Here is a 238,705-nt window from a genome sequence, read left to right as displayed (position 1 = left end):
CCAATACAAAAATAAAAAAATATCAAAACATTTTGCAAAAGTGTGGGCGTGGCAGCTTTGGGCGGTTTGTGGGCGTTAGAGTGGGCGTGGCAAAAAGTTTTTTTGCAAATCGATAGAAACTTACAAGACAAATAAAAAAATGAAAAAATATTAAAACATTTTTCAAAAGTATGGGCGTAGCAGTTTTGGGCGTTAGAGTGGGCGTGGCAAGCTAAATCGACAAACTTGCGCTGCTTCTATGTATGTTTAATCTCAACTTTCTAGCTTTTGTAGTTCCTGAGATCTCGACGTTCATACGGACAGACGGACAGACAGACGGACGGACAGACGGACATGGCCAGATCGACTCGGCTATTGATCCTGATCAAGAATATATATACTTTATATGGTCGGAAACGCTTCCTTCTGCCTATTACATACTTTTCAACGAATCTAGTATACCCTTTTATTCTACGAGTAACGGGTATAAACACCTAAAAAAAATACTGCACACAGACACGCAAAAACTTAACTCCACCCTATACAACCCCTAAGAAGTACCAGGTTACAGCGCCAAAAGGTCGTGAACAATACATGGCGATCGTTTGCAACCTTACTCATCACCGACTACTCATCTATGGCCTTCCAATAATTGTTATTAATAGTATTTTTTATTGATTTAATTAAAAATTAGTCTATAGACGGTTGCTGTATTCTCTTCCACTTTTATTTGGAAAATATGCTGCTAATAGAACTCAAAATGCAAGTCATTATGGCAAACAAATTTATTTATCTCCGAAAAATTTATTATATAACCATTTAGTGATACATTACTATATATATTGATATACTTATATTTGCATAAATATTTCTCATATAAATTTAGGGGTATCGGTTCTTGAGTTGGCTTTTTTATGTGAATACTAATCAGTAAAATGAGTATGCCAATTTAAATCGATATATGAAATGTACTTCTAAGATATTTTATTTTCTGTCGAACACAATACGGATATTTTCATATTATTAATATTGTTTATGTTATTGGGGTCTTACTTTATTCTAATTAGATAATTATTATTCATTTTAATATATATATATTAATATATTATTAATTCATATACATACATATATGTATTATTTCTCTGAATTTATTGTTGTTTTGCATTACTTATTTGTTTTTATTTCTTAATTAAAGTAATCCATCATTTGAATTTGTAAAACATTCGTTGTAAATATATTAGCTGCCAATTATAAGTTAAATGCAAGTCCTTATAAACTGTTTAAAAAAATATGTACTCCTTTTGCTTGTACGTATGTACACAATTCCTACAAATTATATTTTGTATAGTGTAATAAAGCTTCTATTTGAGAGAAGTTTATTTAATGCAGAACCAAACGTATAGCCGAAATAAATGTGCAACTAAAATGTTAAACTTGGTAAAATCAAAATATGAAAAAAAAATTAAATGTACACTCTACGTGTATTGGATTTTAAATGAATATTTTATTATATTTTTCGTCATACTAATATATTAACAATTAAATTTAAATGTGATAAAAAAATGTAACTTCTTAACTAAATATGTACGCATCATTTTCAGGTAAAAAAAAAATTGTAAAATTTTTACTTTCAATTGCAATTGTTTTTGGCATGATATTGAATTTTCTCAAGAATTACAGTGTTACAATTGCCGAGGTCCGTAATTTAATCTGAACTCGACCGTTGGGTATCCATATCTTAAATCTCAAATTTTCCATGGATACATTTTCAATGATTTTTTTCAAAAATTATTATATACGTTTGTTATCATTAAACAATAATAATTCCAGTTTGTTACAAGCACCCTAGATGTTGTATTATTTTTATAAAAAAACCTTAAGTTATGAAATGTTACACACTAATATGTACTATGTATTTTATTTTAAAATACTGATTCTACGTCATATGAATGAGAACGCATTAAATTCCTTAAAAAAGTATGCTATCTTATGAAGAATATTCTTTACGGCTAAGTAATACGTATATATAACTATATAATATAGTATGTATACATAAATGTTACATATATTTTTTTAAAATCTGTTTATGAAATTAAATTTGTCTAGATATATTTTATAAATAATGTAAGAGGTTTATTTTGTGCGATTAATAAATTATTTAGTCTCACTCGTTTAAAATTTTGACCTTATAGACTTTATTATAAAATTATATACATTTTAATATATATAAGCCAGCCTCTATTACAAATATTCGATTGATTCATTTAACCGTGGTGAACGAACAGTACAAAATGTTAATAACACAGGCATACCATAAATGCTAATATTAAACATACAAAATTTAAACATAACTGGAATACGTTGGGCTTTATAACATTCCGCGCAACTTGAATTGTATTATAAATATTAAATATGATTGACTATAAATATATAAGTCTTTTTATTCACATTAATCGTAATATTTAAAAGGTAGTTGTCACTTGTGGGTCATATATCGTAGTTTTAAGTATACATAACTTTTGTAATTTTTTTACTTTATCTGTTATATATATATATTCTGTCCGATCTTAATATTAATGCTAATTTATCAGTCGTTTTACATTTTTCAGAGAATAAGTGTCATAAAGGTTACTTTTAAGATACAATATATTTTTCCTTTTTTTTTGTTTTATTAATGAAATTTTTTTGTAGCTTATTTTATAATCTGATTAAATTGCACATTAAATGGTGAATAATGAAATCAAGACTTTATTATTTGTTCAACCTAATATAATAATAAAATATTCATTAAAATTGTTAATTAAAGTATATAAAAAATTATACTTTAATGTTTAATTGACGGAGATCGAAAATAAAAAGTTTGCCACACATCGGAAATAAAAATAGAATTCTTCATGTAGGGTTAAGTTACAATGCTTAAACGTCTTCTGCTTAATAGAAACATGGTCAATAATAGGATTTATTTTTCATCCACATTATTAATAAAAATGGATTCCAATCCGATATTGGAAATGGACTAGAGCTAAAATATGTACAAAATTTTTCTATTTGTTTAAAAAAATAAATCTGAAACTCAATTTTTACTCAACGGTAGATGACAAAAGTTTTAAAGTTTTGACAGGTATTTATTGAGCTTATATGTATATTTTCTACCAACACTTTTAAATAATCATCAGATTTTCAAAGTTTTATGGGTACCGATAGGTAAACAAAAATTATTTTCATTAATATATTTGTGTTCTAAAACCCAAATCTGTAGAAGTCCTTATTTTACAACGTCAAACAATCTGACGAATATATGTAAGAGTAATTTTTATAAAAAAACGCAAAAAATACGATACATTAATGAAGCATTTTCTCAAATAACCGCTAGAATTACTTTAAGTACACTTTAACTAATTAGTCAGGATACATCAGGAATCATTTAAATAAATGATTTCAATGTCTTTGATTAGTTCATAAGCTTTTAATTGTTGAAATACTATGCAGTGCTTAAAACCACCTCGTATATATTTTTTGGTAATTAAAAGCCTTAGTAACCCACATTTACATAAGAAGCCAAGAAGTCAATGATAAAGAATTTACACAAAGCATTCCAATATTGCTTGATGAAACTGTAAATAATGAAAAATTACATTGATCGCACCCAAAATTTTTCGTTAATTACGATTTAGGGATACCGAATCCGGTCATGAAATAAATTCCTGATACTAGCTTCGGTGAAATATCCCCAAAAGGTTGAAAAACCTACGGTATATGTAGCATTAAAAAATTAAATATCGATATTTTTACCGAAGATATAATCAAAAGAAGTGTTTATAACTTGCAAACATATACAAAAAAAAATAATACGTATATACACACATGAAATCTCGCTTGCAATTTGTGCTCCGAATTCAACCAAATATTTGGGATTACATCAGTATAATATATAAAGAGGCCTCATTTTGTTATAAAGTGAACTTAATGTGGCTAATATTAAGCTTTTAAACAAGAACTAGTGCTTTTCAATTCTTTATATTTGGTGAATTATAGATTATTGCAATCAACAAAAAATGGTGCCAGACACATAAAACATTTTTGCGCACAAACGCCGAACAACCAATAGTAAAAATAAAATCGATCTATTTTTTTTAAAAACATATTTTAGATTACTTTTTTAATAATCCAATACGAATATAGTTCGCTTCACGATTTTTAATATAAAATACGTTTATATATTATTAACTAAATAATATTAAAATATAATAAATGACCATTATTTATATAATCTATGTTCCTTGTTTATGCTATTAAAATGTATCATTAGAGATTGTAGGTCTTCCCTAGTAGATGGGTTTAGTATTAATTTGTTTTAAATAAAATATATTACATTAAATATTCTACTCATATAATTATTAATTTAAAATATATTTATTTATTTTATTTATGCCTTCCTAAAAACACTGAGAAAAAATTTTATATCCGCTATTTGTAAAATAAAGGGCGAACTACCTGTAGACGCTTAAATAAATCTATTTTTGGCTTAAATCGATTGGCAATAGAATATCGCGTCAAAGTTTCAAAAGCTATTACTCGAAATTGCTTAAGAGATGCCTGCAGAAAGTGATTGGGGCCAGCCAGCCTTTCCGTGACCACAAACTAGAAACGCCATTTTCGCGAACGAATCTAGTATACCCTCTTACTCTACGAGTAACGGGTATAAAAATCTACTAAACCGATTTTCATCATCTAGCATTCATTTAAAGAGCATACAAAACATATTAAGACCCTATTGACAGCAATTACAAAATTTTTTTTGTAAATCCCGAATGTGGTTTTTAGTTCATCAACGACAAAAACCCTCCCGATTAAGATAATGGTTAATTTGTTGATTTCAGCCTAAAATTATTGCAAGCATTACTTACACAATTTCCGATGTCAGAGGGGATAAGATATACAAGAACCTTGAAAAATTTATGGAATTACAATTTTCAAATTTGTAAAAGTTTTTTTTATTACCTCAGAAGGCATCACTCTAAATATATGTTATATGGATTAAAATGAAACTGTCTCTATTTCCCTACAAAGCGATAAAGGATATATAAGATTTTTTAAAAAGTATGTAGCATATAGAAAGAAACGTTTTCGACCCTATGAAGTATACATATATATTTTTATTAAGGATCAATAGATAGAAAGATAGAAATTTAAGATAAGCAGTGAATGTTAGTTTGAAATGCGTGCCACGTCCACTCATTGCTAGAACTGTCAGGAAAACACTTTGTTTAGATTTTTTTAATTTTTGTCTTGACAATTTAAACCGATATGCATCTAGAATTGTAAATTTCAAGAAGTTCTTAAGTAGCAGAATAAACAAACGTAACCACGTGCAACCCGCTACATCTATTCTATAAAGCCATGCCTAATAAAAATATCGGTTCGTTTGAGTATAGTATCGTTGGCCCGTTATGAAACTTTCTTAAAAGTTTCTTAAAGTTAGACTTAATTTAAATTAAGTACCAACTTGTTATTAAAAAAAAAAAAAAAATGTCTATCTATTGCAGCTATGACAAAGAGGGTTACAAAGAGTAATATTCCCAAAATTAAAAATAAAGATCGCTTCGGACAAAGAGTACGAGAGGAAGATATATGCAAGCCACGACAGACACCTAATGGCGATTACATTCTTACTTACTTCTTTAAATCGGAACTTATTAAAAATCAATATCTACTTTCAAAAACGCTTCTATCTACCTAAAAATATTAGTAACGGGATATATCAGAAACTTTTTCATTTGCTCACTTTCAAATATTTTTAAAGCTCCATCAAATAGACATCTAAAGTGTGCCGTTTTAGTTTGTATACTACAGGAAATCTCGAGAATACCTTTTTAAAACTGGTTTGCACAGACGGACATGCCGAGGTCAGGTCGGGCGTTGATGTTGATTGCAAATGTTATACTTTATGTAAAATGTTATACTCTCTGTTGAAAACTAAATCAGACGAAAGCCATTGTAAGTTTTTAACACGGTTTAAAATGAGAACTACTGCGCAGCTGCTACAGGTTGTTTAGAAAACAAACAAAAGCCAAAACCACTTTTTGTTGAAATATGCAAAAGAGAATTCCTATTGTCGCGTTCCTTGCGACACAATAGAAAAGACAAATAAAAAATGTAAATCAACGTTTTAAAATAAAACTTTTTTAAATTCAGAGCCGTAGAAGAATCATACCTAATATTTTTTACAGGCATTCTTGTGATCAAGAATTTATACACATTATAGGTTTCGAAAGGCTTTCTGAACCTCTTACAAAAATTATTTTATACGAGTTACACAGAAAACTAATACGAAGTTCATTTGCTTATATATTGGATAGAAGCTGGGTTTCAGAAGGGTACTACCTTTTCGCCAAACGCTTAATTTTCAAAACACCTGGCTGAAACACTTGAAAAAATAAATACTAATAAGGGCGAAAGCCTCCAGAATTTAACACCATATTGTCAATTTTAATTTTAAATAAAAATAGAAGACGGTTATCATGTTTTAAAAAAAAAATGTATAAATTAAATCTGTGTTTCAGATCCCTAGACATAAATAAATTTGAAATGAAGAAATCCTTATAATCCCTAAACGTTCAACTTATGTAGACTAATAGACTTCACGGAAGCCACGACTAGATGTAAAACCGATTAACTAAAAAACAAACAAATATTAAATACTTAAAAAAACTCAAATTATCCTAAAATTCGCATTGCATGGTAGACAATAGAATTACAAACCGGACAAACAGCATCCATAGAAAGACAGATGTGATTAGCACATTCCATACAAAACATATTGTGACCACATGGAACCAAAGCAGTGGTAACATTATTTTCATTACATACAAAGCATTCACGATGAATTAAAATTTTTTCTGCGTTGGATGGCACTTGAATGGTTTTTATCTTTTGTGGGATATTACACGTAGTGGGCTCTTTAATGTGGTTATGATTTTGTTGATTTCCAGAATGTTCACCCATACCTAAAAGAGAGTCGGTAGGGCTTATTGAGATTGTGGGCGAGCAGTGAGCTGTAGGTATGATATTTGTCGGTTGGTTCCAAATACTGGGAGAGTCCCCTATACCCTCGTCAACGTCAATTGAATCACTAATACTTCTCCATATATTCAATATTTCTGGAGGTGTATTTGCGCTATTGTTGGTACTTTTTGTTGAAGTGGTAGAAGAAGCAGATGAACAAGATCTTGTTAAAATATTGGCATTACAGTTGGGATGAAAAGATGCCGATGTAGATGTGGGAGTACAGAAAGACAATGTTTTACTAGACGTAGTGCGAAAAACAATATTAGCAACATTAGCTTTGGCCAAAGGCATAGAAACTTCATTTCCAGGAAGACGTTTGTCATATATATCTGTTGCCGTTAAATTTGCTGTCATTTCCATATCAGCAAACTCAGATTTTTGAAAACAGTTACCAGTATGATGACCTTGCACGTGCTGCACTGAATTGCTTACGTTTCCAATCGTCTTCATGGAATTATTTGCATACTCCTGTGTAGACGGATGGGCATTTTTGTATATGGACGATAAAATTTCCGAATTCAAATCATCATTTAGAATTTGCGTTAATGAAGGCAGTGACGCGTATTCATTAGCCTCAGCCAAATTACTAATTTCCATAGGAATAGCATCAGCATTTCCAGATCCACTCCCAGTTCGAAGGGCAATATGAGCTTCTATTTGCTTTCGTGCAGTATCAACGTTGTCTGGCAAGCCAGTAACTTCAAAAATTGGTTCCTTTTCTCGCGATGGTGTCACAATGTAAGTTTGCGTCTCTTGTTGAATGTGTTTGATTGTAGCGCCTTTTGGCCCAACAACGAGTCCCACTACCCGATAAGGTACACGTACCTGTATGGTTACCTGACCAGGCATACAAGGGGGACCTGACATGCGAGGAACTGCACCACCACTAGAGCTACTCGCACTTCCTACATTTCCGTTGTTGTGACTTTCGCTTATAGGCTTACGTGATGCGCGAATTAAGCTAAAGTGATCAGCAGCGGAAAGAATTTCTCGTTTAGCCTTGTTTACATCTTCCTTTCGACCAGTCACCACGAACACAGGTTCCTCTCCTCGAACTGGCGTCTTAATGTAAGTGTTAGTTTTGGCTCTCAAAGCTTTGATTTTGCACCCTGAAATGGAATGTGGGTAATTAAAAAAGTAAATATATTCCACATTATTTTTTTAAGGACTTTTATCACTATGAATGGCACTCGTATTTACTTAACATATTTATCTGTAAAACAGATAAGTAACGGGTGTTTTTTTTAGAGGTATAGAACTTTAAGTTGGCATTACTGTTCAAGATGGCGACCGATTTAACAGCTGTCAAGTGATTTATTCTCAGTTTGGTTTGGCAATTCGTCATGAATAGACTCACGCCTGAACAACGCTTGCAAATAGTGCAATTTTATTTCGAAAATAATGGTTCTGTGCGGAATACGTATCGCGCACTACGTCCATTTTATCGTCGACAAAATCGTCCATCAGAGCAGTTAATTCGATTAACCATGGACCGTTTTCGCACCGCGTTTACTCTTATTGATAACTCGCATCCCCAGAGACGCCGTACGGTGCGTACAGAAGAAGCTATTGCTGCTGTAGAGCGTAGCATTGAGGAAGACCCGAATGAGTCCATCCGCCATCGAGCACAGGAATTGGATCTGTGTCCATCCACTTTATGGAAGATTTTGCGGAAGGATCTTGGTTTGCGTGCTTACAAAATCCAACTCGTGCAAGAATTGAAACCAAACGATCATCAAGCAAGGCGTAGATTCGTCGAATGGGCCCAAAACGAGATTGCTGTTGTTCCCGATTTTCATAAGCGAATTTTGTTTAGCGATGAAGCGCACTTCTGGTTGAATGGCTACGTCGACAAACAAAACTGCCGCATTTGGAGTGAAGCTAATCCTCAAGTGTATGTCGAAACACCGTTACATCCAGAAAAACTGACTGTTTGGTGCGCTGTATGGGCTGGTGGAATCATTGGTCCGTACTTCTTCAAAAACGATGATGGCCAGAACGTTACAGTCAATGGTGATCGGTATAGAGCCATGATTACTAACTTTTTCATTCCTGAATTGAACGACCATAATGTCCAGGAGCTGTGGTTCCAACAAGACGGCGCAACGTGTCACACAGCTCGTGCCACAATCGATTTATTGAAAGACACGTTTGGTGACCGCCTAATTTCACGTTTTGGACCTGTGAATTGGCCTCCAAGATCTTGTGATTTAACACCGCTAGACTACTTTTTGTGGGGCTATGTAAAGTCATTGGTCTATGCGGATAAGCCACAAACGCTAAACCATTTGGAAGACAACATTCGCCGTGTTATTGCCGATATACGGCCAAATATGTTGGAAAAAGTCATTGCAAATTGGACGTCCAGATTGGACTACATCCGAGCCAGCCGTGGCGGTCATATGCCAGAAATCATATTTAAAATGTAATGCCACAAGATTATCTTTCATGTCAATAAAATTCATGTCAATCGAATAATCCATCGTTGTTTTATTGCAATTTAAAGTTCTATACCTCTAAAAAAAACACCCGTTATAAGAAAGTATAGTTAAAAGCATAACTGTAATTTTTCTTAATATATAACCACATTCATAAATAATCATATCCTAACCCGATATAATGTTAAAGAAACCACACATACAAATGCACTTATACAAACTGTGACTTCAGGCAAGCTACTTCATTGCATCATTAACGTTAATGTAGTGATGAATCGCATGGAAGGCAACTCCTGCATTTGTATATACATATACACGAATCTCAACAAATCAAAAGGTAGCGCAATAACTAAAAGGATTTGTATTGGTACCATATAGTTCACAAAACCATTCGCTAAAAATAAAAACTAAAATTAAAACAAGAGAGAACGCTATAGTCGAGTTCCCCGACTATCTGATACCCGTTACTCAGCTAGTGAAAGTGCGAAGGAGGTCTTCAACACTGACAGTTTTTGGCGGTTTGTGGGCGTTAGAGTGGGCGTGGCAAAAAGTTTTTTGGCAAATCGATAGAAATTTACAAGACCAATACAAAAATGAAAAAATATCTAAACATTTTTTAAAAGTGTGGGCGTGGCAGCTTTGGGCGGTTTGTGGGCGTTAGAGTGGGCGTGGCAAAAAGTGTTTTTGGCAAATCGATAGAAATTTACAAGACCAATTCAAAAATTAAAAAATATTAAATTACGTTATAAAAGTGTAGGCGTGGCAGTTTTGGGCGGTTCGTGGGCGTTAGAGTGGGCGTGGCAACATGAATCGACAAACTTGCGCTGCGTCTATGTCTCTGGAGTCTGTATGCCTAATCTAAACTTTCTAGCTTTTGTAGTTCCTGAGATCTCAGCGTTCATACGGACGGACAGACAGGCAGACGGACGGACAGACGGACATGGCCAGATCGACTAGACTATTGATCCTGATCAAGAATATATATACTTTTATGGTCGGAAACGATTCCTTCTGCCTGTTACATACTTTTCAACGAATCTAGTATACCCTTTTACTCTACGAGTAACGGGTATAAAAATTAAAGGACTCATGGTTGACACCTCATTTATGAAAGTCGGAGAGCCAACTTCACCTTTAAATATATATAAAACATATACATACATATACATATGACATTAAGATCTCGACGCCTAATCACATAGGCCATTGATCCTGATTAATACGGTTAAAATAACGATTCTCTATATTGGTTTCCCTATAAATTTTTTATTCATTTTTCTACCGCTCAATCATTGTATATACTTTAAATTCTAATTCTAATCCGTACAAAGAAACAAAAACGATTGAATTTTATTTTTAGACAATACGACGTATTAAATTAACATAGATAATCCACTTAAATGCTTTGAGTACTCTATGAAATAATAAAATTTGTTAACAATTTGGAATCAAATCTCAATAGAAACAAGTGAATATGAGTTAACAAATAATATGTATATTATTTAATTTATAAAATGCTTACCCTGCCTGCCCACTATTTCTGCTACATGTTCTGAACTGGGGACTGGAACACATTCGGTCATATTTTGCGACTTTTTGGATCGATCTTCTGAACTGGCGGCGCCGGCAGTCGGTAATAGAAGGCAGTTCGGTGCCGATTGAATTGGTAGCGTGCTGTCTACTTTAGAAAATGTGTGCATGGTCATGGTCCCAATTTCAAAGTCATTTTGTGCACCTAGGGGCATTGGTAGCGGTTGAGCAGGTTGCACATAGCAATTTTGATTGTCGTTTAATCCAACCAATGATAGTTCCAACGCCAATTGCAGTGTCCTCGGATCTTCGGACAGTGGTAACGTTGATTCATTGACTTTGGATTGTTCAGACATATCGTGATGGTGTGCTGGGTTTATTTTCTGGATAGATCCTTTCAAATTAATGTTAGTAGGGATCTTCGATGTGACCTGAGCAGACATAGCACTTGGACTCTTGTACCCTTTTTGAAGCGAAATTAAAACCGGTGCAACAGCACTATCTCACAATGAGGAGAAGCTTGGTGACACGGAAGCAGATGACAAGTTGACGGATGAGATGGAACTCGATGGAGAACTGGAACTCACTCTGTTGAATCTACTTAATTCATTGGTGAAGTGTGCTGTAGACATGTCAAGGTATTACCCAGCTTTAAGCTAAAAGACTCTCGTTTGGCCACATTTGGCAAGACCCAAGTTGAATGTTAGTACCAATACATTTGAAGTTCTCCCCTTGCTGAATTTTCTGAAATATATAGAAAAGACCGAAATTGCAATTGGTATACATACGCATAGTTATGGAAGTAATAGCTGTGCAAAAACCCCTGGAATATGTCCCAGGGTTATTTTTTTGTTTTATTTAAGGCACCTTTTCTAATGTATTAGTTTCCGGTTACTGAAATAAAGTATTTTCTTTCTTATTGAATGCCCGCGACGTCTTAGCACCCAAAATACAGAATACCGCGCTTATAACCAACCCCTAACTTACAACTTTTGTGTCACTCACCCCTTGTAACTTCTTTTCTTCTCACACCCTATCTGAAACACACAACATCGAATACAGTATGAACGAGTTCATATACATATGTAGTTATGTAGACGTCGATCCTTAAATTTAATGTAACAGCTTATTGCCAAATTGCAGTGCACTAACAACGCATGTGGTGATCTCTTTACAAATTCACGATATATTTTGATCCGAATAACACTGATATCAACACCCGCAGAGTGGCCAAAAATTTACGTGTGTACACTAGAAAACTTGTTTCCCCAGGTATACATTCCTACAGTATTTCGACACGCCTTTTGTATGAAAAGATGGTAAAATGTAGAGTTGCAAAAGTTGATTAGCATATGGGAAGCGATTCTGCAGAAGAGCTGTTCTGACAGAATATACATTGGCACGACAGAGCAACTGTTTTTTATTAAGCACACCCAATTCAATAAAATTGCATTACCGGCATTTAAAGTACGATAGAGAACGCAATCAAATATATAACAGCTATCGATGTCTTGGAGATGAGAACCGGTATACTTAAATATTTTATAATAGATCATTCACACTGAACCGGTTAAGGCGTTGATTTTGGATAGATTACTTCTTGTACTAAAAAGTCATGTGTTGTTATTGTAATGAACATGCATAACAGAATTTAAAGTTTAAGAGTTAACAACATTTGTATTGCACAGTTGCTGAGCAAAATTCGGCGAGTTACAGCTTTCTTTGCGCAAATTATTTATTAAATTTTCTTCCTAAATTTAAACAAGAAATGTTTAAGGTTATATTTAACGTAAGAAAACCACATTTTGGCGATTAAATTAAAAGATAAATGTAACTCATCAAATTTCCAATACAATTTTTTTAAATTTAAATAATATAGATTTCGGGATTTTTGACTATTGACTAACTTGTAACCAATATAAATATAAATTTAAATGTAAATATTTAATTCAACATTTTGACATATATAATTTATATATTTATTTAGCTTACTCATTCGCAAAACATCAACTTACGAAATGAGTCAATTTTAGTACATTTCGCCGTCGCTTAGCACGGACTAGAGAAGAATCATTGATTCAGTAGAAATAAGATAGAATGCTAAGGTCGAGTTCTTCGGCTATCAGTTACCCGTTACTTAGCAAGTGGGAGGGCGAACGAGAAAGTTCAACTTGACAATAAATTGACTAATAAAATGACAAAATTTCAACACATATTTTCAAAAGGGCGAGGCAGTTTAGAGCGGATTATGGGCGTGGTAAACAAATTGATAGATAGATAGATAGATAGATACAAGACTAATACAAAATTTTTTAAAAATGTGGGCGTGACAGTTTCGAATGTTTTTGGGCGACAATATTGACTCCACTATCATTCTGATTAGGAAGCGTTATCGACCTTATTGGGAATTTAAGAAAAATTGGTAAAAATAGTCTTTTGGTCCTAAGGTAAATCGAAAGCAACGGCCTCGGAAAATTATTATACCCGTTTCTCGTAGAGTTGCATTTCTGACCATATAAAGTATATATATTCTTGATTTTGATCAATAGCCTTGTCGATCTGGCCATGTCAGTCCGTATGAACGTCGACATCTCAAGTTCTATAAAAGCTAGAAAGTCCAAATTACACATGCGGAATCCGAAAATTTTCTATCGATATATGCCATATGACATATGCCAAAAATGATGTGAAACTTTCCCGTTCGCACCGCCATGAGATAAGTAATGGGTATCTGATATTCGAGAACCTCGACTATATCGATTTCCCTTGTTTATGTATATTTTCACGCAAAACAAATTTGTTCATGATGTTTTTATTTTAGATAAACAATAAATTTATTAATTCCATTATAATGTTATGATATTCCGTACATAATCGTGCCGCCATCAACGAAGACTTTATGTAATGTTGGGATTATTTTAACAAATAACTAGTATAGGAACAATTCACAACGAAAGCCGATACAAATTTGTTGTGAATATTTAAAGGACCTTCATAACGCAATAATTCAATTCACACAACAAAAATATCAAACCTACATAGTTAGATTATCCAAATTTTAAAATGGAATTATAAAAATCTTTGTTGTTATAATAACAATAAAATAAGATACAATTTTTGGACAGTGAATCCCATTTGTGTTCTTAAGACTGTAGTTAAAGCTATGTAATATTTAAATAGTACAAGAGGAAAGTGTTACTATGGCTATTGTTGCTGTGCCTGCGTCTGATGATGCCGCCTCTCTCGAGCCCGTTCGATATGCCGCTTACGTTCTTCTTTCGTCCAATACCGACCTATTTTTACTTCTGATACTGTATCCTCCTCCGTTGTTGTGAACTCGTTGCAGCGCATATTTTTTCGAATCGCAACTTGCGGTCGATTACGTACTGGGCGTTTAACTATGTACCGCGTTCCATCTGGTCGTCTTTTAACCTTCCATACCATGGGAATGTCCTCCCCACTTTTACCGTTAAGCAATGGAGAATTTTGTTGTAAGCTTGTTGAAATATGGCATCTGTTTGCAACCTACACAAAAATTAATTACATTTTCTTTAAACAATTTTGGTAACCAAATATATTTAATGGAATGCGTATTTTATCAAGTGTAAAAATAAAGTCAATTTATTTACTTGAATGCTTACCGTCTTTTGCAAGAACGGACAGTTTTTTTGGTGTATTTGTATTTGTATCGACGTTTTTTAAAATACTTTTTTTTGTTATACATTTTAAAGCGTAATAATATATAAATTTAAAGAATATGTGTAACATTCTAACGAAAATGTAGATGTAACTCTTATTCAACTGTTAGCAAGTGTTATTGTTGGCAGAAATTGTAGTTGTAAATATAGTCGCTTTGTTGAAATTTTCTAATGATACAAATTGATGTACATATGTATATATAAATTCATTTTAGGAACGATCCGATCCAATCTCCTACTAATAATACCATTTTACCATATTTACTATTTAATTTGCACTTACCTCTTGACTACTTACAAAGTGGTAACTACTTAAATTTGGGGCGTTAAACTGTGGACAATGGCTACAGGAATCCTCAGTTTGTTTAACTCTTAGTATTTCAATGTCACTTTTAAGTGGATTGTTTTCATTTTCGAAGCCAACGCTGTGTTGCTTCTCTGAAATAGAATATTTATGGTAATTAAATAACATTCACGAGAGATCGTTTTCAGTTTGTAAATCTAATAATTAAGAAGCAGAAAATAAAAATGGCATAAAAAAATAGATAAATGGTACATTAAAAATAGAAAACGCTATATACAAAAATGCAATAGTCAAGTTCTCCGACTATATGATACCCGTTACCAAACTAGTGGTAGTGCGAAGGAAAAATTTTCGAAGATGTCGACATTCATACGGACAGACAGACAGACGGACGGAGATGGCCAGATCTGTTAAACCTGATCAAGAATATACTTTATATGGACGGAAATGCTTTCTTCAGCCTGTAACATACTTTACAGGATTGAAGATACTTTTCAACCGGTTACTAACTTACAAGATTGTAAAAGAAAAAGGGAAAGGTTTTTAAAAACGATAATCGGAGCACGGCTGATATTTCAGACACTACCTATTATCTGTAATTAAAATATAATTGTTATTTTTTCCTTAACTTAAATAACCTACCGCTGACATATGCTGTTGGCAGATTGGAAGAACAGAGACCTATACGGCCAGACTTGCCGAATGGTAATAGCAGCATACTGCTTACAGCTGTGGATTCCAAGTGATCATTGTGGCCATTAATAGCTGTACTTTCAAGTTTGCGACCTGTGGCGATACCATCATCAGGATTTGTTGTGTTTTGATGGGGAGAGACGCTATTATTTGAGCCACCAGTGTTGTAGGCACTTGAGGAGTTATCGACCTCTTCGCCAGGAGCTGCAGGGTTTCCAATAACAACATTATTTGGTCCATAAGCGCTGTATGCCACTCCACTACTGCTGGATCCGCTTGTGTTGGTTAATGTGCTCCGTAAGGTAAAAACACGACTACAAGAAGGTTGCTGTACTAGTTTCAACGGCGGGGGTCGACCAACTAGAGTGTGTCTAGTTTTTGGGTATTGTGGCTTCAAGCCCAACCACTGGGCGACTCTTTGAGTTTGTTGTTGCATTGTTGTTTCTAATGTTTCGACCGTTCTCGATGAACAAGAATCTATCGACGTCTTGCCGTTTGAACGTTGGTACGGTGAACAATATAGTGGTTCACTTTCAGAATCTTCTGGAATGGTCTCGTAAATGTGCTCGCTTTCGTCGTATTCATATTTCAGATGAACTTCATTTTGGCTTAAAGATTGATTGAAGCTTTTTCGGTAATCAAAGTTTGCATTCGGGCGAAGCTTAATTTTATTACACGACTTGGTAGATTGCTCAATGATATTATTCGACAATGATATTTTAACATTTGAATCAGACGAGTTCTGTTCTGATGGTATTTGATAGCATTTGTCAGATTGCATGGCGGATTCATGGGATAGTTCTTCCATAGACTGGACGTGAGTTAATAAAACCTTATCCAATTTATCCACTACATTTGTATAGTCATCTGGCAGAAATGTATTAGCATACTCAAAATGTATATCTTCGTCATCATCGTCTTCCTACAAAATTTGGTCCAAAATATTGCAACCATTTAAAACAATTACACCTTAAAATTTTGTGCGTTGCCTAACTAAAACGGTTTCTATCGATTTAACGCTGTTACTCAACGGGTCACACAACTGTAGGCAGTTTTTTTTTGACTTGTTTCAAATAGTTTTGTTTTAGGTGGGTTATTACCCATTTCTTTTTTGGGCTACAATTCGTGTTTTTTCAAACATTTCTATATGGGATGTGGTTTATAATTTATCTTATTTGGGTTGAGCACCTATTTTTAAAATACTTTAGTAAACGTATGCGACTTTGACCATGAGGTAAAGAAAACTACACTTTAAGAAAAAACATTATTTATCATTTGACCAACCCAATCATTTGATTTCATTTAAGGATGTTAATTTTGAACGGTATTAAATTCTACAGTGGTATATCTCGTTACTATAGGGAATTCAAATGAAACCGTTTTTATTAGGGAACTTGGTAAGTTCTGAAGCGTTCACTTAAATGTTTAAGAACTATTTTTTTTATTGTATTTTTATCAATTTTAACTTACAGGGTATAGAATTCGACTAACTAGTAGCGTTACTGATGTACTACTCCCGGCTATCTGGGTTTCGAACTCCTCCTGGTTTTTGACATCCAAGCCGTTAATACGAAGAATCTGGTCACCCTGTCGCAGGCGCCCATCTCGATAGGCTATACTTTCCGGTTGTACACCACTAATGAACACGTCCTCACTCTGTTCTACGTTGTTACGCAGTATGTCACCTTTATTCGAGTCGATGCTTGATTGCTGAAGCCCAGAAGAGGTAACAATAAGCCCAATTTGATTGCTTCTTGAATGCTCAACACCTTTAATAAGCGTTACTTCCTGTTGAGTATATAACAATACTATTATTTCTAAGCCCAATATATCTTAGGAACTGATCATTTTAGGAACTCCTATACATCGGCTTTTTTTAGATAACAAAAATATTTGTGTAGACGGCCAATACCTACGAATCAAACCACCGGTGTACAAAAGGCGACTTCCTTTTATTATGCACAAATTTCAAATTATACTCTTTTGCATCTTCGATTTTTATTATAAGATTTCAAATACTTAAAAAGAATAGAAGTGACGGAGTGTTTCCCCGTGGCCCGGTCTTTTGAGGGGGGCCCGGATTTTTGACGGAAACATAACTTATATCATATAAGGGCGACAGGGGGGGACGGGGTGTTTCCCCCCGGGGCCTGTATTCCCTGTCGCCTGGCCTGTATATAGCTATTCTTTGACGATACTCATTTAAGAATCATTATTTTTTTTCGTCTTCGCACACACTGCACTGCTTCGTCAGTACGTGTTCTGCCGTCTACAGACGAACCAGACAAACCAGAACAACTAATTTGTGGCACTCCTGGAGTAAAATATATTAAATACCTCAATGTCAATTTCCGGTTCCAAGCATTGTTCAAACAAGTGGTGTTCATGCTCTATGAAGTTGTCGGTAATCGTGTGAACCAAATCTCTATCCTTTAGAACGTCCGTGTCCACGATTGTTTGGGTTTGAGTTTCCTTTGATGCTGCTTGTGAACCGCCCAAACGATCATCGTGACTTCTAGCCCGTAGAGTCAAAACGACGGGAGTATTCGTCTCGGTTCCTTTCAAAGGTGTTGATGGATGTCCTTTTTTTTCTTGGGAGGCACTGATAGTTGTGATCGTCGCTTCTGCTGAATTTTCAGTTAGGACAGAAAGTTCTTCGGGTTTATCTAATTTTGATATTTTGGCATTGGAGCCTTGTTTTAATTCTAAATCTAATGCATTGTTTTTCTGTCGGCATAATTCAACAACAATGGTTTCTTTAGCTTGAAGGAACTTTTGAACCGCTTCATACCTCGACAAATGACTAACATCGTAACCATTTATCTGAAACAGAATATGTGCATTTTGTAACGCTAAAAATACCAATTTCACGCTAATGGAACTATTTATGGTAAAAACATGGATCTTAGTCCTACTTTATATTGAACTTACTTTTAACACAACATATTCGTACTCAACGTCGGCAATACTCATAGTGCTGCCTTAACATCCAAAACTTTTATTTTAATTTCATTTAATTGTATACATATTTTTTCGATAGTGTGGCCAAACCTTTCGTTTTCATTTAGGTCGTTTTCTATTTAATAATATTGTAATCGATTTTCTTAAACAATCGATGACAAATCGATGGAAACCGTTAACAAGTTAAGAAATTTCCCCGGATATGCAAATTTACAATACACCATATCGTTGCAATACATCAAGTTGGAATTAAATGTGGTGAATTCGATATTATGGTAGAGGTTTGATTTTTTCTTTGGTTGTATCAACACATTTTATAATCCTTACATAACTAAAATTTTTTGCTTCACTACTCCGCCCGATTCTTGAGTATGTATACCCGGTTTAAAGTCCACAATATGAAATTGATTCGAATCTCTATAAAACGATACAATAAATTTATGTACTGTTTTCTAACGGTGCCTAGGTGAGGATGCCAGCTTTAATATACCTTTTTATTCCAGTGGACTAATGGTAATTACAAGGCCTTACCGTCCTTGGCCAACAGTTGCACGGTGCTTGTAGAAGTCTTTATTTGTAATCTTATTAAAATCACTGTAAATCCCACTTTTGCCTGACCCTCAAGGGGGGAAAAGTGGGCATTGTTACAAACCACTTACAAACAATAGCGAAATAATCAATAAAACGCCAGCGTGAGCAATGATATTTACGAACAAAATACCCAGAACATAACATTTTTCATATCACCATGGGTTTACATGGGATACATTTATTTGTCTTACTATTTTTTTCCGTGATTTTTTATAACCGTAGGAGAATCCAGTGTGCGTACCCACTCTAAGGAGTCAAATCGTTGTGGGGTTTCGTATCAATTTTTTGCTTAGTAAATCAACCATAACTATTAAATGTAATAGACACATTCCGGGACTGTGTGAACATAATATAATAATTTAAAATCAAGACTTTCGATACTTTTAACGTGATCTATCGACAAATGAGCATTCCCAACACATATATATTGAGTTAAAGTCGGCAGAGCAAAATTCGTATCTATTGTTGTTTGATGTTTTAATCGGGAAATTCAAAGTAATTTTGCTAATTAAAATAGAATATTTAAACTTCAGTTAAAAGATCGTAAATATTGAATTGAACAACAGTAACAGCCGGGTGGATATAGCCGTTTCTAGTCTGTCTTTTAGAGCTACACTCACTGTCATAAGTCTGCGTACATCCCCAAAAAACTGAAAATGAAACTTTAAACACACATGGTAATTAAATAATCTTCCTGTATGCAGACTTTTGCGTGTACACTTTCATGTAGTTTTAAGTTGAAAATTTAAAAAAAAATTGCTAATTATATGCATAACTGACCAAACCATTTGTGTTTAAAGTTTCATTTTCAAATTTTTTGGGGGTGTACATATGCATATGTCGGAATGACACGGAAAAAAAGTAAATTCGTTTTCCACCCGGTACTCGTAGAGTAACAGAGTATACTAGATTCGTTGAAAAGTATGTTACAGGCAAAAGAAACCGTTTTTCAGCAAATAAAGTATATATGTTCTAAATCGATCAATAGGCGAGTCGATCTGACCATGTCTGTCTATCCGTCTGTATGTACGTCAAGATCTCAGCAACTATAGAAGCTAGAATGTTTTGATTAAGCATATACAGTTTCCAAAGCCATAGTTTTAGCCACGCTTACAAACCGTCCAAAGCTGCCACGCCCACGCTTAAAAAATATTTTGATTTTTTTTTTACATTTTTGTCAAAAATCGTTTTGCTACGCCCACTCTAACGCCCTCAAACCGTTAAAAACTTTTAGTATTGAAATTTCTCGTGCGCACTTCCATTAGTTATGTAACGAATATAGCATTCTTGACTATAGCATTCTCTCTTGTTATGATCTATAACCGGGTGGAAATGGAACCGTATAAGCGCCTCGTTCTTATATTAATCATGGGCAGCGCAAATTTGTTGCCAAAGGTTGCCTGTGGCGTGGCAACCGCCCATGTCCACACTCTTGAAATATTTTTAAATTGTTTTCTTTTGCTGTTTTTCCCAACAATAGTCGGGGAACTCGACTTTCTTGTTGTTTAATGGTATTATATAATGGTATAAGCAAACTATTTCCGGAAAGTGGTAAAAATTTGCCTAGCCACCCGAATTTTAAGCAACACCCTCGTGTATTTGTAACTAGATCAAATAGGAATAAGTTCCAAAAAGAATTAATAATATCCTGTGGAATTAAAAATAACTAATAATTAGAAAACTGTTGGGCTACGTCGCTAAAATAGTATTAGTTTTGTAGGTATTCGAGATATTTCTGTTTTTTTGCTAAATTAAGTTTAAAAACTTTTTTTTGAGAGCCGTGAAATTTTAAATATTTTTCAAGAATTTAACTAACTAAATCCCATTATTCTATTTCAGAAGGATATCTAAGGCAATGCCCATTGTATCTATTCAATAGAAGGTTCGCATATGAAAAACACTAAATACATATGTACATACATACAAACAAGTATGTTAATAATAAGTAGAAACGCAATGTACTTCCAGATTAAAGATGGCAACACATGATGGGGCTCAGTCATACTTCTCACGTCTTAATTCTATTTCCGAAAAGATTACCTTCGATCTAAATAAAGTTAAATCTGCACATAGTCAAGATGCTTGGCTTGCATTGACTTTAAACGAACAGGAAAGAATATTGAACGACCACTTAATAGATCCTAATATATTTTCTAAGTACTGTCATAAGACTGAAGAAAACTATGCGGCACAAGAGCCGCAAGTACGGACTGAAATTAGTAAAAATGATTACCGTAAATTTTGTTACAGAGACATTGTTTATTTATATAACGGCGAAGATTTGCACACATATAATTATCAAAACGTTGGTTTAAAAATATTAAAGGATGAAAACACAGAAAATTTTCGGGATGAACATTCGTTTCCATTTTCTTTTCGAACCAAATCACAAATTAACATTGTATTAAAAGAGTTAAAATGTCTTGTCGAAACTCCCATTGGCGTTAAAAAAGCCATTAATTTAAAAGTAAAGACAACAGATACAAAAATACCAATTCTTCAAAATTATTCTAATGATAAGATTGACATTAATCTAACGAAAAAAAAGATTTCTATTCTTGAAAAGTACCCAAAAAACCAAGGTGCTTATATTGACGAATATATTGAATCTAATGAGAAAATTCAACTACTGTTTAAATGTGGATCGAAAAACAGTATATCTAATGACTTGTCTGATTATGAAAATGAATTTAAAGATGTTCGTCAAGACGAAAATACAAAACTTTTATCCCCTGAACTTAAGATACCTAAGGGTTTTGATTTTCTTAGTAATTGGTAAAACAATTATCGAAGGAGGGCTGTTTTTTATAAAAAATCATTTGACAAAAAACACCAAAAAATTACAATTGATCTTTCGTAAGTCCAAATTTTGTATTTAATATTTTTATAAACATAAATTATTACAGGTTTTTATATTTTTAAACATAGTTTAATTAAATAAAAAATATATATACATATCATCAAATTTTTGTTGATTATATGACACAATAATATTCCTAAAAGGCAGTTTAACTGAAAAGTAAGCTTTAAGGATAGGGTTAAGAGCTTCCGATTAATTTTATTTTTAATGTATTTAAAAAGGCCGATTTTTAGTTCCGTTGTAATGGCACAACAGCACATCTTAATTCAAAAATATTTAAAAAAAATGGATTACATGGGCACCGTGGTTTTTAAATCTATTCTAATAGTCGATCACACTTTTTCCGACTATTATCGGTCCTGTCCATTTTTCATTTCCGATTTCTCAAAACCTGTTCAAGATCTAACTCCAAAATAATCTTTCCTTGTATACTTCCGAATGAACTTTTTGGAATTTTGTTGTCAAGCATTCATCTACCGGTTTTCTTAACACGAAAACTAGATAAAAAACCTTCGTTTTTAAATATTCAATTTATAATCCTATAACGTTTTTTGTATGTGTATTTTTATCATATTTCATTTATGAATAATTATTTTATATATGCAACTCAGACAAATGTTGATTTCAAGCTTTACAAATTTATCACCGTCTTGAATTTCTCTATGAATTGCTTAAAATGGCTGAGAGTTATATTAGGTTGGTATTTAATTGAAAAAGTACTAATTTAAACACAACGTAGCCAGCTGTGTAAACTGGGTATTACTAAAGATTGGTAACTATCGATTGGCTCAAAAAAAATATCGGTCATCTACCTAGAAAGCCAGTTGGTCCAGACAAGTGCGAGCGAGAGCGTAGTATTGCTACATTTTTATTTAAACGCGTGTGTTAAAATGAATTAGCATGAGTGTGAATGTTTTTGTGTGCGTACTCATCCGAAAACAAGCGCTTTGTCATTAAAATAAAAAGATCTGCAACAGCTAGCCACGGACATATATACGGACTACAATCTAATGTGTTGGTATAATCTTCCTGCTCATTTAAAATAAAGCAATATTTATGTGTGGCCAAATACGGCTTAATACGATCAAAGGCGAAAAATTCAGACATAACCTAAGTATGCATAACCTAATTGGTCGCAAAAATCCAAGCAAATAGTTTCAGGCATACGCATGTGTGTATCAGTACAGAATAAATTCTTTTCGCTTGTGTATCGTGCATTGGAAAAAGTTTATATATACATATGTTCCAGTCCAGAGTTGCCACGCTTTAAAATTTTTTACATAATGACGTAAAGCGTCTATGAATTGAAATGTTTTGCATTTGGCTTAAGGTTTCTAAAACTAACTGTATTAATTTAGTTTAAAGTTAAATTTAAAGCGATGTACAGATTATATTTGCATTAGCCTTTACACCCTACTTTACCATTCCGTGTGTGAATTTCGACTAGGTGGCAATATTACTAACAGCAATATCTGTATGCGTTTATTTAATACACTAGTAACTGCCGTCCTCATCGTCGAACGTGCGCCGAAATAAATATTCAATTACATCGAAATAGAATTAATTTTGAGTAAAATCTGTTTTCACCTTCAAGATTAATATTACTTCTAGTTTATTTTGTGAAATATGGAAAACTTTATTTGAGTGCCGAATGTGTGTATGTTTTACAACACATACACACTTTGTGGAATCGTCAAAGTGGCTTGGCATGCATACATACACAGGTATACATGTATATTTATATGTATAAATATATATACTTATATAGAGAAAATCATCTCGCTCGGTATAGGCAAAATTTCTTGCCAATATTTGGCGGACGACACGAGTGTTCAATCTTAATATAAACGCAGCTGCTGGCAATGGATATTATTTTTCAACCCTCTCTTTGGTAGGTTCTTCTTGGATCTCCATATTGTGATTTTCTCAGGTTTTCGTTTAAATTTTCTTCTAATAAAGCACACACGCGAGTATACTATGTAATATACTACTATGGTACAATGTCTTCTCTACATATGTATGTAGTAGCGTACCGAATGTATTAATGTATATATATATATATATATAAGTATTATACCAGTATATATATACAGGTTGTGTAAACTACATATGGAATTTTAAGTTTATTTGAGCCCAATTGCAAACGAGAAATTAGAAAAGGTAGACTTAAAATAGGGTGCTTGCGTCAATGATGGCTGCCTGCCCAGAGTTGTCAAATTCGTTTTACATGTATACAAATGCGTATGTGTATTTATATACCATTGGTGTCGTGTTTTTAATTTTTAATTTTTGATATACAAATGTTTTCCACACCTGAATTTTTCGTTAATATGCGCCTGGGAAACTACCGGTTTGGCAGTAGCCCTGGTAGTGCACCGATCGCCATATTCATTTTATTTTTATAATTATTTATGTATGTATGTACATATTAAGTCTACATTTGTAAATACAATTTTATATGTTCATATATCTTAATCACTTGTTTTTGAATCGATAATATTCAATTTTTATTATTTCTTCTATAGATAATACTATAACTTCAGTTAAAAATCTGTAGATATTGATATTTTTTTTTTCAAACTGCTTTGCAAATATCAAAATTTTTAATTTATTTTTAACAAAAACTAACAATAGGAAAACTGTAATGCATTATTGGTAAAAACAACATGCATGCTTATTCTTGACTGTCATTTAGCTTTTATATATCCCGACATCTGTAAATATATACTATTTAATCAAAAGAAGAGGGAACAATTTAGAAATTTAAACAAACTTTATATAGAATGTATATCTTGTATTGATAATAATGGATGTTGTTTCTATATTTATACAGAACACAAAAACCAGAAGGATTAAGTGTTTCCTTTTCTATTAATTTTTAAACATCTTAAAAATTGCCATAAATGCTTATGAAAATGAAGTTAAAGATCAATTGGATGATGGAATAATAAGGAATGCTACATTTGAAGCTGACAATCAGTTAGAACACTTAAGCACTATGCGCGAAGCCCTTTTTTCCCAAGATGGCTGGGGCTGTCAGCATGTTAACCAGGATACCAATTGGGAAGTCCCCAGTTCTCCAGAACCAGCCAATAAAGATGCTGCCGGTCCACCAATGTGGAAGCCAAGCATTAACAATGGCACCGATCTTTGGGAGTCCAATTTGAGAAACGGCGGTCAGCCGACCGCACAGCAAGTTCCAAAGCCGTCATGGGGTCATACACCATCCTCTAACCTAGGTGGAACATGGGGAGAGGATGACGATGGGGCTGATAGTAGTAGTGTATGGACTGGAGGATCTGTTAGCAACGCCGGATCTGGAGCTGCTGTGGGAGTAAACCAAGCCGGAGTTAATGTCGGCCCAGGCGGTGTCGTTTCGTCTGGCGGACCTCAGTGGGGGCAAGGTGTCGTTGGCGGCGGACTTGGATCAACTGGTGAGCACAACATCTAATAGAAATAATTAAGTAAGCGTTAAAGATCAGTTGAAGGCTTTTGTTTTTCCACCAACATGTAACAATACAACGTCATAAATGCATTCAGGGTAGTATTAGAATTTAAATTCTTATTTTAAGTTCTACAGACAATTTTATTTAATTAAATCGAAATATGTTTGAAATCCTGTTGTTATTTTAGGAGGCAACGGATCAAGCAATTTAACTGGAACGCCTGGAGTCGCCACTGGTAATAGCGGAAACTCCAGCAATACTGGTAACGGATGGGGGGACCCCCGCGAAATACGCCCTTTGGCAGTCGGTGGCTCAATGGACATTCGAAATGTTGAACATCGCGGTGGTAACGGTACTGGGGCAACATCGAGCGATCCGCGAGACATTCGCATGATCGATCCACGCGACCCCATTCGAGGAGACCCTCGTGGAATATCTGGTCGACTTAATGGGACTTCTGAAATGTGGGGCCATCATCCACAAATGTCCCATAACCAGTTGCAAGGCATTACCAAAATGGTTGGTCAAAGTGTAGCAACTACCAGTACAAATGTTGGAACTTCAGGCTCGGGCGTTGGTCCTGGTGGCCCCGGTCCTGGTCCTGTATCAGGCAATATCCCAACACAGTGGGGTCCTGCTCAACCGGTAAGCGTTGGTGTAAGTGGTCCCAAAGACATGTCGAAGCAGATAAGTGGATGGGAGGAACCATCACCACCGCCTCAGCGTCGCAGTGTTCCTAACTACGATGATGGTACTTCATTATGGGGTCAGCAAACTCGTGTTTCCGCTGCAAGCGGTCACTGGAAGGACATGACTGATTCAATTGGTCGTAGTAGTCATCTCATGCGTGGCCAAAACCAAACGGGTGGTATAGGAATAGCCGGCGTGGGAAATAGCAATGTTCCAGTGAGTGGCAATCCAAATAATCCCATAAGCAGTGTAGTCGGACCCCAAGCTCGGATTCCATCTGTGGGCGGCGTTCAACACAAACCAGACGGAGGCGCTATGTGGGTGCATTCCAGCAACGTAGGCGGCAGAAATAATGTAGCTGCTGTCACTACTTGGGGAGATGACACTCATAACGTTAATGTCGGCGCCCCCAGCGTTGGAAGTGTATCCAGCAACAATTGGGTTGATGACAAGTCCAACTCAACCCTGGCACAAAACTCTTGGAGCGACCCGGCCCCAGTTGGAGTTAATTGGGGCAATAAGCAAAGCAAACCGCCAGCTAGCAGTACTTCATCAGGTTGGAGCAGTGCAGCAGGCGTGGTGGATGGGGTTGATCTAGGATCTGAGTGGAACACGCACGGAGGGATTATTGGAAAATCTCAGCAACAACAGAAACTAGCGGGACTCAACGTGGGAATGGTGAACGTAATTAACGCGGAGATCATTAAGCAAAGCAAACAATACAGGATCCTTGTCGAGAACGGCTTTAAAAAAGAAGATGTTGAAAGGGCATTAATAATTGCTAATATGAACATCGAAGAAGCCGCCGATATGCTCCGTGCCAACTCATCCTTCCCGGATGGTTGGCGTCGACATGACGAGTCCCTTGGCTCCTATGCCGACCACCCTAGTTCAACAAGCAGCGGTGGATTTGCTGGTCGTTACCCAGTCAACAGTGGACAACCTTCCATGGCCTTTCCTCATGTAAGTAGTCGTAGAACCGTATTGTCGACATAATAATATATGAAAATATACAGCTGCAGTCAAAATAATAGTAGTGCCCAAGACGTTTTTAAAAAAACCAAAAACAAAAGTACTTTGCCACGTTTTACAATTTTTTTTTTATCAATGATTATTGTTTATATAAGATAATATTAATACAAAAGTTTAGGTTAATTCATTTGATTTTTCAGAAAAAACTAGAGAGAATGCTATAGTCGAGTTCCTTGACTATCTGATACCTGTTGAGATACTAGCTGAGTAAAAGCGCGAAGGAGAAATTTCAGCACTTACGAGTAACGGGTATAATATAATTGTGAAGTGGGACAAAAAATTACTATCAGATACTCGTTACTCAGCTAGTGAAAGTGCGGAGCACGAATTTCAGCATTGACAGTTTTTTTGGCGGTTTGTGGCCGTTAGGGTGGGCGTGGCAAAAGGTTTTTTTTAAAAACGATAGAAATTTACGAGACTGATAAAAAAAATTTAAAAGTATGCTAGTAGTAATATCTAAGAATACGTTAAGTACGTTAGTATTGATCGCTTTAAAAACGGCAGAGAGTCAGAATTAGAGATAATAGGATAGAATCTATTATAGTCAGAACATAATACTCTGTAGGGATCATGCAACTCATAGTTAGATCTACAATGATTTAAAATTAGAGGTACGTAATTTCTAGTAAATCTGCTTGGAACAGTGAAGTTTAGCAGACTAACCAAGTCGGGACTATCCACTTCACCACGAATAAGGTTAAAAATAAAGACTTTTCCAAGCATCGTTCTACGGTTAGCTAAGGAGGGTAAGTTAATTAACATTAATCTATTCGAATAAGGAGGTAATCTACGGTTTGCATCCCAATTAGGGCGCCGTAAGGCAAAAAGTAAGAAGTTCTTTTGAACCGATTCAATGCGGTCCGAGTAAACTTCATATTGTGGACTCCAAACAGGTGATCCATACTCGAGGATCGGACGGACTAGAGAAATAAATAATGTTTTGGTCATGTAAGGATCATCAAATTCCTTTGACCACCGTTTTATAAAACCAAGCACACCCCTAGCCTTATTGACAATAGACGAAATATGGTCTGAAAATTTAAGTTTAGGGTCCAGAAGAACACCAAGATCATCAACATGTGTTATTCTGTCCAAAGAGCACCCACTTAAAGTGTAAGTTGCGTGCATTGAGTTGGCACGACAAAAGGTCATAACTTTACACTTAGAGCCATTTCAGTTTAATACGTTATCCCGGCACCAGGTTTGAAAGCAATCTAGATCGGATTGTAAGTCCAAATGGCGAGAAATGTCCTTATATTGCAAGCATAATTTTACATTATCAGCGTACATTAGTACACGCGAATGATTTATTATTAAGGGAAGGTCGTTAATAAATAAGGTAAAAAGGAGCGGACCTAGGTGGCTCCCTTGTGGGACGCCGGATGTGACTCGGAGAATACAAGAAAGAGAATTTTTAAAGAGGTCCCGTTGCGTCCTGCCATTCAGATAACTTAGAATCCAATTTAGGAGATCAACAGGGAAACCTAATAAATCAAGTTTTTTTTATTAAAAGTGAATGATTAACAGAGTCGAATGCTTTACTGAAATCCGTATAAATGACATCTGTTTGAAGATTATTTTTTAAACCCTGTACTACGAAGGAGGTTAGCTCTAGAACGTTAGTAGTTGTTGATCTGCGTTTCATGAACCCATGCTGACATGGTGAAATAATTGACCTACAAAGGTGCTGCAAATGAGGAGTGATAACGTTTTCAAAAAGCTTAGGGATAGCAGACAATTTGGAGATTCCTCTGTAATTGCTTGCATCCGATTTGCTACCTTTTTTATGGAGAGGGATCACAAAGGACTCCTTCCATATTTGGGGGAACTGAGTAGTTTCCAAAGATAATTTAAACAGTTTTAGTAGAGGTTTGCACAAGGCTTCCGCACAGAATCTAAGCACACAGCCAGGAATTCCGTCGGGACCTGGCGAATAGACAGGCTTAACTCGCTGAAGATCATAAAGCAGTGACCTTTCGTTTAAAGTGGGACAGAATATTAAATTTGACTTTGATACCGCGTAAGAGTAAGGTCGTTCGGAATGAGGTAACGTAGAATATGTGGTTTGAAAAAACTTGGCAAATAGTTCGGCTATTGCCTGATCCGATGTTACCGAAGTATTTTCAAAAAATAGCGAGGAAGGGTAACTAGTTGTTTTGCGCTTAATGTTAACGAAATTATAAATTGGTTTGGGATCCTGTGCGAACTGGAACTTACAACTGTTTAAATAATTCTTATAACACTGAGCATTAAGCACGGTAAAATTTAACCAAGCACTTACATATTTAGAAAATATAGATTGAGAACCGGTATTTTTAAATTTATCAAAACATTTTTTTTAAGTGTAGGCACTACCTTTTTGAACGATAGAGTGGGTTTTTAATGTAAAAAATTTTCTCCAAATCATAATTGATAAACAACCGTGCTTTACTATTTCTTAGGTATTTTTTGAAGAAAAGGCAAAAAATGGTGGTCATCTTAATACTACCTTAAACCTCTTTTCGAAAATAATATTTTTCGTTTTAACCGACCCGAAAATAATTCTCGACTTCTCCAAAGGCCAATTCAAGTATTTTCTTGCTAACTTAAAAAGTTGGGCCGAATGTTTTTTGTGAGTAACGCCACCTTTATGGGACTTCTAGAAATGGGGTTATTATCTTCGTCGTCTTCCAATTACAAATCAACTTACATTTAATTGCGTATCTAACCATAATAGATAAGATCCCAATAATATTTTGCACTTTCACATAAGTAGATAACACATAGTAGATAAGATCCCAATAATATTTTGCACTTTTACATAAGTTTTTCCAGCATCAGTTTTTTAATCACATTTATCCTTTTGGCATTACAGTGTAAGCCCCACGCCCCAGTAGTTAGTACTAAATGCCAAGGAAGAATATAAAAATGCTATGAACTATTTAAAAACTCCCAAGAGTATTGTTAAAGACCAAAATCATTGTTTAAAAAGGATTAAATATGAATAATATTGCCGATTAATCTGGCACTACTGTTATTTTGACTTGGTCAAACATGTGCAGTTAAGAGCGAAGAAGAAAAAAAAATAAAGACGGGTACCAAACATAACTTCACATTCTTAAGCACATATTTATAAATACTTTTTTTATACACCTCTACGCAGAAACAAGTTTATAGGTCTGATATGAAAAAAACTTATAAAATACACACATACTGCATTTATTTAGTTAATATATTTTAATATTCGAAGTGAACTTTTGTTATTTTTACTTACATAGAATGAAAAGTCTCTAGTTTTTTTTGTGTCTTCCCCCACCTCCCTCTTCTACAAACTTAACACCGAGACTATTTTCGTCTCAGAAACTATGGGATCATTATCGTCTGGAAGCTAAAAATGTTTGTGTTTATTAAAACCACTAAAAACGGTAAAATCAACCGGATTATTTGTTTTTGTCGTTCTCGATCTGTATGAGATGTAGTATCTAATGTCAAAGCACTCGGATTTTTCGGACCCTCTTATAAAAACTTTACAAACCAAAGCCTGATATATTAACCGTAAAATTTCGTTGTTTTGCAGAATAACCTTATGAATAACATTGGAGGTACCGCTGGAGGTGGTAACAACAATACGAACATGACAGCTTTACAAGTGCAAAAGTATTTAAATCAAGGCCAACATGGTGTTGCTGTTGGACCGCAAGCTGTTGGTAATTCTTCAGCCGTATCTGTCGGATTTGGTCAAAACACATCTAACGCAACAGTGGCAGCAGCAGCCTCTGTAAATATAGCAGGAAATACAAACAACCAACCTTCGGGTCAGCAAATTCGCATGCTTGGCCAGCAAATTCAATTGGCCATTCATAGTGGTTTCATCTCTAGTCAGATATTGACTCAACCGCTAACACAAACAACCCTTAATCTTTTAAATCAACTTCTTAGCAATATTAAGGTAATTTTCCATTTTAAAAAGGCAGCCGATATTACGTATTAACAACTAGTATTTTAGTGTGGGATAAAACTGTTATAGAAAAAATTATCTTATGGAAACCAAAAAGTATACTCGGAATCCGATCCCTGAAGCGATGTAATCAACCAAAATTCTTTGATTCGGGCGATGTAATTTATTAATGACATTATTAATTACAGTGTCATCCTAGTGGTGTTTAGCAAAGAGAATTTTATTAAAACATAATTTTTTTCCTCATCGTCAGATGAATCAATTTTTATCGAATGAGTATTATTGATGGTGAAAGGAAAATTTTTGTAAAAGACATTGCACAAGACATCGCAAGGAATTAAATAGCCGAATCCATGGTTACCTTGAAAACAATTACACTAGTTTAAGTTAAAAAAAAATACCAACCGTTACTGAATTTAAAATGTGTTCTTTCAGCATCTCCAGGCAGCGCAGCAATCCCTTGCCCGCGGGGGAAACGCCAATCCAATGGCAGTAAATGTGGCTATATCTAAATACAAGCAGCAAATTCAGAATTTACAGAACCAGATAAATGCACAACAGGCTATATATGTAAAACAGCAGAATATGCAACCAACTTCACAGCAACAACAGTCCCAGCAACAGCAACATCCTTCTGTTCATCTAAGTAACTCAGGCAACGACTATTTAAGAGGTCACGATGCAATAAATAATTTGCAAAGCAATTTTTCTGAGCTCAATATTAATAAGGTAAGCTTTAACTAAGCCTTTGCTATCTCGGATTTTTTTTTTGAAGGAACAATTATTATCCTATGCAAAAAGGGTATTTTTATTTATTATTTTGTTTTGTTATTTTTTTTATTAATCTGACTTATAATTGTAGAATGATTCAAAAACGAAAATAAGGAACGTTCAAGTATTTGGTATTATTTGTGTTTTGACGATATGCCAAGCTCGAGTTTAAATAGTAAAAGAGAAAGAGATTTCCGTTTGTAATTGATCAGCACCTGAATCCATCTAGTCATGACTTACTTCCCTCTAGCTACAAAAAGAGTGTAGGTGTCTATAGAAGTTTAATAAAAAAATAAGAGCTATATTCAAGTTCCCTGACTATCTGATACCCGTTACTCAGCTAGTGGAAGTGCGATGGAGAAATTTCATTGACAGTTTTTGGCGGTTTGTGGGCGTTCAAGTGGGCGTGGCATGAAAAAAAATCGAAACATTTTCTAAAAGTGTGGGCGTGGCAGTGGGCAGTGGGCAACATAAGATCTCGACATTCATACGGACAGACGGAAGGACGGCCGGAAAGACGGACATGGCCAGATCGACTCGGCTATTAAAACGCCTTCTTCTGCCTGTTACATACTTTTCGACGAATCTAGTATACCCTTACTGTACGAGTAACGGGTATAACAAACCTGCACAAATTCAGTTTAAATGGTTGTAGGACCGTCTAAAGAAATCAATAAAATGTTTTCAGCCAAGTGGATATCAAGGAGCGTCCAATCAACAATCCCGATTAAATCAGTGGAAGCTTCCAGTATTAGATAAGGAGATCAACTCTGACAGTACGGAATTTTCTCGTGCCCCAGGTGCAACTAAACAAAACTTGACGGGCAACTCAAACAACATAAGCTCTTTGGGTCTTCAAAACGATAGGTAAGTTATTTAGTTTACCTTTATTCTCTTAGATAATACGTATAAATCTACCAAACAGATCTAAAAATGATTTAATGCATTGCAAAACACATAGGAATAAGACTTTGTCTTTCGATGCCGGACTGGTACAAAATAATCTTACCATAGACTCTTTAAGGCATACTGAGCTTTTGTTTTATTTTGCGATTATTTCTAAAATCAGGTTTTATATTATCTACTTGTAAAGAAAAAATGTATATCAAATTTGTTAAAGTGTGCTAACCTACACGTTTCTGACCCTATAAACTAAAAATATTCTTGATATATCTGTTTGCCGTGTATTAAAAGCTAAAGATTCTACAGATGCGCGCTTATATTGGCCAACAGCCGAGTCGATATTAACATGTCTATCTATCCCGTTTTTTTTTTTAGTTTTAAGGCTAAATGTATAAACGTTTCAAGTAAACTTTATAAGTCGAGTTGGTAACTATATCATAAGCTGATATAAAACAAGAGAGAACGCTATAGTCGAGTTCCCCGACTATCTGATACCCCGTTACTCCGCTAGTGGAAGTGCGGGAGAGAGTTTTCTACACTGACAGTTTAGGGATATTTTGCTCCAGGACTCCTTAAGTATACCCAACGTTATTCGTTGTTAGATGGCTTTGAAGCTACAACTGCTTTTCTCATATCTGACCAAGAATTTTTGATGGGATTACGGCCTGGGGACTGTGCAGGCCAATCCCAAACAGGAACAGATTTATTTTGGAACGAATCCTTGGCTTTCCTGCTGGTCTACTTGGGATCATAGTCTTGTTAATTGTATTCGGCAAAGGGTAGCATCACGTCACCAAAATATCCACAGAAACAAATGGTTTTTAACCATGGTATATTATGGTATAGCCCCAACTACATAGTACGAGAAACAAGTCCATCTTTAATTGCTTCTACTGTGTAATTTGGCTTATATTCGGTGTTCTTTGGTCGCCTTACATACGATTAAGATCCATTGCCACCAAAAAAAAAAACGCCTTGCTCTCATCTGACCATAAAAAGTTCGTCCATTTTTCGGATGGCCAATTTAAATGTTCCTTGATGAACTTAATGCCCTTGGGTATGTGGGTCCCATTTAAAAGAGGGACTTTCCTTGGACTGCAGCCTTTTAAACCATGTTCCCTTAAACATGTGTGAACTGATATGTTGAGTTCCTTTTTCAGTTCCGTAGCAGCTTTAAATGGATCCTTCTTGCTCTCGGGCACTAGCCTTTTGTAGAGATGGGTGCCCAATTATTGTTTTCTCCCACGTTTTTCGGGATTCTCATTGTAGGTGATTGCATTTCCTATCATTTTCTTTTAGCATTGAAGGATTAGACCAATATTTCTGTTGGTTTTTTAACCATGTCCGTTAAATCTGAAGTGCAATGTTTTCCTCATCCCATTTTAATAATTTTTTTTCCATCATTATTACATATGTTGGAAATAGGAATACAAATGTCAAGTTTTGTTTCACCATGGGATGGGAAAAATATCTAGCATTATGCGAAAAATCAGTATTTTGTACTATCGGTACCGCAACGTTAATTTATTTGATCGAGAATAAAATACGTTATGGTGCTGCTATTATTTTTTTTCGCAACTGTATGTATGAAGAACAGGTTTTGGTTAAATCTATTGCAACGAATGCCAAATTTCTGATCTCTGCCCGTTCTCTTGCGTTACTTCGGCATGCGTCTTCATGTCGTTTTCGGCGCGCTGTATTGCCGCAGCGGCGGTCTTACATACAGCTTTTTAGCAGTGAATGACAATCTAGGATATATAAATTTATTTTTACATGTGACTTTTTTTCACTTATTTTTTTAAAATGGACTGTATAGATAGACAAAAAGAAAGTCATTCTTAAGCACATTTACAACTTTTAGGCTCTTCATTAGAAAACCAGTGTCTGGATTTTTCAAACGAAAAGTCCCGAAATGGTCAATATTTTGTAAAAAGTGAGCTTGGCTAATATACTAATCAAGAATATATTTGAAAGGGCAATAAATTAAAAAAATAAATTTAAGAGAGAACGCTATAATCGAGTTTCCCGACTATCTGATACCGGTTACTCAGCTGGTGAAAGTGCGAAGGAGAGTCTTAAACACTGACAGTTTTTGGCAATTTGTGGGCGTTAGAGTGGGCGTGGCAAAAAGTTTTTTTGCAAATCGATAGAAATTTACAAGACTAATACAAAAATGAAAAAATATCAAAACATTTTTCAAAAGTGTGGGCGTGGCAGTTTTGGGCGGTTTGTGGGCGTTAGAGTGGGTGTGGCAACATGAATCGACAAACTTGCGCTGCTTCTATGTCTTGGGAGTCTGTATGCTTAATCGCAACTTTCTAGCTTTTGTAGTTCCTGAGATCTCGACGGACGGACAGACGGACGGACAGATGGACATGGCCAGATCGACTCGGCTATTGATCCTGATCAAGAATATATATACTTTATATGGTCGGAAACGCTTCCTTCTGCCTGTTACATACTTTTCAACGAATCTAGTATACCCTTTTACTCTACGAGTAACGGGTATAAAAATAAATTTAAGACAGCACTGCTCCCAGGAAGAAAGTTGATACTTAAGCTTAGAGAGGAGGGGAAAACATATACAGATATTCAAAAAATCCTTCAATGTTCCGTGTTAATGGTATCCGATGCCATTGAATATGATTTAAGGACCGACAATTGTGGTGCAGTGGTTTCACTAAGGTTAATCCTTTTGCATCATCTAGAGACATAAACTTTGAGTTAAACTTGGAAATCAGCGACGTTACTATTGGTCAACGACTACAAAAGGTGCAGCACCCACTTAGTTAAAGGCCTATTATGGCAAGATTGGACTACGCCGAAAACCAATTAACCTGGCCATTCTCCAAATGGCGTAATATCCTCTGTTCTGATGTGTCGAAAATAATGCTATTCGGTGGAAAAGGTTCCTGACAGTATGTTAGTGGATTTAAAAGCACGGAGTACCACCCAAGCCACACACTCAAGACTGTTGATCATGGTGGACCTAATATCTTGGTATGGGCTTGTTTTTCATACAATGGTATGAGTCCCAAGCATATGATTTGATTTGGTTTTGGATGGTATTATGGACCAAAACGTATATATACACTGACGAGCAAAACTGTAACACGAGTTGCGTATTCCAACTTCAACGGTCGGTATCTTCTTTCCTATTTTATGTACGATAATAATCTTAGTCTTGTTTTGTTGCTACTATATTTGACTATCGTTTGTGGAAATATGAAGCGATTTGATCATTTGGAATAAATATGCCAAAGCAAAATGTAAAAAAAAGTCAATTGTTACAGTTATGCACTGGGGTTATATATTAAACAAAAATTTGATTTGCGATTATTTTAATAATGAGTCCACATCCCTTTTAATTTTTTTAGCTCTTGGTATTGGAATAGAGATCCTACAGTCCAGTCACCAAGTAACGTGAAGCAAACCGTGAAGCACGGTAGCGGATCAATAATGGTTTGGGGAGCTGAAAAAATTAAAAGGGATGTGGACTCATTATTAAAATAATAATGCAACTCGTGTTACAGTTTTGCTCGTCAGTCTAAATATACTTACAAATGTTTTGCTGTCTTATACTGAATTTAATATGTCCTTGGAATGGACATTCCAACAAGATAATGATCCTAAACACACGATCGATCCTTAAAACCGATCGAAAACCTGTGAGGCGACATAACATTATGTGTCAAAGAACTCCCCGATTTCTACAGCTCAGCTTTGGCAAGATTCCTCTAAACAAGGACTAGGTGGTGGACTCTATGCCGCGCAGGAGAAAGACACTGATATGCAACAAAGACCGCAATCAAAATGTTAGTCATGTTGAACTTTATTGCTATGAACATCATTTGTGAACATCGGAATTTAGTCCTTTTATGTTGTTTTTATTCATATTTTATAAACTATCGAAGAAATACCTACTATTGAAGAAATACCCAATTGAAGTACCTAATGACATTATAAATTAAATATGTCCATTAAAAGAGTAAATCAAAGGATTTTCTGTCTTAAGCTCGCAGGTAATAAGCACTGCAATTGCAATGAACAAATATATATTTAACAGGTTAGTGTCGATTCTATTGCAACAAATGCAAAATGAGAAAAAAGCACTCAGTGAAACTCTAGCTTATCGAATCAGTGTTTAAAATATAGTTCACTAAAACATATAAGGTTTCATTGGAACATATCTAGTTTAATTAATTCAATAACTAGTAGCCTATAATGCAATAAAGCCTATTGCATTTTTATTACTTATCATGGCAAACAGCTTGTAACTTTTTATATTTTAAGTCAATATTCCTTTTTTGGCACAATTGATTCCTCTTACATTTTCTAATGTGATCATCGGATTTTATAGTACATGGTCAACTGGGCGCAATATTGGAGACGGTTGGCCTGACCCCTCATCTGATAACGAGAATAAAGACTGGTCAGTTGCTCAGCCAACTTCAGCAGCAACTGCTTACACTGACTTGGTCCAAGAGTTTGAGCCAGGCAAGCCATGGAAGGTAAAAGTGTTAATTTACATAAAATGTAAACATATCCAAGCAGAAGTTTGTTTTTAAGGGTTCACAGATCAAAAGCATAGAAGACGATCCCAGCATTACACCAGGAAGCGTTGCTAGATCTCCATTATCTATTAATTCGACGCCAAAAGATGCTGACATATTCGGTACCGGTAAAAACTCACCGACTGATTTACCGCCGCTAAGTTTATCATCGTCTACATGGAGTTTTAATCCAAACCAAAATTTTCCGAGGTAAAGTACGAAATATATATGCCAAATTTCTGATTCGATTATATTTCAATACCGTCACAGTTGGTCTGACAATAGTCAACAATGTGCCGCCACTTCAGAACTTTGGACAAGCTCCTTAAATAAATCATCGTCTCGAGGTCCCCCGCCGGGACTGACTGCCAATTCAAATAAATCTGGAAATGGAGGAAATAGTTGTACGTCAACGCCAACGACTGTTGCTGGAGGTGCTAATGGATGGTTACAGGGTCGAAGTGGCGGTGTTCAAACCACAAACACAACTTGGACAGGTGGTAACTCCTCTTGGGGCTCCAGTTGGTTGCTTCTAAAAAATCTAACAGCACAGGTATGTTAAAAATTTATATTTTTCTGACCATACAAAGTCAATAATTTTGTATATACGTAAGTTATTCTTTTTGCGGGTAGTTTAGTTTTAAATATTTCGCTCACAGAATTTTTATTTTTTTTTGTTATTAGATAAAACGTATAGAATAGATAACTGGTTGTACAAAAAACCAATGTCTCTGGGTTTTTTTTAAGTAATTCAACAAATAAATACAAAATGTACCTTGTACATACACCCATACCCATTCATAAATACACCCTGCAGTTCCATCACTATCTTTTCACAGGTGTATAACTGATCAATAATTTCAAGTGCTTATTTACCGCTTAATTCGTATGAAAACTAGCGAGGATTTGAACATTGGCATGTCCTAGGACTGCTATAAAAAACTCAAAAAAACACCGCTAAAACACCACTTTTTAAGCTCATTTTAACCGTGTTTTTTTTAGAACAAAATTTTAATCCATTTTGTATCAATTCTTTAGTGATTTGTATCAATCTTTCATCAAATGTAATTCATCAAAATGAAATGAAAAAATGACAAAATTATTCATAGGATTTAAGTGTAAACAAGAATACATATAAAATATCTATAAACATGCTGTGTCTTGTGCGTCTTCTTGTTCTACGGAGTTTGGGCCAGCTTCGTGTCAGCTGCGTTGGAAAGTAGGACTACAGTTCAATTAACCTTAAAATAAACAAGAGAGAACGCTATAGTCGAGTTCCCCGACTATCTGATACCCGTTACTCAGCTAGTGGAAGGGAGGAGAGTCTTAAACACAGTTTTTGGCGTTTTGTAGGCGTTATAGTGGGCGTGGCAGAAAGTTTTTTGGCAAATCGATAGAAATTTACAAGACCAATACAAAAATGAAAAAATTTCAAAACATTTTTCAAAAGTGTGGGCGTGGCAGTTTTGGGCGGTTTGTGGGCGTTAGAGTAGGCGTGGCAAAAAGTTTTTTGGCAGATCGATAGAAATTTACAAGACCAATACAAAAATGAAAAAATATAGAGTAGGCGTGGCAACATGAATCGACAAACTTGCGCTGCGTCTATGTCTCTGTAGTCTGTATGCTTAATCTCAACTTTCTAGCTTTTGTAGTTCCTGAGATCACAGCGTTCATACGGACGGACAGACAGACAGACGGACAGACGGACATGGTCATATCGACTCGGCTATTGGTCCTGATCAAGAATATATATACTTTATATGGTCGGAAACCCTTCCTTCTGCCTGTTACATACTTTTCAACGAATCTAGTATACCCTTTTACTCTACGAGTAACGGGTATAAAAATATTAGTATTATGTCCTAATGTCCTAAATGTCCTAAAACAATTTACCTTAAGTGATCATTTTTGTGAGTTATTTTTTGTTGCTTATAAAATGCATCCATTACCTGAAAAAATTAATGAATTGAATTCATGAAAATAAATGAATGAGTAAAACTGGAACTTAATATATGTAAAAAGCGTGTCCTTTTTTACAAAAATTGAATCGCAAGTGACTTCGAAAACGGGCTCTTGCTATTTAAAAAGGAAACCGTTTATCTATGTATTTGGTTCTCTTATTGTTATTTTCCTTTTGCTCGTCCCGTCCGTTTTACCTACACAAATTCCAAACTTTAATATTTCTTACGATGCCTGTGAAAAGGCAAAGCAGTTGGCTCTGCTGGCGTTGCCGATGATTTTGTGATGTTTTTTCGTAGCGATGAGTTGTGGAACTGCAGGGTACATTCGTACATACATACAAAGGTACATACATATATACAAAGGTGCATACATACATATGTACATGCATACATATGTACGTTCATACATACATACATTGAATTAAACAATTTTATTCACATAATTTTAACCCTCAGAAAACCCATCTATTCTATAACCTTCAACACACTTATCCATGGGACTTTAAGGAGCTGTTCAGTCTACATTAATTTTAACGACAAGCTCCGCCCACCACTCAACTCACAACACATTCACACATATGCATATATCTTTCCCTTGCCTATGTTAAAAAACCCGGATTCTTAATACTGTGTGTAATAAGTCAAAGTAAATGTTTCTGCTCTTTAAAACATATGTTAATCACCAATATATTAATCAATTACCCAGTTTATATTTCTTATTTTGGCAATTGTGAATTACGTAGTCGAATTTTAAATGACTATATTATAGTTATAAGAAATAATTAATTTTGTATGTCATTACCTATGAATTTTTTTTCCAGATTGATGGTCCTACTTTGCGTACATTGTGTATGCAGCATGGCCCCCTTGTCAGCTTTCACCCGTATTTGAGCCAAGGAATTGCCTTATGTAAATATACAACTCGAGAGGAGGCTAACAAAGCGCAAATGGCGTTAAACAACTGTGTCCTCGCCAACACCACAATATTTGCTGAATCTCCCAGCGAGAACGAGGTGCAAAATATAATGCAGCACTTATCACAAACTCCTTCCTCTACGAGCTCTAGTGGAACTGGTGCTGGCAACGGCGTAGGCGTCGGCACTTCAGCCAATAATGTAAACAGTGGCCCTGGAGCTTGTCTATCCGTAAACAGTAGCGGCAACGGTAACGGATCGAGCAGCGCAAGTGGAGCCTGCAGCGGCAACAATGGCAATAGCAGTGGCAACAACAGTAGTGGCGGGGGAGGCAACAGCTGCAGTAACAACACGATTACTACTGTAGCAAATTCAAGTCTACTTGGTTCAAGTGGTGGCTCTGTCTCGAATTCCTCTGGCGGTACTGCTAGCTCTAGTACAGGTTCTGTAGTTAGTGGTACAACGAGTGGGAATTCCATAAATGGGGCAGGTACTGCAAACAGTTCTGTTTCAAAGAGTAGTGCAAACAATTTACCTAGTGGCCAGTCTAGCGCCTCTAACTTAACTAATAGCACCAATTCAACCTGGCGTCAAACTAGCCAAAACCAAGCTCTTCAAAATCAAAGCAGGCCATCAGGCAGAGAAGCTGACTTTGATTATATATCTCTCGTTTATTCCATTGTTGATGATTAAAAGATCAATTACCAGTTCCATTGGTCATTGGCCATTGACTATCGCATTCTGTGACTCAAGACACACACCCAAAAGCTTCAAATGATATGATACTAAGTATGTATGAAAAGCAAGACCATGTTGTGAGGAATACAAAAGTGGATCGACTGATAGACGAATGGACTTAGAATTTTGTATGCCTGTAGATTTATTTTTCTTCATCGTTCATAGATATAAACTTGTAAATGTAAGTTTAAATTTTACCAATATAAAAAAAACATCCGACATATATATATATGATGTTAAAAAATGGCATGCTTCATGGTTTGCTACAACAAAAAGCAAACCTTCTTATTAAGTAAAGTGTTTTGACTATGGCTCCCAAAGCTTACCTTTGGAAGCGGGAAAAGTTCTCTGCAGTGTATATGCAAACTCATATGGTAAATTACACATTAATAAATTATGTATTGCTACACCTATACATATGTTTATGGAAAATAAAAATTTTCAGTAACGACTGAAGTCGAGTGTCGGTAGCATTAAGGGACAAAGTCTAATGTAATTATCTAATTTGCAGCCTGTATTGTCCAAGATACAACATATATTAGATGCATTGTATATCGTTTGTGTACATAGATATATGTTAGGGCCACGTCCTATTTTGCTGCTTGTGCATATCGACCAAATGCCTACTATTCTTGAGTGTTTTTGTGTTTCCAGTAAGGAAAAAAATACCTGTGTTATATTCATTATAGGAAGTTATAATCGTATTACGGTTTTGCTTTCAATAAAGCATTCCCACCGAAAAAGTTCGGTTATACATTAAAAAATCACAATAAAAATATCTAAGAAGTTATTTGTTGCCTTTGAGTATTGAGCCATTATTGTTGTGCTTGGGAATGAATTCCATTTATAGATTTAATGTCTGTTTAGTAAAAGTAAGTGATTCAAATAGAACATTAATCTGATGTTATAAGATGAGAGGGGCTTCAATATACCAAAATAAATACGCAATAATAACTCGTACGTTTGAAGTGTATATATACTTGCATTTGAGGTCAAAATAATAGTAATGTCGTTCAAGCAAAAAGTTATTTTTGATCATTTTCTTCATAATTTAACACAATCATTGTACTTTTGAGAAGCTAGATCTTATAAAAAAAAACAAGAGAGAACGCTATAGTCGAGTTCCCCAAATATCTGATACCCGTTACTCAGCTAGTTGAAGTGCGAAGGAGAGCCTTCAGCACTGACGGTTTGTGGGCGTGGCACAAAGTTTTTCGGCAAATCGATAGAAATTTAAGACTAATTCAAAAATGAAAAATATCAAAACATTTTTCAAAAGTGTGGGCGTGGCAGTTTTGGGCGGTTTGAGGGCTTTACGGTGGGCGTGGCTAAAAAAGTTTTTCTGCAAATCGATAAAACTTTACAAGACTAATAAAAAAAAGAAAAAATATCAAAGCATTTTTCAAAAGTGTTGACGTCGCAATTTTGGGTATTAGAGGAGTGGTGGTCATAAGTCAACAAACTTGCGCTGCGTCTATGGCTTTGGAGTCTGCATGCTGGAATCTTAAATTTCTAGCTTTTATAGTTCCTAAGAACTCGACGTTCATACAGACAGACGGACGGACATGGCCAGATCGACTCAGCTATTGATCCTGATCAACAAATATATATATTTTATATGGTCGGAAACGCGATGAAATATGATTTAAAAAATTTAATGCGTGGTTGGCCCATGTCAATGGTCAAAAGGTCATTGTTTTGGAGGACAGTCATCGCGAAAAAGCTTTTAACTTAAATGTAAGTTTGGAAACAATTGGAAGACGACTCAATAGGAATAAGATAAATTCAAGAAGCCCAACAAAAGTGTTGTTACTCAAGAGAAGCAAAGGTAAACTTGTATTGGCCCTTGCAGAGAAATATTTTGTGATTGGTTAAGTCCAAAATAGTTTTGATTGGAGGCAGTGCCTCTCGGTAGTTAGTTATACCTTCGGAATGGTAGAGAACGGTGGTTCATCAATTGTGGTTTAAGCGAGTTTTTCATAGTATGGAGTTGAGCCTGTGGAAACTTCCCAAAGAGTGCTTTGCAGCCCATGAAGTCGATGTCATGCAGTGGCCCGCACAATCAATCTCATTCCAATTAACTAAACTTCTTGGAAACTCTACAAAGATGCTCAAGTCAATTATTGCAAACGAAGAATATTCAACAAAATACTAAACTATTGGAAATTATCTAATATTAATCATACAATTTTTAAACATTTTGAGCATATCTATTCATTTTATTACAGATGTATGTATATCCTTATACCAAATAAAAATTGACCAATATTTATACATAATATTGGTGGTATATTCCTAAAGATCATAAATATTGCGATATTCGGAGTAAATAATGTAAATATTATATATTATATGTATATATATAAAGTAGAATCCAGTTACAGCAACTTTCAAGGGACCGACGATTTTACGTCGTTATACCCGGAAGACGCACTAACAGAAAGGTGGAAAAAAATTTTGTTTATGTTCGTAATATGTTTTAACATAAAACAATTAGAAAAGCAATTAGTGCATTTACTCACATTTAGCGACTTTACGCATTAAGTTTTATTGGAAAAAAGCAGAAAAAACTATAAATATAACGGGACATCTCATGGAATATATGCATGAGGTCTGCAACGCACGATGTAAACATTTTTGTGACGTCGCACAGTGGCGCATTCTTTTGGGTTACAAAAATCATAACTCTTGAACCAATTGAAATATTTTCATAATTTTTTTTTTAATGAAGGTAATTTTAATACCTTTCGAATAAGTGGTGTGATAAATAGTAGATTTTATACTCGAAAATTAATGTTTTTAGAGGCAGTTTTCTCAATTTGTATCCAATTTCGACAAATACTTTTCATTTGTTTTCTCTGAAAATGCTAATATGGTAAATATTTAATGTCTAAAAAACAAAAAATGTATTTTGTCAATTTTTCATCTAATTTTATCTTTTTTTTTGTACAAATAATTAAAAATAATCATTCAATTTTACTTAATTTCATATTTTTAAAGAATAGTTAATCATTATACATTCATTTAAAAATATTACAAAGTCAGGGATTGAAAAACAAGCCGCCAATATAGGAAAAAATGCGTTTGTAGCAGTATTTGCACTAAGCCACGCGTTTTTTACGCTGAGCTGAAAGTATTTTTTGCCTGGGAAATTCGGGGTGGGACGTGGGGGGAACTCCCGATCTCTTTCGATTCTGAACAAGAACATATTCAAAAACAACACCTCATACTCCAAACCCAGGGAATGGTACGGAATCGATTTATATACTCAAAGTTGAAAAATATGTGAAAATTAGTTCTTCGGTAAAACAGGTTCCTACACTTGCAAAGAATATTATAGATTTATTCTACCTTTGTCTTACCGAGATTTGATGACCCCTTCCATAGAGACCACAACCAAGCCGGACGGTTGCATATTTAACCTAAAAATCGACCGCAAAGTCAGAATTTTCTACAAAAAATACATGCTTTTTTTGCAACCCAAAAAAGTTTCAACTTTGAATACGTTCAAGTTCTAAAATACTGAACCGATTTGAATTATTTTTGAACTATTACCTGTCGAATGCGATATCCCACGCAACAATCCGTTGTCATCAAAAATTTGATTTTAGTATAGCATTTGTATCTAATCATCTTTCTAATATCTAGTATCTTTCTAACAGAGTCGTTTGATGCTAAAAATTGTTGGCCTTATTTTTTATATGGAACGCCGCAATATCCGGTTGAATTATGAAAAATCTCATCGGTATAAGCGGTTTGACACTAAAAGCGGAGGCGTACTAACCGGAGGTCCTTTCATATAACTTTGTATGGGGACCAACCAAGCCATCGAGTTTCCGTCGCAATAACCGAACTGATGCTGTAAACAGAGTCGTTATAACCGGATTCTACTATATATTGATCTGTTTTAATAGGCGAGTTAATTTATCCTTGACTGTCAGAGTGTGACATTTTAAAAATATATTTATATTTTAATTCTGGAAGAAAGGGAGTTATTGATTCGCTGCATGAAATTTCTTAAAGGTAAAGAAATAGCGTGACGTGGTTGCATATTAGTAGAGTGCGACCTGGTCGCACTGATTTTACTATTGTCCTACGCATTCATCGCTTAACAACCCATTACAAAAACTGCACAAAAACGGCGTAAAATCATCGTATTTAATCACCGCTGTTTATGCACATAGCTAGCAAATTATTACACGATTCATCGCCTTTCACCCTATTACAATAAATAATAATAATTTTCATCACGTTCATCGTGGTTTTATAAATTTTTCTTCAATACATTTTCAACTCTCAGAAATTAATAACATAATATTTCATCGCTTATGTATTACTTATAATTTATTGGTTTTATGCATTATGCAAAACTTTCAAATTTTATCATACAAATATAACATTTTAATTACACTTAATTTAAAATTATTTAGTTCTTTATTATCAAAGACAAAAATGTATTCAAATCATTAAGCCTCAATTCTCGCATTGACGTAGACGTGCAGGCGAATCAGTTGGTTTTGAGTAGTGACGATGGATTGTCGAACTGCAGGGTATCTACTCGATGATTGATTAACACAGAATATGCTAAAAACATATTAGTGAACAAATGAATTTGTAGCTATCTTTCTGATAAACGGGCTGTGGTTGGTAAGTAAATGCAAGCGCGTGTTTCACATTACAAAAGGAAAGTGTGACGAGAAAATAAAAATGTATTGCCACTTTTAAAAATATGCAGATATTCGCAGATTTCCTAAAATTTTGTTTAATAAAGGAAAATAATGACAATGGTATTTTACAGTCGGGACATTCTTTTTTCTTGTTTGCGTTCTATACTTTTGTGTGGCTTCAGCCGTACCTGTGGTTTTCCAAAATAGACAAAATGATTTTAGGCCAGTCGTTTCTTTTATGCCTAAGGGGTTGCACTCGTAATGTTTATAGCAAGCGGCTTATTACTGCTTCAGTTTATTTCGTACGCCTCGGGAGTTCCACCCTTAGTCAGAATTGGTAAAACATTCAGAAATTTGTCTAATCAGTCTTTTAATACTTTCTTTAGGCGCTATATTTTCAAACCAGCCTGGAAAGTATAACTCAGAAATGGCGTTTAGATACGCCATTCATAAGCTTAATATGGACAAAAGTATTTTGCCTGATACTACCGTTGATTACTATATTGAATATGTAAACCGATTTGACTCTTTCGAGACAGTTCAAAAGGGTAAGATTGTGATTGTCATTGGGAAACACTTAGTTAAAACGTAACCTGTATTCTAGTTTGCAAACTTATACGAGTTGGTGTTCAAGCTATTTTTAGTCCAGCTGACTCTGTTTTGGCGACTCATATAAATTCAATTTGTGATGCCCTGGACATTCCAAACATAGGTCGGTCTGCCCATGACTTTTCTATTAACGTCTATCCATCGCAAGAATATGTAAATTATGCCTTCAATGACGTTATACAGTATTTAAATTGGACACGCTTTGGAATCTTGCATGAAAAAGAAAATGGTAGGTCTCCAATGTTTAAATATAATACTAATCACAGATTCCGGTATTGCACATGAGCGCCAACTGCTGCAGAAACATTTATTTACGCCTTAAAATAATAATTCATAGCAAATTTCCATGTAACAGCGTGATGCATTCAGTTTTTGGTGTCTCACAAGATATTGGCCGAATAAGTATTTAATATCTGAACGCCTGGAAATACCGAATTGTGCTTTAAGTCATTGGAAAGGTGTCTCCAAATGCTTTCAATGCTTTTCAAACGTATTTTATCTAAACACAGCATATTAGCAGCTAGGACAAAAAGAAAAGCTTTTACCCTTTTAGGCAAATTTAAACATTTATAAACATTTGCTTTTATAAACGTTCACTTCTTGGACGTCCAGTTAAGAACTAACAAGCCTATTCTAGAGATCCCTGGCTTGGGAAAGTTTATTCTAACTCTAACCTTGATACACCGACCATTATTTATACCCGTTACTCGTAGAGTAAAAGGGTATACTAGATTCGTTGAAAAGTATGTAACAGGCAGAAGGAAGCGTTTCCGATCATATAAAGTATATATGTTCTTGATCAGGATCAATAGCAGAGTCGATCTGGCCATGTCCGTCCGTATGAACGTCGAGATCTCAGGAACTACAAAAGCTAGATAGTTGAGATTAAGCATACAGACTCCAGAGACATAAAAGCAGCGCAGGTTTGTCGATTTATGTTGCCACGCCCACTCTAACGCCCACAAACCGCCCACAACTGCCACGCCAACACTTTTAAAAAATGTTTTGAATTTTTTTTTCATTTTTGTATTGGTCTTGTAAATTTCTATCGATTTAACAAAAAACTTTTTGCCACTCCCACTCTAACGCCAACAACCTGCCCAAAGCGGCCACGGCCACACTTTTGAAAAATGTTTTGAATTTCTGTCATTTTTGTATTGGTCCTGTAAATTTCTGTCGATTTGCCTAAAAACTTTTTGCCACGCCCACTCTAACGCCGACAAACCGCCCAAAAACTGTCAGTGTTGAAGACTCTCCTTCGCACTTCCACTAGCTGAGTAACGGGTATCAGATAGTCGGGGAACTCGAATATAGCGTTCTCTCTTGTTTTTTAAATACATATGGGCACCAACTTGTCAATGTCAATCGATTTGCCAAAAACATGTTATTATTTTTTTTTGCTAGCTGAGTAACGGGTATCTGATGATTAAGAAAGGCGACTAAAGCTTTCTCACTTACTAAAAGTAAATATATAAAAGTAATAAAAAAAATATAATAACATTGTTACAGGAATTATAAACTTGCATCAGCTATCCCGGTCATTTAACGGAGAAGTTCATATGCGACAAGTTTCCCGAGGGTCCTATTTATACGCATTGAAAGAATTTAAAGGAAAGGAAATACATAATATTATAATTGATACAAACTCGAACGATATTTCCATTTTGTTAAAAAATGTAAGTAACATTTTTATTTTAGGATACGTATGCAAAACGACCTAATCACTAAAACAATTAGGTTATTACATTTTATTATTTATTCCCGTTACCCGAATAGTAAAACGGTATACTAGATTCGTTGAAAAATATGTAACAGAAAGAAGGAAGCGTTTCCTACCATATAAATCGACCAGGATCAATAGCCGAGTCGATCTGGTCATGTTCGTCTGTCTCTCCGTCCGTATGAACGCTGAGATCCCAGGAACTATAAAAGCTAGAATTTTTTTATTAGTCTTATAAGTTTCTATCGACTTGCAAACATTTTTTTTTATTTCCACGCCCAGACTTTTGAAAAATGTTTTGATATTTTTTCATTTTTGTATTAGTATTGTAAATTTTTAACGATCTGCAGAAAAACTGTTTTTCACGCTCACCCTAAGGCCCACAAACAGCCCAAAACTGTCAAGCTGAGTAACGTGTATCTGATAGTCGAAGAAATCATTTTTATATTATATCGTCTATACTAACGAAGTAGTTGTTGTGTTATTTGAACTTTGCATATACTAACACTTTTTTAACTCATCTGTGATTCTCAATTTTTAAATAAAATTATAGATATTACAACAGCAAATGAATGAATACAAGTACCATTATTTGTTTACAAGCTTTGACTTGGAAACTTATGATTTGGAAGATTTTAAATATAATTTTGTAAACATAACATCATTTCGATTGGTTGACACTGGGGATGTTGGGGTAAAGCAGATTTTGAAGGATATCGCATTCTATAGTCACCATATGTTTAAAAACCCATTTTTTAATCTTCATGTGAAAAAATCAACTATTCTTGAGGTAAGCTATTATAAATAGAAATGTCGTGGAAAGTACACCATTTTAAAAGCGTTTAACAAAATTTTTAGTCAGAGCCAGCCCTAATGTTCGATTCGGTGTACGTGTTCGCGATAGGATTGCAGACATTGGAGCAATCGCACTCTTTAACCTTTTCAAATATAAGCTGCGACGAGGAAATTCCGTGGAACGGGGGCCTTAGTCTTATTAACTACTTAAATGCGGTGAGTTTCCTTACATTACATTACAAAAAAACAATATTTCTTCGAAAACAGCGAAATTTAATTTTCAGTTCTGGGTGAGTGTTTTTACCCGTTAGTGGTAGATTAATAGCGTATACTAGATTCATTGAAAATTATGTAACAGGCAAAAGGAAGCGTTTCCGACCATATAAAGTATATATATTCTTGATCAGAATCAATAGCCGAGTCGATCTGTCCGTCCGTCCGTCTATCTGTCCGTCCGTATGAACGTCGAGAGCTGTAAAGGCTAGAAGGTTGAGACGGAGATCGATTTGCAGAAAAACTTTTTACCACGCCCACTCAAACGCCCGCAAGTGGCAAAAAGTTTTTTGGCAAATAGATAGAATTTAACACGACTACTATTTTTTGAAAATTTTGTACAATGTAGAAGCAAACGTTTTAGACCCTATGAAGTATATACATATAACATAGTATTATTGATCGGGGTCACTAGCCGTGTCGATCTGGCCATATCCGTCTTCCTATCTGCAGTTATAAAAGTGTAGACTAAGCCTAGACTAGACTTGTAGACGATGTGCAAGTATGTTTTTGAAAAACGCCACGCCTATAAAAAAAAAAGTTTTTTTTTATTTTACTATGTGCCCTGGAAACTGTTATCGCCATGCCAAATAGCTGAGTGTCTAATAGTCGAGAAAATCGACAATGGCGTTACTCTAGTTAGAAATCAATTTGTTTGAAAATGAATTGGCAGCAATTTGGCTTGTAATTATACCCGTTACTCGTAGAGTAAAAGGGTATACTAGATTCGTTGAAAAGTATTTAACAGGCAGAAGGAAGCGTTTCCAACCATATAAAGTATATATATTCTTGATCAGGATCAATAGCCGAGTCGATCGGGCAATGTCCGTCTCTCTGTCCGTCTGTCTGTCCGTCTGTGTGTCCGTCCGTATGAACGTCGTGATCTCAGGAACTATGCAAGCTAGAAAGTTAGGATTAAGCATACAGACTCCAGAGACATATGTAGATGCAGCGCAAGTTCATGCTGCCCGCCCACAAAGCGCCCAAAACTGCTACGCCCAAACTTTTGAAAAATGTTTTGATATTTTTTCTTTTTCATTAGTATTGTAAATTTATATCGATCTGCAGAAAAACTATTTGCCATGCCCACCCTAACGCCCACAAACCAACCAAGACTGCCACGCCCACACTTGAAAATTTTTTCGATATTTTTTCACATTTTTGTTAGTCCTGTAATTTATTCTTAATTTGCATCGCCCACTCTATCGCCCACAAACCGGCAAAAACGGTCAGAGCTGAAATTTCTCTTCGCATTTTCACTAGCTAAGTAACGGGTATTAGATAGTTGGGGAACTAAAGCGTTCTCTCTTGTTTTTTTATTGTAGAGTACAAAAAAGTAAGTAATATGTTTTTAATTTATTTTTTTATGAATAAGATTTATATTTCTACTTATTTATATTAATTAATTATATTTATTGATTGTAATACTTCTTAAGGTTGAATGGAAAGGTTTGACAGGTCCGATTCAGTTTAAGGATGGCCACCGAGTTCAGTTCAAGTTGGACTTAATTAAATTAAAGCAACATTCCATTGTTAAAGTCGGGGAATGGACCCCTCAGGGGCATCTGAATATAACAGAACCATCAATGTTTTTCGATGCTGGGTCCATGAATGTGACACTTGTAGTGATAACAATTCTGGTCTGTGAGGACGACGAATATAAAATATTTAAAATTGATTGTAAAATGTACTTTCAGGAAACACCATATGTAATGATGCATTATGGCAAAAATTTTACCGGCAACGAAAGATTTTATGGTTTTTGCGTAGATATATTGGAAACCATTTCTCGGGAAGTTGGGTTTGATTATATACTGGATCTGGTACCGGATAGAAAGTATGGGGCCAAGGACCCCGAAACTGGGAATTGGAACGGAATGGTTGCTCAGCTAATGAAATATGTAAGTTTGTTTGCTATTGTTTCCTATTTGCTTTTCTGTTCAAGTGACAAATAACATATAAATATATTTAGAAGGCAGACCTGGCCGTTGGATCTATGACTATAACGTATGCAAGAGAAAGCGTCATTGATTTCACTAAACCATTCATGAACTTAGGTATAAGTATTTTATTTAAGGTTTGTATATAATTTTTTTTTAGTTAAATTGATGGTAATGATAAAAGACTTTTCTTGTTTAAGGTCCCAACATCAAAGCCAACGAGATTGTTTTCTTTTATGAATCCATTAGCGATAGAGATCTGGTTATATGTGCTAATTGCTTATTTTCTTGTGTCTATTTCCATATATATTGTTGGAAAACTTTCGCCTATTGAGTGGAAGTGCATTCACCCCTGCGATCTAGACAATATTTCTATTGGCAACCAATTCTCTCTAACTGACAGTTTTTGGTTTACCATAGAAACTCTTTTGCAACAGTCAACTGATATTCATCCACGGGCAATGTCGACTCGAATAATAAGCAGTACTTGGGGATTCTTTTCTCTTATTATTGTCGCATCTTACACCGCAAATCTAGCAGCTTTTTTAACAACGGAGCGTATGATTAACCCTATTGAGAACGCAGAAGATTTGGCTTCTCAAACTGAGATATCTTATGGCACTCTAGATAGCGGATCTACAATGACATTTTTTAGGGTAACTGGTATATTGACAAATCTTCATTAATAGCTAAATGCATTCTTTAAATAGGACTCACTGATAGAAACTTACAAAAAAATTTGGAGAAGCATGGATAATAAAAAACCATCGGCATTTACCACTACATATGAGGATGGTATTAGGCGAGTAAATGAAGGTAAATATGCGTTTTTGATGGAATCCACAATGCTCGATTACATCGTTCAGCGGGATTGTAATCTGACGCAAATCGGAGGACTTTTAGATACAAAAGGTATGATAGGGAATTTGTGTTGTTTTTAAGTATTCGGTATATTGGTGGTAACTTCTTCTATAGGGTATGGTATCGCTACACCAAAAGGATCGCCTTGGCGAGATAAAATTTCATTGGCTATACTTGAGCTTCAAGAAAGGGGTGAAATTCAAATGTTGTATGATAAATGGTGGAAAAATACTGATGAAACATGTACTCGCAAAAACACAAGCAAACAATCAAAAGCAAATTCACTTGGTCTGGAAAACATAGGTACGTTTTCATAATATAATCAATAGCCGAGTCGATCTAGCCATGCCCGTCTGTCCGTCTGTCTGTCCGTATGAACGTCGAGATCTCAGAAACTATAACAGCTAGAAAGTTGAGATTAAACATACAGACTCCAGAGACATAGACGCAGCGCAAGTTTGTTGCCTCGCCCACTCTAAAGCCCACAAACCGCCGTAAGCTGCCACTCCCACACTTTTGAAAACGTTGTGATATTTTTAAATTGTTTTATTAGTATTGTCAATTTGCAAAAAAAAAAACTTTTTGCCCCGCCCATCCTAACGCCCACAAACCGGCCAAAACTGCATCGCCCACTCTTTTGAAAAATGATTTGATATTGTTTCACATGTTTTTTAGTCTTGTAAATATGTCGAGACATATTTGCCCACAATCTTTTTGCCACGTCCAATTTCTACCACTATTCCAGAAAATGGTGAAATTTCTGGGTCGCACTTCCACTACCTGAGTAACGGTTATCTGATAGTCGGAGAACTCGACTATAGTTTATTTCTTGTTCTTATCTGAAACCCCTATATATGCCTTTAAGTAATTATACCCGTTACTCGTAGAGTAAAAGGGTATACTAGATTCGTTGAAAAGTATGTAACAGGCAGAAGGAAGCGTTTCCGACCATATAAAGTATATATATTCTTGATCAGGATCAATAGCCGAGTCGATCTGGCCATGTCCGTCTGTCCGTCCGTATGAACGTCGAGATCTCAGGAACTACAAAAGCTAGAAAGTTGAGATTAAGCATACAGACTCCAGAGACATAGACGCAGCGCAAGTTTGTCGATTCATGTTGCCACGCCCACTCTAACGCCCACAAACCGCCCAAAACTGCCACGCCCACACTTTTGAAAAATGTTTTGAAATTTTTTCATTTTTGTATTAGTCTTGTAATTTTCTATCGATTTACCAAAAAACTTTTTGCCACGCCCACTCTAACGCCCTCAAACCGCCCAAAGCTGCTACGCCCACACTTTTGAAAAATGTTTTGATATTTTTTTCATTTTTATATTGGTCTTGTAAATTTCTATCGATTTGCCAAAAAACTTTCTGCCACGCCCACTATAACGCCTACAAACCGCCAAAAATTGTGTTTAAGACTCTCCTTCTCCCTTCCACTAGCTGAGTAACGGGTATCAGATAGTCGGGGAACTCGACTATAGCGTTCTCTCTTCTTTTATATTGGATAATTTATCATAATATATATAATCTGTAATAAAATGAATTACACAGGCGGTGTATTTGTGGTGCTAATAACTGGAATTATTTTGGCTGCCATTGTTGCTTTCTTCGAATTTTGGTTTAACTTTCGATACAACTATAAGGCCACACCAACTCAATCGGTCTTTGATGACAAATCCACTCAAGATGAAATTCTCGAAAGCGAAAGGACCTGTTCACAACCTGACCGTTGCTTTTGGATCGAAATTTATGAGGAACTCCGATATGCGTCATGGTGTATGAACAAGCAAAAGAGGCCTGCACTAAGGCGAACCTGTAGCGAATGTACGATTCCAAAAAGTCAACGAATTAATAAACTATGACAGTTTAACACATCTTAGTATTAATGATTATTTTATAATTAGTTAATTATAGGTTCCCTAAACAGCAGGATTCCATTCAATTATTGACAGTAAAAAAGCTTTAACTTCATTAGAAACACAAACTTTGAACACATTTAATGAGGAAATACCCAAATATGATGAAGGATGCAGACAGATTATTAAAAAAATTATTATTAAAATACATCTGTAATCTTTACTTACACTTGTACACCCTTCAGTACAAGTCCCAAAGGATTTCCAAAGGAATCCCTAGGGTGTCTCGAAGTACCCGAGGAATACCCTAGGAATTTATGAGGCATATCTCTGAAATTTCTGGGGAATATCGAAAAATAAGCAAGGTCTTTTCTCGAAAAAGGAACTAGAGGAATTTTTAGGGATTCCTCGGCATTCTGTTTAGTATTCATCGGGGATCTCTTTAGTATACCTCGGGAATCCCTTCAGTATTTCTTTGAATTTCCTCTAGTATTCTCCTTGTAAATTCCTCCATATAAATCCAGAAAAAAATTAATTCCATTATTCCATTAATTATACTAGATTCGTTGAAAGGTATGTAACAGGCAAAAGGAAGCGTTTCCGACCATATAAAGTATATATATTCTTGATCAGGAGGGACATAGACGCAGCGCAAGTTTGTCGAATCATGCTGCCACGCCCACTTTAACGCCCACAAACCGCCCAAAGCTGCCACGCCCACACTTTTGAAAAATGTTTTGATATTTTTTCATTTTTGTATTAATCTTGTAAATTTCTATCGATTTGCCAAAAAACTTTTTGCCACGCCCACTCTAACGCCCACAAACCGCCAAAAGCTGTCAGTGTTGAAGACCTCCTTCGCACTTTTACTAGCTGAGTAACGGGTATCAGATAGTCGGGGAACTCGACTATAGCGTTCTCTCTTGTTTTTTCCTTTTTTTGTTAGCGTTATTTTTGACACATGCCAGTGCGTGAGCTTATGCTATATGTAAAGAAAAATATTTTAATAATATATATTAATATCATGTAGTTTGGAATGCAATTAGCAATGCTAATTTACCAATACGAAGCACTTACCGGTTTTATTTATAATATTTCACGTTGACAATTTTCTAAGCACCATTTGTCACGTTCTAGCTCGTGCCAGGGTATTTCCGACCATGATGATCACTCGTAAATAAAATGACATAGGCAAATAATTAAAAGCGGACGCGACGTTACCTATAGCGACAGTTTAATTTCTATTAAAATTTAAAATCTCTAAATCAACAAATATAAATTAAATATACACTTAAAAATATATAAATATCCCACCAATCATTAGCACGGTATCCAGAAGTCTATACATAGCGTTTTTTTCTCTATTTCGATTTTGTCTCCTCTCATCTCTCACTCTCTTCTTCGGTCACTGCTCTGAACTACATCGAAAAAAAAAAACAACAAATATGATCTGCGGGCAGAGGCAACGGCATAGCCACGACACAACTTTGCTAAGAAAGGCCTGTGAGATTTGTTTTTGTTTTTTCGAACTCTCGCGAGGAAAAATACGGGCGACGAATTTTGGTACTGAAAGTACAAAGTATGTCATAAAGCTTAGTGTGGGCGTTGTGACGATGATAAGTTAGCCCATTAAGCAGAGCCACTTCAGGCAGGTCACTTCGCCTACACCCCTTTGTGGAAGTTATCCAAGCCATGATTCAGGGGCCCTTGCCCAAATTATAAACAATTTTTCGAAATCCAATCTTTACGATTGACTTTCCTTTGTTGTCAAAATTGCACTTCGCCGGACTGCAACTGTTTATATAGGGTGTTTTTTTTAGAGGTATAGAACTTTAAGTTGGCATTACTGTTCAAGATGGCGACCGATTTAACAGCTGTCAAGTGATTTATTCTCAGTTTGGTTTGGCAATTCGTCATGCGTGCTTACAAAATCCAACTCGTGCAAGAATTGAAACCAAACGATCATCAAGCAAGGCGTAGATTCGTCGAATGGGCCCAAAACGAGATTGCTGTTGTTCCCGATTTTTCATAAGCCTCCAAGATCTTGTGATTTAACACCGCTAGACTACTTTTTGTGGGGCTATGTAAAGTCATTGGTCTATGCGGATAAGCCACAAACGCTAAACCATTTGGAAGACAACATTCGCCGTGTTATTGCCGATATACGGCCAAATATGTTGGAAAAAGTCATTGCAAATTGGACGTCCAGATTGGACTACATCCGAGCCAGCCGTGGCGGTCATATGCCAGAAATCATATTTAAAATGTAATGCCACAAGATTATCTTTCATGTCAATAAAATTCATGTCAATCGAATAATCCATCGTTGTTTTATTGCAATTTAAAGTTCTATACCTCTAAAAAAAAACACCCTATATAAACAAATCCAAATCTTCCCATCAAGTCGTGAGAACCAAGCCGCTACCGGTCCACAGCTTGACTACTTAGATAAACAAACTATCGAAACGTAAACACAGCCTCCTCTTGGTGACCAAGAACTTATTGCACTTCAATCTGCAATCTGCATTGGTCAACAAATTTGAATTTCACAATGCAGTGAAGCAAATTCATCACCAAGTTTTTAATTTAAACACAGATCAAAGTTTTAGAAGTTTTAAGAAAAGGTCCTGGCCGCGGTTTGGAGGAAAGGAATTATTCTTAAGCTGTCAATTCTATTGGGAAACGGAGAAAGATAGGACACCGATTGAAAGATTAAACTTGTAAATCCATAAAAGAATAAACTCTGTCATATAATGAATACAAAATAAAAATTATATATTTTTTTAAATAATCACCGCAGTATAAAATTAATTGGCGTCCAACGTGGGGCAGTGAATAATTATAATTTTGCCTGTTATTATTGTACCTGTTATAATTGTTATTTGGACGATTGTAGTTATTATTCGGACGATTTTGAATCCCAATGGAGCTATCAACTTCCCTAGGTTCTGGTGGGGGTTGAACTTTGGAATTGTTGTTAAAATTCCAATTGTTGTTTTGTCCAAAGTTACCGTTTTGTAGCCAATTATTATTCATTCCATTTGAAATATTATTATTCTGTCTTGAATTTACTGGGTTAAATCTGAGGTTGTTTCCCTAAAATTTATTTTCATTCTAATCCCATAATACATATTTGCGAATTGGGCTCGAAAGTTGTTAAATTCTAATTCCTGGCACTTTGCCAAAGCGTTCTGCAAGTCCAGTGGGTTAAGAGAAAAAAAAAGTTTCTGAGATTGAACCATTCAATCCAGAAATAAAAATTCGAAGAGCGTTGCTCCTTTTGTTTTTGGTAAAGATTTAACTACTTCTAGAGTAGTTTCGCATTTTACATTTGGGTCAATTGTTTGGAGTTTATAATCTTCAACTTCCTTTTTGTTTAGCTGTTAACTGTCCCTCTATCCCTTCAATTTTCCTAATAACTTCACCTAATTGTACACTTATTAATCGGTTAATTGATTCTATAGTCAGATTGCTGGCGCTAGATAACCCGCCCGCAGAAAAGGTTGGTGCTGAACCTCCGATTGCCATTTTTAAATTGAAATTCTCAAAACTATTTATTAAATTTTCCAGATTGTTCTTTTTAATAAGCTTTTAAAATTTATTTAGTAATGTTTAATTTTAAAACTTTGTAATGTTGTCTGTATCTTGGACTTATTTTATTAATTTAAAGTCTAATTTTTCTGCTCACGATTCTTTCTGTTGGAGTCTTCCTTCGGTGTATCTTTCGTTGGGGTCTTCCTTCAGTTAAATGGTTCTGCTTATTTCCCGTTGGGGTTTTCCTTCTCAGAATGTAACTTGTTGACAAAGTTTCAAATGGTCTTCCTTTCTTCTTTAACGTTTTGTATTTAGGTTTCAATTAATTCAAAGTTTATTTTTTCGTCAGGTCTTATTCACTTTTTAATCACTCGCAGTTTTGGTTTTTTGTTGGTTTTTTTTTTTTTTAATTTTTTTCTACTTAAAAAAATTATTTGATTCACCACGAGCTCTAGATTAATTTGTTATTGTTAATCTCTTTCTGAACTTTGTATTTGTACTGATTAAGTGCTGTCGGTTTTTTATTTAATTTGTAATCGTTAAATTTTATTATTCTGAACTTTTTGTATCACCGATTGAATTGTTAATATTTACCAATTTATCATTAAACTTTTCACATCCAAAATTTTAGTTGCATCGATTGGGTGGTTGGCAGCGCGAGCTCATGTTTTGTATTTTACTTGTTATCGTTAAATTTTTAATAACTGAACTATTAAATGCACTGATCCACGTTGGGCGCCAATTAATTTTATACTGCGGTGATTATTTAAAAAAAATATATAAATAATTTTTATTTTGTATTCATCATATGACAGAGTTTATTCTTTTATGGATTTATAAGTTTAATCTTTGGATCGGTGTCCGATCTTTCTAGCGGCTTGATTCTCACGACTTGATGGGAAGATTTGGATTTGTTTATATAAACAGTTGCAGGACGGCGAAGTGCAATTTTTACAACAAAGGAAAGTCAATCGTAAAGTTTGGATTTCGAAAAATTGTTTATAATTTGGGCAAGGGCCCCTGAATCATGGGTTGCATAACTTGCATGGCCCAAGTAGAGGAGTGCATAGAACAGGACACCTGATACCCGGTGAGGAAAGACTCCTGCCGCCGACTCGTATTGTACAAAACGGTCGAATTGTTGGTAATGCTAATAGACATTTCTGTTATTTATTTTATTTATTTTTTCATTATGTCTATTTGCATATATATTGTTGAAAAATGTTCGCCTAGGCTGTGAAGCTTTGCGTCAGTCCGGCCTTCTTTAAATTATTTGAAGAATCTTCCATGGGTCCCCAGATCATTGTTTGAATGGAGATTGGGAATAATCGACACACCCAGCTTTGTGGGAGGGGACGATAAGTTGAATGGAACAGCTATTACAGCAACCTTACCTAAATACGCCATCGTTCAAAAGATTTGATTTTCACTGCATCTACTGTAAGTTTTGTTTGGGATTGTCAGAGTCTTCCGTTGTGGTCAGCTCGTGGAGATCCAGTGTCAAAAATATCTTTACCTACGTCACCATTCTTATCGCCTGTACAACTTGACTGTACTACTTACGCACACCTAAAATTATATTATTTTAAAGTGCTAAAAGGCTGAAGGATCTACAATAACTGTGGACAATCTTGTTTGAGGCCAGGCCCAATCTCCATCTAAGAATTTTAAAACTTTTTAAATTAATAAACTACAAAACTAAAACTCGCGTTCCTAGAAAAATCAGACACTTGGACAACATTATGAACCTTCTATAATTATAAAATCAAATGTACGTGAGAGAACTATGTCGTTTAGTCCTCGACTATCAGGTAACGGAAACTCTACCATTTCAATCTTCGAGTCAGACTAGTGTGGATAGATATTTAATTTATTTGACACGTTAAGCAACATATTGACATCTTATAGATAAATTACAGAACAATGCCTGAAGCACAATCAGGACATTGACAAAAATAGTTTTGTATATATATGGTGACAATCTTATATTACATAATTTCAATGTGGATAATATATTTTATTTCCAAACACAACTACATCTGAAAATGTTTCTACTCCGTATTAGTTTTGAAAAAAATATTTTTATTTCTCTAATAAAGTCAAAAGTTTGATTTTGATGTTGACATTATTGTAAAACCATGCAGTTCTGGCAGTCATTCTTGATACGCGCCTATCGTTGCGGAATAAAACTTACAGGGAAGGAATGTATCTATAAATTTAATATCTCTCTGTCATCTCTCTGTAAAAATAATGGACCTTTTTTATATAAAGGTTCTTTCGTAAATCTTTCATTGCACGGATACTTTCATGGCGTGATTCACATAGTGGAACACGAGGGACAACTGACTTTTAGAACTGCAGGTATTTTCCATATATATGTTAATGCTTCAGAAGCAGAATATTCTAATTACTCTAGATATTTCTGGCATACCACTTTGAGTAAGTACCACAAAAACACTGCAATAACCATAGAAAAACCTAGACCCTTTGCGATTAAAAAGACTAGTTCTGAGTTATAAAGGGAAGATAAGTTAAAATATAAAACTGGTACAGTGATTCATTGCAAATGTCAAGATAGGAAAATTGATTTTAAGATAAAAGAAAACTTGCAAAAAATAAGTTGTCCTTTTGGGAAAAAATTTCTAAATTGTAAAAAATTAATTTAAACAAATTTAGCTGAATGAATAGCCAAACAAAAGGTACCTTAAAACTGTATGAGATAACTTAAAAACGCCTATAAAGAATTAAATTCTATCTCCTTTACATAAGCTTCTCTTAGCATTTTCTCGCGTAACCGGGTTACATCCTCGTCTATCCGTACAAGAGCTCGAATTTTCTAAAAAAAAATGTGGAGAATGTTCAAATTTCCTTCGAAGGCTATTTACTATTGAATTAAGATTACCTCACTCAATTCACCAGGAGTTCGTTTCCACAACCAGAACATATAAATTGGTATATAAAGCATGGATGACAACGCCGTAAACCAACCAAAAGCATGCGCCCACCATGGATAGCTGTAGTCCAAGTACTTAATAGGAGTCCACTGAACTATGTTAAAGAAAAACACGCCCTATAAAAAAAAATTATTAGATATCACATGGTTGTTTAATCATAATACTAACCAAGCATATAGCGGGCGTTGTGACACACCAGCAAAACTTCCACCAAACAGTAGGATAGTATCCGATCATATCCTTAATTCCGTCATAAAATCGATCCACTCCATAGCACCAAGATATTGAAACGCACTCAAAGAATATAAGCCACAGTAAGCAAAAACCGCTAACTGCATATGAATCCAATATTTGAAAAATATACATGCCACCCTAAAAAAGAAGGAAATCCAGTGAATAAAGCGTCATAGCGTTGCCAACCTTGAAACATACTTGTGTAATACAGGTTAAGCCCACTAAGTAGCTAAGTGCACATACAATAGCAATAAAGATTTCTTTTCGCTTCCGCAGCAATTGAGGCCATTCATCAATAATGGCAGTGATGAAACCCTCCATTGTACAAAACTGTGAGTCCAATCCAATGAGCAAAAGCATAAAGAAAAAGAGGCAAGACCACATTGGAGACCCTGGTAACTGTAAAACTGCCGATGGATAAACAAGAAATGCGAGGCCGGGTCCTGATGCAGCTACATCAGCCACTGGTCGCTGTTGCTCGTGAGCCATGAATCCTATTACCGAAAATATTACAAATCCAGCAAACATACTAGTGCTGGAATTAACTGTGCAGACAATAAGCGCGTCCCTAAAAAAATTAATAATTTGTTATTTTATTTTTTGAATGCTATGACCTACTTGTAGACATTGTTGGTAAACTTGTTGTAACTTCCTAATGCCACCAAAGTACCGAGTCCAAGGCCGTATGAAAAAAATATCTGCGTGACAGCGTCGATCCACACCTGAAACACATTTTTAAAATAATTGACTTACTTATATAACTTAGACTATATTTTTATTCCATATATATATTAAATATATATATATATTTATATATGTTAGTCGTAGAGTAAAAGCCTATTCTATATTCCTTAAAAAGTATATAATAGGTAGAAGGACCTTATAAAGTATAAATATTCTGGATTAGAATCACTAGCCGAGTCGATCTGGCCATGACTGTTCGTCTGTCCGTATGAACACCTCGATCTCAGAAGATATAAAGTTCAGATTAAGTAGCAGATTCCAGAGACATAGACACAAAGTTTGATTCTAAATGTTGCCACGTCAATTCAAACGCCTAAAACTGTCACGGCGTAACTTTTAACATGTTTGTTTTTTATTATATTATTGTTTTTCAAAATTTCTATTGATAAGCCAAAAAAAATTCTTGTTTGCAATCCCACTTGCTGCGTAACGGGTCTCTGATAGGCGAAAAGCTCGACCAAAGCGATATACTTTTATAACTTCTTATGAAAATAATAAAAATCTCTTTTACCTCAGAATTAGTCAACTTCGAAAAGTTTGGAATTATATAAAACTTAATGCCTTCCAAAGCGCCAGGTAATGTTATTCCGCGAACCAGAAGAATCGTCAGGAGGACGTAGGGAAATAAGGCAGTAAAATATACTACTTTCCCTGTCCATTTTACTCCCTTCCAAATACAAAAGTAGCAGAGGATCCAAACAAGTAATAAAGTTCCAGCCAACTCCCAGCGAATATTTCCAATCTCCTCAATACCATGCGATATTTGAAGTGCTCGACGCCTAAAACAAAAGATTTTTATGAAGGATTTAATGAACTCGCACGTAAATTATTACGTACTCCCAAAATTCTTTGACTGGATCTGTGAGTTCTAAAGATGTAATGTTCACAGCAGATACAGAGCAAACCTTTTGCGTGGAGCCGTTGATAAACTTATCCCAGCAAAGCAAATTTTTTCTCTCATATTGACTGACACAGTTCACTGTGTTCCACCAATTGTTACATGTTCTCCAAGGAACATCTGAAATACAAATAGCAAATTTAAATGTATTTAAAATTAAACCAATAACAAACCTGCTCTCATCGACATGAAGAAGTAAAATACCGCCCAAGCAAGGATGACAATATAGTAAACATTCATCCAACAAGACATTACGGCAGCAGCATACCCAATTCCTTAAAAATAGATAGTCTTAAAAATACCAATGTTTATCTTGGCTTTTGCATTCCCGTAACTTGTAGTAAGTCAGGTAAATAATCAAAAGGTAAAAAAACTATTTTCTATCGGAACATTCCTTATCTTCTTCTTTCCATTATATTTTTCCAAAAATATTTTCCTACCTTTAAATATGGGAGCGATTTTGAATACACCAAGCCCACCAATAGTCAACATTTGACCTAGGGCTAATTCCATGAAAAACATTGGAATCCCTGCTAAAAACAGTGTTATTATGTATGGTAATATAAAAGCACCGCCTCCATTTTTGTAGCACAAATAGGGAAATCGCCAAACGTTTCCCAATCCGATAGCTAGGCCTACTACTGATAGTATGAAATCCATTTTGGAAGACCATGATCCACGATCGGGGAGTTGTTCAATCTTTACCAACTGAAAAGATAATATAAAAGTCCTATTATTTAATATAGTTAACGGATAGCGTATTTTGCCGTATACATATATTTGGTAAACATTAAATATGACGTACTGAAAAAAAAATTGCCAATAGCAATGTTCTGTGAAATCGACAAACTTGCGCTGCGTCTATGTCTCTGGAGTCTGTGTTCATAATCTCAACCTTTAGTAGTTCCTGAGATCTCAGCGTTCATACGGACGGACAGACAGACGACTCGGCTATTGATCCTGCTCAATATATATATCAATATATATTCTTTATATGGTCGCAAACGCTTCCTTCTGCTTGTTACATACTTTTCAACGAATCTACGAGTAATTTTGTTTTCTTTTTTTTAAAAAGAATTGAAAATGTTTATTGTGGGTCAAGTTATGGCCACCCAATCTAAACATTTTTTACCTTTACAGCCATATACTTTATTCTTGGTATGCCATAACTTTAGTTTTGGCGCAATTTGATCGGTATATCACTTGTTCAGATGGGACAGCAGATTAAAAACAAGAGAGAACGCTATAGTCGAGTTCCCCGACTATCTGATACCCGTTACTCAGCTAGTGGAAGGGAGAAGGAGAGTCTTAAACACAGTTTTTGGCGGTTTGTAGGCGTAATAGTGGGCGTGGCAGAAAGTTTTTTGGCAAATCGATAGAAATTTACAAAACCAACACAAAAATGAAAAAATATCAAAACATTTTCCAACAGTGTGGGCGTAGCAGCTTTGGGCGGTTTGTGGGCGTTAGAGTGGGTGTGGCAAAAAGTTTTTTGGTAAATCGATAGAAAATAACAAAACTAATACAAAAATGAAAAAATATGAAAATATTTTTCAAAAGTGTGGGCGTGGCAGTTTTGGGCGGTTTGTGGGCGTTAGAGTGGGCGTGGCAACATGAATCGACAAACTTGCGCTGCGTCTATGTCTCTGGAGTCTGCATGCTTAATCTCAACTTTCTAGCTTTTGTAGTTCCTGAGATCTCAGCGTTCATACGGACGGACAGACAGACGGACAGACGGACAGACGGACGGACGGACAGACGGACAGACGGACAGACGGACATGGTCATATCGACTCGGCTATTGATCCTGATCAAGAATATATATACTTTATATGGTCGGAAACGCTTCCTTCTGCCTGTTACATACTTTTCAACGAATCTAGTATACCCTTTTACTCTACGAGTAACGGGTATAATAATATAACTTAAAAATTAAAAAGTCCAATTAAAAATGGATTAATATTAGTCTTCAGCTTTATATTATAATATAATATATTATAAAATTTATTATTACTATTCTAGGAACCAAACTGTGTTTCAATATTAGTTGCGTTATAATTTATAAACTAACCTGTTGTTTATTGGACGTTTCCGTAATTGTAGGTGCGTAGGACTGACAATTGGTTGGGTGACCCAAATCTTTACTCATTTCAATAGATTCGTGCTTACACCCATTTCCTCCTCCGTCACCATCGCTTGAGGGGTTATTGTACATTTTGACAATAAATAATAATATATATTAAGGACGACAGACGGATAGTCTAGGACAATCAAACACTGTAGCTGAAGGCTAGGCTTTTGCTCTCGATTTCGACTAAATTCAGAGTCACAAAAACAGCACCCTCACAGGGCAATTGCTGGTATTAAACTGAGCTGAGCTACCAAATACGATGCTCTATTCCGCAAACCGAGATTGCCCCATAATAGCGACATGATAATAAAAGCGACGCTTAAATATAAGGGGGCTGGTTAGTTGACGTTTTTACATACAATTTAATTTAATAATGATTTAGGAAGGGGGTTCATCCATTGCCCAATTTAAGAATGGGTATGTAGGCCCAGTGGTAACTTTGTGTAAATACATGATGTGTTACAAATTTAGTTCCGGATGTTAAATTAAATAAGATTAACTCGAATTGTAGTTCCCCCACAAAACAATGCTTACCAATTTACTGGCCCATTTAAAATATATATTTAAGTCTGTTGTGTGCCCGTGTACAAACCTCCCAAAAAATTAAGAACCTAAGAATAAACGCTTAATACTAGACAATTTAAAATGAAAAAGTACGAAAAAGCTATCATGGAGTACAAATTAAGAAGGTTAAATTCTACATATCTTTTTATCATTTGGCCATAACTTTGAAAATAATTACTCGACTTTCAAAATAGTTTTCGTATTAGCAAATAATATACTCTCCTCCATTAATGCGTAGAACAGTATCTAACAATGATGTACAGATACAGTTAGCCAAATTGACAAATTTTCTTGGTACAATTTGGATTCGGAACAGGATGGAGTGTATATACATACATATGTACACTTTGTGATCTTTCCGATTTAGGTAAATAAAGTTTTCTGAGTTTGTATCATTATTTGGAGTAAAATGGTAGTCCAGATTCGTTAAGGAGTATGTAACAGATACATAGAAGCAAGCCCTTCCGACTCTTTAAAGAATATATATTCTTGATCAGAATCACTAGACTAGCAATATTTTTTTAAAGTGAAGATCGTGACATCTTGTGAAGTGTATATATATGATAAAGAAAATTTGTTTAATGCTGATGAAGGGTTTATAATCTAAACTTTGAACAACAACTCAAGCGAAAATGCTTGGCCTACTCAAATAAAAGGGGGTCAGTTAATTTGCCCAACTTCTTTTTCAGGGCTCTTATACATACATACACGCCAACATCCCGGAAAACACTTTGCTCGAAAGTCATAAAGAAGTCTTCACAAAGGAAAAAGTTAAATATTTGTCTACCAGAACGATGAATAAGCTTAGGGCCATTTCTTTTCAAAATCGTTTAAAAGGTGAATGTGAAAAAGTTTTGACTCAGTTAGACGAAGGGCTGGTCGTTTTCTTCTACAAAAATACACACTTTTTTTTTTAAGTGGAAGTATTTTGCTATTCCATTTTGCCGGACGTGAGAGTTTGTGTTCTGTACAATTACACTCTAAACCTTTCAGTTCAACGAATCAATCCCCTGAAAAGCTTCTGGATGTTTTTTCGAAATAAGTATTTTTGAGTATTCATATTTCAAAACTTTCGTTACTTAGGAATGTTTCTTAATACGTTTCGAAATCAATTATCCAGATGCTTCTAAATGTATTATAAAAGCAGAACGTGTTTCCAAAGAATATTACATATTAATTCTCTATTTTGTTTTATTACAGTTTGTCTGTATAAATCTGCACTATTAGTTGCAGTGTTAGTATATTTATATTTGTAACTCGTAGAGTAAAAGGGTATACTAGATTCGTTGAAAAGTATGTAACAGGCAGAAGGAAGCATTTCCGACCCTATAAAGTGTATATATTCTTGATCAGGATCAATATCCGAGTCGATCTGACTATGTCAGTCTGTCCGTCCGTCTGTCCATCCGTATGAACGTCGAGATCTCAGGAACTACAAAAGCTAGAAAGTTGAGATGCATGCAGACTCCAGAGACATAGATGCAAGTTTGTCGACTCATGTTGCCACGCCCATTCTACCTGCCCAAAACTCTTACTCCCACATCTCTGAAAAATGTTATGATATATTTTTATTTTATTGCCTTGCGAATTTCTTTCGATTCTCAGAAAAACTTTTTGCCACGCCCACAAATCGCCCAAAACTGCCACACCCACACTTTCGAAAAAAGTTTCCATATTCTTTAACATTTTGGTTAGTTTGGTTAATTCCTCTCGATTTGCCACGCCCACAAACCGCCAAAAACTGTTAGTGAACAGCTTAGGAACACTGACCGTGTTCCGTGTGAACGCATGACGGGCAGAGTATAATCGCGCAAGACATCAGGGATGTTGCATGTACACAAAACACAACGCGTAGAATATCTTGTGTTTGTAAAGACGTGCATGAGTCCACTGCAGCTGTGTGGGTGCGTGTGGGTATATGAGAGTGTTGTTTATATTGCTGTTGTTAAGTAAGCATTTGCTGTTGTGGGTATTTTAGTCGAATTTGAAGCAACGCCCGAACAGGTTCCGTATCGATGTGCACAAGAACGTTAATGAGCGTGCGAACGAGACAAAAATATGTACAAATCTTCGAGGAACTGTGATCATTTGTTTACTTTTACCGAAAGCTTTTTATTTTATTATCCTATATTAATCACCGTAAACGTATTCCCGAATCTAAGATCAATGGTGCTCAACAAACTCGTGTACAGTGTACATACATAAAAAAGTAATGGTGTGGAGATTCTGAGCATTCATAGATACATGCCAACAAACATATGTACATATGTATGCATGTATGCGTATATATATTTTTGAAGAGGAGTCTACATGCTGGAAGATCGAACAAATGCAAAGATAATCATTATCATTTATAATTACCATTAGCAAACGAAACCTAATGGCCATGCAGAGGAAACATGATAATTGAACCAAACTTGTCAAAAAAGGATACAGCTGAGTGGTGCAATGCTTTCCGACATATATGTAAAGCTAGTTCTCGTACAATAAAAAAATGCCTATCGCATCGGGAGAGGTCCATTTGGATTGTTAAAATTTTTTGTCATATTTATATTTACCGTACCACCACTATAAGAAACATTAAAACTCTGGAACCTCCCTTTAAACGTTCGCCTTCTACTGCTCATGCTGAGGGTAAACTTACCCAAGTTTGTGATAGGTCACTAAAGCTATACAAAATATGGTTTATTTTGGTTTTATTGTTGCCAACTCAGCATCAAGTCAGTGGCCATGGTATATTCCGCCAAACGTCAAATTCAAAAGCAGTGTTTTTATTCCCTCAGCCTAACGAAAATATAAAATTTAACATTTCGCAGTTTACAAATTTTGAAAATGAAGCAAAGAAACTAAAAACCAATCCAATACATCCAAGAATCCGAGCCAAATCAACTCCGAAAATGGGTCCTAAACTTTTATCTAAAAGCATAAGCAAACAAAGCAGAGACTCCATCTACAATGCCAGTTCAAATAAATATAGTCTGATTAATGTAAGCCAGTCAAAAAATACAAAATTGGCAGATGAGTGGATAAACACCGTACCAATTCAAAGTAGGCAAACGAGGGAAGCCAGGGATATTGGCATAGGAACCAAGAGACATAGTAAACAACCAAAAAAAATAGATGAAGCAAGACTTAAACGCCTCGTTTTGAAGGGCCTTGGGTTAAAAAAACTACCAGATATGAAAAAGGTAAGAGATAAGTTACAGTCATTCCCACGTTTTGTGAAATTTAGTTGTGCATTGTTTTAACAAACTATACACAGTATATACCACCTAACGGATATTATTTAATTACAGGTCAATATAAGCCAAGTTGAATATTCCAGCAAATATATAGAATACTTAAATCGCCTAAGAAGTAACCAGGAAAAGGGCAATAGCTTTTTTAATAACTTTATAGGAGCATCTATTATAAGAGACCTTCATTTTCTAAGCATTACTACAAATGAATTCAATGACATAAGTAACTTACGATACCGTCATAAAAGGTCGCTTAAAAAAATGAACAGGCTAAGACAAATCAAAAAGCACAAAAATTATGAAGACTTACTACGTGGCGAACAGGATACAACGAATATTCTCTTACACTTTCCATTGACAAATGCAAAAGACGCCAATTTTCACAATGATAAGATTGACGAAGCCAATATTAGGCTTATGCTTCTCTATAGCTCATCGCTGGCAAAGAATTCCCACCGAGGGCAAGGATCTAGGAAAAAAAAGCTCAGTCATATTTCTGAAAAGGATCAAATCGAAAGGCGCTGTAATTCCGGTGATGTCAACTTGAACCAATCCAAAAAAATGCGTAGTCAGCAATTAATTTTGAAAGTATATCAACTTCTTTCTGGGAATAAGCGAAGAAAGATATCGTCTAGAAAATTTGAATTTGAAAATGTTGGCTATGAAGAAACTCGAACACAGTGGATAGAATTCGACGTGACCAAAGCTGTTCGTAGTTGGTTGAACCATAGTCATGAAAACTTGGGGATAGAAATTCAATGTGATAAATGTAAAAGTATAGGTGCTCGTATACTAAGTGACTTTAGCCCCTCATCATCGCCAAACTCGGCAGCTTCAAGCGACGAACACTTAAACCTCATGCCAGTTCTTAATATAATCGGACACGGAACACTGAATTCCCAAGAGCAAGTCGACTCGGACGTTCACCACATCATACTGACCAATAATAAAAGCGATCAATATGTGCATCATCGTTCAGACCATGATAGCACCTGGAGAAAGAATAAGTGGAGCAACAACTGTTACAAATTGCACCAAAGATGTTGTAGAAATCAATTGGATGTTGTTTTTAAGAACATTAAGGGATTCGAATTCATTTTACAGCCGAAGGTATTCGATGCAGGTTACTGCCACGGACGATGTCCACCGCGTCACAATCCCGCCCATCACCACGCCCTACTGCAAAGTCTTATTTGGCAAGAAGATCACAACCGAGCCCCCCGTCCATGTTGCGCTCCATCAAAGCTCGAGATGCTAGAAATATTGCATGTTGACGAGGATCACAGCGACAAGCTAAAAATTTCGACGTGGAGTGATATGCAGGTTGTAGAATGTGCCTGTTCGTAAAAAAAACTTTCCCTAACGATTTATTCTTACATATACTCGGTATTTTATTATTCTATTTAAGTATTGTCACTTATTGGATTAACATTTTGTGAGGATTTAAACATGTAATAAAGAAGCATACAAGTATTTATCTGGTTCAAATATGTTGGAGAAATAAAAATATTTTTCGTAATTTTTTTCGGCGGTAACTAATTTATTACTAAATATAGCAACTTTTTAATATTTTTGCATTATTTGAGTTTCTTGAGAAAAAATAAACATGTTTAGATAAAGAAGGCAGCAGGTAATATCACCATGTGAGAAAAGTAAGCTAAAAAAATGTTTAAGTTTCCATAGTACAGTGACCGCGAGGACAGTCTGCAACAAGCCTGGACTGCGCAGAAATCACTACGATTTGCATTATTTCTCCCCTTTCCAGCTCTGAAAATTTCAGTGGGAGGGCTGGAAAAACATGGTTAGAAAAACTCATTTAATGCAAATCAGTTGTTTTTGTCGGAGTTTGTGGAACTAATTGAAAACACGAATTACTCTAGTTTTTCTTTATTCACTTGAATATGAAAAAAAATGTCCACAACTAAGATGCTTGCTAGAAAGATTGCATTAAAAGGCTAGTTTTACTCTACTAAAATGCATAAAAATGTATTCTTTGGAAATATAAACGAAAATAAAAAAGTCAGAGATTGCCAAATACTCGTTTTATTACAATAATTTACTTTCAGAAACAAGAGGAAGCAATATTAATGCAATATGATGCAGAAATACTAGCACTTGTGTCTGTTTTATTTTAATAATAAAAAGGGATCTGTTGATAAATAATAAATATAGTCGGATCTACATATATATTTAGACGCATATATTTAAAGCTAAGTAAATGCAAAAATAAAAAAACAGCACTCATGAAAATAAATTGACAAAAACAAAAATAAATATTTAAAGTTTTATCGGGTCAGTGTTTGCTTGTTTCCTAGAAATTTCGTTGCGGTTATAAATAAAATACTTCATATGAATTAAATTAACCATCTTTACCATTTTAATTACATTTTCGGAGATATATATGTGCATATGTATAAATATATTTCCATTTTTTTATTTTAAATTTCCTAATTCTAAGGAATTATATTTTATCCTTATTTTGTAGATGCTTGTCTAACCGTCTGAAAATATATACAACATTAAATAGATTAGTTAATTATAGTTAAATAAAATAAAATATAAATTAATGTATAAAGTTTGACCTTGTTTCTTATATATCTTAAAGCTTTTTCTCAAACAAGCTGACACTGCTTCTACGTCCTAAAATCTCTGTACTTAGACTCAACTATCAAACTTTTATAATACGACGGGCAGGCTAGTGATCCAGTTCGCGATCTTGTATACCTTCCAACAGTCTAAGAAACTTTTGAATTTTAGAAAGGAGCCATTTATGATCAGAAACATTGAACCAATACCCGTTACTCATAGAGTAAAAGTGTATACTAGACTCGTTGAAAAGTATGTAACAGGCAGAAGGAAGCGTTTCCGAGCATTTAAAGTATGGGGCCGTCCATAAACCTCGTGACGCTAATTTTGGGCCATTTGCTCCCGATTTGCCAAAAATTTTTTTGCCACGCTCACTCTTATGCCCACAAACCACCAAAAACTGTCAGTGTGGAAATTTCTCGTTTGTACTTCCACTAGCTGAGTAACGGGTATCAGATAGTTGGGGAACTCGACTTAGTATTCTGTCTTGTTTTTTTCTAATATTTATATCCATTACTGAACGATTATTTCTTACTATATGCCGAATTTGTCCACGCCAATACTTTTGAAAAATTTATTGATATTTTTTCTACCCGTTTGATTACTTACTTTTTATATACAATAGATCTGAGACAAATGATTTGCATAGAGAGGACTAATATGATTATATGGACTCGATTGTTGATACTGATCAAGAATATGTAAATTTGTTGAGTTATTAAAGCACTCCAATCTTAACACATAAGCATATATTTAATATGTGCAACACAGAAATTATCATTAGGCAATTTCTGATAGATTGTTTTCCCTTTGTGACACTTATAACCACAACCCCTACTTAATCCCAATTGAACTTGTTAACCGAAACATTAATATCCTTCCGCCTAAACGTTAATAAACTAATACTAATAATAAATAAATTATGCTTATTAAAAAAATCAAGCTACAGGCCATTGATTGTAGTGCTCATACCAGTAAGTGTGCTTTATATGAATAAATAAATATGCTTATTTAATGCAAATATAAAAGTATACTAACAAAAATTTAAATGTAACGTAGGGCTAGATGTAATTTACAATAATATAAGAATATAAAAGAAAATAATTATATTTAAGGTTTTTTTGTAAACTCAAGCACAAAAGAAAATTAAAAATATTTAAGTTGTTTATTAAGTCATTAAAAGTAGTAACGAAAAATTCATTTCTTAGCCAGTAATCTTAACGCAGCTTTCTATGTGCGGTCCAGTAATACTTTTTAATCTGCCAAACAAAGCACAAGAGAGTTGGTACTGTAGAAAACCCTGATATAGACTAATGAATCTTTTGTTGCTGAATTCAGATATAGAGCGATTCGAACGCCACGCAGTTTCAGTACATGGAGACTTTATAGCTCTCAATAGATCGTTTTCCAGTGAAATACTTACTAGACAACATACAATAATATTTTGGAAGTCCTATTAATTTAATAATTCTGAAAAATGATACCACGGTAGTCACATTATTATTTAGGTCGGAATAACGCACATTATTGTAATTTTGTTAGTTTTTATTATTTTATGCAAAGTAAGCCATGAATTAAAATCTAATAAAAAAGAATAATTTTGTTAATGCCACTTTTATCACAAAAAAAAAAATTTAAAACAGCTAGGCAATCATAGCGCCTCTATACTCGTATAATAAGCTTGAAATGTTTTGTATAGTAAATAATTAATACACATTGGTATATAAGGTAATATTTTTTAAACAACGTAAAAACAATATTTTTTCTATTATATAATCTAATGTTCTAGTTAAGAGAACCTATAAAATCCTTATTAAATGTAATGTGTTCTTGTGTTTTTGTATCTCACACGTGTTAATTATATATATTTTTTATAAATTTATATTTATATATATATAACTCGAACTTTCCTAACTGGAAGTCTGTATAATTCGCATAAATTGGCAACAGAAGGTAAAACTGCACGTGAAAATAGTACAACATGAAAGTATATTTTTTGCAGATGTTGATTCAAAATAAGAAAGTTCGACCATATATTATATTATTATTATAATAAATTATGTATTGTTTATATGTACATCTTAAACTACTTTGTAAAAATAAATGGTTTATATTATAGTGTCCAGTTGCCGGGCTTGATGTAAAATCTTCTTTTGATGTCCTACTAAAGTAATTCCCATGTCAGACAGTTGTTGAGCTGTTAGCCTTGATATCTATATACAAAAATTTAAGTCTATTTACTTAATCAAAGAAATGGGTAAAAGTATAATACTTTACCTGTTGAGCATTTACTAAATTAGCCTCTTTAAAATGTTGACAGTATCTAGACATTTTAATGTGCTCTAACCAAAGATCGGTACTTATAAAAATATTTTGACCTCGCTGTGCATCCAAAATATGATTACCGTCTGATTCTGGTGAGTGTCGGGTTGTCAATAATGACTGTGGTTGTCTTGCCAAATTGTCAAGAGTTGAAACTATACTAGCAAATGTGGGACGATGAGTACGTTGCTTTTGCCAGCAATCCAACATTAACTGATAAAGGGCTTCTGGACAGTCCATTGGAGCTGGTAAACGATAGCCCTTTTCAATACTTTTTATGACGTCCTATTGAATGGATAGGTGTAATAGGTATAAATACATATATAATAGACTTTGATTTAGGTCATACCTGATTTGACCAGTTCCAATATGGGCGTTCCCCATAGGACATGACCTCCCATAGAACTACTCCATACGACCAAACATCTGACGCTGAAGTAAATTTTCTAAAAGCAATAGCTTCAGGCGCAGTCCAACGTACAGGAATTTTACCGCCCTTAAAATATAAATATAAAATGTTAATGTAAAAATGAAAAAACGAACACAGAACATTTTGAATGGTCACGCTATTTAAATTTTATATTATTCCTGCGGTGTTAAGGTCTGCTTAAATGAAAAACTTAATTTTTTAAGTTACTCAATATACTTTTAAATAAAAATATGGAAAATCATTTAAAAAAAATGGTTTTGACGGCAGCATAAAATCTAGCGTTGTAACTTTTGACTTTGATTGGAGCGTACCGTAATCAAAACAAGTAAAATTGTTTGTAACTGTTACCAATATTCGTCCCAAATGAAATATCTAATGTTTTTGGTGTGAATATTTTGTATTTTAATATTAGAAGTTAAAAAACAATTAATTTGCCAGTACTGATATTGGTCTACATAAATTTCATTATTTAGCTGTAAAATATTTAAAACACAGTTTAAAACAAGAGTGAACGCTATAGTCGAGTTCCCCGACTATCTGATACCCGTTACTCAGCTAGTAGAAGTGCGAAGGAGAGTCTTCAACACTGACAGTTTTTGGCGGTTTGTGGGCGTTCTTGGCCTGGCCAAGAAAGATAGAAATAGATAGAGTAGATAGAAATTTACAAGACGAATACAAAAATGAAAAAATGTCAAAACATTTTTCAAAAGTGTGGGCGTGACAGCTTTTGGCGATTTGTGGGCGTTAGAGTGGGCGTGGCAAAAAGTTTTTTGGCAAATCGATAGAAATTGACAAGACCAATAAAAAAATTAAAAAACATCAAAACATTTTTCAAAAGTGTGGGCGTGGCAGTTTTGGGCGGTTTATGGGCGTCAGAGTGGGCGTGGCAACATGAATCGACAAACTTGCGCTGCGTCTATGTCTCTGGAGTCTGTGTGCTTAATCTCAACCTTTTGTAGTTCCTAAGATTTCAGCGTTCATACGGACGGACGGACAGACGGACATGGCCAGATCGACTCGGCTGTTGATCCTGATCAAGAATATATATACTTTATATGGTCGGAAACGCTTCCTTCTGCCTGTTACAAACTTTTCAACGAATCTAGTATACCCTTTTACTCTACGAGTAACGGGTATAAGTATGCGTTGTAATTTCTCTTTTTTCTTTCTAATTTTTGTTTTGTTTTTGAAAGTTATCAATTTTCTTAAATAAAAATGGATTTCGTAAAAATACTCGCAAACTTAGTATACAGAGGTTATCGCGAGTACTTTCAAACGTAACGTAAAAATCACATGATATTAATAGATGGTTTAACCATTTATAAAATCTGTTCTATTCGTAATAAACCCATAGCAATGGTACTGTTAACAAAAATAGTATTGTGGATTTTCTAATGCTTTAAAAAAAATAAATTTATAACTATCCATTTAATTATACTTACACGAGTTGTATATGCATCACTTGCATTTTCAATTTCACGCGACAATCCAAAGTCCGCGATTTTGCATATTAATTGGGCATTTACAAGAACATTACGTGCCGCCAAGTCTCTGTGTACATAATTCATTTCACTTAAATATGACATCCCGCTGGCAATACCCCGAAGCATAACTATAAGCTGTAATGTTTGAAACTTTCCATCATTCACGCGAAGAAATGTGTCTAAGCTGCCATTTTCCATGTACTCAGTAATAATCATAACTGGATTAGACCGAGTAACTACTCCCTGTAGGTAAATAACATTTGGGTGATCAAACTGTCCCATAATAGAAGCCTCTGTCAAAAAGTCACAGCGAGCTTTTTCCGAAGATCCTGTCAAGAAAAATGTTTTAAATGTTAAAACAAATAATTAGTTTTTAACCCAATTGCAAACTTGCCTGGTTTCAAAGTCTTTATTGCAACATCAATGTCCTGTACAAAGTTTGGGGGTATTTTTAAGCGACCGCGGCAGACATCGCCAAATTCTCCACCACCTTAAAAATTTTTTGGTCATAAGTATACTTAAGTATTAGTATGAATATTACAAAAATCTTACCGATAATAGCTTCTATTGTAATGTAGTTTGCATCGATTTCTCGAGCAAATTCCCTTATTGCTTGATTAGGATCTTCATATGTATGCGGATCTACGTAGCTTCTACTATTTCCAAATAAAGGAGTCGTCACTAAAATAGACATAGGAAAATAAGAGGCTTTACCAAATTTCCCGTTAAGCTCTAAAATATTTAAGTAATATGTATATACATGATTAATGTTAAAGGAATATTTTTATTAGTTTGGTTTGAAAAGAATTAGCCAAAATTCTCTACTATGGTAGTCTGTTTTCAAATTTTTTTGAAATGTTTGAAGCATAAAAGAGGTACAATTTTACACACTCTAATTCGGAGTGCATGAGTTTAAACTTGTTACAGGTCCATAAGTGCTGTTTATTGTATACCCTGTATAGGATGCTAAAAAAAATGATGCTTAATTAAAATTTAGGTAATTGTGAAAACAATGTATGTATTGTTGAAGACGCAAGCTCGAAAACCAAAACTGGATTTCAGCTTAACAGAATGTTTTAAGTTGAAAGTAAACACGCCTGTAGTAATTGATTTCGAAAGCTGAAAATCTACATATATGAGTATCTACTTCTAATGACTACACCGTCCATTTTATAACTTTTAAACGGTAACTTTTGAAAAACTTATCCGAGTTTAAGTTCTCGGAGAAGTACATGTCTGCAAATTAGTTAATTGTCGTTGAAAAAAGGTGGATTGTTACAAATTTTTAAAATATAAGAAGCATGCAACCAAAACCACTTATTCAATCTTAGAATGTAGAGAAAATGTACAAATTCACAAAAAGATATACCGTTTAAATGAAGTGTTTTAACAATTGGAGTAGTATCCATAGAATTAACTAAAAATAAAAATAAAAATATATGTTGTATTGTATTGATGAAGCATTTGTAGTTACCAAATCAAAGATTCACAAATAAAAAGGTTATACTCGGCCATCCGACTTGCGGATACTTATATAGCCAATACTTATTTATCGACAAGCCAAAAGACAATTTAAAAGACAAAAAAAATGTTAAAAATATCAAAATATTTTTTAAATGTGTGGGCGTGTGAAAAAGTTTTTTGGCAAATCGATAGAAATTTACAAGACTAACAAACAAAGGAAAATATATCAAAAACTTTTTTCAAAAGTGTGGGCGTGGCTGTTTTGGGCGGTTCAGGGGCGTACGAGTGGGAGTGGCAACAGGGTCAACAGACTTGCGCTGCATCTATGACTCAGGAGTCTACATGCTAAATCTCAGCTTTTATAGTTCCTGAGATCTCGACGTTCATACGGATATACTTTATACTACTATATACTTGATATGGTCGGAAAGCTTCCTTCTGCTGTTACATACTTTTCAACGAATCTAGTATACCCTTTTTACTCTACGACTAACGGGTATAAATATGCCTAATATGCTGAATTGCATATTTAATTAGTCAAAATACCTAAATATGCCGAACCAGGAAAGAAATGGAATATGTAAAATGTTACAAAAATAACGAACTTTTTTATTACTTTTTATTTAAATGATTTATATCCTTTCAGAGGGTTTTTCATTTATATGCAATTGGTTTCGGGACGAAACCATAATTATAAGAAATATTTGTATGGTATCGATGAATAACATTATTGTCAAATTTTAATATATTTGAATCGATACATATACACATCTAATAAGATTAACTACTCGAGTCGAATTGCAAATGGCCGTCTGTCTTGAACGTCTTGATCCGGAAACCATAGGATAGAAATTTGCGATTAAGCCCATAGATTCTAATGACGCCTATTCCGTCCCAGTTCTCGACATCGTAAACGTGTTCCCATTTCTAATCAAAAATTTACACTACTAACAAATATGTGAAAAAATATCAAAACATTTATCATTTAACACTAACCGTTTCCGACGGTTTGTGCGCGTAAGAGTGGGTGTGGTAAAAAATGTTTCGATAGAAATTTACTAGACTAAGAAAATTTACTAGACTAAGAAAATCACGTTTGTCAAAAGTGTGGGTGTGGCAGCTTTGAGCGGTTTGTGGGCGTTAGAGTGGGCGTGGCAACATCAGTCAACAAACTTGCGCTGCCGGTATGTCCCAGGAGCTTGCATGCCAAATCTCAACTTTCTAGCTTTTATTTGTAACGTTTTACGTAAGCCAACTATTTCGTAGCCAACTAATCATAGTCACACATACAAAAGTAAATACTCTGCAGGTTAAAGCTTTCGCTCTTAGCATGAACGTTATTATTCACAACTCTAGAAAAGGAGAGAATAATCTGAAAGAAGAATTGATGCGCAAAGCACGTAAAAAAGATTTTGAAAAAGAAAAAGTAATTTAATAGATTCGTTCTACGTAAAGTATATTATGTAGAGTAAATTGGCATTGCCAACAAGGTTTATCGAATATAGTATAAACTTTTACTAAACGAGTAACTGGAATAAAAAAAATTGGGTTTGGCCCGCGGAGGGGAAGTCAAAGAATGCAAGAATACAATTACCAAACGGCAGTGAAAAATGTACAAAGCCCCAAAAATTAATTAAATGTAACGAAGAACAATTTTTGGGTAAAAACAACTTCGGTAACAAAAGTGACCCCTTTCCATCATGATGCGTTAAGCATAAACGTTTTGCTCAAAGCAGGAAATAAAAAACAAAAGAGAACGCTATAGTCGAGTTCCCCGACTATCTGATACCCGTTACTCAGCTAGTGGAAGGGAGAAGGAGAGTCTTAAACACAGTTTTTGGCGGTTTGTAGGCGTTATAGTGGGCGTGGCAGAACGTTTTTTGGCAAATCGATAGAAGTTTACAAGACCAATACAAAAATGAAAAAATATCAAAACATTTTTCAAAAGTTTGGGCGTAGCAGCTTTGGACGGTTTGTGGGCGTTAGAGTGGGCGTGGCAAAAAGTTTTTTGGCAAATCGATAGAAATTTACAAGACCAATACAAAAATGAAAAAATATCAAAACATTTTTCAAAAGTGTGGGCGTGGCAGTTTTGGCTACTGATCCTGATCAAGAATATATATACTTTATATGGTCGGAAACGCTTCCTTCTGCCTGTTACATACTTTTCAACTAATCTAGTATACCCTTTTACTCTACGAGTAACGGGTATAATAAATAAGTCTGGTAACGCAATGTTACACCATCTCCGTTATCCATTTTCTATTTTGCCATTAACTCCCACCCAATTAAGTTCGTTGCTTACGCTAACGACTGAATAAAAGAACACAATATAAGAAAAATCCCCTCCGCAAACGTTTCATCACTCTTTTATATATTAAATCAAAGGTGCACGTGCTCAGTTGCCTCCCTTCCAATACATAATTAAGAAATCCGTCACATACACTGACGAGCAAAACTGTAATACGAGTTGCATATTCTAACTTCAACGGTCAGTATCTTCTCTCCTATTTTATGTACGATAATAATCTTAGTCTTGTTTTGTGAGCATATGCAAATTCTGGTTATTTTATCTAGTTAAGATTTGTATTTCTATAGTTTTAATTTGTATATGCACAACTAATAAATTATTTTTAAAAATACTCTTACCTTCGTTGCTGGCGTAATCAAGTGGTAATGGCAAATGATTTGTAGATTTTTTATCAAGTTCATCTTGATGCTTGGATCTCATAAAATATACTGTAGCTATTATAAAAATTACTAAAAATAGTACAGCCGTCACGATGGCTCCAGCAATAAATCGTATTTGGACAGAATCGTCGTATACTGTTATAATGGAATACATTATTAAATATGACTGGAGCATAAATAAAAGAATGATAATTACCTGACCCAACGGATTGAAGAGTTTGGGCGTAAATCATGTTACTATAAGAACCAAACCCATGAATCGTTTTACAGCGAACTTGAAATCCATACTCCGTATTTTCTAACAGTCCTACTATATGTGCTTTCGTTTCCTTTGTATTCAGAGCTGATTTATTTATAGCATCTAATTCGACCTTTGGAAACCAACGCACTTCATAAAATTCAAGCGGAGAATCACTTTGAACAGGTTTATCCCATTCTAGATCGGCATCTGTGCTAGTTATAGCCAATATACGCAAGCTAAAAACTGTCGAGAGCAAAACCGACTCAGTTGTAAAAACGATTTCAGCATGACCGGTCTTTACTTCGTTCAAATCCAACGGTATATTTAAGAACGACGTATTTAGCAATGTTATGTCATTTACTGCCACTAGTGAAGTCTCGTTGGAGTGCCTGTTAGAATCGGTAATATGGGACGCGCTATTTATTGCGTGTATCTGCAAAGTGTATGTCGTTACCGGTTCAAGATTTGTAAGTGTTATTTTTGTTTCGTTAAATGTGTCAGTTGAGGGATTGTACACTACATTTGGGCTGCAATTAACACATTTGATCTTGTACACAATATCACTGTGGTACATTTTAGGCTGAGTTTCGAGTAAAAGTGATTCATTTCTGGCTGGTGCGCTCCAAGATATTATGGCACTTGTTTGATCAACGAACAACAAAGTGAGATTAGTAGGCGCAGCTGGTGGACTATAACATGGCATATGTCGACCATCGTTTGGATGTCTATAGTATCCAGACACACACTTGCAGAAAGGTGAACCAGTATTTGAAGCATTTGAATTGGGAGGACAAGGAGTACATTTTGTTACCTCTGGAGACTTAAATGTTCCAAATGGACATTCTGAAAAAAAAAAAAATCTTTTAAATACTACAGCTCAGTACTTGATTATGTCGTACTCTTTCTGAGAGCAGTTATGCCTTCGTTCCGCAAAGCAAGTGCAAAAATCAGGTGCTGCACAACAATTGCGAAACATAGCCTACGCGCTTTATAAATAGTCATGATCAGCAACCAGTAATTACAAAAAAAAAAAAAAAAACAAGAGAGAACGCTATAGTTGAGTTCCCCGACTATCTGATACCCGTTACTCAGCTAGTGGAAGTGCAAAGGAGTGTCTTCAACTCTGACAGTTTTTGGCGGTTTGTGGGCGTTGGAGTGGGCGTGGCAAATTTTTTTTTGGCAAATTGATAGAAATTTACAAGACCAATACAAAAATGAAAAAATATCAAAACAGAAAATAACAAAATATCAAAGTGTGGGCGTGGCAGCTTTGGGCGGTTTGTGGGCGTTGGAGTGGGCGTGGCAAGATGAATCGACAAACTTGCGCTGCTTCTATGTCTCTGAAGTCTGTATGCTTTGAAGTTCCCGAGATCTCGACGTTCATACGGACGGACAGACGGACATGGCCAGATCGACTCGGCTATTGATCCTGATCAAGAATATATATACTTTATATGGTCGGAAACGCTTCCTTCTGCCTGTTACATACTTTTCAACGAATCTAGTATACCCTTTTACTCTACGAGTAACGGGTATAAAAAAGGGAGAATGGCTTTGGAAATAATACGAACCTGTACAAGTTTTATTGATGTAATTCGGCTCATAGCCAGCCTTGCAACGACAACCACCTGTAAGAATTGTCCATTTTCCATCACCTTTGCATAGGTAGGTTGGCGGCTCATACGGTTCTGCGTTTTCGACACAAGTTCCATTTTGTTTCTCAATTATAGTAATTTCTCTTCCCGTAGGTGTTTCGTTGAAGTGTGCAAAGTTTTCGGTAACAGCGGGACACGTAATATAATATACTTTTACCGCCAGGACGCTAATACAAGCGCCCTGATCTCTGAAAGCAAAATATACGCCTTTTTTGTTCACGGCTATGCTCTTCACCTCAGTGTTAATATCTACATCGGAGTTCTGATTGAAGCGCCCCTCACCAGCCGCGATGCGAGCAATCAGCCTGTAACTGTCTGTTTGCCATGGAGGAGGTTCTCGAGTAGCAGCATCAAACTCGTAAAAAAGTAAGCTAAATGTTTCCTTGCATGACAAAGCGTTTCCTAAAATAAAACAATAGTTTTTAAATCGTTTTTCTAAATTAAATAAATTGCACTAAAAAAACAATGCACAACGCAATATATAACCGGTACTGCAAAAATTTGTTCACCAATACCAATTTATTTTGTTTAACTTCATTAACATAAATTATTTCTATATTATATTATTTTGTATAAAACTTTTCTAATTCTTGTGCTAAGACAGGGAAAATTATTCGATTAACAGAAATAATAGTGAGTCATTAGCACCGTTTATACGCAGCGAAATTAATACCGTATGAACACTGGTATCGCAAGTATGTATGTATGTTGAATATTCTATTTAATATCATTATATTTTTGTTAAAACCTTTCGATATTGCAAAGACTTTTAAAAACGAACTACTAAGTATATTGACAAAAGAAACCTTAATATATGTGAATAAATTAGAAGGAAACGATGTTCTTCGACTAACACATACCCGTTAACCGTTCAAGAAAGTACAATTGGCAGTATAATAGCAAATATATCCGACATCGCAAACAAGCGCCACTTATCGGCGGTTGTATTTATTGCTTTCCAGTAACGCATTATGGTACGCATTTAAATTATATAATGTAAATCTTCTGAAGTAACATATTTACTTGAAATAATTTTAGTATAAGGTGTTGGAATTAATTCGTAGCGTTTTACGAAAGATAACGCTGACCAACTATTCATAGTCACACACACAAAAGTACATACTCTGCTGGAAGCTACTGACATAGCGCATCTTTACCAGTATTTGACATTTCCTTATGGTGTTCAAAGCAATTGTTGTGTAGTATCAAACATGTCAAAGTTTGTGCCTGAAAAATCGTTTTTGCGGGGATTGTTACTTTATTATTTTAACGTTGCAAAAACGATTTTTCAGGCACAAACTTCGACATGTTTAATACTGCACAACAATGGCTATGAACACCATAAGGAAATGTCAAATACTGGTAAAGATGCGCTATGTCAGAAGCTTTCAGCAGAGTATTTACTTTTGTGTGTGTGACTATGAATAGTTGGCTAGCGTCATCTTTCGTAAAACGCTACGAATTATTTCCAAAACCTAGTATACTTTTTTATATAATAAATAGTTTTGGCCAAAAGATGTATCGCATGTCTCTTAAAGGGTTTGGGAATTTTCGAGACTTAGATATTACGGGTTCAATATGACGGTTAGATATCGGTAGAAATTGGCAGAAAAATAATAAAAACCATAAATTTAATTTGTAGAAGTGCAGCCTAAGCGTCCATAGACCTTATCCCAACTTTTTAGGTTCTATAATTCCTAAATTTTGGTTTTCAAACGGTCATACAAATCGATCCTAAATAAAAATATTTATGCTTAAAATGGTCGGAATCGTTTCCTTCTACATTTCTACGAATCTAGTACATCCTATACCTATTAAACCAAAAATAAAAATCCGAGAAATATATCGTATTAATGAAGAGGTCGTATTATTTTTTAGTGTTAAAAAACAATTTTATATATTTACCTGGGAATAAAGAACAATCACGTATTGTGAACTGAATTTCAATATAAAGTCGGTTTGCTGATCCACGATCAATAAACGGCGACCACAACCAGTTATTGACGTTGTGATATGCCACATCGCACACCACATAGCTTCTCCAGTTTATGCCCTTAACGAAGTCGGTAAATGACTCTTCCACCCACTAAAAGTAGTCAAGGTTAGGCAATATTTTATTAGGCAATTACGCGATATTTCTGATCAATAAATATTTACCAAAATAAAACACTAAAATGAAACAAAATCGAACTTAATAAGATCATATTACATTATAAACTTAGACAAGGAGATTCGCTGGATCCGTTTTGTTGATAATAGCTTATATATAATATTTATCGAAAAAAGGAGGCTAGGTTCGGCAAGCCGAGCACGGTTGCTAACAAAAAAAATATCACCACCAAAGCGTACTTTATTCTCGGTGAAATAATTAAGGGCTGCGGTACCGTTATTAGGAACACCGATTATTCACATATAAACAGGTATTTTCCCTATCCGAATTAAAAAAAAAATTTTGTGCGACAAGGTCAAAAATGAGACGAAAAAGAAAATAGCAGCACTATCTATATTTTTAAATATGTATTCAATACATGTGGAAGGTTTGTTTTAGTAAAAAGCACATGGTTATAAAATGGTATGGTCTTCTTTCCCGTAAAATGGAGTTTGGGCAATACATTGGATTGGTTTTTAAGGAAACATTTTAAAGACGGTGATGCTACCCTTTGCCGAATACGATATGCCGCTAATTCCAACAAAAACGTAATCCCATCGAAAATTCTTGGTCGGATATTAGAAAAGCGGTTGTAGCTTCTAAGCCAACTAACAACGAATACCTTTGGGCTGTAATTAAGAAGTTGTGGAGCAAAATGTCCCTAAAACGGAGCCAGGACCTGGTTGATTCCATGACAAAAGCACCTGTTATTGGTAATAAGGGATACACTACCAAATATTAAATTATTGGGATGGGTGAAGTTTTAGAACGCAAACACTTGTTATAAGTGTTTTTTTGCTATCAAGTTTTAAATTGAAATTTTAAATTTTTGCATGAAGTGGTGCTTTTTTATTTTTCCCCTAATTTTGTAGTTTTGTAGTAATAAAGTTTATTATTTAAAATAAAAATTATTAAAAAAATTGTACGTATTTTTTATATTCTAATAAGTGAATTATTTACCCTTTCTAAAAAGGTATTTCAGCTTATTTTAAACCCTAAGTTATAGGGACTTATACAATCTTTTATTGGGCAAAATGTTTCATTTTATTTTTCGCATCTGTATCATATTATAAATTAAGAGGCGGAAATTTAGAGGAAACATTTTTCAAAAGTGTGGTTGTGGCAGTTTTTGGCGGTTTGTGGGCGTTGCAACATGGGGCAACAAACTGGAGCTGCGTCTATGTCTCTAGAGTCGGAATGCTGAATCTCAACTTTCTAGCTTTTATAGTTCCTGAGATCTGAGGTCTTTATAAGGACGGGCAGATAGACGTGGCCAGATCGACTCGGCTATTGATCCTGTATATGGTCTAAAACGCTTCTTGATGCCTGTTACATACTTTTCAACGAACATACTTTTTACTCTACGAGTAACGGGTATATAAAATAAATAATACAAACTGGAGCTGCGTCTATGTCTCTAGAGTCGGAATGCTGAATCTCAACTTTCTAGCTTTTATAGTTCCTGAGATCTGAGGTCTTTATAAGGACGGGCAGATAGACGTGGCCAGATCGACTCGGCTATTGATCCTGTATATGGTCTAAAACGCTTCTTGATGCCTGTTACATACTTTTCAACGAACATACTTTTTACTCTACGAGTAACGGGTATATAAAATAAATAATACTTACCCCCGGTGTTTGGGCTTGAGGGCCATACGGATACCTGGTCCACTCCAATGTAGCTTCTCTAGTTGTATCCAATAGAACGACTGCAGAAATTCGTGTACATTAAAAATATATAATTTGCTGTTAAGGCTTAATGCCGTTGAGCAGTACGTACCCTGATCTGCATGTGCCAATTTAAAGTGAATTGAAATTAAAATAAGTAGTATTGTGCTCAGTAATGACATTCTCCAAAACAATTGAGATCTGATTTGCTCGTTAATTGGAGCTTGAACTTTGTAAATCGCACAGTTGAAGGTGCTTAAACCATCATTTTGTACGGAAGTTTGAATTGTTTCGGAATAAGTATTGCCTTTAATACCAATATATTTGGCATCTTTGTCATTTGGGTGACACCCGGACACCATTTTCGTTTTGTTGGGATCGTTTTCCAGCAGTTTTATTTTTTAATCGGCTTGTACGCACATTGATGCGGATATACCAAGATTGAGAGCATTATTTGTGTTTCGGGTCCAGTTTTTAAGCCAAGACTGAAAAATAAATTAACTTGCTTTAGTGTACATTTTGTAACCATGCATGGTAATTTAAAAAAATTTTTTTTTTGGGACCCGTTCCCAAACATTTTTGAGTCAGTATTCACTGTCATATGTGCATGTGTATATATACATGGAAGCGTATACACATATGGACCTGCATTGATACCTGCATTTTCCGATTCTGCTATATACATACATATTGTGTATGTATGCTTGTCAAGGGACGCTAGCTTTGATTTAAAAATTTGATGTTACGGATAATTACTGTTATGGCCTTGAAACACAAGATATTTAACCGTCTTGCATTGGTTTATATGTAAATATTGTATATCTGCCTCACTGATTAATACCTGCGCGGCGGACTGATATTCTGTAATTGTCTTTATTTTAAAGTGGCTCTTTTACGCCCAAAAAACCCCTTGTTGATTTGGTATGGGTACTTGGTAGGGACCAGAATGTCATTTTCAATGTATTTTCTGTGACTTTTTTATTCTTCAAATTCACTTTTACTTAGACAGCAATTCTGTTAAAACTCTCGGTATCGATAACTTTTATATCGACATTAAAATCCATGAAAACTAATTTTCTATAAAAGGTGAAGTCAACATAGCATCGACGATATACGACCCAATTTGAAATAATAAAAAACGGTACAAAAAGAGATAGTAGCATAACTTACTTTCGAGAGAAAACCATTCTTACATAATATTTGTCTCTCTGCTTAATATTAAAATGATATTTTACTCGATGACAGCATTTATCCGAATTCATATATGCTTGCTCCCGTTGTAATCTACTTGATCGTCCATTCGTTTGCTTAAGTAAATCCGCGAAACACCAACATAGCAACAGCAGTTGACGGAATTCGACTAGTAGAGTTTTTAAAATGCGCTTTTGTGACTACTGCAATAGGGACCGCACGAAAAAAAAATTATCAAGAATTTAAACTGCATTCAAAATGGAAGTTTAATTCTGAATAATCACCAAGATGATTATACAAATTACCCGCTGCTTAGCAAATGTAAGTGCGAACGAGATATTTTAACATATTTCTGGCATATCGATAGAAATTGGGAAAACAATAATACAATAAAAAATATTTATTTATTTATTTAACAAAATTAAATCAAGTATACAATACTAAATCTAATAAATTTAATGAGTACTAGCTACGGGGGCCTTCGACTCAAAACTTGTGGGTTATTACTTTATATAATACAGTTAGCTTTTTGAACAAATTTGTTATGTATGAAAATGTATGAAAAATGATGTATGAAAAATGAATGTAGGAAAAAAAGCTTTTAAACTGGACTTGGAATCTTTTGGAATCAAACTTGGGATGCGTCTAAATATCGAAACTTTTAAGGTCGAACTAGAACCAAAATTCAAAACCATAAAAAAACCAAGTTCACTTCATATACAGAATCACATGCAAAAAATACCAGTGCAAACACAAATTTTCTAGAAGAATGGGCATACTATATTTTACTGCACCCTTATAATCAGTGTTGCCAACTTTCCAAGACCTGAAAAAGCACGGTTCAGAAAAAGATAGAAACCGCTAAAAACAATTTAATATAGCTAAAAAAAAATATCTACACATTTTATTAAACATTTTTATTTTATTCCAAAAAGTTTAAGGTAACTTGGTGGAACTTGGGGGGGGGGGGGGGGGGGAGAGGGGGTGTCAAAATGGCCCAAAATTAGCGCCACGAGGTTTATGGACGGCCCCCATGGCAAAGTCAATAGTTTTATCGCAAAAGATGCCATTGGAAGAAATCTGTAATTGCCTGCTGCATTTTTGTAATTAAAAACTTCAGCCCAAAAGCTGACGCTATCTGCATTATTTAACCAATTCATTAAATGAATATTATTATATTGAGTTAACATTTCATCAATTTTCAACATAAAATAGCAAAATTCCCGCTAGCCGCTATATTGCAAATTTTCCTGTATTTCGCAATTAAAAAACGCCAGAACTGACAGGAAAATAGCTACATTTGCAAAACTGCTTATAATCCCAGTCTGATAAGCTTGTGAAGACAACTCCCACAACTCCGACTGTGTCCTGCTAATATAAAAAAATTGTGGAAATTGTGGAAACACTATAGCAAACTACATAGTTGCTAAATCATCATTAGGATCTCCATCTGGCATACAGCTGATGCCAGCGCCCTAAAATCAAGAATAAAAACCATTGTGTAATTTAAAAAAATTCAAAATATTTCACCCGAAAAATTGACATATCGAGAATTCTTGATAGTTTGTTTTTAATTTTTATTACTTTTCTTTTACCAATAGCTTTGGTGCTTAAGATTTATTTTTATTTTATATATAAGCAAATAGAAGAATTTTGTACTTGTAAGAAAATTCGAAATTCTTATATACTTAAAAGCTATCTTATCTTTAAGAAAGTTTTTTAGATTTTAAGAGATTTCATAGAAATTAATTCTAAAGATAAATTATCGAACGACTAGTTTCTATGTAGGCGACTTCTGAAAGTATATTTATAAATACAAAATTAATCAATTTTAATTTCTGATGAACCAAATAAAAATGTACAGAGTCTTATTTTAACAAAAAAAAAAAAACAATAAAGGATTTTAGATCGGAACCAGTCCAGGTAGTTAACATATTTTAAACGGTTATATTTTTATACATTTTGAACTTTTACTTCTACTTATACCTATTTTTCAAGTGCGACAGAAGCTTTGATGTTTTGCCGCTCCGCTTTAGGCTGCGTTCATTTTCACTCCGTTTTAATTTCGGGGCCTGTAAGAAATATCAAAAATATATTTAAACAGAAAAAGCGATATTAATGTATCATGTGTATATTGATATTTTGATATATTTTCACATCACTAGAAATCATGCAAAGCCGAGACTGAAAGCATTCAGAAGTCAATAGAACATAACTATGTACATATATCAAAAAAAGAGAGAACGCTGTAGTCGAGTACCCCTACTATCTGATACCCGTTACTCAGCTAGTGGAAGTGCGAAGGAGAGACTTCAACAGAAACAGTTTTTGTTGGTTTGTGGGCATAAGAGTGGGCGTGGCAATAAGTTGTTTGGCAAACCGAGAGAAATGTACAAGACTAACAAAAATGTGAACAAATATCAAAACATTTTTGAAAAGTGTGGACGTGGTAGTTTCGGGCGGTTTTTGGGCGTTAGGATGGGCGTGGCAGCTTTGGGCGGTTTGAGGGAGTCAGGTGGGGAGTCAACATGTGTCTATCTGTCTCGAGTCTGCATGCCGACTCTTAACTTTCTAGCTTTAATAGTTCCTGAGATCTCGACGTTCATACGGACGGACAGACGGACATGGTCATATCGACTCGGCTATTGATCCCGGAATATATGTACTTTATATGGTAGAAAACGCTTTCTTCTGCCTATTACATGATTTTCAACGAATCTAGTATACCCTTTTACTCTACGAGTAACGGGTATAACTATTATTATCACATTCCAACAAATTAAGATGGGACTTTTTGTTTTTTATGAGATCTAATATGCAAAACCAAAATATATTGATATTAGCTTGCATCGCGGCAGCCTAAAAAAATAAATATTTTGTTTAAGAGTATCTGTGTTTAACGACAAGGTTGTTTAACGGCATACGTCTGAAATAGCACATTATGCTTCTTGTAAAATCGCACCTTATCAGCTTTCAACATTCAAATATGGGGTTAAACTTGGATCATTCGTTGATAGCAGCGGAGAACTACTCCTCAAAGGTGGTAGTGAGTTTTTACATTTGCAATATATCCTCAATATGCGTGTTCAAGCCAATAAATCTTTAAAATATTTCATTTTCATTCATTTTTGGCAAATCGTTACAAATTTACAAGATTAATAATAAAATGAAAATCAACCCCGTTTTTAAAAGATTAGGTGTGACAACGTCAGCTAACAAAATTGCGCTGCGTCTTTTTTATCTGGAATCTACATGCTTAATCTCATAGTTATAGTTTCTGAGATCTCGACATTCATATGGATGGAAAGAGAGACACGGGCAGTAAGACTCCATTATTGATCCTGATCAATAATATATCTACTATATATGATCGGAAACGCTTCCTTCTAACTATTACGTACTTTTGAACAAATCGAGTATACCCTTTTAGTAACGGGTATAAAAATGTCCAGTTTAGAATGTTATCGCCCTATTATCCAAAAAGTATGCTCACAATATGGAATATAAGTGTACATATGCAGTGGTGCCACTAAGTAGACAATGGTCTAACGCCGCCAAACGGCGAAAAGGTCGAACTGCATCGTGGACTAGAGGGACTCCGTTGGATCTGGATCGTCGCATTCTATAAAACTCACTAAGTAAAATCCTTGGCTTCGTAATTAAATTATTTCTTCTGGGAAGACTTTTAATTTAATTTAAAAGTGGTCAACCACTAAATTAGTATATCAACTGTTACTTCTGATTCAATTGTTTAACTTTTCGGACGAGTCCTGGGCAGGACGTAGGGCTATACATGCTATTATCCTACCTAATTGTCAATTGTCAACAAAAATTTTGTAAGCTTTACTAACGTAATAAAACAAATAGATCAGGTAATTTTGAATCAAATAACCTTAAAGACCGTCTGATGCACTGATATATATACGCCACTTTCAAACCCACCCAAAATAATATGAGCCGTAAACAATTTAGTTTAGATTCCAGTTCACTTTCTCGCACTGCGCATGTTCAGACTTTCGGGGTGGGGCTTATGGTTTGTTGTGCACTGTCTGCATATGGCAACCCTTAGCTCGATGGTGGTGCGTTGTGGCCGTTAATTTTATGTCAGTTCCGTTCTGTTTGGTTTCGTTCAGTTCGAATTGGGTATAATTCGCGTGAGGCTGAGTCTTCATGGAACGCGGCGGTCACATAACAAACTTTCGGAAAAACCACCCACATGTGTGTACATGTGTGTATAACCGTGCATGCGTAGAGAATTTTCTAGCCGAAGGTTTCAGTTGTGAAAACAGACAAGGCGCTGTGACGGATCCTCTAGGTTTTTATTAGTTTGATCCAGTTAAAAGCTGCCTTATTTTTAAAAAACATATCCTTTTTAGACAGATTCGTAAATACATTAAGTGGACGCCACATCTGTTTCGAATTAGAACTTGGATTAGAAATCAGTCAAGAAACCGAACGAAATTACCATCAAAAATCTTTATTCTGATTTGTGTAATAACTAATGGTATTCATAAATTTGGTTTGAAATGCGCAAAGTAAGACGGATCCGCCTTTATAAAGATCTAGTTTTAAAGTTATTTAGCTTTTAGGTAAGGCAACCGGTAGTAGCAGCTTAATTATAGAAATCAACATTTAAGCCAATTTGTCCCTACCGAAAAATTGGAAAAATATTAGAAAGTGCAAGCCACCCCCCACCCTTTGCCCTCTGCGTATGTGTAAGTACGAACAAATACTTACGTGTACCTATGTTTATGTGTTTACAAAGCAACCCTTAAGGTCGCGCGACGATGGCAACGACAAAATATATTTTGTACAAATAATAACAAATATACCACTACGAAGCAGATTCGAGAAAGCAAGGACTTTTTTGAAAATGTTTAATGTATGGTTTAGGAAAATGTGTTATTATTGCTTGTCTTTTATTTATTTTAACTATAAGCTTTTAAAAATTATTAAAAGTTATGTAAAAAAAAAAGACTTACCTCTTCGAAAGCTATAAGCTTTTAAACACTAGTGAAAGTTATATAAAAACACACCATTTCGAAAGCTTAATAAATTGGTTATACATTTTTATTCGTATATAGATGCACTTGAATGGTACCGTAACTCAAGCGTCATCTTGTAAGGAATGGATTCCTTAAATGAGATAATTGACCACCAAACATTTAGCCAGGAGTTAGTTGAAGATGCATCGGAGTTCATCACTGTGGGTCAACATTCGGAGCGCACGTCGCAGTCACGTGAGCAGCATATTTCTGAGAAGGATCTGACTATGTCTATGCAAGACATGATTTCCTGTCCCAGAACAGACGCTTTGAGTGGAGGGGTGAAACACCGCCACGACTCTGCATCTGGGTCGGGATCTGCATCGGGACCCAATTCCGTTGTCATGGTTATAGACTCACTGGGACAAGATAACAGGCAACCATCATATCAAATTGTGCCTCAGCAATTGCAGCAAAGAACAATGTCAATGCCATTCGGACTACTCCAGCAGGATAGGCATCATTTGCAGCATGAGCGTGATGTGAATACCAGCCCAGTGGACTTTGTATCACCCGACATTAATTTGGATGGGCTGACCGTAGACGCCATCTCCCAGACGGTGCACTCCCAAGAAATGGCGATAAAGCAGGAGCAAAAGCTTCTTATTGTGCAATCCAAGAGTCAGGATCAAAGCCACAGGCGCATTCGAATGCTTGTAGACGTTTCGAGTGTAAATGCAGGCCTTGGTGTGGATGATATAGATGAGATTTCCTCCGATAACGTTGGCTGCGACGACGAAGGAGTTACGCTGAGCCAGCACCACCAGCATATTTTGGAACAGGAGGAACAATTTGGCATGACAAGCCACCATCCGCATCACCAACATCATACTCAGGTCCTCCATAGTTTGCACCAAAGATCAACTCATTCGGAAATGGGACTGGAGAGTGCACATGGGGAAGTTCTATCGGTTATCGTCCATTCACAAGACAGCGACAAGGAGGACGGCGAGGAAAATGGTGATGGGGATGCAGAAGGAGATGCAGATAATGAAGACGATGATGAACGCGACTCGCGGAGTCGTGAGCAGTTGCTTAGTCACAGCTCGTATCAGACGCTGACCTCGGTAAATGATCGCTTATCTTCGCCTGGGTTTAGTCAAACCTCTTATGCTACACTCACCCCCATTCAACCTCTTCCGCCTATATCAACGATGTCCGAGAAGTTCGCGTACTCTGGCCACATCTCGGGAGGAGACAGTGGCGACACGGATGTCAATGGAGATGATGGAGGTAGAGGAGTCACTGAGGTTGGTGAGGTCATTACCCAATCCAGCGAGGCTGCAGGGACTGTTTCAATATCTAGTCGCAATGCTACCTCCTCTGTATGCTCCAACAATGATTGCAGTTCTTTTTCTGCCCTCACCATGCCCATGGGAAGTGGCCACTTGAGTCTGGGTGTTTTAAGTGGCGTCCAGTCACCATTTTCCCCATACGAAAAGCTATCATCGTTGATTTCCTCTCCGCCTAATAACTACCTGGTCTCGTGCGATCTACATGCTTCAGTTCCTGGACGCGTTATGTCATCGCACTTGCAGCTAAGTCACAACGGGAAAAAGGAGTCTGGAATGACTCACGAACACACACATGGTCCTGCTGATATCAATGGTGGGAAGTTCTCCTATACTGATCACATATCCGGAGGTGAAAGCGGAGATACTGATGTTAACGGTGAGAAGTTCTCTTTCTCTGACCATATCTCCGGGGATAGCGGAGATGAAGATGTCAATAGGGAAAAGTTTATATATTCAGACCACATATCTGAAGGAAATAACGGCCCCGACGTCAATGGCGGAACGTAAGTATTTTTTTTGAAGCTACTCTGGTCGTCATAGGTCTTTTGAGTTTGACGTTACTCAGGAAATGTATAAACAGCATTTCACCTCCGTAAATTTTTTTTTTTTAAACTAACATTCGAATAGTTTAAATATTAAATATTAAATATTAAGCGTGATGTATTTATGAAATATGGCAAGTTTTAGCGCAATATTTGTTACACATGCCATGTATTTGGCAATATGGACTGTGCAGTGAATGCACCCCCATTTTAAGCAATACTATTTAAAACGATATGTAATATATTTTTTTAGGAATTGGCTCCAGGTACACTCTGAGAGGGAAGTGCGTCTCCATATGCCTGTGCCGGCTGAGCTGGAAGCGAGGTTTCACATTTCGTCAGAGCGAAGGACTCGACTCAATGTTCCACCTGCGCGTGGATCCTTAAACCGACATCATGCTCCGAACGCTCCTGTCTGCCCCGCGAATTGGAAGGCGGATGATTGGAAACACAGCAACGCTGGAATTGTTAGTTTGACCGCCGATATTCCCGTGGTTGTGTCCCTTACTCCAACACCGCCTCCGATAACAGACGACTCGGTGAGCGAAATTAAACTAAACGAGCGATTATCACCAGGACACAGACAACAGTACTTCCTGGACAAAAGCCAAGAACCCAGTTCCGTAATAGTAGAACAGTGCAGTCCGGGCATTCATGGCACCCCGCACTCGGCGGGTGCCATTCACCAGCAGTCTCAATCAGGTCTCGGAAACGAGTTTCAAGGCAGCAGCCAGCAGGCCAAAGTTTCAGCATGTGCCTCACCAAAGGCGACAGTTTCCTCTGGAGGAGGAGGTTCCAGCCGCAATGCAAATGCCAGTGACATGGAGGAGATCAACACTAAGGATCTGGCACAGCGCATCTCAGCCGAGCTCAAGCGATACAGCATTCCACAGGCGATATTCGCACAACGGGTACTCTGCCGATCGCAAGGCACCTTGTCCGATCTTCTGCGCAACCCAAAGCCGTGGTCTAAGCTGAAGTCCGGTCGAGAGACGTTTCGCAGAATGTTCAAATGGCTCCAGGAGCCCGAGTTTCAGCGCATGTCTGCTCTGCGGATGGCCGCTGCTCAAATTCCTCAGCGAGCTCCTTTGAGCTCTGCAGTGACACTTGGGTCAGCAACAGGTTCAAACAGCTCCACCGGAACCATGCCAACGGAAGTTGAGTCCCATGGCGGCCCTACGATGAACTCAAATGGTAAGAAAAGCAAATAGATTTTTCACTACACATTCATTTGAGAAGTATATTATATAGGTATTAAATAAGTACATTAACTTAACACCTACTTTAATTTTAAAAAAATATTTTCTTAGCCGTTTCTCGTACATCTACAGTACATGACTAAGACATTAGACGAAAAATATACCTAAGAGATACTATTTATTTTATTTATTTAGTCAAAGGTAAAATCACTTTTTACTAAAGATTTTTACTATTTGTTATCTCATTAATAGATAGATAATAGTTAGATCGTTAATTGATAGATTTACCATTACCATAATTGTGAAAATTCTCAGCAGCTATAGATTTGAGATTAGGCATACAGTTTTCAGAGACATAGACGCAGCGCAAGTTTATTGAGTAATGTTGCCACGCCCTCTCTAACGCCTACAAACCGCTCAAAACTGGCAACCCGACAACTTTAAAAAAAAATTTTAATTTTTTTTCATTCCATTCCATAAATTCATTCCATATTCCATAAAATTTTAAATTTTCTTGTTCACACTTCCACTAGCTGAGTAACGGATATCTAATAGTCGGGGAACTGGACTATAGTATTTTTCATCTTTTTTCATCATAAATTGATTGCGTTCCATGTACAAAAGATATTTTTAATTTAATTACAGAAAGGGTATATAGCTTTGTCTTGTCCATGTCCTTTCTTATAATAATATACTGAAATCAAAACTACTTTTTGTATTGCACTAATTAATGTGTTAAACTGTTCATCTGGGTTTTGGGCTAACATCAGTTCTCACCAACGAATCGGCTTCCTCGCCCGCATCTACACCTGTCACAAGCGTTTTGGTTGGCAGCGTCGTAAGCTGTCGTCGAAAGGAAGAGCCGCAGATGGAACAAATGCCTCAGCCGAAAAAGCCGCGATTGGTCTTCACCGACCTACAGCGACGAACATTACAAGCTATTTTCAAAGTATGTATATATATTAGCTTTTTAAACAAAGGTATTGATTGGCTTTCTGAATGCTTACAAAATGTTGAGTCTTTTGATTATAATAAATCCTTAAAATAATCATGTTATGATGATTAAAATAAATATAATGTTTGCCGCTTATTGTCAAGAGTTTCCGCTTTTAGAATTAATATGCTTTGAAAATACCATTAATAAATACTTAAATGGTTTTGGAAGTTAATAATCAATTATTACTTTACAGGAAACTAAAAGACCTTCAAAGGAGATGCAAGTGACCATTGCAAGACAGCTGGGGCTAGAGCCTACTACAGTGGGAAATTTTTTTATGAACGCCCGAAGAAGGTCAATGGATAAGTGGCGGGATGATGAATCGAAAAGCACTATGCATATGGTACATAACCGACAGCAACCACAAGACGGACAGGAGAAAGATAATGGCCACACTCATACACAATCGCAAAATGGTCATAATCACACTCAAAATCATACCATCAATAATAGCATGACGCATGACCACTACTCAAATCTCCACACAACAGCTATGTCGCCTCTTGGAGCTTTTGATGAAGAGGCTGATATGGACTTGGAACTGGAAAGTCACGACTTTGATTTAGTGGACGCCGATGACCATGGGGAGGCCAATGATCCAAATGGCGACATGTTGTGACAGCATAGCCAAAGCACACGTCGAACGATCAACAAGCCCAAAGTATTAGCTCCGAAGTCTTCGACTCACTACTTCAACAGTACCCGCATTCAGTCTCGTACGCACATGGTTTCTCCAAGAAGAGCTATGGATGTCAATATGGGTCGCATTGTCAGAAAGGAAAACGAAGGTATTAGCAACGGGAGCTATGACGATAACCGGGGTGAGGTCGCGTCGGACCATTTGCTTGATGCCGGACATGTTCCAGATGAAAAGATTACAATAAAGCAAAGCTTTCGCCAAGAAGTACTCGATAAGGAGGCCCATATCTTCATTGATGATATAGCTATTCCAAATTGCTTGGATGATCTGAAGGTAATGATTGTCTGTTAAGGGCAGCCGTACAATCTTCATACTTGCGATCTCATTGCATACTGAAACTTTAGTTGTCCAAAAGATTTAGCAAGATTTTCTTTTATACGACAAAAGTTTATTTTAAACTCATATATTTTTAAAGCAGTAAATATATCAAATTTCACTCAATTCTAAATTATGAATTGAGATTTTATTTGTAAAATGTTTGGATCTGATTAACTGCTTCTCTGTTTATGAATTTTTTGATTTTCAAGAAGTAAGGCTAAGAAGGAAAACTTCCGTAGATAAGAATATATTATGCTCTAAAGAGGAAGAATAGTTTCATTTTTAGATGTATGCAATAAAGTACCTACATACCAATACTCGTCTAGCTATATCGTCTGTATGAAAGTCAAGTCTCCTGAACTATAACAGCTAGTAAGATGAGATTAGGGAAGCAGATTTTAGTGATACCTACGCAGTGCCCATATACACAGTAAAAACCTCACCCTCACACCTTTTAAATAATGTTTTGGTTTTTTAATAAGGTGTATTTATCTTGCCAATACCTACCGATATGCTAATAACATTGTGCTTACTCCCACTTTAAAGCGGAAAAACAATTGAGCGAATAACTAAAAAGTTATGACCAATTAGGTAACCGCCACTACGCGGTGCTTACTCTCGAAAAGAGTCTTTTTCCTGCTCCTCCCTCGCAGGGAGTGCCAATATCTGATAGTCGGAATATTTGGCTATAGCTACTTTTCATTTGTTTATGAATCGACAACAAATTTTACACGCTAAAGCTGCAAAAGTACAAAACTTTTATTTGCTGAATTAAGCTTGCTTTTTATTATAAAATTTCTTGTCATTTATGTTAATCATTCTGTAGCCCACTTTTACATACAGCCTTTACATCTTTAAAGTTTAACTGAGTACGCGGAATATTTATAAGTGATTGTAGTTACGCCGAATAATCCTACCGCACCAAGATCTACTTTCGCTACTGCAAAATTTTGAAGGGCCTTGAGCAACCATTATGGGCCACTATCATTGTGTAACATGATATGTGTAGATAGACATGTTTAAAAATTGTACATTTCACAGATATAATATTCCCCACTTGCACTGTAGGTACTTCACAGAATATATCCAGACAGTCAGTTAAGCTTTGAGGAAGTAACTTTGTCGTGTTTCTGCGTACCTATTTATATGTTTAAAAATAATATCCCTGTTTTTTTAACTTAATGAAAGGGAATGAATTGGCCTTAGGCAAAAAGATAAGATGTCATTGGAAAAACAGAAAGGTGTATGTATGTAGATATTAGATTGAATAAAATTGATGATATGTAAATTTAAGAACGCGATATAAAACAAACATCTTAATATGTAAAGAAAACTGTATCTAGTCAAATTTATAAGATAACACATTTCACACAAATATAATGTAGAATTATTTATTCAACTATCTATTTTATTAAACTCATCCACATTATAAAAGCCTATATTGTTCCTTCGTGTTTACCTTTTTGGAAGAAATATTCGGGCCAAAAAATGAATTTAAAATGTGAATACTTAAAATCGATAAGGCTAACAATTAATACTTTATTTTTTAATGTAAGAAAGTGTACATAGAAAATTATTCTAAAATCCTTCCAGTTAAGTTTGAATATAGACTTTTCATAAAAAGCCAGGCGGGCTGCAATAAAAAAACGCAATAAATTCAAACAATACCAAAAATTTTAAAAGTACTCAAATGTCATTAAAGTCACTATGTTAATATCTCTAGGACGTATTATGAATAAGAATATGCCTCTTGATGTATGTTAGTCAATTTAGTTTCAATAAAATTTAGTAAACTACCGCAATAAAGAGGTCGGTATGTCTAGGCACATTATTAATTTAGGTATATATGTAAAGATCCAGGCAATGCAATATTAAATTAAAGCAAACTTAATTGAGTATTATTACTGGTGAGAGTAAGGTGAAAGAGGAGCACGCGGAGCAGATGGTTAAACTACCGAATTTGCAAAATGCGATCAGCTGCGACAAAATAAAAGCCACCTGCAAAAAAAAGCAAATTTTTGGAAGAGTTGATAAATGAACTCGACTGAACCAGTCAAAACACAGACAAAACAACAAAGCACGCTATAGTCGATTTCCTCGCCTATCTGATACCCATTACTTGCTAGTGGGTGTTCTAGGAATCTATTTAAAAATGTTTTTGCCATAGCTATATAAATTATCAAGGTAAATATTAAAATCAAAACAATCCGAAAATTTGTATAAATATGGGCGTGACAGTTTTGGACGGTTTGTGGGCGTTACTGTGGGCGGCAACATCAGATAACAGACTATCGCTATTTCTATGTCTCTGGGATAATGCTTTATAATCGAGGCATTCATATGGATCAATCTCGAAAAATCTTCCTTTTACCTATTGTATACTTTTCAAGCAATCTAATAAATTCCTTTACAGTAACAACTGTTATAATTAAATAAAAAAATGTTGAAAAGTGTGGGTGTGGCTACGCGGTAAAGCGTTAGAGTAGACGAGTTTTAACAAATTAATAGAAATTTACAAGTCCAATAAAAAAGACAGAACGCTGTAGTCGAGTTCCCCGACTATCTGATACCTGTTGTTTTATTTGTAAGAAGTCCAGCATTCAAATAATTGGTGTTAATAACACTTAGTAACGATTTATTGTATACAACTTTTGTGTGTGCATTCATACTCATATAAGAACAATCTAACATGTAAGTGCGAATTTTTTAATCCTAAGACTTGAACAATACACAATCCGTTACAAGTACTAGTTTGGATAAGGTACTTCAGTAGAGAAACAAGTTAGGATTCAAGCATAAGCCGTAGTTTAAATGTTAATGCCTCAGATGCTCATACAGGCTCAGAAACTTAACAAAAACTGTTAACTTCTGTGAGCATTTATAATGCAACTATCTATAATTTGAACTAATCTATCTATAATAACAAGCGATAAAATCACGGTCCTGATATTGCACGATGACTCGATCCTCAAATTTTTAGGTGCTCAAAGTCGAATTGTTTTTTTCACACAGATGACGTCACATTTTGGCCGCTATCGATCGTCAGACTAGATGCGCGCATACTTAGCGATGCCAATGATAAGTTGCTGTGGTAAATGACTTTCGGAGACAGCAGAGTGCTATTTTCGGTATCTAGAGCTGGATTGTTAACGTGGCAAAACGCGGCCGATGGTAAAAGGATGTCGGAGTTTATCCCTAGGAGTCCGTCGATCGACAAAGCATTCGCATTGAAGGTGGAAGCGGCTCCACCTCTGTCGGAGCTATCACTTTCAGTCGGACCGCTGCCGCAGAGATGTGTGCGCGAGCTGACCAGCTTGTTGCAAGCGGGGCATGATCGCGGGGCATTTTTCTCCCGACGGTGTAAGATTTCGTAGGCACATCTGCAAGGAGAAATCAGGAAAAATTAAAATAAAATATTGTTTTAAACTGATCCAAAGTATGGAAGAAAGCCAAAACAAGTTGGATCTGTTACTGATAAAGTCTGCAATAAATAAAAAAAATGTATAGGTGTACAGCTGTCACCTAGTTTTTCAGATGAGTATTGAGCAGCTTATTAAATTATTACTTTGTCGAATTTTGGTGCTTGTGGACGCCCGACAGATATAAAATATGCAATAAAACAAACGTGCATCTCTTAGGTTACTATTAAGAAATTCTATTACGACATTTTTATTTTTTGTGAGATCGGAAACGTTGTCTTTTAAATACTTTTCACGGAACCTAGTTTTAAAATATTAATTTTAAAGAAAAATATCTATAAACTTACCTTGCATGAAGAATGTGTGAACAGGGTAGAGCTTCCAAGTTTTCCGGACGAAGACCAAACAACTCCCCACACGCTCCGCAATTTAAGCCTAGCGCAGCATCCGTTTGATTAGCTAATCTAAAATGGTTCTTGTATTGATCCTCGTCGCCTAGTGCCCGGTAGATCAATGCCAGTCGGCAACGAATTCTGCGAACCAGAAACTAAACAACCAGCACATACATATTTATAAATTTAACTAGGCATATCAAGCATTTATCTTATTTGTATTACCTTGGCCCCAATTGAGCTAGCAACTTCCAAAAGCCTAGTGTTAAATTCTAGTGGCCTGCAGTTGCAAATCTTGTTCTGTAGACGGAGTGTTTCCAAACAACGAGCGGCTCCGTCCATAGCCTCCATTTGGGCCATACGATCTCCTAAGCTTGCTGACGTACCCATAGCCTGTTCATATTGCCGGAATGCACGCTGAAAAATGTTTTTATTATTATTTTAACATTAAAGCAAGATAGAATTGTATAGTCGACTATCAGATACTCGATACCTAGCTAGTGGAAGTAGTGCGGACAAGAAATTTGACAGTTTTGGGTGGTTTGTGGAATTTAGCAGGGGCGCTGCTAAAGTGTTCTTGATATACCGATACAAATTTGCAAAACAAGTAATTAAAAGTAAACAAATCAAAACATTTTTCAAAAGTGTGGGCGTGGCATTTTTGGGCGGCTTGTGGTCGTTATAGCGGGCCTGGCAAAATGTTTTTGGGCACTTATATAGCTTCCGAGATCTCGACGTTCACACGGACGTTGATAAGGACGGACAGACGGGCGCAAATGGGCAGATTCCAGAGCAAAAGGGTATACTAGATTCGTTGAAAACGAGTTTACTTATTTATTTACGCCAATGGAAACATACATACATAGATCCTTATCTGGCTACTTACAAATATACTTTATAGCTTACGCTTATATCTTACATAACAATAAATAAGAAACAAGGGTATACTAGATTCGTTGAAAAGTATGTAACAGGCAGAAGAAAGCGTTTCCGACCATATAAAGTATATATGCATATATGTATGCTTGATCAGGATCAATAGTCGAGTCGATCTGACCATGTCCGTCTTTCCGTCCGTATGAACGCTAAGATCTCATGAACTACAAAAGCTAGAAAGTTGAGATTAAGCATACAGACTTCAGGGACATAGACGCAGCGCAAGTTTGTCGATCCAAGTTGCCACGCCCACAAACCTCCGAAAACTGCCACGCCCACACTTTTGAAACATGTTTTGATATTTTTTCATTTTTATATTAGTCTTGTAAATTTCTATCGATTTGCCAAAAAACTGTTTGCCACGCCCACTCTAACGCCCACAAACCGCCAAAAACTGTCAATGTTGAAGACTCTCCTTTGCACTTCCACTAGCTGAGTAACGGGTATCAGATAGTCGGGGAACTCGACTATAGCGTTCTCTCTTGTTTTAACTTAAGCCTATCAGCTCCCCGACTAAAGCGAATGCTTGCTATCCAACGCCGATACTCCAATGAGGAGGTATGGACAAGACATCACTGGCTGTTCAAGTTTATTGATATGCAAAGTGGCAGTTGAGCTCGAAGTAATGTAAGCATATTCTACCCTAGAAGGGACAAAAGGACCACGGATAGACGCAAGTACGGTATCTCGGTATTTCGCCTAGCAAACCCAAGCATTGCATACGCCTTCGGAAGAATATAATTCAAAAGAGCAGAAAACTGGAATTTCCCATTAAAAACAAGTCCCAGGTCCAAAATCTCATCTAACAAGGACAAAGGTTCATTATTTATGGAGTAAGAAGAAGCAATTGTTGACAAGCATATGATATATGTAACAACATTGCATTTATTTTTATTTAAAGACAGTTTATTTTTAGTGCACAAATTGCCAATTCTGTTCAAATCAGAATGAAGCGAGTCACTAATAGTGTTATTGTCATATAGATTTTGAGATCATCTGCGTACAGCAGTATAAACGTTGAGATCTCAGGAACTACAAAAGCTAGAAAGAGATTTTGAATGCAGATTCCAGAGAAATAGACGCAGCGCTAGTTTTTTAACTAATGGTGCCATGCCCCCTCAAACGCCCACAAAACGCCCCAAACTGCGACGCCCCACTTTTGAAGACATTTTTAATACATTTTTATTTTAATATTAGTTTTTTTAATTTCTATCGATTTGCAGACGTCCACTCACACGCCCAGAAACCATCAAAAACTTTCACGCCAACACTTGTCAAAAATGTTAAATATTTTATTTTTTTTTTCCCCAATTTCTACCGATATTCCAAAAAAATGTTGCATTTTCTCGTTCGCACTGCCACTAGCTGAGTAACGGATATCTGATAGTCGGGGAACTCGACTAAATTTTGATTTTAAATTTATCAATATTTGACGACTGTATCATATAGCTGCCAATGGGGAATAGTAGAAATAAAATCATAGTTTCTTATTTGGTGAAAATAATAATAATTATATAATAAACATAATAATAGGAATTAGATATCTTGCATTGGCTGCAAGGCATACGAAAATATATAAGCAGCAATTTTCCTGTGCAAAAGAAGTATAATTCCTTTTATTAGTGGCTACAAAATTAATAATACAGTTTTAAAAAATTCTAACAAAATTAAAGTTACACTTTTAAAACATTCATGAGCATTCGTGACCGTCAGAAACATTTTAAAAAGTGTACACTCAACGCGCAATACTTACATCCATGTCCATTTTCTTTCGGTAAATGTCGCCCATGACGCGAATACTTCGCGTGTAAGTCGCCTGGTCTCCAGAAATAAGTGAAAGCTTGGTGGCCTCCTGAAAAGAAACAATGATACAGGATGAACACATCTGGAGTTTAGTTGATAAATAGGCTTGACAATACCTTACAATAGTCTTGTGCATCTCCAAGCTCACCCTGCTTTCGGAGAGACACCGCCATTCGCAATAGAGCTGCTCTATGGTGGCATGAGTTTAGGTCACCGAGTTGGAGGGATCGTGATAAGTCGTAGGCTTTAGAAGCGTATGTAGCACTTTTATCGTTATCCTGAAGGCGTCCGAAAAGCTCAGAGAGCGCGACATACACTTGTAACTCTAGTGATGGATCTCCAATAGCTGTAGCAATTTTGTAGGCACCCTGCAAGCCCTCCAAAGCCCTAGAGAACCCACCCATTTCTAGGTATACTCGTGCAACCGTCAAATGAACAAGTCCACTTCTGCATTTAGTACCGCACTCATTGTAAAGTGAGTGCCTGGCATAACTCAGCGATCGCTCCAAGCCTCCTAAGCTGGCGTGTGCCCTGCTAAGGTTTAAGTACGTCTCAGCTCGCATATTTGGCGAATCCAGCTCCTCTGAAATTCTAAGACAATTTAAAATGGAAAAAACCACTGAAAACATTTCTCAAATTTGTGGGCGTTGCAGTTTTGTCCGGTTTGTGTAAAATGTACAAGACTTATAAAAATAAATTAGAACATGTTTCAAAAGTGAGGACGTGATCTGTATGCCTAATTTCAAATTTTAGCTTTAATAGTTTCTGAGATATCGACTTTTATATGGACGGACAGGCAGTAAAGGCCAGATCCACTCGGCTATTGATAATGATAAAGAAATTATATATTTTTAATATGGGCGGAACGCTTCCTTATACCGATCTCGATCTTCAGATCCTGGCCCAAAGTAATATAATATGTTCAGCCATATTATTCTTGGTGGCCAAGTGTAAAATAATTTGGTTTTTTTTTATTTAAGGATACTACTAAGGATACTATTTAGAACTCAAATGTATAAATATACATTGTTATTTAAAAAAAATTTCAAATAATGCTATATCTGCTGTGGCTACTGTTTTAGTTACCAAAAAACTAAACTCATTTTTAGATTTTATTCATTGTAAACAAAACGCGCCGCTCTATCGAGAGTGCTTGATAGCTCAAGAAATATATTAAATTATATATTTCTTGGACGGTATTTGGTATTTTTTCGCTATTCATATGCCAAAAAATTGTATAATTTCTTGTTTACACTTCTACTATTTAAGTAGCTTGTGTCTTAAGAAATATAAATTCAATGTCAAGATCTTTTCGCTAAAAAATATTATTGAAGATAAGATCTCAAAACTCACCCTAGCTGCTGATGACTAAATTCTATTGCTTCACGAAATTTTCCCCAGTCCATATGTGCTTGATATAGGTATCCCAGTAGCTGAAAGCAGTCCTCTCTTTGGGAGGTCCCTTTTAGTGCACTACGCCAAGTGCGTACGGCCTCCGTTTGATTGTTTTGCTCATATAGACGTCGTCCTCGCTCGATCTGGAGAAGAATATATCTAAATTGGTGATATTTATATATATTTCTATGTGTCATACCTTGCGTTTAGCTATGTACTGTCTTAGGCTTTGCTGGCATGACAAAAAGCAACTGATAATAGAACCTGATCGTAATAGCGCCTGGCTAGTCCATACAGAACGGGATCCTACGTCAGGGCTAGATCCATATCCCGCCAATCTCGAAAAACTCTCATCTAATTGACACAAGTCTGTAAATATATAACTATATAACAATTGCTAAAACATTGATAAAACTCCTGTTCTGTTAAAAATTCGTATAAAGCTTCAGCAAAAATCCGAATCACCGGTTTATAATTAAAAAGTGTTCACTAAAGTTTCATTTTGATTATTAGCAAAATGCATATTTTTTACACATAGCCTATTGGTGGAATAAAGTGAAACCTCTTCTATCAACAGCAATGCTTGGTCAGCATTAATTGAGCATGCTCGTCGTGGTTCTGGTCATCTGTTATAAAGTGAAACAAAAGAGAACGGTATAGCCGAGTTCTTTGAAATTAGCAAAACAAATACAAAAATAAAAAAAAAATAAAAAAGATTTTCAAAAGTGTATAAGTGAAAGTATTGGGAGGGTTGTGGTCGTTAAAGTGGGTTTGACCAAATTTAAAAATGATTAAAACATTTTTTAAAAGTCTGGGCGTGAGATATTGGAAAAAACAATAATGACACGAAAAATGCGGGCGTTTTAATTTACAAGACAGATAATAATATGAAAAAATATCCAAACATTTCGCAAAAGGGTTAGGAAACTTTTGGGGACAAATTTACGCAGCGTCCATTTTAAAGTCTCTAGAAGCTACACGCTTAATCTCAACATCCTAGCTTTTCTAGTTCCTGAGATCGAGGCGTTCATACGGACAGACGGACGGAAATGGCTAGTTCGACTGGGCTATTAATCTAGATCAAGAATACATACATACATATGTATATACTTCGTTTCTTTTGCCTGTTATGCATACCTTATTGCTCTATGAGTAACAGGTATAAGGAACTAAAACGCTTAACGTTCAAAAACAACGATAATATAATTTTATTGCATGAAAAAGCTCGTAATTTTCCGGTTTATCCAATGTATAATAAAGTAATTTATAAAAGCTAAAACCGAAGTTATATAAAATAATATCAAAAAAATTGTGTATACCAGACTAGCACAGTTTACGATAAAAAAAGCGAAAGTAGGTACATTCGCAATTTTATCGCGTTGAAAAATTCTAACTGAAATCAGTATTCCCTTCACGTTCGAAAGTTATTGCTGAAAATTGGTTTCAATCGCAGTGCCCTTTTTTGAATACCACGAGTTGTACATGATTCTATGGACAAAACAAATGTTGTGGGTGGTTTTTTTTGTGTCATACAACGTATAGCGTATGGAGTTTAAGATTTAAAAGAGATGAACACCCATACCCTAATCAAAGCACACCTAATATATTATAAATACTTATTAAATACTTTTAAAGAAGTAATATTCAAACCGTTTGAATTTTCCAATAGGTAACGAGATCCATCAGGTGATGTAAGTAAACGTGTTGCAGATAGATTCTGGCTTGGTGGGATGCTAGGGGAAACATTATATGATGCGAAAGCAAATATATTAACATAAGATAATAGTTTTTAAAAAGGATAAATGTATTTAAATACCTAAGCAAATCCTTAGAATTAATGCTCTCCCATGACATGACAGGCTTCTTTTTTCTCAATCTTTTCGGATCGTACTGAAAGTAAAATATTAAATGATTACATTTTTTTATAATGTTACATAGGCGTACTAATACAAATAAATACTTTGTTTGCAATTTGCCATAATGGTCTGATCAAGATCAAGTTACGTTCAGTTGTATAAGACTTCTCCCCATCAACAGCCATTGAAGATAAAATTTCCATTTCTCCATTAATCTTGTCATATTAGTCATATATAAATCTTTTATGTTTATAGAGAGACTAAATGTAAAAAAAACTAGAGAGAACGCTACAGTCGAGTTCCCCGACTATCTGATACCCATTACTCAGCTAGTGGAAGGGAGAAGGAGAGTCTTAAACACAGTTTTTGGTGGTTTGTAGGCGTTATAGTGGGCGTGGCAGAAAGTTTTTCGGAAAATCGATAGAAATTTACAACACCAATATAAAAATGAAAAAATATCAAAACATTTTTCAAAAGTGTGGGCGTAGCAGCTTTGGGCGGTTTGAGGGCGTTAGAGTGGGCGTGGCAACAAGTTTTTTGGTAAATCGATAGAAAATTACAAGACTAATACAAAAATGAAAATATATCAAAACATTTTTCAAAAGTGTGGGCGTGGCAGTTTTGGGCGGTTTGTGGGCGTTAGAGTGGACGTGGCAACATGAATCGACAAGCTTGCGCTGCGTCTATGTCTCTGGAGTCTGTATGCTTAATCTCAACTTTCTAGCTTTTGTAGTTCCTGAGATCACAGCGTTCATACGGACGGACAGACAGACGGACAGACGGACGGACAGACGGACATGGCCAGATCGACTCGGCTATTGATCCTGATCAAGAATATATATACTTTATATGGTCGGAAACGCTTCCTTCTGCCTGTTACATACTTTTCAACGAATCTAGTATACCCTTTTACTCTACGAGTAACGGGTATAAAAACGTTGATTCAAATATGATATAAATTAAGTACATAAATAATAAAACATGCAAATAACTATACATAAAAGATAAAAATGTCCAGTTTTGACGACAACCGATGTACCTTGAACAAGCAAAAAATCCTTGTTCCGTACAGGAGTTATATGAGTGACCTTGCTCCAGTATTAGCTTATTTCACTGTCACAAATATTTGTGGAATGTTCAGTAATAGCTTTCCCATGCTCTATTGTCCTGTTTTTACTTCTCAAAGATCGTTCATGCGTTTTACGAAAAACCCGAATGTAATATTACAGCATACCTTTCTTGAGAATATGCAAGAAGAATTTCTTCTTATAACTGTGCGTCCGACAATGTAATAGTCCAGTTGGAGGTTAACGCATCTTGTTCTTGTTGGTGTTCAGCGATTTGACGGAGGCTGCGCGGTGAAAAATTTAATTTTTGTAGATGGTTCAGTGGAACCAGTGTCAACCAGTTCACTCCACCACCGCAACAATAAAAACAAAAAAGGGAAAAAATAAAAAATACTAAACTAACTTCTCTGAATAACACTCAACGAAACTAGTATATGTTTTATTTCATTTTCCACCGTTCGATTCTATGCCAGCTACATATGTATAAGATGAAGTGATCCGAACTGGCCCACTGTGACTTACATATATATTGCCTGTTATAGAAGAAACTTTTGGAGAAATTTACAAATACAAATAGCTTTAAAAGGGAAAACGCCCTTTAGAGACTTTGCAAAATATTTTTTTTTTGTTTTAATCGATATTGCCTCAGAATATCATGTCAGGTTTAAACGCTAATTCTCGAAATTCTGAAGGAGATGTCTTCCGGAAGTTACTGGCGCCGAGTAACTTACTGGACAGTAATGCGATATTCTTGAACCTTGAAGTTTTGAAGCGTGCGCCGTATTCGACGTGTCCGAATATCGTAAAGATGGAAGTTGGCGTCTGTTGCACGATAATGCGCCGTCTAATCGATCGACGCCTGTGGCCGATTATTTGACCAAAAATCACATTTTAACTACTCCCCGTACTCACCTGATATGGCACCAAGCGACTTATACCTTTTCGGAAAAATGCATTTGCCGATGAAAAGAAAACGTTATGCAGACGTGCACTGCTTTTGGCCGTGCAAAAAGCTGTATTAAAGCAGAGGGAGACTATTTTAAATAAAATAAATTGATTTTGCCAATTAAAACCATTCGTTCTGTCTTTTCCTTTCTTGCCGTGTTTACTTTGGAACCCACCTTGTACGTTTGCACTACTACCTTTTTAGTGCTGTTGCCTTTATTAAACATCTGACCAAATTATTGTCGCGGTTTTGACTGTACTACGCTACTGTATAAAAAAATTAGGTTTGGCCAAGGGAGCTACCTTAAAGTGTTACTCCAGTGTTTAAAAAGTAGTAATTATACTACTACCACATAATTATATGGATTCGATGAAAAGTATGTAACAGGCAGAAGGAAGCGTTTCCGACCATATAAGGTATATATATACTTGATCAGGATTAATAGCCGAGTCAATCTGGCCCTGTATGAACGTCGAGATCTCAGGAACTATAACAGCAAGAAAGTTGAGATTAAGCATGCGGACTCTAGAAACATAGACGCAACTCAAGATTATTTTCTGACTTTTTAAATTTCTGAATTTAAAAAAAATGTTTTTACATTTTTTCATTTTATTTTTTGTCTTGCCAATATCTCTCGGTATGCCAAAAATTGTTTTGTACTCTAACGCCCACCAACCGACCAAAAACAGCTGCGCCAACACTTTAAAATTTTTTTTTTATTATTTTCTTTTTTAATATCTATCGATATGCCAAAAAGAATGTTGAACTTTCTCTTTCGCACTTTTACTAGCTGAGTAACGAGTTTTTGATAGTCGAGGAACTTGATTATAGCGTTCACACTTGTTTGAATGTTGGTGTCCAAGCCATCTGCATGGCGGAGGCCTCTTGCTTACTTTGCATTTATGGTTTTTGGTGGTTGTACTGAAGCTTACTGTTGTGTTTTGATCTTTTATTCGATTTTTATATTGTAGTCGAAAGCATATTGGTGGAGACGAAGATATAGTATTGCAGGGGTATAAAAGTATAAACTATTTACTGGGAGCCTTTGTTTGGTGCCTTTGTCGAAATACCTACAAACTTTTATTTTAAGAACCTGACCAAACTCATTGTATTTTAAAATTATATATCTGTTGATTCAATTTTTGTTTTTATTTTTATTAATATATTTAATCATCTGCTTGCCGCATTTTCATTATTACCTTGGCTATTTGTTATGCTCATACATAGTTTTTTCCTTATGCACTTGCTTATGTTACTCCTTAATTTATGTATCAATACATATATATATACAATACATATATATATATATATATATTTGATGCGCTACTATTAAAAACTACATTATACTCTTTTCTCGGTAACATACAATTGCGTACTAGCGTGGATGCAGTGTAAGAATTTTTTTTAATCATATCAAATCATAAACGCTAATCGATCGGCATGTATGTTTTTGAATCATTATGTTTATAATTATTTTGTGCATCGTCATTGTGTTTTAAAAAATTAAACGAGAATTTAGGTCAATGTTTTTTTTTAACGATCAAATTCAGCAGAGTCATATAAATCAACACGAAACGAAAATTCAGAATATAATTACTTAACTGGGTGTTTTGTTCTGACTGCACCGCTTACAAAAACCTATTTACAGTGCAGCTTAACAATCGATTTGAAAATAATTATCAGAGGAAGCTTTGCTCATAATAAACTTACAGTGTGCCCTAATGGTGATGAAGATGTTTGTGTCTTGAAACGAAATCATTCTTTAAGACAGTAAAGGCGGTAGGTAGGCGCTAAGACAAAAAGGTAGTACAAATCTTCAATTCTGTTCACTGTCCAAAAATATGCTGTCAAAAAATGTGTTAAATATCTCATATTATCTTTCGGTAAGCCCAGTCCTTAAAATTTTCGGAAAGCTGCTCGCTTATAAAACTGTTCTTATGCAATCTTTGTTAAATGAATATGTGTTATCCTTACAATTCTTTATATAATTCTGACTCTTGTCTTATTATGTAGATAATTACGGTTCTATTGTATGAATCTATGTATGTTGTATGTAATGTTCCTTGTAAGTATGATATTAAGTAATTGATACGTAATAAGTAACAGTACGGTCCGCAGTAATATGATCCTGCCAATGTAATAACAACCTGTAATTCTAAAAAATACATTTTCGTCGCTTTAAAGGCTTTTAGTACATTGACAGAAAGTTTTGAATACAAGGTCTAAGTAGAGCATATTTTTAAGATATTCACTCATAGAATTGGACTGAATCTAGATTTCGGTTCCCACCTTTCGATCGTAATAAATTCGGTTTAGTGTTCAGGTTTGCTGTGGCAGTATAGAAATATAAATTGCCCGAAAATTTATCAAATTTTTTGATTTTTTAGGCTATATTGCAGTAAATAAACTAGCAGCCTAAAAAAAAATAAGCAAAACATATCAAACACGACGAAGCTTACACGTAATGCACAATATAGGTGTTACTTTTAAAATTAGTCGCGACAAAAGCACAGTTTTAGAACACACCCCACCGATAAAATATGAGATGTTTGATACTGCATATTTTCAATTATAATTTGTAAATAGTGAACTCGCTGTGTTTGGTTTGGTTTTAACCACATGTTTATACGATTAAATTATAGACACGCTCACATGGTCACGCCCTAAATAATTAGATTGTTTACTATATATAGACTATGTATGTAAATTGTAACCTTTTTTCACATAAAGGTAGCACAAGATGACTCAATATATATTTCATAAATTACGATTTTTTAATAATTCTTATTTTGCGATATTTTTAATTTTTAGTTGTTATTTTAAATTTACAAAGTTTATAACGTTTCACCTAAACATTTCTTGTATATAAGTTTGTGAATTCTATATGTATATACATATATATTTTATTTAAGGTTAATAATCACTTCTCGATACTGCTTTGTTCATTTACAAAATAAAATGTTATTATTGATAAGGAATTATAAAATAAAACAAAACAATAAAGAACATAGAACTTCTAGTTGAGTTCTTTAAATTTCACCTTTACCATATTCAAAATACCTACCACGATTTTAAATATACATGAATGCATACTAAACACATACATAAGTTTCATTTGATCTTATTCAATTACAATACTTTTGCGTGGCATTCCGCAATCTGCAATAAAATGTCTTTAAATTACTTACGTCTTATTAACTACGTGTTTTTAGTCAGCGATGCTAATTAATTTCAGTCGAAATATCCTTCGTACAGGATAACTTATTTTTCAAACAGTATAGTGATTTGTAATGGGAAATTGAAATTAAATTAAACCATTCTAAACCCGTACGTTATCTTTTTTCTAGTATATTTTAACTATTTCCTTTTGACATTTCCTTCAGTATGGTAAGAAACAAGAAAATCGGAATGATAATTTTAAATGACGAGTTACGAGGACTGGTAAAGCTATAGCTGTAATGGTTTTGCAATTGCTACATCGCTTTACCATTTTTTGTTATAAATGGGAATATATTATATTTCTGTCCCACACATACAGCTATAAGTAATTTCAGAACACCAGAAGGACACAATAAAAAAGAGCGGTCAGGGGACACTGGCAGTGTCAAATGGCCTTTTGTATTATTCTGTTTCGTAATAGCATTCCTCTCCTTCGTCTTTTCTTAGGCAATATTAGTTATATCTAGAACGCTAAATCTATATTTTAATGTACTTGGTATATTTAATTTCTTTACTTATAAATTCTATTTCACCTTTCTCCTTTCTTTCTGATCTATTATTTTAAATTGTGAGTCGTAGTAACTCGATCAATTGCAATTACATATCAAAATCAATATCAGTAAGCATATCATTTGATTCCAACCTCTCCAATCCACTACTTTTATCACTGTTTATATAGCAATAGCCGGAGAAGAGCGACAAATAATATTGTGTGATATTGGTATTCTTAAAAATAACGTTGAACATGGTAACACAAAGTCGAATGTTCATAAAAATTCACCGGTCATATTTAAATATGTCGGCTTTCTGGCAAAACAACCCATTTTTAGTGGTTGCGGTGATTTTAACCATTTCAGGTCTATACCGCAACGTGGTTTGAAACGAGCTTTGAACAAAATAATGGATGCCAAGGATCGCAAAAATGCTGAATAAAAATGATGAGTTTATCCAATATGCACGCAAATGGCAAGATTGAATAGATGACAGTGGTAAAGTCGAAAAGATCCAAGTCCATAAAGCGAAGAAGTGACCATCCGATGTCGCTGTGCCACTATTATATGTCAGCTCTTCATTTTTAACAACCTCGTTGGGATGTTTGTTGTAATGATGGTGGTCATCTGAAAATATAAATAACATATTAAAAAAAATCAAAAAAAAAAAAATTGCTATCTATCGATATCGATATAATCTATTCGATATCTGATAAAATACTTGAAATCGGCGTAAAATATGTAGTGTTTCTATGTCCAACGACCCTTGCGTGTGTTCTTTTCATGTTTCCTTTTCGGATAGTATACATAAATAATAGTTTATTTATTAACAAAATAAAATTAAAAAAATTAAATTGAAAAGTATGTATTAGGTAGGAGGATTCGTTTCCGACCATATAAGGTATATATTTTTGATCAGGATCAATAACCGAGTCGCTCTGGCCATGTCCGGTTGTCCGTCCGTATGAGCATAGAGAATCTCGGGAACTATAAAAGCTAAAAAAAGATGCGGCCACGCCCAATTAAACGCCCACAAACTGCCACACCCACACTTTTAAGGGGGGGGTAGGGTTTTGAGGGTTCAAAAAAAGTGATTTTTTTTAATTGCATATTATGAAAGTATAGTAACTCAAGATTGTTGTCTGTAAATAGGAAGTCAATCGGAGCAAAACTCACAAAGATATAGCTTTGGAAGTAGGCGGGTCTCGAACGACTACCTGAGTAATCCCTCAGCGGGGAAGACAGCAACAAAAACTTTAAACACGTTTTTCTCAAATCGATGTTTTTTGAGTCGGTGCACTCTGTATCTCAAAATCTATTCAACCGATCGTTCTCAAATTTTTTACAGTATTTCCTTACATAATTTATGAGGTAACGCTGTCGAGATTTTTTCGTTTTTGATTTTAATTTTTTTATTATTAACAACAATAGTCATGAACTTTGGCCAAAAATCGGTATTTTCACTTTCAAGTTTTGTAAAAAGTTCAAAAATTATAATAAATGGAAAAACTCGACAGGGATACCTAGAGGGACATAAAAATTGATGGAAAAACTTTGGGTATTTCATATCAGATTATCCAGTGCTGAGGTATGACGTGCACCGCAAAATGTATTTTTTCTGAGGCGCCTGCGAAGAATTGCTGCCATTCGGTCAATTTTCAATATTTTTCAACCAATATTTCACAGAATATAGTTCAAATACTACTCTTTAATGTACAATAATCAGAAATAAATTTACTTTTACCGTACGCCCAAAAAAAAATCTGTAAAAACCTGTTTTTTTCTCCCTTTAAAACCCTACCCCCCCCTTAAAAAATTAAAAATTGTTTTCATTTCATTCTTTTTTTATCGATATTTCAGAAGATGTTAAAATTTCTCGTTCGCACTTCCACTACCTTAGTAACAGGTATCTGATAATCGGGGAACTCGACAATAGCATTCTCTCTTGTTTGTTGTTTAGGTTTCGCTCTGATCGTCAGAAAATGTCTAATGATGATAGGGCTGCCATATTGGCTATGCGATCAAAAGCCCCTGTGATATACGTGTTCAAGCTGGCTTTGTTAAATCTTCATTTATGGACTTTTTAACCATTTTGAAAAACGAAGAAGATAAAAGATTCCCATTTGTTTAGTCGGAGAGCCTTTATAATAGTTTTCCTACGGGATGAATTTCCTAATTACAGATGCAGTGGGCAATCAAAGATTTTTGGACCCTAAACCTTTTGACGGAAATCAGTGAAATCATAAATTGAAATGCATCTTTCATATGTCGATGAGATTATTTTTAATGACGATTATACTCCTTGCTCAGTTCCAGTTCGGTAATACATATTTATTTTATACCCTTCTTAAACTCTTCGGCTTACTGTTTAGCTGTTTTTAGAAGAGAGGTAGAATGACTCTATTAGATTCAATCAAGGACAGATTAAGAATCTTCTTCATATTTTAAAGTTTAATTTAACAAAGTGGAAGCCCAAAAACGTACAAACCTGAATTTAACTGTTAAAATATTACGAACACCTATATAACCGTTGAATAAATCTATCCAACTACAAGGCGGACATGGAGAACAAAAACCATTGAAAGCATGATTGTAACTTGATTAGTTATACCCGTTACTCGTAGAGTAAAAGGGTATACTAGATTCGTTGAAAAGTATGTAACAGGCAGAAGGAAGCGTTTCCGACCATATAAAGTATATATATTCTTGATCAGGATCAATAGCCGAGTCGATCTGGCCATGTCCGTCTGTCCGTCCGTCTGTCCGTCTGTCTGTCCGTCCGTATGAACGCTGTGATCTCAGGAACTACAAAAGCTAGAAAGTTGAGATTAAGCATACAGACTCCAGAGACATAGAAGCAGCGCAAGTTTGTCGATTCATGTTGCCACGCCCACTCTAACGCCCACAAACCGCCCAAAACTGCCACGCCCACACTTTCGAAAAATGTTTTGATATTTTTTCATTTTTGTATTAGTCTTCTAAATTTCTATCGATTTGCCAAAAAACTTTCTGCCACGCCCACTATAACGCCCACAAACCGCCCAAAGCTGCTACGCCCACACTTTTGAAAAATGTTTTGATATTTTTTCATTTTTGTATTAGTCTTGTAAATTTCTACCGATTTGCCAAAAAACTTTCTGCCACGCCCACTATAACGCCTACAAACCGCCAAAAACTGTGTTTAAGACTCTCCTTCTCCCTTCCACTAGCTGAGTAACGGGTATCAGATAGTCGGGGAACTCGACTATAGCGTTCTCTCTTGTTTAAGTTAGATTTGTTTGCAGTGCATTGTTGTGTTGTGTGTAGCACAATCCTTTAGACTTGTTTTTAAAATAAAATAATAAAATAAAATCGAGAAAATATTGGTTTTGAGTAGCACTCAGAATGAGTAATGCACTCATAAAAAGTATTACCTATTTTAAACTTAAAACACAACTTGAAAAATGGTAAGGAGTACTTTTTTGCTTGGTAATCTTCATAAATTCTCAACTTTCTTCATTTTTTAAAGGCCGTTACGTACCGTTTCCGTTAATATTACTGTTAGCATTACCCTTATGGGATGGATAGCTGTGTTGCGTAGGCACATTGTTTATCCGTATCCCAGTTTGGATGTGGTGATGACCGGGGTATGCTCCATTTATTCCACCACGTCCTGGTTGTAGCATATTAATGTTGCCATGACCATGGCCTGGTGTCAATATAATCCCTCCACCACCAACGATTGCAGGTCCAACGGCATTAGTTCCTACATGATTACCGATTATGTTTGGCTGTATTGGTATCCGATTAAATTGATCAATGTTTGAATTAATAGTGGTTGGTATGCCATTTAGATTGCTGTTCCCGCTGAGTGGATTAATTGGTATTCCTGGTGACTGAGGTCCCCCTATAATTACGCCTCCATTTATACCAATGTTGGTTCCAATAGCTATGTTATTGCCCTGGCTATTAACATGACTATCATCATTATTCGCTAAATTGACATTGATGGCTCCTCTAGTGTCTGTACCAGATTTAGAATTGCTTATCGCCTTGGTTTTGTTCTTGTTCTCGGGACCACAACACACTTTAAAGACTACTTTCATGTTATTTGTAGAGCATCGACCACCAATTCTTCGATATAAATCATCCTTAGATGATGTAGCTAAATAAATAGTAAAAATAGTAATATCTTTAAATTGAGGAATCAAAAACGAACTCACAAATAAAGTAATAATCATTTCCAGGTAGGAATTCCAAGCCACCTGGCTGCGGTGTAAATGGCCGGAAAGTTATTGTAAAAAACATTAATTTCTGAGGTTTATCACATATAGCTATTACTCGCGGATCTGCATTTGTTATGCGACATGTTTCATATTCCACTTTAGACACATTGTAAATTATATATTTTTCAGTTTCGTTCTCAAAAGTCCCTGGCTCATATACTGGGCATATTATATGCACCTGGTCGAACTCAAAAGCAAGATTGCCTTTATTAACATCGATTATATGATCTGTGTTATCAATCCGAAATCTGTGGATAAAAGAGAGTAACTAAATTAAATATGTTTTCGGGAGAAACACGGATAACGATTTCAATTAAATAAGTGCAAAACCATTAGTGTGCACGACACTGCGTACAATAATTTAATTAACAGTTCAGGAAAAATGCGAAAATCAACATTCTAAAAATGGGTACTGTTTTGCCGATAAAGAGAATCATCTAGACGTTACTATTTAACTTTATTTAAAAGTTTCTTTACAACTTGGCCACGAAGTAACGGGTGTTTTTTTTAGAGGTATAGAACTTTAAGTTGGCATTACTGTTCAAGATGGCGACCGATTTAACAGCTGTCAAGTGATTTATTCTCAGTTTGGTTTGGCAATTCGTCATGCGTGCTTACAAAATCCAACTCGTGCAAGAATTGAAACCAAACGATCATCAAGCAAGGCGTAGATTCGTCGAATGGGCCCAAAACGAGATTGCTGTTGTTCCCGATTTTTCATAAGCCTCCAAGATCTTGTGATTTAACACCGCTAGACTACTTTTTGTGGGGCTATGTAAAGTCATTGGTCTATGCGGATAAGCCACAAACGCTAAACCATTTGGAAGACAACATTCGCCGTGTTATTGCCGATATACGGCCAAATGTTGGAAAAAGTCATTGCAAATTGGACGTCCAGATTGGACTACATCCGAGCCAGCCGTGGCGGTCATATGCCAGAAATCATATTTAAAATGTAATGCCACAAGATTATCTTTCATGTCAATAAAATTCATGTCAATCGAATAATCCATCGTTGTTTTATTGCAATTTAAAGTTCTATACCTCTAAAAAAAACACCCTATATAATATGGCGTATAGGTATCAGGGATTCTTCACAAATTTTGTGAAATTTAGAGACGAAATATAATTTTTGTTGGTACTTTTTATAAATTTATTTATTTAAATTTAATTTATTTAAGGAAATTGTATTCCGATTACCGAAATAGGATTATTCTGACAAAATAAATTTTCTGTTGCTCTATGATTAATAAGTACATATCGAAATAAAAACAAGAGAGAACGCTATAGTCGAGTTCCCCGACTATCTGATACCCGTTACTCAGCTAGTGTAAGTGCGAAGGACAGTTTTTGGCGGTTTGTGGGCGTTAGAGTGGGCGTGGCCAAAAGTTTTTTGGCAAATAGATAGAAATTTACAAGACTAATACAAAAATGAAAAAATATCAAAACATTTTTCAAAAGTGTGGGCGTGGCAGCTTTGGGCGGTTTGTGGGCGTTAGAGTGGGCGTGGCAAAAAGTTCTTTTGCAAATCGATAGAAATTTACAAGACCAATACAAAAATGAAAAAATATTAAAACATTTTTCAAAAATGTGGGCGTGGCAGTTTTGGGCGGTTTGTGGGCGTTAGAGTGGGCGTGGCAACCTGAATCGACAAACTTGCGCTGCGTCTATGTCCCTGGAGTCTGTATACTTAATCTCAACTTTCTAGCTTTTGTAGTTCCTGAGATCTCGACGTTCATACGTACAGACGGACAGACAGACGGACATGGCCAGATCGACTCGGCTACTGATCCTGATCAAGAATATATATACTTTATATGGTCGGAAACGCTTCCTTCTGCCTGTTACATACTTTTCAACGAATCTAGTATACCCTATTACTCTACGAGTAACGGGTATAAAAAGCATACAGAAATGGGGTATACATGGCCCGATGTGATTAACAAAGGTAATTGGGCTATGTGGTATAGTCGTCTGTACAATAAATAATGACAATAGTGATTCTATCGGAAATGACTAATGCAATGCATTACAAATTGCTAATTAATAATTGTAAATTTATAGTCAATAAGCCAGCAGTGTAATTATTGATAAAATCAATTATATTTGAATTTACCAATCCCCTAAGCATTTAGTTACTCTTTATATTTTTGTTTTCACATGTACTATTGCACATGCACTAAAACTTAAATATAACGTTAGCAAGCCATAGTTGTAATATCTTAAAACAATATACATCTGTAAGGCTAAATACAAAACTGAAATTGTCAATTTCAATTCAATTTAAATTATAATACCGTCTGCTTAAGTACTTACATGCTGTTTGATGTGTTCCAATGCATGTAAAAGGTCTTGGCGCAACTGGACATGGTGGAGAGTAGAACCGTTTCCATACAAATTAAAGTGAGCAGCGTAACAAAGGATGTGGCGCCAAATGTTGGAAATGGAATCATCATTTTCCATCTCACCGGTGATGTCTGAGGCGAAGATAAAAAGCAGTTTCTGTTCTTAATCCTCTTTTTACCAAGAAAATGCGGTGATGCCTTTGATTCTATCCCTGCTTCCACCAGTGCAGATGATTGCTTCGCGGATGGTTGGCTTTTACTTGATGAACAAAGCGGTGTAAGGTTGTTGAAAGCTTGAAACTTGCTTTTGCTTTTAGACTTTCGATGCATAGCTGGTTTATTCGTCGTCTTAAGCGTCTTATGGCGAATTCTCGGAATACTCTCAACACTTCCTGGCACGTATAGTTTAATGCTTAAAGGTTTTCCAGAGTATAGCTGAACTTTATGTTCCTCCTTATGTTGCTGCTCCCGATGAGTGTTGCAGTTGGGGAAAGCTACCAAGAGCGGTGGATGTGAGTCTTCATGCACTTTACTGGTAGTTAGGCGCCTCTTACATGCCAACATAGTCCGACGTTGACAACTGTCTTGAATCTGAAACTTTGACTGGGTCCAGGACACAGTAAGACGTAGCTCCTTTGATCGTTCTTGCATACCGCCAGCAATGTTTTCGATGTTAGATCGTTAGTAGCTTGCTTGCTAAATGTCTCGATATAATATACCATAAACCTCCGAATTAAGAATATGTTGACTGGCTACAGCTACATCCGTGTCGTTCCACACCAATGTGTCTTGCTCCATCTGCAACCAATAGAATATATGTTTTCAAAAAAGTTGTATTCAATTTGTAATTCTGGGCAATGCTAGCTTACTTATCAATTAAAACCCTCAAACTACAGTGTAACTTGCAATAAAATTTAATCACTTTGAACGGCAGTCCAAGTAAAGACGAACCGCACTAATGGATGCGCACTACTATGCGGTTGGGTTACTATACACTCATAACTTATTCTTGTAAATGAGTAAATGTTATGAAGTGTGTTTATAGAGTAAGGTGTAATTTTACGTCACAAATGTTTAATATTACAACTTTTGTATGCTAGGGGCGCCTTCGTCACTTGGTTTTCACCCCTTAAAGAGGTTATTTTGTATGATACATTTATTATTTATTAAATTATTATTTAACATTGAAATAAGAAATGCCTAAAAAGTTAACAGGAAATGTAACAGATCCTTTTTTAAGCCAAATTCTCCTTTACAATTTATCTCACACTTCGGTCAAGAAGTATACCAGACAGATATTACAGAGATAAAAAAAAAAGTGCGACTAAATATTGCAATTCCTTGCATTCGTCGGCAGTCGGGGAAAAGAGCTGTTGGTGCTGATCAAGAATATTTATATTTATGTATGTATATTTACCATACGATCAAAAATTTGCCTCACATCGATGATAGTCTATAAATGAAAGCCTATCACCTCTGCCACGGGGACGTACTATAATGAGATTTTTGAAAGTTCTTCGCCATAACTTTGAACAACGCCGTATTGATTTGATTGTTTGCTCACACGCACTTATTTTGTCAAGTCCGCTAGATTTAAATTAATTATATAATAAGGTCAGCAAACCATTTATTAATTCATCGTGGGATACTAAACATTAATATATGTTATGTACATTTGCTATACAGAATCAGAACAGGGTTGGTAATGGCTTGTCTAAATTTAAAAGTATTTATTTACATGCGTAGACATAACACGATCAACCTGCCTTAATTATAACAATATATAGCGGAACGGCACTCTTGACATTCAATTTATAACCGAACAATCATATTCCTTAAAAATTGTTATTCAAAAAATAAAACATCACCATAGCATTATACAATTGCACATGTATGTATACACCAAAAGACTTTTCTGTATACATACACAGTGACGACACACTCCCCGGAGAGACGGAATAAACTCTATATATGCACAGACATTTTACGTTCGGTGAAATGTTCTTATTTGATACGTTTAAGAAATTGGTACAAATATATTGGTATAACGATAATTAACAAACATAAACACCAACATATATATAAGCACAGAACAACGTTTTCCCTTTTAGGAAAATCTATTTTAAAATTACATTTTCACATGGTTAAAAATGTTTCCAAACCGGCTTTTGTCTAAAGAGGAATACTCGAAAACAGCTCATTTAAATTACAGTTTTTTTTCAAACTTGGACTACATACAAGAATTATTTATATAAATAATGGAGAGCTAGAGCTATTATAAAAAAAAAAACTTGTTTAGAGATGGAACATAAGACGATGTTTACTCTTTTTTTCGATATATCCAGAAATTAAAGTGCATCGATGGTTTTACAAGTAGTCGTTAATGATTTAGACCCTAAGGCCCGTAAGAGCTTATGATATAAGTTAGAACTTTTAGTTTTTATTCATATAAGAAAGGCCAGAATATTGAAACTTTCTTACAATTAAGGAACCGAGAAATTTGAATAAAACATATCATTTAAACAAAGAGAATTTCTTATACTCACAGTAAATAACGTACCATATAGTTAGGCAACTGTCTGACTCCGCCTAATATTTTATTTATTGATTTTATTTATAATTTATGGTACCATGACCATTTTGTGAGTTGATAGTTGATTAAATTATAAAGCTTAAACCTAATGTGTAGATGAGAATAATTTTATTTGTTTTATTAAGAATAAATTTATTAACGACTATATAGCTACTGCAGAAAAATATAGAAATCAATTGGCAATGATAGAAACGAAATCAATTTTATTTGTTATTCACCAGTTTTTGTGTGTAATATATATTAAGAAATTAATGTGTTTTGGAGTTAATGTTCATTAAGCAACAACCAGCGATATAAGATCAGTGTAAATACAATATAAGTTGCACCTGATTCGCTGGTGTAACCCGATGTTCGATATATTTTAACGAAATTTCGATTGCGGACAATTCTTCGGCTGTATTAGCTTCCTGAATTGTTAATTTAGAATCATCTAAAGAGGAATTGGACTATCAGGATGGCCAATATTATGAGGCGGACCTTGATTCCCGGACTTTCTCACTTGAGGCTACGGCCACAACTGGTTTCATTAGGATCGGCCGCGTTAACGTAAATATTAAACGCTTACATAATTCGAGTATACCTTTTATTTTAGTAATGTACATATAACATCCCGGACCTTATTGGAAACTCGTTGTTTAGTTCTCAGGAGACGCGTCGGGGAGCCGCAAAATGGTATCCGGACCCTGAGTTTATGAAGCAGTTTAGCGGCCCGGTGATGTATCCAGACGAGGTCACATCGCTCTGGAAAGTGCCACCATGGAACAGTTAGTTCGTAACCCAATCGTAAGTTGACCCTCGAACTAATCGCTTGATTTAATATCTCCACTAGGCAAGGTAACGCCTGTCGAGAAGTCTGTGCGTAATTTGACCTTGAACTTCGGCCCACAACATCCCGCCGCCCACGGGGTCCTTCGTCTTGTGCTGGAGCTGGATGGAGAGGTTTAAGCTGTTAATCGACCACTGGCTTTATAAAAATTAAAACCTCTGTTATTGCAGACCGTCATGCGTGCCGATCCGCATATTGGGCTGCTGCACCGTGGGACCGAAAAGCTCATAGAGTACAAGACATACACCCAGGCATTGCCGTATTTTGACCGTCTTGACTACGTCTCCATGATGTGCAACGAGCAATGCTACTCGCTGGCTGTCGAAAAGCTCCTGAATATCGATGTGCCTCTTCGTGCCAAGTATATTCGAAGTAAGAATACAAAGTAATTTGCTCTCGCCCTAGGCTGTGTGTAGTCGTCAAGTTGTCGGTAAATTCAAAGTTTCTACGAATCGATTTCCATATTTTTGTTTTCAATATATGTATAAATATTTCAACTATTTCCATAAAACTTCCGAAACTTTTTTTTTTTTAATTTTTAATTACTAATATTACTACTTAAAAAAATTGATTTTTAAATGTGATTAGATTATAAAAATGACTTAAAATCTTAAATTGAACGCAATAAATCACATTTTTGGATAAGTAAGCAAAAAAGAAATGCGGATTTTAAATTTGTTGCCAGAAAAAAAAAATATTACCTCTTTGCACTTTTTTGAAAATATTATTTTCTGCAGCTCTTTTTGCTGAGATTACTCGGATTCTGAATCACATTATGGCCGTCGGAACACATGCCTTAGATGTTGGTGCACTAACACCTTTTTTTTGGCTATTCGAAGAGCGAGAGAAAATGATGGAATTTTATGAGCGAGTTTCTGGTGCACGGATGCATGCTGCCTACATACGTCCTGGTGGAGTGTCATTGGTAATGCATTAGCACACATATTAAAAAATAATATAATTATTTTACGTTGTATGACAGGATATGCCTATTGGTCTGATGGACGATATCTATGAGTTTGCATTAAAGTTTGCCGAGCGGTTGGACGAAGTGGAGGATGTGTTGACTACAAATCGAATCTGGGTGCAGCGGACCGAGGACATTGGGATCGTAACCGCAGAAGAAGCCTTGAACTATGGCTTCAGTGGAGTCATGTTGCGTGGGTCTGGCATTAAATGGGATCTTCGAAAACAGCAGCCATATGATGCCTATCATTTGGTAGACTTTGATGTTCCCATCGGCACCAAGGGCGACTGCTATGACCGATATCTCTGCCGGGTCGAAGAGATGCGCCAGTCCTTAAGAATAATTGATCAATGCCTAAACCAAATGCCTGCTGGAGAAATCAAAACGGACGATGCCAAGGTGGCGCCTCCGTCACGGTCCGAAATGAAGACATCCATGGAGGCACTTATTCACCACTTCAAGTTATTCACCCAAGGATATCAAGTTCCACCAGGGGCAACATATACGGCAATAGAAGCTCCGAAGGGTGAGTTTGGCGTTTACCTTATATCAGATGGTTCCAGTCGTCCATACCGCTGTAAAATCAAAGCTCCTGGGTTTGCTCACTTGGCAGCTTTAGAGAAGATTGGAAAGCAGCACATGCTAGCCGACGTCGTTGCAATAATTGGAACTTTGGATGTCGTATTTGGGGAGATAGATCGATAATTCTTTAGAGAATGTACGCCCTTCCTTCTCTGTACGAACCTGCTTATAAGTATAAAAATTATAAATACTTTAAAAATCAAATAAATCTTCGGTTTTTCAATTACTCGTAGGCTATGTAATCCCGGGAACTAAAAGCAATAAAAGTTAAGACTAAGAATGCATATTCTAGTAACGCCTATATATTACCTTCGCTAGTGTGTAGACAGACAATACTTCTGAATGACTGACAAATACAGAAGATTTGACTTTTTTGACCATATTCTTATTCGCACCATATTCTTGCGCGATTCTCTACATAATATGCCATTTAATGAGGTTAAATTATTCAAAATAAAAAGTATACTTTGCTAAAGATACAGATGGTTTATTTTTTGATGAGCGCACTAGGAGAGTGTGCGTCCGAAGAATACGAGTGATACACCAATCGAAAGGCAGCACATAAACTACAGAAAGATTAAATGGTTCAGGAGAAACAGCAGTGAAGAGGTAAGAGCAAAAATTGTATTAATTGGAGCTGATGGGCATGGTAAGCAATATAATCACCCATACAATTAAAACAATTCATGTAATGACACTCCATTTAAGAGATATTCTTAAAATAAGATTTTGTAGATTTTTCTTTTAAATAGATGTAAGAAACCACTTCTAGCACCTTAAAATGTACAAGTCAAAATTGTAAAAAGTTAAAGCGAATCCGTATTAAACATTTTACTGAAAAAAGAATGATTTTGTTTAAACCAAAGAAAATGGTGTTACTCATACAAACATCGGCCTTTGTTTTTATTGGATGGATTCTAATATTCTCAGACCGCAATTTTTCGTCTCTAAATCGACTGCTATGATGAATAAAAATCGAATAAATTATCTTAGCAGATTTTCAATACAGCCCCATTCGAACACTCTCGGTGGGACAAATTAATTTGTTAAAATTCAACTTTATTTCCATGTTATATTCACAAAACTCTTAAAATAATTGTATTCTTGCCAAACAACATTTAAGATAAACCCACGTTTTATATTTAACTATTATGTTGAATCTTCTGTAACATATTGCCGCTTACACTTGCCCGATAATTATAAAGATTTTGTGTTTATAGTCAGATTTATCGACTCTAGTAAGGAAATTTGTAGGACTTCTTCGGATGCATTAGTTTCAATAGTATTATAATTGATGAAATTATTTTTTATTTTATCTAGTGAACTAGCTCTCGTTAATATTAATAAAAACATAAAATTAATTAAGAGAGCAAATACATTTTTTTATACCAATTCAATGTGTCATTATTGAACCCAAATTTTGACAACTTTCAATACTAAATAATTAGTAGCACTAGTTTTTTACTTAGCATACCCAATCTGTACACGATATTTCTCTAAGGAAATTTATCCGGTAGGTGCTTGTGTTGCGCTTTCAATCTATGTTGTAATTGCTATGCATGTTCATCGTACTTAGTAATTTTTTATTCTACGTGATCACATGAAACTTTTGTTTTAAAAACGCGGTTAGCTGTTACTTTAATTTGTATTATAATTATAACATATTATTTCTAAAAGCTTTAACAATTTTGTAAACTTGTTAAAGATGTTTCAAATTACATTAACATGAATTAGTTTTGGTATAACCAATCAACTTAAGGAATACATATAATGAGAAGTATGACTTTACGTGGCACAAATTATCAATTTCAATTTGAAATTCTAGTTGTATATTAGCTAACAACAAAAATGATACAAATTAAAATAATAGCAATGTAATGTTCAACTGAAATTGATTAGTGTGAGTAATTGTTTTGCATTGAATATGATGTACTAATTTCATACTGGGATTAGAAACTTGCGGCTTTACTTGTAATTATTAACTGATTATTATCAGTAGTTCTCCGCTTTTTTGTTTACTCCTTGTAAATTGGCAATGGCCTTCTATTAACAAGATCCGATTTTAAATGAAAAAATAGGTCATTGCACACACAATTAGGAAAAAAAATTAATTTTGTTTGTCAGATAAATTAAAATTAAACAATATTAAAACGCTGTGTCAAAAAGAACTCCGTTGATGTGAATATTTTGCGAGTTCCAAAGGTAGGAAATGTAAAACAGGAGAACGGCTTTTCTAATTTTCACTTGTAAAACAAACGATGAATAAATTAAAAATTATTTTTACTTAGTAAAAGGCAAACATTCAGATATTTAGAATTAAAAATTGATTTTGGGGTTTAATTTTCTCTAATGTAACTCTTAACTCATTTATGTTTTTTCATTACAAAATTATATAATACTAAAACATATTTTGCTAAATGCAAAAAAATAAACATATTTCAGTGTCATTTCAGCTTAATTAGTCGCATGATTTTTAGTTTAGTTATGTCAGACATTACAAGCTTTATATATATTGGTATTGGTTGGTCAATCGACATTTATTATTTTTTTTGCGCCTTCTTATATGATTGAATAAATCACGGTATGTTGTTTATTTAAGACTAGTTGACGATGTCGGTAAATTAATTTCGGCAGTAATTGAGTCGGACGATTTTTTCATTTTCTCGCAATAATCATTAAAAATATCTCGAAAGCGTATCCAACATTTCTCCGGAATAGTTATCGAAGTGCGAAAGTTATTTTTCACCTTCAAGTAAAATACACATAAATAATACAATAAATCACCATGCTTTACATAGAAAAAATATATATAAATATAAAATGTTTTGGTTATACTTCGCTTATCCGCATGTAAACCCCTCGATTATTTTGTCCGATATCAAAATAAAAATTTTTATTATCGACCTTCATATGACGCTCTTCCGGTAAATCTCCTTTGAACCTGCTAAAGAAAATAGCAATAATTACTATTTGGCAAAGGCACAACAGTTTTATTCGATTTCCAATCGATAAATTTGGTCACAGTAGCTTCTGTCCGACCATTTTCATGGCAATGGCATTGCATATAGTTATAGGATACATATAATAAATGTATGTTATGTTAACTATGATCAAAACTAGAAGTACAAGCCGCACAAGCCTGTCACTTGGAAACAAGCTTTTGATATTTTTACAAACCGTAATAACAAAATGTTGGAATGTTATTGATATTTTATATAGAATATTTTAGTCAATTCCTATACCGATTTTGGTTTAAGAACATTTCTCTGGTGTCCATGATACTTTAGCACCTTTTTAACATGTTAGCTCTCATGAACGTTAATATAATTTTAATTTTACGGGCTCACATTTTTCGGCTGAAAATTTCTGATTTCAAAGGAAAGGGATTTAAATTAACTATTTTGAATATTCTCATTTTGCAAGTTTTATAAAAAAGAAACAGTATGATTTTTTTAGGTATAAAGTTTTTAAAAACCTTCCTTAAGGGACCATTTTCGTTATTTCAAATTTAGATGTACTTTACCCTCCATCATTTGCTCCAAACTCTTCTAACAAATCTGTAAGAGCATCACGAAATTCGATCATGCCTTGAGCCGGTAACGCGATTTGAGATCTAGGCCCGCCTCTTGTTATTGTTTGCGATACCTAAAGAAAGAATTAGTTATAACAAAGCAAAAAGATAACTATCAAAATTTTACCCGTAAAAATCGGCCACGCGCATTTTCCTTTAAGTCCAAGTAATATCTTCGATAATCTTTTATCATCATTTCAGATTTAAGTTTACCATCTTCTGGTAAATTGTCGGTGTTTGGTGGACCTGTATAGTGTCCAAAAATTCTTTACTAACTTATGTTTGTATCAAAGTACCCCAAACACTGTTCTTTGATTGAAAAAAAAAACCGAGATTTTTACCCGTTACGTTAAAACAAACATACATTTATTTTCCATAAAGGAGATGTAATTTATCATAGACCCGCATTAAAATAAAGTTTAATGTTAAGTTCATAGCTTACGCATAATTAAATATAAGAAACAACGATTGAATTTCTGCGGAGTTAAAACGACCCCAAAACAGATTCTGACTCTGAAAATCCGTTTTCAATAGATCTTGATGTAGAACACGACTTTTATGAACATTTTTAAATGTAAAATACTTATTTATAGTCATTTTGAATGCATTGTTATTGTTTAGTTATTATATATATATTATATATTATATAAGGTTGTCAAATATCTCCCTTCCGCCTTTTTGTCTTTTGAATTTCGCGGCTATGTACAAAGCGCTACAGAGCAATACTATACATAATTTGAAAGGTCTTGACATAACCTACAAAACGACGCTATGCATGATTAGTTTGGATATTGCGTTCAACAGTTATAGACGTGTAAACATGGAGTTCACTAACGCCGAAATTCGCGCTATTTTAAAGTTTTCCTTCGTTAAAGGCAAATCCGCTAGAGAAACGTTCCGTGAGATTAATGGTGTTTTGGGGGATGGTACTCTATCACTTCGAACCGCGGAGGAATGGTTTCGACGATTCAGAGCCGGTGAAAACGACACCATGGATAAGTCAGCCGGCGGAAGACCTGTGACGACAAATACCGATCAAATCATGGAATACATCGAGTTAGACCGGCATGTGGCATCTCGTGACATCGCCCAGGAGATGGGAGTTAGTCACCAAACCATTTTAAACCATCTGCAGAAGGCTGGATACAAAAAAAAGCTTGATGTTTGGGTGCCGCATGATTTGACGCAAAAAAACCTTCTGGACCGAATCAACGCCTGCGATATGCTGCTGAAACGGAACGAACTCGACCCATTCTTGAAGCGGATGGTGACTGGCGACGAAAAATGGATCACATACGACAATATCAAGCGAAAACGGTCGTGGTCGAAGGCCGGTGAATCGTCCCAAACAGTGGCCAAGCCGGGATTGACGGCCAGGAAGGTTTTGCTGTGTGTTTGGTGGGATTGGAAGGGAATCATCCACTATGAGCTGCTCCCATATGGCCAGACGCTTAATTCTACCATCTACTGCGAACAACTGGACCGCTTGAAGCAGGCGATCGACCAGAAGCGTCCAGAATTGGCCAACAGGAAGGGTGTAGTGTTCCACCAGGACAACGCCAGACCACACACTTCGTTGATGACTCGTCAGAAGCTACGGGAGCTCGGATGGGAGGTTTTATCGCATCCACCATATAGCCCGGACATAGCGCCAAGTGATTACCACCTGTTCCTGTCCATGGCGAATGCCCTTGGTGGTGTAAAGTTGAACTCCAAAGAGGCTTGTGAAAAGTGGCTGTCCGAGTTCTTCGCAAATAAGGAGGGGGGCTTCTACGAGGGAGGTATTATGAAGTTGCCGTCTAGATGGAAACAGATTATCGAACAAAACGGCGCATATTTGAGCTAAATCCGATCACTGTAACACTTTTTATAAAGCATTGAATAAAGAGCAAAAAAGCGGAAGGGAGATATTTGACAACCTTATATTAAGGTTATGTGTTAAAAAAAATTAATTAACAACATTTGCTGAATTTAACGAGTGCTAGCATAATTAACTAAGAGGAAACATATCTCATATGGGCGGCTAGGGAAGGCGTGGTCAGATCGGTCTGAAACTTGGATATGTTTTTATATGCATCGACACTATCATATGTACGAAATTTCAAAAACCTTGCTTTAAAACTTTAATTTTCGTCGAAAAATCGGCTTGCTGGCCCAATGTGCACTGTATGCATATGGGATGAGATTGATATATGAAAGATAACTACTAAGATTACAATAAATTTTAAATTGCCCATGCAAGTGGCGGTTTATCCCTAGAGACTTGCGTTGCATATCATTAAAGGACAGTTAGACATTCTAAGCATGCTTTAAACCGTATTATAACAAAATACAGCTGCTTAAGAATAATGATTAAAAATAACTTTTAACCTTTATGTTTTGACCTTTTTTAACCTTTATGCTGACTTTTAAAATAGAAGTTTTTTTTAACAAAATTCCGTAAAATAAACGTTTTGTTGATTTTTATTTATTAGGCAACAAAAGCAGCCACTCTTAGAAATTCAGAACAACTATCACATCTGAGCATGAGCTTAAAAAGATAGAGATAGATCGCGTTTTTTGGAATAATATAGTCATAATTGTTGACAATAAGCATACACATTCTGAGATTACACATGTGTTCTAGAAGATTGCCATGACCACTCTAGCGCCCAGAAAATGGTCAGACCTTACTTTGGACAACGGTTTGGATTTTAACATTGGTCGTGCCATAGGCGAATTTGTTCTATCGATATGTCATGATTATTCGGGACATGCCGAAAAGTAGAACGGACTTTTTCTTGATTGTACAAAATTTAGCGAAATACCATTTTCGATTCACATAATTTACACAGTCATTACCAATGAATGTGTCGTACATGATCAGTCTAGTCACTTTCTTAGGCAGGGCCGGCGACAAAGTTTCATTTGGTGTGGTGAATGTATTTGCTTGGACTCCCACGCAATACCTAAGCTTTTAGCTTGTTTTTCAATTAATACTTTAAGAAAGGATTTAGTATAAGCTGCCCTAGAAAATACCATCAATGAAAAATAGTTTGCTACCATAAATGATCTTTACTTTATAAGTAATGTAAAAAATATATAGCAATAACAAATAAGAAAACCATTTTTTTAGTAAAGACTAAAAAGAATACCAAACAACAGATTCTAAATGTCACCCAATTTAAAAAAAAACTTCTAAAGGATTCCCAATGATAAATGTGCATGGTAAATTCAAGTGTCCGCCGATTATATGTGGGTGTGACAATGTTCTGAAACACTGGCACCGCGTAGACGTAATTAGATTATCGAGCCGGGTTGATCTAGCCATGATCGTCCGACCATCTGTTTGTCCTTATAACGACAAACACTCAGGAGCTGTTAAACGTTAAAATCTACATGCAAATTCCAGTAAAGTTGTTGTTTATAAAGAAATTAAATTGCAGCTTCCCAAAGCAGTTTATTATGCGCATGCATATCTCCACTTCACACAACTTTTTATGATAAGTAACGAGTGTTCATCTACTTTAAATTGAAAGTCCAAAAATTTATTCCAATTTAAATATGTATAAAATCATAAAGTCTTAAATTTTTTCTTCGGTTTGTGGAGTTAGAGTTACTATAGAACTGTTATTCAAACGTATGTTTGTCCCGACCTCATTATATGAGCATAAAAACTTCAAAAATTTGTTCTGTTTTGATAAATACTGACTAAAAGCAAGAGAGAATCTATAGTCGTGACTATTATGGACTTGTTATTTAGCTATTGTAAGTGCGAAAGTAATGCAGTTAATAGTCTGCTTAAGAATTGAACACGAAGTGATATTGTACTTTCTAGTACATTTGTAATAAACTTTTAATGGAAAATGATAAGCTATCAAATAAACGTTCGTAGGGAGTTGTGGTGAGTAGATTCTAGATCGTAACGGACGGTCAGAAGGACATTGACAGAATGATTCGGAGTGATATGTTAACTTTATACATACATTGGCTTTCAGCATCACTAAGTGCTACATTATGAATGAATATATATACGTTAACTTCTATTACTTCCTATTCTTTTTATTCTAGAAGTAACAAATACAAGAACAATTTAATGTAAATGGAATAGTTTAGTATTCTTAATAGAGTAAAGTTTAATAAAGTAAGCAATAACAGAACGGTAAATACCTAGAGAGGCATAGTAATCGCTAAATGACGACAAATGATCACGAAATTCAGCTGCAGTTGAAAGAGCCAAATAAATTTGACTTCGTCTACCATCGGCGCCAATCTGCAATTATTAAACCTGTTATACATAAAATTCCAACGCTCTGAAGTGTTATCAGCCAAAATCATTATTTTTTCTTTTTAAAACGAAAATTAGTACAAGTTAGTTCTAGTCTGATTATTTACCTCTGCAACCTTTATAAAACGACCTCTTCTATTTTGTTTTACATCCAAATAAAATCGTTTAGATTGTATTTGCAGCATTTTCGTAGCCAATTCCTGTTCAACGCCGCTTCCTCCTGAAATGAAATGAAAGTGATATATTCCGATATAACAAATAATTTTGCACTTTATACCTTTTGCAGAAGAATCGAACTCGTTCCTACTTGAGGTACCTTCCATAGTTGCAACATTATATTCTGAAATATTAGAACTGTTATATATTTATCGATAGGCGGCTCACTTACTTGATCCTGAGATGCCATCATCTCCGCTTCCCAAATCGGACATTACGAGACCACCTATGTAAAAAATCTCGAAGCTTGGAAAATAGTTACGCTTCTTTCCTCTTCCGCCGTTAAATGTGAGTCACTCTACTCTTGTGCCTCAACCTGCCAGCATCTAGTTAAAATTATATCCATTCATTTTGTCCGGTGAACAACATTCTCCTGCTTTAAGACCGTTACGAAATAAATAATGTTTAGATATAATCTTAGAAAAAGATTTGTTCAGAAGTGAAACCGAATACGTAATACGTATCAAAACTTATTTCAGCAAAGGCACTATTTAGGCACCCTTCATTAATTATCAATGTATGCTTTCTTAATACTTTAACTTTATTGCTCAAGTTTTTATTAATTTTTTCATAAATATTTATAAAAATTAAGAAAAATTTGTGATTTACTTATATGTACACACACTGAAACGTATATTAATAACATTTTGCTTAAAATATTTATAAAAGATTGAACTCACTTTTATTTGGAAATCGATACTTATTAACTGAACAAGATTAATCCCTGAATACATATGTAGACAAAAGTAAGGTATATATAAATGTACATACATACATATGTACACGCCATATGTACATACTTTGAAAGGTCGAAAATGTCTACTTTTTACCCTAAAATGTTCCTATGCATGCATCAAAAAAATATTGTTTCAAAGCATAACACTTATCTGACAATTAATTATAATCCCTTACGCCAGCAAACAATCAGTTGAACTACCCTATTTTAGTAATTTAAAATTTATTTAAACAAACAAATAACCCGATTAGTACAGAAATTAGTTGTTTACATTGTGTGTGTACGTGTTTGACATGTATCAGCTGTTCACCCATCGCATTCGTTGAATTGATTCGACTACCCAAGAAAAGTTTCAAGGTTTTTACATATGTATGTACGCAAATACGGATAGAGCCATTTTACAGACTCATGATTTGAATTCCGCAAGCTGCTTTTTGTATACATATCCATCTCAAACTTGAATACAACATTGCTTAAAACAGTTTATGCAATTAACTGTGAAACATGCACTAAATACAAAAGGGGATCTTTTTTTTTTTGCTTTAAGGGAGCTTCCAAGTACACATATTAGCGCAGCACAACTCGAAAAATGGATACAGCTCATGAAAGCAGGGCTAAAGCCAGTTGCGAATATATACAAGAGCCTTACGGTTTTCTAAACCTGACATTCCTGACTCATTACTATCACATGGGCTATTTTCACTCCATTCCTTAACTAGAAGTTAAAAAATAATATAATACGTACAACATCGACACACACACGCACTGCCCTTACAACTGACATCGACACTCGCCCATTTTATTTGTTCGTCGGGTGAAACTACAAATTCGTAGGATGAGAACAGATGGAGAATTGAGCCCAACAGGGCTAAAATACCTTAACGCCTTTGGAGGAAGACTGATGCAAATTCGCGTTTGAGAGTGTTTCGAGTCACAGCGAAGGCTTGCGCATGTTGTATGTTTATATGCAGATTTAGTAAAATGCCCAAGTTGGATTTGATTTGACTAACCATCCCAAGGAGAACGCTCGGTACGTGTAGAATCCGGCAGAACGCGTTAGGTTATTTCTCGAAGCTCCGTTGCGAGCACGTAACGAAACACAACGTAACGCATCCAATACGTCTCTGGCCGAAAAAGCTCAGATAAACTGCACATAAGTCAGCAAAGCTCCTTTTTCCTAGTCTTTCTATTTGCGGCGTTATTGGTGTCGGTTGCTGTTTGTGGTTCGTCGAGCATGAGCAGCAGAAAGTGGAAAATTATCATAAATCTCATCCAGAGTTCTGTTTTGATTCCGATACAGCGCGATTTTAAGCACTTAGCTGCGAAACATTGTGCAACGGTGCTGTGAGGCAAATCCGAACCAATGTGCGGCAAACTACTGTAGTGCGTGTTTGTGGTGTGTGTATTCATACACGACATGTGTGCACATACATATGTCTGCATGTACATTCGAAATTCAAATTATGCAAAATGTGCATCATACTTCGAACGGCAGTTAAGGAGCAGTGCTTCAATCGCGACTTCGATGGAAATGTAACTGTTACGTACTGTGTGCGCGAATTCCCCCGTATCTATCCTGTGCCTAAACCGTCGAGCGAAACGTAAGTATATCACCACTCATATACTCGCACATTTTCTACATAAATACAAATACCCGCAAACTTATTTTTGTTGGTCGTCTCTCAGTTCTCTCCTCGTTTCTGTTCATTCTCCTTCATCTCCTCTCGTTGCCAGCTGCCACATCCACTGTGGAAAGCGAAAACAGAAACAGCATCTCTTTTGAACCCACAGATATACATATGTAAAGCAGGTACATATGTGTATATATATACTTATATGTGCATATATTGTTCACATAACAAAAAACGAGAAGAGTAGCGACTAGTCTTTTATTTTTTATTTTGGTATCGGGTCTGTATTTCGTATCCGTAAATCCGAATCCAAATTGTCGGGCACAGCACAACGTAGCATATAAAGAATAGTATAAGTAAAAATAAATTGATACATACACTCGCATATGTATGTGCACACATGTTCAATGCACTGCCAATGCTTTTAATTCGTACATACATATGTATTTGTCTATATGCATATTTTGACTAATATTAAAAAATATCAAACTGCCCTTGTAGTCGGAGCTCCGACTTGTCGGGTTCAAAATTGACTGATCCCTTTAAATTAATTTGCTTACCTGTAAAATCATACATTGCTGACCATAATGCTGGACAATTACTTTCGTTCCTTCTTTTGTACATATCTCGAAAGGAGAGATTCTACTAAGATTGAATTATCATACCAATTTGGTTAATAACGAAAAACATATTTAAAACCCGCAGCAAGGATTCAGAGGAACAACATTCAATTTTGAAAACTGCTGTTATCTGCTATTCGTGATAGCCCGAATTTTATTAACTGAAATATTAGGAAAAGATAGAGTGCTTACATGCACAATTAGAGCGAACGATTTCGCCGAGTTTCTCGACTAACAGATACCCGGTATGCACCTAATTGGGGGGATAAAAGGAAATATTAGAATTAACATTCTGAATACGAATGGGCCTGGTGAAGCAAAATGTATTATTGTATTCGGCTTGTGTTTTAAGCGTTCCAAAAAAGTAAATTTTATCGCACTTCCGGGTAAGCTTTGTTCACAGTGATAGCAAGAAAGTTAAGAGTTAGCGTGTTAGCTGCGTTGTTGCCGGCATGAGTTCCGCTTACAAAAATTCATTTTAAGGTTGTCTTCAATATATTTCGGTTGTACGACCTTGTGATTGCGATCAATAATATATATTTTACAGGGTCAGAAACACTTCCTTATACCTGTTACACAGTCTTCTATTATTCCCTTTAGTCCACAAGTAACTTATGAAGCAACGCCATAACAATCATCACACAAACATAGCTAAATATTAAGATTTAGATAATCATAAGGTTTTAATCAAAACAATAGTGAACGGAATAGTATATTTTCTCAACTTTTATATACCAGTTACTCACTGGGAGCGGTAAAGATAAATTTAAAAATTGTGTTGTAATAGGTATAAAATTGGCAAGAAAAAAAATAATTTTTGAAATTGTGGGCTTACTAATTTTTGTGTTTTGCGACCGTAAGAGTGGGAGTGCCAAAGTGTTATTGGCAAGATAAATAGTAACAGTTTTGGGCGGTTTGTGTGTTGTGGTTTGGCCGAAGTCATTGTAGCAACTGACTTTGTGAACAGGGTTCCTGTTACCTCACTTACATGTACGTATTTATATAAATCAATAATATAATAATAATAATATAATACATAAATATAATATAATCGATAATAATATAATAAATCCCTCTACTGCGAACTTGGGCTGATGATGATGCCACATTTTAGATCAAACGATCATTCTATATGGGCGATACATCTTAGCAGCCACAATTTGTAAAGACATTTTTCTTATAAATTCGAGATTTAAAAGTTAAACAATTTCGGTAGGCCAGCTTGTGTCACGTATGGTATATATTATCGGCACGCGGGTAATGAATACATGGAGTAACTAAACTACATATTGCCTCCCACAAAAGCATCTCTCGAACACATACGAACTCACGGCTTGAGCTTTTTGGAGAGTGCGTACTCATTTGGCTGTTGTTTTTGATTTTACTAAACTTTCTGGTACAGTAGTTTAGACTCACACACATGTAAACTCAACATCCGTGCATCCGGATTTATACATATGTACGTGCATACAAATGCAAGTACGCGCACATACTCAGAGCTTGCTACTGCCATTTTTCGCTTCGTTGCATTTTTAGGCTCTGCTAAATATTATGTGTATGCATATTTGTACTATAGGTGTCTCATAAGGAACGTTGATACACAGATATGAAATATATATGTATTTATTATATATTAACAAGGTAACAGACTTAAAAAAATAATTCATGTTTGATATTTGCAGTAAGCAAAGGCCTAAGCCCCTAAGTCATTAGGTTAAAGCGAAAAATTGAAAAGGAACAACCAACATTTTATTGATCGGTTAAGTCAAGTTTAAATGTATCGTGCAAATATCAATTTAAGTTGATTGCTATATATTTTATATATGTCATTCGTGAATAAGATACACATGAAACTCCATTTATATAATTCAGAAACCAGGCTTAGAAATAAAGGTTTGTTTTTATGCCGATTTTTTGTTATATATTTCACCGTTACAAAGAAATAATAAATTTATTTAAAAAGACGTCCTTAAAGAACCTTTTACATATACTTGGAAAATTGCGGATCAATAACCCTCTTTGGGTTTTTTTATTAGAACGTTTATGAACGTGGCCATATGATAAGAACCTAACATATTTTAAATTCATTTATATGATAAAACGATGAAATTATATTCGTTAATTAGTTACAAGCATAATTCTTTAATAAAACAAGTGAAAACGCTAATGACAGTTCCCCGACTATCAGATACCCGTTTGTCAGCTAGTGGAAAGTGAACGAGAAATTTCAACAACTATGTAAAATGCCGGTTCAAATTAAAAAAACAAATTAATAAAATGAAATTAGAAAATACAAGAGAGAACGCTATAGTCGAGTTCCCCGACTATCTGATACCCGTTACTCAGCTAGTGAAAGTGCGAAGGAGAGTCTTCAACACTGACAGTTTTTGGCGGTTTGTGGGCGTTAGAGTGGGCGTGGCAGCATGATTCGTCTATGCGCTGCGTCTATGTCCCTGGAGTCTGTATGCTTAATCTCAACTTTGTAGCTTTTGTAGTTCCTGAGATCTCGACGTTCATACGGACAGACAGACGGACGGACAGACGGACATGGCCAAATCGACTCGGCTATTGATTCTGATCAAGAATATATATACTTTATATGGTCGGAAACGCTTCCTTCTGCCTGTTACATACTTTTCAACGAATCTAGTATACCCTTTTACTCTACGAGTAACGGGTATAACTATTGAAGAGTTTGGGCGTGGCTAGTTTAGTCGGCTTCGGAAATATGCGCTGCGTCTATGTCTCTAGAATCTGCAGACTTAATCTTTCTATTGTAGTTTCGAGATCCCGACGTTCATACGGACAGACAGACAGAAGGAAAAGCTTTTTTCTCCCTGTTATATACTTTTCCAAGAATCTCGCATACCCTTTTACTCTATGAGTAACGGGAGCAATATTAATATTTTATGCTTATTGGATACACAAAGGACGAGATACTGTATTTACTTAATATTACAATCGATACTCCCGTAAAGGGGCTTATTGTATTCTATGAATAGTCTGTAATAGTCTTTTTTCTATGAAAGCAATTACGACGATTATTGTAAACGAGTTACGGGTATCCCGTTGTTGAGGGACTCAAATATATACTAAAACCTATGAGAGGCGGACAGAAAGGTCTATAAGCATAAGCATGAAGTATCGGCATACACACTTTAATTCTTTATAACATTTTACAATCATATTATATTTCCTTATATCTTCTAATTTAAATTAACTGTTTGTGTTATTTATTTTTAGGCAGGCTTATAGCGCATCTGGCACATAACACGGTTCACAAATAATTTTTCCGAACCTACGAAATTGATATTCGATAAGAATGCTTCTGAAAGTGATTGAAAGCAACCATAGTTTTCTTCCTAAATGGACGGTTATTAAATAGGATATGCAAGAAGAAAGTGGAAGTATTCCACTCTTAAGTAGTTCCTTCACTTACACGCCTACAGTAGCATCATTAGTCTTACGGATAACTCTAATACAAGGAGCTAGATCATTTGCTGCCACAAAATATATCATAAAGGATCTACAAACTTTTAATTTTGTTTGGTCTGAGCAAGCAATAGTTCGGAAGGCAATTAAACCAATTTGCACTGTAATGGCATCAGAGGTGGATGTAAGTTCGGGACCTGAAGATGGAACCGTATTGACATTAATGCCATTAACACCATACCACTTAGAAAATGTCAACAATGAATCAGGCAAGTATGTCTCTGGCGTACCGAATAATCGCAAACGACTGAGGCTGTCCATTCTTGAACAAAACAGCATTCAAAACAATGAAGTGGACCATGCAGATGACGAGCCCAATATGGACCAGAAATCAAAAATGTCAGACATCAAGTCAAATGAATATCCTGAAATGGAGAAGCATTTGAAAGCCAACAGTAAGATCGTCATTGAAGGGACAACATCTATAGGCAACTCAAAAAGAAAAAGTCCAGAAAAAATAGTGCCATTCGATAACAACTGCTATATGCCCCCAGAGCAGGCACTGGTTACTAGCGTGGAGCTAGTCGTTCCAGCCCCTCAAACTTCTTCGACGACCACACCGGACAGGCAATCTGAAGAGCCCAAACCAAGCACTCTGGGCGAATCCTCGACTACATCGTCTTCGACTATTGATAACAAATTGCAATACAGTACGGCTGGTCTGTATAGCTCTACTAGTTCCGCAAGTATATTAGCAAATGATAAAATCGTTGGTTGTGCAAATGACTCTTCCAATTTGAACTTAAGAATTCCTACAAAGTTAGTAGTAACGACAGCAACAGGTGATATTTTGCTGGATGATCGAAGGGCTTCTTTATGGACGCCTCACCATGACCAGTCCGGCCAAGGGCAACAACACATAGAAACAGCATCGACTGACATTAAGCAAGAGCCTATAAATGTAAGCTCGGAGCTGTCATACCACCATCAGAATCGTCACTCCGAACTTTTGCTTCAAATTGAGAAAGAAAGCTCAAGTTCATTTTCACAAGCTATTCCTATTCCAATGCAGGATCACAATAATATTGCAGCATCGAGCCAATTTGGCCAAACAGTAGCGACTTCTAATATGAACAGTCAATTGCACAATAATTTTTATGCGCAAATGATACAGCCGCAGCCCCTTCTTCAAAATCAGCATCAACAAAGCATACATGAACACAGTCCTCCCCTTCAGCAGCCTGCAAGCTATGCTGGCTATATCACTCATTATCAAAGCTCTCCGATGTTTGGTGCCCATCAAAGTGAGCTGCACCAACGTCATAACCAACAGCAGCAACCTCTCCAGCATCTAATGGACTGCCACGGGCATTTACATCAATCTACTCATATTTCCCAACAACATCATTTGCCACAGCAAATCCATCAGCACCAACATCAACAGACACAGCAACGCTTGCCATTGCGCGAAAACTATCATGATCTTATTATGGATGATTTTCATGAAGAACCAAGCCATGCCTTCAAATTGTAAGTAGTTACACAAGTTAAAGTATTTACACATTGTTAGGCTGCATGGTATAAGTATAACAAATAATTTTTTTATATTTTTAAATTTGGAGCTTTAATTTTAATTTACGAAATTAATTTTGTATATTAAAAGTTGTAATATGACTAATATGTATTGTTAAGAATGAAAATAAACAAAAAAAATTTTATTTTGGTATATTTGTGTTTGGTTGAAAATCAATAAATTTATGAATTATTTTTTTTAATATTTGTTTTTAATTTTGCAGAACCCTTTCTCCAAGCAACACAAAACCTGAGAATCAAGATGACGGTTATGAGACAAGTGCTGGCGACGTTTTAACACCAAATTCTCATAGTTCGTCAACACACTCCGTTACCCCTCAGCATCAAATGCAACATCCGAATATCGTGCTTATGCCGCAAAACCAGAAGAAGCCTGATGATGTGCAATTAACAACAGTTCCACTCTCTGGTGATTCTCACACCGACCACAATGCTTGCTCATCAAACGGTAGTCAAGGACATGTTCTTGCCTCCCAGTCTCATCTAGAACTGAGTGGGGGCACTCGATGCTCAAGTCATGCCTCTGTTGTCGATCCCTACAGTTTTATGGGTGAGGAGTTGCACATGCATTCACCATCACATCGTCATTTGGAGGCGGTCACAACTGGGACAGGGCGGTATGGGATTTTAGTATCAAATGATACTCCCGAATGTCTAAGCGGAGAAATATATCGACACAGTCAACCAAGTTCAAATATTTTGGAACAAACTGATAGCTCTCAGTGTGACATAAATTCCAAGCCAATGCCAAAAAAAAGGGGGCGCAAAAAGAAGATAGTTGCTGATTGTACTGATACCACACAAACGACAACTCCAGCCGATCAACAAAAGTAAGTCGATAAATTGATATAACTTTCTGAGCATATACAAAACCCAAGCCTATGGAACAGTATGATTACTTCACAGTTTCATATAGAAACAAAAGAGAATGCTATAATAGAGTTCCCCGACTTTCAGATACCCGTTACATCGCTAGTGGAAGTGCGAGCAAGAAATTTAAACATTTTCGGAATATCGGTGGAAAATAGGAAAAAAATAAAAATATTAAATGAACAAAATTTCAAATTTTTCAAAAGATTGGGCGTGACAGCAAAAAGTTTTTTTGGCAAATCGATAGAAATTTACAAGACGAATAAAAAAATTAAAAAAAAAATAAAAACATCTTCATCTATTGAGCGGTTTGTTGGCGATAGAGTGAGCGTGGCAGCATTTGGAAACAAACTTGCGGTGCGTCTATGTCTCTTAATCCTGCAAGTTTAATCTCAACATTCTAGGTTTTATAGTTCCTAAGATCGAGGCGTTAGCCAGACAGACGGGCGGACAAACGGATATGGCCAGTATTCTTAATCAATTCTGCCCTTCAGTTTGGCAAAGAGAGAGAAAGTTGAAATTAAGTAAACAGCATGCGCTGGGCAAGTTTGTCTATTTGAACGCTTATAAACCGCCCAAATGAACGCGCCTTATAGGTAGTAGGAAGAGTAAATCATTTTCGAGCCTATAAAGTATATAAAAAATCAGGATCAATAGTCGAGTCGATCTGACAATGTTTTGGAAACTATAAAAACTGTTTGTCACGCTCAAAATTCCACGCCCACACTTTTGAAAAATGTTTTGATTTTGTTTCGCTTTATTTTGTCTTCAACTGTCACGCTCAAACATTTGAAAATAAATTTTTGAAGCAACTTTAATCGAAATGCCATAAAAATTCTAATTAAATTCCACTAGCTCAGTAATAAAAAAAATAATTACTGCAAGCATATATAAAATTCAACTTATCAAATCTAGCTTTTGTACTTTTATTCAGTTTATGAAACACTAAAAGCTGTACAACTCCCTCCAAGTTTTTAAAACACTTGGATTTATAGACCATGGCCATGAGATCAGAAAGTCTAGGTGGCGCTCGTGTGCCTACTCGGGAGAAAACGAAGATTTTGTCCTGCGCTTTATCTTTCGAATTTATAAGTACCCATAAATAAAGTCCACGCTCTACGTCTTTCTAAAATGTTAATTAAATAAAATAGTTTTCGGGACCAAAACCTTTATTTCTGGGCATTCACGGCTGTTTTAAAGAACCCAGTTTAAAAACTAAAACTGGGGTGTATATATTAATCTACTAACATTTGCAAGATCGAAATCGCAGAGAATTTTGTTTATTTTTATTTTTAAATCTACACTAACGTTTAAATTTTGCCAGAAATTTATCCATTTCCTTTAATTGGCGCCTAACTATTTAACAAATTATCCTTACAGGTTGATTCTAGTTTCGCAGCTTGCTTGGTTGCAAGATATTATTTAGTTGAATTAGGTATGTTGGCTTATAACGATTTCGTTACTTGTGCATCAGTCTTCTATCTATACCCAAGGTACAGTCACGTTGATTAAGTCAATGTAGGATTCTTAGTTCCTTAGTTGCTGATTATAAACAAGAAACTTTTCCGTATCAGAGTAACAAGGACATCCGCATAACTCTGCATGCCTGTCTCTAATTTTTATCAGAAGGTCGTTCACGCCAAGATTCCACAAGATGGGAGAGATGACTCCGAGAGAAATGTTAATCAGCCGGCAACTAAGCAAATAGCCCAGTCAAATAAAGTCAGTTCTGGAAAGATCATTTAATTTACGGTCTGAAGTATGTAATTGTTTTATATAAAATGATCTCTAGCAGCCTCTCATCCATACATATGACCAGTGACCTGGTGGTCAATCTGACTTGCAAGTTAGCTTAAGAGCTTAAAAGAAATGTATATATATGTATATTTACGAATTCAGAGTTGTGGTTGTAGAATGGATATGTTACTATAGTTATTTATTTATATCGATAATTCAATCTGGCACACCTTTTAGCAAAGTAACAAGTATCTAATAGTACAGGATCTCGACTTAAGCGTTCCTATGGTTTTTTGTATTAATATAAAAGGGATTCACAAAAAACAAAGCATTGATGTGTTTGCTTCGTGCTATTATAATATATTATTTTTTAGGGTATCTGGTGGCAGAGCAGGCTGCGAAGATGGTTCTGCCGATCAAGCCGTAAAAACCAAGGAACGCAAAAAACATGACAGATTTAATGGAATGTCCGAGGAAGAAGTGATAAAACGGACGATTCCAGATCATCTATGTGATAACCTTGATATCGTTATAGTGAGTTGTAAATTTCGGGTTTAAAAATGGCAAAAACTTAAAACTTTTATCTAAAGAACAATGTTAATGCTTTTTCCCTTTTATGCTTTACAGGTCGGAATAAATCCTGGGTTATTTGCAGCATACAAAGGACACCACTACGCAGGTCCAGGCAATCACTTCTGGAAGTGTCTCTACTTATCGGGCCTTACTCAGGAGCAGATGAGTGCTGATGAAGATCACCAGCTGATAAAGCATGGAATAGGATTTACTAATATGGTTGCTCGAGCCACGAAAGGATCTGCTGACCTTACAAGGAAGGAAATAAAAGAGGGAAGCCGAATTTTGCTGGAAAAACTTCAAAAGTTTCGACCAAAAGTAGCCGTTTTTAATGGTAAACTAATATTTGAAGTGTTTTCGGGAAAAAAGGAATTTCACTTTGGCCGCCAACCTGATCGCGTCGATGGCACTGATACAGTAAGTATTTTTGTCGATTAGCGTTATTTGCAAGGACTTAAATCGAAATAGCGAAATTTGTAATTATAACACTTTTCTTTGAATTATTTTTGCTTAATTTTTTTTTACCATATAACTTATTTTTTTTACGAAATGTAGTTTATTTTACGGTTTTTGTTTCTTATTACTATGCTAATTATTGTAGTAGCAGATGTCATTGTTTCGTCTGGTGTTACTCGTAGAGTAAAAGGCAGGCTAAATTCGTTTAAAAGTTATAACAGGTTGAACGAAACATTCCCCACTCCAAAGTATATATCAGGATCACTAGTCGATGCTTGTATAAACATCGATGTTCAAAATATAAAACGTTAATATCTTTTAATTCTTTTTTTTTCCAATAGTCGCCTACAATCTATTCTAAATTGTCCGCAAAAACTTTTTCGCTCGATATTTCAAAAACAATTTGTCCAGGGCCACGACTTTAACTAAGTAACTGGTATCTATAAGTCGACGAATTTGATTATAGCGTTCTGTTTATATTGTATTTTAGTAAGTAATTTTGTTGTCATGGGTATAGCTAAAAATAAAAAAATAATCGAAAGAAAATATATTTTTTAAAGGTTGTTTTAAATTTTTTTTTAAATCCGGGTCCCCCTCAGAAGTCCGGACCCGAAGGTAGCGTACTTTTTGTTTTTGTGAAAATAAAGTTACTGCAAAGGTATTTAAGCTTAACGTTGCAGAGGAAATCTTCCTCTCTTGTTTAATAATTTTTTAACAAGTTTTCCTGACTCTATTAATTTTGTATATTTCAGTTCATTTGGGTGATGCCATCATCATCAGCGCGTTGCGCCCAGTTGCCGCGCGCCGCTGACAAAGTACCGTTTTATGCGGCTTTGAAAAAGTTTCGGGACTTTTTGAACGGTCAGATACCCCATATAGATGAATCAGAGTGCGTGTTTACGGATCAAAGGATCCGTCAGTGTAGCGAACAGCAACAGGTCGAAGTCAATGGTAAAATCAAGCAAACACATCAAACTTCTATAGGCGATCATCCATCCAGTTTAACATTAGTAAGTAACTGTAGTGGTTCAATGGCAGGGGATGCAAAGTGTGGAATTGTTGCCGAGGAGTCAGATCAGGTTCAATCTGAAAAAATTAATCCCCAAATGGCTCCCACTGTGTCATCTTCAAGTAATGCAACTGAAGGGGAATCGTTTTCCTATACGGGAGAAAATAGACCGTTACTCCAAATGTCTAATCACAATCCTTCAATTAATGAAAGCAATTACTTATCCGTGTTCGGTTCTCAGCAGTCCTTGCCGCAGCAACCACTAGAGAAGAAAAAACGAGGCCGTCCAAAAAAAATTAAGGGGCAAGATGTTACTGATCATTCCGTGGTTGGAAAAGTTGCTATGGCCGGACAGCATATACCCCATCCCGATTTTAATAATATTCTTAACCTTTCATTGATATCTGGAGGCGGCAGCATTGAAACGCCAAAAAAAAAGAGAGGCAGACCAAAAAAACTTAAGCCCGCAATTGACAACATATTACCAGTTAAGCAACTGCAACACGGAAACGCTAATTTAAACACAACCGCAGGATTGTCGGCAGTTTCAATGCATCCACTCTCCATGGAGCATATTGCAGCGTCTCCGCAAAGCAGTCATCAAATGCCGCCAAACTTGTACAATACCCCCCCACCGTCGCACCTATTGTACACGGCATCGGCATCACCTATGGCCTCTCCTGCCCTTAACTGCAATTACACTCAAGTTCATGGACATGGAACTCCACCGGTAGGGCAAGTGGCTTCGGTTGCTCAGGGGACTTCGCCCGTCATCGATACGCAAAACGACCATCTTCCTCCACAGAAGCAATCCCAGCATGGAAACCTGGACGGTGGACTAGATATGCGTGATCATCCGCATTTGGGCGAAACCCCTCCGCCGAGTTCGCCAAATCTGTGTCCAGCTGTCGATTTCGATACACCAGACGAACAATCAGACTCCCAAGTGGGCTCACGGGAGCAAAATAAAGCCGTGGAATTGGATCATCAGCACCCTCAAATATTGGAAAAGATCCAGTATGATAGCCCCACACCTGGTACCGAGGCGAGCACAGCTCATCCTCAAGAACATTACCAGCAGTGGCTTTCGCCGCACCCCCACCAAAGTAATCAACCAGCACAAAAACTGACACACCGGCAAAATCATCCCCATATGCAGCATTTCCATCAGGAGCACACGGATAACTGGCAGCGTTACGAAGAACAGAATTCAAATCCTTATATGGTAATCTCTGCTCACCACCATCATTTGAGTCCACGACTGGGAAATCAAACCCATCAGAATTCCTCTCCATCAGGACACATCGGTTCAGATGTTGCTCATAAAAGCTTATGTGGACTCGAATCGCTGGTTGATCAAATACCAGCAATAAGAGAGCAAGATTGTAGCAATATACCACCAGCGACAGTAGCGGCAGCAGCGGCTGCTGTTGAAAGTCGTCTCTTAAGTTTGCAGCACCAAATTCCACATCAGCAACATCAGCTGGAACCACATCAACCACAACACCAACAAAATCAACAGCAGCAACTAAAGCAATGCAATCAAGAGGACTCCGCACAGGGAGAATCTTGTAGAGCTACAAGGGAGAATAGCAATGTGAGCAATAACAATTTCTCGGTAAGCAGTCTAGTCGCTTCTGTTTCGTCTGCAAGAACTGACAACGCAGCAGTATATGGCAACGGAGAAACAAAGGGCATTGATGAAAGTAGCCATAATAACAACAATTTTGGCAACAATATTGACTATCCCATTCATAATCAATCGGGTTATCATCATCATGCACCTCAACTGATTGGTAGCGCCCTAGGCACAAATGTTAATAATTCTGAGCCTAATATTCATACGATTTCCCATCCTCATCCATCTCACTCACATCCGCATCCGATGTATGTGGACCAAGCGCACCACATGGCACATATTTCATCCATAAATGTAAATTCTATGTACGGCCCGGCGTATGGATCCCACCCACAGCATAATACAGGAGAATATGCGGGAACACACGGTCACTATAGTCTTGGCGGTAGCGTTCAGACTACTGGACCAACAAGTACTTCAACTTTACATGTTCCGAGTCCAAATTATCCATTTGGACACCACCCATATGGTCATACGCCACACCAAGCAAACTACCCAGGCTATACTCATCCACATACTCACCATCACCATAGTCATTTGACCGTGTTTGATCACTTAAAGCCGTCCGACATAAGTGGATACGGCGGTTTTTGATTCAAAGAACAGGAAGAGGAATCACTGCAACCGATTTAATCGCAACGACCCGAATACAGCGACTTGATGTGAATGTAAATCTTTTACGATTTTGCGCCCCGCCGCATCTCAGCAATATTTATCAATCTCTGGCTTTGCCGATTTTACTTTAAGGAATTTTTAGATCTTATATATAATAAGATAACCAAAGACTCCGCCTAATCTAATTATTTTAGCTTTACTTTCTAAAATTACAAAATACTACAAATGATAATGTTTACTTAAATTATATACGTAACTTACATAAAAATATGATCCCGAAACAATTGTTTGTACTTAATATAAATCATTTAAGAATACTTTATTTTGCACACACACAAATATGTCGCAACTTACTAGTATATAATAAAGTTTTAAAACCATATACAAAACAGAGTCATATTGAATCTGTAACCTACTAGCACTATATGTTACAGTTGTCAACCCAGTTCATGTAGTAATATTCAAACAGCTGTTTTGCCATTAGAATATTATATGCCTTTTTATTATTTTCATTTATGGTGCATTTTTTACCGAGATATTTGCAAAAGAATGGAGCGTTCATAACGGACGATATACGTCCATACCATATACCATATAGGTACATCCACAAAAATGGCGTATAGCTACAATGTAATTTCGTGTATTTATATAATGCTATAAACATCGGTTTTTTTGGGTAATATTTCCTTAAAAAAAACACGTTATTTTAAAAGCTTAAATGTTGCACGAACCTAAAGTTGTAAAAAAAACATAGAATCCGTTTGCCTCCAATTTGTGTTTAAAAATGCCTAAACTAACACATTTTTTGTGGACACATTTAGAATTCGTACATTCTAATCAAGTAAATTTTTTGGTTACCATAAAATTTCTCTTTTCTTTAAGTGATAATGGTTGTGTTCGCGCTACGTTTTATAAATTTCTGAGGATTTTGTTCATCTAGCTATAAATTTCCACATAACTTCAAATGCGTTTACGATAGCCTGGGTGTGTGTGTGTAATTTTTCTAAATATGGTCAATTTTAAAATGAATGTTTTTGCAATGAAAAATACAATTATTTTCAATTAACCAGATAACAAAGTAAGTCTTTAGACATAAGTCGTATCGGACGTAATTAAAAAACACGTATCGAGATAGATTTTAAGCATAGCTATTGTAGAAATTTAATGTATATAAGTACATTATAATATTTGTGTAGATTTAGTTTTCTTCTATTAGCATACTACATCTACAAAAGTAAATGAATTTTTGTGAATATTGGGAATTTTAATAAAACATAACCTTTTAAGTTTATAGAACAAATTATTTTATGATTAGCTAAGTTAATTAATTTTTGGTTTTGTACATATTTATCTAAACAAAAAAAACAGTTTAAAAGGTGCAATCAACAAACGAAAACATTTCACAAATTTAAAGTAACCTAAATTTTATACCAATTTAAATATTTTGTTATTAAACTTTTATTATAGTACCAATTAACATTTTGTTTTATTTATGTGCCCCTAACTTATTTACTCGTAATACTATTGTAAACTTCGTTTTTGATGGAAAGTTTGAAATAAATAGTAATAAACAACATTAAAATAATACAAGATTTCTATTTTCATACATTAAACATTTTCGACTCACATCTCAAAAATCTGGTCTTAGCGTTTTTATTAAAGTATGCTCTATAAGGTCTATATATAACCATGCAGTTTAAAAGGTTTTTGTTTTTCGATAATTAAAAAAACAAAAGTTCATCACGCTTTTTGTAAATGTGTACTGTGGTTTTTTGATACTTATAACCTGATTTTAGATGGTAGGGTTCGCCCTTTTCACTTTGCAGGGGGAAAATTGTATATTTTTGATGAGTATATATATAGAATACTTAGTATATAAATTTGAACGGGATGGATCAGAACTAATGAAAAAAATGGGACCTTTGTCGTTTTTGATCATTTAATTTGGTGTACACCAGTTATTTGACAATAAAATCGGGCAACTGTATCTTTTAGCTGTTATAGTGAAATAGTATACCTTAATTAATATAACTTAGCAATAAAGCTTTTTTTTTGATACAAGATTGATTTACATTTCTTGTTTTACTCGTTAGTCGCACATAATAAAAGAGTGTAAGAGATTCGGAAAAATGTATGTATCATGTAGAAGAAACCGTTCCCAATCCTATATAGTATGTAACGTTGCAATGGCAGTCCGCGCAGTAAGAGGTTTAATATATATTTATTTGTAAATTAGAATCAATAGGGTAGCTGATCTGGCCATTTTCGTCTGTGTGCCCGCTTAGCTTAAAAGCTATAGCGTTAACTCTTTTTGTATTTATACCCGTTACCCGTAGAGTAAAAGGGTATACTAGATTCGTTGAAAAGTATGTAACTGCAGAAAGAGGCGTTTCCGACCATATAAAATATATATATTCTTGATCAGGATCAATAGGCTAGCCGATCTGGCCGTGTCCGTTCGTCTGTCTGTCCGTATGAACGTCGTGATCTCAGGAACTATAAAAGCTAGAAAGTTGAGACTAAGCATGCAGACTAGAGACGAGAGACTAGACGCAGCGCAAATTTGTTGACCCATGTTCCCCAGTGTGTTATTATGCTATTAATGATACAAAAATATATACATACGTATGTTTGGAAGCAATACTGAAGACTGTGACGAATTGTGTATATTTCGCGTAAACAAATATTTCATATGGTATAGTGTGGACGGCCAGAGTCTAAATCCCCATAATAGACTTAAATAAATTGTGCGTGTAAAATTGTATTATTCTTTATTTTTTATTTGGTAAGTCGAATTCGATGTGTTATGTCCTTTTTCTTAGATTTTCAAATATTTATATTGACTACACGTCCAATACCTTCACCTTTTGCGTTAGCTATACTATTGTCTATTGCCTTTTACCGTCGTATTTTCAAAAAATAGCAAGGAAGTTCAAGTAGTGGTTTTACACTCGTTATACGAAACTAAAAAATATTTTACTAAATATAAGGCACGGTAAAATAAAAACCGAGTACTTAAATATTTAGAAGAAACAGATTGAAAATCGGTATCTCCTTATGTGTGGCATCTGTTTATTTAAAGCTAGAGATACACGATTAGTCCATATAGGCGCCGTAGCTTTGCCTTATGAGAAACTTAAGGTAAGAAGTTTTTTAACAGATTAAATGAGGTCCTAGTGAACTCCATATTGTTGACTCTAAACAGGTAATCCTTGTAAGAATCATTAAATTCATTATTGACAATAGACGAAATATGGTCAGAAAATTTAAGTTTAGGGTCCAGAAGAACACCAAGATTATCACCCACTTAGAGTGTTTTGGGTGGACACGACAAAAGGTCATAACTTTACACTTCAAGCCATTAATGTTTAGTACGTTATCGCGGCACCATGTTTGAAAGTTATCTAGATCGGATTGAAGGTTCGAATGGCAAGAAATATGCTTATACTGCAGGCATAATTTAACAACTTAAAGCTGCCATGGTGATATATTGACCTAAAAAGGTGCTGCAAATGAGGAGGATACTATTGCTTAACTGGTTATGTTAGGCGTTCCTCTAAAGATATACGCGCAAGAAAATACAATTATTTCTGGTTCATATTTTTATTTATAATTTGTATTTTTGTTTATAATTTATAATTTTATAATATATGCACATCTGCCAATTATTAAATATATAGGAACTTTATATTTTTTGTTATACTTCCTACATTTGTAAGTTTTACCCAGTATTTGTAGTAACTCTGATTAATTCATAAGTTGACAATAAAATTACTTATACGCTTTTGTTTACTTATATAGGATATAAGAAACATTTGTTGTTGTATGGTGAATATTATTTCAATGAAGACAAATTCCGAACACACAAAATATATGTAAGCTGTTAAAAACAAAATAAATATGATTTGGATGTCTTTGTCAAAAATCATTTTCTTAGAAACAAAGGAAAAAATGAGTTTGAAAGTTTTTTTTTTTAGTAATTTTTGTGATATGTTATATATTTATACATACATAGATCTGTATGTATGGTGGCTATCAATTGAGCAATGAATGTTCTGATATCATCTTAAAATCTCATATTATTTTGTGTGTCGCTTATCGGAATCATATAATTTTGAAATAGATTTTCTTATGAAAAAACTCAAGTTCATTATTTTAAATTCATAGCTTTATAATATATATAAGTATATATATATATATGTATATATCAGAATATATATATAAGTATATATATCTTTATATAAATAAGTGGAAATTTATATGTATATAATTATTTATATATAAGTATATTCAAATAAGTATAAATGTGTAATATATTATATAAATATATAAATAATATAGAATATGGACTGTTAGTCTGGTATTCTGTCAAATCTATTCATATCTTCTTGGCAATTATGAAGGCTTAAGTACGTACATATGTATGAAAATAATTCTTGTACAAACTGAATATGGGATTTCAAACATACACATATTTGCAATAGTCTAACCATAGAATGGCCAAATGTCTAATTTCTACATAAATTGCCTGTCATAAATTTAAGGCGAGACGAACTGAAAATAATGTCATATATAGTATTCCTGAACTTACAAGTAAATATACATATTTGTATTTCATTTCATTAAATTCTATAGGAACTTCTTAGTAGATTTTCTTATGTTTCCCAACATATGTTTTATTTAATTGCCGTTAACAATAAACTTATACATAAACAAATGCCAATAAATGTGCATGATGCAAAATAAAATCAAATAAATATAAGACTGTTTTAAAAATTTTTTTTGTTTGTAAAATAATTAGTCAAAAAATATTTTATTTAAAAATTTTGCAACTGTTTGTCCTATTTAATTATTTGTAGTTACATTGACAAGGAACATTTAAAATTAAACAATTAAGTAAAATTATCATACATGCTGAGATTTTTCTTTAAATTCTAAGTTTTGTATTGGAAGAGTAGATAAAAACGTTATAAAATTGTGAAATAGTAACTCCGGTCTCTCCTAGAAGTTTACGTTTGTTGTTTTTTCTTTAAACTTAAGGTATAAGCAAATATATGTTTGGAAATAAAAATTGATTTAATAATTTTGTAACTGTGAATGAATTGCTTAATAGGTCATAATAAATATTTAACAACTGTTATATAGGTTGAACAAATTAATATTTTAACTAAAGGCCCTTTCCCTATTTCTCTGTTCTTCCTTTTCGTACGAAAATTAGAATTTGCAAAATTTGAGTATAATATATGGTTTCAATGCAACAAGTATGCATTGCTGAATAAATTATTGGCACGATTTTCTCAGCATAATAATGACGTAAATTATATCCTTTTTGTTTATTCATGTACAGTTTTTCTAAATAAAATAGGAACCACGTATGTATATATTTCAGCTTTTATATTCGGCATACTGAAGCAGATCTTAGTATTCATTGGCTACACTCTAATATAAAAAACAAAGGCATAAAGCAATTAAATGCTAGGAACTCAGTTTACATTTCACTAATTCTAATTCATTATGTATGCATCTATATAATATCATATTTTTGTTTTGCAGCTACTTGTTATTATAACTTATCAAGATTACGCCCTCTATCTTGAATTGTTAAGGATTGCCTCAATTGTGTATACCTTAAATTTATTACTAATTTATATTTCGAATAGTTAGGAACACTTCCGTATAATTAAGAGATTCTTACTAATGTTGAAATAGGTTTTCGCAAGAATTCCATACATATCATATCCATTTGAATGATGGAATGTCAATGTTTTTATAAATTTTTTCAAAATAGGAACTTTTTAGTTTGCGTAGTATGGTTTGTTTTTTTCGTATTTTTGTAGTGTACGTATCTTTCGTGTCCATTATGCAATTATTTTTCCTTTTGTAGTCTGCAAGTAAGAATATTTTTAAAGGGCCAATACAAATTTGAGTATATTAACTTACCTACATTTTACCCAGTATCCACGGTTAGAAGGCCATATAAACACTCAGATTTACTTTCCACCTATAACTAATAAAATAAGAATTACTAATTTAGCTATCAGCCATTGAATATAACATTAGATGTTTGCTTTACACTACTCCAACTGAATCCTTTTATTCAACATTAAATTTACAAACCAAAGTATTATAAAAACAACAAATATATAACAATAAAAACGCAAGTCAGTAATAAAAGAATTTGAATAAAATGAAATGTTTATTTTTGTACATTTTTCATTATATTAATGTGATGTGATTATTGTGTTTATTGGCTTATACATTTATAATATAATGATATTTTAGCACTAATGAAGTGTCAATATCGATATTTGAAGCACCAAAAACATAATTTGCAGTATTTTTGAAAACATGTCTATTATTTTGCTACGGGCGCATCGAAAATGGAGAAGAAGACAACACGCCAAGGAAATTAATGGAGAAATAGTATGTAGTGTTTTCTCGACCCTTAAAGTGCCAAAAAAAAATTCTTGCTACATGACATTTTCCTTACTTAAAAAAAACCCTTATACTAAGAGTAATTAGTTCTTTAATTCTACTTTCGTGGTTTTTCACACGCAGGCATACATACATTATTTGCTTACACATATCCGTTTTTAATATAAACTATTTTGTAAAATTTTAATTTGCGAGGCGTTAAAAATATAAATCTACCGGTATTTGATTTTAAACATAATGAAAACTATCAATTTCGGTGTGGGCAGCAAGCAAAATAAAACATCTTTAATTACAAATAAACAGAAAAAGCTAACGTATTAAAAAAATAATAAACAAGCTTAATTTTAATTTTTAATCTGATCAACAGATAAGGTCAAATAGATGTTTTTTGTATCTTCCCGAAACTCTTACCGGTGATATGGTTTCGGTTAAATAGCTGCTGCATAAGTTCCTGATTACTAGCGATTTTACGCGCATCTTCAGGGACGGCTTCATTAGGCAAATTATGCTGGATATGGCTCTTGGAATCCCCACCATTTGTGTCATAGGCAAGCATACAGTTCCCTTCGGCAATAGCATCTGGATCTTGTCTAGGTGTATGAATAGCGTGACTTGTCGCGTTTGACACAACATGTTGTAACAAAAATGCCTTTGATAAGTTATAAAATCGTTTTTCCCTGTCAGAATCGTTGTCATCGCTTCCACTGCCATTGCTCTGCGCATAGAGCTCGGTGGTTTGTTCGAGCAGCTTCTTCATTTTGCAAATATGCTCGACACTAAAAGCATGCTTACGGATGTTGACTTGAGTGACTTGGCATAGCTGACAGTCCTGCAGATTTGTTTCGTGGTCCGTTTCCACGGCAACGCCGTTGGATCTTAGGTCGCTAACAACCTCCTTTCCGCTAGAGCCATCGTAGCTATTATCGTCAGATATGTGTGCATAATGTCGCTGATTTCGGGATTTTTTGTCTTTGGCCCGTGAATTTTGAAACCAGACCTTAAAGTATAAATTAAGTGTATCGTTGTAATTGAATGTATGTCTGGGCATTTTGATAAAGCTGTATTAGATGTTGAATTATTTACCTTTAGTTCTTTAAAACAATCTGGAAAGCACGACTTAAAAAAATCAGGTGTAACCCAAAAACGGTTTAATTTGATTGCCTATCATTTATGGGTAAGTGTTGCATTTTCACTAAAAAATGAAATAAAAATTTTAAAAAATGAATAACGGAAATTATAAATAATCTTAGTATAGTAAATATTTACAACATAAAAATCAAGAAAGCAAAAAAGCTAACTAATACCAAGGTTTATATACCCTGCAGCACTAACAAGGGAGAACACTATAGTCGAGTTGCTGGACTCTGCTAAAATAAAATAAATTAAATATATTGTTTCTACCCGTTACTCGTAGAGTAAAAAGGTTTACTAGATTCGTTGAAAAGTATGTAACAGGCAGAAGGGAGCGTATCCGACCAAATAAGTTATATATATTCTTGATCAGGATCAATAGCCGAGTCGATCTGGCCATGTCCGTCTGTCCGTCCGTATGAACGCTAAGATCTCAGGAACTACAAAAGCTAGAAAGTTGAGATTAAGCATACAGACTCCAGAGACATTGACGCAGCGCAAGTTTGTCGGCTTATGTTTCCACGCCCACTCTAATGCCCACAAACCGCCCAAAACTGCATAGCTAAGTAACGGGTATCAGATAGTCGGGGAACTCGACTATAGCGTTCTCTCTTGTTTTCATTATGTTATTTTTTCGTCTGTCCGTCCGTATGAACGTCGAGATTTCAGGAACTATAAAAGCTAAAAAGTTGAGATTAAACAATCAGTATCAGATAGTCAGGGAACAAGACATTCTTTCTTATTTTTATAATAAAGTTATCTTACTCGGTAGACATGAGTTATTTTTTATACCCGTTACTCGTAAAGTAAAAGGGTATACTAGATTCGTTGAAAAGTATGTAACAGGCAGAAGGAAGCGTTTCCGACCATATAAAGTATATATATTCTTGATCAGGATCAATATCCGAGTCGATTTGGCCATGTCCGTCTGTCCGTCCGTCTGTGCGTCCGTCTGTCTGTCCGTATGAACGTCGAGATCTCAGGAAGTACAAAAGCTAGAAAGTTTAGATTAGGCATACAGACTCCAGGGACATAGACGCAGCGCAAGTTTGTCGAATCATGCTGCCACGCCCACTCTAACGCCCACAAACCGCACAAAACTGCCACGCCCACACTTTTGAAAAATGTTTAAATATTTTTTCATTTCTCTATTGGTCTTGTAAATTTCTATCGATTTGTAAAAAAACTTTTTGCCACGCCCACTCTAACGCTCACAAACCGCCCAAAGCTGCCACGCCCACACTTTTGAAAAATGTTTTGATATTTTTTCATTTTTGTATCAGTCTTGTAAATTTCTATCGACTTGCAAGAAAACTTTTTGCCAAGCCCACTCTAACGCCCACAAACCGCCAAAAACTTTCAGTGTTGAAGACTCTCCTTCACACTTCCACTAGCTGAGTAACGGGTATCAGATAGTCGGGGAACTCGACTATAGCGTTCTCTCTTGTTTTTAATTTACAATAATTGACAGGGTATATGTATATAAGCTTCGGTGGTTCGTCACCCTTTTTTTTCTTGCTAAAATATAGAACAAATCATATTTTAAAAGAAAAACACATTATACCATTTACAAAAAATTTTTTTTTGCCGTTATAATTGAATGATTGTTCTAAAACACCAAACCCAATGTAACCAAATATATGTTTTCTGAACATAACTTATTTAGTATGTACTCACTTGAACTACGCGTTTCTTTAAGTTAACTTTCTTAGATATCTCTTCAAGCATTTTTCGGCTTGGATTTGATTCGGATTGATAACATTCATACAAAAAGTTCAATTGCTCCGGAAGTATGGTTGTTCGTAAGCGCTTATTTTGCTTCGATGAAACGTTAACCGGAGACACAGAGGACCGTTGCTCCATTTCATTGGAATTCTGAATTGGTTCATCTTTTTGGCATGCTTTTTCATCATCATTAAAAGTTAAAGTCTGAGAGTTGTTCTCTATCATTGTGGCATCCAGAAAGTCCTCAAGATTATGTAAGTACTGCGACTTTTCCTTTTCATCTTTTTGTTTGGATCTTGTGCATAAGTGCTTGTTATCATTATCAGTTTCAATTAAAGAAGATTCCTGTGGAAACTCTTCTTTTGTTTCACCCGAAGGGCTACCATTCGTCTCGGTTAAATCGTTTTGACCCTCGTTAATGCTAATATTGTTGTTATTAATATTTTCCACTTTGTTTTTGTTCATAGATAAGTCGTTTTCTTCGCTTGGCCTGTCTATGCGTAATTGCTCCTCTCGTTGTAGTTTTGTTGCCTGCTCCAATGATGTTTCTCCAATATTAGGGGCTTCATCCGACGCGGGTTTTGGCATTCGCGACAATGGTTTGTAGCCTGGGAGATCAGGGATTATTTGGGGCGAGGCAACTAACTGAAAAAACTTTTTCGACTCATTAAGTTGGTAGTACTGGAGTAAAAACTCGATGGTTGGCTTTTTACTGGAGCTAAATATATGCTGTTGGCTGGATTTTGACTCTTCATGTGTGCGATAGTACGATAGTAAAAAGTCATAGTTACTGACTTTCTTTAATTCGCTCTGTTGATAGAAGTTAGTTAAGAAATCAAGTTCAAACTCGGACTCGTTCCCTTGTTCTATTTTCTTATGTTGTTGTTGCATGAGGAACTGCTGTTTTAGTTCAGAGCTCGTTTCATTCTGCATAAAATATTTGTACAGAAACTCGTGCTTTTTATGTGAAACCTCAATCTCCGACAAAGACTGCATTTCATCTGCATTGGAAGAGCAGTCCGAGTATTTTCGTTTCTTTGTTGGCGGTGGTTGATGGTGTGGCTGCTGCTGTTGAGCCGCCGCTTGTTGTAGACTTTGCAAAATGCTGCCGAACGGTCCGAAATGGGCTTCAGAGTTTGTGTTCTGACCAGCATCTGAAAAAATGTTTCCTTGATTCATCAGGTGTAATAGTTGATGCTCTCGCAATTTTTCCAAGTGATTAAACTTAAGATCACATTTGTCGCAATCAAACTTGGGAGTGCGTTGAGGGTGATCTAAACTGTTGCTGCGTTCTCGTTGTGGTGGCGTGGGGGTCGTGGAAGGGCTGAAATCAGTAAGGGAAGAAGACTTTGCAAACAAATGCTGTGGCGAGGGCAATGCGCCAAATGAATGCTGTGCGTACTGTCCCGGCAAAGAAGCTGCCGAGCCCGTCGTTGACAGAGTTTGCGAAACAACAGCGGTGCCTGGTGGACCTATGCCTCCATGGTGTATATCCATGGAAGAATTAGAATCCTCTGAGCTCAAATTCTGCGCGATTTGAGCAGCAGCTATTTGTGCCTTGGCAGACTTTTTATTATTTTCCTCTTTGAAGCAGTGATTTTTCTGATGACGTATTAGCTCGTAGTACCTTTGAAATACCAAGTTACACTTTTTGCACGCATAGTTAATGTTCTGTTTCTTCGTCTCCTCATTTTCAAACAGGGTATTGTTCGGCTGGTTTTCATAAATCTTACGTTGTTTTTGTCTGGCGTTTTGAAACCAAACCACTATAACACGTGGAGACAGTAACAAGAGCTTACTTAAATATTCGAGATCGCTGTCCTTTGGATATGAGTTGTTCTCAAAGAACTCCTGCAAAACCTTTATTTGGTAGTCTGTAAAACGTGTTCGATTAGCTCGCTTGCCACCTGATGTCGATGATGAGGAGCTCGATGAGTTTGAAGAGTTGCTTTCAAACTGAGTACTAATACTGCCTGAGGTCGCCATTGGAGCTGCGTTCTTTTCAAAGGTTTTGCCAACAATCTGCAAATTTTTTGGTGGTCCCATGTTACTACCCATGTTCTCCAATTGCTGGTTAATTAAATCATTCATGCTGCCATAAATATTTCCGGCAGCTCCACTACTCGGAGAAGGGGGGCGTGACATTACATCGGAGCTCCCACTTTCTGATTTAGTTTCAAATATATTTATTTGCTGTTGATTTTGACAATGGGATGCAAGAGCAGAGCCCGCTAGCAAAGATTGGTCCTGGACTGTATCCGCGATTTGATTTGTCAAGCACTGTTCTGGGGGATCCGTAAGTTCCTGTTGGTGCTGCTTTGTTTGGTATGCAGAATCATTTGCACCGATCATATCATCCTGCGGCTCTGATTTTATTTGCCCGTCAGCAGAACATGGCAAGACCGGGTCCTTGCCCCCGGGCTGTCCGAAAAATATATTGTTGCCCAAATAGTCGGATATGTTGCCGCTAGAGGTTGTCGATTCTGGACGGGATACGGGCATTGAAACTGCAACGGTCGCAGATAATGTAGCAGGTCCTGTTGCGATAACTTTTCCCGCCGCAAGTACTTTTGTAGTTGGGCTTTCCTTAGAGATTAAATTGGTATTACCAGATGGTGCTAATAAAATTGTTGATGCAGTAATTGGAGCTGTTACTGCGACCCTACTAGTATCATTTAAAGGTGTAACTTTAGCTTGACCTGTACGTTCGTACTCTTCTATATTCAGAGTTGTCGATGGTGGATTATTAAAATTGTAAGGAGAGTCCTTATTGCGTTGTCTTTCCTTAAATAGTGTGTTTCGAAACCAGTGTTTAACCACCTGCAAAAACAAATTTTGTTCATCTCTTCTTTCACTCAATCCTGAGCACCCTTACCTTCATTGGTAAATTTGCTTTCTGAGACATCTCCATAATGCTCTCTTCGCTTGGCGAATTATTTATATCGAAATGGGCCCGCAATATTTTTAGCTGATCATCAGTTATACGCGTTCGAGCTCGTTTTTGATTGCTGGCCAGCTGTAAAAAAAGTTATTAATAAAAAAAGATAAAATAATGCTCATAAACGTTAAAAATTTTGTAGTGTACGAAAGATACAGTTTCTGACCCTATTTTTTATCACGATAACCAGCCGATCTGATCTTAATAATTCAATTTCTTCGTTCGTCAGTCTATTAACGTCAAGATTTCGGAAACTAATTACATATTAAAACAATAAAGTTCAAATTAAGCAATGCCATGCGCTCCAGCCGCCCAAAACTGTATTTTTTTTTACCATTTTAATCGATATGCCAAAAATATTCTGGGCACTCTAACGCAGAGTTTTGAAAAATGTTTCAATTTCCTTTAGATTTTACTATTTTATTTACCAACTTGTTTCCCTACGAAATTTTGGAGATTTAAAACTAGTATTTGTTATATCTAGCAAACAAACAAAAAATTATTTATCGTCTTTAAATTATAATTTGTTGCAGGCAGACCAACTAAAAAAGAAACCGACAAAAATGTTAATTTTAAAAAGTTCTTCAAAGTCTTGATCGTGTATGTATCGTAGTATGTAAAGGAAGATATAGTATTTATTGAAAGTTAATACTTAAATAACATGCAAACATAATATATGTCTGTGGATCTATCCGTATTTATCTAAAAGTATATTTTTTCAGTATTAAACAAGAAAGAACGCTATATACGTATTTATCTAAAAGTATATTTTTTCAGTATTAAACAAGAAAGAACGCTATAGTTATTATACCCCTTACTCGTAGAGCAAAAGGGTATACTAGATTCGTTGAAAAGTATGTAACAGGCAGAAGGAAGCGTTTCCGACCATATAAAGTATATACCATATATTCTTGATCAGGATCAATAGTCGAGTCGATCTGGCCATGACCGTCTGTCTGTCTGTCCGTCCGTATGAACGCTGAGATCTCAGGAAGTACAAAAGCTAGAAAGTTTAGATTAGGCATACAGACTCCAGAGACATAGAAGCAGCGCAAGTTTGTCGATTCATGTTGCCACGCCCACTCTAACGCCCACAAACCTCCCGAAGCTGCCACGCCCACATTTCTGAAAAATGTTTAGATATTTTTTAATTTTTGTGTTAGTCTTGTAAATTTCTATTGATTTGCCAAAACACTTTTTGCCACGCCCACTCTAACGCCCACAAACCGCCCGAATCTGCCACGCCCACACTTTTGAAAAATGTTTAGATATTTTTTCATTTTTGTATTAGTCTTGTAAATTTCTATCGATTAAGAGAGAAGAGAGAACGGTGCGCTGCGTATATTTGGAGTCTGTATGCTTAGTCTCAACTTTCTAGCTTTTGTAGTTCCTGAAATCTCGACGCTCATACGGACGGAGGGACAGACGGGCATAGACAGATCGACTCGGCTATTGATCCTGATGGAGAATATATATACATTATATGATCGGAAACGATTCCTTCTGCCGGGTACATAGTTCTCAACGAATGTAGTATACCCTTTTACTCTGCAAGTAATAGGTATAAAAGTGGAACAAGAATATGAATAAAATCAGTTTATGATTGAATACAACGAAACTATAATTCCTGTTTAAATATTGTTAATTATTTTTACGACAGTTCCTATGGCAGCTATATGATATAGTCGTCCGGTTTTGATTAAAATAAGACCAACATTGAACTATAATCGAAAAAGTGGTAAATATGTAGGTGTATGGCAGCTGTATGGTCCGAACCATCCGTTCTAATTCTGGCATTAATACGTTTAAATATGTTTTAATCTTATTTAAAATATATACAAAAATATAATTGCAGTCGAGTGTGGAGTGTCGAATGAGGATTTAAGAATTATAATCTTAATATAGTACCTGAGAGTTAGCGTTCACAGTGAGTTGAGTTTGAGCTGGGACTGTGATAGCTTTAACCGAGTCTACTGGTAAAGAACTGACACCACTGGTCAGTATCTGAGTATCACCTAGTACTAAAGCAGATGATGCGGTTGAGGTTTTAATGCTGTTATTTTGCGCTGATGATGGAGATACTGCATTACCGGCGGCATTGGCTCCGAATACTAGGGGGGGTGCTAAGTTCATGAAGTTAAGGGACATCAAGTGGTGAAACTGCATTATATTAAGCATGTCAACTGGGTTAATTGAAAGTCCTGATGCGGCAGCTACGGCTCCAAATTGCTGTTGCATATGCTGAAGATTTTGTAGACCCTTAAACATTTTGTTTATTAGCGGTGCAACCTTTACGGATTCAAATCACTTTGGAAAATGGAAATACCTGCAAGTGATGGGAAACCTCTCCAGCGGAAATCGACAGAACTTCGGGATGAAGGGCTCCGGTATCTGAGTTACACTGTTGTTGCTTGAGTAAAGCGGCGAATGTAGCGAGGTATTGTTGATGAGATTGGGAATCGAGAGATATTGGAGTAGGTGACAATTGTCTAGTTTCTTTGTTTAGCTGCGACTCCAATTGAAGCGGTGAGACATCACTCACTGAAACTTCTAAAACAAATCCAGTTTTTTTCTATCGGAATTCTTAGTTTGTTAGTAATGAATTGGATTTACCTCTTTCTACTGCATGGGACTCCGATGGAAAATGCTTGTGGGTCTCCTCAGTATTTAATACCGGCGTCTGCGGACTGTTTGTCCTAGTTGATGGGGTTACCTCCTCAGCGTGTGCTTGCTCCATGTGCTTCTGAAGCGCCTGTGTACTGCGAAAGTTGCGTTGGCAAAGAGAGCACTTTGTAGCATCCCGCATCGTGTGGTAGAGCATATGCGTTGTAAGTTTTTCTTGGGTTTTAAATGCCAAGGAGCACTGTTTGCAACGGTACTTGTAGACATGGCGTTCCGAGATAACCAGGCTCATGTGTGAGTCTTGAAAGTGGCTGACCATAGCTGGAATGGTCCTGAAGCTCATGAAGCAAGGACGGCTGATGTGGCTGGTTGCCAGACACAAATACTCCCCGTTTTGCAAAGGAAAATGCTGATTCTGTTGCGCATGCTGAAGTAGCTGTTCCTCGTGCTTGAAGCTTGCCTCACACTGATGGCAGGAGAGCCCTTGCAAACCCACTGAGAGGCTTAGGTTAGCTGAGATCGATTTGGTTGGACTAACATTGCAGGTGTTTTCAATAGATGTTGGTGCTCTCTCTAGCGTATTTGTTTTTGCAAATGGAGCTTTAGATGAGGGGCATGCTATATCTGTGTTCTCATTTTCTTTTTTCCAAGCTTTCTGATCCACCAGAAGTAAGAGCCGAGAAAGGCCATCTCTGGTAACGCTATGAACGCTTGTTAAATGGGCCTCCAAATACTGTTTTTCCCGGAAATGGTTTTCGAGGCACAGTGGACACTGTACCCCAACCTGAGATTCTGAAACTTTAGGCGACTCTTGAGCTGCAGATTCCGTCACTTGAGAAACTAAGTCTTTAGTTTCCTCCATTGATGTCATACGATTAACCTCCTGTTCGACGGGCTCTTGCTTAACGGCAACAGGACCGTCACTGACATTCGTATCTAAGTCCTTATCTTCCTCTACGGTCGGTGGATTTATAGCAGCGCATCTTTGATGCACTGCAGCTAGAGCAGCTGCTGCCACAGCTGTTTGAAAAGCCTGCAGAGCAGCCGTGTTTGTTGGTATACTTATAAATTCATCACTTTCAGCACATGAGTGTTCAGTTTCAATATGAGACGCAATGTCGCTTTTAGATTGAACGAAGTATTCGCAGAGATTACATTTGAATACTGTTGTTGGGACGCCGGCACCAAGGTTATTTACGCTTGGAGAAACAATTTGACTCAAATTCTTGTCGCAAGATGTTGCGCAACTTGAGGGAGATGTTGGTGAAAACATACTGACATCCGGAATGGCAGGGACTCCAGCAGCAGATGATGCCTCAGCATAGCTGGTATCCGACGTGGCGTCATTGGTTGTGGCTCTAGCCAAATTAAGGCCAGATGCAAAAGAAACATCTGAAAAAAAACACCGTAATAAGATAAGGAAGGAAAAGAAAATGAATCGATGAAATGAATCTTAATAGATACGGTAGAGTTACTCTTACAGTAAGGAAGTATAACAGATTCGTTAAAAACTCTATGTCCGATTCTAGGACAGCTACGCAGCATAAGTTTATTTTAACGAAAACAAAACTAGATTCGGCAAGCCGATAATGTACTCTTACAATAATTATATATTTAAAACTAGAAAGAATGCTATAGTCGAGTGCCCCGACTATCAGATACCCGTTAGTCAGGCATTGGAAGTGCGAACGAGAAATTATAAAATTTTCTCAAATATCGGTAGAAATTGTGGAGAAAATAATAAAATTAAATGCAAAAAGATTTTTGGCAAATTAAGAGAAATTTACACTATGTGAAAAAACGTAAAAACATTTTTCAGCGGGGCAGTTTTTGGCGGTTTGTGGGCGTTAGGGTGGGCACTATCTGATAGTTGTGGAACTTGACTATAGCGTTCTCTCATGTTTGCACTAAAGTTTTTAATTTGTTGTACGTACATAAATAACGTCGATGTTTTAGTTTTTTAACGAAGGAAAATGTTTTAACTATTTTAAATTTAATTTGCTTTTAGACGTTTATAAACTTGAAGTAAAGATAATAAGGTAATACTAATTAGTTAACCTCAATGTAGTTGTCAAAGAGACCACTAATAATGGAGCAGAGCTCACTAATCAACAGAGAAATGAATAAAATAGAAAGCGAGTGTTCAAGATCAAGCGACAAATGGCAACAAAGGGGAGATATTGACCGGCAATCGCAGGGAAACAGCTTTTCAGATCCGCAGGCACAAGGCTCTTTAGCTGAAGCGAGCTTGCACTGACGGCAGAAATCTTTTGGACCTTATTGTCTACATTCGCCAGTATTTCGTTTTGCATATAGACCCGAGACACCCTACATCAGTGTAGAGCAACGTGTGTAATTATCAACATCTAAAAAGGAGTGGGCGCTGGTGAGCTTATGGTAAAGGGCAAGGGCAAGTACGAATCTGGCCGGCTTCATATTAATGCGGTGCGGAGTACTGCTATGTGTTCTGCCATATCCGTATGTGCGCAAGAAGTGGCGGCGGAGCGGCGATTGTTTGTTGTGTCTCTGCGAGGTTCGGCCTCACAGTTCGGGGTTTGGGGTTCGGCGTCGCGTTGGTGTTCTGTGGTTAGGTGCTATGCCTGCGGTTCGGCCCTGCACGACGCCGCGCATCTGATATGGGAATCTCACACTGTGGAGTGGAGTAAATTTGTTTGGCCTTTTGGATTGTGGGCTTCGAACACCCATGCCCAAGAAAAGAAAGACTAGCCTGAGTCTGGGCTGCAGACTGAGGTTGAGCCTGGGCCTGGGTCTGAGCCTGGGCCTGAGACTGAGGCTGAGGCTGAGACTGGTGTGGAGCAAAGTGTGCACGTCACTAATTGCAAATTCGATGGATACACATAATCGTTTTTGCATTCTTAAGTAATTTGTAATAATTTCCTTAAGGGTCAGCGTCAGCGTATAAATCTCAGAACGCATATAAGTCGCTAAAGACGAGAGGGGCGAAGACGAGCGGAAAGACAGAGAAGAATTTACGTAAACGCGTCGATGATTCGGAGCCCAAAACGTGAGGACGAGGCCAGGGCGAAGTCGCAGGCGAAGACGATAATAATCGAAGAGCGGGAAGAAGAAATTGAACTGAAATCAGCGCTTAATGATGAGTTACGAACGAACGAACCATATTATACAATGCAATATGGTTATGGTCTGTGGAAGAGGAGACTTTGGAGAATCATAAGGAGCGTTTGTATTTATGCTCAACAGCATTTGATATATGCTTGATGGACAAGCAAACCTAATATACCTACACAAGATCGTTTTCCTTTGAACTGTGTATTATACAAAAATTTCTATATATTTTGTTTATGAGCAACTTTGTGCGAATTCTCACTTGCACTCCCACTAGATAATATTGTTCTCAGTCTGAAGTTTGCAACGCAGCGAAGGAGACATTTGTCAGCATAAAAACAAGATAGATCGCTATAGTCGAGTTCCCCAACTATCTGATACTCGTTACGAAGGAGAAATTTCAGCACTAGCAGTTTTTGTTGGTTTGTGGGCGTTAGAGTGGGCGTGACAAAAAGTTTTTCTGCAGACCGATAGAAATGTACAATACAAATAAAAAAAAAACCAAAACATTTTTCAAAAGTGTGGAAATGGCCAGATGCACTCGGCTATTGATCCTGATCAATAATATGTATACTTTATATGGTCGGAAACTCTTCCTTCTGCCTGTTACATACTTTTTAACGAATTTAGTATACTCTTTTACTCTACAAGTAACGGGTATAAATAGGAACCGGAATAAACGAAATAAAAATTTCGTTGTTATAAAGTTATTCGATGTATGTGCAAAGCTGTCAAAGAGTGTTTTATTTCAATAAATTACCTAAAACCAAAAAAAATATATTTTAAAATTCTTATTAAGGATTACACCTCATTTGTTAAAGTCCGAGTGAAAAAATTAGAAGGGAATAATAGATTACTTTTTATCATACCCAAGTTTTTAGACCCGTTTCCCGTAGAGTAAATGTGAATAACAGGTAGAAAAAAGCGTTGTCGACCCTATAATTATATATTATATAATTATATAGGGTCGACAACGCTTTTTATAATTATATAATTATAATTATATAATTATAATTATAATTATTATTCCCGTTACTCGTAGAGTAAAAGGGTATACTAGATTCGTTGAAACAGGCAGAAGGACGCGTTTCCGACCGTATAAAGTTTATATATTTCTAATCAATAGCCGAGTCGATCTGGCCATGTCCGTCTGTCCGTCCGTATGAACGTCGAGATCTCAGGAACTACTAAAGCTAGAAAATTGAGATTAAGCATACAGACTCCAGAGATATAGAAGCAGCGCAAGTTTGTCGATTCATGTTGCCACGCCCACTCTGCCACAAACCGCGCAAAACTGCCACGCCCACACTTTTGAAAAATGTTTTAATATTTTTTCATTTTTGTATTGGTCTTGTAAAAAAACTTTTTGCCACGCCCACTCTAACGCCCACAAACCGCCAAAAACTGACATAGTTAAGACTCTGCTTCGCACTTCCACTACCTGAGTAACGGGTATCAGATAGTCGGGGAACTCGATTAAACCGTTCTCTCTTTTTTTGCGCGCGAATTTCCATCGATATCCCAAAAAGAATGTTGAATTTTCTCGTTCGCACTCCCACTAGTTGATTAACAGGTGATAGTCGAGGAACTCGACTATATCGTTTCTTCTTGTTCCTATATGTATCTAATCATTGCAAGGGTATACAACCTTCGGCTAGCCGAAGCTTCCTTTCATGTTTTTTTAAAGCTAAAATACACATACATTGGCAATTACTACCGAAATATCTTCCAATTTGAATTTTTTAGTAAGAAATAATAATGTGTTCCAACATACCTTCATTGTCCATGACCCATTCCGTCACTTTAAAAACTTCGTTTAGTGCGGGTATTTCTTGGTTTTCACTGCGACGCTGCAAGCAAATAAATTGCTCGACTTGCATGTGTCTCATTCCCTTCACATGCTGGACCATTTCATGTAGATTCGTGGCGGTAACGTTGCACAACTGACAGAGGAGCAGTTTCTTAGACGACTGCAATTGCTGATCTTCATCCGGACAGGAGCATTGAGGATCATCTTCCGCCGAGCCCGAGGACTTATTGTGCATTTCACTTTGCTGAACAATGTACAGTAAATGCTGGAATATCATTCGCATTGTGTCGTGACGCATCTGTTGTGTGTGCAGGCCCAGCTTCTGAATAGAATTGGTGTGGAAGTCGCAGCAGTTGCACTTAAGTTGTACTACATTTGCGGCAAGCTGTTGTTGATACTGCATTTTATACTCATTTCGGGGACCGCCCTCTCTGATGTGGTTTATAAAGTTAAGCTTCTGTAAGTGCTTGTCCGTCTTGCTGTGTAGTTGAAAATTTGCCTTGAGATTCGTCTTGTAGTTGCACAGCCGGCATATATAGTTGTTATTGTGAATAACCATTATTTCGGAGGATGCACTGGAGGATTGCCGGGATCGATCTACCAGCAAATGCTGGTTCATATCGTCTAGGTTGTTCGTACTGAAGCAATCGCAGATTAGGCAGCTGTAGAAGGCCGTGGGCCACTTATCTGTTTTTGTCAGGGGATGAGGATCCCCTGATAAATCGCCGGGCACTTCGTTCAAGTGGCTCATTCCCATTGCCATTCCTAACCCCAAGCAAGCTCCTGTTCCATGACTGAGCTTCATTGGCTTGGGAGAAAAGGAAAACTGATCCGTAGTGCTCACGGGTGAAGATGAGGGTGATAGTTTGGTATTAGCTGTCTGCTGATGTTGTTGTTGTTGCTGTTGGTGAAGGAGCTGAATCATAAGGGCTTGGTTGTACGCTAGATCCGCCAACGCAACCTCGGGCATAAAACTTCCGGAGCTATGACCAGCAATATTCCCAGTGACGCTTTGTTGTTGTTGCTGTAAGAAATTAAATGCCTGGATGTGCTTGATGTTATTCTGCAGCACTGCCATGTTGTGGGTGTGCTTCTCGCTGGTCATGTGAATGCGCAGGTTGCGGGCCACGGAAGTTTCATAGCTACAGATGTCGCATCGAAATGAGGGCTTTGGCTTTGTGCCGCCGCTGTTTGTACTGATTCCGGCAGTAGCATTGGAACTATTTGCTCCAGTGGCGGCCGGCGTTGCGTTTCCGCTCAGGGATGCATTGCCGCCGACAATGTTGGATGAGCCGCTGCTTGCGCCAGAACCGCTGTTGGATGGACCTGCAGCAGTTACTTGGGGCGAGAGCAGCAGTTTGCCAGTCGCCGCTGCAGCAGCCGCAGCTGCAACCATATTTTGAGAGCTGTTTAGTTCCTGCATGTTGTTCAGATGTTTGTCCGATTGCATATGAATGGAAAGATTACCCTTGGTGGTCGTGGAGTAGTTACAGATTTCACAGCGATACGGCTTATAACCGCAAGAGTAGGATTCTCCCCGTGCCAGCCGAGGATGCTGTTGTCCTATCCCAAAAGAAAATGGTTTAAATAAATTGATAACATGGTTTAAAATCCTTTTACAAATTATTTCCAAGGTATGTTCATAATGTTAAATACTCATCCGTAAGGGAATGTTTTCGGCCTAAAACCCACTGTCAAAACCAATAACATAAAAGGAGCTAGCTATGAAAAACAGAATTATCGTTAACACTGCAGATGAAATTATGTTCTTTTTCTCAAATTATTGGATCCTTTAATATTAAGTAAAAACTATGTTGATTATTAATATTAATATTTATGTCCTGTGGGAGCTGTATAATATAATAGTCCAATCCGATCTGTCCTTCTTATATATAAACTACTTGCAACAAAAAGGAGACATCTAAAAAAGTTTGCTGCAAATAGCAAATAATAGTATACGTAGAAACAATCGCACTAATGGGTGGTGGGTCCAACAAAGGCTGACTTGCCCCGCTTGCATGAGTATACAAACTATAACATATTGTCATCAATAAACTCGAGAAATCGGAAAAAATAATATAATCCGTTTTTCTACGTTGTAATTCCTACAAAGGCCCTATATTATATGTAATAAATTTGGGAAATATTTAGAAATATTTAAGTAAAGTTAACGGACTTAGTACCTGCAAGGCAATAACCACAGGCACTCTCCCCATCAGGATGTTTTTCCCTCATGTGGATCTCCAATGTTTCCTGGTATTTATAGTGCCAATTGCACTGGGGACATTTAAGAGTCTTGCAGGAGTTGCGAGTAGACATTTGCACGCCGCTGTTTAATCGAGCTGAGTTTAGAAGCATTTCACAGCTGGGGAAATTGAAAATAAGCAGAGTAATATAATAATCATTAAACAATGAAACATACTATGTAAAAGAGAGTTTAAAATCTGTAAACGATTTAATTTAACTAGATTAGATTTGACTTAATTAGATTACTATTTATTTATTTCCTTCTCAATATTGCTTCCGGCTGATATTTAATTTGAATAGTAACTCACCTTCTAATGCAGGGAAGGCACCTTAAAACATTTATTAGTAGTAGTATCATCGCTACCTAGCAAAGTGACAAAGCTGTTCGCCTCGACCCAGGCGACACCATTCAATTGTAACAATTGGGGACCGGACGGCTAGGCGGTCAGAAACATTTATTAAGTGAAATCAGCGCAATTGGTTTAATTTTTGTTGGTTCAGCCGCCATCATAAATTTACGCCACTGCAATATTTAACTGGCCCCTCCCTGCAGATCATATCATCATGACAAAGATTCCCAACAAGCTGTTAATTGAAATATACAGGCATATTATATATATTTATGGGATCGGAGACTAAAAGTAGTGTGTCCCTTATTAACAAGAACAGATTCCTCGAACTCCATTTAACAATTTATGGTGGTATATTCATATCAACTTATTCGCTTTCTGTTTGCACTGGTAAATATAAACATTACCCTTTTAATTACTATATTCTATTTAATAAAGGTTACAACCTAAATGTTCGCCGGGAAATAAATATTAAAATGTAAGAGTGGAAAATAACTAGTACACCTGTTGGTTTGCTAAAACATAATTGCATTTGTCGGAGTTAGGGCTTTTCAGTTACTTTGCCATCATACACAAATTCGACACCCTCAAAACATCTCCACAAATTCACCAGGAAATATTTTCAGTGGTATTTTAGGTATTTTTTGCCAAAGCCGGGTTGGGATTTGGAAGTAGACATATTTATTCAAGTGTGAAGCAATTAGTGGGATCTAACTAACCGGAGGGCTTTTTATCATCAACCCAATCGTCATTTGTGTTTAAATGAACAGCATATAAGCCTGTCCAGCGGGCAAGTAATCAACCTATGACGTTCCCGCTGTTGGCCTAATGACTTATTGTTCAACAGTGGCAAAAAGTTTCCGGCTACAGTAGCAAGTCCGAATATCCTTAATAATTGCGCATATTACGGCATTATGAAGGAACTTAATATTTGCACCCTCCACGTGGTATATGCGGTCCTCAAAGGCAACCCTTCACCAATCAGCCATCAAATGCCTGCAGCAAGGGCCACGACTTCCCATCCACAACAACCTATCCATCCCCCGGAATCGGACAGAGACCCGAATTGCTACTGCATAATCTATTTCTTACCGCGCACAGTCTACTCCTTGGGGACGACCATTGATGTGCTCGGAACAGGCGCCGATTGTAAAGCTGGATGTGGCGCTCGACGCATTTCCAGCGCTGGCCACCGATGAGGTGCTGGGTGATATGGCCAGGGTAACACTGTTGCTGCAAGGTGAACGATGTGGGGTTTGCTGTGGCTGAGACTGAATCTGCAGTTGGGGCAGAGATTGGGAAAACTGGTGATGTGAAGAAGACGGGGACTTTGACCGCTGCTGGATGTCGAAAAGCTCGCAGGTTTTACAGTCCATACTTTTGAGGTCGGGATGATCGGGACATGGGCTTGGAAATAAGGAACTCTGGTGCTGATGTTGCTGCAGCTGCTGTTGAAGGAACTCTGTGATCACCTTCACCCGGTTCTCATTCGATTCGTTGGCGGCCAGCGCTGCTAAAGATGCATGGAAGGAACTGACTTGAGGAGTGTATACACCACCTGTTGTCATGTGCTGCAGTTGCAAAAAACCTGAGCAGGGAACATCCGAATCATTTGTTTGAGGTGATGTGGACATGGAGCCAATCTTCATTTCCACCTCTGACGAAGACGACGAGGGTGGCTCTGTTTCTTGGTTGCAATGTGTTGACTTATGGTTACTTATATTATCAGTACTGGGTGATAAGACCTCCCCGGATGCGTATGTCGATGTAGGTGAACTGGTTGAGGAAACTTTTGATAGGTTATTAGTCTTTGCTGTTGCTGAGTTTAAGGAACCAAATTTCACAGTTAATTTTCCCGCTACTTTAGGCGATGATAATGGGAGATATGCACTAGGTGCCGCCATTTTATTACTTCTAGTGTACTGATCCGTTTCAGACTCTTGCTCCCGGTCCTCGTTAAGGGGCGGATTCTGCTCAGTCTCTTGCTTATTTTCGGGCTCGAGTTCGGAGTCATTGCTGATAACTGGCTGCGGAGACAAAGGCAGAGTTGTGTCACTGCCCTCAGTTGCCGTTTGGAGCTTCTCGGTATCATTGCTGTCAGTAGAGGCGTCTTTACCCAAGGGCTGTAGAAATGATATCTGCGGCTTTTCATCCATATTTCTCTGAATAATGGCACTGGAGTACTCGCGATTAAGTAGCTGCTGGTCCAGCTCTTCCAAATTGAGTCGGTGTTCAGTGTTTGCATGCAAGCTAAAGGACTTAACGTTGCCAAATGACAACTTGCATATAAAACACATTAAAATTGGTTTCTGGATTTTGAATGCTCTGATTTGTTCTTGGCAAGTTGAGTTAGCATCTTGCGCGGACACCACACGAAAGGAATGGATTTTCGGACTCGATTTGTAGGAAGCGCCTACTGAGGATTCATCTTCCTCCTGCCTTTTGTTTTCACTTTGCTCTAAATGCGGATGTTCTATTTCTATCTCTCCCTGCCCACGATCTTTACCCTTTGACAGGTTCTTTAGTGAATCCGATGTTGAAGCATAACAAATTTGGCCAGACCCTGATCGACATACATTGGCATTATCTGTGGCGATGATGTATGCGCTGCCATCAAGATTGTAAACTATTTTCCCGTCAAAAGTTTCCACATCAGAACTGGACATTAGAGAGCCGTCGTCATTACCATTATTGGACCTGAAAAATAGTTTAAAAAAAATATACATTTGTAGTAAGATAATAAAATATTTATTTATATAATTTATAATTTGTAGACTAAGAGCAAGAAATGTTTTAGAAATTTACAAGACTAATACAAAAATGAAAAAATATCAAAACATTTTTCAAAAAGCTTTTTGGCAAATCGATAAAAATTTACAAGACTAATACAAAAATGAAAGAAAATCAAAACATTTTTCAAAAGTGTGGGCATGGCAGTTTTGGGCGGTTTGTGGGCGTTAGAGTGGGCGTGGCAACATGAATCGACAAACTTGCGCTGCTTCTATGTCTCTGGAGTCTGTATGCTTAATCTCAACTTTCTAGCTTTTGTAGTTCCTGAGATCTCAGCGTTCATACGGACGGACAGACGGACGGAAAGACGGACGGACAGACGGACATGGCCAGATCGACTCGGCTATTGATCCTGATCAAGTATATACTTTATATGGTCGGAAACGCTTCCTTCTGCCTGTTACATACTTTTCAACGAATCTAGCATACCCTTTTACTCTACGAGTAACGGGTATAAAAATATGAAAACATTTTTCAAAAGTGTGGGCGTGGCAGCTTTGGGCGGTTTGTTGGCGTTAGAGTCGATAAAAATTTACAAAACCAATACAAAAAACATTTTTCAAAAGTGTGGGCGTGGCAGCTTTGGCCGTTTTGGGAGCTTTAGATTGGGCGTGCCAAATATTTTTTTTTCAAATCGATAGAAAATTACAAGACCAATACTAAAATGAAATAATATCAAAACATTTTTCAAAAGTGTGGGCGTGGCAGCTTTGTGCGGTTTGTGGGCGTTAGAGTGGGCGTGGCAACATGAGTCGACAATCTTGCGCTGCGTCTATGTCTCTGGTGTCAGTATTCTTAATCTGAACTTTCCAGCTTTTGTAGTTCCTGAGATCTCGACGTTCATACGGACGGACAGACGGACATGGCCAGATCGACTCGGCTATTGATCCTGATCAAGAATATATATACTTTATATGGTCGGAAACGCTTCCTTCTGCCTGTTACATTCTTTTCAACGAATCTAGTATACCCTTCTACTCTACGATTAACTATTCTAACTGTTCATATATGCTAACTATTCATATATGCTAATTATCTCATAAAAACTTCGCTAAGAAATATAAAATACTATAGCTACTTTTTCGGGCGTAAAGTATGCAAACGGGTAAAAGGAATAATCTAGAATATACATCTTGATTAGAATCCTTATGAACGTCAAGGTCTCGGGAACTAAGAAGCATGTCTATTCTAGTGGCTCCTACGGTATTCAAGTTTGTTTGAGAACGCCGTCATCCTTAATTTTTTTGGGTTTCCCATTTGTATCGATGTTGTTTTTAAATGCTTAATACGGTTTCTTTATTTAACAAGTTTTGTTATATGTTATCTATATAAAATTGATGATGACAACTCCTATTTAAAAATTTCAGATTTGCAATTTTGTGACTAACATTTTTATAGCCATTACTCGTAGATTAAAGGTGTATACTAGATTTGTTTAAAAGTATGTAACAAGCAGAAGGAAGCGTTTCCGACCATATGAAGTATATATATTCTTGATCAGTCTGTCCGTCTGTCTGTCCGTCCGTATGAACGCTGAGATCTCAGGAACTACAAAAGCTAGAAAGTAGAGACTCGGCATACAGACTCCAGAGACATAGACGCAGCGCAAGTTTGTCGATTCCCGTTGCCACGCCCACTCTAACGCCCACAAACCGCCAAAAACTGCCACGCCCACACTTTTGAAAAATGTTTTAATATTTTTTCATTTTTGTATTGGTCTTGTAAAAAAACTTTTTGCCTCGCCCACTCTAACGCCCACAAACCGCCCAATGATGCCAAGCCCACACTTTTGAAAAATGTTTTGATATTTTTTCATTTTTGCATTGGTCTTGTAAATTTCTATCGATTTGCCAAAAAACTTTTGGCCACAAACACTCTAACGCCCACAAACCGCCCAAAGCTGCCACGCCCACACTTTTGAAAATTTTTTTCATTTTTGTATTGGTCTTGTAAATTTCTATCGATTTGCCAAAAAACTTGTTGCCACGCCCACTATAACGCCCACAAACCGCCAAGAACTGTCAGTGTTGAAAACTCTCCTTCGCACTTCCAGTAGCTGAGTAACGGGTATCATATAGTCGGGGAACTCGACTATAGCGTTCTCTCTTGTTTTTTCTAATTTTTGTTAGTCTTGTAAATTTCTCTAGACTTGCCAAAATCTTTTAGTGTTGAAATTTCTTCTTCGTACGGGTATTTAAATGTTTGGGAACTCGACTATAGCATTCTCTTTTGTTTTTATATAAATTCTAAATTTCAGATTTAATTAATTAGTTATGATTAAAATATTTTTTAAAAATCATGACTCGGGGATAACCGGCATCTGAAAGTCGAGGTAAGGGCAGCTTTTTAATATCCGTTTCCCTGCGAGAGAAGATGATATCCCGTCACAGCTTATACGCATACCTTAAATTATGGTCTCGTTTGTACTGGTGTAGGCACAAATAGAAAAGTTCACTGCCATGTGGTTGTGAACAAAACAAAGGAAGTCAAGGTTTCGCTGCTGTCATCCCCACCACCGATCCGCATCCGTCCCCTCTCAGATTCGTTCGGACTATTCGCGCGTGCCTTTTTGTTGTATGTCTTTATTTCTCTGGAGTCGTTGTTATCTGTTCTTCATATTCCTCAACTGGTTTCACACAGTCGGTTTTGCGGGCTTAGTTTGCTTATGCTTATGTAGCCAATACACCCACATACAAATTCCGTGATATATCAACCACCACCATCATCACAGCCTGGTTTTGTTTCGTTTTGAATTTGCTCGCAAGTTCGAATGCAGCTTTCGGTTTTAACTGTGGTTTTGGCTGTGCTTCCAGTTGAGATTGCAGTTGAGTCCGTATGCAAAGAACTCTGGACGTACTTTGAACCCAGGACGGCAGCCTGAGCAGTGCGTTTTCTCATCGTACCTTTAGCGTACAGTATCGTTTTGATCACTTCTTCATCAGGACGGCCAATTCCGTGGTGGTAAGGATGACTTGCCAAATATTCTTATTATTCTTGTTATTTTTGCCATTAGCCATAGGTTTTTTAGAAGACTTCGTCGATAAGTTTATATAAAATTATAGGGCTGCTAAAATCAAAATTGAATATTAAACAAGAAAGAACGCTATAGTCGCGTTCCCCGACTATCTGATACCAGTTTCTCAGCTAGTGGAAGTGCGAAGGAGAAATTTAAACACTGAGTGGGTGTGCCAAAAAGACTAACAAACGAGACTAACAAAGATGTGAAAAAATATCAAAACAGAATTTTTTATCAAATCGAAAGAAATTTACAAGACGGATGTTAATACTGATCAAGAATATGTATACTTCGTATCTTACATATGTCAAAAATATGTTTTCTATTTGCAGATATGCTTATTTTAGTTCATTTCATGAATTAATTTTTGTACCGTTTGCATCACTTGCCCAACAATGCAAACAATTATTTTAAATTACCTACTCAATGACTGCTCCGTGTAATGACTAGAATGTTGAACTCTGTCCCTTTTGATGTGTGATTCAAATTCAAGGTTTATAGACTACAGAATATTTGAGACACTAAAAAAGTATCCTCTCAGAATATTTAAAGTCATTATTTCTTACAAATTATCAGATAATAATCTCTTATATAGTCAACGCCAATGTAAATAAAAGTACCCAAAAAACCTCTTAGCGAAGTAAAAACTGATAACTTCTACATATGTTTTGTGCAGAAAAATTATATTACACTTGACTTTATAAATACATTTGCTCATATTTACTTAACCGACATACTCCAACATAATATATATTTGTCAATATAGTCTTTATCTCTATTAGAACGCCGATCTACAATCTTTTTGGAAAAGATTTACAAAGGCACATACAACTCCAAAAATATATGATATTTGCGGACGAATAATAGTCACATTAAGCGCCATTTTACAAATAATTTGAAAACACCGTTTTAACGACAAAAAGCACGCTTCAGTGGCTAAAGTCGTTTATAGTGGAGCGGACATACGGCAAAAACTGTGTGTTTTTAAGTAGCAGATCAAGAAATATTCAGCTTAAGCCGCTTAATAATAAAAAAGTGAATTCAAGACTTCAAAAAAAATTTCATTCAGAATGACGGAATGACAGAAAGGGACAAACGCTTTAATTTCGAAAAGGCGTTTAAAATCTTGTTTCAAGAATATCTTTTTAAACGGAATATCATATTATTATGCCTATTTTGAGTCCGAATACAAAGGTGTTCAAAAGTAGTAATGTGGCACCAACCTCAACAGCTCCGATTTTTGAAATCTTTGTTTTCGTTCTCCGACCCAATGTGAAACCTTTTTAGCAAAGCACTAATTGTAGACAATAATTTTAAAATCAAATCATATTTTAAAACATCAAGATTAGATAGCTGACGAGCTAGAATAATCGAAAAATAAATGGGAATAAGGTATTTTGTTGTTTTTAATCATAAAGTGTTCTAATTCGGTATACCTCAGTTTTGACATGGCTTAGTTATTTTTGATCATATAGTGTCCAACTAATATATAATTACTGAAAGGGTATACAAGTTTAGGCTTGCCTTAATGGGTTTACTGTCATTTCTCTTTTTTTCATGCCATTCGGACTTACAATCCAATCTAGAAAGATTTAAAATATGGTGCCATGATAACTTACTTAACACAAATGTTAATAATTGACTTTGTCTTAGTGGGTGCTTTTTATTTTGGACTAAAAATCTTGGTGTTTCTTTTTTACCCAAAACGTACATTTTCAGATCATATTTCGTTAACTGTCAATAAAGCCAGGGGTGTGTTTGGTTTTATGAAAAGGTAGTCAAAGGAATTTGAAGACGCTTACATGTCTAAATTCTTATGTGAAATGAATAAGAATCTTGAGTATGTATCACAACGCTCAGATTATATTAGGTGCTAATTATATTGCTACCTTATTTCAGTATAATAAGGTAATATTACTTACATTCCTTAGCCAACCATAGAACGATGCTTGGAACAGTCTTTATTTGTTATCTCATTCGTGGGGAAGTTGATGTATTTTTTTTGGGAGTCGAGCGAGTCGATTGGGCGAGAGTTGTGTTATTTATCGTTTGGTATTAGAATTCAAATTTATAAATTCATTTTATACCCTTTACTCGTAAAAGTACTAGATTCTATTTAAAACTCTAACGCCCACAAACCTCCCTAAGCTGTCACGCCCACTCTTTTCAAAAATGTTTTTACATTTTTTCACTTTTTTATTAGTCTGTTAAAAATCTTTTGACTTGCAAAAGATTTTTTACCACGCCCACTCTAACGCCCATAAACCGCCCAAAACTCCCACCCCCACACTTTTGAAAAATGTTTTGATATTTTTTCACATTGTTAGTCCTGTAAATATGTCTCCATTTGCCAAAAAACTTTTTGCCACGCCCACAAAACCTGTCATTGCTGAAATTTCTTCCTCGCACTTCCTCTAGCTGAGTAGTGGGTATCAGATAGTCGAGGAACTCGACTATAGCGTTCTCTCTTGTTTTTATTTTGCCATCCGTTCAATTTTAAAGCGCTATGGTCTTAATTATATATAAACATCTACGATGTTTTACCTTTAAACGAATTTGCATGCGATTTCTTGGCTAAGTGATTTCGAAGGTATCAACAATTGTGGTAGCAATCGTACACTCAAACACAAATGACATGTGTGAGTGCAGTGTGCTCACGTGCAATTACACGCACACACAGTATTTAAGTTGTCATCGGAGCCAGAGTTACCATTAAATAGGTATAATGCAGTTGAGAAAACGCATTTCAGATAATTGTCCAGTCGAAATGGGCTTGGTAATTACCTGGCTCGTTAGGGCTCTATTTTTTGCTTTTGTTGTCATCGCAGTAATTTGTATATATTCTGAGCGACCGCACGGAATGCCTAATAAGTAATAACGTGGGCTTCAGTTTTATACATACACAATTTAAATGCGTATGTGATTCTGTTTTAAATAGAGCTTCAATAAGTCAAATATATTTCAAAGATTTTTTGACTTATAATGAGATATAAAGTTTTCACCTCTCGTTCTTTGTAATATAATATTATCCAAATTTCAAAATATACCATCGCGGTAAGAAAGTGAGCGGTCGAGACTCCAGCGAAGGCGGTAAACCTTAAGGTGCTCTTGAGCAATACAAGCCCAAGGATTCGATAAGGATGGTGGTAAGGGAAGGTACACTCACCAAGTACAATACACAATCGGCATGTCTGTGATTGTGTTCACTTCTTTTTTTTTTACTAAGAAATCGTCTTTTGTTCTCAGAGATTCAGCATAAAAAGTTGCGAATATAAAACAAAAGTGTCACTTGCCGTGGGTCTGGAGGTACCAGACGACGATGTCCGAGGCTGAGCTTGCATTGTTATTTTCCTTTGTCGCTGGCTTTGTTTGTGTTGATTCGTTTTTAGAAGTATTTATTCATGTATGTATGTGTGAATGTATTTGTGCCCATTTGATTCTTCCAGAGTCTCACAATCATTCATTTCGGTAAGATCAATGAATCGATACGATATACCTGGGGAGGCAAAGGACAGCGACATAAAGGAAATCAGAAGGCGAAAGCTAAGCGGTATGAGTTCCTGGGATCGAGACGAGATCACAAAGTTTCACTTGATGAACTGTTTTCAAAATTTACGAAGGGAGTACAGAAAAAAGCCAATAAATTTACTTTTAGCGTTCATTAAAATTGTCGCCGATTGTTTTCGCTGCATGAATATGTTAATTGCAGGCTGGCCTTCGATAACAAGGTAAAAACTGCATGCGAAGTTCGAGTAATACTTTTGTCATAAACATCTCCAGGAAAAAAAAATGCGAAAAATTAAATACTATTAAATTTAAAATAAACTTCAAATATTTTAATTTTGATTTACTTTTTGTATTGAAAACAGTTGCCTTTAATGAATTTACATTGTTGGCCTTATATATAATATAATATAGTAAAAGAACGTATATGAAAATGTATTCAACTAGAAAGAACTAGTCATAAGTCATGTTGGTGAAGTGGCAGTTGACAATTTAAATCCCTGAATTCATAAATAGCAATGACCAGCACACAGGATGAAGACAAGGATTTCTACGGGAATTGGAATTTTGACTCAAAGAACTTCACTGGCTCAGAAAAGAAGTAATACAGCAAAAATGAAAACACACACGCATATATACAATATCAAAAGGGGACAAAAACAAAGATGAAGAAAAATGTATTGTGTTTTATTAAAGGAATTGTTTTCTGTGCCTTATTTTTCTCAGAACAAAGTGATGTATGAGCTCCATAGGCTGAACACAATACGTATCTTGTGAGTAGAGACTGGTACTGTAGTCGAAATTGGATTGGGGATTGTGATTCTAGCTGGTTTGAAAAAACAGAAAGGGCGGGACGGTTGCGCTGTTAAGCCGTTAAATCGGGGCGACAGTGTTTGGTGAACACTTTGTAACTATGCAACCGTAGAACCTCACCGTGAGTTGCAGACCAGCGGATCAATTATTGAACCTAACCGAATTGGTCTAAAGAATTATTATGATGACAATCTTTAAAAGATATTTTCAGACATATGTACACATTTTTGATAATTGTAAACTCGAATATTCGAATTCTTTAAACACAATTTATAATTGTATTATTTAATATTAGGTAGAACTTACCAAGTTATTGAGTCAATTTTATAGTCACCCCTTAACAGACTAGGAGTTTTCTGAAAAGAAGAAACTAGCATTTTAGGTTATGAATTAACTAATAAATATATATGGGTAAAGCAAGGCTCTTCATACTCCTTTTTATACCTATATATGTACTAAATCGCAAAACTCTATCTTATAGTAATAGTACAGTAGCCGACTTTTTTGGCAAACAAACTCAAGTTCAATGTCCAAAAAAGTCATTGACATATGCTAAGTTATGTAAAAGTAGATACAACGACTTTGGTAGCACTTGCTCACAATACCAAAAAGGTGTTGAAGTATTTTAAATTCAATGAGCATCACCTAGTTTTCGTTAAGTTCGGAAATTACGGGATGGGTAAAAGCAGAGCACGTACTTTGGCAATGACACCCATCGTGACAAAGGGATACTTTTGATATTGAAGCAGCTTTACCGCTTTAAAGTTGTGCCCGCAAACACCGGACACGTACGCATGAAAGCTAAATAAATTATTTCTGTAACACTATGTATACCCTTTCAGATATATTAACTATATCTATATTATTCTTACACATTTAGGAATACAAATTTTCCAATAGTTCTCAATTTCTATTTATCAGTAGCGCCGGAGATTAAATTGCATCAGTTTTTAGTAACAAACAACTCTAGATTTCACGCCAGTTAAATTATTTGTAATACTTGTTTTGTAAATGTTACTTTTATTTTCAAATTACTATTTATTTTCACTAAATTGGAAATCCAAAACTTTTGGATTGACTCTGACAACTTGATCAAAAGGGTGTTTTATACCGTTGCAAGGGTGATTTCATTTATACACCAGTTTTATGATGATATATAATATTGATTTTTATTTCAAAAAAATCTCAAGAGTATTTAAAATATGTTGATATGCAGCATAATAGATGCATTCTAACAAGAGAGAACGCTATAGTCGAGTTCCCCTACTATCTGATACCCGTTACTCAGCTATTGGAAGTGCGAAGGAGAGACTTCAATGCGTCTATGTCTCTGGAGTCCACATGCCTAATCTCAACTTTCTAGTTTTTATAGTTCCTGAGATCTCGACGTTCATACTTACGGACGGACGGACGGACAGACGGACATGGCCAAATCGACTGGTCTATTGTTTCTGATCAAGAATATATATACTTCATATGGTCGGAAACGCTTTCTTATGCCTGTTACATACTTTTCAACGAATCTAGTATACCCTTTTACTCTACGAGTAACGGGTATAACAAAGCTATAGTCGAGTTCCCTGACTATCTGATACCCGTTACCAGCTAGTGGAAGTTCGAAGGAGGCACTTCCACACTTACAGTTATTGTCGGTTTGTGGGCGTTAGAGTGCGCGTGGAAAAAAGTTTTTTGGCAAAGTGAGTGAAATTTACAAGACTAACAAAATAAAAAAAAAGTCTGGGCCTGGCAGTTTTGGGCGGTTTCTGGACGTTAGAGTGGGCGGTGCAAAAATCTTAGTTAGATCCGAGATCGAAAATACTCAAATCGGTTTTCTGGGTGTGTGCATGAAAAGTCTTTTTTCTATTACAGGTAGTAGTCGGAACGGACTACTATATCATTTAACTACGATAGGTTTATCAGAAAAAAATTTAAATAATTTATTTGTTGATCTTGTTAATCTTCATTCGGTACCTAAATCATTTTGACCTCTCCCGCTCTAACCCCCACAAACCGCCCAAAACTGTCATGAGCACACTTTTCAACATTTTTATAATTTAATGTGGTTTGACTTATGCCAAATTATCTTTTTAATGGGGCTTAATGTCAAGCATTAGTTAGAGCAGAGTTTAATACTTTCTTTCGTGAATTAAATTCGTTTCTTATTAAATCAAATATTTTCCTCCGCGTATATATACATAGGTAGCTGGTATGGTGGGGAATGCTTTCCCCAAGCGATCTCTTTTGTTTAAAGAAAAAAAGTATTATATCATGGGCGAGCATAAATTTGTATAAAATGTGGTATTCTTTTTGCATATCTGAATTATAAATATATTACAAACAAGAGAGAACGCTATAGTCGAGTTCCCCGACTATCTGATACCCGTTACTCAGCTAGTGGAAGTGCGAAGGAGAGTCTTCTACACTGACAGTTTTTGGCGGTTTGTGGGCGTTAGAGTGGGCGTGGCAAAAAGTTTTTTGGCAAATCGATAGAAATTTACAAGACTAATACAAAAATGAAAAAATATCAAAACATTTTTTAAAAGTGTGGGCGTGGCAGCTTTAAGCGGTTTGTGGGCGTTAGAGTGGACGTGGCAGCATGATTCGACAAACTTGCGCTGCGTCTATGTTCCTGGAGTCTGTATGCTTAATCTCAACTTTCTAGCTTTTGTAGTTCCTGAGATCTCGACGTTCATACGGACAGACAGACGGACAGACGGACGGACGGACAGACGGACATGGCCAAATCGACTCGGCTATTGATCCTGATCAAGAAAATATATACTTTATATGGTCGGAAACGCTTCCTTCCGCCTGTTACATACTTTTCAACGAATCTAGTATACCCTTTTACTCTACGAGTAACGGGTATAAAAATATTCAGAAACCCTAATTAAAAAACAAGAGAGAACGCTATAGTCGAGTTCCCCGACTATCTGATACCCGTTACTCAGCTAGTGTAAGAGCGAAGGACAGTTTTTGGCGGTTTGTGGGCGTTAGAGTGGGCGTGGCCAAAAGTTTTTTGGCAAATCGATAGAAATTTACAAGACCAATACAAAAATGAAAAAATATTAAAACATTTTTCAAAAATGTGGGCGTGGCAGTTTTGGGCGGTTTGTGGGCGTTAGAGTGGGCGTGGCAACCTAAATCGACAAACTTGCGCTGCGTCTATGTCCCTGGAGTCTGTATACTCAATCTCAACTTTCTAGCTTTTGTAGTTCCTGAGATCTCGACGTTCATACGGACAGACGGACAGACGGACAGACGGACAGACAGACGGACGGACAGACGGACATGTCCAGATCGACTCGGCTACTGATCCTGATCAAGAATATATATACTTTATATGGTCGGAAACGCTTCCTTCTGCCTGTTACATACTTTTCAACGAATCTAGTATACCCTTTTACTCTACGAGTAACGGGTATAAAAATATTGTGGATATTTTTCTGTCTCAACTTCGACGATTTTTTAAATATAAGGAAGATTTAAACCAGTTAAAGATGATTATATAGCAATGAAAGCGTTATAAGCGCAGCGGAAGTTGTCGAGACATTACTTCACTCATAATTAAAAATGATTATTGCTGAAAGGGCTGGGCTAAATAAATTAAGGTGAAGGGTTTATATTTTCTTAGGCCATGACTAAGTATGATGTACAGTTCGTACTGTGTGGGCGCAAAGATGAACAGTACGCTCACATAGTGTATTTTAATAAATTTCAGTTTAAATATTATAAATATTATTAAATATTGTTGATAAGCATTATTTCTTTTAACGAATCTAGTTTGCTCTTAACTCAATGGGTCGGAAACGCTTCTTTCTACCTGTTTGAAAATTTATTTCATGATAAGATGGCATATACAGCTTTTAAAAGAACATTTCCTTTAGAAAAATAATAATGTGGAAATCATGAAAAAAAGTCGGCTAAATATTTTCAATGTTTCTGTATTTGAAATTTGTTAACAACTTTACATCTCATCACTTTTCCAAAATACATCCATAAACTGAAAAGATCGCGTTCGTTTTACATACATGTACCTACCTCCCAAATTGTATACAAAATACATTTACGCACAAACATATATTTTATCAAGCGCCATTCCTTCCCGTATTTACTTTAGGCTTGTGATATAAGGCGAAGAAGATAATGATAATGATTCGCCAATTTAATAATTATTTCTCTAATAATTATAAGGTAACTGTAATTATGGCACATTAAAATAGGAATTCGTTGGAAATTTTAATTTCAACAAAATAGCGGTGGCCTGCCGAGAGTTCAATCTTCCTTCTCTCTGTTCATTTTTTCAGCTGTCGTTAGCACCGCTCTTAGGTCGGTAACGAGTTTTTTTAATAGTATTAATTTTCTTTCAAAATGTAAGACTTTAACAATATGCATATCACTGTGCCCAGAAGAGTGTGCGAAGGTGAATATTATGTATACACAAAAAAATAAATAGTTGCTGTAGTTAATCATAATGAGTGAAACTAAGAGATTATATAGTTTATGAGGAAAAGTGTGAATGTAAAAATTAAAAAAAAAGTTCTAACAATACCCACAATGAAGATAAATAAGTTATTGTTACTATACGCCTCAAATGACAATGAATGGCACGCTTCGTGAAAGAGCACATAAATATTTTGATAAAAATATTGTATTTTCGAAGGTAAATATAAAAATATTTACAGTTACAAAATATTTATTGTTACCGATAGAGTATTTATTCTTATTCAGGATCACTAGCCGAGTCGATCAGGCTATGTCCGTCTGTCCGTACAAACGCCTTGATCTCAGGATCTATTAAAGCTAGAATGTTCAGATTAAGCGTGAAGCATGCATTAAGCTTCCAGAGACATACCTAGATGCAGTGGAATTTGTCCACTCTAACGCCCACAAACTACACACAAGTAACACGTCCACACTTTTAAAAAAAGTTTTAATTTTATTGTTTTAATGTTTAAATTATGTTGTGTTTTTTATTATTTTTCTAGCCAATTTCTATAGGTAACCAAAATCATTTCAGCCACTCCCTTTCTAACGCCCACAAACCTAGTAAAACTGCCACGCGCTCTTCTTTCTGGATTTATTTTCCATTTATTTATTTGTTTTACGACTAACTATCAATAGGCTACAAAACTATAGAAATTTCTTGTTCGTGTTAACACTAGCTGAGTATCTGATAGTACATATCTACACGTAGTAATACAGCGTTTAATCTTGTTTGAATATATAATATCGGTTGAAAAATGTTTTATAGAATGGTTAAATGTTTATCGATTTGCAGACACCAGAGACATAGAAGCAGCGCAAGTTGGTTGCCACGCCTACACTGTTGAAAAATGTTTTGATATTCTTTCAATTTTTAATAACGTTGTAAATTTCTTGTTTGCACTTCCACTAGCTGAGTAACGGGTATCTGATAGTCGGGGAACTCGACTATAGCGTTCTTTCTTGATTTTAATACATTTTTTTTGTGTTTTTGGTTCTACATATATTTATGATTTTCAATATATAGAACGAAACAGTACGTATAATAAGTATCGATAAAAGTTCATAAATTCTTACTGCATTTTTAATAATTTCGTATAAGCAGAAGGCGAACAGCAGTGGTTTAGGAGCATTTACTTAATGCAGTAGCTATATTAATTCCAACGCACACATGTGTTTTTCTTACTGCAAGTGATACCCTTAGAAAAGTAACATATACCCAGAACACGACAATATAAACAGCAACAACAAGACGGGAACGGACGAATCCTTTATTGACCGTAAAGATAAAAGCACCACTAACTCAATGAAACGGGAAGTAGGTGCTAAAACACACGCACATGCTGACGGAAACACAAGACCAGCGCAAGCCAAACAAAAACACAAGCCAAGAAGCATGGACAAGTATACAAAAATTCGGATATGTATCTTGACCCACTCACAACTGTCGACTGGCACTTGCCCCTCACGTGAGTCAGTGTGGGTATGCCTCACCGTTGGGAGTTTTGAGTGCAGTTTGGTTGTTTGAATGACTTAATTGGATGTTTTAAATATAAAGAGAGTAATAATACATGTGTAGTAATATACATGTGGTTAATTTGTCTAAAATCATTTTAAAAGTTATAACGCTTAAAGGAAAATTTTTTAAATTCCAATGAATGTAAACAAACATATTTTCTTGGTCGGATTCAACAGCCTAATCGATTTGTCTTTTTGCATATACATATTTATGTCATGAAATCTCTCAGTTTAAAAGCTGTCAGTGTTTTTCGAATCTATTAAAATGCTGTACGGTAGAAAAATAGAATAGTAAGCGAGACTGAAAGCTTAATTTTATATATGTATTTCAAATGTTGCAAATTTTAATAAGATCACAGTAATTTGATTCCGTAATATGAAGCTCAATAGAGAGATCTTGACGTTTATCCGTATATAAACAGCATATTTAGATTGTCTTAGTGTGTGATGCTGATCAAATAAGCATATGTATCCTTCGTATTGTCGGAAACTACTTTTAAATTAGTATAGAATACTTATTTTAGAGTAGTGTATCTAGTTTAAACTGCAGTCGAACTTTGTTTTATTTAAGAAGTAATAGGGTGCGACTTTCAAAAAGACTAAACCAATTATGAATCGTGATATTATTTAAACCTACTTTTTGTTAGCAATTTGTTGACCTTCTGATATCTTACCCAGTGTTTTCTGTTCTACACTGCACAACATATTTTTTAATGTTGGTTAATTTTTAGTATTGGAAATAGTGTCGATATAAACCAAGTTGTGCCACAAATCTTTTATTAGATATTAAGTGACTTTTGAGTAATGAGGAATGAAATGAAAATGTCGATTTCCAATATGTTGGAACGCTAATCGCGCTATAATCTGCTAAATAATATGTAACTATTTGTCAAAAATAATGTAGGTAGTACATAGACAGGAAAATTTATTTGACATTTTGACACGATTTCGAAATTATATATGTAATTACTAAAAAAATAATATTAACAATATACCTACTTTTGCGAATGTATTTTGTATTCAGCTACAAAATTTACACAAAATAAAATTTTTGTGCCACGCATTTAAATGATAGTAAGATGCATGTGTTTCTGAAAAAAGCTCGATGATTCTTCAGTGTTTCAATCTCATCCATTTCTTTCCAACTCTATATATGGCTCGACCAATTAAAATATCCGGAGCGCTGCTGCTGCGTGTATGTGTAATCGTAATTAATACAGTCACCGAGGGGAGAGCAAGAAGGAAAGATGGGACGTGAGGGTGGGGATGTGGGGGGTTGCGGGAGCACTCAGCGCACACTAAAACGACCAATCAGAAGATGCTATGCGGTAGTCGAATACCGCAGTGGTGTGCGAAGTGCTCAGCTCACACGCCACACACACAGGCACATGCTCTCCGTCTCTGTCCGAGCGCGATTTATATGGCACTTTCCGTGTGAGTAAAAAGTTTTACGTGAGTGGGGCGAGGGGGAGTATACTAGCACATGTGTGTATGTGGCACATGCATTATGTTTGCATATGAGAACGCAGTACAAAGATTTAGCCAACAGGCTCACATCTGTATGTACATGCATATGTGTACACGTACATATCAGTACACATGCGCTTGGAGCATATTTAATGGCCGACAATTACATATGATATGCAGATTTGTATCGCAAGGTCTTCGTCAGTCGTCGGTCGTCTGGGGGTGAAGCTAATTCTAAGTTTGAGTCGTAATCAGAGTTAGAGTCTGCATCGGCCCACATCTTACGCCACGCCTATTTAGCTCGTACGCTTGTTTTGTTTTTAACCGAACTTTCACACTCCCATCCACATTCATTGACGCGCAGTGTGCGCGGGATTAGGTTTAGGGTTACCAACGAGAGAACTAAAATAATTGAGAGCGAAGGATAGCAAGCCCTTAAAACACGAGAGAAAGGAAAGTCAAGCAAACGTTAGAGAACACTCTTCAGCTTCAGCTCTCCACCCAAAGCCTATTTCATTTATCTAAACAACCAAAAACAATGAGAACTAAATCATTGCCACAGCACTTTGTCTCGCTTGCACTCGCATGCGTGCATACTGTATGCGCCCGCATATACATAGGTGTGCCAGCGCTCACTCGAAAGAAAGAGATGCGAGACAAAGCTGCGGAGCGAAATTTTCGGTCGCTGGCGGTAAGGGGGATTGGAGCTGGGTCGGTGCTCGAGGTTGCGTGAGTGAGGGTTGGGAGAAGACTGAAAAAGCGAGAGAAAAACTCTTAATTTAATTAATATTGAAAACATAAAGGAAAGAGCGGAAGATAGAGAGAGTGCAACTTCGTTATTACCAAGGCGGATGAATCTGCCTCTCTCTCAGTCACCCTCAGTCTTTAATCCTCCCTTCTCGGCTCAAAATCACTTTTGCCATTTGAGAAACTTGCGCCACCGCAACAACAGCAACTGAACGGCATCAACAATAAAACAGGTTTCCAACGCTCGGCTTTGGTTTCGGCATCTGGTTCGGTTCGTTGTCGGCTTTGTTGCTAATTTCATCTATTTTCATCCATGTTGTTGTTTGGGCCTCATTTCGCGTACCCCTTTCGTCTGCCAGTGTGCGTGTATGTCTCTGCGCGGTAATTGTAATTGTATGCGCACTCACGAAGCGGGCCTTGGTAGAAGTTGAGACCGATGTGGAGACAGAGGCTGGGGTGCCTGTAGGAGACGGAGACACCGTGGCGACCGGTCGTTCGGCTAGGTCCCAGGAGAAGATTCGCTACGCCCACAATCCAGCACCTCTCCCTTTCCTATCAGCGAACGGTGAGCGAGTACAAATATAATGTATATGAAAATAAATAATTTATACATAATGCGCTGCTTGCGCTTGGCTTCGCTACTGACTGTATCTCGGCGTCTCGTCAGCCCCAGAATATGATGATGGTGTCTCCTTTCTGCATATTCTCGGCCCTCTCCAAAAAGGGCCTTCGTCGTAGTCGTTGTCGTCGTCGTACCTTATGGCAACGTTGGAAAGCAAAGTACTTCGAGCTGCGGGTGTGGGTGTGAGTGTGGTTCGAGCGACAGAGACGGGAGGATGAGGCGCTGATGGGTAAATGGAGTACAAGACGAAGATGGAAATATGAAGCACACAATTACCCGAACGCGGTATTTCAGGGAGCAATGGGACATACATACATTTCGGCCTCTTTCTGTTGTTGTGTTCCTCTCCCTTCCCTATACTGTTTTTTCACATTTCGCTGCTCCGAGCAAATTTGTATTACAATTGTTCCTGCGATTTTTAAATCATTATTTTTTTGAGACAAACCACCCTTACTATTAAGACTGTTTATTGTTGAATCGGTTGACGTCCTCTGACTCTACGCTGTGTTTAATACTTTTCAAAGTTTGAGCATCTTAAATTGATTAACATAGGTCTAGAAGTTAATTAATATAGAAAAAGAAGTTCACCTCTCTCCCGCACCCATATATTGGTGACCAGACGGGACCAAGCCATCAAAAGTGTCCCAAACCATCACCAGGTTATTTACCCATTCAACATATCTACACTTATATGCAAAGAGCAGACATATATTCGACCTATTCATCCCCACTTCAGAACTCCAAAAGGTATACTTACACCTACACTCAGACACGGGCACGGCTTGTAAATATTACATGAATGCTCATACATATGTACACCTACATATACACACGTATACAAGTCGTATACTACTCATTTTTCAGAAGGAAAAACTCTCGTTTGTTGTTTATTGTGATTCCACAGTCTTTTTTATTTTAATATCGTTGTTCGTCATTATCGATTTTTGCGTCTCTCCTTTGAAATTTGCCTCTTTCCTTCGCAACGCGAAGAAGTGGCCCAGGGTACAGGCCGATCTAAGGTCCTGATTGAGGGTTGATGGTTTTTTAGATACCCACAAAATAACCAAATGTAAGTGTATGTACATTAAGGCGAAGCACAGACTCGGCAATATAAGCAGCAATTAGTAGGAGGCATACATAATTATGAACTAATCCTCAAGGAGCGTAGACTCTGTACTCTTTTATGTACCTATTTACTTTCCTTTAATTGGTTCAGACGCGAGCTCGAGTATTTCACACATAACCATCAATATAAATATATATGTATATATAAGTGCTCTTGTGCATGCACTGGGTAACGAACAAGAAGAAAGTAAATAACTACCAAGAGAATATCCAGAGAGTGTGAGAGAGACGGTTGGAGTGTGGAAGCGTTTGAGCTTAATTGGTTGTCCTAGTAATTAAAATTTTTCCAAAGCGAAGGTTTCTCCTTTCTTTTTATGGACAGAGTGTTTTGGCGTGGACGGTGGAGGAGTTCTGCTGGCGGCAACGAATCGCGTATGCCGATTACAAGCCAGTGACAACGCCAATGGGGTGTGATTCTAACGGCGTCAATTAACGCTGTTCTCTAAACCAACCACCCAGCCACCCACACATGACGAACGACACAAACAGCGAAGCAAATACAACCACAGAGGATTGGGGCGGCAGGTGCAGAAGTGCGGTAGAGTCGGCAAAGAGAAGAGAAAATGCGAGGAGGAGTAAGTAGCGAAACGAAACAGAAGGAAAAGGAGGGGGAGCCGCGGACTTTAACCAGCGACAACCGACCAATCAAGTCGCGCTTTGGCGGTTGTCGCACTCAGTTGCTTTACTCTTCTTTTGATTCCGTTTCCGCTGTTTCTGCCATGTTTCCACTGTTTCTGCCCTTGCATCATCAGAGATTTAACAGCTAAAGAGCGAGGAAAATATGCTCTCTAAGCTTCGCTCTCGTCATCATCGCTTTTGTCTGTTCTGTGCTTAATTACTATACTGATTTAGTTCTCTGCTCCGCTTTGTTCTTTTTTCTGTTCGGCTCAGCTTATTTCGGTAAAGTTCGACTCGTTCGTTGAACCAACTCGAGTCCCCAAACACAAGTGACTTCTAATCCCATTCCACCTAAATGTGGCAGCTTCATTGTCATTGGCTAATTAGAAGTCTTCTAATAATTAAACGGTTCCAAAGGGTGACTTGCCGTGATGAACCAATAGCTTTTATTTGGTGCGCTTAGCAGAAGCTCAGTCTCTGCAAAAAAATTATTTTTGTCTGTCGTTTTTAATGTAAGCTTTTATATACAGAATATATATTCTTTCACACAAATTGTCCTAAATTGTTCGTCTCCTTTCCTACGAAATGTATTAAAACATTCCGAAACTGCATGTAGTATGTACATACGGTGAAACGAAACGGATGACTACATAATAAAGCTGCCATAGACATAATTTAAAGTGTAATGGAAAAATAAAAGTACCTTCGTTTCTCGGCAATAATTTATTTCAGATTTATTTTGATGAAAATCGAATCCCAATCATATATCTTATCTTAGCTCATCTAATCATATACTAACATCGAAACAATCGGAAAATGAAATTGAAATTTGTATACAATGGACCGATTTCACCCAAACAACTAGACAAAATAACCTTGGATATATTGTACTCACCTGAAGTCCTTATGAAAAGTTGAATCCATAAGCCATTAGAATGCTGGTTCCTCATATGAGGGCATTCGATTTTCGTCGATTTCTGCTTGATGTTTTTGTGTTTGCACATATGCGTTTGTTTAGACTTGGAGTATGTTGCGTTATTAGCTAGTTCAATTATGAATTACTTCAAGTCAGGGGCGATAGTTTGTACTATGTTATGTTTTATCTTTAGGCTTATATATTATAGGAACTTTTGAATCGAGTGCTTGTAGACGTTGGCGAGTTAATTAGCCGTGTGGCACCTAAAGAGTAATTTTTTTAACAATGTCATTATTATATTTTCCTGAATTTGTTATCTATTATAAGTTTTGTTATGGACACGAATTGTGCAAATTCGTTTAAATATTTATTATTGCAATATGAAGTAATTCTATAAACAGGGTATCAACATATTTTACTGATTCTCAAATATGTAATTTTTAAATGGATAACGTTGCTTAGGGTCTGCGGTCTTAATTTGTGGGAAACTATTATATAGAGACAGGTGGTAAATAGGTAGGATGTTAGGGAGTAGACGACAGGAAACCGTAAGGTTCAAAAAGAACCCAATTAAGTTAAAACCCCGATGTGCAAGTGTATGTATATACATGTATGCGGGTGTAATTGCCGTGACCAGTGGCAGGTGACAGTCGAAAGGTGATCGACCTACTGCAGCCAGTTGGCAACACAAAAGTGGTTTCGCCAAGGACTCGATCGTGAACAGGTCCGATCTTGATCACTTTCGATATTTTGTATTGTTGTGTATGCTTGTTAGTATGGACCAAATATGTAGGTACATATCTGATGTAGGTGGAAGATCAAAGGATTTGCAATGGCTTAAAAGGGTCTTCACACATACACTTCTAATTATACAGAAATGGGTGCTGATAACTAAGTTAAAACCCTAATTTTTTGGTACACTTGTATTCATATCTGCAACATTTGCAAGTCTATTTCAGGGTAAGAAAACCCGGCGAATTAGTCGATTTGAGTCCATAGGTAGGTTGTGAGAGCGTTGGAGTGTAGGTTCGGTGAGTGTGATCGCGCGCGTTACGCCCACTGATTTAATTTGCCTCCTTCGGTTTTTGCATTTTTAATATCAACACTTTTACTCCAAGTTGTCTGCTTATACATATAGCAAACGAGACTGTTGTCTCTTTTTTATACACAAATTTTCACACACGCACAGTCACATTCACAGACACAGTCACAAGAGGGAACTTCTGCTCCCTTTCCCTCCCATCCCTTGCAATCCGCCCACCCCAGTGTAGACAGCCCGACGAAGAGGGGAGAGCTATCATGACAGAGACAGAAATAGAGACAGAGCGTTTTTGCATACACTTTTCTCGTGGACCACGTGCTCATTAAATCGCTGAAGGCAATTCATAGAGAACATCGAACAACCGACTAGCACGGCACAGCACCCTTTTCCTGTGCCTGTGGTGTGCTCTTTTTAGCTTCTTTTCTTCCTGGGACTGCCTTTCGCGCACCCTAGATGTGCTCGGCTCAAAGCAGCTCGGCATTACTCGGCTGGGATCGTTCGGCACTTAATGCAATTAAAAATAAAAAACTATTCCCGGAAGAAATCCGTTTTCGTCAGCTTTGATACATGAAGTAGTTTAGGATTCGCCATCTCTTTTTTCTAGAATTGGAAGTGAATTCTGCTCTTGTCCGCGAATTGAAGTTGTTGTTGCTAGGCACCCATACCCGCGAGTACATACGGATAAGGGTGAGTGTATTGTTTTGTGCACAGAACTGCACCGTTAGCATGCACCCATACAATATATGTTCAATTTGATTTAGCCATGTCGCACCAGCAAACTGAATTTTTACGAAAACGTGCCGCAGAATTGTTTTCTCTTTGTTATAAGTTATTCGAATCGAATGTATCCATTTGCAGGTGGTGGCAGGAAGTGAGGCTGATCTCACACTGTAATTGATTGAAACTGGTCGAAAGGTTCACTGTGTTCTTTTGCATTTTGCCATTATACGTTTCACATTTTGTTGTGATACACTGTTCGGCACAACGCAATTCAAGGAGTGTAAATGGTGAGCGGTAGAAAATTAAGTAGACGCGCAATAAGAACGGAGTGCGTTGGTAACGAACTTTATATAGATATCACTATTCGCAGGATTGGGATTGGACCAGAAGTGAGTGATAACACAGGTAACACATTTCAAATCACAGTTGGTTTCACTCTTTGGTTGTTGTTTTCTCGCACTTTTTACGTTTTGGCGCACTTTAACTGCGAATAGTCACAGTCACATTTAGACTTACAGTCACGCCAACGGCAAATATATCATAATGGAGATCTACAACGAAACCGCATCTTTTAGAGCCCAAAACTCACCATCCGTCCCGCATCTGACTCATTCAACGTTTTTTTTCGACTGAGCTGAGAGGCAGGCTGACTTGTTTACTTGCTGCTCAATGCGCTCCGGCGCTCTCGAGCTCTGCTCTCCGAAGCCGGACCGAGCCGAGCAAATTCGTGTCATGCGTATAAAGCAAGATTCAAGAGAGACTGGGAGACTCTGGGAGATTTCCGTAATGGGGTAATTATTGCCACGCAGAGTGGTAATTACGATAGAGCGAGATGGAAGATGATGTGATAAAACGGTGTACCAATGTGCTTTATGCTTTCACAGCGAGCCTCTCTTTTCCTTATTTAATTTCTGCCTGTTGGCGTGCATGTGTGTGTGCCTTTGTCTTGTGTGGGTGCAGCTTGGCAATCATCTTTCATTATTTTTGTATTATTGCCGACGGATGTTTAAAGTTCCAACACTGCAAGTTCCACAACCCATTGTCTGCAGAATGATCAAAAATATTATAGTAATTAAACGATAAATATAAAACGATCACAATGCCTCTTTTGAACCGAAATATCTACAAACATGTTCAACATGCTCAATCTTTAAGAGTAGATAATTTGTAATTCTAATTTAAAACAAGAGAGAACGCTATAGTCGAGTTCCCCGACTATCTGATACCCGTTACTCAGCTGGTGGAAGTGCGAAGGAGTGTCTTCAACTCTGACAGTTTTTGGCGGTTTGTGGGCGTTGGAGTGGGCGTGGCAAAATTCGTTTTTGCAAATTGATAGAAATTTACAAGACCAATACAAAAATAAAAAAATATCAAATTATTTTTCAAAAGTATGGGCGTGGCAGCTTTGTGCGGTTTGTGGGCGTTAGAGTGGGCGTGCCAAAAATTTTTTTGCAAATTGATAGAAATTTACAAGACCAATACAAAAATGAAAAAATATCAAAGCATTTTTCATCATGAATCGACAAACTTGCGCTGCTTCTATGTCTCTGGAGTCTGTATGCTAAGTCTCAACTTTCTAGCTTTTGTAGTTCCTGAGATCTCGACGTTCATACGGACGGACAGACGGACATGGCCAGATCGACTCGGCTATTGATCCTGATCAAGAATATATATATATGGTCGGAAACGCTTCCTTCTGCCTGTTACATATTATTCATATAAATATTAATACCTTAATTCGTATCACGTTGTCATTATATAAAATTTTGTAATATATTCAAGCCGATATATTTAAACAGATTATTAATTTTTTTAGAGCTGTTAATTGTGAAGTAAATCTGTATACATATGTGACCCTACATTATAATTATGTTTATTTAGGATCACTAGCAGAGTAGATCAGGCATGTCCGTTCGATCGTCTGTATGTTCGTCCGTATGACCCTCGAAATCTCGGGAACTAGAAAGAAGTAAAGCAAGTATTCACGAACTTAATAAGGAATCTTACCATTTCTTCACAGGTCTTTAATCTGTTTGCCTTAGTCTCCGACCTGTTGGTCAAATATAATAAAAAATAGGCCGATAACGAAATAAAAATAAAATATACATACCTATTACACAGCTAGGGGAGGAGAAATTCAACATTTTGTCGGTAAAATTGTCAACAATGTCGGTAAAAATTACGAAAAAAAAAATAAAAAAATGAAAACAATTTAAAAACTGTGAGAATGGCAGTTTTGGACGCCATGTGGACGTTGCAGTCTGGAATCTGCTATTCTCTCTCAACTTTATAGTATCTGAGATTGAGGTGTTCATACGGACAGACGGGCGGAAATGGACAGATCGACTCGGCTAGCGATCCTAATCAAGGATATTATATATGGTCGGCAACGCTGCCTTCTACCTGATACATACTTTTCAACGAATCTAGTTTACCCTTTTTCTTTACGCGTAACGTGTTCAACAAAAGAGAACGCTAAAGACATGTTCCTCTACTTTTAGATACCCGTTACGCAACTAGTGCGAGTGGGATCGAGAATTTGTACATCAAAAGCCAGTGCCCATGAATGATGTTATTAAATTGGTAATATGTTTTAAGTTTCTTTATTAAAACGGCCCAGTAGGTCTAATAAATTTAAAAAAGTGGTAAAACTGTCCCGGCGGCAAAGGCTTATATCAACCTCAAAACTTTACATTTAAAACAACAGAGAACGATATAGTCGAGTTTCCCGACTATCTGATACCGTTACTCAGCTGTTGGAAGTGCAAAGGAAAGACTTCAACAATGACAGTTTTTGCCGGTTTGTGGGCGTTAGAGTGGGCGTAGCAAAAAATTTTTTGGCAATAAAAAATATCAAAACATTTGTCAAAAGTGTGGGCGTGGCAGCATGGGTTAACAAACTTGCGCTGCGTCTATGTCTCTAGAGTCTGCATGCTGGATTTCAACTTTCTAGCTTTTATAGTTCCTCGACGTTTATACGGACAGACAGATGGACGGACATGGCCAGATCGACTAGATTCTGATATAGATCTATGTGGTCAAAAACCCTTCTGCCTGTTACATACTTTTCAACGAATCTACGAGTAACAGATATAATAAAGTTGACATATGGATTGAGAGTTTTAGTTTCCAGCCAAACACACAAAACTAAAATGGTACTTTAATTTCTATCACTTTTTGCATATGCAAACTGCAAAAACTACACTTTTCCAAATAGTTTTGGAAATGTAAATAAATGTAAACAAACGAAATTTTACTATTCATTCGGACATGACAATATCTACTTTACTAATGATTGCTTATATGTACATATGTATGTACATTTGGACGGTTATAACCACTTAATAACAATTAACCGTAAATTTTAGCTAGTAATTGTTAAGCAAAACCTTGTTGTATATATAAATTATTTAAGATAAGTAAATCGAATGTTTGCGTACGTGCTTGTGATACTAGTCAACGAATCTCTTACTCAATTGCATGTATGTATTCTTGCATACCTAGATACATATATAAAATATATATCAAATATACAACGAATTTTTTGGCGCTGGAAGACGAGTTTCGAAAATAATAATAAAATAATAGATAGTATGAATATACAGCACATATGTGGATACATACATATGTACATGTAAAAGTACACTCAATGTCGCACACTCAGGATTTTGCATTTGCAATATACAGCATAAAAATACATATTTACGCAGTAGTCCGTCGCAAAATTCGCGTCTGCGTTTACACTTTTAACTAGAAATGAATATAACACGCATGTCAGAGGGAAAAGGAATAGATAAAACCCTTTGTGACACTCACTCTCTTTCGTTTTTAGCGCGTTTACTCTCGTTTTTATATACCCGCTAATGCACGGCAAAGTATTAGAATATGCATATGGATATACCCATATATATAAAAATATCTGGATATTTTGTCTATACCAAAATTTTGGCTGTACGCTTTGGCTTTGAGGGATTGATAAAAGAAAGCTTTTCATACTGGTACTATATTTTTGCTCCGGATATGGCGGCTACGAGCTTATTATCTTCTATTTATTTTCTTTGCATATTGAAATTTTTAGAAAATCCAGTATTTGCCATCCGTACAATTAATATTTTATGTATCTATCACCAACCCAGAGCTAACATACGAAACACTCAGGTGTCCATGTAATTAGTATATAAAGACATACATATCACTGTGGATGGTAGTGCACGTAGTGACGAAGCGCTCCAAGAGAGTGCGTAGGCATATGTAAACTTTTAGGGTCGGAAACGCTTCCTTCTACCTGTTAACTTTTTTTATTTAATATTCTCTTTTACTCTACGAGCAACGTATATATCAACTTACACCGAATCTAAAAAATACATAATCATAGGTTTTAAATGAATCAGTATCTCTACACATAAATTTGACATACAGAAACTCGATATCGTTTATTACTTAAATCAAAATGTAATGTCTAAAGTCTCAAAATTCTAATAGGCCAAGACCTCGGCTTTTAACAATTATTGCGTTAAGCGACCTATTACCCAAAGGATGGGGAATCGGAAGAAGCTTAAGGAAATATGTTGAGCTGGAAAGCTTTGAATCGATGAGTGCACCGAAATTCGGAATGTATTGTTTGGATTAAAAAAAAAACAAATTTTTCGTGTTTATCTTATGTCTATGTAGAATTACCGCGTTGGGTACACATAAACATACAAACTCAGATATGCAGTATGCAAACGCTTTTGTGTTTAGATATTTTAAGTAAATACAGGTGAGCAAACAAGTTTTTAACGAGGTCTTCGTTTGGACTCTCAGATAAACTTTTGTTTCCGTGGTCAATGGATTTGAAAATCACGGGTTCTTGTATTTGAAGTCGAACAGATCAATATTTAAATTATTCATAGTTATGCCATTGCACGTGCATTCGTATTTGCTGTATTAATCCCATAAACCATGTAACAAAGTAATAGTCATGTCGATCTTTGCTTGTTGGCTTTAACCCCAATTTTTACATGAGAGGTTAAGTATAATTTAAAACAGGCAGGATCGGACCACAGGTCCATAGGATTATTAAAAAAAAATGCAGTCTGAGTCTCAGAGTCTCCCTAGAGTCTGAATCTCCTAGCCTTTATAGTTCCCGAGCTCTACTTTATAGCGGTATTAACCCCTTCAACATGGTACACCCATGCCAACGAATATAGTAAAGCCTTTTTCTATGCGGTAACGGGGTGAAAAAAATAATTGCTTAAGCGGTAAATCAATAAAATACCAATATATTATATTTCTGCAGAGATAATAATTTAAGATAGTAACATATTGAATAAATAAGTAGTCTTTCACAGTCAAAAAATTCGTCTACCACATTTTTTCTTGTTATACCCGTTACTCGTAGAGTAAAAGGGTATACTAGATTCGTTGAAAAGTATGTAACAGGCAGAAGGAAGCGTTTCCGACCATATAAGGTATATATATTTTTGATCAGGATCAATAGCCGAGTCGATCTGGCCATGTCCGTCTGTCCGTCCGTCTGTCCGTTTGTCCGTCCGTCTGTCCGTCCGTATGAACGTCGAGATCTCAGGAACTACAAAAGCTAGAAAGTTGAGATAAAGCATACAGACTCCAGAGACATAGAAGCAGCGCAAGTTTATCGATTCATGTTGCCACGCCCACTCTAACGCCCACAAACCGCCCAAAACTGCCACGCCCACACTTTTAAAAAATGTTTTGAAATTTTTTCATTTTTGTATTAGTCTTGTTAGTTTCTATCGATTTGCCAAAAAACTTTTTGCCACGCCCACTCTAACGCCCTCAAACCGCCCAAAGCTGCTACGCCCACACTTTTGAAAAATGTTTTGATATTTTTTCATTTTTATATTGGTCTTGTAAATTTCTATCGATTTGGCAAAAAACTTTCTGCCACGCCCACTATAACGCCTACAAACCGCCAAAAATTGTGTTTAAGACTCTCCTTCTCCCTTCCACTAGCTGAGTAACGGGTATCAGATAGTCGGGGAACTCGACTATAGCGTTCTCTCTTGTTTTTTGTTTTCAAAGTTGAGCTCTTTTCCTTTGTTAAGTTCTCAGCATGTGGCCCGACACTTCTAAGTTGGCCATCCGACAATTTATTGATATGATACGACGATTGTTCTGTTTTTCATTGACGAGAGGGCTATTCCAACTGGATTATTTGAACCCTTTAGGATTAATACTATGATACCTCAGGACGGTTAAATTTACTGTTTGTACCACAATTTAAAGTCGAGTGATTTGGTTTCTTGTTTGAAAGATTCACTTTCTTACCCGCATTCATGGACTATTCATTTTGACCAATCGCATGAATAAATTAAAAGATACGTAGGTTGACGTTATAAAGAATAGAACATCGGGATGTGGACTACGATCACGTAGTGGTCGAGATTGTATGACAGCTACATACATATCTACGAAATAAATAAAATCCTATTCGACTCAGCAGATGATTCTCGAAACGAATTTATACATTCAGGATTAAAAAAACAACGACATGAGGATAAATGTCTTCTAAGCCTCTGAAACCAAACTAACCAATTCCTATATCACGAAGTTGTAACTATATTCATTGAATTATGTTACAAGTAGAAGGAAGTATTTCCGACTCTATTAAGTATATGTACATATATTCTGGATCAGAATCACCACCCGAGACGATCTGGTCATGTCTGTCATTTTATCATTTATCTTGTCAATTTCATTCGATATGCCAAAAACATTTTTGACCACTCTAAAGCCCACAAGTCCAAAACTATTACTATTATTACTTTTCAAAAATGTTCTGCATTTTTGTATTTTATTGTTGTATTTGCCATTTTCTATCAATAGGCCAACAAAATTGTGATATTTCTTAAATTTTAACAACAATTAGCTTTTAATGTAGAAGCATCTGATTTATCAGTTTATAGTTATAATTAATTACCGCAATAATATACATATATAGTGCATCTAATATATAAAGGAATATCTGTGCATTAAAATATCAACTTATCAAAAAACCTTTAAACAAAATTAACGTTTGATCAATCAATACTTTAGTACATCAGATACGTATACCATTCGTTATTTATACATCTTTTTCGTATCTTCTATGGCAAACACACCTTAACTGGCGTTAGATGAATGGACGGCCCTTTGTTTGACTCTTTCTGAATGAATTTAAAATAATTTTACATATTTAAACTTCGTTATCATGCTGGCGGACAGCTGCTATTGGGCACTTAGTATGCAATTTCCATAGGTAAGGTATACCAAATGTAAATTACTACAGATCCCAGACTCCAGTCTTAAAGATAATCAGAAAACATTATATTACAATTTTTCTAATATCTGAATTTGTCGTTTTCCTTGTAGCGAATGAAAGCAAATAAGACTTATAAACAAAGCCGGCATTCGTACATATTATATTCTTATAAATTGTCCTTAAGAAAAGACGTAGTGGAATGAAAAAATGCTACTCCTCACAGTAGACGAGGGTACGATAAAAGAAATGGAACCGTAATGTTTGCTGTTGTCCTCTTGGACAGCTGGAAGCTGCATGCTTCTCAACATTTCAACATTCTAGCATGTATAGATCCTAAGATCGAGGCGTTCATACGGACATGGCCACGTCAAGATCTCAGGAAGCTAGAAAATTGGGATTAAGAAAGTTTGTTACCGATTTTGCCACGCCCACAACCGGCCAAAACGGACACGCCCACACTTTAAAGAAATGTTTAGATTTTTTTCATATTTTATTGGTCTTATAAATTTCTATTGATTTGTCAAAAAACGGGATTAAGAAAGTTTGTTGACCGATTTTGCCACGCCCACTCTAACGCCCACAACCGGCCGAAACGGACACGCCCACAATTTAAAAAAATGTTTAGATATTTTTTCATATTTTATTGGTCTTATAAATTTTTATTGATTTGTCTTTTGACTGTTTACCACTGTTTAACGCCCTTAAATCCCATAAAACTAGCACGCCAAAAGTTTTAAAAAATATGTTGAAATTATTTCATTTTATTGTTTGCCTTTCCAATTTCTATTGATATGCTAAACAAAAGTTTGGCCACGCCTACTCTAAGGCGCCTATACACACTTTTGAAATTTTGTATTTCATTATTTTTTTGCCTATTTCCAAAAAAATATTGTTATCATTTCTTGTCCGCACTCCCCCTAACTGAGTCGGGGAACTCGACTACAGCGTTCTCTCTGGCTTTTATAGTGAATAAGACAAATCACGTTGTCTAAGGCAAGTAATGATTATAGTTGTAAACTTCTACCATCCGCATGTGATAAATTTTGTCCCAAAACTAAAATAAATCCGTGGTCCATACGGGCAAAAAGGCAACAATTGAGCGGCATATTTATACCCGTTACTCGTAGAGTAAAAGGGTATACTACATTCGTTGAAAAGTATGTAACAGGCAGAAGGAAGCGTTTCCGATATATATTCTTATATATATACATATATATATATTCTTGATCAGGATCAATAGCCGAGCCGATCTGGACATGTCCGTCTGTCCGTATGAACGTCGAGATCTCAGGAACTATAAAAGCAAGAAAGTTGAGATTCAGCATACAGACTCCAGAGACATAGACGCAGCGCAAGTTTTTCGATTCATGTTGCTACGCCCACTACAACGCCCACAAACCGCCCAAAACTGCCACGCCCACACTTTTGAAAAATGTTTTGATATTTTTTTGTTTTTGTATCTGTCTTGTAAATTTCTATCGATTTGCTAAAAATCGTTTTGCCACGCCCAGTCTAACGCCCACAAACCGCCAAACACAATAAGTGTGGAAATTTCTCCCTTGCACTCCACCAGCTGAGTAACGGGTATCAGATAGTCAGGGAAACTCGACTATAGCGTTCTCTCTTGCTAGATTTCCAATTGAATTCGTTAAGTGCCAAATTAAGAAACGACTTATCCCAAGTGAATGCGAAAATAAAACTATGCGGGCTTTATCTGTTATTATATTCCTTATTCCGGATGTCAAACACCTATATGGAACTACGGTTGCCACCCCCATTTTTAAATTCAAAGGTCTTTCCAAAACAATTAAAACGGAAACAATGTTCTTCATACAATTTGGTAGGGGTTGACCGCAGATTAGGTAGTTAAATCTCTTCAGAATTTCTGCCGCCTTGACCAGAACTGCAAGCATAATTATCCATTTAACGTTGTTTAATTAATTTATTTTCCGTGAAATTTGTTTAGTTCAGTGGACTTTGTGCCATGGTGCAGTGGTGCAATAGTGCCATGTTCCTTTTAAACTTCATTCCAGGTCTCAGATTTGTTCTATAATTTCGATTACTGTGGTACCTGATTCCAAAAATGCCTGTAAAATCGTTATTTGTCGTGGATACTAAAAACTAGATACTCAAAACTAGACTGACTTAACAATAATTTTATAATTTCTTCTTCTCGACTATCCGACCTACAGTAATAGTTGATGATTTTAATGAATATTTAACAAATTATGCCCACCACTATTTACTAATTATGAAAATGAATGACAGCATGATATTGTCAAAATTGTATTAAAGTAATTAGACATTAGCAGCGTTACAATTCTATAAAGGTAAGCCAAAGTAAAGTGAAAGAAAAATGTTAACCTTGAATATTTTTTTTTATAAGCATTAATAAATACTATATATTTTGGGATAAACACATAAAAGTTAACAATTTTGATTGAAACTGTAGAATTTCTATATATATATGTAAAGTACACAATACATGCATGTATTACTAGATTTTATTATTTGGGAGCAAAAATAACTTAAATAGATCAAGCAAGTATTCCTAGATGTAAACACTTTTGTGTCTTAATAATTAATGCTATCAATTCCGTTAGCCTTAGGGAAAACCGGGGGTGGATGGATTCGTGAATAGATTTCGTGAATATGAATTCTTATTCGCAAAAAGAGAATCAGCAGCCAGCACAAATAATATGTCGATGCATGTATTTGAAATTCGCTGCTTGGGAACAGTACGTGTCGCAGAACGCATAGAGTACTTCTCGTAATTACGCTCTCCAGTAAATCAATGGTTACTTTGTGGTTTTTATGACCACTTTGGCTTGGGGGAAGGGATAATGTGTCTTATGGTTTAACCAAATCGAACGCAAATATGCCACCATGTCGAAATTAATTATAAGTCAATGACATTGCGTATTGAAGAAGTCGGTACAGTCACCACGAACCTATTATGGGTTTTCCCTTTGAATACGATGAATATATATTACATATTACTGGAATCGATATTTGTTCGATTTTCAAATAAATTATACATATTTTGATGCCGTCACACACTGCATGAGTGATAATTTGTGTTCCTTTTTTTTTATAATGGAAGATAAGCAAGGCAGGAAGATAGCTTCTGTAAGTCCATTGGTAATATCATATCATATTCAGGTCATACAATTATATGATACTGATCAGCTTTTGCGAGGCAAAATTATTGTACACACATAATTGAATACACATAATTTTCTATTAAAGCTTGCTGAATGCGTTCTATGTATGTAAACCTTGCTTGCGTTGGAATACTGTGGCCTTACGAAAACAGAATAATTGAAATACGGGTATTTATATAAAGTCGGAATTGAGATAGTCTTCTTTATATGTCTCTTCAATCCTAATTGGTTAAAATATGTAATAATATACGTTAGATCTCAATACATTGATACATTTGTCAATCAGTGCGTAGTGCCTATCAAATAGAGGAATAATATTCTTAATACATATAAGAATATTCTTATTCTTAATATTCTTAATACTTCCTTCTGCCTGTTACATACTTTTCAACGAATCTTTTACTTTACGATTAACGGGTATAATTACAGATAAGAAAAGCCGTTATCCTCTTTGAATTTTAGAATATAGTTGTCCGATCAGGTCGGCCTAACAGCTGTTCTAAAAAAAGAAACAGATATATAGAGGTAGGTACATTTTTAAGGTATACATAATACTTTGAAAAGTATCTAAGAGGTAGAAGGAAGAGTTTCCGACCCTATAATATCTATGTATAATTTTGATCGGGATTAACAGCTGAGTTGATCTGGACGTGTCCGTCCGTATACTCTCCGAGAACTCAGGAACCATAAAAGCTAGAAAGTTGGGATTAAGCAAGTTTGTTGACCAATATTGCCACGCCCACTCTTACGCCCACAACCAGCCAAAACGGGCACGCCCACACTTTAAAAAATGTTTTCGATATTTTTCATATTTTATTGTTCTTAAAAATTGTTATCGATTTACCAAAAAAAACATTTTAAAGCCAAACTAACGCACCAACAGTTTTGAAAAATATGTTACGTTACTCGTAGAGTAAAAGGGTATACTACATTCGTTGAAAAGTATTTAACAGGGAGAAGGAACCGTTTCCGACCATATGAAGTATATATATTCTTGATCAGAATCAATAGCCGAGTCGATCTGGTCATGTCCGTCCGTCTGTCTGTTCGTCCGTAGGAACGTCGAGATCTTAGGAACTATATAAGCTAGAAAGTTGAGACTCCATGTTGCCAGGCCCACTCTCATGCCCACAAACCGCCCAAAACAAAAAATGTCCAAACTTTTGAAAAATGTTTTGATATTTTTTTGTTAGTCTTGTAAATTTCTATCGATTTGTAAAAAACAACTTTTTGGCACGTCCACTTTAACGCCCATAAACCGCCAAAAACTGTCAGTACTGAAATTTCTCCGTCGCCCTTCCACTAGCTAAGTAACAGGTATCAGATCGTCGGGAAACTCGACTATAGCGTTCTCTCTTGTTTTTCCTAGCACCACTGGGTAACGGATATTTGATAGCCGATAAAATCGAATATAGCGTTCTCGAATGTTAACCCGTTACTCATAATGTAAACGTGTATAGTAGATTCGTTGAAAAGTTTGAACATCGTTGAAAAGTCGACATCTCGCAAACTTTAAAACATACAAGGTTAAGATTTGTAATACATTTGTTTCAGATGGTTTCCATGCCCACTCAATCCTCCAGAAATCGCCCAAAACTGCCACTCCCACAGTTTTAAATTTTTGTAACAAACATATGTAGAAATTTGTTGTTTGCTCTCCTAACTGTGTAATGGCTATCTGTTAGTCGAGGAACTCGACTATTTCGATCTCTTTTGTTTTGTTTTACATTACATTTAATTTGATAAGACTTAATAATTTGATTTGACTTACAGACTTTCGTCAGTAGTATTTAAATAACATTCAAATTGCCGTGCTTAGGCGGTGCCACCTGATCACTTTTCAAAAGGTTGGTTTTATAGACATCCCTAATTTTTCGTTTTGATGGGATTGCAAAAACGCCGGCTGGAGCAAGCAAGTTCGCTTCATCGATATTAACGCAGTTAAACGTATATCTCAGCACGCACGAACGACAAGAGGAAGGTCAAACAGTTGTCGACGCAACACACCCCCATCACCAAACACCCTGGCCAGATGGCCATCTCGGCAGCCCATAGAAATGTTAGGCAGGCGACGTACAAATTAAGTTCCTGTAAATTTCCGGTTTGCATCGAGGTAAATGAAACAAAGGCAATTAACGTGATTCGTGATCCTGATGCTGACACGATGACTGAGATACCCCTCTCAGCGACCTCTGCCACCTTTTCCTTTCACTCACTAAAAGCACAAGTAATCGCAATCAGAAAACACAAAGAATATGAAGACCGCGACGTGTGAATAGAACTGCTAACTGACTACCGATTTGAATACGAACGAAATAATATATATATATGCTAAAGTCGAGTTCCCCGACTGTCAGATAACCGCTACTCAGCGAGCGTGAAATTTCTAGACTATCGGTAAAAATTTTCAAAAAATTATAATTTTTTAAAGTGTGGGCGTAACAGCTTTAGGCGATCTGTTTAAGTGAAGGCGGGTGGTCTTAATGTTTCTGGTATATAGATACAAAATGGCAAGACAAATAATGCATTTGAAAGTGTGGCTATGCTTAATCTCAACTTTCTAGCTTTAATAGTTCCTTATATCGAGGCGTTCATACGAACAGACAGGCGGACATGGCTAGATCGACTTCTCTAGTGATCCTGATGAAGAATATTCTATTCTTCTATTCTATTCTTCTTCTACCTGTTACATACTTTTCTACTAGTAATTTTCGTTGCTGGGACCGGGGCATAGAATGACACTTTATTTGTTAAATTTCGATGTTGTATTTTAAAGTTATTTCGTATGCAACATTTTAAGCGTACAAATAATAAACCATCATACCAAATTTCTGAAAAGGATATGTATTTATTAAAATGTATTTCGCAGGTAGTGTGGGTTTACATCATAGCATCACAAGTTTATTTTGAAAATTATTTTTATTTCTGCAGCAATTGTAGTTGTGCAAAATTTAATTTTGCCAAATGTAAATTGTTGTTAAAAAATATATATTTCTTTACTAGCAGTTACGAAACGGTGTAAAAATATTGAAACGGTTAGGTAGTTTTGGCACCCCAAGGTATGCATACAATTTATGCGGCGACTACATTGCGTTAACTCGAATTTGTATACCCGTTAGAGTCGTTGAAAAGTGTGTATGTAACAGGCAGAAGGAAGCGAAGTAGTCGGGGAACTTAGCTATTGCGTTCACTCTTGTTTTAAATTCGTTGTACATTGTATTTATAAACGTGATCCGACAATGCCTGTATGAAAATGTATTAAAAAGGACTTATTGCTTTAATACATGATATTATTGCAATAATTATCCTTATGTTAGTATGTTTGATTTATACGTTTGTTACCTTTTTCACGTTCAGATAAGTATTAATTAAGTAACAATTATTGTTATCCAGGAATGGGGCAGATCGTGACTACCGCAAACATTAGATTTAGTATTCTTTGCGTCCTTAATATTAATGAAATTACATATATCTCTTTTCATTAACGGACAAGCGGATTTGCTCAGAACGCTGTTGTAATATCTAGCGGCATCGCTAATAAGTAGAAGCATCGTTACATAAATAAGTCCGATGAATTGCAAAATGTACACAAATCAAGAACGCCCATACTTTTGGCCATTTGCACATATGTATATATGTATGCTTGAATACACATCGATGTGACGAGGGTAGATGTCCTTTCATTTTTGCAAGACCGAAAAATCGATTTTCCATAATTCAATGCTGGAAATTTCAGATGCTAAAACTGCCAAGAATTTTTTATCCAATTTTTCACAGACCGACAAAAAACTTTGGGGGTGCCATTCTCGTGGTTGGGCTTGGTCTCAACTGGATTCCCTTCGAGTTCACGCAAATCCAGTTCTATGTGCCATCCACCGCGTAGGGTATTCCCGAACCAACGTTGCAGACAACCGTCTTAAGCGAACAAAAAAAACTACCCCGACAAAATTATAATGAAGTTGGTGGTGGTGCAGAGGAAAGGCAAAGTGTGCGTTGAAAACAGGGTACGGGGACCAGCAACGGAGAAAAGGACCTGGGTCCGGGAACCTGGGCTCTGGGCACGGGACCAAGAGAATCGGGCGGAGTGGGCTTTCCTTGCCACCTTCCTTTCGCCTGCTTGTGCAGTCGGAACACCACCACCCTGAAAAAAATTAAAAAAGCGAAAACAAAAAACTCGGCGCTGTATGTATGTGCTTACGTAGGTACATAAAAAACGAGATCATCCACGGTGATGAAACAGAAGCATCCCCAGTGCCCCTGGAATGTACAAATGTATGCATGTGCAAATGTATGTTTGTTTACTTATATGTATGTATAGGTGGATTGATGTATGCATGTATGTGCGCACACAGCAAAGCATCGTATGTATGCCAGTGTGTGTACGCACGCAGCATTTATGCATGTGCTTACTTGTCGCTTTGAGGAATGCTTTTCCCGATGTTCTCCACTCTTCTTTCTGGAGCCCACTGACCCTGACTGAATCGCAAAAGGACGAACGCAGGTAAAAATCGTGTCAGCATGCAGTTGCGAGTGCAGGATAAGCCATTTAATTGTCGAACTAGAAACTATAAAACTTGGCTACTCTAACATAATACCTACATATGCACAATTGTTTGTAATAGTAATGGTAATACTATACCTATACTATATACATATGTACTTATAAATGGATTTGAATAATTATTATTCTGAACGTGCCCTACGTTGCATTTTTATTTATCAACAGGTGTCACTCTTATTCAACAAATGGAAGGTTACGGTTAACTTTAATTTCGCCATTATATGTATATAGTTTTTCTAGATCCCTATCACAAACGCTGTTCAAATATATCTTGCAAAATATAAAAACTAAGCAGATTAATAATTATACCCGTTACTCGTTAAGTAAAAGGGTATACTAGATTCGTTAAAAAGTATGTAACAGGCAGAAGGAAGCGTTTCCGACCATATCAAGTATATACATATATTCTTGATCAGGATCAATAGCCAAGTCGGTCCGGCCATGTCCGTCTGTTCGTCCGTATGAACGTCGAGATCTTAGGAACTATGTACATATACATATAAGCTAGAAAGTTGGGACTAAGCATGCAGACTTCGTTGACCAATGTTGACACGCCCATTCTAACGCCCACAAACCGCCAAAAACTGCCACGCACACACTTTTGAAAAATGTTTTGAAATTTTTTCATTTTTGTATTAGTCTTGTAATTTTCTATCTATGTACCAAAAATCTTTTTGCCACGCCCACTCTAACGCCCACAAACCGCCCAAAACTGCCACGCCCACACTTTTGAAAAATGTTTTGAAATTTTTTCATTTTTGTATTAGTCTTGTAATTTTCTATCGATTTACCAAAAAACTTTTTGCCACGCCCACTCTAACGCCCTCAAACCGCCCAAAGCTGATACGCCCACACTTTTGAAAAATGTTTTGATATTTTTTCATTTTTATATTGGTCTTGTAAATTTCTATCGATTTGCCAAAAAACGTTCTGCCACGCCCACTATAACGCCTACAAACCGCCAAAAACTGTGTTTAAGACTCTCCTTCTCCCTTCCACTAGCTGAGTAACGGGTATCAGATAGTCGGGGAACTCGACTATAGCGTTCTCTCTTGTTGGTATTATACTAGAGCAACCCAACACAAAAACACAAACCAAATACCTCTTTCCTTTCTTAAGTTCTTAATTTGGCTACAAGAAGGTATAATTCATCCTATAGTGAGACGGACGGTCAGACGGCAATGGCCAGATCGTCTCAGCTAGAGATCCTGAATAAGAATATATGTATATACTTTATAGGGTCTGAAAGGCTCCTTGTTACGTATTTTCAACTCTACGAGTAGCGGATATATTACTAGGTGTTGCACAGTGTATGTTGATTTCAATCAGAAGTTTGAAGGAGATAGTACATCTATCTCTTTACATAAGCTTCCTTTCTTGTTTTAAAATTTGAAATTTGCAGTAAACCTCGAACAAACATGCATATACATACATATATACGTTGGCACTTGTAAGTATATTTTGGAGGGTGTATTTTTTTTTTTACTGAGGGTGACTGCTGCTGGGTACAGTTTTTTATATTGATTTCAATATTGATTTGGCTGCACATTATTACCATCTATGTCGAATTCGTCCACACCACCGAAAATATTCCTTCGGAAAATCACTTCAGCTGTCACAAGAATTTAAACGTTTTAACCCTTTTTCTGTTTGATATTTGAGGCGGAAAACTATGCGTTGTTGTTCAGTTTTTAACCCTCACTAAATTACACTGTTCATTTCTGGTATTTTAAGATGGCAAATATTACATGTATAGTTGCAGCAATAAATCTTAGTAAGCTAAATACTCCTTATAAAAATAAAGTATTCAAAAATAAATAATTATTAAAAATTTGCTGGTAAAAGTGAAACAAACCTTCTCCGACCATATAAAATAAATAATTCTTGACCGGAATACCCAGCCGCTCCAAGATCTATAACTATGAGCCCTCCTAGTTCCTACGCTGTGCAACACTTTTAGAAATTTTTAGTTTGGCTCTTTTCAATTAATAGGCCCAAATATATTTGGTCATGCCCCAACGCCCACATACAACGTTTGTGGACATAGTCAACTAAAATTTATATGAAACACCAAAAACTGTCAAAATTACTCTATAATTTTAAAAGTATTTAATAAATTTTAATTTAAAGTCGCTCTCCGAGCTCTAACATATGCATATGTAGATGGTACTGCCCAGGCTACATACTTATTTACGTACATAAGTATTAGTAACCCTAAATAACATTAAAAATTAAAAAAAATTGTGTTTATATATTTGGTTTTGTTTAGAGGATCTTTTTGCATTCGATATTTTTGGGGGATTATTTAAACAAAATTCAAACAGTATAATTATGCAAAACTAAATGTGCCGACCACTAAAAGCCAAGAACATACTTACAGACAGTTCGCTACTATATAATTATAGAACAATTCTTAATGTGCATATGTATGCAGAGACACCTTTTGGAACTTTGCGTAGTTCAAGTCAATTCCCCAATTTTTTTCCAGTTTTAGAACCACTATTTAATATCGATTAATATCGATAAGCGGTGCACGTCCTCAGAAATCGTGATGGCAACTGTGGAAATACAAAAAAAATAAAACTATCGACTGCCGCGAATGTTCGTTATTTTTAAATGCGATGTATGGGTTGGCTTTAAATCATAACTTCCATAACATCCGAGGGTTAAAATGTTTCTTACCCCTATACAGTAATCGAGATATCTAGCCGAGCTATCCGCCTATTGGTCTGAACTATATACGCTAAAAATTTTTAAGTAGTCATGCAAATTCTTGTTACGCGAAACACTTTGAATGCTTGTCTTAGAACGTCCCAACGCCAACACTAAGGCCCATTTTATTATTTTTATTAACAATTTCTTTCTATATGCTAAAAACATTTCGGCCACTCCTCTTTTAATATACCCGTTAGTCGTTGAGTAACAGGGTACACTAATTTCGTTGTAAAAGGTGGAAGGAAGCGTTTTTGAACATATAAAGTATATATATTTCTGATCAGGATCAATAACCGAGTCGATCTGGCCATGTCCGTATGTCTGTCCGTCCGTATGAACGTCGAGAGATCTCAGAAACTATAAAAGCTAGAAAGTTAAGATTAGACATGCAGAGATTAAGAGACTGATTACAGAGACATGCCACGCCCTCTTTAAAGCCCGCATGACACACAAATCTGCCACACACACTTTAAAAAAGGTTTTGATATTTTTTTGTTTATCCGTCAGAATAAACAATGAGATCTCGGAAAGTTAAGATTAGACATGTAGACTCTGATGACGTACAAACAGCGTAGAGTGCAAGTGCGTTTCAAAACACCACAGAACTTTTTGAATTTGTTTTTTTTTACTGCTAAGCGTAGTAACCTTCCAAGAATAAAGTAGTTTGTTTCGAAACTTTTATATGATATATACATTCGTTTCAGAAAATACGGTTTATTTTGTTTTATTATTTAAAAATTAAGTTATACAAACATATATTATCGATAGCTAATTAAAAAAATAAATAAACCGTTTAAACGACGAAGGGAAAAAATAAGGGGCTCGGCAGTTTGAACATCTGTCGGATATCTGTCTGGCAACTCTATGACTAGCGGAGATCAGATGTTGAAAAGACAACTTTTAAAAATATTGCGATATTGCCTTTAGCCATTCTGTTAGCTATTGAAGAGCTCCTGCTACAGAATATTTGAAGAGACCATGCACAGAAAGCTTCTAAGAGCGTCCCTGTAGATATATTGTTTTATAACCCCTGGTTGAAACCGGAACGTGGTTTTAGCATGTTAGGGTACCGGATCGCCACCCAGAACATAATTAATTGTTAAGGTCGGATACCCCGAACGATACCAAAAAAAAAATGGCAATGGGAATATATGTAATCGTTGCAAAATTAAAGTGCCGTTTTAACTCCAGACTTTCCTTAAAAAAGTCATATACTAAATAGGACCACAAGTTATATATATTTTGATATATTTAATTCTTGGATATATCGTCTCAAATGGCTGCAAGAAAGACTAAAGATAGCTGTTTATGTTATTCGCCTACACAGAAATGCCCGAATACCGTAGTATATACCTAAAAAATCCGTATGAGGCACAGAATGCCGACAGATACTGCTGGAAGCATTTAATAAAACAACATTTTTGTTTTAAGTAAAAGCTTTCGTAGATTATTATGAAGATTTTGGTTAGTAAAATATTTTTGTTGTGCAAACAAAAGGTTTGTCGTCAATAAAAAATTATTTTACACTGTTTAATTTCTTAGTACCAAACTCCCATCGACCACTTGCGGTTCGTTTTTATAAAATTATTATAAAGTGATCGTTTTGAAAATAATACTAAATCAAATAAGTTCACAAATATACATATAAATGTGCTCATGCGAACAAATGGATTAAATTGGATCACGTGAATTTTGCGTTGATATTTGTTCGAAGTTTTTACCGAACTCCTCTAAAATTAAATCAGAATTTAAAAATAGACACATTTGCCTATACAGCGTAAATAAACGAAATCATAAATAAAGAAGAAACGCGAGGTGTGCTTAGCTAATTGATTGTATTCATTATTTCAAACACAATAAATTGTTTAAAAAATCTACATAAAGGAATAGAACAAACTACTGTATTAATCAAATTAAAGTTTTTGGCATTCAAATTAAAGGCAACAAATGATTATATCACTCTCAAATTATTCGCTTTTACAGTTATGAATTGGCTCTTACTTCTTAGAGTAAGCCTTAAATTAAATAGCGTGATTATTTCAATATTTTTCATATGATTACTTTAATAATCTTAAAGTTCTGAAAATACATATACAATAGTATTTTGGGTCTCTCAAAGCAAGAGAAAACTAAAAAAATAAATAAAATTTAAGTTCCGAAATATCTAAGTTTAGAAACAGCACAGTTTACAGCCAGCATGCATTTGCAGGAGTACCTCAGGTATGTTTTGGACTCATATTCTTTCCCTAACACATGTACATATATGTAACACTAAACTCAAAACTAATATAAATTAAAAAATTAAAACCCGAAATGGAAAATGACCCATAAAATCAGTGTTGATAATTTTCTATAAAGTGCAAAGCCCTTAAAATGTATTTATTATTTAAGTCAGACCCGAATACAGGATTTAAGTATATGTATATATCCCAACATCGATTTGAAAACTATTTCATATTTTATCGGTGAAACTTTGGCAGTTACCCCAATGGAATATTTATATTTGTACGCCCTAACAAGAAAAGAAACAGTACAGTAACTGTACAAAAATTAATTATTAGTAAATTCTGAAAGTCTTTTTATAAATATAAAACTCAACTGGAGTCGGTCCTAACAAGTTATTGGGACAAGAGGGTATGTACTAGATCTAATAAAATACAAATTACAGCTAAATTTGCGTTTGACGGCGATTGAGTTTTAGCGTTTTACAAGAAATTTACGCTGTCTTTACACAAAAGTCTCGCCTTTATGGCACCCGGGATCTAGACGTTTATACGAACGGACGGAAAATTCAAGCTCAACTCGACTATTGATTATGTTTATGAATTTATACATAATTTATACATTGGAAGTATATTTCCCGCAAAACCACAACTATACCAGTAACATTTATGACATATGGCGGCCATGGGCACCGTTGAATGTTGAAGTAAGCATTCAAAAAAATTAATTTATGTTTTTTAAATTTCTACTTATGAGCCCTGGTTTTTTTACTTACGTTCTCTAACCTTCTATTCGTAGCATAAACTAAGAATATAACGAATTTTGGCTGTATTCGAATAGGTCATGACGCGTGATACTGTAATGACCATGCGCAATTCCTTTTTGGAAAGAGAGCTTATTTGTTGTCAGCTGGCTTTGAGTTCAACTGACAGAGAACTTGGACAGAAAAGCTCACTGAAGCTTACAAATCGATACATGAATTTTGTTCCGTGAAAACACTTAAATATACAATATCAAATAAATCCTATAATTTAGTACATTTTTGTTGTACTGTGTGCATCATCGAATACGCAAAGCTAAACTTCGTTAAGGAAAATTAAGGCATGTGTTTTACCCTGTTATACACCGCGAATAAAAGGAATTCTTCAGGAAAGCGATATATATCTGTGAATAGTGTTAAAATTGTTTCAAAAAACATTAATAAAGACGTTTAAAGTTCACGTTTTTCTAAATTAATCCATATTTGAATGGTATGTATAAACTCAAAAAAAAAAAACCGGGTTTAAACATCCAAAAAAGTCAGGAATGAGAGAGACAACTTAGGCAGAAGTTCCCTTGAATATAAAATGTGCGTACAAATATATTTTGTTTTATTTTAAGGAGCAGATAATCATTTAACCCCAAATTTGGTTAGGCCTAAAGATTTAAAGTATATTTTTTGACGTGGTGTAAAAGTCTCTTATCAAAGGAGGGGATGTTTTTTAAAGGGTGTGATAACTAATTACGTTTCTATGCCGAATCGGAAAATAAATAAGCTCCTTCTGTACTGAATACTACTTTGTACATATTACATGCGTAGGTAAGAATTTACAACCGGGATGAAATTATATTGTATCTGGGAATACCCATTTCATAAAACACTTGAAAATCAATACAATTGCATATGTCGGACGTTTATTGTGTTTAAATTTCCGGCTAAAGTGCAAAATCTACATTTGTACTTTTAATTAAGTGTGATCTTACAGATATGTAAGAAGAAAAATTATATATTGTTTAGAAAGAAACATTAGTGGTTGTGCAACATTTTTACAGCGGATATTCTTTCAAAAAAATTAACTTATTGTGGGAAAGGAATACCCTAGATACACAAATACCTTATGTTTAGGGGGACTGTTTACAATACTGTTGTGTTTGCGTCTACTTATGTTAAAATCTCATATGTGCCAGCATATTCACCTAGTGAAAAAATGTTACCTTATTTGCCAATTTTAAAAAGAAAAGAAGTGTTATTTGCTTGTAAACAAAAAACAACCATGTAATCGAAATAGCTTTTGTTATAACAGTAATGTGTAAATTTCTTATTGGAATCGATAGGAAACTCAAAATGTTCGAATTCTATGGTTGCTATGGGAATTAGAAGAATCATCGTTATTTTCTGTTTTTTTTTTAAGTTTATTTTTACGTTACAACAGAATTCTTTTCTTGGGTTGTTTCGTATTATTTATATTATTGGTTTTTATTTTACTGAAATATATTTTTATTTAGAACATAAAGCTCTAGGTTTCCTTTTAGAGTTTTAACAGTTTTAATATTTATTTTAATATTTAGATTTTTGTTTAGAGACAATAACTGATTAACAACCTTAAGGAACAGCCCCTTTCATAAATTTTTAAGTTTTGAAATTTTGTAATTCAGGAAAGAGGGTTGAACATCGATTCTTACAAAACATCAGGGAATCGATGTTATTATCGATCCTAAGCCGTGCCTGTTGAAATCATCGTCTTCAACTAATGTTATTTATTCCCTCCCTGGTGCGTTATAGAGCGCCCTAAATGATCTATATCATATTTAACTGATGTTTTGGGTTAATATGGTGCCCGTAAGTTGCTCTAAGGATGGATTCAAATTGACAGACACACTGTTTTTTTTGTATTGTGTGGATTATGTAGAGATGGATAAGCAATGCAATTATTTTATGTTCTAGAAACGACGAAAATGTTTCCGCACCCGACGATGGAAATCAATCATGTCAGCCTTCTTCCAACCATGATCAGTACCTAAGTCATAACCGCAATTGCCAAAAAAACCTGTTGAGGCTTCACCCACCACCCCCATCTAAACCACCGCCGCTCGTTGGTGCCATCCTGCAAACCCGTCTTCTACATCAGATAAACTCGGCCGCCATTGCAGATGCGGATGCGGACTTGAACGCAATAAAGGAGCTTCGATACCCACATGTCCTGCAACGGTCGGCAACTTTGCCAGCAAAACACAACCGCTTAGGGGTTCGAAGCCGCGTGACCTTTAGGGTCCCAACGTCCAACCGCCCTGCTAACGATTCAGATTTTCATCTACCCCAAACTCAGGTTGCAGTCGCCGAAAAGGCCAAAATATTGGTTAAAGCCAAGGATAGGGAGTCCGTCAAAATGACTTCTGAGGATTTACTGCAGCCGGGTCATGTTGTAAAGGAGCGATGGAAGGTGCGTTTTATACTGAATGCGTGTATTGGCGTCCTTAATTTTTAGCGACTTTCTTATATTAACTTTTAAATTTTATACATTGCAGGTTGTTCGTAAAATTGGTGGAGGCGGCTTTGGAGAGATATATGAGGGTCAAGATCTTATTACCCGTGAACAAGTCGCCCTTAAAGTAGAGTCCGCCCGCCAACCCAAACAGGTGCTCAAAATGGAAGTCGCAGTTCTTAAGAAATTGCAGGGCAAGGAGCACGTATGTCGATTTATCGGATGCGGGCGGAATGATCGATTTAACTATGTGGTGATGCAGCTTCAAGGAAAGAATTTAGCTGAGCTCAGACGCGCTCAGCCGCGAGGCGCCTTTTCGCTTAGTACAACACTTAGGTTAGGGTTACAAATTTTAAAGGCCATTGAATCCATCCATTCAGTGGGATTTCTTCATCGTGATATTAAACCGGTAAGTTTTATTAAGTTTATTATTGTTCATATTGTTTATATTATTGTTCTTTTGCCATTTAGAGCAATTTTTCTGTGGGTCGTTTGCCTTATAATTGTCGACGTGTCTATATGCTTGACTTTGGATTGGCGCGTCAATATACCACTGGCACAGGGGAAGTGCGGTGTCCAAGGGCGGCTGCCGGTTTTCGCGGCACGGTTCGGTATGCTTCTATTAATGCACACCGAAATAGAGAAATGGGACGCCACGATGATCTGTGGTCATTGTTTTACATGCTCGTTGAGTTTGTAAATGGGCAATTGCCATGGCGAAAAATAAAAGACAAGGAACAAGTTGGGTTGACAAAGGAAAAATATGACCACAGAATACTGTTAAAGCATTTGCCTTCAGATTTGAAGCAATTTCTGGAGCATATTCAAACGCTTACATATGCAGACCGTCCGGACTACGCGGTAAGTCAAACCAAAAACTTAACTTCTTATAATAAAATAATATTTTGACATCTATAGATGCTTATCGGTTTGTTTGAGAGGTGTATGAAAAGACGTGGGGTCAAAGAGTCGGATCCTTATGACTGGGAAAAAGTGGATTCCGCGGCGATTGGAAATATAAGTGCAACAGGCAATTCATCAATTCCTATAAAAAACGATTACATGCATGGAAATATTACACAAATGACTGTGGCAGCATCTAACGCAAGTGGCACAGAATACGTGAGTTACTTTACAATTTTATTTGACGTAGAGCCCGATATTTACAACACATATAAGCAAAGTATAATGAATATAAATTTAATAGGAATATTGTTAAAATGCAGTACGTAAAGGTAAAGGTGCGTCGTCACTCGTTGTTTACATTGTTAAAAGGGAAACCAATTTGTGAAGAAACCTTAGAAATTTTTGGAAGGCATTTAAGAAGACATAGTACATGGATAAAAACAAGAGAGAACGCTGTAATCGAGTTCCAAAAATATTTGTTACCCGTTACTCAGCTAGTGTGAAGTGCGAACGAGACTCTTCAATCCTGACAATTTTTGGCGGTTTGTGGCCTGACAAAACGATTTTTTTAAAGTAAAAGTGTATACTAGATCCGTTGAAAAGTATGTAACAGGCTGAAGGAAGCGTTTCCGACCATATAAAGTATATATATTTTCAATAGCCGAGTCGATCTGGCCATGTCCGTCTGTCCGTCCGTATGAACGTCTAGATCTCAGGAACTACAAAAGCTAGAAAGTTGAGGCTTAATCCCAACTTTACAGACTAATACAGACTCCAGAGACATAGACGCAGCGCAAGTTTGTCATGTTGTTCATGTTGCCACGCCCACAAACCGCACAAAGCTCCCACGCCCACACTTTTGAAAAATGTTTTGATATTTTTTTATTTTTGTATTAGTCTTGTAAATTTTTATCGATTTGCCAAACAACTTTTTGCCACGCCACAACGGCCACGCCCACACTTGCAAAATGATTTGATATTTTATTAAAGTTTTGTTAGTCTTTTAAATTTCTCTTGATTTGGCAAAACACTTTTTGCCACGCCCACAAGCCGCCAAAAACTGTCAGGGTTGAAGAGACTCCTTCGCACTTTCCAATAGTTGAGTAACGGGTATCAGATAGTCGGGGAACTCGACTATAGCGTTCTCTCTTGTTTTATTATTATTTTTGCCTATTTCTATTAAAATAAGAAAAAAACACTAAGTAAGAGGTATCTGATAGTGGAGGAACTGGACTATAGCGCTCTATCTTGCTTTTTATAAAGATATATTAATTATTAATAAGTTGAAGAAGCCATTCTCACTTGTATCCCATCTCCATTAGAGGTGTTACTGTATTATGTGCGAATTAAACCTTATATTTAAAAGGGCTCTTGTCGAAACTAAGATCTTCTTTTTTAAATCCATTCTCCTAATTTTACAAGGCACGAAAGAGAGCAGAAATCGAAACCGCACATATTACGGCGACCGATCCCCTAAATATGAAAGAAAAAGTAAGTGAATCAAAACTAAATCAGTATTGGAATTCGGTCAAATTTTATTTATATTAAAGGTTGACAAAAACTGTAATGCAACTTCACTAGCAACGCCAGCAAAAGGATCTGGTGAAGCCACTGTACAACATGGTAATACTGCAAATAATCAAAATATGAAAACAAAAGGACTGCAACAGCAGTCTACCATAACCACAAATTCCCAAGTAGCCATACCAAATATCCAAAGTGCTCCAATCAAGTCAGGAATGACTGAAAGGGAGGATGTACAGGTAATGTTACCGCATATAGCCTTTCATACAAAGAACTATCAACTAAAATGACCAATGTACCATTAAATTTCTTGATATTTTTTAAAGTCATAGAATAAGGTTTTCGATTTATGAACCTCTGCCCTTGCCAGACATTTTTATATTCGTCACTCGTAAAACAAAAAGCTATTCTAGATTTGTTGAACAAGGTAAAAGTAGGTTAAATATGTTGGGACTAAGCATTCTAGTTCTAATTCAAATTGGATAGAACAGTCTTTTAAAGCTGAGTGAAGAAACTAAAACTAGATATATTATTTTAATACATTATTTTAGTAAATGTCTTATTTGTCAAATTATTTTATATCAGACATTTTACCACCGTCGCTTTAAACTCATATCGTTAGGAAATTACGAATTAAGTATTCTTTGTGATCATCAAGAAATTCACCTACTGTGTTTGACTTCAAGAAAACTTTAAAAAATACATATAATGTAAAAAAAATGTTATAAAAAAAATATATTTTTTTAAATTTTTTATTTAAAAATAATAATAATACAAATAATTAGGTTTAAATCAAGAGTCGTGTTAGCCGATAATCGGATACACGTTACTATTTTTGCATATTTCTGGATCTAGGTAGACATTAGGAAAAACAAGAGAGAACGCTGTAGTCGAGTTCCCCGACTATCTGATACCCGTTTCTCAGCTAGTGGAAGGGAGAAGGAGAGTCTTAAACACTGACAGTTTTTGGCGATTTTTACGCGTTAGAGTGGGCGTGGCAGAAAGTTTTTTGGCAAATCCGTAGAAATTTACAAGACTAATACAAAAATGAAAAAATATTACAACATTTTTCAAAAGTATGGGCGTAGCAGCTTTGGGCGGTTTGTGGGCGTTAGAGTGGGCGTGGCAAAAAGTTTTTTGGCAAATCGATAGAAATTTACAAGACTAATACAAAAATGAAAAAATATCAAAACATTTTTCAAAAGTGTGGGCGTAGCAGTTTTGGGCGTTAGAGTGGGCGTGGCAACATAAATCGACAAACTTGCGCTGCGTCTATGTCTCTGCGTTCGTGAGATCTCAGCGTTCATACGGACGAACAGACAGACGGACATGGTCATATCGACTCGGCTATTGATCCTGATCAAGAATATTTGTATGGTCGGAAACGCTTCCTTATGCCTGTTACATACTTTTCAACGAATCCAGTATACCCTTTTACTCTACGAGTAAGGGGTATAAAAATAAAATCCCCAAAAAAAATACATCATTTTCAGTATGGGCGTGTCAGTTTTGAGCGGTTTGTGAGCGTTTGAAGGGTAGTGTTTAAAAGTTTTTTTGGCAAATCGATAGAAATTTACAAGACTTATATAAATCGGCGGATAGTGATCCTAATCAAGAATATATTTACTTTTTAACGAATCTAATATACCCTCTTAAAGTTATAAGCGCAACAGTCCTTGCACTTTGGCTTGTGATTCTAAAGTACAGTTTTTACAGTATACGAAGATGGAAGAAAGGGCACCGACAAAATTTTTACCAATGAAACCTAATGGAGAGAGTGATAATATGGTTGATATCGCCGCAAAATGTACATTTGAACAAAAACACGTAGAATTAAATGATACTGAGATAGCTGGCAGAGCTTACTTGAGCGGGGTTGAACAGCATCAAAAGTCTCAAATAAAAAAATATAATTCACCTGAGATAACAAATAAGCAGGCACAGAGGCCTGGGACCGTAACACACGAAAATACCTCTGAAATCAATCGGTCAGCGGAGGAACAGAAATCAACGTTTGGGCGACTGCGTGTGCTTACAGCCCCGCCAATGAGTGTACATGATCTAACAGCGGGTGGAGGCCTTGGCCAACAAGTGTCAGAATTATCAGGAAAACAAGATCAGTTTCCTGCCCCTACCAATGCTGCCCCAATAGGTGGAATCACCCCATCCACAAAATTTTGCAGCCAACATGGACAAATTTTTGGAATGGCTGCCATGCCGCCAATTAATCGCCGTTCTGCAACGTCCACCAATTTACGGCCATCTTCATCTGGAGTTAATACCAATTCAAGCCAAAGGGTTAATAGTGGACCGACAGCTGGTGGAGGAGTCGGTACCGGAAGCAATACTGCCAGAAGCAGCGTTGCAGGTGATCATTCGGTCACTCAATTTGCTTTAATAGACGACGAGAACGTTTCTGCTTTGCAACAAGTAACCAAAGGAGGAGCGCTCACATTAGCATCGCAATGGAAGAGTCAGTTCGATGATTCTGAGGATACTACTGATAACGAATGGAATAGAGAACATCAGGTAAGTTTAAAAACTTCCAAAAATACTATGCTTAAAATGTCTTTCCTATAGTAGTAATAACCATTTTTCATAATATGTGATAATATGCATATATAAACTATGATCACAATCATGGGCTTACAGTTAAAAATGTTGCCACATGTTTTTGATTATTATAAATCATATTTAAATTATCAAGTAAATTTTGCCTCGCAGTTGCAACCCAATTTGGAGCAATTGATTAAACTGGATATTTCATTGCCTTTAAATGAAGCCAAACAATTTGCGCAACATGTCGTCGCTGATACAGGCAAATTAAAAAATCCTCCAGCCCAAGTAAAGGATAGACCAAAGAGGTAAGTTGTGTACATATGAAAACATTTTTCGAAAGTGCGGTCGTGCTAGTTTTGAGCGTTGGAGTGGGCGTGGCAACAATGTTTATAGATACGCATTCTTCTACTAGGTCAGTTGATAAATTAATTATTTGTAAATTATATCCATATAATTTTTAGTAAGCCCTATCCTTTAAAAAGCACATGTATAAAGATGTCAGCTGTGGGTTTTATTAGTTTGTGACTTATAGAATTTGGAGAAAAGCTACTTTTGTTATTGTACAAAAATGGATAAAAAAATTCGTGTGTTGATAAAATACTACTTTTTGAAGGGAAATGAGTTCTCCATCATTTCACTCAGTAGTCCAATCGACAGTCATCCGAGTGGACTGCACACGATAAACCCGCTCCAAAGTGAGGAAACCCCCAACAGTCGGTTGGCGAGGTTATGGCGTCTGTATTTAGGAAGGCGTGTGGAATAATTTTAACTGATTACCTTGAAAAAAGACCGCGTTTGAAAAAATAGAATGTGCCATTTCACCAAGTCAATGCACCGTTTCACAAGTCAGTAAAAACTATGGCAAAAATTAATTTGGTCTCGAATTGCTTCCGCATCCACAGTATATCCAATATATAAGATAATCTTATACCCGTTACTAAGCTAGTGGAGTGCGAAGGAGAGACTTAAACAATGACAGTTTTTTGCGTGGCAAAATGTTTTTTGGCCAATCGAGAGTTATTTACAAGACTAACGAAAATGTGAAAAAATATCAAAACATTTTCCAAAAGCGTGACAAAAATTTTGAATGGGCAAATCGATAAAAATTTGCAAGTCTAATATAAAAATGAAAAAGTATTAAAACATTTTTCAAAAGTGTGGCAGCTTTGGGTTGTTTGTGGGCGTTCGAGTGGGCGCGGCAAGAAGTTTTTTGCAAATCGATAGAAATTTACAGGAATAACAAAAAAAATAAGAAAATATCAAAACATTTTTTAAAAGTGTGGGCCCACGCCCACGCGTTAGAGTGGGCCTAAAAATTATCAGAACATTATTCAAAAGTGTGGGCGTGGCAGTTTTGGTCGGTTTGTGGGAGTTAGAGTGGGCTTGGCAAAGTGAATCGACAAACTTGCGCTGCGTCTATGTCCCTTTTAGCTTTTATAGTTTCTCAGATCTCAAGGTTTATACAGACAGACAGACGAACATGGCCAGATCGACTCGGCTATTGATCCTGATGAAGAATACATATACTTTATATGGTCGGAAACGCTTCCTTCTACCTGTTACATACTTTTCAAGGAATCTAGTATACCCTTTTACTCTACGAGTAAGATAGATTCATGTTGCCACGCCCACTTTAACGTCTACAAACCGCCCAAAACTGCCCAGCCCACAATTTTGAAAAATGTTTTGATATTATTTCATATTCTTATTGGTCTTGTAAATTTCTAAAATAATTTGATATTTTTTCATTTTTGTATTAGTTTTGTAAATTTCTATCGATTTGCCAAAAAACTTTTTGCCACGCCCACTCTAACGCCCACAAACCGCCCATAGCTGCCACGCCCACACTTTTGAAAAATGGTTTGAAATTTTTTTTATTTTTCTATTGCTCTTGTAAATTTCTATCTATTTGCCAATATCTATTTTGCCACGCCCACTCCTACGCCCACAAACCGCCAAAAACTGTCAGTGTTAAAGACTCTCCTTCGCACTTCCACTAGCTGAGTAACGGGTATCATATAGTCGGGGAACTCGACTATAGCGTTCTCTATTGTTTTAAGAGTGTGCGAGTGGGAGTTCAGGTCGGCTTTTTGGAGTGACCAAATGTGTTTGGCATATATATAGAATTTGTAATAGTATATATACATATATAGTAAATACATTGATAAACATGATTTCTAATATGCTCCAATAGGTACACACTAAACATAACTGGAATTGAGAATTATGAAGCTTTGAGAATCTCAATACCAAACTGCTGGTCCGAGCCTGCAATGGGTAATGTATTACGAAATGGCTTGGAGCCGCCGGCTGTGCAACAAGCGGCATTTGATGACACAGTAAGCATATTTAACAAATCACTATCAGTGATAATATATATATTTGCATGTTATTTTGATTGTAATCTTAACAGAAGACATTTTAAGTATTAGTACCCCAAAACTGTTTAAAAACAAAGAACCACTTCAATTGTGTATTTCGCCCAAAACCCCAAAGGTAATATTAATTATTTACATTTTTAGGTATATCGCATGGATATTGCGAGGAATGTCTGTGTGCGAGAAACTTATTCGGAAACCACTTATTTGGCTAAGGTTAAGCCTACCACCTCGTTGGCTTTAAGGAATATGCTACCGTCTCTTTTTAAAACAGATTCAGCATTAAATAATACTAATGACAGTCAAGATAAATCGAAACATCGAAGCAGCCTTCCCAATGTTTCAGTTAACGATTTTGACAACCAACTAGTGCAATCGAATTCTGACGCAATACTTGTTGAGGACGCTAAAATGCCCTGGCGAGTACAGACAAAGGCATGCCAAAGAAGTAATTTAGGTTTAGGATCAGCGATCCAGGACAACAACTGTTGCATTAGTGGGCGACTGGAAATTCGTGTTATTCCCAAAGGTAATTTTATATTATTATTATCTTTGTGATTTTCCTAGAAACAAACAACTTTTTTAATAATTATAATTAAACTATTCGAAATATAGTGAGTTATTTAATGAATCCGGATCATTAGCTTATTTACATCCTATATATATAAGTTTTATAAAAACTATAACAAAAACAACAATGTTTGCAAGGGACATCTTTAAATTGTACATAACTTATTATACCCGTTACTCGTAGAGTGAAAGGTAGAGTTTCCGACCATTTAAAGTTTATATATTCTTGATCAGGATCAATAGCCGAGTCGATCTGGCCATGTCCGTCTTTTCGATGAACGTCGAGATCTCAGGAACTACGAGGGTCGTTTGATAAGTCCGTGACTTTTTGTATTTGCCGCGCACCTGCTCTAAATACAACACTGCTCCTGTCAGCAGTTATCGATTAACAGCTGACTGTAAAATTTTGAGAAAGCTGCGTTTTTTGGTTTGCGTTTTATAGGCTTTGAAAGCAGACGATCTGGTGAAAGTGCGTGAGGTAGCTGAGGCTGTAGGCATCTCAACTGAACGGGTACATCACATTTTACATGAATATTTGGACATGAAAAAGCTTTCCGCGCGATGGGTGCCGCGATTGCTCACACACGACCATAAGCGCAACCGTGTGACCATTTCAAAGGAGTGTTTGGCGATGTTCAACCGCAATCCAAACGAATTTTTGCGCCGTTTCGTTACCGTAGACGAAACATGGATCCACCACACCACACCAGAGACCAAAGAACAATCAAGACAGTGGGTTTCTCCGGGTGAACGTGCACCAAAGAAGGCCAAGGTGGGTCTGTCGGCCAACAAGGTCATGGCCACAGTTTTTTGGGATGCACAAGGTATCATTCACATCGATTACCTTGAAAAGGGTAAAACGATCACCGGCGAATATTATTCAGAGCTTTTGGACAGATTCGATATTGATTTGAAGCAGAAACGACCGCATTTGGCGAAAAAAAAAGTGCTGTTCCATCAGGACAATGCACGGGTGCACACGTGTGTAGTCAGCATGGCAAAATTTCATAAATTGGGCGACGAACTGCTACCCCATCCAGCATATTCTCCAGATTTAGCCCCCTGTGACTATTTTTTGTTTCCAAACATGAAGAAATGGCTCGGCGGTAAGAGATTCGGGTCAAATGAAGAGGTCATCACAGAAACAAACGACTATTTTGAGGGCCTTGAGAAAACCTATTATTTGGAAGGAATAAAAAAATTGGAAAAACGCTGGACTAAATGTATAGAGCTAAAAGGAGATTATGTTGAGAAATAAAACGCTTCTTTGACGAAAAAAATATATTTTATTCAAAAAGTCACGGACTTATCAAACGACCCTCGTATAAAAGTTAGAAAGTTAAGATTAGGCATGCAGACTCCAGAGACAGACGCAGCGCAAGTTTATCGATTCATGTTGCCAAGCCCACTACAACGCCCAAAAACCGCCCAAAACTGCCACGCCCACACTTTTGAAAATTTTTTTGAAATTTTTTCATTTTTGTATTGGTCTTGTAAATTTCTATCGATTTGGCAAAAAACTTTTTGCCACGCCCACTCTAACCGCCCAAAGCTGCCACGCCCACACTTTTGAAAAATTTTTTGACATTTTTTCATTTTTGTATTCGTCTTGTAAATTTCTATTTATTCGCCAAAAAACTTTTTCCACTCCCACTCTAACGCCCACAAGCCGCCCAAAGCAGTCACGCCCACACTTTTGAAAAATGTTTTAATATTTTTTCATTTTTGTATAAGTCTTGTAAATTTCTATCTATTTGCCAAAAAACATTCTAACGCCCACAAACCGCCAAAAACTGTCAGTGTTGAAGACTCTCCTTCGCACTTCCAATAGCTGAGTAACGGGTATCAGATAGTCGGGGAACTCGACTATAGCGTTCTCTTTTACTCTACGAGTAACGGGTATAAAAATGTCGGCAAAAACCGTTGACTGATTTGTTTTAAATTGTATTATTTTTCTTGCCAATTTATATCCATATGCAAAAAAAAAAACCACATTTGAACTTTCTTCTTCTCAATCCAAATACCTAAGGAACATTTTTTCCATTCAAATTCTTACAGAGATTATCATGTATAACTTATAAAATTAAATAGTGCGCAACAGTATAGTACTTTTTAAATTCAATATTTCAGATTTTGCCAAAAAATTTCTTTAAATTGAATTATCACTTTAATGTACACTGTAATGTACACAATTACCTAAACATATATGAATATGCAATGTCTATATTTCCATCAGCTGCCCATCGAAATTTATTATGACAGCGAAGGTAATTGACGTTATGGGTTCTTCTAAAAGGGTAGAAGAATGCGTCTGTTCTTTCGTCTAGATCTCAGAACGCGCCACGGCTACACTTCCCGTCCAACCGACCATGAAGCGCTGCCGTGTATCTTATTCGCGAGAAGATAGACGCGATATAGGACTCGCACTCCCACTAGCTGAGTAGCGGGTATCAGATAGTCCGGAAAACTCGACTATAGAATTATCTCTTGTTTCTTATGATCACATCAGCATTTTTAAGGTTGCCAAAGACTTTATTCATTAAATCATGTTTATATAAATCAAATTTAAATCCCCTATATAGAAACCTCTCATCTGGATGATTCTGTTTACTATGATGCGATGGGAGCTGTTAAAAATACTCCAACCACTAATGAAGGACTCGATCATTCTGATCCAGCCGTAATTAACTGTGATGAAATGGAGGCAACAGCTGCCGTGATTCCTTTCCCAAAAAATTCAATCAGTAAAAGTATGACACCATCCGACAAGGACGCAACCGAAGAGCGAATCGGATCTAATTTATGTAGCCAATACTGTGCCGGGGCCAATAAACAGCAGTTAAATGGAAACAGTGTAATGAGCAACATAATAAGTGATCATGAAAATAGCAATGCAGCTTCCCCCAGAACTAAACTTACAAAAGACAGCACTGTCGGCTTAGGGGAAAATGAGTCTGGATCAGATTTACCGCTATTGAATCCAAGCAAAATTCCAGTACGCCAATCAAAATGTGCATCTTGGGCAGGTGTTGATATTATAAGTGCATCTAAGACACTTGAGTCCGTGGAAGTACCACAGGAAGTCTCTTACCATCCACAGTCTGACACGCCAAATTCTGTAATGGATATTATACCTGTTCGAAAAACCACTTACTCCATTGCTTTAGAATATCCCCCTAATATAACGGATCTTACACCAGGTTTGTAAAACTTTTATTGTAAAATTGAAGTACAATTACAGTTGACTTCAATACTTTTAACAGGGATTGTAAATTTTACCTGTTATGGAATTATTAACGTAACTAAGTTATATACAAAAACTACCATATTAAATTATATAGGGATTTATCAAATTAATAATACTAGTGGACTATTTTTTTTTATTTAAAAAAGGAAGGTCTTGTAGACCCCAGTATTTAATATTAATACTTTTTTCTAAAATTTTGCATTGTTATTTAACAGTATTTAACAATATGGCCTTTGGTGCATTACAAATATGTCTTCGCCATCCATAAATAAACGTCATTAAGAGTCGCGGTGTCATCAAGACTCGTAACGCTCGTTAAAGAAAGTCGAATTTTACTTCTTCTTTTCTTTGTTTACATTTACATTGTAATAAATGTAATATTTATGGGCCAAAACCCCGTTTATTTTGATCAAAAGTATGATAAATTGTATTTGAAGAATTAGAAATTATCTCTCTTTCAAACCTAATGCACTATTGATTTAGGCTTACGTCGGCGTAGAGAATCAACTGAAGGAAAGTATGTCACGGACCCAACACAATTGCCACTAAAATTTCAAAGACCACGATCTCGAACCTCTAGCAGGTATGGCCAAATATTGAAAATGTATAATGTACTCTAATTGAATAAAACTTTTTTAAAGAACCCGTGGCATTCCAAATGCAATGGTTGAAAATTCGGATGATAACGGCACTGTAATGAGCGCAGAAAAAACCGGACATGGTGGACGTCATGTCGTAAAAATCGAAGAATTAAATAATTTTACAACCAGAGACTTTTCTGCTGAGCTACACCCCAAGTGCGCCATTTCACCACCACCGGGGGATCCAAAAATGGAAAATAGTGCGCGACTTCGTCGTTACAGGCATAATGTAGAATAATCAAATAACTCCATGCTAAGTAAAATATGTATAGGCTCCAGAACACTGTATAATGGTGGCTTAAGGCTAAAACTGATTTAGTTTATTATTGGACAGCTGTGTGACAAACAATATCATTATTATCTTTATTGTGGGTCAATATTAATTTTCATCATTTTGTTGTACTTAAAAACAAAAGTTCTTATTTAGCCATTTACAATAAAAAAAATTATGTAATCCAAAAGTAAATACATTAGATTTTTTCTAGCGAACGTTTTTTGCTAATCTCCGAAATCTATATATATAATTGGATATGAACATTCGTATTATTTGAGAAAATGTTGTTTTGGTGCTTATTGTTGAGTTTCTAATCTTATTTATGACACTTATGAAATTTCAAAAAATTGAATTCCTAATACCCATCAAGTATATATTATTTTACCATTAATTGCACTGTAGTTTCCAAGAAAGTTATAGGTTTATGGCTTTTACGAATCCCGGAGTATATGCCGATTATTCTTACCCAATTATTGGGTCGGTTTTAACTTATATATTACTTGCAAAAGAAAGGAGGCTTTGGGAGGATTTATATCGACTCTGCTGATCGATAATATATATGCACTATAAGGGGGGACGTCAATTTCACCGTTGTAAGGAATTACGAACTTAATTTAGATATTTAATTAGACTACTTTTCTTTGTCGAATGGCAGTTTATCCCAACGGAAGTTTCGTCAGTATGTGCGGGTATTTATTTCATTTAAATATAATTTATGTCCCCGGACGATAATATATATGCACTATAAGGGGGGACGTCAATTTCACCGTTTCCTGTTTGTATTTACAAGATACAAATTAATAAAACACAAATATTGGATGCCACAACCGATTTCTCTACTAAATAAAAAAATTAAAAGTCATGGAGTAGGACATTGTCGTACTTAACTAAAAGTTTAGTAATAACCAATTTTCATTTATTTTTAATAACCTCACTAATAAAATACTCCAATTTCTTTAATATATGCTTTGTTATTTAGTTATACAGCCAGTTTCAACGATCCGTCGTAATTTTCATTTCGAGAACCTCAAAAGTTATTTCTACAAAAATAAGTTATTAAATTATTTAAGTATATAAAATATGTTATAATAACGTTATTTATTTCTTGTATATACTTGCTATTATTTTAAACGTAATAGATAAATTTAAAATTGTAATATTACATTTAATAATAAAGCTTCGGCAGAGATTGTTCTTTAAAAAAACACGGCAAACCAAATAAGAAAATAAAATGGAAAAGATAATGGTTTTTTATTTATAAAGACCAATTATAAAATTTTCTCCGTGCCATTTATACAGGCTGTTGTTTTTTTCTTTTAGCTAATTTTTGTTTCATATTATTTTTTCTTTAAAATGTTTTTGTTAAAAGAACTGACGCTCGGCGATCCTTTTATAAAACTATTAGGTTTGCAAAACAAACAAAGATTCGGAGTTGAATCTATAATTTTCGTGATCATCTCATCAGAGTAGTCAAAAGCGTTCATCTGGTCATTCATTATGGCTTGTAGTGCCAGCTGAAAGATTAGATAAAATTAAATTAAATTAACATTTATAATTATTAAAATAATAAATAGACTTTTTACATATTTATACAGCATGGATTTTACTATACCCATTTTTAAATACATTCTTCCTATAAAGTGGGTACATTCTTGTTTTAGAAGGATATATAGTTAACTTTTATTTGTATGCCCGTTCTATTTTTAGGAAATGTTTTTCGCTGCAAAGTTTTAGTTCGATTATCTTTCAAAGCATAAATACTACAGAGCTAAACGCTGCATTAGATTGGATTAGTAAATGTTTATTTGTTGATGCAGTCAATAGATTTGAATAAATAAAGTGTATGAACTATCTAATTCGGAAATGTATTTTTAGTCATTTACAAGTTTAGTTTCAGCCGATAAAATTGCTCGCCCACTTAATAAGTCATTATATGTGTGGCTTGGAAAAACTTTGTTGATCAGTTTTTCTTTAGATAAGAAAGAATTGCAGGCATTTTAAGGAAAAGTAATTTGATCGAATAAATACCGTAACTGTCGGAATAAACTTTTGTTGCTTTATTTGCGTTTACTGCCAAACTGTCTAAAATACTCTTTTTTTGAAGGATCTACAGGTGCTTATCAACATGCAATAAATTCAACGGCTGTGATTTTTAGTCCTGCCACCATATTAAAACGCAGCTTGATTTATATCACTACTTGATCAATTTCATCTTTTCGTTCGTTAAGAATTTCTAATTCTGGTTTTCTAAGGATTGATCGAGGAGTTCGCATTGCCAATTGTCCTAGTGTCGAACTCTCAACGGGAAATTAATGCGATTGAAATCATTGAGTTATGCCAAGGATATTAGAATAACAAGATGCGTTACTTCGAGACTTAAACACTGACAGTTTTTATCGGTTTGTGGGCGTGGCAACATGGGTCAACAAACTTGCACTGCGTCTTTGTCTGTAGAGTCTTCATGCTGAATTTCAACTTTTTGGATTTTATTGTTCCTGAGATCTCGTCGTTCATACGGATAGAAGGTTACAGTAATTTAATAAATATATTCTTTGAAAACACGAAATTTTATTTAAAAAAATGTAATTGCAAAATGGATTTAAAAAATTTTTTTTTTTTTAAATAAAACATGTTTAAAAGTTTATGGGAACACTTCTTCTTCTTCAATTAGAATACAATTGAGTGTCTATTGGAGACATCTAAAAATTAATTCGGAAAATTATAGAGAAACAATCCAGAAGCCTTTCAAAGAATGCATCCAGAAGCCTTTCAGGAAACGCATCTAGAAGCATTTCAGGGAATGTTTATGTCTTTCAAAGAGTTCTTACAACTGCGTTGCACGGGAACTATGAAAATGGAATAGTAACTTTCCTTCTTGTGGAACACCTTCCGACTCTAGAAGCGCTCCCTCTCTCTGATTTTTGTACGAGTAGAGCCTGCTCTAGGCCAACAAACACTAATTGTTGGGCATTATGCATCTCGTTATTTAAATGTACCTATTTTGTTATACAGAGTTAGAACATTTATGATCGAAAACAACAAAGATAGGGTTTCTTTTATATTACTTTTAATTTATTTTCCGACTGTTTCTGTGGTCCGAATTCGAACTAATAATACATATTGCTCAAAAATCGGCATATAAAGAATTAAAACATATTGTGATCAAAAGAACCAAGGTTTATTTAATTGCAATAAAATTTCTTACCTTTAATTTGCCAATTTCGGTACGGAGTAGTATGATTTTAGTCTCGCCATAGACTAAAGAATCACTTATTTTCAAAATTTCGTTTTGAAGATTTATAAGGGTATCGTCAAAACTGTTCAGTGGACTTTTTTCGCTAAATACCCTCGATCGCATACCCAGTGATGTTTTACGTATCTGTATTTTAAAAATTTGTTCTTACTCACGCATTCATATAAACATTCGAATTCAATAAGAGGTGCAAGGGATCATGCATGTTCGTTTTTTTTTAATATGAAATAATATAGTGTTATAAAACAATGCAATTAGCAATCAATATGGATGACCACCCCCCTATTCGAAGCAAAGAAACATTTTCCACACATGGGCGTTTATGGCCGAAACCATGGCTTATGGCCAAAATGAGAAATTGTGTACATATAAATTACCAGTGACTCAAGACTTTAATCCACGAACGGAATGCGTGTTATTTGTATTTGTTGATCGATTTTATATAACTGATATTGGGCGGTATGTGGGCATTAAAGCGGGCATGGCAATGTTCTAAAACAAATTTTCACATGGTCACTAAAGTATCCACACCTAATCTCAACTCGCTAGTTCTGATAGTTTCCGAGAACACAGCAATCATATGGATAGACAGACGGACATATGTACATATGTGGCCAGTTACTCGACAAGTGAAGGACATAAAATGTGAATGGCCTGCCTTAGAAATCTTTTGTCGTAGTAAGCAAGAAATACTATTCACCTATTATTGTGCACACGTGTATTCGTTGGAAACTAAAGAAGTCTTTCTTACATACCTTATTCTTAAGAGTTGCGTCTATGTGAATTGTAGACGTCTTCCGAATCAGGTCATGCGAATCTTTAAAGTTAACGGATCCTAAGATCCCGCTCTCTACAAAAAAATGTTTTGCTTTATCAATGCTCGAGTTCAATGGTTGCATTTCTAAATTTTGATTGGATTAAAAAAGAGAGTGAACGCGTCATCAAGCGCTATGTGGAAGGAGTATTTTAACAATTGTCTGAAAAGATGAAAGGATTTTTGCTTTAAAGGAGATAAACGGACACAGGTATGTTCACAAGCTTCTTACTCAGCTTCTTTATTTGAAAACTCGACTACAACAACAACATCGGAAACAATACCCAACCCAATATATTATATTAAGAAACTTATTTGCTTGTCAAGTGATCGAAGATAGCTCCAGAGTACTCAATAGTTGTAAATCTTTACACATTATACCCTTTTTCCACTAAGTTTCCTTGCAATATTTATGTTTGGGAATAGTTTACCATATTTATTTTTTTTTTTGGTGTTTTTTAAGGAAGACTTAAACATTTTTACGGATGACAACACTTGCGCTCTGCATTGAGCCCTCTATAATTAAACAAACTTTTACTACATTTCCATCCGTCAATATCTGTTTTAAGAAATAGTACAAACCAACGTTTTAATTATTCTGTAGTCTGTTTATGTAATAACGTATCTAGTAGATTTTTTATTATAAATTAAGTGCAATTCCCAAATATCGATATATTTTTCTTTGTGCCACCACAGACCATATCGATACAATTATCGCGAACCGTACATCAATAATTTGTAGTTCATATATTATATGAGGTGTAGACACCAAGTGAATAAATTCGTATAGCAAGTGGAAGTACGTGGAATATATTCACAGCATTCCCAGCATTCAGGAAAAAGGGTAGCTCATGAAAGAAAATAATGGCAGACAGATACGCTTCAGATTTGGCTCTTGTCGTCGTTGCGCAAATAACGCAAACTATTGGTTACAGCTGCACTCTTAGTGCACCCTTGGAATTGTTGCAGGACATATTGCAGAAGTTTGTACAGGAGTTCGCGAGAGACATGCATGGACAAATGGAGCACGGTAAGTGGTAAACCAACGCAACCAAGCAGTTATCAAAAATTTACAAACCCAAAGTAGTTATAGCCGGTACTTGAACAGTATACTCGATTCGATGAAAGTATGTGACATTTTAAAGAAAGAAGCCTTATATAGTATACATGAATATATGTTTGATAAGGATCAGAAGTCTAGTCAATTTGGCCATGAGTTTGAGTGTGAGTCTGTCCCTCCGTATGAACGGTATCGATTGGGGAATATAAAATCTTAAAAGTTACGATTAAGCTAGACGTATATTTTGAGCAAGAATGTTTCAGAAAGTTACCACGACACATGCCAAGATCCGAAAAAATTTCTCACGCCCATCGCACTTCTACGATCTGAGTACGGAATATATAGAGGAACATCGCACTTCTACGATCTGAGTACGGAATATATCGAGGAACTGGACTATAGCGTTCTCTCTTCTTTTCCGTTTTATTTTTTGGGTAAAGCTTCATAGATTTATTTTTATGAGTTTAAAAAACTCGTGTTAAAACCAAACAGGAAACAAAAAAAAAAATTTAACTTAAAAATGTATTAGTTGATATAAATTTATATTATTTATGTAGCAAATCGGATCGAGCCTAACCTTAATGATGCGCGACTCAGTATAAAAAATCTCAGCATAAACGTTCAAGAACTATTGGACTACATAGCTAATGTCGAACCTGTTGGATTTATCCGGGATGTACCGCAGTTTCCCATCGGAAAATCTGTAAACATGAACTTCCTTAAACCTGGAAGCGCAGAAACTCTAACACGACCTGTGTACATATTTGAGTATTTGCCACCAATGCAGGACCCTGAACTGCGAGAAATTCCAAACGAAGTTCAAAAAGAATTTTCGGAAAAGCAAGAGTTTTGCTCAAAAGCAGAGTTTAATTCAAAAAGTGCGGCCGATAAGTTTGGCGCCGGACACATTGATTCTATCTCTCCTAGTGCGGTGATGACTTTACAGTCGAATGCCTTTGACTTGGATGTTGGTCGCTCAGTCCGCGAAATGAGCAGCGTGGTAATGACAACAGGGGGATTCCTAAGTCCAGCTATTGAAGGCAAGCTACCCGAAGATTTCATACCGGATATAGTTGGTAGGACCTTTTCTTATAATACAGATTAAAATATTTTGATGTATCGGTGTTTTTAGAAAAATTTTTAGGTTTGGATGCACCCCTTCCATCGTCGATAATTGTAAATCCGGTAGAAAATTCTCCAAGTCTGGCTATTTCTGAAAGAGAAACATCAGTAAATCCACGAAAAATAATTCCGAACCAATTCGCAGAAACTAAAATCTTAACACAAAATGCTGCATTATTGACAAGTGCGCATTTAGAGTCTTCAATAATAAATGCGTCTAACAACCATACGATGTCAACAATATTGACTGCTACAACACCTAAGAAGAATAAAAACAAGAAGCATAATTTAGGATTAGAGACCGGCAAAAGCGAAAATATAATTAACCCCTTTGAAAAATCTCTGGAGAAGTCCCAGCGAAAGGCGTTAAAAATGTATCAAGAAACCTCAAAGATTCAAAGTAGTCAAATGCAAAACGTAAAAAAATCTAAAAAACGATTAAATCGAGGATCATCCGATCCAAATAAAAAACATTTCGAAAAATTAAAAAAGCAGTCCAAGCATAAACAAAAAAATGTTCAACTGGACATTGACGAGAAACCATTTTTGCAGAATTCTCAAATTACAAACGGTTTTGCCATAGAAGGTAACTCAAATACCGAAAATGATTTACAAGCTGATATCCTTAGACAGCCGACTTCAGCAATAAACCAGATTGAGAATAAACTTCAAAGTTCAAATAACCCAGTGCAGCCATGTGTAATTCAAAACTCGCAAGTGCTATTGCCAGCAAAAAAAACCCCATCAGAACCAGAACGAAGTAAATTGGACGTTTTTAAGAAATTTTCTAAGCCACGAACTCCACGCCAAGATAGTGGAGGTACTTCAGTACCTCTTGGAATAGGAGTATGTGTATTTGGAAGCACAATGACCACTCCGCCATTAATTAGTCTTCCATCGGGGACTACTATAACGCCTACACCTTTACTTGGTATAAATTCTGAAGACATAAACATTTCGAGCATGAAATTCAACCCTTGCGGTATATTCGATCAAACTCTACCTTTAACTAAGGCAGACGTTGAAATGTCAATTATTGATTCGGCAAAGCCAAAAAAGCGAGGTCGCAAACCTGGCGGAAAAAATGTAATAAAACATACAAATTTTGTATCGCAATCTTTGGTTGATTCAGTTGAACGGAGAAAGTCAAGTCAGGCTATTACACTGCCTCTAGCATCATCTCCCATGTTAATTACCCAAAGTTCTTTAAACGTATCTCCCCCAACAGAACCTCTCAACTTGTGTAATACTGAACAGCCCTCCAGTGATTTTTTGGAAAAATTGTATACAAAAGATAAAAAGGAAAAAAAGAAGTACAAATCAAAACATGGCACATGCCTACCAGAAAATGAAATGGAATACAACAAGGGCCGTTCCCCTGAAAAAACATCAGCACTGCATGATTCTATTCGTGCCACCAAACAAAATACTGATGCGCAATGTCCCGATAAATTTTCGATTGTTTCTAGCGCATCAACTTACCCTGGAAATCAAACTGGAATGGTCCCGTTGCTTCCACTATTGCAATTTCCACCACGACCTGGTCTTATTCCTACTGGGCCTGGGCTTTTTCCTGCAGTCTCTGGTTTGGTCGGCTTTGGGAATCACGGTAACACAGTCCCTATTTCACCGTTCATAGAGTATCCTGGACCAGAAGGATCAGCCGCGGATACTGCTCGATGTCCACCAATTAAGGATTCTACTGGTACGTAAAATAAGTTATTTTTATATATCACAATCATCTTAAGTACTCACATAACTTTTAGAAAAGGAATGTTTATGCATTCAAGAATAAAACTTACGGAAGTATAAGAACATTAAGCTGTCACGGAATCATTGTGATTTTAACATCAACTTAACTGTATAGTTCTGGAATGATTTGTTGTATAAAATAAACTATGTAAACATTTCCAACTATTTTAGTTTATAACGTTATTCTAAACAAAATTTGAATTAAATCTCGACTTAAAATAATTTCAATCCATAACTTTAATCACCTTTTGGGACATAAAGACAGGCAATTGGTAGAATTCTTCATATTATATATCCCCAACCTCCTTGTATATTATATTATTATATAAACGGCGCGTCGCTTTTTGCATTTACATTTAAAGTGTAATTTAAGCAAGAGTAAAACAAATTCGATTATTATTTTACATTTACTACCACCAAAATGTATTTCAAATTTTGCCCTCCGAAATATAAAATGATATAAAAATGTATTAACGAAAATTTGTTTTAGTTGCTGATACTGCTCAATATCTGAGCCGATCTTCCACGCAAACTGACTTGCAAATGGATCGAAACTACTGTAACGTTGCTCCATTAGTACCCGACTCAATGAAATTTACTGAGTGTAAGTTTGAAGGTAAATATATTATTTATATAAAAATAACTTATTTGTAACTGTAGGTAAAAGCGTATCTTGTGCCAGCACTAGCTTAGAAAAACCATCTGCACAGGCTACAAGCAAAATGAACACGAAACCACTTAAACAGGCTTCTGGAGATCCTGATGATCCGATAGAGGTTTCCGATGATTCCGATGAATCATTGCACAACAGGCAGATGGTTCAAAGAAAACCTCCAATATCATGTCCAACTTATACCAGCTTCGCAGAATCACAGACCTCCTCTATCATTTCAGCTACATTTATTGGTGAAGAAAAGTCCAACATGGAACTAAGGAATATAAACTCTAACGAATCAATTAAAAAATTTAAGAAGCCTGTTAAACTGAGCTTTCCCGATGTAAAAAGCGTAACCCACACGCCATCACCACCTTCATTTTCGCAATTTAACTTGCCAAATTTTATGGGTGGTGACAAGTTCAGTTTAGCTGGGGGTGCAGATCTTATTCCTTTGTCGAGAACGAGTAGTTCGGCAAATTCCTCCAAAATAGCGCCATTCAGTAGCTTAGGTGAAAGCAATACTTTACCGAATCAAATGAAAATTTCAGAAGAGCACCATATTTTGTCTACATTTTCTAACTATGACGACATTACAATAACACCAACTGGATTGACGGCGTTGGAACCAAAAATGCGCAAACATCATAAAAAGCTAAAAAAGGTGAAAGAAGGGAAAATAAAAAAAAAAAAAGAGAAGAAAGACAAATCAAAGAGAAAGGATCGTTTTGGTTTACCTTCTTTTAAATCCGACCGAAAAATAAAGGCCAATGATAAAAGGCAAAAAAAAGAAAAGAAAAAGGATAAAGATAAGCAGGTTAGTGTCAATTCCTTAATTACAAAAAAAAAAAAAAAACATTTTAATATGAGTGTTTGTGTCGTGTACACAATCTTATACATATATATATATAAATATATTATAAATAAATATAATTATATGTAAATATATATATAAACGTATAGTTCATAGTTATTATGGTACAGTTTTAGAATATTTAGCGAGGGTTCTTTTTATGATTATTTGGGATCAGGCCTAGTCAGATCCCAATATATACATATATACGTATACGTACGTATACGTAGTATATACGCACATACATACATATATATATCTTTTATTGCATCAAAACCTATAGCTTGGTTTAGGTATATGAACACATTAATCCTACATATCAGCAAAACTTTCAACGTTATATTTATATTTTAATAACTTCTTATTTTAGATTTTAGTCCATATACCAGATGACAAAAAAGAATTTACCAAGGTGCCTTTGACTAATATCGTTGAACCTGTATTGAAATCAAGTTCCATGACAATAAATCCACCGTTAGGTGGTACAAGTGGAATGTCTCCAAAGTTACCGCAGTCTCCAAATCAAATACCCAAACTTACACTGAAACTTAGTGGAAAACCTACATTATTTTCGTCTTCAGAAAATGAGATGACAGATGCAGGGAAACTAAAGCAAACAACTATTTTTCCTTTAGGAAAGAAGGACCGTGAACGGGATACTTCTCCGGAGCTTGCTCGTTTTTCCCCATTGGTCACCGGGCCGCCAAAAAACAAACAATGTACGGGGAGTTATTATACAATTACTTATATACAATTTAATAGAATTATATTATTCCAGCTGATACACTGCTTTTAGGAAACTGCTCTTCGACAGCCTTACCAGTACCTTCCACAACAGCGCTGCGTAACGCTCAACTTCCTATTAATCAAAGCTCATCCAATTCTGCCGGTTGGTTATCAAACCCTAGTAACTGCAATGCTGCCTCTTCCACGCTTTCGGCTAGTTCTGTTTTATTACCACAACAATTGATGTTGGCGCCTAATACGATCATGAATAACTTTGTTCAAGTGATAGGCAACAGTACAGGAACAGTGTCAAAAAGTGCATTATGTGGTTCTCCGTTAAATATATCTGAAGAAAATGCAAATGCAATGCAAATTACGGAACCAAGTCGTCCATCGTCATATGTTGACGCCGAGGGTAACCGTATATGGATTTGCCCCGCTTGTGGAAAGGTTGACGATGGATCTGCAATGATTGGATGTGACGGATGCGACGCATGGTATCATTGGTATAATTGTGCTAAGCCAACTTTATCCTACAATTTACTTAAAAAAACGTTTATTTTAGGATTTGTGTTGGAATAACCTTTGCACCGAAGGACAACGACGATTGGTTCTGTCGCGTTTGTGCAACAAAAAAAACAATTCATGGGTCTGAAAAAAAAAAGAGACGAAACAAAAAAAAGTGACTTCCAATAAATAATTAGAATCATCTTGGTTTACAGTTTTATTATACATTGATTTTTATATGCATACCTTGACAACCAATATGTTTCTACATGTACGAGGTTACAACCCTAATAAAATCTGAAACATCAAATTTTTAGAGAAGTTTTTATATTGTTCTCATCATTGCTGAAGGTTTTTATCCAATAAATTAACTTTTAATTTATTGTATTATTTTCTAGAATCTAAAGACATAGGAAAACGCCTTAGCAAGGCTGAGCAATAAGTTTAACCTGCTAGAATACAACATTTTATTGTGGTCCAGGCAGGGCTTATAATGACGAGTGTGTTTTCAGCTGAATAATATATATTTAAACCCACTGCAGTTTGAATAATATATCGAAAATTGACTTCCACATACAAATACACATATACACAAAAAAAAGTATTTTTATATTATACACATGTACACATGTTGTGAATGTGATCGTCACTTTGGTTTTGTACAATGGTATGTACTAGAGTCTGTCTGTCATGTTTAAAAATATGTAAAACAGAAATAACGGTATTCTGCTTAAATTACCTATACCCATCTAAGTGACAAAATTGTTCAGCTCCGACGATAGTTATATATACATAGATATCTAAAAGTTTAATAACCCAAAAATTGGTACA

General features: G+C 35.9%; 18 protein-coding genes and 4 long non-coding RNA genes across 73 annotated transcripts; 11 read left to right on the top strand and 11 right to left on the bottom strand.

Moving 5' to 3' along the window:
• Positions 1-4,271: 4,271 nt before the first annotated feature.
• LOC120454877 (RNA-binding protein MEX3B) lies at positions 4,272-12,513 on the bottom strand. Of its 3 annotated transcripts, none has more exons than XM_039640447.1 (4): positions 12,472-12,493; positions 11,661-11,759; positions 11,008-11,612; positions 4,272-8,156 (listed from the first exon to the last, which is right to left on the bottom strand). In XM_039640447.1, the coding sequence occupies exons 3-4, from the start codon at positions 11,456-11,458 to the stop codon at positions 6,697-6,699; spliced, it is 1,911 nt and encodes a 636-aa protein (XP_039496381.1). In that variant the 5' UTR covers positions 11,459-11,612; positions 11,661-11,759; positions 12,472-12,493; the 3' UTR covers positions 4,272-6,696. The 3 variants fall into 3 exon arrangements, with proteins under 3 accessions (XP_039496381.1, XP_039496379.1, XP_039496378.1); XM_039640445.1 differs by lacking the exon at positions 12,472-12,493 and adding an exon at positions 12,021-12,464; XM_039640444.1 differs by having other exon boundaries at positions 11,008-11,759; positions 12,472-12,513.
• Positions 12,514-13,824: 1,311 nt separating this feature from the next.
• On the bottom strand, positions 13,825-18,776 carry LOC120454878 (slo-interacting protein 1). Of its 2 annotated transcripts, none has more exons than XM_039640448.1 (6): positions 18,642-18,776; positions 18,048-18,533; positions 17,181-17,498; positions 15,660-16,632; positions 14,997-15,151; positions 13,825-14,540 (listed from the first exon to the last, which is right to left on the bottom strand). In XM_039640448.1, the coding sequence occupies exons 1-6, from the start codon at positions 18,681-18,683 to the stop codon at positions 14,220-14,222; spliced, it is 2,295 nt and encodes a 764-aa protein (XP_039496382.1). In that variant the 5' UTR covers positions 18,684-18,776; the 3' UTR covers positions 13,825-14,219. The 2 variants fall into 2 exon arrangements, with proteins under 2 accessions (XP_039496382.1, XP_039496383.1); XM_039640449.1 differs by having other exon boundaries at positions 15,012-15,151.
• An 876-nt stretch (positions 18,777-19,652) lies between these two features.
• LOC120454909 (uncharacterized protein C1orf198 homolog) lies at positions 19,653-22,158 on the top strand. Of its 6 annotated transcripts, none has more exons than XM_039640601.1 (3): positions 19,653-19,757; positions 21,102-21,144; positions 21,212-22,158. In XM_039640601.1, exon 3 carries the CDS (start codon positions 21,238-21,240, stop codon positions 22,039-22,041), a length of 804 nt encoding a protein of 267 aa, XP_039496535.1. In that variant the 5' UTR covers positions 19,653-19,757; positions 21,102-21,144; positions 21,212-21,237; the 3' UTR covers positions 22,042-22,158. The 6 variants fall into 6 exon arrangements, with proteins under 6 accessions (XP_039496535.1, XP_039496534.1, XP_039496539.1 ...); XM_039640600.1 differs by having other exon boundaries at positions 21,231-22,157; XM_039640605.1 differs by having other exon boundaries at positions 19,681-19,805; positions 21,231-22,158.
• Positions 22,159-23,468: 1,310 nt separating this feature from the next.
• On the top strand, positions 23,469-24,939 carry LOC120454929. The gene is made up of 3 exons (XR_005616698.2): positions 23,469-23,846; positions 23,915-24,013; positions 24,082-24,939. It is a non-coding gene; the product is annotated as an uncharacterized LOC120454929 (long non-coding RNA).
• Positions 24,940-24,955: 16 nt separating this feature from the next.
• LOC120454928 (protein Gawky) lies at positions 24,956-41,544 on the top strand. The gene is made up of 9 exons (XM_039640685.2): positions 24,956-25,556; positions 25,756-27,221; positions 30,847-31,218; positions 31,663-31,956; positions 32,687-32,865; positions 37,262-37,412; positions 37,471-37,664; positions 37,725-38,007; positions 40,237-41,544. The coding sequence occupies exons 1-9, from the start codon at positions 25,121-25,123 to the stop codon at positions 41,020-41,022; spliced, it is 4,161 nt and encodes a 1,386-aa protein (XP_039496619.1). The 5' UTR covers positions 24,956-25,120; the 3' UTR covers positions 41,023-41,544.
• Positions 38,111-44,986, bottom strand: LOC120454930. The gene is made up of 3 exons (XR_005616699.1): positions 44,852-44,986; positions 39,348-39,403; positions 38,111-38,695 (listed from the first exon to the last, which is right to left on the bottom strand). It is a non-coding gene; the product is annotated as an uncharacterized LOC120454930 (long non-coding RNA).
• A 974-nt stretch (positions 44,987-45,960) lies between these two features.
• On the top strand, positions 45,961-53,977 carry LOC120454904 (glutamate receptor ionotropic, kainate 2). 4 transcript variants are annotated; one of them, XM_039640578.2, is made up of 13 exons: positions 45,961-46,036; positions 46,121-46,282; positions 46,339-46,572; positions 47,853-48,019; positions 48,617-48,853; positions 48,922-49,074; positions 50,568-50,771; positions 50,829-51,032; positions 51,104-51,208; positions 51,272-51,727; positions 51,782-51,983; positions 52,047-52,235; positions 53,493-53,975. In XM_039640578.2, the coding sequence occupies exons 2-13, from the start codon at positions 46,162-46,164 to the stop codon at positions 53,801-53,803; spliced, it is 2,583 nt and encodes an 860-aa protein (XP_039496512.1). In that variant the 5' UTR covers positions 45,961-46,036; positions 46,121-46,161; the 3' UTR covers positions 53,804-53,975. The 4 variants fall into 4 exon arrangements, with proteins under 4 accessions (XP_039496512.1, XP_039496514.1, XP_039496511.1 ...); XM_039640580.2 differs by having other exon boundaries at positions 45,966-46,071; positions 53,493-53,977; XM_039640577.2 differs by having other exon boundaries at positions 45,972-46,071; positions 51,107-51,208; positions 53,493-53,976.
• Positions 53,978-59,180: 5,203 nt separating this feature from the next.
• LOC120454893 (sodium- and chloride-dependent GABA transporter 1) lies at positions 59,181-64,568 on the bottom strand. The gene is made up of 10 exons (XM_039640536.2): positions 64,233-64,568; positions 62,602-62,869; positions 62,335-62,436; positions 62,101-62,281; positions 61,775-62,042; positions 61,138-61,241; positions 60,718-61,087; positions 60,454-60,657; positions 60,234-60,401; positions 59,181-60,167 (listed from the first exon to the last, which is right to left on the bottom strand). Exons 1-10 carry the CDS (start codon positions 64,374-64,376, stop codon positions 60,066-60,068), a joined length of 1,911 nt encoding a protein of 636 aa, XP_039496470.1. The 5' UTR covers positions 64,377-64,568; the 3' UTR covers positions 59,181-60,065.
• A 2,248-nt stretch (positions 64,569-66,816) lies between these two features.
• LOC120454820 lies at positions 66,817-69,614 on the top strand. Of its 2 annotated transcripts, XM_039640274.2 has the most exons (3): positions 66,826-68,044; positions 68,153-69,418; positions 69,504-69,614. In XM_039640274.2, exons 1-3 carry the CDS (start codon positions 67,256-67,258, stop codon positions 69,522-69,524), a joined length of 2,076 nt encoding a protein of 691 aa, XP_039496208.1. In that variant the 5' UTR covers positions 66,826-67,255; the 3' UTR covers positions 69,525-69,614. The 2 variants fall into 2 exon arrangements, with proteins under 2 accessions (XP_039496207.1, XP_039496208.1); XM_039640273.2 differs by having other exon boundaries at positions 66,817-68,044; positions 68,153-69,614.
• Positions 69,615-70,280: 666 nt separating this feature from the next.
• On the bottom strand, positions 70,281-85,821 carry LOC120454819 (ephrin type-B receptor 1-B). 4 transcript variants are annotated; one of them, XM_039640270.2, is made up of 14 exons: positions 85,542-85,821; positions 84,898-85,270; positions 84,747-84,826; positions 82,874-83,054; positions 80,885-81,370; positions 79,269-80,156; positions 79,031-79,207; positions 76,287-76,334; positions 75,470-75,598; positions 75,312-75,407; positions 74,876-75,246; positions 73,353-73,499; positions 72,959-73,288; positions 70,281-72,894 (listed from the first exon to the last, which is right to left on the bottom strand). In XM_039640270.2, exons 2-14 carry the CDS (start codon positions 85,145-85,147, stop codon positions 72,790-72,792), a joined length of 3,288 nt encoding a protein of 1,095 aa, XP_039496204.1. In that variant the 5' UTR covers positions 85,148-85,270; positions 85,542-85,821; the 3' UTR covers positions 70,281-72,789. The 4 variants fall into 4 exon arrangements, with proteins under 4 accessions (XP_039496204.1, XP_039496203.1, XP_039496205.1 ...); XM_039640269.2 differs by having other exon boundaries at positions 85,627-85,821; XM_039640271.2 differs by lacking the exon at positions 85,542-85,821 and adding an exon at positions 85,443-85,460.
• Positions 85,822-90,116: 4,295 nt separating this feature from the next.
• LOC120454842 (homeobox protein onecut) lies at positions 90,117-99,213 on the top strand. 4 transcript variants are annotated; one of them, XM_039640334.2, is made up of 6 exons: positions 90,176-90,291; positions 90,353-90,691; positions 91,061-92,819; positions 93,112-94,052; positions 94,828-95,006; positions 95,248-96,706. In XM_039640334.2, the coding sequence occupies exons 3-6, from the start codon at positions 91,105-91,107 to the stop codon at positions 95,671-95,673; spliced, it is 3,261 nt and encodes a 1,086-aa protein (XP_039496268.1). In that variant the 5' UTR covers positions 90,176-90,291; positions 90,353-90,691; positions 91,061-91,104; the 3' UTR covers positions 95,674-96,706. The 4 variants fall into 4 exon arrangements, 3 of the variants coding, with proteins under 3 accessions (XP_039496270.1, XP_039496271.1, XP_039496268.1); XM_039640336.2 differs by lacking the exon at positions 90,353-90,691 and having other exon boundaries at positions 90,117-90,194; XM_039640337.2 differs by lacking the exon at positions 90,353-90,691 and having other exon boundaries at positions 90,133-90,204.
• Positions 98,678-107,267, bottom strand: LOC120454844 (43 kDa receptor-associated protein of the synapse). Of its 2 annotated transcripts, none has more exons than XM_039640338.2 (10): positions 107,108-107,267; positions 105,834-105,907; positions 105,668-105,750; positions 104,217-104,386; positions 103,976-104,160; positions 102,739-103,213; positions 102,573-102,671; positions 100,109-100,300; positions 99,839-100,038; positions 98,678-99,452 (listed from the first exon to the last, which is right to left on the bottom strand). In XM_039640338.2, the coding sequence occupies exons 2-10, from the start codon at positions 105,869-105,871 to the stop codon at positions 99,077-99,079; spliced, it is 1,818 nt and encodes a 605-aa protein (XP_039496272.1). In that variant the 5' UTR covers positions 105,872-105,907; positions 107,108-107,267; the 3' UTR covers positions 98,678-99,076. The 2 variants fall into 2 exon arrangements, with proteins under 2 accessions (XP_039496272.1, XP_039496273.1); XM_039640339.2 differs by lacking the exon at positions 107,108-107,267 and adding an exon at positions 106,913-106,998.
• Positions 107,268-111,119: 3,852 nt separating this feature from the next.
• On the bottom strand, positions 111,120-120,496 carry LOC120454849. Of its 3 annotated transcripts, none has more exons than XM_039640364.1 (6): positions 120,339-120,496; positions 118,761-119,004; positions 118,178-118,700; positions 115,799-116,109; positions 115,117-115,740; positions 111,120-112,223 (listed from the first exon to the last, which is right to left on the bottom strand). In XM_039640364.1, exons 2-6 carry the CDS (start codon positions 118,855-118,857, stop codon positions 111,883-111,885), a joined length of 1,896 nt encoding a protein of 631 aa, XP_039496298.1. In that variant the 5' UTR covers positions 118,858-119,004; positions 120,339-120,496; the 3' UTR covers positions 111,120-111,882. The 3 variants fall into 3 exon arrangements, with proteins under 3 accessions (XP_039496298.1, XP_039496296.1, XP_039496297.1); XM_039640362.2 differs by adding an exon at positions 119,624-119,793 and having other exon boundaries at positions 118,178-119,004; positions 120,339-120,492; XM_039640363.1 differs by having other exon boundaries at positions 118,178-119,004; positions 120,339-120,495.
• A 667-nt stretch (positions 120,497-121,163) lies between these two features.
• On the top strand, positions 121,164-123,400 carry LOC120454856 (NADH-ubiquinone oxidoreductase 49 kDa subunit). Its single transcript, XM_039640388.2, has 6 exons — positions 121,164-121,345; positions 121,439-121,563; positions 121,629-121,738; positions 121,796-121,997; positions 122,363-122,550; positions 122,608-123,400. The coding sequence occupies exons 1-6, from the start codon at positions 121,254-121,256 to the stop codon at positions 123,295-123,297; spliced, it is 1,407 nt and encodes a 468-aa protein (XP_039496322.1). The 5' UTR covers positions 121,164-121,253; the 3' UTR covers positions 123,298-123,400.
• An 812-nt stretch (positions 123,401-124,212) lies between these two features.
• LOC120454857 (transcriptional activator protein Pur-beta) lies at positions 124,213-132,983 on the bottom strand. Of its 11 annotated transcripts, none has more exons than XM_039640389.2 (10): positions 132,842-132,983; positions 132,710-132,784; positions 131,401-131,604; positions 131,290-131,352; positions 131,120-131,232; positions 130,895-130,997; positions 126,873-126,991; positions 126,698-126,819; positions 126,010-126,118; positions 124,213-125,920 (listed from the first exon to the last, which is right to left on the bottom strand). In XM_039640389.2, exons 3-10 carry the CDS (start codon positions 131,441-131,443, stop codon positions 125,765-125,767), a joined length of 828 nt encoding a protein of 275 aa, XP_039496323.1. In that variant the 5' UTR covers positions 131,444-131,604; positions 132,710-132,784; positions 132,842-132,983; the 3' UTR covers positions 124,213-125,764. The 11 variants fall into 11 exon arrangements, 9 of the variants coding, with proteins under 9 accessions (XP_039496323.1, XP_039496331.1, XP_039496330.1 ...); XM_039640397.2 differs by having other exon boundaries at positions 131,290-131,328; positions 132,842-132,962; XM_039640396.2 differs by having other exon boundaries at positions 126,010-126,115; positions 132,842-132,958.
• A 154-nt stretch (positions 132,984-133,137) lies between these two features.
• Positions 133,138-147,426, top strand: LOC120454855. 3 transcript variants are annotated; one of them, XM_039640386.2, is made up of 7 exons: positions 133,139-133,565; positions 137,459-137,920; positions 137,984-139,177; positions 139,444-140,070; positions 142,222-142,381; positions 142,475-142,837; positions 143,629-147,425. In XM_039640386.2, the coding sequence occupies exons 2-7, from the start codon at positions 137,604-137,606 to the stop codon at positions 146,116-146,118; spliced, it is 5,151 nt and encodes a 1,716-aa protein (XP_039496320.1). In that variant the 5' UTR covers positions 133,139-133,565; positions 137,459-137,603; the 3' UTR covers positions 146,119-147,425. The 3 variants fall into 3 exon arrangements, with proteins under 3 accessions (XP_039496319.1, XP_039496320.1, XP_039496321.1); XM_039640385.2 differs by having other exon boundaries at positions 133,138-133,565; positions 137,459-139,177; positions 143,629-147,426; XM_039640387.2 differs by lacking the exon at positions 133,139-133,565 and having other exon boundaries at positions 137,783-137,916.
• On the top strand, positions 140,357-140,690 carry LOC120454859. The gene is made up of 2 exons (XR_005616679.1): positions 140,357-140,467; positions 140,524-140,690. It is a non-coding gene; the product is annotated as an uncharacterized LOC120454859 (long non-coding RNA).
• A 3,580-nt stretch (positions 147,427-151,006) lies between the features above and the next one.
• Positions 151,007-192,491, bottom strand: LOC120454831 (zinc finger protein 2). Of its 10 annotated transcripts, XR_006356515.1 has the most exons (13): positions 192,384-192,462; positions 190,085-190,368; positions 169,577-171,181; positions 168,071-168,252; positions 165,852-167,450; positions 160,982-162,382; positions 160,695-160,918; positions 160,277-160,627; positions 158,306-158,446; positions 155,383-158,250; positions 152,986-153,571; positions 152,080-152,146; positions 151,007-152,024 (listed from the first exon to the last, which is right to left on the bottom strand). XR_006356515.1 is itself a non-coding variant. In XM_044006487.1 (12 exons), the coding sequence occupies exons 2-12, from the start codon at positions 190,111-190,113 to the stop codon at positions 152,130-152,132; spliced, it is 9,003 nt and encodes a 3,000-aa protein (XP_043862422.1). In that variant the 5' UTR covers positions 190,114-190,368; positions 192,384-192,462; the 3' UTR covers positions 151,007-152,129. The 10 variants fall into 10 exon arrangements, 8 of the variants coding, with proteins under 8 accessions (XP_043862422.1, XP_039496234.1, XP_039496235.1 ...); XM_044006487.1 differs by having other exon boundaries at positions 151,007-152,146; XM_044006488.1 differs by lacking the exons at positions 151,007-152,024; positions 152,080-152,146 and adding an exon at positions 178,914-178,963 and having other exon boundaries at positions 152,356-153,571.
• Positions 186,942-187,890, bottom strand: LOC120454833. Of its 2 annotated transcripts, none has more exons than XR_005616672.1 (3): positions 187,762-187,890; positions 187,436-187,668; positions 186,942-187,376 (listed from the first exon to the last, which is right to left on the bottom strand). It is a non-coding gene; the product is annotated as an uncharacterized LOC120454833 (long non-coding RNA). The 2 variants fall into 2 exon arrangements; XR_005616671.1 differs by having other exon boundaries at positions 187,471-187,668.
• Positions 192,492-211,659: 19,168 nt separating the features above from the next.
• Positions 211,660-228,209, top strand: LOC120454924 (tau-tubulin kinase homolog Asator). Of its 4 annotated transcripts, XM_039640677.2 has the most exons (14): positions 211,666-211,788; positions 214,496-214,991; positions 215,077-215,442; positions 215,505-215,894; positions 215,952-216,155; positions 217,362-217,430; positions 217,490-217,702; positions 219,180-219,992; positions 220,188-220,327; positions 222,217-222,361; positions 222,545-222,929; positions 225,553-226,170; positions 226,701-226,800; positions 226,859-228,207. In XM_039640677.2, the coding sequence occupies exons 1-14, from the start codon at positions 211,766-211,768 to the stop codon at positions 227,094-227,096; spliced, it is 4,200 nt and encodes a 1,399-aa protein (XP_039496611.1). In that variant the 5' UTR covers positions 211,666-211,765; the 3' UTR covers positions 227,097-228,207. The 4 variants fall into 4 exon arrangements, 3 of the variants coding, with proteins under 3 accessions (XP_039496613.1, XP_039496611.1, XP_039496612.1); XM_039640679.2 differs by lacking the exons at positions 220,188-220,327; positions 222,217-222,361 and having other exon boundaries at positions 211,665-211,788; positions 226,859-228,209; XM_039640678.2 differs by lacking the exons at positions 217,362-217,430; positions 217,490-217,702 and having other exon boundaries at positions 226,859-228,209.
• A 150-nt stretch (positions 228,210-228,359) lies between these two features.
• LOC120454927 lies at positions 228,360-231,584 on the bottom strand. The gene is made up of 4 exons (XM_039640684.1): positions 231,432-231,584; positions 231,141-231,362; positions 230,338-230,511; positions 228,360-228,646 (listed from the first exon to the last, which is right to left on the bottom strand). Exons 2-4 carry the CDS (start codon positions 231,282-231,284, stop codon positions 228,470-228,472), a joined length of 495 nt encoding a protein of 164 aa, XP_039496618.1. The 5' UTR covers positions 231,285-231,362; positions 231,432-231,584; the 3' UTR covers positions 228,360-228,469.
• A 336-nt stretch (positions 231,585-231,920) lies between these two features.
• LOC120454923 (transcription initiation factor TFIID subunit 3) lies at positions 231,921-238,184 on the top strand. Of its 6 annotated transcripts, none has more exons than XM_039640672.2 (8): positions 231,924-232,229; positions 232,817-233,335; positions 233,392-235,086; positions 235,624-235,749; positions 236,028-236,605; positions 237,012-237,360; positions 237,420-237,873; positions 237,933-238,184. In XM_039640672.2, exons 1-8 carry the CDS (start codon positions 232,064-232,066, stop codon positions 238,051-238,053), a joined length of 4,008 nt encoding a protein of 1,335 aa, XP_039496606.1. In that variant the 5' UTR covers positions 231,924-232,063; the 3' UTR covers positions 238,054-238,184. The 6 variants fall into 6 exon arrangements, with proteins under 6 accessions (XP_039496609.1, XP_039496607.1, XP_039496606.1 ...); XM_039640671.2 differs by having other exon boundaries at positions 231,925-232,229; positions 235,624-235,737; positions 235,794-236,605; XM_039640674.2 differs by lacking the exon at positions 232,817-233,335 and having other exon boundaries at positions 231,927-232,229; positions 234,610-235,086; positions 235,624-235,737; positions 235,794-236,605.
• Positions 238,185-238,705: the final 521 nt, after the last annotated feature.

The sequence above is a fragment of the Drosophila santomea genome, chromosome 4 (genome assembly GCF_016746245.2).
Source record: "Drosophila santomea strain STO CAGO 1482 chromosome 4, Prin_Dsan_1.1, whole genome shotgun sequence".
Taxonomy (NCBI): domain Eukaryota; kingdom Metazoa; phylum Arthropoda; class Insecta; order Diptera; family Drosophilidae; genus Drosophila; species Drosophila santomea.
This window is presented reverse-complemented; position numbering and strand designations above follow the sequence as displayed.

What these genes read in the sequence shown, in the direction of transcription:
- LOC120454878 (XM_039640448.1), bottom strand. Translation starts at nt 18,683, where the DNA reads ATGAGTATTGCCGACGTTGAGTACGAATATGTTGTGTTAAAA. An exon ending in GCCAACAGCATATGTCAGCG is followed by an intron (nt 15,152 to 15,659) that starts GTAGGTTATTTA and finishes ATTCTATTTCAG; the next exon opens with AGAAGCAACACAGCGTTGGC. An exon ending in ACTTTGTAAGTAGTCAAGAG is followed by an intron (nt 14,541 to 14,996) that starts GTAAGTGCAAAT and finishes ATTTTTGTGTAG; the next exon opens with GTTGCAAACAGATGCCATAT.
- LOC120454928 (XM_039640685.2), top strand. Translation starts at nt 25,121, where the DNA reads ATGCGCGAAGCCCTTTTTTCCCAAGATGGCTGGGGCTGTCAGCATGTT. An exon ending in CTTCCATGGCCTTTCCTCAT is followed by an intron (nt 27,222 to 30,846) that starts GTAAGTAGTCGT and finishes GTTGTTTTGCAG; the next exon opens with AATAACCTTATGAATAACAT. An exon ending in TTGGGTCTTCAAAACGATAG is followed by an intron (nt 32,866 to 37,261) that starts GTAAGTTATTTA and finishes CGGATTTTATAG; the next exon opens with TACATGGTCAACTGGGCGCA.
- LOC120454877 (XM_039640444.1), bottom strand. Translation starts at nt 11,458, where the DNA reads ATGTCTGCTCAGGTCACATCGAAGATCCCTACTAACATTAATTTGAAA. An exon ending in AGAAATAGTGGGCAGGCAGG is followed by an intron (nt 8,157 to 11,007) that starts GTAAGCATTTTA and finishes ATTCCATTTCAG; the next exon opens with GGTGCAAAATCAAAGCTTTG.
- LOC120454820 (XM_039640273.2), top strand. Translation starts at nt 67,256, where the DNA reads ATGATAATTGAACCAAACTTGTCAAAAAAGGATACAGCTGAGTGGTGC. An exon ending in AACTACCAGATATGAAAAAG is followed by an intron (nt 68,045 to 68,152) that starts GTAAGAGATAAG and finishes ATTTAATTACAG; the next exon opens with GTCAATATAAGCCAAGTTGA.
- LOC120454855 (XM_039640385.2), top strand. Translation starts at nt 137,604, where the DNA reads ATGCAAGAAGAAAGTGGAAGTATTCCACTCTTAAGTAGTTCCTTCACT. An exon ending in ATAACCTTGATATCGTTATA is followed by an intron (nt 142,382 to 142,474) that starts GTGAGTTGTAAA and finishes TATGCTTTACAG; the next exon opens with GTCGGAATAAATCCTGGGTT. An exon ending in GCGTCGATGGCACTGATACA is followed by an intron (nt 142,838 to 143,628) that starts GTAAGTATTTTT and finishes TGTATATTTCAG; the next exon opens with TTCATTTGGGTGATGCCATC.
- LOC120454849 (XM_039640363.1), bottom strand. Translation starts at nt 118,857, where the DNA reads ATGCAAGAACGATCAAAGGAGCTACGTCTTACTGTGTCCTGGACCCAG. An exon ending in TGGAACACATCAAACAGCAT is followed by an intron (nt 116,110 to 118,177) that starts GTAAGTACTTAA and finishes TTTTATCCACAG; the next exon opens with ATTTCGGATTGATAACACAG. An exon ending in CAGTAATATTAACGGAAACG is followed by an intron (nt 112,224 to 115,116) that starts GTACGTAACGGC and finishes TTATATTTTCAG; the next exon opens with ATGACCACCATCATTACAAC.
- LOC120454856 (XM_039640388.2), top strand. Translation starts at nt 121,254, where the DNA reads ATGGCCAATATTATGAGGCGGACCTTGATTCCCGGACTTTCTCACTTG. An exon ending in TTAGGATCGGCCGCGTTAAC is followed by an intron (nt 121,346 to 121,438) that starts GTAAATATTAAA and finishes CTCGTTGTTTAG; the next exon opens with TTCTCAGGAGACGCGTCGGG. An exon ending in TGCTGGAGCTGGATGGAGAG is followed by an intron (nt 121,739 to 121,795) that starts GTTTAAGCTGTT and finishes CTGTTATTGCAG; the next exon opens with ACCGTCATGCGTGCCGATCC.
- LOC120454844 (XM_039640338.2), bottom strand. Translation starts at nt 105,871, where the DNA reads ATGTCATGGGAGAGCATTAATTCTAAGGATTTGCTTAG. An exon ending in AGTACATAGCTAAACGCAAG is followed by an intron (nt 104,161 to 104,216) that starts GTATGACACATA and finishes ATTCTTCTCCAG; the next exon opens with ATCGAGCGAGGACGACGTCT. An exon ending in TCACACATTCTTCATGCAAG is followed by an intron (nt 99,453 to 99,838) that starts GTAAGTTTATAG and finishes TTCTCCTTGCAG; the next exon opens with ATGTGCCTACGAAATCTTAC.
- LOC120454927 (XM_039640684.1), bottom strand. Translation starts at nt 231,284, where the DNA reads ATGCAACCATTGAACTCGAGCATTGATAAAGCAAAACATTTTTTTGTA. An exon ending in ACGCAACTCTTAAGAATAAG is followed by an intron (nt 230,512 to 231,140) that starts GTATGTAAGAAA and finishes TTTAAAATACAG; the next exon opens with ATACGTAAAACATCACTGGG. An exon ending in CCGAAATTGGCAAATTAAAG is followed by an intron (nt 228,647 to 230,337) that starts GTAAGAAATTTT and finishes CTAATCTTTCAG; the next exon opens with CTGGCACTACAAGCCATAAT.
- LOC120454904 (XM_039640580.2), top strand. Translation starts at nt 45,996, where the DNA reads ATGTTTATAGCAAGCGGCTTATTACTGCTTCAGTTTATTTCGTACGCC. An exon ending in GTATAAGTATTTTATTTAAG is followed by an intron (nt 51,209 to 51,271) that starts GTTTGTATATAA and finishes TTCTTGTTTAAG; the next exon opens with GTCCCAACATCAAAGCCAAC. An exon ending in ACTTGGTCTGGAAAACATAG is followed by an intron (nt 52,236 to 53,492) that starts GTACGTTTTCAT and finishes TGAATTACACAG; the next exon opens with GCGGTGTATTTGTGGTGCTA.
- LOC120454893 (XM_039640536.2), bottom strand. Translation starts at nt 64,376, where the DNA reads ATGTACAATAACCCCTCAAGCGATGGTGACGGAGGAGGAAATGGGTGT. An exon ending in CCAGTCAAAGAATTTTGGGA is followed by an intron (nt 62,043 to 62,100) that starts GTACGTAATAAT and finishes CTTTTGTTTTAG; the next exon opens with GCGTCGAGCACTTCAAATAT. An exon ending in GCTTAACCTGTATTACACAA is followed by an intron (nt 60,658 to 60,717) that starts GTATGTTTCAAG and finishes CTTCTTTTTTAG; the next exon opens with GGTGGCATGTATATTTTTCA.
- LOC120454819 (XM_039640270.2), bottom strand. Translation starts at nt 85,147, where the DNA reads ATGGTGTCCGGGTGTCACCCAAATGACAAAGATGCCAAATATATTGGT. An exon ending in TAAAACACTTCATTTAAACG is followed by an intron (nt 75,599 to 76,286) that starts GTATATCTTTTT and finishes TGTCTATTTTAG; the next exon opens with TGACGACTCCTTTATTTGGA. An exon ending in TACAATAGAAGCTATTATCG is followed by an intron (nt 75,408 to 75,469) that starts GTAAGATTTTTG and finishes AAAATTTTTAAG; the next exon opens with GTGGTGGAGAATTTGGCGAT.
- LOC120454842 (XM_039640336.2), top strand. Translation starts at nt 91,105, where the DNA reads ATGGATTCCTTAAATGAGATAATTGACCACCAAACATTTAGCCAGGAG. An exon ending in CCCGACGTCAATGGCGGAAC is followed by an intron (nt 92,820 to 93,111) that starts GTAAGTATTTTT and finishes ATATTTTTTTAG; the next exon opens with GAATTGGCTCCAGGTACACT. An exon ending in CCCTACGATGAACTCAAATG is followed by an intron (nt 94,053 to 94,827) that starts GTAAGAAAAGCA and finishes GGCTAACATCAG; the next exon opens with TTCTCACCAACGAATCGGCT.
- LOC120454909 (XM_039640601.1), top strand. Translation starts at nt 21,238, where the DNA reads ATGGCAACACATGATGGGGCTCAGTCATACTTCTCACGTCTTAATTCT.
- LOC120454831 (XM_039640300.2), bottom strand. Translation starts at nt 190,113, where the DNA reads ATGGATTCAACTTTTCATAAGGACTTCAG. An exon ending in CAAGGAGTAGACTGTGCGCG is followed by an intron (nt 168,253 to 169,576) that starts GTAAGAAATAGA and finishes CAATTTCCCCAG; the next exon opens with CTGTGAAATGCTTCTAAACT. An exon ending in ATGGGTCATGGACAATGAAG is followed by an intron (nt 162,383 to 165,851) that starts GTATGTTGGAAC and finishes GTTTTTTTTCAG; the next exon opens with ATGTTTCTTTTGCATCTGGC.
- LOC120454923 (XM_039640671.2), top strand. Translation starts at nt 232,064, where the DNA reads ATGGCAGACAGATACGCTTCAGATTTGGCTCTTGTCGTCGTTGCGCAA. An exon ending in GCATGGACAAATGGAGCACG is followed by an intron (nt 232,230 to 232,816) that starts GTAAGTGGTAAA and finishes TTATTTATGTAG; the next exon opens with CAAATCGGATCGAGCCTAAC. An exon ending in AAAAGGATAAAGATAAGCAG is followed by an intron (nt 236,606 to 237,011) that starts GTTAGTGTCAAT and finishes TTCTTATTTTAG; the next exon opens with ATTTTAGTCCATATACCAGA.
- LOC120454857 (XM_039640389.2), bottom strand. Translation starts at nt 131,443, where the DNA reads ATGTCCGATTTGGGAAGCGGAGATGATGGCATCTCAGGATCAA. An exon ending in CGATTACTATGCCTCTCTAG is followed by an intron (nt 126,992 to 130,894) that starts GTATTTACCGTT and finishes GACACTATACAG; the next exon opens with GTCCACCAAACACCGACAAT. An exon ending in TTTACATGCGGATAAGCGAA is followed by an intron (nt 125,921 to 126,009) that starts GTATAACCAAAA and finishes TTTTACTTGAAG; the next exon opens with GTGAAAAATAACTTTCGCAC.
- LOC120454924 (XM_039640677.2), top strand. Translation starts at nt 211,766, where the DNA reads ATGCATTTGCAGGAGTACCTCAG. An exon ending in TTGTAAAGGAGCGATGGAAG is followed by an intron (nt 214,992 to 215,076) that starts GTGCGTTTTATA and finishes TATACATTGCAG; the next exon opens with GTTGTTCGTAAAATTGGTGG. An exon ending in TATAACGGATCTTACACCAG is followed by an intron (nt 226,171 to 226,700) that starts GTTTGTAAAACT and finishes CTATTGATTTAG; the next exon opens with GCTTACGTCGGCGTAGAGAA.